We start from the raw sequence: 249,640 nt of genomic DNA on the forward strand, positions 1-249,640 counted from the left end.
CACTTATCAGGATAGTGGAGAAAAGCCATCTGCCTATTTGCAGCGTCTGCAGGTTGTGTTGCAGCATGCAGTAAAGAGAGGTGTTTTTGAGAAGGACATGGATGCACGACTGTTGACCCAATTTTGCAGAGGATGTTGGGACAACAATCTAATATCAGAACTTCAACTTAAACAGAAAAAGATTAATCCACCTTCATTTGCTGAGTTTTTGTTGTTACTTAGAACTGAAGAGGACAGGGAAGCAGCAAAGACTTTAAGGATGAAGCACCACTTGGGGACCACTAAACAGAAAGTTGCATCTCAAGTCCAGTTTGCACATACTGATCAGGAAACTAACCTATGTATTGCTTTGAATAACATGACTAAACAGCTTTCACAACAGATGGCAGCAATACAGCAGCAGCTCACTGCTTTAACAGCAGGTCAGATGAGCACCAATTACCTTTTGCTGCAAACGTTACTTCAAAGCCTAATGTGAAAAAGACTGTTAAGACTGTTAACTTTTGTAGCAATTCAAGAGTTACCCAGCTTTTATCGGTAAGCCAAAAAAATTCATCAGCACAGAAACTCCAAGGCACACAAAGAAGAATTTATATATATACAGTACAGACCAAAAGTTTGGACACACCTTCTCATTGAACTCAATGAGAAGGTGTGTCCAAACCTTTGGTCTGAACTGAGTACTGAGTACTGTATATATATATATATATATATACACACACAGTACAGACCAAAAGTTTGGACACACCTTTTCATTCAAAGAGTTTTCTGTATTTTCATGACTATGAAAATTGTAGATTCACACTGAAGGCATCAAAACTATGAATTAACACATGTGGAATTATATGCTTAGCAAAAATGTGTGAAACAACTGAAAATATGTCTTATATTCTAGGTTCTTCAAGGTAGCCACCTTTTGCTTTGATTACTGCTTCGCACACTCTTGGCATTCTCTTGATGAGCTTCAAGAGGTAGTCACCTGAAATGGTCTTCCAACAGTCTTGAAGGAGTTCCCAGAGATGCTTAGCACTTGTTGGCCCTTTTGCCTTCACTCTGCGGTCCAGCTCACCCCAAACCATCGATTGGGTTCAGGTTCGGTGACTGTGGAGGCCAGGTCATCTGGCGCAGCACCCCATCACTCTCCTTCTTGGTCAAATAGCCCTTACACAGCCTGGAGGTGTGTTTGGGATCATTGTCCTGTAGAAAAATCAATGATGGTCCAACTAAATGCAAACCGGCTGAAATAACATGCCGCTGCAAGATGCTGTGGTAGCCATGCTGGTTTAGTATGCCTTCAATTTTGAATAAACCCCCAACAGTGTCACCAGCCCCACACCATCACACCTCCTCCTCCATGCTTCGCGGTGGGAACCAGGCATGTAGAGTCTATCCGTTTACCTTTTCTGCGTCGCACAAAGACATGGTGGTTGGAACCAAAGATCTCAAATTTGGACTCATCAGACCAAAGCACAGATTTCCACTGGTCTAATGTCCATTCCTTGTGTTCTTTAGCCCAAACAAGTCTCTTCTGCTTGTTGCCTGTCCTTAGCAGTGGTTTCCTAGCAGCTATTCTATGATGAAGGCCTGATTCACACAGTCTCCTCTTAACAGTTGTTCTAGAGATGTGTCTGCTGCTAGAACTCTGTGTGGCATTGACCTGGTCTCTAATCTGAGCTGCTGTTAATCTGCTATTTCTGAGGCTGGTGACTCGGATTAACTTATCCTCCGCAGCAGAGGTGACTCTTTGTCTTCCTTTCCTGGGGCGGTCCTCATGTGAGCCAGTTTCTTTGTAGCGCTTGATGGTTTTTGCGACTGCACTTGGGGACACTTTCAAAGTTTTCCCAATTTTTCGGACTAACTGACCGAACTGTGTGTGGAATTGACCTGGTCACACAAAGAAGAATTTATATATATATATATATATATATATATATATATATATATGTAAATACACTTTTGTATCAGCACCCCTAAGAATTTAAAACTACTTTCACCCCTGGGCATGAGATGGATAATCTGTGAAAAAATTGAGCTTTTCCTCCTCCCAGTTCTAAGTCATAACTAATCAGAGCCAGGAGTAGGGACCTAGTGCTGTCAATCACCTCTGCTGCTCACCCTTGTTCCCTCTTATCCCCTTTCTCTTTGCTACACTGCAGCCAGCATAGCCTATAGTGAATGCTAAGGCTAGGTAGCATGGCCACCAACGATGGCTTACTGTGAAAGTTGTTTCTCCACCATTAACACAGTTAGCATTTATATATATATATATATATATATATATATATATATATATATATATATATATATATATATATATATATATAGTACAGACCAAAAGTTTGGACACACCTTTTAATTCAATGAATTTCCTTTATTTTCATGACTATTGACATTGTAGATTCACACTGAAGGCATCAAAACTATGAATAACACATGTGGAAATATGCACTAAACAAAAAAGTGTAAAACAACTGAAAATAGCCCTTATATTCTAGTTTCTTCAAAGTAGCAACCTTTTGCTGTGATTACTGTTTTGCACACACTCTGCATTTTCTTGATGAGCTTCAACAGGTAGTCACCTGAAATGGTTTTCACTTCATAGGTGTGCCCTGTCAGGTTAGTAAGTGGGATTTCTTGCCTTACAAATAGTCATGAAAATAAAGAAAACCCATTGAATTAGAAGGTGTGTCCAAACTTTTGGTCTGTACTGTATATATATATATATATATATATATATATATATAGACTGCCTGGCCAAAAAAAAAGTCGCCACCAAAAAATGGTCACACTCTCTAATATTTTGTTGGACCGCCTTTAGCTTTGATTACAGCCCGCATTCGCTGTGGCATTGTTTCAATAAGCTTCTGCAGTGTCACAAGATTTATTTCCATCCAGTGTTCCATTAATCTTCCACCAAGATCTTGTATTGATGATGGGAGAGTCTGACCACTGCGCAAAGCCTTCTCCAGCACATCCCAAAGATTCTCAATGGGGTTAAGGTCTGGACTCTGTGGTGGCCAATCCATGTGTGAAAAAGATGTCTCATGCTCCCTGAACCACTCTTTCACAATGTGAGCCCGATGAATCCTGGCATTGTCATCTTGGAATATGCCGGTTCCATTTGGGAAGACAAAATCCATTGATGGAATAACCTGGTCATTCAGTATATTCAGGTAGTCAGCTGACCTCATTCTTTGGGCACACAATGTTGCTGAACCTAGACGTGACCAACTGCAGCAACCCCAGATCATAGCACTGCCCCCACAGGCTTGTACAGTAGGCACTAGGCATGATGGGTGCATCACTTCACCTGCCTCTCTTCTTACCCTGATGCGCCCATCACTCTGGAACAGGGTAAATCTGGACTCATCAGACCACATGACCCTCTTCCATTCCTCCAGAGTCCAATCTTTATGCTCCCTAGCAAACTGAAGCCCTTTTTTCTGGTTAGCCTTACTGATTAGAGGTTTTCTTATGGCTACACAGCTGTTCAATCCCAACCCCTTGAGTTCCCTTCGCATTGTGCGTGTGGAAATGCTTTTGTGTTCACAATTAAACATACTCCTGAGTTCTACTGTTGTTTTTCTTCTATTTGATTTGACCAAACATTTAAGTAATCGCCGATCACGATCATTCAGGATTTTTTTCCGACCACATTTCTTCCTGGAAGACGATGGTTCCCCACCATCCTTCCAGTTTTTAATGATGCGTTGGACAGTTCTTAACCCAATTCTAGTAGTTTCTGCAATCTCCTTAGATGTTTTCTCTGCTTGATGCATGCCAATGATTTGACCCTTCTTAAACAGACTAACGTCTTTTCCACGACCACAGGATGTGTCTTTTGCCATGGTTGTTTAAGAAATGAGGAGTTACTCATTGCATCAGTTGGGGTTAAATAACTTGCTGCCAGCTGAAAGATAATCGCCTATGCAGTACTTATCCAATAGGAGGCTTGTACCTATTTGCTTAGTTAAATCCAGGTGGCGACTTTTTTTTTGGCCAGGCAGTGTATATATATATATATATATATATATATATATATATATATATATATATATATATATATATATATATACACACAGTATATCTCCACACTGGATGCTCCTGCCAGCATCCAGTGTTGAGAGAAGGATTTATCACCATGTTGTTTTATTTCATTAAACAATTTGAAATCTGAATGAACCTTAGAGTAAAAGAGTGAAAAACAGTTGGAAAACAGGTGACTTCCTATTTAAAGGAGGCGGGGCTAAGGTTATGTCACTAACTGATCATGTGAATTTGATGAGCTCTGGTCTGTGATGGTAAAAAGAAAGTTTGATGTACCTGGGAGCTTATGTGTGGAAGTTATTCCACCTTGATATTTCATGACGAATGGTCAGATTTGAGGCTTGGCCACACCGACATGTTTTGATGTATAAAAATGGATTTTGATAGCTATTAGCATTTGTTGCCTGAAGACTGTGCTGAGTGATTGTGAGGCCTGGATCTCAAATACACTCAAATACAGATTTACAAGATAAAATGGGGGCTTTGATCCAAAATGTCTGACTTCCTGTGGGGTCTAGAGCCTGGCTCCAAGAGACTTTTTTGTAGGTCCTTACAGGATACACATATACGAAGTTCATAATTCTTGGTCAAAGCATGGTTTGGGGCTGATTTTTAAAAAATTTCTAAGGGGTGCTGTAGAGTAATTAGGGCACAAATATTCTACTGCATTCCTATTGGGTGGTACACAAGGATTGATCACAGTGAGTTTGCCATAAATTTATTTTTATTTATTGCAAGGCGTCACTTTGCCACGCCCTCCGCCAAAAACTCTGTGCTTTAACATAAGTGAGACTAATTTGTTATCACGGGAGGTTCCGGGGATCCGGACGCCCCCAATCTTGGAAAAGTCTAGAATTGTCCCCAAAAAATCATAAAAGAAACAATATCAATATGAAAAGGTGAAAGAAACAAAGAACGAAATAAATCTGTCATTCATCTAAGAAAAAAAAAGAATACATTTTTAGGTCCCCCCTGCCGTTGTTAGAACAATGTGTAGGAGGAGCAACAGCAGCACTGAACCGTCAGAGCCACTGAAGTGGGGAGCTAACAACAAACCCTGCCGTAATAATATTTAGATTATTATTTATACATAAATACTTAAAGTAAAAGACATGAAACAGCTTTTATTTACTTTTACTGCTCAATAGGAAGAAACACTAACAGTAAAAATCAGACTGTAGTTTGTTATTTCATTACTTTGGCTGAATCATGATAAACTGCCTTGTTATGCCTTGGAAATTAAAACTAGCAAAACTGCTATGTTGCTTTCATAGACTTAGTTTTGTTTTTCTCAAAGGTAGCAAAGATTTCAATCAGTTAAGCTCTTTAACTCTTATATTAATGAATTTGCAACAAGAGGGAGGGGCTGATTGCTACAACCAGCTGACAGCTCAATATGTGGGAGCAGAGAGACAGAGTAGATAGAAAAACAGAAAATTATGCCTTTATTTCTTACCATCTCCAACATAGGACCTTTAAGTTTATGTAAAGGTGTAGCAAAGATTAGTCCAGTGACGGTGAACCAAACTCATATCTAAACAGTTACATTTTAGTTAGACTTCAATGGGTCTCAACACATTTTTTTTTTTTTTTTACTGAGAGAAACACATATTTAATTTCTATTAGTCATTTTTGGTGTTGCAGCTTGAACACATTAAACTCCTTTACAACCGCATTTTACGTTGCATTTCACTGTAACTTTGCCGACCCCCCGCCCCAAAATTGCTCTTAAAATTTTTCTGTTTATTGCCCCCTTCCTCCCCCCAATAATCACATGGGATTTCCTCCCTTGCTGTCTCCTGACACAAGATCATCTTGATTAGCTTAATGGGTCAGAGATGGAGCTTTTACTTTTACAAGTAAAGAAAGTCACCTCCTGTCCTGAGGGTTTGGGTCAGCATATGACAACATAGGATTGTTGGGCATCTCACCTGGATAAATTATACCAAGTTTGGTGCCAATTGTCCTCTCTTTGTGAAAGCAAGGACACAAAGTTATAGTGTTTTGTTTAGCTTATAATCCCTAGGAGGAGCTTGTTAAGGTTCGAGGTGTGTAAAAGTGAAAAAAAAAGCCAAAATTTGAACTTTGACCCAAAATAGCCGCCTCACCATACATTTTGGGGGGTACCTCCAAGAGACTTCTTTCTTGATTTTGGGGGGATCTACCTGAATTTAAAAGTTTCACGTTGGGGACAATTGGGTGAAATTTGGCAGGTTTTTGAATATTTTAAAGCCTCTATAAAGCAGCACTCTTTGTCGGAAAAATAATAAGAAATCTTGTGATTACAATTAAATACACCAGTGCAAGAAACTGTTTTGCTTTGTTTCAACTGACGGACTTCATACTAACCCTGAATTTGCACACTGAGACCTTCAGACCATTTTTCATGCTATGCAAAAACAATCCAGCTGGTTCTACTCTTCAGCATAGAAATATGTATTTTATTTCAAATCATATTTTATCCAGTAAATTTGCAGAATAAAATAACTAATAAATCCTCATTCCACAAGATCACTGGGATGGACATTCAACACTACACTACAAAAGGGTCAAAATGAATTCTTACTAATCTGTTGGAAAGTAGAAACTAAAAATGTAATTAATTTCTGCATAATTTTTTTTATTTATAAGAAATCCATATCTCTTTTAAGACAGCCCAGAGACAATCAAACTAATGCTGAAACTGAACGCTGCAGAAGGAATATCCTGAAGATCCTAAAATAGCACTCAAGTTACTCTATTTATCCACAGGCTCCGAGAAATTCCCACATGGCCGAAGAAGAGAGCACACTGCAGGGCTTAGCAAACAGCTTAGGGAGCCGCCATCTTCAACACTTCTCTAATGCCTTATAACATTGAACTCTGAAGGATGTTTGCTGTCAAACAGAAAACAGCAGCATTAGCACCATTAATATTTAAAGCTCATAAAAAGCAAAAAAAAAACTAATATGGCTGGACTTAAAGTTGAAGAATTAGTTTTTTATCATTCATCTTAGGGCTAACTGCTGAGTCAGAGATAAAAAGCAGAGTTTCCTAGAGGAATTGCTCATGATATGTGAACATATTGAAGCTCAAATTAGTGACTGATTTAAGATATCTGTCTTTGGGATAAGTAAATCACTGTATGACCAGGGAATTTAGCAAAGGCCTGAAATAAAAATAATAAAATATGCCTTGCAATGCTTTGTGAAATTAACAAAAGTACTTGAGATCTGATTACCCAGAAAGACGCCCTGAATCCGAGGCTGTAGACCTGGACAAGGCCGTCCGGAGTTCCACTCCCGTCCTTAAACCTAATAACTGCTTAGTAACATTTGACAGCTTTTGAAAATGATTGGTCTGCTTAAAGTAAGACCACAAGTCTTAGTCAGGTGTAAATATGGACTTTGACTAGACCAGTCAAAAACGTGTGTTTCATACATTCAAATGATACACCCTAGGTCAAGAATGGTGGTAGCAGTGTGATGATTTGGGGCATATTTAAAGAAACCAATGCTCTCTAAATCCTGAAGGAGAAAGTCTGAAGCTTTGCCACAGGTTAGTCATCCAAACTCCCACATCAGCTCAACTCGGAATGGCTCAAGAAAATGTAAAGTTTTAGACAACTCTAGTCAAAATTTGGATATAAATCTACCAGAGATCATTAATGCAATTCAATTCAATTTAGTTGTGTAGAATCAACTCTTTGCTTTATTGCTTAATTCCAAGCCATATAGAAGAAAAGTAATGCATTTTATTCCTCTTTGTAGGTAAAAAGAAGCAAAGAAAACATATATACATCCACTTATACATAAATATATAATACACATAAAGTAAGAACAAGACATTGACTGAGTCATCAAGAGCGTGTTTAGCTCAAAATGGAGAGGGAAAAGGACAAATGTATTTACTCCTCCTCCAAATTTACAAATTTACAAATGTATGGTTGACATTATAAAAATTGGGGCGATGGTGGTGATGGTTAGAGTTCACTCTGCAATTGGCGGGTTGCTGCTTCAATCTTCGCTCCACCTGCCTGTCATTGTGTCCTTGGGTTAGACACCTCACCCACCTTGCCTGCTGGCAGGGGTCAGAGGGCATGGAGGAACTTTACAAAAAAGCCACTTTAATTTGATTAAACATACATTCCAATTCATTTTAGTTATCAAACAGTATATTTAGTTTATTATTCAAATTTATTAGGTTAAATAGCTTGTTGGTGCTGAAAATGCTGTGAAAATCAGTGGTTGAATAAGACAATTCTGCACAGAAAAGTGGCTCCTTTGGCCAACAGTATTGCTGTTTCAGCAATTGCTGCTTTTTCTGATCAAAATCAGCTCATAAAGTAGCTTCTGGTTCCAAACCTGTAGAAATCCCTTTCGGATGTTTCCAGGTGAATAGACCGATCAGCGGCTGTGTCTGTTTCTGGTGTGATGAGCTGCTTAACTTGCTGTCAGGCTCTCTGGCAGTTTGTGTGCTGCTTTGCAGTGGAGCTGCTGTTGGAGCAGCATCTTTTCCGGGATGATTTCCCCCCACTGGATCAGGCTTCCACTATCACAAGAGATATTTGCAGACACACGCTGCACTTCTGGAGCATTCTCTCACCAACCACAGTGGGCAGAGTTTTCTGCAGACCTCTTAACGTAGGATTAGCTAAATGAGAAACTAGCTAAATAGTTGTCCAAATGCCTGTCTCTTTAAGATTGCTGCTGCTGCTGACACAAAGCTTCTATAAGGGACAGATAAACCTTAATGAGATGATTATCATCTGGTCCAGTCACTGGTGGTTTTAACGGGGCTATGCCTGCAATATCAGAATTTCACCACAGGCTGAGATGTGGATTAAAAACAATCAGAAAGACAGATCAAATCTAGGATAAGTTTTTCCCTCTGAACGGGGAAACACTGCGCAGCAGCCTAATAGACACAAATCAAACATCTGTTTTACCTCACAATAACAGCAAACAACAAAGATGTGTCTCAACGTTGTCTAAAATATCTGGGACAAATTTACCCACAGGAGGCTGCAGCAGCTAATGTCTCTCTCTCCATGTGGAGGCACTGTGCATATGGCTGTGTGTGTTCACGTGTGTGTCACTTGTCATCAGTTGTTGGCTGCTTTTCATCTCCTACTTCTCCCTCCATCAGCTTTTCTCATTCGATTCATACTTACTATCTTTGAGGAACTTATGCAGGACTTTCTGATCGACAGAAACATTTTGTGCATTTTTTACTTGCCCTCTGACGCTGGTATACATTGGACCTGAAACACACGCACACACACACGTGCACCCCCGCATGCCTACACACACATATATGGACACACACAAGCCCACTTTTTCACTACTCTCTATACTTCACTAGGACACTGCGAGAAAGAAGGTGTTCATACAACTTCGACAGGAACATTTTCTGTCACACTGAGTGACACTCAGCAGAAGTGGAGGGAAAACATAAATAATCCCTGCATGACTTATTGGTCTTGATTTTAATCAGCCCAGACCCAGAACAGTATATGTGTCTCAAGTTCAATTATAAACATCACCCCTTGAAAAAAAGAAAAAATCAAAATGTAATATAAAAAATTTACAAAAGATCAATTTCAAGAAAATTGTTTTCTTGTGTCTAGGTTTTTTTTCAGTGGACGTAAAAAAAATTTAAAGTCAATTTTTTTTTGTCCAAATGAGTAAATGAGTAGGTTGTCGTCATTGATCCTTTATTTTTGAGGAATAATAAACCACCATTGCACAAATATTGATTAAAAATGGTTAGTATTGGAGTTAATAATCAGATACAAAAATGTTTTGGAGGAATTTTTTAGTTTCTGATACTATTGCATAATTAAACACTCCCCGGATCAAGTTGACCCACGGACATTATTGCTGTACCTCAGAAACGAACATAACAGGAGGGTTAAAACAGAAGGCAAATGATTCTTTTCGAAGCTGCTTCATGTGATAAATATAAACCTGCGTAGCTGCTAATAATCATTAGCTGTGTCACCCAGCTAACCATATAATGTTATCTCCCTAGGTTAATTATGGTGATTAGCTGACGGAAGAACTGGCACTTTTATTTTAAAAAAAAAGTAAAGACCTTTGAAAACTAATAAATTGTTTAAATTATGATTTCTGGGCCAGTTTAATTTTCGTCTTGATTTTGTCAAATCATAATTTTTTTTACTTCTAAATTTTAATTTTTACTGCCCAGAGCGTATTTCCAAATGGGACCCATAAATGTTTGAAATATGATTAAAATGAGCTCCCATACGGGTGTTCAGGTCTGATGTATGTCAGCTTTGGTCACTACACTGTAAAACATTTGAAGGTGGTTAAACTTGAAAATGAAAGTCTGCCTTGAAAATTAAAGTACAGTACTTAAAGTTTATGAAGTTGATTTAACAACAAGATGCAAGTTGTCTAAATAGTTTTAGAAGTTGTGACAGTTCATTAATCTTTACTTGTGAGTTTTAACTTAGTGCTGCAATTTAAACCAAGTAAATAGACATAGACAGATTTTATTGTCCTTCAATTGTACATTTAAAAAATTACACATTGAAAGAAATTTTGGTGCAAGCAGGGCCGTGCAGAGACCTGTGGAGGGGCAGGGGCTCAAATTTAAAAAAGGGGCACATTGATCAAAAACTCTGTACAACAACAACATAGCAACAACCCATATTAATCAAGAATCTAATTGGATCCTACTATATCATTGCCATCATGCAGGGAAATGCAAAGCAAATCTAGTCTATATTTTCCCCAACAGGTATAAAGTTTCTGTTTCTGCTGCTGACAGTCCTGGAGGGCTGAGCTGATCTGAGACTGTAGCTGTTAAACAGATCAGAGGAGAGAAGTTATGAAGTTATAAAATAAGCAAAATTGCTGCCATTTTAATAATTAAGCCCTAATAATATCTATTTAACCTCTAGAACAACCTGGCTGTAGACTGATTTATAGATCCAAAAAGCTCAAAGGGGTTTTTAACTCTATATAATAGTTTGATGTTAGCACCTCTGAGGCCTAGAATTATAAGACTGAGATATCAAGGCAAAGAAAACTCAGTAGCTATGGTAGGGGCCATTCAGGGGCCTCCAGACATTCAGGGGCTTCCAGACACTCAGGGACCTCCAGACATTCAGGGGCCCCTAGAAATGGTTTAATTGTAACACAGACCATAGATCTAAACCTGTAGCATCAGTTATAGAGAATGACAATGTTATTACATTTTATTTAATGCATTCAGCTGAGAAAAATAAATAGTACATTTAGGATGGTCTGGTCTGGTGACCAGAGATTTCACCAGAAATGTAATGTGTCAGTAATCTGTATCCCCAGGAATTTAATGTTCCTGACTTGTTCCACTGCAGCATCATTGATAAGAAGGGGTGTGACTTGGCTGATTTTTCCGGAAATCAACAACAATTTATTTAGTTTTGTTGACATTCAGGATTAGATGGTTTGCATCACACCAGTCCACCCACCAGATGTTTCACTTCCTCTCTGTTGTCGTCCCTGATGAGACCCAGCACTGTTGTGTCGTCCGCATACTTAATGATGTAGTTCATACTGAACCTGGCTTGGCAGTCATGGGTCATCAAGGTGAAGACCAGTGGACTCAGCATACAGCCTTGGGGGGAGCCAGTGCTGAGGGAGATGACCCTTGAAGCATTTTTACCAACCCTCACAAACTGGGGGTTGGTAAGGAAATCCAGCAGCCAGTTACACAGGGGGGTGTTGAGACCAAGGGGAGCTAGTTTTCTCACCAGGTGCTGGGGGATGATTGTGTTGAATGCTGAGCGGAAGTCCAGAAACAGCATTTTTCACATGAGTATTCTTCTCCTCCAAGTGTTTTGGAAAATTAATAAAAAGTTAATGCAACTTACTATTGTATGTTTATCTTTCACAAACTCACATTTAGGTTCAAAATCTAAAACTCGCTAAATTTATTTGACTTATAGAGAATCTTGCCCTTCAGCTGCACTAAGCCCCAGCACCAGTGTATGTGTGAGGCTGTGAAGTGAAGTCTAAATCAGCCGGAGCCCAGAGGAGGTTGTCATGGGATTCTCCCTGATTGATCCGGGTCATCGATTGCTAATCAAATTCTCCCTGAGTCCACGTGTGGCTGCAATGATGTCACAGGATACAACACTTCCCCATATATAAGGTCATGATGGTCACCACGGAAACGCATCCAATGGGCACCCACAACAGACTGATAACATTTAGGCCTAGCTACCCATCCTCAGCCGATAACACGGGATGATTTCTCTCTGTGTGTGTGTGTGTGTGTGTGTGTGGGCGTGTGGGGGTGTGTGTGTGTGTGTATGGGTGTGCGTGGGCGTGCATGTCTGTGTGTGTGTGTGAAATATGGTTCATAGCTGCAAGGAAACTTATAGAATTGGAAATAAAAAAAATAAATCTTTTTTTACCCTTCAACTTGACTGCCGGGTCAAATTGACCCGAACTGTATCTAAAAAAGAATTATTTTTTTTAAAATAAGCTTCTCAGGGTTATGTTGACCCTCAACATAACAGGAGGGTTAAATGTTAGATTTTGAAACGAAACTTCCTGGGGCAAACTCTTATTTTGAAAGTAAGCCCCCTCTGCCCGTGTCTGCCTGGCTTGACGCAGCTCTCCTAAACTCCGGCACCTAAACGCCGCGTCGCGCGGACCCAGACTCATGGGGAGGAACACCCTCGCTTCTAACTACACTTTACCGTTTAAGTAAAACTTGTGCTTATTATACACCTGCTTCCTCTTTTCGCGTTCTGATTCATCTTTGTCATCCTGCTGACGGACTGAGTTTGGATACTGGCAGAGGGGCGGGAGGAGGAGGCAAAGGAGGCTGACGGCTCTCAGATGGAGCACCGGGCTCCTGGCTCTCAGGGCGCACGGCGAACCCGGAGTGAGTGAAGCCGGTGGGTGGACGCTGCTCCCCGGTAAGAAGCGCTGGCAAAGTTTTCATCATTTTTGCTGCTTTTATTTTCACTTTTCTTGCTGCGCTGCTCCGTGTTCAGCACAACAGAACATTTCTGGATGTGATGTCGCTCTTTGTCATTTGCGCTCTCTACAGAATGGATTTTTAGAAATTGCAAGTATATGCAATAAAATTAGTCTTTGATCTTATTACGGAGAGGGTGCGTTGGTGTATTGACTGCCTGAATCATGGCAGTATTTAAAGATTTTGTTTTGAAATAATGGCTTTAATTAGAACCAGAATCATAATTTCATTCCATTTGTCTGGCAGAGTTGCATCATAAATGTCAGGCTTTCTGAAAGATATGGATTCCTTTTTTTGGATATAAACAACTGTGTTGTTTTTGCAGATGTGGATATAATTTTGATTTTATTCAGCATGACACACTTTTCAGCTCCTGCTTTAAAATTTAAGGATGATAACTGATTGCAAAATTATTCCACATTCCTAAAATAAAACCACCTCCAGGGTGAGGTTTTGTTGATGGATAAATATACAGTATTGTGTTTTGGAGAGTTGTATCAGGAGAGAATTTAATTCCATCATGGCCAGACTGTCAGCAAGGGAGGCTTGTAATGTATTTCAAAAATAGTTTTCAAGGCACATCAGCCCATTTTCAGGTAGAAGAAATTACTTCCTTTTTAAATTTTCTGTTTAATTGATGTTTACCCAACAGTCACTATTGAATAACAAAAAAGCTCTGTTCAGCCCTGGACTCCTTTCATTGTAAAAGCTTAGTTTTCATAGCAAACTGAGTGAAAAAGGAGGGATAGTGGTGAATACAATCTCATTATTTTCATCAAAGATGCACACACAGAAGGACTCCTCTTTAAAGTCAGAGCTGGCTTGCCAGCTCTCCTGTTGGACTTTTTACACAGATGCCAGAGAATGCTGCCCTGTGCTGTTTTGTCCAAAATAGTTCAGATTTTTGTTCTAACTTCTTAAAGTCTTTGTATCTTTTGAAATGATTTCCCCCCCAGAATCTCAGGGGACCCTTAAATGATGGAAAGAGCATTTGGCAGATCAAACATGGGCAGCGTTTGCTATGTGTGTAACCATGGCAATGTGGGTGTGTTGTAGCATGTTCCACCTTATATCTTCTCCCGCCTGATAAACATTTGAAGGGATATTAAAAGTAAATGATTCCCATGTCATTCAGTTTGACATTTCCAAGATTATTTCAGTGCTTAGTGGAATCAGTACATCTAAAAATTAACCATGGGCTGGAGTACCTCATCAATGTCAGCGCAGTTCATTTTATCCTAAATTAGCAGTCAGTGAAAAATGATAACTCTCATCATCTTCCTCATCATAGGAGCAGATTTGTGCAAAAGCTTTCAGTTTTTGTTCATTCTTTCACTTCAGTGTATTTTGGGGGGGATTTTATGTGATAGAGGAAGACAAAGTGCCACCTATTTGTGAAACAGAACTAAAATAAACTTGCTTAGGTCCAGCAAATAAATTAATTGTCCCAGAAATTATGGCAATGAGTGATAATCATGGGCGTAGGTTTGGGTGTGGACGGTCGTGACATGTCACGACCAATATTCAAGGGATATAAAATAGTCCCGACCAATTTTTGCCATATTAATTAAAAAAAAAAACAACATATGTAGTCTTTAACAAAAACAAAATAAATAAACAAAAATCTACATTGATTAGTTTAGTAAGTTGTAAGGTCCCACCAAAACGTAGACCAAACCTACGCCCTTGGTGATAATATATTGTTAACTAATAACATAAGAAAGCACACCCTGTCAAAGATCAATAAACACATTTCTAAAGAAGATTTAACAATGGAGCTGGAAGATTTTAGGTATCCAAAATAAATTAGACATAAGAAATAAAATGGATTATAAAGACTCTAAGTAATCATTAGGCTCATACAGGGAAAACAGGCAAAACTGCCAGTGAGGACGTTAGTGAAAAAGTGTGGTGCAGGTTTTTCAAATTAATGTCTTTTAATAAAGCCTGACTTCTTTTTGAAGGAACGTTTGATTTTAGTTAACAGAATACATGAATTAACAATTCAAATGTTTTTGTGGTGCTAGTGGAATCTTTTTGACAGTACTCAGACAGGAAGTTAGCAGAGAGAGAAGGATGGAAGATATGAAGCAGAGGTCTCAAGGTCAACCCCAGGACAGCAACTACTGGATACAGAGCACTGATTTACTGTAACGCCACTCTACAAAAAATAAATCCTGTGACAAAGTTAACATCTAAAAATTAACACTAATCAGTGTTAGTGTCATGAAGTGGTGGTGAGGGTTGGTGAGGCAGACGCTGTAGACCCAGGTAAGATGAATGTGATGATGAATTTAATTGTAAATAAGTCCAGTAACAAGCAGCAGGCACAAGGAAACACTGACGAAACATAGACGTAACAATGACGAGGACCCGACGAGGAACAAGGAACACAGGTGGAGTTAAATACACAGGAGGGTAATCACAGAGACGAGACACACCTGGGAACAATCAAGGGGAGGACAGGACAACGAAGAGACTTAAGGACACAAAAAACTCTAAATGAACACAGAAAACACAGATCCTGACAGTTAGTAAGTGTTTTATAACTAAATATAGACAGATCAAGTATTGAATGCAAAATTGAAGTTAAGGTACTAACTTTCCTAAAATGATTAAGTTAACAGCATGTGATGTAGAGCCAAATAGACTCTCGCATCCAACAGTGTTGCTGTGGCTATGCTGGTTTTGCTTTGAAAAACAGTTTCAGTTCCCAGTGCCAGCCTTTGTTCTCTTTTGACAGGAAAAAAAGTTGACAGATACATGATCTTTTTTATGTCCAGATTGTTTGGAGCTAGTCTGGATTAAAAGCCTCAGCAGTAATGGCCTGGTGTTTCACAGATGTGTACGAGATTATTATGAGTGCTTCCTGTTGTCATCTCTGACCCTGTTTGAACTCTTGCACATCATTTAGTTTACTTCTGTTTAGATCTGTGTATGTCCACGTTTCCTGGACCGGATTGCTGCTGGGTGGATGTGAGGGAAACACAGACAGTCGAGTTTGGTTTGGAGACAGGAAAACAGATGAATAAAGCCTGCAGAGGAGGAACAGTCTGATGGTGCCCATTTGCCCCCTTTTGTAGGTTCATGCTGTTCACGGTGTGGCCATGACGGGCACCCAGGAGCCAGACCTGCGTGAGCAGCATGAAGGACCAGTGCAGGAGGCAGAGGATGAGGAGGAGGATGGGGAAAAGATAAGTGTGTCACTGGAGGAAGAGTTGGAGAACAAAGGGGAGGAGAAGGAAAAGGAAGAGCTGCCATACCCCTCCTTAGCACCAGTTGTTCTGTTGGCTCTGACCCAAACCAGCCCTCCCCGCTCCTGGTGCCTTCGTGTTGTCTGCCACCCATATCCTTTACTGTTGGAAATACTCCTTAACATGCTCACAACTCTTTTTATGACTCCACTGTCTCTGTTTCCGCTCTGCACTTCCTCAGAACTGGTGTACATACAAGGTAACAAGCGCTGAGATGTTTGTGTTCCCTTCAAACACAGCAGAGGTGGGAGAAAGGTCAGTGCCGTGCATATGTGTGTGTTTGCATGTAGGTGTGTGTTTGGAGGAGCTCAGGTATTTCCCTGGGCCCATTACTTGTAGAAAGACACGGCTGGGATTTTGGTCCTGATTGCAGGTTTCCATAGTGACAAGCCCTAATGAATCTGCAGGGTTACAGCTACCTGTCAGTTGCATTGTTACTGGCCTCTATTTATATGGCAGAAGGGGTTAGAAATGAAGAAAACTCACGTCAGCTCACAAACTCGACTCCACTGCTGTCTTTATCTTCTCACCTCCTGTTCCTTCTTGCTGTCTCTCTGCCTCCATCCAGTTCCACCCATAAAGGTGCTAGAGTGTTTGGGCCCGGTTATCGGTGCTCAGGGGTGTGTGTGTGTGTGTGCGTGTGCGGGGGTGGGGGTGTGTGTGTGTGTGTGTGTGTGAGTGACCAGTAATACTGTGAAGCGTGTATAAACGTCAGCAGGACCTCAGGGATTTGTTGAGGCTGTCCAAATTGAATATTTTCCACAGCTTTTGACTTTATGAGCGCTTGTCGGGGTGTGTGGGCGTGTGTGTGTGTGTGTTGTTATACGCTTGTTGTGGCATGTCTGTGGGTTGCTGCACCAGTCAGCACTTTGTGTTCTCCATAAAATATAGATAGATAATTGCTGAATAAATAAAATGTACACCAGGACTAAGAGGAAAAAGAATCACTTGCCATCATAGCATGGTTGGTGGCAGCAAGAATCACTGTGAATAAAATGAATCTGATGGTTGTAAGTTTCGTTCTGGTTCTAGTGATGCAGAACCAGAACCACAAGACCTGAGAGGTCTGGAAGGTTGATACAACAACAGCAGATCTTTAATGTATTGTGGTGCTAAGCCGTTCAGTGATTTATAAACTAACAACAGTTTTTCAAAGTCTATTCTCTGAGCTACAGGGAGCCAGTGAAGGACTTTAGAACTGGGTTGATGGGTTCTAACTTCCTGGTTTTAGTGAGAACATCAGCAGCAGCATTCGGGATCAGCTGTAGCTGGACCATTGATTTGTTGGACAGACCTGTGAAGACGCTGTTGCAGTAATCAATGCAATAAATGCTTGGATGAGTTTCTTTAGATTTTGCTGAGACATTAATCCTTTTATCTTGGAAATGTTCTTTTGTGCGTTGACTCTAGATCGTTCCTCTTTAGATCCAAACATAACTTCAGTTTTGTTTTTGTTCAGCTGGAGAAAGTTGTGGCACATCCTCAATTTTCTTGGAACTTATATCTATTCCAAGCATCTGTTCAGTGCTTGGATAGGTTCTGTCTTCTGGTGACATTGTAATGCAGAGCTAGGGATACATTTTTCCATGCCCCTCCATCTTTCACCCAAATCCAAATACTATTGAAAATCTGATATTTTATAATTTAGCTGTATTACGCACTGGCTCCATCAATAAATGGCCCAATTATCAAAATACCTTAAATGAGCGATAGTAGCTCATTTTATTGTTTTAAGTTTCAAAACTATTTCCAAGTTCAGTTTGTTAACTGAACCAGTAACATTTAATCAAAACTGCTCACTCTCAACAGATACAAGTACAAATGATCAACTGGGATGTACATTTTTACCATACACGTTTTTTAAATTGTAAAAATGTATTTGTCAACTTCTTCAACTTGTTTTTCAAAAGAAATGTTTTAAACATTTTTGTGCAAAATTTGCAACAATATTGCTTATATTCTATCCTGTCAGAAGAGAAGAAAATGCATAATATTTTACAATCACAGTAAATAGGCTATGTCCATGTCCTGGTCTTTTTCTGAGAGCTACAGTCACTTGCTTAAAACGAGTAGGGCCAGACTGAGTTTATTTTTTTATTTTCTTGCTTGTTTGTTTTAAATATGGCAGAATAGTTGTAATGATATGAGAATAAAGTCAAAATGTTATGAGAATGCAACACCACGCTGCGTTAAAATGAGGAATACTGATTGTCTTGTAAAGTTGTTGGTATCAATCTTACAAATAAGGAAATATTTAATCTTTTAACACATCAGAATCAAATCATCAGCCTTTGAAGCCCGTAAGGGTGTATGGAGAAAAAAATAATCCCAACTTACTTTCTCAAGATTCCAAGAAACTTTATGAAACCTCTCAAATCAATCTTCACCAATCTTCATTTATGAAAAGGCTGTTTGTACAGTTTCTGCAGTGCTGGTAGTGGCAGTGGAGTCTAAGCGAGAGACACACAGGATGATCTATGTGTTCTATGGTCTAGAGATGTCCCAGATGAGGATATTATGCTAAGAGATATGAAGCTGAAGTTGGTTTCCGTTTGCAGCTTAAGATTCTGGAAAAGCCTAAAGAGCAATTCCACCTCTTTTTTTCACTGCCTTCGGTATCTTTCATCTACTCTAGTTAAAAAACTTCAACACCTAGACTCTTCAAATCTGGATTAGATGATTCTGCTCTACTAGCAGAATATTAAAAACCTAGTGTGGGATTTGTGAAAGCTTTATTTGATTGCTCGTACAAATGACTCGATGTCTTCTGGAGAGAAATATTGAGAGCACAAATGTAGGTCCTCTGGAAGTTGCACTCTTCTTTTTTTCTTGTGGGAAGCGATCCAGACTCACCTCACTATTTATTTATTTTTTTATTATAACCAACAGTGACACAGTGTGATATTGTCTAAACTTACACCAAACCCAATATGATAAACAACGACTTGCGTAATGTTAGTCTTCCTGTGTTTACCCTGTAGATTCCACTATAGAACAGACCCTAGCGTCTCATCATCCCAGCATGCATTATCCAGGGGAAAAAATAGAGAAATTCATGGGTGGAAACTAGGAATGCTCCTATCAGGTTTTTTGCTTCTGATTCCGATTCTGATCACCCATGATCATTGCCGATCATCTGGATTGACTGTTAATTTTTCACTTCAAGTATAAATGCTACTATGTGATCTGGCAAAATTAAAAATGATGTGGTAATAAATTCACCTAATTTAGAAATAAACAGGTAAAATATCTGCAGGTACAATAAAGCAGAAACTCAGTCAAAAGGACAAATGAAAAACTTGTAAAAAAAAATGAGTAATGAGTAAAATATTTAACACTAAGGTTCTCAGTACCATAAATTATACATGAGTCAAATTAATCTCACAACACTGCATATGTCAAATAAAATTAAGTAAAAAAGGAAACATTTGTTCAAAGTAAAATACAGGTTGCATCAAAATAAACAATCCTGAGTCTCATAGCAAACATTTAAATACATACAGTATGTAAGTGTTACATGTTGCAGCTTTAAGCAGATGTTTGGTGGAGAGTTCACTGCCGGGTGGAGCAGAAACGGTGCTCCATCTGTGAAATATTACTACCAGTAGCACGTAGCAGCGGTCCAACAGCAAGAGCAGAACCAACATCTTACACAGCTAGCTCATTGACTTTAATTATTTATCGGGGTATTGGTTTAGCTTTCTGACCGTGATGCTCTTCCGGCTGTTGGTAGTTGTGCACTGGTTTACCTGCTATCTGGCCGCTCCAGATAATAATAATAAATAATAATACATTTTATTTGAAAGGCGCCTTTCTGGCACTCAAGGACACCGTACAGAGAACGAAAAATAGCAAAAACAATAAAATATAGCAATTAAAAGTAGGTAGAATAAATACACAACAATGTATCTATATAAAATCTATATGTAAATCTATGTAAAAATCTATATAAAAATCAAGCAAACCAATTGTGTCATGTTGAAAAGGCAGATCTAAAAAGGTGTGTTTTAAGTTCGGTTTTAAATTTAGGGAATGAATTTATGTTTCTAAGATGAGGTGGTAGGGAGTTCCAGAGTTGGGGGGCAGAGCGACTGAAAGCTCTGCTCCCCATGGTAGTAAGACGGACAGAGGGGACAGACAAATGGATAGAGGAGGATGATCTGAGGGAACGAGAGGGAGTGGCAATATGAATAAGATTGGAGAGATATAGTGGGGAAAGATTGTAAAGAGCCTTAAAAGTATACAGAAGAATTTTGTATTCTATGCGGAACTTGGTAGGCAGCCAATGAAGTCTTTGCAAGATAGGAGTGATGTGGTGCATGGATGGGGTTTTAGTAATGATACGGGCAGCTGAATTCTGGACCAGTTGAAGCTTATGAAGAGATTTCTGGGTGAGACCAAACAGAAGGGAGTTGCAATAGTCCAGGCGTGATGTCACAAGACAGTGAACAAGAATGGCAGCGGAATGGGAAGTAAGGGAGGGGCGAAGACGGTTGATGTTGCGTAGATGAAAATAAGCTGAGCGGGTAATATTGTTAATATGAGACTGGAAAGAAAGGGTGCTGTCAAGAATAACACCCAGACTCTTTACCTGAGGGGAGGGGAAAACGGAACAGTTATCAATTTCAAGACTAAAGTTTTTGATTTTGGCCAGATTAGATTTAGTACCAATGAGAAGGACCTCCGTCCTTCTCATTGGTAGAGAAGGACGGAGGTCCTTAGTGATAAGCTTAAGCTTAATAGTGATAAGCTTAAGCTTATCACTATTAAGCTTAAGTAGATTAGAGGAGAGCCAGGATTTAATTTCAGTCAAGCAATCAGTAAGCGAGGATGGTGGAAGGTTGGAGGCGGGCTTACTGGAAACATAAAGCTGGGTGTCATCCGCATAACAGTGAAAATCAATGTTATATTTACGAAAAATATTACCCAGGGGAAGAAGATAAATAATAAAAAGAAGGGGCACCTAAACTGTAGGGCCCCTTCCACTGTAGGATGTCTATTTTTCCTACAGTGAGCCTCAATATAGTCATGCTCGTTTAAGTGTTTGTTTTTTAAATGTCATATTAGATTCGTTGTGTTGATGCATTTCAACATGCTTCACCGCCGAGGTCATTTTCTGTCACATCACGCAAACGTCCCCATTCACTCTCATAGTGTTATAGTTCCTCATGACATTGCTTAGGATTTTTGCACAGGCAGGCTGCGAAGTGAGTAGCCTGATTGGTTTTGGTGATCGACAACAAGATCGGAAATTGGCCGATTATGATCGGTGTCACCTCTAGTGAAAAATATAATTAAAGATATAAAATTTATGATGTAATTATGAGTTTTTACTCAACGTTTTGTTAACTAAAAAACAGCAAATTTTCAGTTGGCAGGAAAATTACAACATATTTATGCCAACATGTAAAGTAATTGTGGATCCCTTTAAAAGTGGTCCAAGAAGAAGCAGTGCTGGACCAGATCCGAGGCTAATGTGCCTCGAAAGAAGGCTCCCCACACGTATGTGGTCCAATCCAACAGATGAACAATTGTATCATTAAGAAGTGAATCAGAACACACAATTTATCAAAGTTTGTGTGTAGGGCTGCATATCTGCAGACGAGTTGGGGTGACACTGGTCACATGTTCTGTAAGGTGGATGTTCTTAGCTGGCACCTGTCAGTTAAAGTACCTGGATGACAAGCCAGTGGAGGGAGTGTGATGCTTTGGCTTTGAGTCCTGCCATCGCTCTGGATGTCTCTATGACATGTATCATCTTCAGAAGTATTGCTACAGACCATGTGCACTTCCACAGAGTCAGTACTCCCTGAATGCTCTGGACTTTTTAAATTTCCATACCACGAAAGAAAAATGGTTCAAAAATAGTTTGAAGTGTTCATCACTTGTTAACATGTTGATTTGTCATCTAACTTGGACATATAAGTTCTCTCCAACAGGCTTCACCTCATAACTTACAATGCCTAAATGATTTATTTGCCAGTTTTACTTTTGACCACATCATCATGTTTATACAGAGTTTCCAATTCCAAGCTGTGTAAACTTGAATGCTTATTGAATATAAGCATATCAGCTGATGTGGGGCCTAAGCAGATCAACACTCTATATCAAGTTGTGCGTAATTCTTCTTGTCAAGCGAAATGGGCCAGAAAAGAGATTTAAGTAACTCTGAAAAGTCCAAAGTTGTAGAAAGTCTTTCAGATGGATGCAGCACTCTTGAGATTACTAAGATATTGGGGCGTGATCACAAAACCATCAAACATTTTGCTTCAAATAGTCAACAGGGTCGCAAGAAACGTGTTGAGTAAAAAAGATGTAAATTAACTGCCAAAGATTTGAGAAGAATTAAATGTGAAGCTACCAGGAACACATTATCTTTCAGTGCTGTTATATTCCAGAACTGCAACCTACCTGGAATGCCCAGACCTCTGAGACATGGCCATTGTAAGGAAGGCTGAAACCCGACCACCAGTGAACAAGACACATAAGTTGAAACGTCACGACTGGGCCAAGACAGATCTGAAGACAGATTTCTCAAAGGTCTTATGGACTGATGAGATGAGAGTGACTCTTGACAGACCAGATGGGCCTGTGGTTGGATCGGTAATGGACACAGAGCTCCACTCACATCAGATGCCAGCAAGATGGAGGTGGGGTACTTGCATTTTGGATTGACAGAGAGCGATGTAATTGTTCAACAATAAAATGAATCCTCAAAACTCCAACTTGTTTAATAATTGTGCACACAATGTAGTTGCAGAAAAATTAAGTTCATAATTTTTGCACAAATGCAATATTTCAGCAGTTTGAGGCAGAAAGCAGTCAAATGCAGTGCTTCTGATTTTTATGCTGTGGTAATATTTGATGTGAGGAGTATCCAACCTTATTCTGTGTGCTGGTCCTGCTGCGGCTCTGAAATCATCTTGCCACTCTGCTCACTATCCTCAGCTAAATAGCTCTCACTTATATGACAGAGAAAGTTCTGCAGTGTGTAAAATACTCTGAGCTGTCAATTTTCTGGGACAATGGTGGTGATGATGGTAGAAGTTCATTCTGCAATCGGTGTGTCATCGGTTCGAGTCCCCGCCTCGCTGTTGTGTCCTTGTACAAGAAGCTTCATCTATCTTGCCGGTAGATGGTCAGAAGGGCTGATATCATAATATAACAGAGTTGCTTCTGTCACACTGCCCCAGCTGCTACACAGTAGAGTGAAGTCAAATCAGAAAAAAGAGTAAAAGAAAGAAGCAAGGAAAAAGATGTAAAGCGAAAAGAAGAAAAAAGGACAAGAAATTAAGAAAAGACATGTACTGGCTGTAAAGAGTGGACACTCAGAACAAACATGGCAGAACAGTGTGTACAACACGGACCATAAAGAGGGACGGACAATGATGCTGCTTCTGAAAGAATCAGAGTATCACAAAGAAGACGGGAGTTTGGGTTCGTTGGAACGGTGATCTGCTCATGTGGCGAACCTGTGCAGAGCTGGATATCAACCTCTGTGGGTTGATTCACAGTGGTTTGCTTCGTATTATTTACATAATTATCTTAGTATTTTCTTTGCAGTCTCAGTTAAATTAATTTATGTAAACTTAAATAATACAGATTAGTATAGTATATATATATATATATATATACTGTATATATAGTACAGACCAAACGTTTGGACACACCTTTTAATTCAATGAGTTTCCTTTATTTTCATGACTATTGACATTGTAGATTCACACTGAAGGCATCAAAACTATGAATAACACATGTGGAAATATGCACTAAACAAAAAAGTGTAAAACAACTGAAAATAGCCCTTATATTCTAGTTTCTTCAAAGTAGCAACCTTTTGCTGTGATTACTGCTTTGCACACACTCTGCATTTTCTTGATGAGCTTCAACAGGTAGTCACCTGAAATGGTTTTCACTTCATAGGTGTGCCCTGTCAGGTTAATAAGTGGGATTTCTTGCCTTATAAATAGTCATGGAAATAAAGAAAACCCATTGAATTAGAAGGTGTGTCCAAACTTTTTGTCTGTACTGTATATATATATATATTCTTTTGGGGTTGTTTAAAGGTCCTTTACCTGCTTCCAGACCAACTGTAAAAGAAATGTTCACTGATTAGTAAATGGAGGATAAATGAAAAAAACTTTTTAGTCCTTTGAGGGAAATAAAGTTGATAAAAATCTGCATAGTTGTATCCGTCCCTTTTTAAAGGGATCTACGATTAATTATAAAAATAGACCGTATTTGGGAAATATTTATTTTAGATGAGGATCAGAAGTTGTGTAATAACTTCTGATCAAGGAGAAGTCTTATCCACTAGATAAGACTTCTCCTTATCTAGTGGTGTTCGTACTGCTGTCAAATACCTGGGACATTATATAACTGATGATCTGACTGGTGATATGGACATTTAGAGACCATGTCGTTTAATGTATGCACAAGCCAACATGCTGATATGTAAATTCGAGATGTATTCTGTCTCAGTGAAAGTGGCTCTCCTTAAAGCATACTGCACTCCTATGTACTGTATACTGCCCACTTATGTAGACAGTATAAACAAAGCAGTTTATAGAAACTCAAAGTGGCATACAATGACGGACTGAGGATGCTGCTTAGGATGCCGAGATGGACTAGAGCTAGTCAGGTATTTGTTGGTGTCTCCACTTTTTATGCTGTCTTGCAAAACCTTATGTTCAGGTTTATGTGGAGGTTATGTGTTTCTACAAACAACATCATCCAAATACTAACAAATATTTCACAAAGCTCAGTCAGGTTTAAGTCCAGAATGTGGAATCACTGGCAGTCTGGCCTTTCTGTAAATCAGTGACTTGTATATGTGATTATTATCTTTTTATGCGATTTATTTGTATTTTTTAAATTATTTTTTGCTATTTTTCTCATAAAGTTGATAATACTGCCAAATGACTTAAAACATGCCTTAAGGACAGCAAAGTCAATCATTTGGAACACAAAGCCCTGATAGTCCTCTAGAAAATGTTTTGGCAGAAATGGCTTCAGCCTTCCTATTATCCGCTTCGGTGGTTCTTCTTTCTGAATGAGACATAGATTAATGTTACGAATAGTTTTCTTTGAAAGTGCCTTGTGGTTTCTTAAACTTACTGATACTAAACATATCTGTCTTCAAATCTTTAGTAACAACTTCCACACTGAAGAATGCTGTAGTTAGCACAGTCTGCCAGCACTTTCATTTGATGAGCTCTCTGATTGGAAAAAGACTATTTGTGAATTTCAGACAGGCTGATCAGTCAAATTTGTGCCACTTAAAATTGTCAGATTCTGGTCACTTGTTAATTTTTTTGGTATTTCTACCAAATATGTGCTGCAATTTTCCACCATGCAGTTACCATCATTCTGTCATTTCCTGACTTGTCTTTTGAAAAATGTCATTATGAAAAAATTAATTGTGGAAAAAAATAAATAAAACAAAAGTTTAAAATAATTTGCTCCTGTCTCCCATTGGATGTGCACAGCACTGATAATTGTGATGTCTGCATAATGGAGGTATGCAGACATGCTGTCACGATAACAAATTTTGATGGACGATAAATTGTCCCAGAAGTTATTGCGATAAATGATAATATTCTTGTTTCAAATAATATAATGGTAACAATGGCATAATAACACAAGAACACGTTCTCAAAGATCAATAAACTTTAAATTAATATGAACAATTGACACTGGAACTAGAAGATATTTTAAGTATCCAAAATAAACAAAACAGAAACAACAAATAAAATGATTTATGAAGCCTCTGTAAACAAAATTATCCTCCAAAGAGAGGGAGGCTAGAAACCAAAACACCAGACTGAAAACTTTGTCAACCAGTTTTTGGAAGGAGAATGAGAAGAGAGAGAAACTATCAATCATGTAAGTGATTGAGTTTGTTTTAATTCATTATGTGATTAGTTGATTTATTGCTTATTGTGACATTCCTACCTGTCCCTCACATTGTCGTTATTCAGATTCAGAAAGCTGACTGTCCCATTGTAACTGAGGGTGTTTTCACACCTGATAGTCCGGTAGACTCGGTTCGATTGAGGACCAAAATTGCAACATTCGTTACATTTCCAGCTGCTGTAGTTCACATTTATACTGTAGTGTCAAGCGATTCAAACTAACTGAAAACCTGTCCCCCCCGTCGCCTGTGGTGACGCTGCACAAAGAACTACTGAAAGAATCGACACAAAACCTCTGAAGACGTCCAGCGCAATTTTCTTCTTCACAAAATGTAAACAAAAATGGAGCGGTATCACATTTGAGCAGTTCCAGGATTTCTCCATTGATATACATTACTGGTTTGCTAGCAAATTTGTCCTTATTAGTTAATAGTTTAGCAATAATTTAATAATTTGTGCACCACAGCAAAGGGGAAAATAAGCTGATAAACAGGAGTAAAACAACTTCTCACAACATTTGTTAACCGCAGAGCAGAGAGTAATATATTGACCAGAATGCCTTGCGCTGTAGTTAGCTTCCTGCTTTGGAACGGTCTCCAGTGCAATTGCATTCTCACTGCCTTCCAACCCCATCAGAGTTCACTTCAGCCGACCGACACCTAGATTTTTAGGAGGATCAGGGTTCGCTTTTTTAGTCCGTTTTGGAATTCAAATTTGTATTCACACTCCCCAAACGAATCGGACTTTCTAGACAAACGGATTAGAGACTCATTAAAGTGGGCTAAACAGGGCTGGTGTGAATACACCCTAAGTCAGTGTTACAGATGAATGCAGTTATTGTTATAAAGATTTTCCCTACAGGGAAAATGTGTAATTCTCGGAGAGATTACGTTGCCTTGTTCGAAATTTCAGCTGTGATTCTTTTTACATTTAATGTCTCCTGAATATTTTATTTTGAAAAATACCGAAATAACTTCTGTAGACTTCCTGGTCATATTTGGTTTAAAAGATAATTCACTAAATCTCGTTTAAATGATATTTATGCAGAACAGATGTGATTGTGTATTATGAAGGTTAGTCCAGTTGTGTTTGAAATTGTCAAATTTGAAGAAAGGGGTTGTTTCTTGCTTAAATAATAGTTTAACATCATCATGGGTTAAGAGGGTACTCTTAACCCATGATGATGTTAAACTATTATTTTTTTGTGATGTAACTCATAAGTGTGAACCTTTATGGTTCCTGAACAACCTAACCAATATTTACTTTCACTTGAGGAGGACAGCTAGTTGACCCTAACCCTGTATTGTTAATTTTTATTTATTTTTTTTACCATAACTGAGTTTTCTAACAAGAACTTCAAAATTTAGGGACTGTGCTTAAAAACCTGATTCCGTGCCCCAGTAAGCGGTCAATTTAAATGAATCTGACCATTTTTGCCATAAAGAGTGGTAAAATATACACTCAGAAATATGCCAGAAGATGCCACTTGTTAAGGGACATTGAAACAAACATTATTGGAGGTGTAGGTATATATTTTAAATATCGTGCATTTTGGCTCTATGTTGATGAAAGAAAATCCACAATAAATTCAAACTTGTACCCCCAGGTTTGTGTTTTAAAAATAATTCAAATTTTATGCAGTATTATCATTACACTCTAAAGAAGCATTTCAAATGCATCAGAAAAGGCCAGCCCTTCTACAAAACATGTCTTTCTGAGCGCCTGAAAGTGATGAACATATCTCCACAGCACCCCGCTGAGTTGTTGCCATGGACGCATCCCAGGTCACTCTACTCTCACTGTGTCAGTACTAACTTACACACATTTGTAAGTTAGTACTTACAGTTGAGCAATGGTGCACTCACTAGCAAGGGTGTGGATTTACAAGTGAGGAAATGCCTGCATATAAACAAGGGAATCTCCCCAGGAGAGGCTCTTCGGAGGAATCACCTGGTTGCTTGGAAACAGTGTAGCTCTGCCCAGACGACCCGATTGCTTCTGCTTGCAGCTTTATTTTCGTCAGATGTTGCCCAGCTCTCTCTGTCTTCACAGTGCAGTTAATGGAAACAGCCTCATTTTATTATGCATGCTAAACAGAGTTCTTTGCTTTACACCTTTTCTGTCTGCAAGCATAAATTACTGAGTGATGTGGAAGGAAACCAACGAGGCTGGAGTTTGTTCAACAGAGATAAAAATGTGTTTAGGCTCAGATAAAAGGTGGATTATCACTGATCAAAGTCCTATTTCTTCTTCCTTTCTCATGCCTTGTTTTTCTTGCATATTAATCACCGGCCTCCTTGCTTTATTTCCCAAATAGCTACGCTATTTTGAATCCTGTCTGCATTTGAGTTTTTTGTATCACTTTTGTATCACTTTTGTTGGTGGTGAGGATAGACTCGGTCAGACCCAGGATGAATCGCAAAAGTGAATTTAATGATGAACTATTAGTAACGAAAACCAGGAGGCACAGGAGAGAGTGGTGGCACAGACTGTAAACACAGGGATGTGAAACAGACAGCAAGGACAGGAACTACAATGACAGCGAAGACAAAACCACGACAAGGATCCGGTGGGAAACAAGAGACACAGGTGGGGTTAAATACACGAGGGATAAATCAGGGAAATGGGACATCTGGGATCAGTTAGGGGGTAGACAGGACAACACAGGGTCTAAATTAAGTAATAGAAAACACATACAAAACCCAAATCCCACAATTATTATTTTTTTGTGATATACCAAGTATTTTTTTTCCTGAAACAAAACAAAGTCTATGATAAATATCAATGCCAATTTTATGAAATTCCCTTTGCTTAAAAACACTCCAGTGTCCAGTGAAATCAGTCAGACCAACTTGCCTTCTGACACAAAACCATCCTGATTAGGTCAAGGGAATCGAAGTTGGAGCTTTCCAAGGAAAAAAGTGACTTCCTGTTTTGAGGGGGCAATGCTGTGGTGATGTCACAGAGGTCGAGTTAACGGAATATTTTCTGTATTTGACCAGTTATTTTTTTTTAAATGACAAGAAAATTTGAAGTAGAGGTCGCACTAGACTTTTTATGTGAAAGTTATGGAGTTTGGTTTTCTTTGGTGTGTTCAAGTTTGCCGCTCAACCACACCCCCTAAACATGCTCAAAAATCAGGGATGGTCAGGGTCCCTGCATACTGACCAAAGATGAAGCCGGTAGCTCAAAATCTCTTGGAGGAGTTTGTTAAAGTTCAAGGTGTGTAAACATCAGATATTGTCAAAATTTGCCCATTGACCCGGAATGGCCGACTCCATGCACATTTTAAGGAATCCCTCCGAGAGACTTTTTTTTTTACTTGGGGTACTCTACACAGCAAATCCAGCAGGTCTAAATTAACTCTGCCAGATTTGATTTCAACACTTTTAAAGTGTCTATATGGGTCCACACCAGAAAGTGTTAATTTAATTCTTTTTGGAGAGTTGGTACCTTAACTCACCTTAGGGGGCGCTGAAGAGCAGTTTGGCCATGGCCACTTTTGATTCCATTGCAGTTGACAATTTTGGGTAAAGTCTGGTGAGTTTTTGGACATGTTTAGGTCCCCAAATTTGTGATTTTGGGCAGAAAAGAAAAAAAATCCTGCAATTACAATAGGCCTTTGCAGCGCTTTGCTGCTCGGGCCTAACTGAGTTTTTATACTTGAAATCTAATTTAGCTGAAGTTAGAATGATTTTACATTTCGTTTTTCAAAATAAATAATTAGATCCTGTTACATAACTCTTTTTATGTACAAAATAAAATAAAGTCATATTTTAGCTGGGATGCGAGTCTTGCTGAGACTCGCATCCCAGCTGAGGACTCCCAAACTCAGTAATTGAATGGAATTGATTTTGGAGAAGTTGCTAATTTCGGTTCAGTGGAATGACCAAACTAATTTAGATAATTGGTAACTGAGATGTATCGGAGAGACTTTAGGGAAGATTGAAATTTATAATCTACCCGACCTCAGACATTCTGCATCTGAATTGGCTTTCCCCAGCCTTGGAAGGGCTGCATATTTCCAATCTCCTTGAAGATATGTAAACATAACGCTCCTTCCCACTTCAACCCCCATGTTATCCATGCAGCTGTGGAGCTGAGCGCTCCCAAGGACATTCCTCGATAACAACATCTTATCGGACTTCTGCCGGCCCATCACAGGGCCATGTTTTCACTCAGGTTGCTGACCCTTCACTCAGGTCTTTGTTTTGCCCTTGGTTTTGTCTGAATGTTGCCATGTGCCCTAATGTGTCCTTTCCTCTTTCTATTTATACTTCTCTACCAACCCTGAATAGGAGCATCTAGTTTATTTATTTTGGATCAACATTATTAGCTTTTTCTTCTTTTGCTCTTTCCTTTGGTTTGTTATTTTGTTTGTATTTCTTTTTAATTCCTGTAAAGTACTTTGTAGTGCCTTGTTGCTGAAAATGAGCTATATAAATAAAATTACCTTTACCTTTAGTGTTATGATAAAGAAAAAAGGAAGATAATGTTAAAATTACTCATCAATAATATAGCATTACTACTACTAGAGAAAACAAAAACAAACAGAAAAACAGCTAATAATACAATAATAACAATGTTAAGTATAATAAATAGATGCTGTCTGCTCCTGAGCAGACCTCCAAAGATCAGATGGCACATCACAGTGAACCCAAACCACAACCAACCAAACCATCAGTCCAGAGGTCCCCACCCAGGACATGTCAGCCAAAGAATGATAGGTCCACCTTGTGTGCTGTGTTTTAAACCTTTTGATATTCTGTGCATCCCCAGTCTTGTGTAATGCAGTTAAAAGAAAGACAGGGCAAAATGGGATGTGATCCCGGCTTAGACCATGCTTACCCTATTCTTTGTGTATTCTGCCTCTTTTTTTAAAATTGTATTTATTCATTAATTTATTTTTGTGTTTATCTCAAGTTTTCTTTCATGATGTAATTGGAAAAAGAAATTAAATAAAGTAAAGCAAGAAAAAAGAAACTGTATGACTTTCCAGGGTGAAAAATGTGAAAATTCTGTTGTAGATGAGTTGATGGCATGCAGCTTTTACAGATTTATATTTACACCACAGGACAGAACTTATTCAGCGCATAAAATATGTTTCAAGTTCAGTCACTCATTCACATGTACCAAACAACTGAGTTCCTTCTTTTTTATTTCTGATCACATGAAATCTCAAAATAAATCTTAAAAGTTCCCTATTGGGTATTTCAATGCCATAATTTGAGACATTACAGTTAAAAACTTGAATGTATTTTCCTGAATTTAGTTCCATCCATCATTCTATGAACTCTGACCAGTTTCTGCCTTGAGAAAAATGATTCTGTGGTGAAGTAAATTTAACATAGCTGAATCTGTGAAATCAACAATAAGAATTCAAGTTAGACATTAAAATCTAGCATTGAAGTCAAAAATATTTGTTCAACATACAAGACATTGTAATTTTTTCAAAAAATAATTTGTTTAAATACTAAGAGAATATCTTTTTAAGTTCACCCACACAACAAAAAACAATCTTGTTTTCTTTACTGTGTTTCATTCGATATTTCAAAACACCAAATACTACCCATAAGCCATCAGAGTTCCCAAGCACCAACAGACCTTATGATCTGAGCTAAGAGAAGTCATTAAGGTGCTTATTTGGTTTTGGTACAGTAACACAAAATTTAAGTTATTTTAGATTTGCAATACTGAAACCACAAAACATAAATTAATTTGTTTTTATATGTTGCATTAATTGATTTAAAAAAAAAATACATTTGTTGATATATGACCATAGGGACTGGCCATCAAGGTTTCCCACAATGCATTGTACCATCAGCAGCAGCAACTAATTAAACCACTTTTTTGTCACAAAGATTAGTGTTAAGACGTTGAAGGTGAAAAGGTAGTTCATCAAGAATGAGGCTACTTTTAGAGCAGTGGAGCGCTTAATAGCTAGTTTCTAGCATTTACATTTGTATGAAACTGCACAATGAGGGAGTTTTTATGACACACCTGTTCTGCCTGATGGTGCAGCTTTGTATATGATTGTGTTTGATTTACTGAAAAAAATGAAACTACTACTGCTACCAGAAAAACTCTGTTTTCTGTCAAAGGTTGAGCAGAGAAACAACTGAGAAGCAGGACATAGGAACTGTTTCAATTTTATTTAAATAGTTTCTAGTTCAGAAAAATCAGGCTTTGGTTCAAGCCAAAGAAGAAAGTGCTGATTTTCATTTAGAACAAGCAGGCAGGAGTGAGACATGTTTTCAAACTCATTCCCCCTCATCATGGAAACCACATGAAGAAGTTCATATGATGCAGCTTTTAAGTTGAGGGCTATCGATGTGGCAGTACAGATCGATAGCTGCTGCACGTAAGCTCGGTGTGAACTAATCCATGGTTCGGCGTTGGATTTGTTAATAATAGCAGATTTATTAATGAGATTTATTAAGGATGCAGCCCTCTGCTGCTTCCTAGTGGAAAACCGAGAGTGGCGGATATACCACCGGCTTATATATCTAAGTTTCCAGTTTTGTATTTTATTTTGTGGGAGTGGCTTATAGTGAGGTGTGCTCTATAGTCCGGAAAATATGGTACAAGACAAAATTAAGTTCACTTTACTTGGATTTATTGTTTTCATGTAACAAAATAAGAAAGTACTTTAAACAAAGAACGGCTTTGCTTGATAAACATAAATAAATTTTGCAAATAGTTGCCTTAGTTTTTTTTAAGTATGTAGGGTACAATATTTTTTATCAGTGTGTGTCCCTGCAGTATCCTCCAGTATGATGCTGCCACCACCATAATTCACAATGGGAAAGGGATGTGTTTGCCTCCACACGCTGTGTGTAATTCAGTGGTCTCATCTGGCCAGAGCAGAATTACACTAGACATACAGCCAAAGCTATCTGATGGAATAGTTTAGATCAAAGCACATTCATGTGTTATAATGGCCTAATAAAATCCAAATTTCTTTCTTCCCACTTAACAATTATGCAGTACTGTGTGTTTTTCTATTATCCACGTTTGTTGTTGTGGGTGTGAATAATTTTGTAAGGCTCTGTTTGTAGGAAGAAGCCACAAATCCTAGCAAATCCTCCTCAAAGTAGGCTGAGCCAGTCCTGCCAGCCAATTAACCAGATTCCAGAGAGTGTTTCTATCGTTACCAGCTGTCACCCTCTCAGGAGGGAGGAGTCAGAAGAGTGGACGACTTATTCTGGCCCAACTTCATGTCATCATGTGTAACACACACACACACACACCCACCCACGCCCACACGCACACACACACGCCCACACACACACACACCCACCCCCACCCGCACACACACACACACACACTGCACATGGAGGACTTTGAACTTAACTAGGTTATGTTTAATCAAGTCTGTGTGAGGCTGGGCAGAGATGAACATTAAACCCTACACATATCTTCATATCTTCTGACTGCCACACCGGAACCACTTTCTCCTTAGATTTCCACCTTATGGAATCCAATCCTAGGGTTAATAAACTTATGGAGGTTATTAATTTTATCAGTTGGCTTCACGTATGCTCTATGAATAATTCACAGTTTTATTATAGATTATAAGAGGTTGACTTGGAATTTGCTGCATGTTTCATGGGTTAATTTGTGCAAAAGTTCATCCTTAATAAAAAGAAAAAGTAACAAAAAAAGATCTAAAATGATTACATACTTCTTTTAGTGAGATACATCTATTTATGTTTTATATGAAACAAGTTCTTTGTGCATAAGTTTTACAAGGATGCTTTCTTTCGTTTCATCAGTTTAGACAACTTGTTTTAAGAAAATAGCTTATTTTTCATAAGTGCTATAGTTAGTGTTGCACTCACTGAATTTTCTTCAAACTGCTGTATTTATTACATTGTGTTAGGATCAGATGTATAGACAAGAGATGAAATACTAGTTTTTGGTCAACAAAGACAAAATAGTCTAATCTCTAATAAAATCCCTAGTGTATGGAAATCAGCATTTGTTTTGCCTCTATTCAAAGGTGGGGAATCATCACAGGTAAACAATTACAGACCAATCTCTAAACTATGTATCGTGGCAAAATTTTTTGAAAAATTAGTTGCAAATCAATTGAAGAATTTTTTAGATTCTAATTGTGTTTTACAAAATGTACAGTCTGGTTTTAGAAAAAAACATAGCACTGTTACTGCCACGTTAAAGGTTTGTAATGATCTTATCCAGGCTCCTGATAACAAAAAACATTGTGTTGCTTTGTTTATTGATTTATCAAAGGCATTTGACACAGTAACACAAGCTTTTAATTGAAATTCTACACAGGATTGGGCTCTCACATCAAGCTACCATGTGGGTAGCTGATTATTTGTCAAACAGAACCCAGAGAGTTCAATTCTCTGGTGTCACTTCTTCTACTCTCACTATTTTAAATGGCGTACCTCAAGGCTCAGTTCTGGGTCCGCTTTTATTCTCTATTTATATAAATAACTTGTGTGACAATCTGTCAAATGCTTTTTTCCATTTTTATGCTGACGATTTAATAATATACTGCTATTCTGCATCACTATCGCAGGCAATACAGTATTTGCAGTCTGCTTTTAATGTAGTTCAAGCACATTTACAAACTCTGAAGTTGGTTTTGAATGTGGACAAGACAAAAGCAATGATTTTCTCACATGCTAGAAAACTACCAGAAACTTCCCTATTGCTTACCACTGCCGTAGGAGCACAAATCGAGTTTGTCAGTAATTATAAATATCTTGGTTTTATTCTAGATAATGAACTCGCTTTTAAAAATCACATAGCAAATCTACTACGGACATTGAAAATGAAAATTGGGTTTTATTATCGAAATGGATCTTGTTTTACACTCAAAGCTGGAAGAAAATTGGTAGCAGCGACATTCCTGCCACTTTTGGATTATGGAGATGTTTTATATATGAATGCTTCGACCAAATGTCTTCAGTCATTAAATACTGTGTATCATTGCGCTGTAAGATTTATAACCGGTAGTAGACGTTTGACACATCATTGTGATTTGTACGCAAAAGCTGAATGGCTCCTTTAAGTGTACGGAGAAACAATCATTTAATGATCCTGATGTATAAATCTTTACTCGGTCTAACCCCAGCATATTTATCCACTCTCCTACATAGAACTGTCAGTTCTCGTTCTCTTCGCTCCAATAACATTATTCTTCTGCATGTTCCACGCTTTGAACTGAAAAAGGGAAGCAGGCATTCAGTGTTTTGCCCCCACAGCGTGGAATCAGTTGCAGTCTGAACTTAAGATGTCGGAAATGATTTCACTGGACTTATTTCGAGCAGTTCTTAAAGATAGGCAACAAGATTCTATGAAACAGTGTCATTGTTTTTAAATTGTTTTTATTGTTTTATACTTGTGCATATGTATTAATTGTTTTTATCTTGTAACCAGGTTGTTATGTATTGCAAATTTTTTGCTCAGGTCCCTCTTGAAAATGAGATCTAGATCTCAACGGGGTTTACCTGATTAAATAAAGGAATATATATATATTTTTAAAAGATTTTAGTCAATACATTTTACAAAAAGCATAGTTTTTAACATTTGAATTGTTTTATTATTATTATTTGTACACAAAATAAGTGAAAAACAGCTAAAGTCCAAAAGATGGAATTTCAAAGACCTTCAGAGAACCTGAAAAGCTACAAATGATGACACTTAAGATAATACTATAATAATAATAATAATAATAATAATAATAATAATAATAATACCACCATCACTTCAAGATGTTTAATTGTAAGTAATAAAAATGAATGTAGCTTTAAACTTTTGCACAGAATTACAGGGAAAGTTGCATAAACATTAGAAATCATCTGGTTCTCATACTTTATGTGAGCTCAGTCATGTGGAGAGCCATTTCACAGACCTGTCTTCTTTGTGGTTAATGCACAGTAAGCACACGGTGTCACAAAAACAACCCAGTTCAGTGGAATTTAATTCACCCAATTTAACCAAGAGTGCTGGAAGATTATGTAATTGTTTTGAAACAGCAGCACACGATTTTTCTTGCTAAATTGACTTCAGTGTTTCATGGCAAGACATATTTAACTCAGAGTAGCCACCACACTTCTTTCAGGTACACTTGTTAAAAGAAGCAGATAGGAAAAATATGTACACATTTTCTAATTGAAAGACCTAATTTCACTGAGGTAAACAGATAATGAGAAAAAGTAGCTAACAGAGATGTGCTGTAATGTTTGTTTTTGTGGACATTTTTCTAGATATTTGAAAAGAATAATTAATAGTGTAAGGAAAAAATACAATTTATTTTCTTGACAAAGAGCTGGAAACAAACAAAATCAGAAAATTTTGACATGCATTTTTGTTTCGATCCCTTTACTCTGACACTCCTAAGTCTAAGAGTAAAGGGTGGCTAGGTGGCCAAGTGTGGATTTAGGAAACACCTATTCAGTAGTCAGAGGTCACCTGTGTGTGGTTCTCTGAATCTTTCACTCTGGTTTGTATTAACTTTGGCCAAACATGATCATAGAGATAATAAATGCATGTTTTAGAGTTTTTTCATGTAATGTTTGTATTAAAGCTCCACCACAGAATGACACTAAAACTACATTAGCACTTTTTAAATCTATCTGTCCTGTCATTGGGATGGAAACAAGTTTTTCTTTCTTGCATAATTTTCCACAAATACCAACATCATTTAGAAACAATATACCCAATTTCTTTATATTGTTTTGCTAGTATTGTTTTTCTTTACTTTAGAATGTAAAAATCAAATCTTCTAAAAAATTAACAAATTTTCCACAGTAAATACTAAACAAAATTTCTAAGTTGTCTTTTGTTATTTTAACATTTGCAGCTCTAAATAAGGTTTGGAAGTTTGACATGTGCTGAACCTACAGAGGCTCTGAAAAAGACCAGCAGATCTGAGGGAGCAGAAGATTAGTGTTATGATGTTATTTCCATCATAACACTACTGCAGTTATAAATGGGTAGAAATCTGCATAACATTTCCCGTTTAAGGGTTTAAAGTCGTATCAGTGGAAATGTCTATCTTCTAACCTGTGTGTCACATTCTGTTCTTGCTGCTCCATCCAGACGACCTTTCTGTCCCTTTGGATGATCCTTTTAACTTAATGAACATTGCACATGAAAACCATCCCACATGCTGGCCTTGGCATGTGTATCCAAGCCAAGGGAAGGGGATGATGTCAGAAATATCAGGTTGATGTGATCTGATTTAATTTATAATGTCTGCCTGACCTTTATTACCTGTGTTAGCACTCAATGAGAGGAAGTTCAGAGGTAGAGGAGAGCCAGCAGCAGTGGGAAAACAAAGGCCGTGCTACATCTGCAGTTGTTTACAGTTAAAAGATTAAATTTGAAGCTTTTATAATCCCTCTCTTCTGGAGTCTTAAACCCTTTTTGTTCACTTCATCTTCCCTGCCTCCTTCTTTCTTCACTGCTCTCGTATCTCTGACAGTCATCTTCTCCTCTCTGCCTTTTCATTCTCACTGCTTATATTAATTATAAAGTGTGGTTGTATTTTATCTATCACAGCCAGATTCAGGTTTCTGATAGAGATTAGAATTCAACCCAAGGGCAATAATATACAGAGATGCAAGAAGAGGACAAGGGTGGCACAGAACGGATGCTTTCTGGAAGGAAGGAGAGTGTAGATGGTGAAAGGAAATATGTGGGGAAGTCATACGGAATAAAGATGGGAAATTATGCAGTGCTATATAAAGGAAGAGGGAGAGACGGGGAGCAAGAGGAGAAAAGCACAGAAAAAAAATTTGGCCAAAGACAGGAAAATGAGAAATGATGGAGACAAAGATTGGGTGAAAGAAGAACTAAAGGAAAAGAAGCAGAGGGAGAGGATGTTTTCATTTCTCATTTGAAAACTCCCTTCTCATCCGTCACTCACACTTTGACCCCATCTCGATCCTGGGTTTAACAATGCGAGCATGTCCACGCTGTGACATGTCGACGTCAGAGAAGGGAAACTACCTATCGCTTGTTTGTGTTGTGTTTGGTTGGAGCGTGCGTTAATTGTTTTGTGTTCCAGACAGGATGCGAGCGGATCGTGAAACTCTGGAGTCAGTTCCCACGGTGAGACAGGGGTTCCCATGGCAACCAAAGCAAAGGGAGGACACTAGATTTACCCTCACTCTTCCCCTCTTTTCCATCTTTCCTTCTGTTTCTGTCACTCTGTCTCAAGGGTGATAAAGGATTGTAGTCTCATTAATTTTTTCTGCCCTCTTGGGAGCAAAGTGTCCTGGAAGGAGACTTTGTGTGTGTGTGAGATCACAAGTGTGGTAGAATGTGTGTATGCGTGTGTGTGTGCTGTGGGCTTTATGTATGTGTCCTTGCTTCTTGAACACATTCCTGCCATCCATTGAGTTAGTGCTCATATTTGTGTGTGTTCAGTCCAAACCCAACACATTATTTCTTTAACTTTCTTTTTTAGACTCATTTCATACTTCACTGCCGTTCTCTTCTGATGCTCCTTCTGTCCTCCAGTTTGGCAGCAAACACGCAGCACTTCTGGGAAACTGACTTCCAAGTATGCCACCTTTTTCATTTTCTTTTGATAGTGGTGAATATTAAACATTTAACACTGTTCTGTGTGAATTTACGCTTCCTGAGTGAAGCTAACCATGAGAAATTTATATCAATTCATGATGACCATGAATCTCATCAGTTCTTGAATTTTATAGATTTTTCCTCCCTGTTTTGACAAAAGAGGAAATGTACATCTGCAGATGTTCTTTAAAGGAAGAATGAGATGCACAATTTGAATTTATTGTGGATATACTTTAAGCCACATGGTTCCAAGGCTCAGATGTAACATACTCGGCGAGTGACTGAGGGTCATTGCTCGTAACGGAAACCCTGTAAATTCTAGACACTAACAGGTACCATAGAATTGCACAAAAATCCGTGAGGGACGACGGAGTCCCTGCTCGAAATTCCATGAAAGAGGTGTACGGAGCCTCGTGCCGGAAGCCCATTGAAAGGCTGTTTACATCATTTTAAACTGTGATTGTGAGCGTGAGTGGGAATAAAATACCAATAGGTATTTCGTTCCATATAACACAGTAGGAGTGTAACAGGTAAACCTTCTATGGATGCAAAAGCAAGAACCCCCTACTTGATGACATAGTGTTTCTGTGTTTGATATGATGTAAAGCACTTTGAAATCCCTTGCTTCTGAAATGTGCTATACAAATAAAATTTGATTGATTGATTGATTGATACTCCCTCCACAAATATTTGTGTACAATCAGAGGCACCGCCAGGACTCTTGGGCCCCATGACAAAAAATGAAATTGGGTCCCTCCTGCGCACCTACTGTTACAGTTTCTTGAGTCTATCTGACCCATCATAAGCGTCACAATTTTAAAGGCTTGCGACTGCCTTCTTTTCTTTGGTCCACTACTGATACTAGCACAATATTTACTGCTAGTGAATTTTACATGCAACAGTTCTGCATACAGTAAACAAATAGGTTGCTTAATCTTTTATTATTATTAGCTATAATATGTCTCTCCCCACCAGCAACAGTCATAGGCAAGGTGCAAAATATACATAAAGCAATCCAGATTTCTCAAAAATGCTGTAAAGGTGCATTTTGTTCAAGCTGCAGTATATAACTTTAATAAAAAATGTTTCTCCATATCTGTTAAAACTGTCACCATGTTTTGTAGGACTATCTGGACTGACAGGAGGGTATTTTTATTGTTTATAAAGATTGCTTGAATTTCTGTCAGTAATAAATATATTTTTTGTTGTGTAATTCTAAAAAGAGCAGAGAGACAGGAAAAATCTCTATAGATTCCCTGGAATTATGCTAACTATCTTGTCATTGAACACAGTGTTCAATGACAAGATAGTTAGACATCCACAAGATAGACATCCAAGATAGTGGATGTCCAGATTGAAACTGCCTTTTCTGTTTTACGCATCTTTTCTCTACTTGTGTCGATAATAGACTTGGCTTTGGATGAACTTGTGACTGATAAAATTGTAACACAGGGGAAGAACCCGGATTGTGACAGAGGACGTGGCCCTAAAGCCAACTATTAGACTTCTCAAATATTATCAAGTAGCCTAGGGTCTTCCAATTAAAAGTACCCAGGTAGGTCTGGCTTAAAAAGATGAAACAGAAATAGTATACAAAATATATTTTATTTATACATTCTTTTACAATATTAAAAATATACTTTATTATTCTAATTTAAAACCCAATAAAGCACAGGAACCCAGGACAACACCAGAAGCAATCTGAGACATAAACAAACACAACTGCAAACCAAATTAGTAGCAACGCAAATTAATGACACAAAATAACGTTAAACAAAAGACAAGCAAATCTCACATTGCATCAACCCAGTCCTATAAAGCTGTGCCCACTGAGCTAATTCATAAAAAAAAAAGAAGAACTGTTGTTCTGGTTCTGTATTGCTTGTGCTACAACTCCAGCTCTAGAGGACGACCTATTAGCAAATTAACTGAGAGCATCAAAAAAATGCACCGTGGTTAGTGCATAATATGCAACAGCAGCAATCTGTAATACCCAAAAATGACAATAAAATGTCTGCCAACAATAATAAAGCCATGTAAGGTAAAATGAAAAATTGATACCTTAATCAGCCACACAAACGGGTACATTCAGACACTGCAGTGAAAAGCCCCCAAAATTCTTCCTAAAAGGCAATTAGAAATCACGTCAGAAAAACCAGTAGCAACAATTTAAAAAGCAACCTGACATTACACAGAACCAGCCACAGGTGACATCAAAAATCCATTTAACCCATTAATAAAATTATTTTATTTTTAGATAGAACCAAGTTATTGTGGGCAATGGAGCATTACTGAAAGACTGCAGGGAGCTGATAGCTGTAGATAACTGCCCTGACAGCTGGAGAGCATGGAGCTAAGAGTAACATGGAAAACAGATCAGTTTGGATCTGAACTGAGATCAGCTTCATGCAGGTCAACAGGGATAGAAGAGCTGCTAGCTTACAATTACTTTTCTAACACAGCAATAACATGTTAGGAAGACATTTTTTCCAGTTTGTAATCTTGTAAACTCCTCTGGCAGTTCAGGACATTAAATTGAAGTTAATGGACCTCTGAAGCCTGACTGGAGTCCTCTTTCTACAAGTCAGAGGCATTAGGATAAAATGTGTGTCCAGGATGTACTATATTCTCAGCCCCCAAAATTCTTCCTAAAAGGCAATTAGAAATTACATCAGAAAAACCAGTAGCAACAATATAAAAAGCAACCTGACATTACACAGAACCAGCCACAGGTGACATCAAAAATCCATTTACCCTACCAGCAGCACACATATCCAGGATCCAAATCCTGGTGCAACAGCCCGACGAGCATGGCGCCAGCGCTCATCCGACAGAGATCCAACTGCACACCACAATCGACCTGACTCTCATAGCTTTCCGGGCACACCCGGTGCCTATATACACTAAGGAGCCCGACAATGCTGTGAAACGGAAGTGAAGGTGGGGAAAACGGGGCATTGGTGTATTCAAGGGCCCGAAACGGGTGGGAATTTACAGCCATTTCATGTATACACTGTTCTCAGCTAATACACCACCCGGTTACACAATGTATGTACTATTGGCAATTAGCAAGACACACTCAATAAAGGAGTGGTTCTGCAGTTGGGACCACAGACCACTTCTCAGTACCTATGCTGTCTGGCTGATGTTTTGGTCAGTTTTGAATGTTGGTGGTGCTTTCACACTCGTAGTAGCATGAGACGGACTCCACAACCCACACAAGTGGCTCAGGTAGTGCAGCTCATCCAGGATGGCACATCAATGCGAGCTGTGGCAAGAAGGTTTGCTGTGTCTGTCAGCGTAGTGTCCAGAGGCTGGAGGCGCTACCAGGAGACAGGCCAGTACACCAGGAGACGTGGAGGAGGCCGTAGGAGGGCAACAACCCAGCAGCAGGACCGCTACCTCCGCCTTTGTGCAAGAAGGAACTGGGGGAGCACTGCCAGAGCCCTGCAAAATGACCTCCAGCAGGCCACAAATGTGCATGTGTCTGCACAAACGGTTAGAAACCGACTCCATGAGGATGGTATGAGGGCCCGACGTCCACAGATGGGGGTTGTGCTCACAGCCCAACACCGTGCAGGACGCTTGGCATTTGCCAGAGAACACCAGGATTGGCAAATTCGCCACTGGCGCCTTGTGCTCTTCACAGATGAAAGCAGGTTCACACTGAGCACATGTGACAGACGTGACAGAGTCTGGAGACGCCGTGGAGAGCGGTCTGCTGCCTGCAACATCCTTCAGCATGACCGGTTTGGCAGTGGGTCAGTAATGGTGTGGGGTGGCATTTCTTTGGAGGGCCGCACAGCCCTCCATGTGCTCACCAGAGGTAGCCTGACTGCCATTAGGTACCGAGATGAGATCCTCAGACCCCTTGTGAGACCATATGCTGGGACGGTTGGCCCTGGGTTCCTCCTAATGCAGGACAATGCTAGACCTCATGTGGCTGGAGTGTGTCAGCAGTTCCTGCAAGATGAAGGCATTGAAGCTATGGACTGGCCAGCCCGTTCCCCAGACCTGAATCCGATTGAGCACATCTGGGACATCATGTCTCGCTCCATCTATTTCACACCCGAATGTATTCTCTTTTTGTGAAGGGGAGAAGGTGAGGTGAGAAGACACCAACGGTTGTACTTCATTCTATTTTTGGTTTTGATTGGAAGACATTGAGAAGAAGACTCAAGATTCAAATCATTTTTGAATCTTTTCTGCTGACTTCCACATTGGTGACCCCGAACATCTGAGAAGATTTGAACATGTTTTTTAACGAGAACTCACCAGATGCTGCTGCTGCTTCTCAGCCAGCTGTGGTTTCGAACCCAGTTTCTTGCCAGGCGGCCGTTACTCTAACCGTTATCAAGCTTCCAGAGTTCTGGCAGCACAATCCAGAACCATGGTTCCAGCATGTGGAAGCCCAGTTCCATCTCTGTGGGGTATCCACAGATGAGAACAAGTACTTCCATGTAGTTGCTGCGTTGGATTCCGTTTCCACCCGCCGTCTGATGGGTCTGCTGAGGAACCCACCAACTGCTAACAAGTACAGCCGCTCAAGGAGAATCTGCTTCGGCTCTACCAGCTGTCAGACGCGGAGCGGCTCTGAATCTCTCTGAATGGCTTCGGGGATTGCAAGCCCTCTGAGCTGGATAGGGTTGGGTTAGCAATAGGGTTAGGGGCTAACCCTAACTCTACCCCATGCTGGCGTTACTTTGCTCGGGAGATGCTTCCTTCCTTTTTACACATCTGTTTCTGTGCCAGCTTCCTCCATCTGTTCGCACAGCGCTGGCCAGCCCTCCGCTGATCCGGACAAAAGATTATCGCTCCCTGGCTGAAGAAGCGGACCAGATTTTGTTGGCTTCCAGGCACTACAGTATGAATGCATTTCTATCAGGTGTGACTCAAGGAGAGTCAGAGCCTGTCGATCCCGTGGCTGCGGTGACGGAGCGACGGAAGGACTTTTGGATTGAGGTTGGCGACTGTCTTTTTCAACAGACAAGATGGGACTTTGTAATAGCTTCAGTGGGACTTTGTAATAGCTTCTGTCTTTAACTATTTTGGGTACAGATTTTGTGTGTGCTTTTAGGTTATTAGTACATGTTGCTAATAGCTGCTTAATAGATGCTGTGTCTTTTGATACATACCCCTGTAAACTTGGCGGCCATCGACCCCTCACCAGCATGCTTGCCACAGGTGATGAGTATCAGCGTCTATTAGCAGAGTTCCCATCTTTAATGGTTCCCACATTTTCTGCTACCATGGCAAAGCATGGGGTGGAACATTGTATACCTACGGTCGGTCCACCGTTTTTTGCGCGAGCACGCTGCCTAGACACCGCTAAGTTGGCGATAGCACAAGAGGAGTTTGCAAACATGGAGCGTCTTGGCATTGTACGGCGCTCCAAAAGTCCATGGGCATCTCCGTTGCACATGGTTCCCAAAGCAGACGGGGGTTGGCGACCCTGTGGGGATTTTTCGGCGCCTTAACAACGCAACCAGTAATGACAAGTACCCAAATCCTCACATTCAGGACTTTTCTGCCCTCCTGGCTGGAGCAACCATTTTCTCTAAGGTTAGGGTAGGGTAGGATTAGGGTAACATGTTTCGAACATGTTACGAAAATGTTCGTAACATTTTCAGAATAAGTTGCTATCGAATTGTCATTACACCCAGTTCATATTATAACAGTCCAAGTAAAATAATGTACAGTTGACATTCATGCACCTAGTGAGTATATATGAAGTATGTTGTCATACTGAAATGCTGCCATGGTGACGACCCTTAACTCTGTACCACGTGGTTCGAGCGAGTGAGCATTCTTGCCATTCTGCTGAACTGTGTGACTCTGGGGATGTTCCAGCCTTGTGGACACACTCCATACTTGCTACAGGTAAAACACAGTGTCCCACTCACACGCACACATGTACTTAAATGAAAAAGAAATTACATACAGCTTTGTAACTTTATTAACAAACCTCGATTGTCCTTCCGCTAATCAGTTCACACTAATCCTCTGTGCGTGTATGTGTGTTTCTTGGTGAGTAGGCTCTAGACGATGGGATCTTTGCATTCTTTGCTGGAGAAATGGTGGTGAAAATGGTCGCTCTCGGGGTAATAGGTCAGAAAGGTTATCTAGGCGACACATGGAACAGATTGGACTTCTTCATAGTTATTGTGGGGTGAGTATCCTGCACACACACATACACACCCCCACACGTCTTACCACACACCATCATACGCTTGACATTTAACTGGCATTAAACAAGTGTCTAAACTTTACACAAACACACACATACACACTTTTGGCTCTTTGTTAATGTCAGACGTGTGTGTGTGTGTGTGTGTGTGTGTGTGTGTGCGTGGGTGTGGGTGTGCGTGTGTGTGTGTGTGTGTACCATGTATTTAATACCTTGTGGGAACAATATTCTTGACACATTACGTTGTGAGGACCAATGTACCTTGTGGGGACCGTAGCCTGGTCCCCACAAGGGAAATGATGTTTTTGGGTTAGGGGTTAGGTTTAGGAATAAGGTGTGAATTGAGTTTTGGTTAGGGTTAAGTATGTAGAAATGAATGAAAGTCAATGGAAAGTCCCCACAAAGATAGCGTGACAAACATGTGTGAACATATTTGGAGATGTTTGCGTGTGTGTGATAGCTTCATTGAATGACAATTGCAGAACTTGGTCCTCGTAGGGAAGCAGACCCTGATGAGTTGTTCTTTCAAGGCTGTGTATCCCAAAGAAAGAATTCCCTGTGGGCTTCCAGGGTTTGCCAAGGTCAGGCTGATCCAGATGCCAGTAATGTTTTGGTTCCCCCGTTGCAGAATGCTGGAGTACTCTCTGGACGGACACAACGTCAGCCTATCAGCCATCAGAACTGTTCGGGTTCTCCGCCCACTGCGAGCCATCAACAGAGTTCCCAGTAAGCTTAACTCCTCCTTGTTTTTCTGGCATTCAGCTCATTCATAATGTGCAGTATATTTATTGCTTTTCTCTAAGTGAAACTGTTCCCCTGTGGCTGACAATAACCAGTGACCTTAGTTCGTCTTTTCTAAAGGTTGTATCATGATTTCTAAGCTTATTCTTTTCTTTCAGAGTGTAATATAGTTTTTTGTGCAACAATGCCCAAACCAAACAAAGCCATTCCACAACCTTAAGTACCTGCACTGTAAAATCTAATTAATTCACCTTACGTAATAAAAAATGTGCAAACTCATTGCCTCAAAAAATTAATCAAAAATTAACAAAGTAGGATTAAGATTAGTGGGTACGTAAACCTCATTTATTTTAGGTAGGCAGTACTAAATCTTCTCTCATACACTTCTTTGACTTATTAAGGTTTTATTGGCTCTTGTGGTCTTAATTTGAAAATAGTCAGACAGGAAAGTGGGTATTGAGGGAGAAAACATGTGGCAAAGGTCATCAGGCCAGGACTCAAACCTGTGACAGCCGGGTCTAGGACTAAGGCTTCCATATGTTGGTTGTGCTCTGCCCTGCACCACCACAGCACTCTTCTCTCCCACGTCACAGAATGACTAATTAGACTTAGACTTATTTTATTGTCATTGCACAAAGAAACATAAGTAAAATTGGCAATGAAATGTCATCGCTTGGCTACCGGAGCACACACAGAAACACAAGTGTGCCTATAATTACAGTACATAATAAACAAATAATAATGTATTACTAAATATATATAACTTAGTATTTTCAAGCAGTCTCAGACAGTTTTAGTGATGGGATTGTTGAGCAATCTGATGGCCAGTGGGAGACAGCTATTTCTGAGTCTGGCTGTTCTGCAGCGGATGCTACGGACTCACCTGCCAGATGCCAACCGGATGAACAGACCATGGAGAGGATGGGTGGAATCAGAGAGGATCTGGATTGCTCTGGCTAAGCAGCGTCTGTGTGCAATGGTATGGATAGGGAGGAGAAGAGTCCCAATGATCCTTTCCGCTGTTTTCACCACTCTTCGCAGAGACTTCCAATCTGAGGCCTTGCAACTTCCAGACCAAATGGAGATACTGCTGGTCAGCAGGCTCTCAATGGTTCCTCTGTAGAAGGTGGTGAGGATGGGAGGTGGGAGGGAAGCCCTTTTCATTCGTCTCAGAAAGTGCAGGCACTGCTGTGCCTTTTTCACCAGTGAAGTGATGTGAGTTGTCCAGCTGATGTTGTCTGTAATGTGAACCCCCAGGAACTTAATGCTGCTAATGATCTCCACTGCTTTGTCGTTAATGAGGAGCGGTGTGTGGTTCGGTCGAGACCTTCTGAAGTCGACAATGATTTCTTTTGTCTTGTCGAGCTAACAACCTGCTCCTTGTTAGCTCCCTGCTAAACAAGGAGCAGGTTGTTTATTCTGCACCAGTCCACAAATGTTGTACCTCTTTTCTGTAGTTCACTTCATTGTTGTCCTGAATTAATCCCACAATTGTTGTGTCATCTGCATATTTCATGATGTGGTTTGTGTTAAACCTGGGACGACAGTCGTGAGTCATCAGGGTAAACAGCAGCATAAAATATTTTATACTAAATATTTTATTAGTAAGGCATTTTTGCAAGGGTCAGTACAGCTTAATTCAGTAGCAGAAATAATCAAATGAGTAAAATCAATCATCTAGTCTATCTTTCCCTAATGCTGACACTGAGAACTAAAAAGGGAACCTTTGAGAGAGACGGACAGAGTTTGGCATTTCGAACCCCAGACCTGGCCTGAGGAGGAGGAAGTTGATCGGCGAAGGCAGGGGTCTCTGCAGGTCTGATGAGCTTCTTCTCCGCATGGATGGTGAGGTCACACAGGACTTGCAGGAAGGAAGGCACCAGTTCTTCTTCTTTGCCTTGGTCTTTGACTTTATCTTCATCTTTGTCTTTGGGGTCTGAACCCAGCCGATGAGAGAAGTGCGATTCGAAGCCACAGGTTGTGGGGCTGACGGGTTGGTCCCCATGCGCAGGACAGTCTTCGGCTCTGTGGCCCCGGCTCTTCTTCAGCTGCAGAGTTCTTTGTCCATCTCGATCTTGGCTCGAAGCTGCCTGGAGGATCCAACCAAAGATTCCTCTTTTGCACCCACCTTTTATAGGGTTTATCCACCCTTTTGGTGCGTTTGCATTGGCTAGCACTGATGCTGTGCTTGTTTCATTGGCTGACTGCTTGGACAGATGATCTCATATCCATCACTGTCTTAGAGACATTATGTCCTGATGTCTGTGCTAATGTCTCAGGGTTGCTCAACCTCCTATGTCCCTTGCCTGCACAACCCTTTCTCTGAAACGTTTACGTTGTTCAACAATCTGTTTCCAAATAAGGCGTTGATCATCTCTGCTCTCCTGTTAGTTCCCCTTTTTCCCTTAACCTTTCACCTTTCACCTACCATCTACCTCCAACATATCAGTGATGTTTAATTGCAGTTACACCTTTTTACACCATTTCAAGTTCAATGTCAAAATCACATTTATATCACATTTATTTTCTTTAGCTTCTCTGATTTAGCTTTCATTTATGATTTTATAACCATAACTTATTAATTATTCTTATTATAATCTTAATGTGAGTTATTACAGATGTTTTTCTGAAAAGAAACCAAGAATAATCCATGATTCTAATTATTTGATACCAGTTACAGTTACTTGTTTTTCTTGCAAGTGTTCCCACAAATGTAAGTGTATTATTACATGTAAACCAATATTAATATAAGTATTTTACTTTGAATCTTATCAAATTACTCAAAATGTTTAGATTTTCTTCTTTAAAACTTTCATGCTTTGAAATAAGGAATAGTCTCAGCTATTTTTATAAATCTGCAGGCTGGAAACTTACTTCCTCTTTTTCCAGGAAACCTGCTCTTCCTGTTTCATGACTCTCTCTGTCTGACTGTGATTTATTATGATTAGATAGAAAAAAGTCGTAGAATTAAAGCAAAGTTTGCAGGAGACAAAAACAACACACACAACCAGATATTATTTTATTGACATTTAAGTCTACTGTTGGGCCTAGATGTCACTTGAGTGATTCATTTTAAAGATAACTTTATTTATTATTACTGTTAAACTTAAATCTCCAGCATGGGGAAGTGGGATGAGCTCGGGTTTTCTTGACACTCCCTCCACGAGGTCAGACCTTTCACATGCTGGGAGTCCATCACCCTCCTGCAGTTTGCCGTCCTCATCCCCTGGAAAGAGAAGATGTTCGTCTGGGATGTGAAGATGCAGATTCTTCATCCTCAGTTGTCACAAAGGGCTCAGTATAGTCATCAAAACTCCATTTCTCTTGACAACATGCTCTGCTGGAAATTCTGCAACTTGTTCTTCGCTCTCAGCGCCACCGCAGCACCCCTGTTATGCGCCGGCTGCCAACCCAGTAAAGACACAACTCCGCTCTGGAACCGCTGTTGGTTGTCGCTGGCTCCTCCACCTGGATTCCGTGTCTCTTCAGCTCGTTGTAGGCTTTGTGAGCACTGGAATATGTGTGGGTTCCTGATTCCCAGTAGATCCTTGTGTTGGTAAACAGTGTTTCAAAGCGTATGCCTTTTACCTTGAGCGCTTTCTTGATAGCGATATATTCTCTGCGCTTCTTCACTATCTCAGGTGCATAATCGTGGTTGAAGTGTATATTTGAAGAGCCCATCTGGATCTTGCCTTTTTTCCACACTTCTCTTGACATCTCTTCTTTTGTGGAAAATTCCGAAAAGTTGACATTAATAGCCCTTGGTGGTGAGTCGGGTGGGGGTTTACTTGCCAGAGTGCGATGCACGCGCTGTATTTTCAAGTCAAGGTCCTCCAGTAGTTGTAGCTGGCTTTTCAAAAGCATCTCAATATACTGTGTGGTGGAGTTTCCCTCCTGACCCCAAAGACACGTATGTTGTTTCTTCTCTAAAGGGACTCTAAATCAAGCACTGTAAGCTGTGTTTTCCTCTGTTGTTTGATGCAGAAGCACAGTGCCTTGGTTGCCTCCTATTCCCAGTTATCCATTTGATGAACGCGGGCCTCCGCCTCGTCAACCCGCTCTGCCAGGCCCTGTACTCAGTGGCAATACTGTCCAGCTTACCGTTGATTTCATGTCCCAAATGGTCAATGTTTTGTTGTAGCTTTGCATTATCCCCCTTCAAGACAGTCTTCAAATCGTCAATAGCCTTAAGTATTCCTTCCAAGTCCATGTTCGTTCCAGTGCTCTCAGCTCCCTAACTAGCCACGTTGTCACTAACTTGATTCAGATGCGTGTTAGCTTTAGTGACCGGGGCGCTTTTATCCTGAGCTTTGGGTATCGTTATCGATGTTTTTTTGGGGGGTTTTTTCCATTTTTTTCTCCGAAGAGTTTTTGCGGCGCTAGTGGCTCGTATTTTTTCGACAGTACAGTAGGCAGACAGGAAAGAGGGTGAGGAGAGGGGGGAAGACATGCGGCAAAGGTCGTCGGGACCGGGAGTCGAACCCGCGACGTCCACCTCGAGGACTAAGGCCTCCAAACGTGGGGCGTGCTCACCCCCTGCACCACCACAACACGCCCAATCAATGTTTTTTTATGGCTCGACGTGTTTCTCCTCCCACTCATAAGTTATTTTGTCGAAACAGTGAGCAGATTAACGAGTTTTAAACGGGAGTTTTTGATATTAAGGTGGGAGAGAGGCTCTGACGCAACTGTCTACTCCATTTGCTTCTGGAAGTCACTAGAGGATGAATGGTTTTACTACCCATGCCCTGAGCCACACCAACATACAGGTCCCACTCCTGAGAAGCACACTGATGTGTTGGCAGGCCCTGAACCCACAGCAGCAAGGAGAGGAACAAGACAAGAAGAGGAACAAGAGACAGTGTTACACCTGGAGGAAGATCAAGTGATGCCTGACCTGCTAGTTGAAGATGGAGCACCTGAACAACTGGAAAATTGTGAAGATGGCGCTCTGTTACCACCCAGGTCACCTCCTTTATGTGAGAACCACAGTGGAGATGAGCAAGTACAAGATGGGCCTAGAAGAGAATGGTGACCACCACAGCGATTCACTTATGATGAACTTGGTTATCCAGCTTGTTACAGTTTGGGACTTTAAGCAAGGTCTACATATTGGCTTGACCCAGTGCACTATTATGCACCCCTTCAAACAAGGTCTATGTGGCCAGAGCAGGTCCAAATGTCCACATACCATCTTGTGTTTGTGTATGGATGACTCACCTTTTATGGAACGTGGAAGCAGCAGAGACTTGGCATCAGCACTTAAAGACATTGATTAGGCCTAGTTCCTATGTATGGACTAAGTAGATTTGAGTTTTATGGACTATGTTTGTCATCTTACTTCCTATTATTGAATGTTGAGGATGACATTTCTATTGAAGGGGAGTGGTTACAAAACTATTTCAGAGGTATTTCTACCCGTTGCTCATTGCACTTCTCCTCTCCCCAAGTCTGTAGATGCCAGGTGTAAAAGTGAAACAAAGACAACAGTCACTGTTCAACTTCACAATCAACCAAACACATAAAATCACACCAACACCTCAACATGATCATCAGATACCAAAATCACACAAAACAAACAAACAAAAATAAAACATTAATCATCTTTAGAAAAACACAAAGATGTGTCTTCAGAGAGCACTGTGTGGACACACGTCTCACATCAACGATTTGACTAACTGTTGCAGCTCACATACATTTGTACCTGGCTATGTCCAGGTGATTCTTTTCTGTCTGGGATGTCCAGAAGTTCACTGTCAGGAAAAGGACTCTTTATGAGTCCAAGTAGGACGTGATGATGGGCTACTGCTGGACGCAGGCAGCGCATGATGATTTGCTGCCCAGAGACAATGTAGGTGTTATTTTACACAAAATATTCTACACAAGGATGTGGGACTGAGTTTATCAGCTGTCTGGTGCATTCCACTAAGCCAGGCATGTCCAAAGTCCGGCCCGGGGGCCAATCACGGCCCGCGGTCAGATTTCATACGGCCCGCAGCTTCGGTCTTATAATGTATTATTTATGGCCTGCCTGCACTGTGAAACAGAATAAATAAATCATAAAACTTGAAACTGTAATTCCTCCTTTCACCAAATGGTGGCAGCACCACTTTAATACTATCAGTCTCTGCCTCCGTGCAGCGAACCCCTCTCCACTCATTTCTGCCATGGCCACTGCAAAGAAAACGAGGAAAGTTTACAGTGAGGGCCGCTGCTTTCAAGAGAGATGGGAATTACAATACTTCTTTTCTGAAAATCAAGGCAATTGTGCTTGTCTAATTTGTAATGAGACGGTTGCCTTGTTTAAGGATTTTGACGTAAAGAGACACTACCAGACTAAACATGCCAACACATACAACAAGCTAACAGGGAGTGACCGTGCTGAAAAACTGAAGCAGCTCCAACCTGCACTGGCATCACAACAGCGATTTCTTTGGGCCTGAGTCAAAAGAAAATACCACCAAAGCAAGCTACGATGTTAATGTTAATAGCTAAACATGGCAAACCTTTTACTGAAGATACATTTATCAAAACTGTGTTTTGAAAATGGTGGAGAACATTTGCCCTGAGAAGAAGCAAGAATTTGCGAATGTTTGCCTGGCACGTAATAGTGTGGCACTGAGAGTTGAGGACATAAAACTGAGTGTTTTGAACGGTAACATCTGTCACTATCAGCAGCGAAAAGCCAAAAGAACATTTATGCACTTGGATTTATGGCACTTATTTTTATTAAACTCTTGAGTAAGATTTGGTTATGAACCTGTAGATGAAAACTATTACTTTCTGAAAGATATTGTAAATGACAAGAGCAAAATTCACTTGTTTTAAGATTTAATAATAACAGACAACTTTGCATTACTTATAACACCTGTTTAAAATGTTCTTGAGGCAAAGATATTTTTAAACTCATGTAAATTTAAGGTATTTCAAAAGCAGAATTTGTGTTTTTAGAGTTGTTCTCATCTGCCTGACTGGCTTATATTTGGTTTTTTTGTCATTTGAAAAATAAAGATAATTGTAACAATGAAAATTGTTTTATAAGTGCATGACACTTTTGTAGTTAAAAAATGTCCGAACAAACTATTGGCCCCGGGCATCTTGACTTTATCAAATCTGGCCCTCTTTGCAAAAAGTTTGGACACCCCTGCACTAAGCTATCCTCCCTATCTTCCTAAACTGCCTCAGACTGGTTTCTGAGACCACACTGAGCTCTCCTCACCCCTTCTATGACCCTGCACGTTAATAATAATGATGCATTTTATTTATCAGTGCCTTTCAAAACACCCAATGACAATTTACAACATTAAAAACACAAACTAAGCAGTACAAATAACAATAATAAATAAATAAACTGTTAAAAATGGCTACAAAATACAAAGCCACAAAATAACTAAAAAAAGTGAGAAGGCTAGCTTGAAGAGATGAGTTGTGATTTGAAGGTCAGAAGAGAGTCAATATTAAGGATGTTACAGAGTTAAAACAGCAGATGTGATTACAAAGAATTAATACACATACCATAATGAAAACATTATGGTACGTGTATTAATACCATAATGAAAACATTATGGTATGTGGTCAGTTGGAACAACCATATACCATTTATGATTAGTACATATGTCACGCTTGAACTGTTCTGATTTTTGTACACCAAAATGAATCTTAAGGTAAGTTTTATTTCCACAAACATTGCTGCCTTTACCCTCACAATAACAACAGGTGGGGGAGTGCTAACATTACACTGTTCCTATTTTGAATAACATTTAGCAGGAAGCAAATAGAAACAAATTGATGTCTTCTTGCCTTGGTGTTAATGCTGTGTGTGTTTTTTAGGTATGCGCATCCTGGTGACCCTCCTCCTGGATACACTTCCAATGCTGGGCAATGTGTTGGCCCTCTGCTTCTTTGTCTTCTTCATCTTTGGCATCGTTGGCGTTCAGCTGTGGGCGGGGCTACTGAGGAACCGCTGTTTCATGGGAGAGGATGTCAGAATGTGAGTTTGTAGAAAAGCCAAGCAGACATCACAACAAAAAGAATGTACCAGTCTTATTGTCTTGAATGAATTGATACATTGTGCTAGAAAACACTTCCACTATATTTCCGTGTTGATATCACAGACAATCTGATCATGTTTGTGCTCTAATCAAGTGTGTTTGAGAGGCATCTATATAAATAGAAAAATCTATAGATTTCTCTATTTCTCGGATGTTAAAGGCACCAGGAAGGGCAAATGAAAGGAGTAAGGAGGCCTAATACATGTTTTGTTTCTGCTTAGTAAGAGGCTGAGTCTCAGTGTCTGTCTGTGGTGTGAATCACATTATCACCGTCATGCTCAAACACTGTTGGATTCCTTTACACCGCTACTCTGTCCTGTTATTACTCATAGGTTCACAGACATGGTCACATAACATCCGGTAACATCATTTTCACCTCGTGCACTCTGATTTCCTCATCTGACTCACATAAAATCACTCATTGAGATGTACTGTATCTCTGCAGCTGCTAAAGCTGCACCTCAAGAATTAATTTGTGTCACAAACTGGCTCAAAGAAACTCAAAAATAATGGAGCCATGGTGAGGATTTCACATATTTTGACACTAAATGAAGACAAAACAGCCATTTAATTTTGGGAATCAGCAGGCGCATTGGGATTCTCCACTCAGGTGGTCCTGGTGCAAAGAGGCAATTTAGGCTAAAGTTTATTTTAGAAGCTCATTCACATGTGTCACAGAGCAGGGAGAAAGTTTATCAACATAAATCCCATTATTTTCCTCATTATTCCTGCAAAAAGATACCTTAACATTGGCAGCCCCTAGCCCAACATGTGAAGGGCTATTGTTGTGACTTGTTCAAATGTAAATTTAAACAAGTCAAAACATGCTTCATGAATGGGACCCACTTTTGTTGATTCAGTACAACCTGTAATGGCAAAACCAGCTTAGTTCCCCCTGTGGGTCTGATCAGTGTCCTCACTGAGCCCACTTGCATAACGAGATGCAACTGGGCTCAAAGTGACACGACTGACAACACAATAGCAGTCATGCTATCAGGCTCATTAAAACTCATTACAATTAATCAGAGTAGCAACATATTTAAATAAAAATGTGTGGAGTATTTTATTTGATATAGGCTAAACAATACAAAGATTATTTACATTCATTTTTTACAATACAAAAATAACCTCAAACAGGCTCTGCTTGAGCATCATCCAACCAAGTCACCCAGGAAGAATCACTACTATTTTGTTGTAGTCATATCAAAGCATCATTTTACTTGCAGTTATTCACAATTGAAACAACAGCATGCTGTTTTGAACAAATTAAATACATGAAAAATGGTAAATACAAACACAACAGACACGAGGAATGATCCCTTATTTAGCTTGTTACATCTGTCCTGCTTCACAAAGGATTTACTTTGAACAGCGGTGTTGAAGGTGTCTTACTGAAGTAATTATATAACTTAATGTGAAAAAGGCCTGCAGACTTTTCTGGTTTCAATAAACTCCTACTAATTAATCGTCTTCAAGAAAACAAAAACTCTTGCTTATGTGGCTCAGTTGTCTGTAAAGTCAGAGCTTTAGATGTTTGCAACAAACAATTATTTTCATCCCTCTTTCTACTCTTCAGGGCCTAAATGTAAATATATTATAGAGGTCTTAGCACTTAGAGGTCTAGTGCTAAGCATGAGCTAGCTTATCATTTCTAGCTCATGAAATTATAAAACTCATTATAGTGGTTTATTAGAGTAATTTAGTCCAGATTTTCTTGGTCTATATAGTGCAATTTTAATGCTTTTCTAAATCTAAATTGTTCCTTTGAACCAAAAAAAAAAAAACATATATAACACATTTTTTATTTTTAATGAACAGTATAAAGACTTCCAATAAGCCAAAACTTTGTTGCTGTAAGGCAAATAGAAAGTTTAGCATTATTAATGGTGGCAGTAAGTTGCCATGGAGTTGCCAAAAATGCTGCCACATCAATGCTAAGTTAATGGAGAAGAAATCAATTCTTATATAATCCAGTGTTGTCAGGTTTTATAAGGTGGCTCTGCCATAATACAGGATCAAAACTCAAAATCTGCTATTTAATTTAGGAATCATAACAGGTCAGACTAAAACAGCAACCACAGTTCACCCTCCTGACACAGACTGTCACGACCCTGATCAACAGCACCATCATGTTTCTAGGTCATTTTTGGATCCACATGCAGAATCATTTGCAGAATGGAGTGAATATGATAAAGGGACTTTATTTACAACAACATAATAAAGTGAAAAATTACCTAAGCCCAGTTTAGTTTTCAGTTTTCTGAATGGGTTACATTCAGAACCATAATAAATGGGACATTGACCAACACATTTGATCTTGATGATGGCACTCATCAAAATGTAAAGTTTGTATCTGGAAAAATGCAATTTTTCCAGAAACAAAAGTTTCTGTATCTGAAAAAAATCGATCTGGAATATGCTAAAACAGTGTTTTTAGGAAAACCTCCAGGCACACTAGTTTTTCTCAATGTTTTACAAATAAGGATAACAACCTTGACAACACAGAATAAATAGCTCCTAATTTTAATAAACATTTTTTAAGTGTGGGGTCTAAATTGTGCCATGTGATGAACTGTCCCGGGTGACCCCACCTCTTGCCCATTGGCCACTGGACATAGGCACTAGCACCCCGCCAGACCCCACTAGGGATAAAGGTGTAAGAAAATGGATAGATTAGTCTAAATTGGCCAAAGAAATTGCAGAGCCCACAGTAACTGAAACACTAAATGATGCATTAGTAAGTAGGAATCCAGATTGCAGATGGTTCTCACAGTAGTGGAAGGAAAAGAAAATATAGATATAGTAAATAGATGTAATAATAAAAGGTCAACTGACGTTCATGGTATTGACACGGTATTAATAAAGAAGGTGATTCAGAGTTTTGTAAATGAAAAAAGTGGTTTGATATTAAAATTTTCACTAGATTGAGACATAACCAAGTTTATATTATTTTGGAATTGTGAAGGGGATACATAGTAAAATTCAGAGTAAATTTTACTTAATTTGAGGAATATTTTACCCTAAAAAAGACATTTGGTCCAAGTCTAAATAGAGTAAAATTTTATTGTCATGGAAGAGTTGAAATTATGGAGTAAAATCAACTTTATTTAGTGCAAAAACTTTAATCAATGCGATGAGAATGTACTCAAAATTGATTAAAAGAGAAGCCGCTCTACCATATTTTCACTCCAAGTAGGATATAATTTACTCTAAATAGAATTGCATTTTATTCTAAGTAGAGATAACTCTTAGTCTGACTAGAAGGGAATTTTACACTAAATAGAATCAAATTTTATTCCAAATAATGACAAATTTCATCCATCCATCCATCTTCTTCCGCTTATCCGAGGTCGGGTCGCGGGGGTAGCAGCTTCAGAAGGGAGGCCCAGACTTCCCTCTCCCCGGCCACTTCTTCCAGCTCTTCTGGGGGAATCCCGAGGCGTTCCCAGGCCAGCCAAGAGACATAGTCCCTCCAGCGTGTCCTGGGTCTTCCCCGGGGCCTCCTCCCGGTGGAACGTGCCCGGAACACCTCACCAGGGAGGCGTCCAGGAGGCATCCTGACCAGATGCCCGAGCCACCTCAACTGGCTCCTCTCGATGTGAAGGAGCAGTGGTTCTACTCTGAGTCCCTCCCAGATGACTGAGCTTCTCACCCTATCTCTAAGGGAGAGCCCAGCCACCCTACGGAGAAAACCCATTTCGGCCGCTTGTATCCGCAATCTCGTTCTTTCGGTCATGACCCAAAGCTCATGACCATAGATGAGGGTGGGAACGTAGATCGACCAGTAAATCGAGAGCTTCGCTTTATGGCTCAGCTCTCTTTTCACCACGACGGACCGGTACAGCGCCCGCTTGACGGCAGATGCTGCACCAATCCGCCTGTCGATCTCCTGCTCCCTTCTTCCCCCATTTGTGAACAAGATCCCGAGATACTTGAACTCCTCCACCGGGGCAGGACACCCCCCTTGACCCAGAGAAGGCACTCTACCCTTTTCCGGCTCAAGACCATGGCCTCGGATTTGGAGGCACTGATCCCCATCCCGGCCGCTTCACACTCGGCTGCGAACCGCTCCAGCGAGAGCTGCAGATCATGACCTGATGAGGCCAGTAGGACCACATCGTCTGCAAAAAGCAGAGATGAGATCCTAAGGCCACCAAAACGGATCCCCTCAACACCTTGGCTGCGCCTAGAAATTCTGTCCATGAAAGTGATGAACAGAATCGGTGACAAAGGGCAGCCCTGGCGGAGTCCAACTCTCACCGGAAACGAGCCCGACTTACTGCCGGCAATGCGGACCAGGCTCTGACACCGGTCATACAGGGACCTGACAGCCCGTATCAAAGGGCCCGGTACCCCATACGCCCGGAGAACCCCCCACAGGGCTCCCCGAGGGACACGGTTGAACGCCTTCTCCAAGTCCACAAAACACATGTAGACTGGTTGGGCGAACTCCCATGCACCCTCCAGGACCCTGCCGTGGGTGTAGAGCTGGTCCAGTGTTCCACGACCAGGACGAAAACCACACTGCTCTTCCTGAATCCGAGGTTTGACTATCCGACGGACCCTCCTCTCCAGGACCCCTGAATAGACCTTGCCAGGGAGGCTTAAGAGTGTGACCCCTCTATAATTAGAGCACACCCTCCGGTCCCCCTTTTTGAACAGGGGGACCACCACCCCGGTCTGCCAATCCAGGGGAACTGCCCCCGATGTCCATGCAATATTGCAGAGTCGCGTCAGCCAACACAACCCTACAACATCCAGAGCCTTAAGGAACTCCGGGCAGATCTCATCCACCCCTGGGCCCCTGCCACCGAGGAGCTTCTCAACCACCTCGGCGACCTCGTCCCCAGAGATTGGAGAGCCCAACCCAGAGTCCCAAGGCTCAGCTTCTTCAATGGAAGGCATGTTGGTGGGATTGAGGAGGTCTTCGAAGTACTCTGCCCACCGGCCCACAACGTCCCGAGTAGAGGTCAGCAGCACACCATCCCCACTATAAACAGTGTTGGTGCCGTACTGCTTCCCCCCCCCGAGACGCCGGATAGTGGACCAGAATCGCCTCGAAGCCGTACGGAAGTCTTTCTCCATGGCCTCTCCAAACTCCTCCCACGCCCGAGTTTTTGCCTCAGCAACCACCCGAGCCGCATGCCGCTTCGCCTGCCGGTACCCATCAGCTGCTTCCGGAGTCCCACAGGCCAAAAAGGCCCGGTAGGACTCTTTCTTCAGCCTGACGGCAACCCTCACCAAAGGTGTCCACCAACGAGTTCGAGGGTTGACGCCGCGACAGGCACCGACAACCTTGCGGCCACAGCTCCAATCGGCCGCCTCGACAATGGAGGCACGGAACACAGTCCACTCAGACTCCATGTCCCCCACCTCCCCCGGGACGTGTTCGAAGTTTTGCCGGAGATGGGAGTTAAAGCTCCGTCTCACAGGGGATTCCGCCAGACGTTCCCAGCAGACCCTCACAACACGTTTGGGCCTGCCAGGCCTGACAGGCTTCCTCCCCCACCACCGGAGCCAACTCACCACCAGGTAGTGGTCAGTGGACAGCTCCGCACCTCTCTTCACCCGAGTGTCCAAGACATACGGCCGCAGATCCGATGAAACAATGACAAAGTCGATCATCGAACTGCGGCCTAGGGTGTCCTGGTGCCAAGTGCACATATGGACACCCTTATGCCTGAACATGGTGTTCGTTATGGACAATCCATGACGAGCACAGAAGTCCAACAACAGAACACCGTTCGAGTTCAGATCGGGGGCGCCGTTCCTCCCAACCACGCCCCTCCAGGTCTCACTGTCATTGCCCACGTGAGCATTGAAGTCCCCCAGCAGAACAAGGGAGTCCCCAGGAGGAGCACTCTCCAGTACCCCCTCTAAGGACTCCAAAAAGGGTGGGTAATCTGAGCTGTCGTTCGGCCCGTAAGCACAAACTACAGTCAGGACCCCTCCCCCCACCCGTAGGCGGAGGGAGGCTACCCTCTCGTTCACCGGAGTAAACCCCAACGTACAGGCGCCGAGATGGGGAGCAACAAGTATGCCCACTCCTGCCCGACGCCTCTCACCTTGGGCAACTCCAGAGTGGAAGTATGTCCAGCCCCTCTCAAGGGGACAATGTCAAATTGTGCTCTGAAAAATACAAAATTTTACTCCTAAGTTAATTGAAAGTTATTCCATGAAGTGCTACACTAAAAAACAGTTAACACTAAATTAAATTCTAAATAGAACCAAATTTAACTTTATTTCATTCACTATGCAATTATATTACAGCTATTATACACTGCTAAGTTTGTAAGAGTATAATACATAGATCAAAAATCACATGTTCTTATCCTTTAGTGTGGATAGGGAAGTTGGTCAAAGTATATAGATGTGGTGATCAAAACAGAGGACCCAAAATTTCAGCAAGGCACAATAGAAAAGCAAATAATTTATTGAGAAAAAGAGTATGGGAGAGGAGACCACCAGCAGCCAAACTGGGAACTACTGAGGACAGAGAAACAGGTTAGTGACTTGTACTCTTGGTGTCAAAGCTCAATAAGGAAAGCCACCAACTTTCTCAAAATGCTGTGGGAAACTGAGACATTCTTGGTTCCTCAGGAAGGTTGTGGTGAGAAAGCAGGGGGGAGAAGTCATCTCTAGGAGTGTTGGTTGTTGAGAACAGAACACTTCAGCAAGATGGTGGAGACTGATCCAGAGCATCAACACTGGTAGCTCAATGGTTAGGGTAGCAGGTTATAAACCCAGGGGAAATCAGAACTTGGAGGTCAAGAGGCCAAGGCAGGGGATGGACCAGGGAGGCAGAAGAAGGAAAACTTATCTGAGGGTCAGATGAGAATCAGGAGTCAGGGCAGAGAAACAGGTCAGGAATGTTGTCAAGAAAACTGGCATAGGGTGTGAGATCTTTCCAGGTGCACGCAGAAAAGGTGCACGAAGGCCTGAGAGAAATACAGCAGTCTTGTGATTTGATTATAATAATAATTGAAATTGTATATGTATGATATGGGTATAAGTAATCACTGAATAACATTCGGAAATGTATGTCTGAGTAACAATCTGTAACGACAACAACAATGAAATAATTATGTCTGATGATTATAATAAGTGAAAGATGTGATTTATTGTTAATGATTATCAAAAGCTGTGATGATTTAAAATCAATTTCATAGTAATACAGGTTGAAATGTGCCTAATGAATAGTAACAGATAATATAGTGAGTTAGAGAAAGAAGAGGAATTTATGGGTGAGGTCCTGATAACAGGAAATGTCGCAAGCGGTTCTGAACAGATGGCCAGGGCGCACAGGATGGGTGGTACGGTGAAGTTGGCTAAGATCAACAAGGGTTGGGGAAGAACGGGACTTTCCACACTAGTCAGCAGACGGGAGGGGCCATCGGGGCTTTTCAGCAGATGTTCAGGAAGTCACGTAGACCGAACACTCTACATACACACATATGGTGGAGAAGTGTATAAAAACAGGCTGAAAAGAAGAACCAACTGTTCTTAGTCCGGCGGCGCTGAAGAAGAGACAACACGAAGAAAGCAGATTGAGCAACGGACCGCACTTCGGAACCACAGGGACGCTCGGACTTCACACCGCTAAGAAAGGACTGGATCCCATCGCCTCAGCTCTGGTTCTTTATTCGATCGTCGGTCTCGTCTCAACCCAGCAATTTCAAACTCTGCAACAAGACTTGGAGGAAGGACAAAGACCCCTAAGGGATAAGGAACTGGGTTTTGCAAAAGGATTTGGACCCGTTCTGCTTTGTTTCCTTCCTAAGGAGGATTTTTCCACACCAGACAAAGACTTCGACCAAGGATGTTAGAAATTCCTGTTGCTAAAAGATCCACCATCGTCTGGGTATGAGTTGAATCTGCTCTATAAAAATCCATCTTAGAACCTGCGACATAAGTTAGGGTAAGGAGACAGGGTAGTATGATTGTACATGTAAATTTTATTATACTGGTTTTGAATTATATACAATTGATTATTGATTTGTATGTCGCATACCCCTGCTTAAGCGTGCTTAATAAATTCATACTATAAAATTCTAATGAGGTTGGTGGACATTGGAATTAATTGAGTCAGTTAATCATTTTTCAGTTCTTTTAATTGAGGTAAAACTAATATACATGATTCCAGTAAGTAGGAGGCTTCGTAATTTCCTTTGGTGAGAGTAAATAATGACCCTGGGACTTACATCTAAGTCACTAAATTTAATCTAGCCGGTTCCAAGAGCGAGTTATATATTAGAAAGCGAGCTACCGTTAACGCTACGATCAAATAACAATCCTTGACCAATCCTGTTCTGGGGCCAGACCATTAAAGTATGGTGTTCCCCAAGGGTCAATTTTAGGGCCCATTTTGTTTATCTTGTATTTACTGCCTCTTGGTAAAATTTTCCAAAAATTTAATATTTCCTTTCATTGTTTTGCAGATGATATCCAGATTTATTTGCCCCTTAAATTGCAAAATGGTACAACTGATTCTCTTCAGCTGTTGCTAAACTGTTTAGCTGAAGTTAAATTATGGATGGGAAAAAACTTTCTTCACCTCAATGAAAGCAAAACTCAAGTTCTATTATTTGGTCAGAAACTTCAGACTACAAATCCAGATCAGATTCTTGGTTCTTTAGCTCGCTCTTATCAGACCTCTGCTAGGAATCTTGGTTTCACTTTTGACAGCTCTCTAAAGCTACATAAACAAGTTAGTTCTGTCGTTAAATCGAGTTTTTACCACCTTCGGCTTTTAGCAAAAGTTAAATCTTATTTCGGTTTTAAGGACTTTGAAAGACTTATCCATGCCTTCATAACAACTCGACTGGATTACTGCAACTCTTTATATAGAGGGATGGAAAAATCACAGATTCAGCGACTTCAAATGATCCATAACGCAGCAGCACGGCTTCTCACAGGAACCAGGAAGCATGACCACATAAGGCCAACTCTGGCATCTTTACACTGGCTGCCTGTTTTTTATCGAATAGATTTTAAGATTCTTTTGTTAACTTTTAAAGTTTTAAATGGGTTAGCCCCCCCTTATCTTCGGGACCTTTTAAATTTCCAGTCTGTGTCCAGAACGCTACGATCAAATAATCAGTTATTACTTACAGTTCCTCGAACTCGACTTAAGAGGAAAGGAGATCGAGCTTTTTCTGTTGCTGCTCCTGTTTTATGGAATAACTTACCTTTCCAGATTAGATCTGCCCACAGCCTGGACCATTTTAAATCGCTTCTTAAAACTCATTTTTACTCTTTGGCATTTAAATGATGTGTGTTCTGTTTTGTCATTGTGTTGTTGTTTTTGTGTTTTTGTGCAGCACTTTGGTGCAGTCTTGTCTGCTGTAAGGTGCTATATAAATAAATTTGACATTGACATTGACATTGTTAACAGGAGCGGTTATTGAGATTGTGCAGCTGCGAGGGCTACTCAGCTGATTGTTTCTTAACTGTAAAGGGTCGTAGCTTCTGGATTGGAGGTAGTTAGAGCTAGACGAATCGCTTTCGCCACCAGTTTGAACAGATTATCTCTTATAGATCTCTTTTAGGGTAATACCCAGGTCTTAGAGATTTTCCGGACCTGTTAGACAGAGAACTGGTCAGTAGTCAGCCCAGGAGAGTTGTGAGGAAAGGGCGGGGCTGGCTATTGCGCGATAACAGACAATGTGAAGGCAATCTCATGCAGGAGGCAGAAGTTGAGAGGCAGAAACATGGTCGTGTCCAGAAAACAGAAGCCAGTGGAGTATCTGACGCGAGCCAGGCAAGAAATCCAAGAGACACAAACGTGGTTGTGATCGTGGTCAGGCAAAGGAGGAAATACTGGATATATACTCACACTAAAGTTTTTCAAAAACCTGGCACCGTCTGCCTGCCAGAGAGCTGGCAGAGGGTGGATGACATCAGCCTGATTGTGCTGCAGCACAGCAGCATACAGGTGGACCTGATGAACTTGATTGTAGAGGTGAGAGCTGAGAAAGAAAACAGAGCAGGCAGACGGGCCAGAATCATAACAATATAGGGAATTAAATATGGGACAATCCTTTGAATGCCCCTCTGTACAAAGTATTGACCCAGGGGAGCTGAGTATGAATGCATGTCACACTTGCAGAATTATAAATGTAAGAAAAAAATGTCAGGAATCATGCAAAATTTTCATTTCACTTCACAAGTATACTCTACCTCTTCTCTAAAACTGGTCCATGCCTTTGTCTCCTGCACACTTCTCATTGGGATTCCTAGCTAGAGACTCCAGTACCTCCAAAACTGCAGCTGGGATCCAGATGAGAATGTGCAAACATGAACATATTACTTCCATCCTCCACTCTCTCCATTGACTTTCCATTTCCACCAAGATTTAAGTCAAGATTTCCCTCCTGAAGCATCAATGCATCTCCGGAAATGCCCCAACCTGTATCAAAAAACTACTTAACCCACAAAACACAACTTGCTCACTCCACTCCACCCACTCAAACCTTCTCCACATCCCCAAAACCAAACTGAGAACCATGTCGCTCCACGTCTATGGAACACCCCCCTGACACTCTGAGGGTGCCTCAATCCACTGACTGTTTAAAAAAGACTCTTTTTTTTCTTAGATATTAGTTTTAATCTATTTATTTAATTAATTAATTTTATCCATTACAATTGCCTGTTTTGCTTTTGTTTCCTTCCCTTTGAGATCTAAAGATATAAAGGACATTATAAATCAATTCTATTATTATTATTAATATTACATTGTATTGGTCTATCACATAAAATTCCAATGAAATACAGTTTTGTGGCTGTATTGCGAAAAAAAGTATGAAAGTCAAAGTTGTGTGAATACTTTTGCAGGGCTCTATTAACCCCACAAATGAAAGATCTTGAGCTGCATGTTATTGCATTGTGCTCGCTGTCACTTTTGTATTATTTGCAGACTTTTGCTGTAAAAGTCAGCTTAAAATGGTCAGAAAATGGGTGTAAAACCAGCTGCCAAAGTCCAAAGAAGAACTTATTCTTAAAGCTTGGAAAAAGTTGCTATAGATGAAAGCAATTTAGAATTGAAAATTGAAAAAAAATAGAAGTAGAGTTTGTCGTTTAAAAGCTTTATACGGTAATGTTATGATATCCATTTTTTTTCAGGAGATACAACATCACCTTCCTGAATGGCTATTATCAGCCTGAAGGCACAGACGACCATCCGTTCATCTGCTCGACGGAGAGGGAAAACGGGATGCTTCGTTGCTCTGACGTGCCTCGTCGTCGTGTGGGTCGGACCTACTGCTCACTGGGGCCTGAGGAAACCCACTCAGAGACAGGGCTGACAGTGGACGGACCAGTGTCATGTGTGAACTGGTACCAATACTACAACCAGTGTCGGGCAGGAGAAATAAACCCCCACAAAGGAGCTATTAACTTTGATAATATCGGATATGCATGGATTGCTATATTTCAGGTGAAATCTTTGCAGAATCTATCTGCAGAAATTGAATTTCATTTCTTATTAAAGCTGCACTATGTAACTTTTATAGACAAATATTTTTTGCATATTTGTTGAAACTGTCACTATAACAGTATGTTGTAAGACAGACTGTCTGAGAAAAAAATGTAGCTTCTCTGCCATCTCCCAGTGTTCCCAGTGCTATCTAGAAATAATTCATTTGAGTCAGGAGGAGGTTCTTAGTGCTGTCAATCACTCTGTGTTGCACTGCTCACACCCCCTCCTCTTTTCCCCCCTTCAATTCTGCTAGCTTCACCTAGAAAAGATTGTGTGAATGCTCAGTTACCATGGCTACCAATGATGACAAATAAAAGGTTTTGTAGGTTGTTTCACCACCATTAGCACATGGAGCAGCAAGTTGACTGACAGCACTAAGACCCTTAGCCTTGCTCTAATTGGTTGTTTTGTTTGGTACCAGTTGGAGTGGTGCATTTCTTCAGACAGCAATGTTATCTCAGGAAGATGGTGGAGGAATTCAAACTTTTCATACATTATTTGTCTCTTACTGTCAGAACATGATGACAGTTTTCACAGATATGTAAAAAAACATATTCTTTATATAAGTCACATACTGCTGCTTTAACTTAAACTGGTTACTTTTGACTTCAGGTAATTACCCTGGAGGGTTGGGTGGACATCATGTACTACGTAATGGATGCACACTCCTTCTATAACTTCATCTACTTCATTTTTCTCATCATTGTAAGTACTAAGAAAACCACAAACACATTGACAATGCTAAACTTGTCCAAAACGGTTGTTTTCTGTGTTTCCCACACAGATGTTAAAATCCTAGGTGTAGTGTAAAATAAAAAGTGTTTGTGTTGTTTTAACACCACACTGTCAGTGTAGCTTCTGACATATTTGGATTTTAAATTCGAGTGTTAATTGGTTTGTTAATTGTTGCTTAAGCCATGCCTCTGTGTAACGGCTGCAGAGTGCTTTCTACTTTGTGTGTATTTAAAAAGCCAACATTGCGGAACTTCCGGTTTGGCGATGTAGGAGAGGGAAGCAGGGTGAAGGAGCTCCCGGCCAATTTTCTTTAAATTACTTTAGAACAGGAGTTATACACTTCTATTAAGCACCGGACCGATAGAAGCACCGTCTCTGAACCTGGCGACGTTATAATGGCCAGTGATAATACTAAACAAAAGCTTTCTACTTCAACCAGGCGAACGACTAGCCTTGCTAGCAAGGTAGCCTCAATGGCCGCGGCCTCCTCCGACGGCGAACCACCTGGCGATAGTAAATGCGGAGATCCCGTTTCCATGTCCCAATTGGTCACGGAACTATCCAAGCAGCGGAACAACTTTAAAGAGGATGTGGCCACATTAATTCAAGAGTCAATTCGGCCTCTGCAAACATCGGTGGACGGGCTGCGGGACGAAGTGAATTCTTTTCAGAGCCGCCTTGTAGCTGCGGAAAGCCTGGCAGGCGACAACTTTCAACGCATATTTGAAGCTGAAGCTGCTGTTAAGTCTCTTCAGTCCCAAAACGCTGCCTTGTTGGAACGCCTGGAAAACCTGGAAAATCGATCTCGCAGGTCCAATCTACGCATACTTAACATACCTGAAGGCAGTGAAGACGGACAGGATCCAACAAAGTTCATCTCCAAGTTGCTAAAGGATGCTATGGGGGACGACATATTCCCTTCTCCCCCGGAATTGGAGCGAGCACACCGCACAGCTGGACCTAAGCCCGTAGCAGGACGACCACCACGGCCCTTCATCCTTGCATTTCACCGATACCGGGAGAAGGAAGCCGCTTTGAGATGGTCCAGGCAGCATGAAGTAAAGCACCAGGGAACCACCCTGAGGATATATCCAGATCTCAGCATCGCTCTTGCAAAGAAAAGATCGACATTCAACGGTGTCAAAGGTGCTCTTTACCAGAAGGGTGTGTCATTTCGTCTTCTTTTCCCTGCCCGTCTTAAAGTTACGTTTAAGGGAGAAAGCCACTTATTTGAAACGCCGGAGGAGGCCCAGGCGTTTTATGACCGCTGCGTTGCAAAATAAACAAACATCTGTCGGAGTGAGACGGGATACCCACGATACAGCAGGGTCTGGTAACAAATTACTGTGTTATGTGTTACACCTGCGTGTTCTGCATTGAATGACTGGATAAAAAAATTAATGCTGCTTCAAGTGGACGCATCGTTTTTCTCATAAGGGACATAATTCCATACATTTGTGAGTATGTTTGTACCATGTATGCACGTACACGAATATGCCCCCTATTATTACAAATCTATGCTGCCACTATCACTGTTTTTGTTGTTCTCTGTTCTTACGTAAATTTAGTGCATTTTAGCACAAAAATCCACGTTCATAATCTAGCTGGTTATTGCACAATTGCCCTGTGGAGTTTACACTATCCACCGTTTATAGTTGCTGGTGCTGTTTTAACTTATTGTTTAAAGAGTGTAACTCCTTAATACCAAGTTTATTGGGAACCTTCCAAAGTTAGTTTGGGGATGTGTATGGCCTATCGGAAGACCTATGAGGTGTTTATGGGACAGCAGTTGGCTTCGACAAGAGAAGCAAGGATACAACCGGGGTGGGTTCTAATAAGGGCTGGGTTCAGGGCTGCCTTTTTCATTCATACAGCTGATTTGTGTTGTTTTTTCTACTTTATTTTTCTTAAAAATTTGAACATGCATAGGAAGACATGCACCCGTGGGGGTGCCAGGTGGAGCTGCTGGGCCGGGACAGGTATAAAATTGGATTATCATGGCTAACATATGTAGCAACAGTGTAAGAGTGGACGCCTCAGCAGTTCGCTTTACTAGTTGGAATGTAAAGGGCATGAGAGGACCAGTGAAACGGGCCAAAATTTTTTCCCACCTTAAAAAACTTAAAACAGAAATAGCATTTCTACAGGAAACTCATTTGGTCTCTGCAGACCATATAAAACTTAAGAAGCCTTGGGTGGGACAAGTTTACCATTCACAATTTAATACTAAAGCGAGGGGAACAGCAATATTGATTCATAAAAATATACAGTTTACTTTAAGCTCGTCCATATCTGATCCACAGGGCCGATATGTTATAGTTTCTGGTTCCCTATATAATACTCAAGTTACACTTGCTTGCATATATGCTCCCAACTGGGATGACCCCTCTTTCATATCCAGGTTAATCTCTGCTCTACCTAACATGAATTCTCACCGTTTGATACTGGGTGGTGACATGAACTGTGTTATGGATCCGACCCTAGACCGTTCCAGCTCTAGATTGTCATCTCCATCAAAGATGGCTCAGGCCTTAGCAGCATTCATGAAGGAAGCGGGTTGTATAGATCCTTGGCGCTTTTTGTTTCAAAATCGTAGGGAATTCTCTTTTTTTTCACATGTCCACCAGTCGTATTCAAGGATTGATTGTTTTTTTGTAGACAAAACTCTGCTACCCTTTGTCAAGAAAAGTGAATATTCTGCTATTGTAGTGTCTGATCATTCACCAGTAATACTGGACTTAGCCTTTCCACTTAATCAGGCTCAGCGGCCCATCTGGAGATTTGACTCAACTTTGTTAGCAGATGACAATTTTTGTGAATCGATGTCTACTGCCATAGATAATTTTTTGTTTGAAAACAAATCAGATTCTGTGTCGCCATCCATCCTGTGGGAAACATTAAAAGTGGTAATTAGAGGTGAGATAATATCTTACACGGCAACACGTAACAAAATTAGAAGATTAAGGCAGGAACAGCTTATCAGTTCTATGCTGGAGTTGGACCGTAGACATTCAATGTCACCCTCCCCCGAGCTGTACAAAGAGAGACTCTGTTTGCAAATGCAATATAATCTTATATCAACGCAGGATGTGGAACAATCCTTGCTTAGATCCCGTGGATTTATATATGAACATGGTGAGAGGGCGGGCCGCCTTCTGGCCCACCAACTCAAGAGCCGGTCAGCGGCGCAGCTCATATCACAGATCCAAAAGACCCCTGACGAGCAAACTATTGATCCAGCTGAAATAAACCAAGTCTTTGAGAAATTTTATTCTGACCTATATACGTCACAATTCCCAGAGGACAACTCGGATATGAATAATTTCTTAATCAGCTTGGATATCCCTGTTATTGGTCCTGATAGGAAGAGGGATTTGGATAAGCCCCTTACACTTAGTGAGGTTATCAATTCTATTTCAGCAATGCAGAGTGGCAAGGCCCCTGGACCAGATGGCTATCCAATCGAATTCTATAAAAAATTCTCATCCAAGTTAGCACCTCTTTTACTTGAAATGTTTAACTACTCACTGGAGCGGGGAACCTTGCCACAGACTCTTACAGAAGCTAACATCATACTCTTACTAAAACATGGTAAAAATCCAACAGACTGCGCTTCATACAGGCCCATATCACTTCTAAACGGTGACGTTAAAATCTTAGCTAAACTTTTGGCTATGAGACTGGACGCAGCCATGGCTGACATAATCTCCTCAGATCAAACTGGGTTTATGAGGGGTCGCCACTCTTTCTCTAATATACGTAGGCTTATTGGTGTTGTCCATTCTCCTGAATCGGGGGAGTCTCCTGAGGTTGTGGTCTCCCTCGATGCGGAGAAGGCATTCGACCGGGTTGAGTGGCCTTACCTATTTGCAGTACTAGCTAGGTTTGGGTTTGGGCCCAAATTTACATCATGGGTACAACTGTTGTATACCTCACCCAAAGCGAGTATAATCACTAACAAAACAAGGTCTGGGCTCTTTTCTTTATCCAGGGGTACCCGGCAGGGTTGTCCCCTCAGCCCACTCCTCTTCGTTTTAGCTATTGAGCCACTCTCAATTATGCTCAAGACTTCACAGAGTTTTAAGGGAATTTGTAGAAAACAGCTGGAACATCGGCTGTCCCTGTATGCGGACGACTTATTACTTTACATCTCGGACCCAGTATCATCTATCTCCAACATTGTGAGTTTGCTAAACCGTTTTGGTAAATTCTCAGGATACAAGTTGAACTTCTCAAAGAGTGAATGTTTTCCAATTAATAATTCTGCGCTCCAAATTACAGAAACTGACCTGCCCTTCCCTCTTGCTAGAGCAGGATTCAAATATTTGGGAATTAACGTGACACGTTCTTTTTCTGATCTGTTTGAAAAAAATCTCCCCCCTCTGCTTAATAATCTCAAACGTGACCTGCAGAAGTGGAGTGTCCTAAATTTATCTTTAGCGGGTAAAGTAGCATGCATTAAAATGAACGTCTTGCCAAGATTTATGTATTTCTTTCAGAGTATCCCAGTTTTTCTCCCAAAATCATTCTTCAGACTTATTGATAAACAGCTATCCTCATTTATGTGGGGTAATAAACATCCTAGAATCAGCAGGCGCTTCCTTCAGAGACATAAGGATGAGGGGGGTATGGCTCTACCTAACCTGTTGTATTATTACTGGGCAGCAAACCTACAAAAAATAGTCTGTTTACTCCATCAACCAGATGTTGACTGGTGTCAATTAGAACTGAATGCATGTAAGCCATCATCATTCCCTGCATTAGTTACCTCAAAGCTTCCTCTCTCTCCGAGGCAGCATTCGTCATGCCCAGTTGTAATCTCAACTCTAAAAATATGGTCACAATTTAGACAACACTTCAATATGATAAACTTCTCTATCTACAGTCCCATATGTGATAACCATGTTTTCCCGCCATCCTTATTAGATCCTGTCTTTGCCCATTGGCAGAGAGCAGGCTTAAATAAATTTAGTGACCTATATATAGATGGAATTTTCGCTACCTTTGATGCTATTTCCTCTAAATTTAGCCTACAGCGTTCCTCCCTATTTCGATACCTCCAGATCCGTGACTGTGTTCGTAACAATAGTCCCTGCTTTCCTAATTTACCCCCAAAGGGAGGTATGGACATAATCTTGCAAACTCCAACACAAGATAGGGGCTTAATCTCCAAAATTTATAATAGCATCTCATCATTCAATACTGTGAAGCTCAATGAGATCAGAGCAGAATGGTCAGAGGAAATTGGAATACACATCTCTGATGAAACTTGGAACCAAGCACTACGTAGAGTAAATGGGTCAACATCATGCGCTCGACTTGGACTAATTCAGTTCAAGGTCCTTCATAGGATCCATTACAGTAGAGCCAGACTCTCAAGGATTTATTCTACAGTGAGTGAAACCTGTGCTCGGTGCCACATAGCTAAGGCAAACCTAACTCACATGTTCTGGACCTGTAACAAACTGTGTAACTTCTGGTCCACAATTTTTCAGATCCTTTCTGAAGCTTTCGAAATAAGTATCCAACCCAGTGCTGAATTGGCAATATTTGGAACTCCAGAGGAGGGGATATCATTAACACATGATTTTAAAAATGTACTAGCTTTTTCAACTCTCCTCGCCCGAAGAAGAATATTATTAGCGTGGAAATCAGAACACCCGCCCAAGGCTTCTCTTTGGTTGAAAGATCTGTCCATGTTCCTTAAGTTAGAGAAGATCAAATTTTGTCTTAGAGGTTCGATCCAAAAATTTTATAAAACTTGGGCCCCTCTATTATCTTATTTTGAAAGACTGGATACCCTCCCTCGAGCCTGAAAATCACATAGGAGCCAGCTCTGCTGTAGTTGCCTGTCCCCCCAGCCCGGCGGCTCCTTGTGAATCTGGCTATCGATAGTGATTGTCAACCTGTGCAGTTTTAAATATCCATGTTCTGTCTTGATCTGTGTACCTACGCTTGTGCGGACGCCTGTTTTACATGCTGTCCATGTTTCTGTACTCTGTCTTAGTCCCCTGGGTTTTTCATGATTGTGATTCCATAGCTGTATAATTATTAATTGTTTTTTTTTTTTTTTTTTGTTTTTTTTTGCTGTTTCTTTTGTTTGCAGCCGGGTATGGATGGATGGGGAGGGGTAGGGGACAGAATAAACAGAAGGTAAAGGAAGAGACCACAGGATGGGGAGTGGGAAGGAGGGGAGAAGGGGAAAAAAAAAAAAAAAAAATGTCATGTTTACTTTGTCCCTGTGTTCAATGTACTGTTGTGGATAGTTGACTAAATAGAAAAAAATAATAAAAAAAAAAAAAAAAAAAGCCAACATTGCAAACTGTACTCTAAAACAGTGGTCCCCAACCTTTTTAGTCGCGCGGACCGGTCAGCCCTTCGCAATTTTGCTGCGGACCGGGGGGGGGAGGGGAGGGTTCGTAAGTATCGAGTCGGGGGCGGGGCGGGGGGTTTAGGGCTAACCCCCTCGTTTTTCGCTGTCGTTACGTTCCAAAAAGAACCCGTGATAAGCGAAATCCGCGAAGTAGGAACCTTTATTTTTTTACAATTATTATACAATAAAATACTCCATAATGCATTGAAACCAAAGAACAAAACCTCTTTACAGGCCCAAACATTTGTTTAACAACTAAAAAGTACTGTATAAACAATTTTTTTTTTTTTTTACAAATAACGACTGTACTGTAAAATAATAATTTTAATATGAACTGAAAGCGGATTCCCGTGCCCGAATTGCGGAGATCAGCGCTGCCTCACCGCGACCTGAGTCATTGGATTAGAACGGGAGAAAATAAAAAATGATTATGAAAAAAAACAAAACAAAGTACAGTAGGACAAATAGTGACTCACGTGTATTTCACTGCTCTTCTGACTGAGCCGCAGCATCCTGACTCCGCTCTGTAGCAGTTTTTTTTTTTCTTCTTCTTCTAAAGCCCGCGGTGCAGGCGTGTTTTTTCGAGAGAAGAACATAGTTATCGGTAGTTGTCGCTCTTTTTTCTTCTGGGCAAAAAGATTCTTACAAACCGACATGCCACCATCGATTATGTTAAATTTGGCAAGCTGTTTTACGTACGTGTACATATTAAACCGCAACGTTGTTGACACACAGGTAGAGAAGAAGCGGAGAGACTGTTTAGCCAATCAGAATGCAGAACACAATGCACGATGCAAATCCGTGAAGCAGCAAGACCGCGAAAGGTGAACCGCGATAAAGCGAGGGTTCACTGTACTCTTATGTTGTTTTGTTACTCATTCTGCTGCAAGTTGGCTCAATTTTGACGCGCAAGATGTAACCGGTAAAATAAAAGATCCGGAAGCCCGGTACCAATTGGTCCGCGGACCGGTACCCCGTAACCCCGTAACAAAACCACTGTTTTTGTTACGGGGTTGAAGGTTGGACCTTTCTTAAGCTTCTTAAGTGTGTTCAACTCCGTTACAGTGTGGTCAACTGTTACAGTGGGTTCAACCCTGTTGCTTGATACATTATTATGATTTTTTTTTTATAACAGCAAATATTACACTAATATTTGTTGGACTGTATGCAAAGTTTAAAGAATGAAACATTAAAAAGTCAGATTTAATGTTTATTGAAAGTGTATTTTCATGATTTATGAAAAGCACTTTTGCTTCAAGTTGCCATATTCTACTTATCAGTCTATTATTATTCAGAATCAAATAAAATATACTTACAATTAGTTATTTTAATAAAGGGACAGGTGATTACAAAGGAACTGGAATAATTAGTTTAATTATGTTATAGAGTTATACTCATAGAGGAATGAAATTGTCCCATTACGGGATTGAATTTAAAGCAACCTAAATAACAAAGAAATTCATAATTATGTTTAGGATTTCATGCGTAAAGTGGAAAACATATTTTCTTGGAGGTTCAAATAGTCCTTCAATAGATGCAGTGTTCAAAAACAATTTTTTGTGGTGTATGTATTGTGGTATACACCTCGAGACCCCAAAATGTACCAAATTCAAAGAATCACCCTCCTCTTCCTCTGTTTGGTCCTCCTCATCTTCATCACCTCTTGTTATTTCTATGTTCTGATCGATTTCAATGTGCTCCAGTTCAAATTAAAAAGGCTTAATAACTTTACTCATCACTGTTTTGACTGAAGTGAGTCCGGCAGTTGGATCATTACACGTCATTTAGCATTCCTGTGACAATATTTTATTAAAAGTTATATATTAATCTATTATTTTTACATCTAAAATAAATATTTCCCAAATAAAGTCTAATTTTATAACTAATCAAGGATCCCTTTAAATTTGTCATTTTAAACAGACTTAATGAATTGAGTTTTAAAAAAATATGTATTAAATTGAGTTGGATAAACTTAATTTACTTGTTACCAAATTAAGCAATTCAATTAAGTTGATTCAACTCATTTCTTTTTAGAGTGTGCTAATGTTAAGCCTAAAACAGAATGTGGGGATTTCTTTTTAATTGCCTCGTACAAATTGTTTGTTGTCTTGAGAAAGCTGTGCAATTTGTGTGAAATTACCCACAAAACAAAAGATTCACCTTCTTAATTCGATTCAAGTCGAATGTCTTGAATAGGCAAATAGCCAGTTGGTAGCACTGTTGACTAGCAGCAAGAAGGTTTGACTCCTGGTCTGGGTGTGGCATTTGCATGTTCTTTCTGTGCATGTTTGGGTTCTCTCCAGGTACTCTGGCTTTCCTCCCACAGTCCAAAAACATGACTGTAAGGCTGATTGATCTCTCTAAATTCTCTTTGGAGTAGGTATTACTTTTAACATGATATTTAACACCAACACCATTGCAATGTTAATGTGACACCCAGTGTTGTTGAATATTTACCAATGTCTTGTGTGAATTTAACAAAAAAAATGTGTGTCAATTTTTTAACACTTTCACAAACGTTATTTTAACTCCAGCTAGCGGACACATATAAACATTTGTTAATGTTAAAATTAACACTGTGGATGTTAGGGCTGTGTAATTATATTGATTCTACGATATTTATCTTTTTTTTCCTCGGAAGGTATCGATTGTTCGTCCTTGAGTATCCATACGCTATACGTCTTTTTTTTTTTCTTTTTTTTTCTTTTACCGCTCCAGGGGTCTTTTGTGGGCTCTAGTGTCCCTTAAATGATAGTAGGCTGACAGGAAACGGGGAAGGAGAGGGGGGAAGACATGCGGCAAACGTCGTCGGGTCCGGGAGTCGAACCCGCGACTGCCGCGTCGAGGACCCAAGGCCTCCAAATACGGGTCGCGCTAACCACTACGCCACCACGGCACGCCCAGCTATACGTCATTTTAACATGTCTAATTTGTGACGGCATAGAGGCAAGACTCCGCCTCCCTGAGTTTCACTTTCAACTTATGCTTAAAGTGCACATGATAAACTACACACGAGTTTTTAAGTTGTGTTAATAGGCCAAGTAAAACTGGAGTTATGCTAAAATATGTAAACCATATTTTTCCGAATGTTAGAGAAATGTCAAAAATCGGCTTTTCTGGCAATGTGAAAGGGAATGAATTTCCAAATGTGAGAAATGAATCGCAACATTAGATTCCTTTGTTATGGGAAATCTCAGATCTTCAACCAATAATTATGGGCTGTATTTTGTTGCAAAGAAACAAAGTAAAGTTGTGCAAGTAACCGTGAAAGAGAAGCGGAATGGAGTAGCGGCGCATACGGAGTAGCGGCAAAAGCAGTGAGATCGCAAAATCAATGCAAAGTTTGGATATTGGAACGATCGGTGGCATCCACTTAGTAATTTGTTTTTAGCTTAATGGTTGCATTTTCATGCCAATAATGTTATAAAACTGTTACTTGCAACTTTTTTACATCAGTTTAAGAAGTGTACAGTATATATTGTCATCCTAAATTATAAAAACCATTCGTTATGAATATTTAAGAGAATATTTTTTCACAATAAAAAAATTAAAATTTTTTGAAATCTGATTTTATGTTTTTCTGTGACTCAAGGTCCAAAATACAACCACAGTATGTCCAAAAGAAAAAAATAAGTGCAATCATTTGCATGTTGAGAGTCTACAGAAGCTGATAATTTCCTCACTCAGCTCCCAGATCACTGTCGAAACTTTGAGTTTTATGTCAAATCCACATGAATTAAATGACACACTAATTTTCTCACCACATCTTTGTTTAATTTTGTCCAGCTGTAGACTCTAAGTCTCTGTCCAATCAGAGCCAGGTATTGTGTAATTGGTGATTTTAATCAGTTTTCAGTTAATACAATCCAAGTCTATAGAACAGTCACAAAATGCCACCAAAATCACTCTGTCCCTCTAAAATATTTCAGAAAAATCTCAAAAGCGTATCGAATCGTAACATTTGCCTTGTATTGTGATATATATTGTATCCTGAGCAGAATATTGTATATCATATTGTATCGTATCGTGAGGTTATTGTATCAATACAGCCCTAGTGGGTGTTAAATTAACACAGATTTTTTTCCTGTGCAGGTGGGCTCCTTCTTTATGATCAACCTGTGCCTGGTTGTCATTGCCACCCAGTTTTCTGAAACAAAACAGAGAGAACATGCCTTAATGAAATCAGAGCAGCGCGCCCGGCAGCTCCACCAATCAGCTTCCACACTGGCCAGCGACAGTCAGCCCGGGAGTTGCTACGAGGAGATCATCCGCTATCTGGCCCACCTGGGTCGGAAGGCATGGCGCCGGTTGTCACGCTGGATTGTTTGGACTCGCCTGCGTCTCTGCTGCTCTTGCGTCTGCCAGAAAGAGGCCGGGTCAGCTGGAGGGAGCGGAGTTGGGGAGATGAATGGACTCGCCAACCAGCACTCAGGCCATGCCCCCAATGACTTGTCACACCTTCATCAAGTTTATCATCTCCATCACCAGCAGCATCACCATCATCAGCTGCAGCAGCCTCAGCCACAGCTGGCCGTCAGCAACAGAGGGACTGGCTTTAATTATCCCTTCATATCGTCCCTTCTCAGTCACCTGGATGGAAAGGACCGGGACCAGAAGAGGGCGGTTGCTTTGGATACCATCAACAGACTGCCACAGCTGGTGCTCGAGCATGGTGAGTGGATTGAGTGTCTGTTTTTATGTTTGAGAGCTCTCGCATGATACTGAGGGACTTACAGAAGTGGAGGATTTCAAAAGAAAGAATGTTTATACCAATAATTTATTTACGTAACATAACTCATATTCATCTATTTTTGTTTGAGATAAATATGATAGCAAGTTTCAATATTCTTATTTTATAGGTTCTTATTAGTGGTTTTAGGTCAGTCTGGTGCTGTTTGAATTTAGGTTGCACGATATCTCTGGTGGTTAGGAAGTTTGTCTCAGGTAGAAGGTCCTGGGTTTGTCTCAAAGTTTCAGGATGTAACTTTAACAAACATGTTTTTACATATTTGTTCAAATTATCATTATGTCACGTATCAAACATCCTCATCGCATAACAAACAGTCATGACATGATGACAGTCTTAATAAATATGGAAAAACATTTTTGTAAAAGTTACAAACTGACCTTTTAACCTTTGTGTGAAATTTTCTATTTTTTCCTTGCACAATAGATTATCCCCTGGTAATCAAGTAGCCATGGGCCAGTATGAGATTATTATTTTATGATAATGTAAACAAAAGTGTCACAGTTTTGGATTATTTGCACAAAAATTTTAATCAAAAATGTATATTTTGATCTAATTGCTTTCATTTAAAAGATAAAGACAAAATTATCCCTATTGCTGCAATTAAAATGAAAACATATTGACTGTTACAATAGTCAATATTGACTATTGAGTAGCATTTCATAATATTGAAATGCTGTTTTCAATAGCAGTTTAGATCAAATCATTGTCATATCTGCAACCATCCATCTCAAGGTAACTGAAGCTGAACATATCACTGAATATCTTCCAGAACTGGGAACTTACTGTTTAATCAACATTTCACTGAAATCCAACAGAACAAAGGAAAAACAACCTACATTCTTATGAAATAAAAAGGTTCTGGTTTTGACACAAATGAAGTTGAAGCATTGTGACAGTTTTGACCTCTACTTTCCCCCCTCTGCCTCACCACAGTGAAGTCCCTCACGACCTTACAACAGGATTTTTTCATGGCGATGATCCGCTGATTCCTGTGAAATCCAGTCATGCTGTAGGTTATTAAAGCAGATCTTCAGCCTCCTTATTGTGGAACATTTTGAAATGCACTGAGAGGGCAAGCAGACTGCTTAACTCTCAGTAAGATATTCTAGCTCAGTGGTGCCCAAAGTGAGTCCTGGAGGGCCGGCATCCTGCATGTTTTAGTTCTCTCCCTGGTTTAACGCACCTGGATCAAATGGTGGCTCATTAGAAGGACTAAGAAGAACATTTCCATGCTGAGGAGGTTGTTACTACCACCAGAGAGAGAACTAGGACATGCAGGATGCCGGCTCTCCAGGACCCACTTTGGGCATCACTGTTCTAGATGTTAGTCGCAAAGAAGCACAGACATATTCCTTTTGTACATAACTCTGAAGGGTATGCGAGTATGAGTCCTTAGTCTGTAATAAATGGAATGTTGGGATCTGGGCTTGTTTGAATTTGGCTTTGGATTTTGTCATTTTTGGTGTTCCTTAGTTCTATTAAGGCGCTTTTCCAGTAGCCTGTCTCTAAGCGGTTCGGTCGAGGTCCACATCGGTACTGTTCAGGTAGTGAGCTTTTCCATTTATATGGTCTGTTCCTTCTTGTTGTGGGCGGCCGTGGGCGCAGGAGCTGTGTTCAATTCTCTGCTGATGACCTGCAGCGACACTCAGCAAAGGAGGACCTCGAGGTTGTAGTTCTGGACTGAAATAAACCAAGATATTTAATTTTGTCTTAAAGACATGTAGTACTGGCCCAAACATAAAGATAAAGACTCAGATCAGTTTATTGTTTTGCAGTACAGGCTAATATAATTTCTTTCTGACACTATTTTTATATATGTTATACATACCTTTTGGATTTATGTAATGCAGTCATTACATAAACAAATAGCCACGCCTGAAAGTTTTTTTAATCCAAAGGAAAAATAAAATTCACATCACAAGCTACAATTAGTTCTGGTTTCACATTGTCAGCAGGAAAGTACAGTCCGTCAGAAAGCTGACGAGTTCTGTTTCTCTCCTGTATTACTGCCCTTCTTAAGAGCCACAAGCTGCTAGCAGAGCTGCTAAATCAAGATAATTCAGCTGCAAAACTTATCGCATGTGTTCCTGGCACTGATTGCGATTAAACTCATAACTGTTCCTCTGGTCTTAACAGCTCTCTGATAGCAAACTGCATGTCTGCGGTCCAGACAGGTGTTTTCAGTGATGTAAATAACAAGTCAATCAATTAATGTGGTCAGCTGTCAATCAAATGATTTTGGTGCCATACCCTGATCGGTCCTACTAGTACTACCCAGGGGCGATTCTAGGATCTGACCTTTAGGGGTGCTTAGCCCCCAGCAGGGCTAAGACCCATGAGAAGATATTCGTTGGTGCAGTTTTCTAAATCTAACTGCTTATTTACATACATTCACAAACAAAATGAAGAGACATGTTGTCAGTAATTCTTATAATAAAAACATATACATATAAAGAGTAAAATCAGAGAAACTTTAAATTTTTTCCAGAGTTGTATAAACTCAGTTTGAAACAGAATCTGTAGATCACATCATACCTGCCAACATCTGCTAACATTAATGAGACACAAGCAGCTGTGGAGTGACACAGTCCTAGTGGGGTCTGTTCCCCTGGAAATTAAAATAAAATCTACTCAAAACTATGCATTTCCAGTCATTTGAAGAACATTTTGCTAAATTCATAGGATTAATAAACCTAAAACCAGTTTATTATCAAGGTAGAAGGTCAGATTAATGACCAGTTCTCACTAGTCATTAACCTGATGTTATGTTTTGTGTTTTTCTGTGTATTTATTTCGAGTTTCTGTCTCTGAATCTCCCTGTTGTCCTGTCTTACTCTTTGATTTCTCCCTGGTGTGTCTCGTTTCCTTGATTACTCCCTGTGTATTTAACCCTACCTGTGTTCCTTGTTCCTCGTAGTGTCCTTGTCTACCTACAGTCAGTTGTCGTCTGATGTGTTCTCAGTCCGTCGTCTGTCCATTCGTTTAGCCTGTCGCTACCTGTGTTGAGCCCAGGTCTTCCGCTCAGCAATGCTGCCTGACTTTTGGACATTTTGTACTGTTTATTCTTCATTAAATATCATTATCATCACTGCAACCTGGTTCCACCGCGTCTGCCTCACCATCCACCACCACAGCTTATGACACCTGAACTTTATTTGAAAATCATACTTATCCCAATGCCAACAAAACTCTTGGTATTGATGATACATTTTTAGACAAATTGATGGGAGAGAGAGGATGCAATTGACAGAAGGAAAATACATCAGCACACCACATAGACAGCCCCGCTCATAAAAGATAATCAGTAAGATGTTAATCAAATAAATATTTCGCCTTTGCTTTATTCCGTGGTGTAAAGTTCCAACTAAAACACTGAATTTAACTGCGAAGGACTGATAACTGAACGTTTCCTGCTCCCTTCACTCACACCTGCAACCTGTTTGCTCCCACCTCCTTTCTGCGTTTTTGTCCATCCTCCAAACACACACAACCCGACAGTAGGAACCGGCCATAGAAAGGACCATGCAGGACTTGCTTCTCCACTACCTATGTGCCAAATTTCAGATTTTTATGAGCTACAGTTTGTCCTGTCTCACGTTAGGGGGTGCCGTAGAGCAGTCTGGCCTCGCCCACTTGCAATTCCACTAGAATCCAAAATGCTTAGTGACAATTTTGGGGGAAGTTTGGTGAGTTTTTGAATATGATAAAGCCTCCAAAAACCATGTACCTTTTCAAATAAAAGGAAAAATAAGAAATCCTGCGATTAAATTAGGCCTTCGCAGCACTTTGCTGCTGGGGCTTAATAATAAATCTAACAAAAACAGAGTTGATGGGAATTGACGTAAGGATCCAGGGGATTGTGAGTGAGACTGAGGAGCTTAAATACTAGGGAGTTGTAAAGACCTGGGCTGATGAGTTACTTGATTACAGGTGTGAGTAGTTAGTAGTGTTGGCCAAATGAAGCTTCATGAAGCAATGAAGCTTTCCAGCCCTTTGCTTTGCCCGAAGGTTCATTACTTGATGTCAATAGGGACATCTGCTGCTGAAACTGTGACACCTTTGTCACTCAGTTAGGCCATACTTAAAAAAAATTGTAAATGCAATATTGTCACAAAGTTTTTGTCAAGCTCATGTTTAGTAACAGGAGAGTCAATTAAATCTTATTTAATTGTAACCTTTTTTATTTATTAAAATGACTTGTAGCCAAATTAATACTGTTGACTGTCAGTAATGTTTTAGTTTATCATAGACTGATCTGAGAATAAAGACATTTGCTGTTTTAGTGTCTTGGGAGTCCAGTGCTTGTTTGGGATTCCAGAAAAAAAAATCTCTTTTTAGCAGATATCCAGTTGGCTCCAATCCCTTACACACAGAATTTTAAGTCTGTTTCTGCTGTTCAAGACTAATATACTGTATCTTTGCTGATAAAACTACAAATAATAGTGGGAATTTCCAGAAGGTGAGGATTTTGGAGGTGTCCATGCTTAAATAAAAATAAAATTAATGAAATTATTTTTATTTAAGCATCTTATTGTGAGCGATCATCTCAAAGTATTCCCAGATGTCAGAGATTTTCCTCTTGTTGGCTCCATTTCAGACAACCAATCAAGTTTATTTGTGTAGCACATTTCAGCAACAACAAAAACACAAAAATATAGTCATAATAACACATTACATTTTGATGAGTGAAATCAAAATCACCAATACTCTGTTGGTTGGTGTTCTTTTGATTTTAGCCACTGCTGATGACAAATACTCTCCTCTGATGCTCTGACGAGCGACCACATTACCTACAACAACCCATGAAACAGCTCCGCTCATCGTGCTTTTATTTTGAAAACCGACACGCAAAATGAAGCAGTTATGTGTCCCATGTAATATGAGGCATCATTTGGTGTCAGTCACGTGGTTTTCAACAAGACAACACAAGCGTTAAAGTGGGGTTTCATCTGACATGGCCCCTTTTTACTCTGTACACGCCTCAAAGCCTGGATTCAGACGTCCCATCTCTAGCCTCCATGCAGGAGCCATGAGGAGGAGGGGAAGAGAAAGTGGCACTGGGGAACAGGAAGTAATATAAACCTAATCAATAACTTTGACTAAAGCAACATGATAACCTGGAACAGAAAATAACTAGAAGCAAGAAAAATTATAACTAGAATCACTAAGGAAGTACAAAAGTAGAAAACAAGGCCACTAAATAGAAAAACCTAAGGAACACCAAAAATGACAAAAATCCAAAACCAAACTCAAAAACCCCACATCCCAACAACTTTACATGTTTTACAGGGCAAAGTAATGCTAGCTGTTGTAACAGACAGTACAAGACAGGTTAGATAACAAAGAAAATGTACATCGATTTTTTATCTAATTCAGCAATAAATAATAAGTATTTCTGGGGTACTTTCCATATTTATGAAACAGCAGAAATTACTCAGTAGATCATGTAATGCACTACTGGTGCATCTCAAGATAGGGCTCTTCCCCTCAGCAAGAGTTCTAGAAGTCCTACTTCTGGAAGAGAAGTCAACATTATCTGTAGACACAGACCACTGAATGAGTATATTGGTTTCTCTATATCTGCCTTCAGTGAAACATGAATTTGTTAAAACTGCAAAGACAAGTGAAGCCCTTGTACTAGATAAGTGTTTGTTGTTATGTTATCAGAGCATTCCTCCCGAGCGGTTTCTTAATGAATTCTGCTAAAATCTCAGCCCACCCAGGAACGCACATGCTTATATATACACACACAAACATTGATGCGCACACACACACAAATACATGCCTGCAAACATCCCTTTTCTAATAAAACATCTCTCCCTCTGTGCAAACTGCCCAAACTCCACTTTGGATTTTCATGTTATTGTCTCTATAAAATGAAAAGACAGTTTTTGGGAGAATATGTTGAATGACTAAATGTCCCCACGAGAGACATTTAAATATGGCTTTTCTCCATGCTCTTACCACCTTTAATTAGGAGTTACATTTTCTTTGAATCTATCATTATGACTTGATCAGTTGTTCCTGAATTCTTTTGAATGTTCCTTCGTGTTTTTTAGGGGGGGAAGGGGCTGCTTTTTTCTTGTTTTTTGTTTTTGTCCAGGCCTTCTACCAACATCTATGGAGTGAAATTAGTCTCAAAATATACCTGTGTGTGTGTAAAAACATCCTCTAATTAAGTCTTGAGCCGGAAAAGGGTAGAGTGCCTTCTCCGGGTCAGGGGGGGTGTCCTGCCCCAAGTGGAGGAGTTCAAGTATCTTGGGATCTTGTTCACGAATGGGGGAAGAAGGGAGCGGGAGATTGACAGGCGGATTGGCGCAGCGTCTGGCGTCAAGCGGGCGCTGTACCGGTCCGTCGTGGTGAAGAGAGAGCTGAGCCAAAAAGCGAAGCTCTCGATTTAACGGTCGATCTACGTTCCCACCCTCATCTATGGTCATGAGCTTTGGGTCATGACCGAAAGAACGAGATCGTGGATACAAGCGGCCGAAATGGGTTTTCTCCGTAGGGTGGCTGGGCTCTCCCTTAGAGATAGGGTGAGAAGCTCAGTCATCCGGGAGGGACTCAGAGTAGAGCTGCTGCTCCTTCACATCGAGAGGAGCCAGTTGAGGTGGCTCGGGCATCTGGTCAGGATGCCTCCTGGACGCCTCCCTGGTGAGGTGTTCCGGGCACGTCCCACCGGGAGGAGGCCCCGGGGAAGACCCAGGACACGCTGGAGGGACTATGTCTCTCGGCTGGCCTGGGAACGCCTCGGGATTCCCCCGGAGGAGCTGGAAGAAGTGGCCGGGGAGAGGGAAGTCTGGGCCTCCCTTCTGAAGCTGCTACCCTCGCGACCCGACCCCGGATAAGCGGAAGAAGATGGATGGATGGATGGATGGATGGATGGATGGATAATAATAATAATAATAATAATAATAATAATAATAATGAAGATTTACCTTCTGTGGTTTTTCTTTTCATCAACTATGACCAACTAGTTTCAGTCCCTGCTGATGAAAAACATTTACATAGCATGATGTTGCCACTATTGTACCCCAAGATTTAATCCCGGGATTCCACTTATTCAGCATCTACATGCTCCCACTAGCTCAGGTTATAACAGAAAATAAGATTAGCTACCATAACTATGCAAATGATACACAGCTCTACATTATGATGGCGACTCAGAGCCCATCCAATCACTGAACAGATGCTTAGAACAGATAAATGTGTGGATGTGCCAAAACTTTCTCCAGCTGAACAAAAACAAAACTGAAGTTATTATTTTTGGACCTAAAGAGGAACGATCTAGAGTTATAGATCTAGAGTCAATGCACAGCTTCAGTTATGACAGCTAAAAACTAGAGATCAGGCCCAAACCTAGGAGTAGTGATGGACTCTGACCTGAACATCCAGAGCCACATAAACACAGTTACAAAGTCGGCCTTCTATCACCTGAAGAACATTTCCAGGATTAAAGGACTAATGTCTCCGCCAGATCTAGAGAAACTCATTCATGTGTTTATCTTCAGTCGTATTGATTATTGCAACAGCGTCTTCACAGGTCTGTCCAACAAATCAATTAAACAGCTGCAGCTGATCCAGAACGCTGCTGCTCGTGTTCTCACTAAAACCAGAAAGATAGAGCACATAACACCAGTTTTAAAGTCCCTCCACTGGCTCCATGTAGCTCAAAGAATAGACTTTAAAATACTGTTGTTAGTTTATAAATCACTGAATGGCTTAGCACCACAATACATCAAAGATCTGCTGTTATTGTATCAACCTTCCAGACCTCTCAGGTCTTCCGGTTATGTTCTGCTCTGCATCCCCAGAGCCAGAACCAAACGAGGAGAAGCAGCTTTCAGCATCTATGCACCACAAATTTGGAACAAAATTCCAGAAAACTGTAAAACAGCTGAAACACTGACTTCTTTTAAATCTCGACTAAAAACCCACCTGTTTAGAATTGTATTTGAAATGTAATCAATTACAATTTTATTGATGGAACTTGACTTAATGTCGTGTTTTGATTGTTGATTCTATGTTGCATTGTGTTTCTGTGTTTGACATATCAAACACAGAAACACAATGCTTTACATCACATTGTAAAGCACTTTGAAATGCCTTGCTGCTGAAATGTGCTATTCAAATAAAATTTGATTGATTGATTTGATACAGACTGTGCATTTGTTTGTGAGTAAACTTAGTAAATCAGCAGAGGATCAAACACCTATTCCCCCATCCACAGAAGGAAACAGGGCCTGACTCATGACTTTTCAGCGTTACTGTACAAGTCTTATATCCTGTCCTCCCTGGTGTGTGCACAGGTGTGTCTGCTGGTTATCCCTCTCTACCTCTGCCTGGCGAAGCCTCTGGAGATTCCTCGGTGTGTCCTTACTGCGTCTACTACAACCAACTCAGAGAACATCCGGATGAGCAGCTGGAAGACCCTCTTCATGGAAACTTGTGTCACATCGACAACCTGTGTCACAATGACAGCCCATGCCAGTGTAACAGCCCGCAGCGATCTGAGTCAAAAACAAGCATCTGGAAATGCTGTTGGCTGAGACTCAGAAACAAGTTAGAACTTATTGTCTGCAGCAGATACTTCAGCAGAGGAATCATGATTGCCATCCTCATTAACACGCTGTCGATGGGCATAGAGTACCACGAGCAGGTGAGCCATTAGATTGCTAGCATGTTTGTGTTAATGTGCACGACTCGGTGCGTGGCTCCCTCAGACCGAATGTGACTCCTGTCTGACTGACGCGCTAATCGCCCTGTGTGGGAAAGTCAACAAATTTACCCTCCAATCAAAACTTACAGCACCAAGCATATGGGATCTGAACACCAGTGTGCATCCTCGGCTGCACACTGGGGATGGGGAAACTCATAAGACCTCCAGTGTTAATTAAAGTGTGACCCTGGGAAAAGAGTGAGAGACTGAGTAGAGCGGAAATAGAGCTGAGTTGCAGGAGAAGGCAGGAGTGAAGGGGAGAGGACAGATCTGACATCCTGATTGGCTGAATGGCAGACTGTGGAAACGAGGGAAGATTTCATTTGCCATTTAGCCTGCTCCTCGACACATCTGGATGGCCATAGCATACTGAATGTTGAATATTTAACAATAAGAGCTGCCTCATTTTACCCTATTTCTATGCCTGGATAGTCAGAATAGAATAGAATAGAATAGAAGTACTTTATTCATCCCAGCAGGGAAATTACTTCGCAGTTACAGCATAGAGACAAGACACAATAACAACTACCACTGAGTAGTAGTTGTAGATAAAATAAAAAATAAAATATAAAATGCTATAAATTGTAAAAATATAAAATGCTGTTAATATAAAAAGCAACTTAGAGCAGTCCTTGCAAAGATTCAAAAAATGCAGATATGTATATTTAAATATACATATCTGTATATATGTATATACAGATATATGTATATACAACTGCACTGTGGCACACTGCAAGTGTGCCACAGTGCAGTTGTGCAAAATTGGACTGATTAGTGCAGAACAATGATTTAGCTTTTATTGTACAGTGAGATGGCCTGTGGCAGGAAGGATTTCCTGTATCTGTCCCTATGACAGCGGAGCTGGAGCAGCCTATGTGAGAAGGTGCTCCGCTGTCTGTCTACTATGTGGTGGAGAGGGTACTGTTTATTGTCCATAATAGACAGAACCTGCTTCGGTGTCTTCCTCTCCACCACAGTTTCCAGGGACTCCAGCCTTAGTCCCAGTACAGAGCCAGCTTTCCTGATGATTTTGTCCAGTCCATTAGAGTCGCTGGCTCTGATGCTGCTTCCCCAACACACAGCAGCAAAGAAGATGGCACCGGCAACAGCACTGTGATAAAAGGTCTCCAACATCTTGCTGCACACATTGAAAGATCTCAGCTTCCTTAAAAAATAGAGTCTGCTCATCCCCTTCTTGCACACAGCATCAGTGTTAGATGCCCAGTCCAGTCTGTTGCCGATTACAACTCCCAGGTATTTGTAATCCTCCACCTCCTCCACCACTTCCCCTTTGATCTTCAGTGGCCGTGAAGGTATCTTCTTCCTTCTGAAGTCAATCACCATCTCTCTGGTCTTACTAATGTTGAGCCTCAGGTGATTCTGCTCAGACCACTCCAAAAAGCTGTCCACCAGTGTCCTGTACTCCCCCTCCCCTCCATCCCCTATACACCCGACAACCGCTGAGTCATCAGAAAACTTCTGTAGGTGACATGACTCAGAGTTGTACTGGAAATCAGTGGTGTACAGGGTGAAGAGAAAGGGAGAAAGCACAGTTCCCTGTGGAACTCCTACGTCACTGACCACCACACCAGACAGGACACTGCCCAGATGGACAAACTGTGGCCTGCCTGTCAAGTAGTCAGTAACCCAGGAGATCACTGAGTCGTTGACACCCATCCTCCGCAGCTTCTCACCCAGTAGCAGAGGCTGGATGGTGTTGAAGGCACTGGAGAAATCAAAGAATGTGATTCTCACAGTGTCTCCTCCACCATCCAGGTGCGAAAGTGCTCGTTGCAGCAGGAAGATGACGGCATCGTCCACTCCTAAGTGGGGCTGGTAGGCAAATTGCAGGGGGTCTAGAAATGTCCTCACCCTAGGCCTCAGCTGGGCCAGGACCAGTCTCTCCATGACCTTCATCACATGAGATGTGAGAGCAACTGGTCTGTAGTCCTCTGGGTCGGATGGCCTTGGCTTCTTGGGAACAGGAACCACATGTGATGTCTTCCACCGCAGCGGGACTCTCTCCAGCCTCAAGCTCAGGTTGTACATGTGTGCCAGTACAGGGGACAGCTGGCCGGAGCAGGTCTTCAGGATCTGTGGTGTAATGCCATCAGGTCCTGCAGCCTTCCCCTGGTGTAATCGCTCCAACTGTCTCTTAACCTGGCCTGTAGTCACCGTTAGCTGGGGGTAGGTGTTTTTTGTCTGCAGTGGAGATGGGGGAGGAGGGGGGGATGGGGGCTGAAGGAGAGGTGGTGTGCAGGAGAATGCCGGTAGGTGGGTTGAACAACTTGGGGCAGTGTGGATGTGTGGGGGGATGGTGGTGGTAGGGGAGTAGCAGGAGGTGAGCTAAACCTGTTGAAAAACTGGTTAAACTGGTTTGCTCTATCCAGGCTCCCAGATGTCTGTGTGTCCTTCCCCTTCAACCCAGCGATTTGCTTCAAACCTTTCCACACATCTTTCACACTGTTCTGCTCGAGTTTGGACTCAAGCTTCCTCCTGTAGTTGTCCTTGCATGTCCTCAGTGTCTCTCTGAGTTCACGCTGGCTTCTCCTCTGCTCCTCCTTATCTCCAGACCTGAAAGCCATCTTCTTTTTGTTTAGAAGTGCCTTCAGGTCACTGGTAATCCAGGGTTTGTTGTTGGAGAAGCAGCGCATGGTCCGGGCTGGCATGACAGTGTCCTCACAGAATCTGATGTAGTCCGTGATGCAGTCAGACATGTTGTCGATGTCCTCCCCATGAGGCCCACAGAGCACATCCCAGTCTGTCGACCCAAAGCAGTCCTGCAGTGCCTCAGCTGCCTCCTGTGTCCACCTCCTCACTGTCCTGATGCGCACAGGCTGCCTACTCACTCGAGGGACATACTTGGGAGTCATCCTTACCAAGATGTGGTCCGACCTGCCAAGGGGGGGCAGGGCTGTGGCGCTGTATGCATCTTTGGCATTAGCATACAGGAGATCCAGCATTTTGTTTTTCCTGGTGGGACAGTCAACATACTGCTGGAAGTTGTGTAGAGTTTTGTCCAATGAGGCATGGTTAAAGTCACCTGTGATGACCATGAAGGCGTCCGGGTGTTGAGTCTGGAGTTTGGCTGCGGTAGAGCTGATGACGTCACAGGCCACCGCTGCATCAGCTAATGGGGGAATGTAAACAGCGATCAAAATGGCGGACGTAAACTCCCTCGGTAAATAATACGGCCGCATTCCCACAGCCAGAAGTTCAATGTCCGGGCTACAAATCTGTTCCTTCACGTTAACATGACCGAGATTACACCACCTCTCACTCACATAAAGTGCAATCCCGCCGCCCTTCTTCTTCCGACTCTTGGAAAAGTCCCTGTCCCCCCGCACCAAGGAAAATCCAGGGACCTCCACGCTGTAGTCCGGAATAAGCGAGTGTAGCCAGGTTTCCGTGAAGCAGAAGATACTGCACTCCCTGTACTCCTTCTGGGTCCTAACCAGCGCCGTGAGTTCGTCCGTCTTATTCCCCAAAGACCTCACGTTCCCCACAATAATCGCTGGTACCGCTGGTTTGTGCCGTCTCCTCTTCTCCCTCTGTTTAACTCCAGACCTGCAGCCCCGGCATCTCCTCCATAACTCCTCTGGGACCACAGGCCTGTCTCCGGGCAGCAGCAGAGGCTTACACAGCGCAATCAGCTGTTCACGCGAGTAAACAATGCCGCTACTCCGTTCGGCGAGGTTTTCCGTAACAAAGAGTAGAAAAAGTAGCAGAAGAACGCGGAGAACAGCGACAGAACCACATCCAGCCATTGCGGAAAGGTTAACTGATGATCTATGGGTTCTTTAAGCACGGATCCTTAATCAGTTACAGCAAATACACACAGATTAACACACACGACGGGAGCTGCGTCTGCAAGCAGCCAGCTGTGCCGGCGCCAAAAAAAAAAAAAAAGGCTTCACAGCTATGTGATGGAATAACTTAACTAAATGTATGAATAAAACCTGTTTTTCAGTTACTATTTAAAAACTTTACACTTCAAAATGTAAAAATGTCCATGTGAGTATTGCAGTTCAGGAAAACACCTCAGAGAAGTTTTAATCTTCTGTGAGCAGCTTTGTGTCAGGCCAGCATCACTGGGCACACTCAGAATCCAGCTGCATGTTTACACAGCATTGCTGCTTTGCATAATCTGTGAGAAAAATCCATGGCTGTTTTCATAGAAATAAGGACGTGTTACTCAAGCCTGTGACATAAAGCATCCTGCTCATGTGTCTGGTTTGAAATTGACACTTTTTCTCCTTCTTCAAGTTAATCATCATGATTAATTTTGAAAAGAAGACCAATGTGTGTCAATCACCGTCAGTGTTTTAATCATTTTTCAGTAATTATAAAGTTGACATCTTATTTTTTTACTTAGCAGCCTATTGGCAATTAGCATGATTACCATGATTAGTGCAACTGGCAATACAAAGCATTCAGTTTCTGTGTTTCTTGGTAAACATGTACATTAACTGCAACATTTCTAAAAGGGTGCTGGCATTGCCATAGTTACCATGTTTCATAACAGTGAAAGGTTACAAGTTCAAAAGGATAAAGTACAGCAACTCTGCAGTTTCCAGCCTTCCTGTCAATTTTTTCATTTTTAAACAATTTTAGAAACAATGTCTTGGCCAAGATTGTTTGCTCCGTCAAGGAATTTGTGTTTGGTTTTCAAGCACTGACATCATAGAATCATTAAGTATAAAAACAAATTATTGTTTTTTTAACACTTCAGTGATACCTGTTCTGTGGCCAACAGGTATTTTCCTGGTAGATATTAATTATTCCTGGTAGATATTAATTGGCCAGAAAAGCAACCAATTTGCTGGTCTGTGTTCTGGCCTCATTAAAGCTCAAATCAACAGATTCCAGTCACCAAACTATTTTTCTGTAGATCTCCAATATAAATCCCTTATAAATTATATACTGTACTTATCACAACTAATTAGAAAATTTGCGTTTGGTATTTTTAAAACAAACAAACAAACAAACGAAAACCCAATGCTTCTTGTCTATATTGCTTGTCGTCCTGTGTATTTTCTCATGAATGGTGCCACATTTGTAATGAAAATGCATTTATGACCTGACCAACAGAAGTGAATATGTGGGTTGCACCCAGAGGTCGCCTTTACGGAATATTTTTCGTATTTGACAGTTTTTGTTTGTTTGTTTGTTTGTTTTTTTAACAACGGGAGAATTTAAAACCCGCCCATCATTTGACAGGTTATAATTAACACCTCTGACTGATGCACACGGACAGACATTATAGACTTTAAGTTTACTCAAAGATTTCACCGCAGAGGCAACTAAAATCAATCAATAAAAAAATCCTTTCTGAATATCTTCTCATGGACTCTGAATTAAATCGTCTTTCTGACCGGAGCTGACCGCGTGTTGAAGAGTTATGGACCGGAAGCTTTGGAGCGTCTGGTTAGGAAGCGCGTTCCAAACCTTTGGCTGAAACGGCGCTTAATTCAAGTCTCCATTACAGACTAGAGAAAACTAAAGACAATGCAGTGTTGTGTTAAACCATTTATAGTCTAAGCAGAGGAGCCGGCAGTTTATCTTGAGGAAATAAATAAAAGTGCAGAAGTTAATTAGACCGTAACATGCGCAGTCTGCCGCTGCGAAGAATTAAACTGAACTCATCCTGCGGTTTTAACTAATGGAGCCGCACCCATAAGGAGAGCGGCGTTCTGGAGGAGCGCGGCAGACGTAACATCTGTCTGTTTCGGTGAAGCGAAACCACGCAAAAAGATCCTCGTAAAAGCGCACGCCCGGACCGCACAGGGTAAAAGGCTCGCAGAGTTCAATTGATCGGTTTGGATCAGACAGATCCTACTGACTGATGAACTGCAGATTTCTCTGCAGATGCGGATCAGGAGGAATTTATGAAACTGTGCGTTCAGACCCCAGCTGGTGAAGTGCTGGTAATTTAAGTGAAGTCGTTTAATTTAATTTATTCTAATGTAAGATTATTTATTTTTCCTTTTGAATTAATGTGGTTACATCATGGGCGTAGGTTTGGGTATGGACGGTCGTGACATGTCACGACCAATATTCAAGGGATATAAAATAGTCCCGACCAACTTTTGCCATATTAATTAAAAAACAACAAACATATGTATTCTTTAACAAAAACAAAATAAATAAACGAAAATCTACATTGATTAGTTTAGTAAGTTGTAAGGTCCCACCAAAACTTAGACCAAACCTACGCCCTTGGGTTACATACAAGATCAGTTACTACAGTTGATCCATAGCTAAGGAATTGTGCTGTGCCTTTAAGAGGAGCCGTTTCTTTCTTCTTCGTTGGTTATTTTTAGGTGTGCCCGAGACGGGTTCTGTTCTGTTAAAATGGAGGTTGAATAAAAGTCTGGACAGCTACGCTATTCCCTCTCAGTGTTCTGCTCTTTCTCCACCCACGACCTCTTATTCTACGGTAACACCGATTTAACTCACATCGTTGTGTAACTAAGTTATTGGGGTCACAGTCAGTGGTTTTTGCCACTACAGAGAAAAGGTTAGATGCATTTATCTGCTTTCTGTGTAATGGGATCTGGGTTCACGATTCAAGGTGAATATTAACTAAACCGCATTAAAATGCAGCTGAATAGCCTATGTTATTATGATTATAATTTGATGGGTAAAAATAGAACATGAGCATTTTTTTTTATGTTGTCGGTCAAGATGACGGATAACAAAAGTCTAGTGCGACCTCTGGTTTCACCTGCCAAATCCCATCTGCTAACAGCTTATTCCGCTGTTGCCTCTTGTTTAGTGTCACTTATTCAGTGACCAGCAGTTATGTTACTTGGGTTAATATTTTGTTGTTTTGAAAACCTTTAAAATTTGCACTGATTTATTCAGTACATTTTTAAGTCTGACTATTTCGACCGGAGATGATTGCCACCATAGACATAATATATGGATAGACGCCTCATGGACCGCTCTCGCCTATTGGAGCTGACGAGATTTAGGGCGGCCATCTTGGAGCGGTATACCACTCCACTCAGCCTTATATATTTGGCAGGCACAATAAAGGATCAGCGCATTTAATAGATCATAACACGCTGAATAGTAATCACATTGTCACATAATTAAATTTTAGGCATACAGCTATTAAAATTGCATGTATAGGAACGTATAGTTTAGCATATTTAAATAATTTTGGTGGAATACAATGTTTTAAAGTATGACATGTTTTGCAAGATACAACCAAAGATGCAATTTATTCACACACATTATGTATATATTCCGATAATCTCATATATACACACATACACACATGCATACTTATCTGTTGTGACAGTATTTACATATTCATTACATTTTTACACAATCTAATAGCCTTATACATACACATATATATATATATATATATATATATATATATATATATATATATAGATAGATAGATATAGATATGTATATATATAGATATATATATGTATATATATATATATATATATATATATACATACACACACAAACACATACTTATCTGTTGTGACAACAATATTTACATATTCATTACATTTTTACACAATCTAATAGCCTTGAAATAGGACAGTTTTGCAGAGCTTTTTTCTGGTGTTGCCTTTCTGCAAACCAAGACATGTGACTTTTGCAATGTGGTGCATCCTTATCTTCAGAAACACAGACACAACCAATGACAGCAAGTCAGAATGGTGATTGTCAATGCCAAATTGTGTCTCCTGAGTGGGTTCCCCAAGCTGGAAAACATCTTCTGTTCCAATGTCTTCACGGACTATGTATGTGACGGCGGACAGCTTAGGAGGATGGTTTGGTGAAGCACCACGAATCACCCTCTCTGCAGCTCTCACCACCTTCACTACGCCTTGTGAGGGAATCACTAACCCGCCATTATTTTTCAAAGTGAGAAGATGGTAGTTCTCATCAAATGAAGACGGTGTGGCATCTTGAATCAAACTGACTCGACATGGGTCACAGGTTAGTTTACGCAGAATCTGCCTCACAACAAATCCAGATATGTAAACCAAGGCATTTTCTACCAGACCACCAAACTTGGTCGGAAGATAGCTGTGGTCGTCCAGAATGGCTGAAATCCTAGCAAAAGGACAGGGATGCTCTTCATTAGATTCAGGAGAGGACATTTCAACAGCAGACAGGGACACGGTGTTGTCTTGTGCTGCCACATTGCCAGTCTCACTGGGTGTAACCCCACACCGAACCATCAGCCGGCGGAAGATGGCCTGGAACTGGCATGCTGATGGGTTGTTATTCCAGCCACCTTGAATGGAATACAGGGATACAATACATGTGTTAATCATACGACATAACATATGAACACATTCATGAAGTATATTTTATGAAGTTATTCTAACTGAAAGGACATCAACAGTACCTGACGCTCTGATGGAATTAAACAGGAGCTCCAAGTGATCTTGGCTGAACCTGTATGTGAGGACATACCGCTGCACTTGGAGCAGTTCAGGAATCATCAGCAGTAACGTGTCAATGTTGATGACAAATCCAATGACAGAGAGGTACCTGCAAAAGAAAAATGTTTTATTGCTCTGAACATGGCTAAACAAGACACCTCAAAAAAGCACCACAGAAAAGCATAATGATGCTGCTTCAAACGGTATTTTCAGAAACCACCAATATGAACTTGAACCAGAACACATACAATACATACCTTTTTCACACTTACCTATAGTTAATTTTTTAAATAATGTACTTACCATTTAAAAGCATTAGGGACCTGTAACACACTGAAGAAAAGACGATTCCAACAGAAACAAAACTGCAGATCTTAAAAAATTTAAACAAGAGAACATTGTTTAAAATGTAAAATAAAATCATTTTTGTACAGTTCTTTTCTCGACACTCTAAGACACTTAACATATATCTTTTTTATTCATTTCTCATTCTTGGTGGTTTGGAGCCACAGCCCAGCTTGGCTCAGTTTGATAGAAGCGGTACTGCCATTCTGCACTGACATTCACTCTGACCATCACCAAACACACAATCACATACATACACAATCATAGCAACATAATGTACATAAAATATGATTTCTGCACAAAATATATGTTGTGTAATACATACCAAGAAGCATCGGGGATCTGAAATACACTGAAGACAAGATAATTAAGACAAACAAAACAGACTGTGTGACAAAATGCAAAACATTTTAACAGTAACATCTTATGATCTTCATATTTTAAAGAACATAAAACTCCAAATTTTATTAAAATTTGTTGATAATGATAATTAAACAAAGCTACTGAAATTGTGAGTAGGCCTGTTTGAAACATATTCCTGTCATCAAATCTCCGGCTGAAGAACGATAGCTAACATTTGCTGTCATTTCGCTGGTGGGCATAAATACAGTACAGTAATATTACATTCACAACATACTAACAATAATATGTCATTCTTACTTGTGAAAAGTTATCCCCCGGTCCCTGACATCAACAGTTCGTAGATTTAAACACGAATAAGCCGAGCAGAACTGAGGCATCTTCTGTTGTTTTGGTTCAGCAAAGTACGAGGGTATACCGCTCTAAGATGGCCGCCGTATTTCCTGCGCCGGAGCGGCCAATGCGGCGTCTACCCTTATATTATGTCTATGATTGCCACACGTAAGAGTTGTCCTATTTCAATGTGCAGAAGAAGAATATGCAGCAACATGCATCTGTTCCCTGTAGAGCCTGGAGGGGCTCAGCACTGCCCCCTACCAGTATGGCGTGGTACTTTCTACCTCACCATTCACATTTTCACTGCACATCTAGGGCTGATTAGAAAGACTAAATGTCAGACGCATTCATTCACCAACTGCCTGCTTCATTCAGTGCATGTGACACAGCATCATCAGTGATGAGGCACAGATCATCACTGCCTCGCCTTGCCCTTCTTACATGTACTTGAACAGGTAATGTATACATTTTCCAATTTTGTTCACATAAGTTCTAAAATCAGAGAGAAAATGATCAAATTCAATTATATAACAGTCATGTGGACAAATTGAATCTCTTTTATCATTGTTAGTTACTCTTTATGATGAAGACAGGGCCTCCCCTGACTGCATGTCACTGTTTTACTGGATTCCTCAAGTTCTCAGTAACTGCAGCAGTGTTAACACAGTCCTAAAGTATAATAATTCATCAAATATCCATTAGAGTTGATTGCTATTTTCCTTTTAAAATCCCTTGTATCTGCAAATAAATTATTGTATGTTTGCTGTTATTGAAAGAAAAAAAAGAGGTTAAAAAAATATACGTGATTTAACCCTCTGATGCATGAATTATGATCCTTTGTGTCAGAATTTTTTTTCCATTTTTTAAAATTCTTTTCTTAAAGCATAAAAAAGGTAGGAACATTTTTTTGTAAAAATAATTTTTTTTATTTTTTTTATTTTTATGTGATCAATTGTAATTTTGTCCAAATACAAAGTTGTTATTTGAAAAATACATCAGTAGTATTGTTCCTTAGGGGTTATCTGATGTCACAATATGTTTTTTACCTGCAAGAGTCGTCTACAGTAGAAGGAGGGACCGGGTCGGTTCTCATGCTTTTTCGTCTGTCGGCCATATTGTATTTAACAAAAATTATTTCTTGCATTTGCAGCTGATGGCCAGTAGTTGATGGTATATTTTATGATGCATTAGTGTCCACTTCAGTGGTCTGTGTGCATTTATAACATAAAAATCCACAGGAAGCACAAGAAAATGGCTTTTAGATAGCTGTCCACTGTAGTGACCACTATGCATGAAAGGGTTAATTTCATTTACAGCCATTTCACAGTGACATTAGCACAGTTACATTCAGCCACAGCCATATACATATCTCTGAAGTCTCCCGTTTTGGCAGGAAACCACAGTATTTTACCCCTCTTTTCCACCGACCTTCCGTCTTTGTGTTTTCCTGTTAGTTTCCCATAGTATGGGCTCTACGCACTACACGCTTATGCGTTTGATTATTATAGTAGAAGAATTTCCGGTTCACCAGAGACAATAGCGGACCACTGTAATTTCAAAAATAATGGCTAAAAAACCCCACAAAGTTGTGTAAGTTACTCAGTACCACTACTTAAATATTGTGTTGACAGTGAAGTTAAGCTGGTAAAATTATTAGTGGAGGGCAAAAACGATATTCTTTTACTTGCCATCCATTGCCGCTCTGCCACCGTCGAACAATTCTGCTAACAAAATGAAACCTGAGATGTAGATATTTTTAATCTACTTTTTTCTCTGTATCGGCTACACTACACACACACTCTTTGCCACAGCAACTGACTGACAAGTCACACCAGTAATTCACTTCGTTGCTCATCTCACTTGGATAAAACCTAATATCTTCAGAGGCAGCAAACCTTTCCAAACCAAACTTGTTACTAATGGCCAAGTCCTCCATCTGCCTCTGGAGTGAAACAATCTCAGATCGGAGTTCTTCAATTGCACTGAGGCCTAAATCCAGGGGCGCCGCCAGGAATCTTGGGCCCCATGATATAGAATAAAATTGGGCCCCCTTTTGCAGCTTCTGTGACAGACCCATCAACAGCGTCATAATTTTAAAGGCTTGCAACTGCCTTGCTTTCCTTGGTCCACTACTGATACTAGCACAATATTCACTGCTAGTGAATTTTACATGCAACAGTCCACATACTGCATGCAAATAGGTTGCTTAAATTTTTATTATTAGCTTTAGCTTACTGAAATCTCTCTTCACACCAGCAACAGTCATAAGCAACATGCAAAATATGCATGAAGCAATCCAGACTTCTAAAAAATGCTGTGTAGTTGCATTTTGTTCAAGCTGCAGTATATAACTTTAATAAAAAATATGTTTTTTATATTTGTTAAAGCTGTCACCATGTCATGACAGTTTGCTATGAAACAGATAATCAGTGAAAAGATCAATCTTCTCCACCTCATCCCTGAACTGCTATTACTAGCTAAAATAATGTAACGTTCCAGCCAAAAACAACCAGTCAGAACCAGGAGGAGGGTCTTAGTGCTGTCAATCTACCTCATTCAATCACTGCTAAATGTGCTAATGGTGGAGAAACAACTTTCCATACAGGAAGGGGGTGTATACTGGTATGCTGGTTAGAGCTGCTGCTGACTGACTCATCTGTTGTTTAGTGTGATAAAAGGTACAGGGGCAAGTTAAATATATCAATATGTTGGTAGATTTGTTCCTTCATTCATTAAGTGAAATGGAGGCAAACAGTAGTCTGTAGCTAAGCTAACTATGCTAAATGGTTGATAATCTCACACAGTCTACCTACCTGTTTTGGAGGAAAAACTGGGCTACAAATTGACACTCTTGTCTTTTTCTCTCTTTATCTCTTTATTTATTTATTTATTTTTTGTTGAAAATCTGACTTTATTATTTTTCTTGGCAGCATAGTAACTACCACAGTCATTATTGTCTTTTACCAACTGCTGCTGGACACGGTCCGTCACCTTCAAACCTCCAAGCAGGAACTAACCATTTCATACAGATCCAGGGGGGTTCAGGGCAAACATGGATGTGTGCTTTTTGGTCTGGGAGGGGGAACATTAAATTTTACTGCTAAAAAATATTTTAAAAGCATGGTATGATTAATTTTGTTAACAGGGCCCTCGATTTTTTTCTATTTCTTTAAACCCCAAAAAACAACAACAAAAAATAATAATTTGTGGGGAGGCCCTATTGACCAGGGGCCGTCGGAATTGTCCTAACCTTTCCCCCCTATATGGCGCCCATGCCTAGATCCAATCCACCTGGCACTGCAAAGGCAAGCAGTAGTTGTGGTCAGGACCTACAACTTCTACGTCCTCCTCCTTTGGGGAATCTGGACGCTGCCTTTGTTCCAAACACCACGGCAAGGGATCAGAAGAGAGAAATTATTCCATTCAAAAAGAACAAGAACAGCCCTGGTTAAAAACCGGCTCTGTCCTTGTGGGTTTGATGGCTCTCTCATTTAATGGCACAAAATGAGAGAGACCTTAGTTTGATTTGTAATCACAAAATTACCCTTTTGAATGTTGACAATCCATTTTTTCCTCAACTCATCCTCTTTAGGGAATAAAAAAAAACCTCAAAGTAGAGTTGCATTACATTGGCACTGTACACTTTGGGATGTAACAGTGGTAGATTAAAAAGCTATTCTATCTTATTTTTAATAAAAACTTAGTTTTTTCCATGTCATCCTCCAATCAAATAGCCAATATGCACAAAAAGAACAAGTCTAAAAGCCTACCACTTACCTTTTATGACACTCAAAAACCTAGATCGTACTATAACCAGAAGCTTGAAACGTATAATATTTTTATCCGGAAATTTGTCACGCTGCTCCATGCATATGTAGCCCATTACAAACATTTTAAATAAGACTTTCTGAGAAGCTTTGATGAACACCTGTCTTGGACACTAATGGTGTGTTCCTGTTTATTTCTTCATTTTTGTTTCTCCCCATGTTCCTCACATCAGCCGCAGGAGCTGACAGACATTTTGGAGATCAGCAACATGGTGTTCACTAGCCTCTTCAGCCTGGAGATGCTTCTTAAGATGCTGGCTCTCGGCCTCTTTGGCTACATCAAGAACCCTTACAATAGCTTTGATAGCATCATTGTTATAATCAGGTAGGAGGAAATATGTGGTTGTGCATTTGCAGTGAAATGAAAAGTTTTATATTAAAACTTTGTCATGTTATTGGAAAATCATTTTGATCCTCACTTCACAGCTCCACAGCTGCCAGTACAGGGATTCTGACTGAGGTGGCTAAGCCAAATGGCTGAACATAGGCTCCAGAGGGCCTGTGTGCAATCCATTATGTAGTACGAGAAGATGAATTATGAATTTGTGTTTACTGCGTTCTTTCACGCTTCTGTCATTTCCTTATAGAGAAATGAGTGAATCAGTGTTGAAACAATGTTAGGCAGAAACATCGAATCCATATTGAAGCCTGACATTGAAACAACATTGAAAGTGGTCAGTGACGTACATGTTGAATCAATGTTAGGATTTCAACCATAACTGATACTATATCAATTTTGATTCAACCATAATTTGAATGTGGAGCTATACACATTTGTGTTGATTTTATATTGAATCAAAGTTAAGTAATCAATATTGATTCATGTAAATGTTTTGGTCTGATAGGTCTAGATCATAACATACCGTTAAAAGTTTCTTCAGTGGTGATGTACACAATTTTGGCAGACGATGGGTATTATGTAATTCAAAATGATCTTACATTACATAATATATTTCCAAAAATGTGTGTATGCAAACTTAAAAAATAACATGGCATTAATATTACATTTTATTTAATAAAATAAGAATAGTTATTTTTTTAGTTTTAATAATAGGCATAGATATGTAAACATATTTAACTCTTTTTTGACTGTCAGAACAACAGCCTATTGTCCATGAAAGAACAGCGTCCATGAGGTTAAGCCTTGTACTGTATGAACCAGGGAAACTGTAGGTGTTGTCACTTTGGTTTCATGATGCCTTCCTCCCACTCTGGCACATACGGAAGCCACTTCTTTACAGTTTTGCTGTAGTCTTTCAGTCAATCTTTGATCAAACTGCAAAAGGTGATTTGTATTGTAGTATGGAAAAATACTGTATATATACAGTATAAACTTCAAATAAACTGATAAAAAATTTTTATTAACTACAAACATTTCCAAATAAGTTGATTAAATTTATTCAAAATTGTCCGTATGCTGATAAAGATCCCGCAGAATTAGTAATGCCCCAGTTCTTTTTACCCAGTTACCAATCTAAGAATCAAAAGACTGAATCACTGATTAGCAGGTTTAGATCAGTGTTTATCGGTTCCGGTTCTCACCCCCCTCTGCCTTGCATGTTTCAGGCATTTCCCTTCTGCCACACCTGGATTGAATCTGTGGGTGATTATCAGCCTTCTGCAGTACTTGATGGCTGCATAAGAGGTCATGCAATCATTTGAATCAGCTATTCTGGAACAGAGGCACATCTAGCTATATTAGTAATCATTTCATAACAAAAAATGAAAAATAAGTGATTTAAAATTATTTAAAGCCCACCTGCAACAGCCAGCTCTACACTTCCTTGTCTATCACATGTTCTCCCTGTAGAAAGCAAGTGATAGTAACCATAAATTCAGTTTTTGAGTTATTATATGTTACACGGAAAATTATTTACTCTTTTGCCCCTGAATGAAGAGATTGTTTTTGAATCTGTGTTTGCCAGTGGTAGATATATATTCCAGTGTGAACTGTGTATTTCAGTGTGTGGGAGATTGTGGGTGAGGCCGAGGGAGGCCTATCAGTGCTGCGTACCTTTCGCCTGCTGAGAGTTTTGAAGCTGGTGCGCTTCCTTCCTGCTCTGAGGAGGCAACTGGTGGTGCTCATGAAGACCATGGACAATGTAGCCACATTCTCCATGCTGTTAATGCTCTTCATCTTCATATTCAGGTATTTGAAAGTCTCTTTAGCTTTATTTATACATAATTAGGCCAGAGCAGCTAAGTGCTGTGAGGGCCTATTGTAATCATAGTGTTTCTTCTTATTATTACGATTCTTCCATCAAATGAATTGGCTTTTTGGGGTCTTTATCATATTCAAAAAGTCACCAAACTTCACAGAAAATTGTCCCCCAATTAAAATTTTCAGATTCTGGTGGAATCGCAAGTGGGTGTGGCCAAAGTGCCACAGTGAGTAGTCAGGCAATAACTTTTTAGTAATGGCAAAATAAACATTAAGCCTGTGTTGGAGATTTTCCGTTCTCCAGCTTGGTTCATAATGTATGAGGTTCAAGAAGAGTCGGCGAGTTTAAATCATTAGTCCAGTTTATTAAGGCCAAATTACAGTATTGGTCCACTGTCATGCCTCCTTATGGGAAATAGCAAATGGTGCCTGACAACAGTTTCTGATTACTTTTCGAGAGCTTTATCTAAGCTGGGCCCTTAAGAGGGCGTTCCCTTATGTTAGTGTTTTGTCAACCTTTTTTGGGCTAACCCCCCTATCCATTATTCAGGTTTCCTACCGCCCCCCCATCAAAGATTTTGTAGGCTTCTTTGCCTACAAATATTTTATTATTAATATTACTATCATTATAATTGATGTTTTGATTTTTATGGTTGTTTCTGTGTTTATCATCAAAAATAATTTCCCAGACAACAAAAAAAAAAGCAATGTGAATAGAAATTATTTTTACAGGCATTTAGGAAAAACCCAGCGAGAAAACCCAGAATATAAATGGTTTAAAGTTGTTTCACCTGTTTATTAGCTTAAATCCCCGTTGCTGTGGTGCTCTGCAGCTGCTGTCATTTTTAAACCTTTAATAAATGACAAAAACGGGACTAATTGCCTCATTTGTTTGAACATTTAATCATCAATTAGGATGACATATTTCATATGTCCCATATATGAAATATATGAGTTATGGTTTGTTACAGTTTGACAAACTAATAAAATTAACAGCAGCAACTATGTAATTATTCACCAATATAAAAGAGCAATTTGCTTAGTCCTCTCTTGCATCTTGATAGAAACCAAACTGCTTATAGATTTATATCATATATCAGCAATTTCCTCAGTTTTCATTTAAACCATGTTTATAGAAATCGGGTAGTAAATAAAGGCACTACAATCATTTTGTGACAGATTCCTGCTCATCCCACATTGGAACACCCAGGTTTAGTGGACAGACTCACCGTGTAGTAATGGCACCTGCAGGAGCGTCGCTAGCGTTAGCGGCTAACAGGCGATGTCCAAACCAGTAATGTATATCAATGAAGAAATCCTACAACAGCTAAATTCTGACACTGCTCTGTTTTCGTTTACTTTTTGTGAAGAAGGAAATTGTGCTGGTCTTCTTCAGAGATTTCGTGTTGATTTCTTCAGTAGTTCTTGGTGCAGCGCCCCCCACAGATGGGGGGAACAGGTTTTTCAGTTAGTTTTAGTCTTTTGACACAATGCAGTGTGAATGCGAACTACAGTTCTGAAAATGTAACAAATGTTGCAATTTTAGTCCCCAATCGAACCGAGTCTACCGGTCTATTCGGTCTGAATGCACCCTAAGTTTATTTTGTTCTTCATTCATTTCCATTTAGTTTTCTTTTATTAGTATTGTTATTTTTTGGTTTATTGTTATGTCCCTGTTAGTTTCTTTTTAGTAGTTTTATTTTATTGTTTATTGATTCTCACCACCAGTAATCTTCACTCATCATGCCATTCACTTGCTGCACCATTTAATCATGTGTTTTACCAGATTTTCCACTCATAAGGTTTTGATTTTTCACTGTTCAGCACGGCATTGTTTGTGTTAACCTGTGTTAAACTCTATAAATGAACGCTCTCTATCATGGTATCATCCATGGAAGGATTTCTTTATTTAAATGGGTTCATTTTTCTAATGGACACACAGTGAAGTTATCATGATTTTAGTAATTACATGTTTATAAGAGTGATATTCCGTTGTCCTTCCATGGAAGCGGGCAGCATCCAGACAGACATTAAAACACTTTTTAATATAAATTGCTACTTTGACATGATCACAGTACTACCAAAACATATGTACAAAATCCTCAATAAAACATAAAATATTTGAAAATCAGACACCAGACAAGTGAATCACAGCACCGTCATCAGCCGGTGTAACGCTGAACTGATGTGGTGAAGCTACCAGTAGCAGGAGAGGCTAACAAACACTGAAGAGAAGAAGAGCTGCCATCGATACAGTTGCAGCCAAGCATGTTTTAATGTTACACAATACCGTTTTAGTAAGTTGCTCAAAGTCTAAACTGGTATTGTGCATTTAAGGGGTAAATTTGACCTTCAAGCAAACGCCCCCCAAAGGAATAGCAGTGCCCGCTTTTGTAAATATGTCTGCCACGCTACCTTACGTAGTCATTTCCTTAATCATTCGTGTATATATGTGCCTACGTGTGCATGCGTGTATGCGTGTGTGTATGCGATTATGCAAGCAGGTAAAAAAGATAGAATGATTTATTCCCAACATCTGAAAATAAAAAAAAACATAAAACTGTAACGGACTGATTGTTCTGTTTTGGTGTACTTGCGTACTTTATTGTATGAGAAATGTGTTTGAGGTTTTTTATGTTAATTCCTGATACACTTGAATGTAATCTGTGCTCTATGGGGTCATGGAGCTGTTGCTTGTTAGTTGCCATGGCAATGGGTCAGCGTGTGACAGTAAGCTGACACAGACTGAGAAAAATAGAATATAACTGGTTTTAAGTTGTTCTACACCTGTTTTTCTACATCCCTGGACTAAATGCCTCATATCTTCATAGAACGTAGCAATACTCAAAGCAGTCATCAAACAGGATGAAATATTTTAATATAGCTTAGGAGCCAAAGTTTGTTCATTTTAAACCATGGCTCCTACAGCGGCAATGGCCTATATGCAGGGCCAGCCCAAGGCATAAGCAAACTAAGCAGCCACTTAGGGCCCCAAGGCCACTAAGGGGCCCCCTCAGTGGAGCTGATTTTTTTTTGTAATAATTTCTGTCATTATAATATCAAAAACACACAATTTCATTATGAAGTGATTTGTTTTAACAATAATATATATTTGATAATGTATGTAGAAATCATTATTTTATGGATAAAAAGAAAAAAGTGCTCTTGGGGGCCCCTGGTGGCCGCGGTAGGTACCGCACGCTTAGCTGGTAAAATGAGCTCCTGTGCAGAGCATCCAAACGTCCAAAGCTGCAGTCAGAAGTTAAGAAAGCAAAACTATGTCTCAAAAAAGGACTTATCCTTCAGAGAGGGAGAAAAGAAAGAGGACAAATAGAAAAAAAGCCAAGATAAAGTTTGTTTTAATGTGCCTTAGTAATGTAATGTGAAAGATTTGTAAAGCTGCTAATAGAAAATTAGCTTGAACGGTCCAGTTCAACAGCCAAGCATTTATGCTAGCATCTTTGTGTTTGTGTGAAACTGAATTTAAACTTTAAATGATTCTCCTGCTTGGCTCTGTATATTTCTGAGGTATTTTTGGCTTCAAAACATCGTGTTTGATAACATTTGATAAGAATAATTAAAACTTGTCAATGTTTGACATTGTCTAGCAAAATGTTTTTATGTCAGGCTACATAGCTGCTACATCGATGAGCTGCTCTATGCTGTACTTTTCAGATATGTTGTTTGCTGCTGAGCATAATCATTTGTGGCTAAAACAAACAATATTTTTACATTAATTAAGTTATGTGAAACTCCTGTTAAAGTCATTTGAAGGCTCAGAATCAGTCCGGTAGCAATCCACATTCTCAGGGGAGAAAGGCTCACCGGGTATAAATTAAATATTTAGCTATTGGAGTTATACTTAAGAGAAATTTATTTAACCAGAGAATGTCATAAATATGTGTGTAGAGCTGCACCGATTGCAGTTTTCTGGCCGATCCCTGGTTACCGATCTTTAAAAAGCCTGACCTGCTGATTTTGGCCGATACCGTTTTTTTTTTTCCTGAAATGTTGCAAAATATAGCAAGAAAGTCACTGAGTTGGCAACAGTGAATATTGTTAACTGTAAACGTGCAGACCTGACCTGGTGGGCTGGTCTGTCAGTCAAACCTCTCACTGCAGAACAGAAGAGGACAGAGACTGATTTTTATACCTTTGCTGACGAAGATTAGGGGATAAGATGGGCTTCACTTGTAAGTATTGACCGATCACTATCCCCCAAAATTAAGGAAATCGCCGCAGAGAAATCAACTGGTCGATAAATGTATCCTATATTATACATGCATAGAATATAATGTAAAACGGCACTGCCAGAGATGCAATAAGCTTATAGCAGGTGTGTGAATGATCTAATGATCGGACTACTGATTGCAGCCAGTCCACAATGTTAGCAGAACTAGAGGGCCCCAAAACCATATTTTGCTTAGGGCCCCAAGGAGGCTTGGGCCGGCCCTGCCTATATGCCACAGACTTCCTTTTTAGCACTTCCACATTTTTTTGCCACATACAACACTTCCGGTGCGCAGGCAACAGCATGTTAGCAATGGCTCCTCCGTTGCTGCAGGACTGTTAATGATGCTTATAGAATTATTCAGATGTCCTTAAACGCTCCAACAACAACAAAGGATTTAAACTGGATCTGTCAAGCTTCATAAAAACTTCAAAGGTAAGTTAATTAATGACACTTTTACGGCTGGAAAGTGAAGGTTTTGGACTTTAATTTGACAGGCCTGTGAGGTTTGGATCGTGTTGCTCGGTGTTGGTAGAATAGAAAGATGGATTAATTTTCATAAATAGCTGTTCTTAAACTACCGTACTCGGTAACGAAGGGGCGCTCCAACTGCATGTTAAGTGTATTTTATATAGTTGCAATATAAACAAAAACTAAAGAGTTGCCACCGAGAATTTCATACTCGGTGTAACACAAACACATTCCTGAACACACATTGACTTACCTTGTGCCAAATCGCTGCCTCTGTTCTCAGCCTCTTCCCGTAGCAGTGAATTTCCTCCCACATTATTTTCCTCTCACAAATTATTCCAGTGAACGAAGCACGAACAGCTCCCTTTTAACCACCGTCTTCCCATTTCTGATGATGGATCTTAAATATCCTCAAGTTTGAAATACCAGGCAGCTACAAACCGTGTGTTCACTTTAGTGGCTAAGTTTTGGATATGATCTGTTGTCGCCTTGACATCAGCAGGAAAATGAAAAAACTAAGCACTGGATGGTACCGGCTAATTACTGAACACAACAGCACACAACAAAACTCAGTTGTTATACCAGTAGCTCACATGTACACTCAAGAAAAATATAAATGCAACACTTTTGTTTTTGCTCCCATTTTTCATGAGATGGACTCAAAGATCTAAAATTCATTCCAGATAAACAATATTACCATTTCTTTCAAATGTTGTCCACAAATCTGTCTAAATGTTTGATAGTGAGCACTTCTGCTTTGCTGAGATAATCCATCCCACCTCACAGGTGTGCCACATCAAGATGTTGATCTGACATCATGATTAGTGCACAGGTGTACTTTATACTGCCCACAATAAAAGGCCACTCTGAAATGCACAGTTTTGTCTCACAGCAAAATGCCACAGATGTCGCAAGCATTGAGGGAGCGTGCAATTGGCATGCTGACAGCAGGAATGTCAACCAGATCTGTTGCTTGTGCATTGAATGTTCATTTCTCCACCATAAGCCGTCTCCAAAGGCGTTTCAGAGAATATGGCAGTACATCCAAGCGGCCTCACAACCGCAGACCACGTGTAACCACACCAGCCCAGGACCTCCACATCCTGCAGGTTCACCTCCAAGATCGTCTGAGACCAGCCACTCAGACAGCTGCTGAAACAATTGGTTTGCATAACCAAAGAATTTCTGCACAAACTGTCAGAAACCGTCTCAGGGAAGCTCAACTGCATGCTCGTCGTCCTCATCGGGGTCTTAACCTGACTCCAGATCGTCACCGTAACAGACTTGAGTGGGCAAATGCTCACATTCGATGGCGTCTGGCACGTTGGAGAGGTGTTCTCTTCACGGATGAATCTCGGTTTACATTGTTCAGGGCAGATGGCAGACAGCGTGTGTGGCGTCGTGTAGGTGAGCGCTTTGCTGATGCCAGTGTTGTGGATCGAGTGGCCCATGGTGGTGGTGGGGTTATGGTATGGGCAGGCATCTGTTATGGACGAAGAACACAGGTGCATTTTATTGATGGCATTTTGAATGCACAGAGATACCGTGATGAGATCCTGAGGCCCATTGTTGTGCCATACATCCATGAACATCACCTCATGTTTCAGCAAGATAATGCACGGCCCCATGTTGCAAGGATCTGTACACAATTCTTGGAAGCTGAAAATGTCCCAGTTCTTGCATGGCCAGCATACTCACCGGACATGTCACCCATTGAGCATGTTTGGGATGTGCTTGACCGGCGTATACGAAAGCGTGTACCAGTTCCCACTAATATCCAGCAACTTCGCACAGCCATTGAAGAGGAGTGGACCAACATTCCACAGGCCACAATTGACAATCTGATAAACTCTATGCGAAGAAGATGTGTTGCACTGCATGAGGCAAATGGTGGTCACACCAGCTACTGACTGGTTCTGAGTCCCCAGACCCCCAATAAAGCAAAAAAAAAAGCACATTTCAGAGTGGCCTTTTATTGTGGGCAGTATAAAGTACACCTGTGCACTAATCATGATGTCAGATCAACATCTTGATGTGGCACACCTGTGAGGTGGGATGGATTATCTCAGCAAAGCAGAAGTGCTCACTATCAAACATTTAGACAGATTTGTGGACAACATTTGAAAGAAATGGTAATATTGTTTATCTGGAATGAATTTTAGATCTTTAAGTCCATCTAATGAAAAATGGGAGCAAAAACAAAAGTGTTGCGTTTATATTTTTGTTGAGTGTATAAAGCTACCCTGGATCAAAGTACCACTAGTTGGTTCCTAGCTGAAGCCATGAGTGGATGTTTCACTGCCCAACAGGTCATGGATGAGATTTTTTCAGGAGCCCAGGAGGAACAAGAAGATGAAGATGTATCTGAAGAGGAAGATGGGGAGGAATGCAACCCAGAGGATGATGCATCTTCAGATGAAGAAGAAGAGAAAATCCCTTAGGCTGATGGAGAGACATTTTTGTCAAAAAATGGCAAAATTGCATGGTCATCATCAAATTTAGACAGCAACCAGGGAACAACAGCAGCATCAAACATCATGAAGATTACTCCAGGGCCAACAAGATATTCATCTACCCATGCCCGGGACATTTCATCTACCTTTCTCCTGTTGATTACACCAGGTATTGAAAAAATAATCCTGAAGAATACGAATTTGGAAGGTTCCCAGAAATATGAAGAAAACTGGAACAATATGGATGAGACTGACCTGTGTGGATACGTAGGGCTTTTGAGAATAGCAGGTATGTATAGGTCCAGTGGCGAGGTTACATATAGTCTCTGGGATGCAGAGAGTGGAAGGGCAATTTTTTGTGCCACAATGCCGCTGAAAATCTTTCACACTTCGTCAAGAATTCTGAGATTTGACAACCGTGAGTCAAGACCAGCAAGGCGTGTGACGGACAAACTGGCAGTCATCAGAGAGGTCTGGGACAAGTGGGTTGAGCGTCTGCCATACCTCTACAACCCTGGGCCTGAAGTCACAGTAGATGAGCAGTTGGTTCCATTCAAAGGTAATTTTTTATTTTCACATATGCAATGTTACTTACCTGAAATGTTTTTTTTATTTTATTGTGATGTAACATCCTTCATTTATATAGTTTTTGTGACATTCACACTCAGTGATTGTAATCTTTTTTTTCATCAATAGGTCGCTGTCCTTTCTGGCAGTATATGCCGAGCAAGCCCGCAAAATATGGCATCAAAGTATGGGTGGCCTGTGATGCAAAATCCAGCTATGCATGGAATATGCAAATGTACATGGGGAAGCTGCCGAGAGGAATACCAGAGAAGAACCAGGGGATGCGGGTTGTGCTTGACTTGACAGTTGGTCTGAGGGAGCACAATGTCACATGTCACAATTTTTTCACCTTCTATGAACTCGACCATCAGCTCCTGAAAAGGAAGATGACCATGGTTGGCACTGTTCGGAAGAATAAGCCTGAACTCCCCCATGCACTCCTTTCAATAAGAGGCAGAGCTGTCTTCTCATCAAAGTTTGCCTTCACTCCCACCACCACTCTTGTTTCTTATCTTCCAAAAAGGAACAAGAACGTTTCCCTGCTGAGCACACTGCATAAGACAGCTGAAATCAGTGATCGTGAGGACAGGAAGCCAGACATCATCCTTGACTACAACTGCAATAAAGGAAGTGTGGACAACCTCGACAAGGTTATTGGAATGTACAACTGCAGAAGGATGACTGCACGCTGACCCCTGGTCATCTTCCATAACATCATTGATGTGTCCTCATATAACAACTTTATGATATGGCAGGAGATCAACCCTGGATGTCAGGGAAGAAAAACAAGAGAAGCATGTCCCTTGAGCACTTGTGAAAGGCTCTTGTCACCCCTTGCATTGAGAGAAGGGAGTGTCTGCCCCACACAGAAGCCTCTGCAGCCATTGTGGAAGCTGTTTAGGGGGCTGAATCTTGTCCTGAGCCACCGGAGGCTACAGCTGGGTTAGTCAAAAGAAAAAGGTGCCAGCTCTGCTCCTGAAAGAAGGACTGCAAAACACAAGCTGTGTGCTGCACATGTGGGAAATACATCTGCAAAGCCCATTCTCATGTTCGGAAATACTGTTCTGCATGTGCTAAATAGAGTTGATGTTAAAATTTTTTTGCAACATCAAGCATTTGTTGTTTTGTTATGAGAGAAGTATGTTTGTAATTCACTTCCTAAAAATTTAAAAGAATAAACTGTTGACAAAAAAGTTCCAGATTGTTGAATTTTTCCCCTTCCAATATATTTAATTCAAAAGTAACTCCTTCACATTTATATAATAGCACTAATAAACCTTTACTGTGTATAAGAAAATGATGACGGTTTGTGTTAAAAAAAGTATAATACAGGTCACTGTTGGCCATGTTTTTGTATTGTGTAACAAAAAATATACAATGGGGGTGTGCTGTGGTGGCGCAGGGGGTTAGCACGCCCCACGTTTGGAGGCCTTAGTCCTCGACGCGGACGTCGCGGGTTCGACTCCCGGTCCCGACAACCTTTGCCGCATGTCTTCCCCCTCTCCTCACCCTCCTTCCTGTCTGCCTACTGTCTAAAAAATACGAGCCACTAGCGCCGCAAAAACTCTTCGGAGAAAAAAATAGAAAAAAAAAAAAATATATATATATATACAATGAAAAATGTATTAAATTGAGTTGAATTGATAAATAAGTTGTTTCATCATTCAAAATAGATTTTGGTTTTAAAATTCAATTAAGCTGGTTTATTTTGGGGCTTTGGTAGGGCGGGTCATTTTTGACCCAGAGGACAAGGAGAGTAAACAGAATGTTAGGACCGCACGAGGGTTAACAGCCATTCCAGGCGATTGACAAAGATCGGTAATCAGCAGAGATCGGTCTCATGGATGATCGGTATCGGAATCGGCAGCAAAAAACCTGATCGGAGCATCCCTAGTTGGTACACACTGTAACTGGTATTTTAGCACATTTGTCCATGCAGATCTCCTCTAGAGCAGTGATGTTTTTGGGACTGTCGCTGGGCAACGCAGACTTTCAGCTCCCTCCAAAGGGCTCTATGGGGTTGAGATCTGGAGACTGGCTAGGCCACTTCAGGACCTTGAAATACTTCTTACGAAGCCACTCCTTCATGGTGGTGTGTTTGGGATCATTATCATGCTGAGGTATGGTGTTCTTTGGATGCAACTCAGCATTCACTCTCTTCCAAACACTACGAGTTGTGGTTCTACCAAACAGTTCTGTATTGGTTTCATCTGACCATATGACAATTCTCCCAATACTCTGCTGGAACATCCAAATGCTCTCTAGCAAACTTAAGACGGCCTGGATATGTACTGGCTAAAGCAGGGGAACGTCTGGCACTGCAGCATCTGAGTCCCTGGTGGCATATTGTGTTACTGACAGTCGCCTTTGTTACGTTAATCCCAGCCTTCAACAGGTCATTCACTAGATCCCCCCCGTGTGGTTCTGGGATTTTTGCTCACCGTTCTTGAGATCATTTTGACCCAATTTGAGATCTTGTGTGGAGCCCATGATTGAAGGAGATTATCAGTGGCCTTGTATGTCTTCCGTTTTCTAATTATTTCTCCCACAGTTGACTTCTTCACACCAAGCTGCTTGCCTATTGTAGATTAAGTTTTCCCAGCCTGGTGCAGGTCTACAATTTTGTTTCTGGTGTTCTTGCACAGCTCTTTGGTATTCACCATAGTGGAGTTTGGAGTGTGACTGAGGGTTGTGGACAGGTGTCTTTTAATAAGTTCAAACAGGTGCCATTACCACAGTAATGAGTGGAGGACAGAGGAGCCTCTTAAGAAAGTTACAGGTCTGTGAGAGCCACACCTGCTGGTCTGCTTGTTTGTTATTGATCAAATACTTATATACCAGTATAATTTCCAAATACATTCTTAAAAAACTCAGAAAATGTTATTTTCTGCATATGTTTTCTCATTTTGTCTCATAGTTGAGGTCTACCTATGATGTCAATTAAAGGCCTCTCTCAGCTTCACTGGGAGAACTTGGACAGCTGGTGGTTGACTACATACTTTTTACCTCCACTGTTTTTAGTTTTGGCTGTATTTTTTGCACAAAAAAGGCATTCCAGTCACATAACTGTGGGTGCATCAGCACCCTCCTCTTCCCCCCACCAACTTGTAACTTGTAACAAAGTTACATCCTTGAGTAAAATACTACAGTCCACAGTATCATAGGCAGCTGAAAGTTCTAAAAGCACTAAAACAGCAGAGCTTCCTGAACCAGCAGTTAAAAGAAGATCATTAAAAACTCTTACAAGGGGCTGTCTTTGTGCTATGGTGGGATTTAAAACCTGAGTGAAATTCACCAATCTTATAGGCTGCTAGAAATCTCCAAAGTTTGTGTGTATTTAACTCATGATATAACTGTGTGATGCAGGTGCTTTCTTGTCTGATTGTGGTTTGCAGCATTTTAGGAATGCATCTGTTTGGCTGTAAGTTTGGTTTGCGTCAAGAAAGCGGAGAAACTTTGGCAGACAGGAAAAACTTTGATTCTCTGCTTTGGGCAACTGTTACTGTGTTTCAGGTAAGACAAACTTTAATGTCTCACATGCAGACAGAGAGAACAAACACATCAAGTGCTTGTACAGCTTTTTTCTCTTAATACATGAAGTCATCAGTTGAAAACTGAATGTTATATTTACTCAGGTTATATTTTTCTGATTCTAAAATTTGTGTGATATGTGAAACGTGTGACAAAAAACAAAAATAGAAAAGATCTGTTAGGGAGCAAATACTTTGTCACAGCAGTGTATATTGTAGATATAATTTTGCAGTGGACATGAATAGCATTCAAACTGTATCTGCTAATTACCTTCTCTGTTATTTCATTTGCTCTAGTGAGGGAGCAGTCACGCTCTTTTTTTCCTTGCAAAATATTAAAAAAACCTCCCGGTGGGCAGGTAAAAATTCCTTCACAGAGGTAGCAGTAAAACACACACTCCATAGGAGATTATTCTAACACTTTCAAAAACTCGTTACTGTTCAAATGAGAAGAATGCAAATATTTTCATGCTTCAACCCCCCAGATTTCAAATTAGCCTGTGTTTGAAGTAATTTAGCGTGTGTTTTTTTCCTTACCCTATGACTTCTGAAAGCTCTTCTCTAATCTGCAGATCCTCACCCAGGAGGATTGGAATGCTGTGCTGTACAACGGGATGGCCTCCACCTCTCCACTGGCTGCCCTCTACTTCGTGGCCCTCATGACGTTCGGAAACTACGTACTCTTCAACCTGCTTGTTGCCATTTTAGTTGAGGGTTTTCAGGCTGAAGTAAGGGCAAAAATGCCATTTTTATTAGAGCTACTTAGAGGAAATGAACCTAATTGCGCTCTGTTGTGCTAATGATACCAAAGCTTCCTGAGAGCTGTGTCTCTTTCATCACTCTACCGTCTCTTAATCTCTCCCTCCTCTCTCTGTGTATCTGTCTTTCTCACCAACATGCACACACGCTGACAACACTCTCCTGGTCAGGGTAGAAAACTGATATCGCTTGCCGTTCACAGCTGGTGTGCTTTTGTTGTTTAGTTTCCATCTTTTATGTCCATCATCCGAGAACACTTGCTCTCCATCATGCAAACACACATGCATAGATACCCTTTGCCAAAGCTGTCTGCCTCAATCTTTGTGGTGTGAATTTTAATTAAATTCAGTAAAGCTATATTGGCGTGACTACAGGAGATTGCTGCCAAAGCAATGCACATAACTCAACTAGGGAACACTGGAGATTCCCTCTGTCTCCTGTTCTTTGTCTCTTAATCCCTCCCAAGTTCCTCTGATCTTTAGACAACTCAGAAGTGTGTGCAACAAAGGGTTGATGGTGATGGTGATAAAGATTGTGATGACAGGTGTCATCTCGGTGGATGTGTGCCCCTGTGTGTTACAGGGTGATGCCAACAAGTCAGAGTCTGATGATGAGAGGCAGTCGCTGGGCTATCAGGAGGAGGAGAACCTCAGAGAGCTCTATGCTGCAGGTAAAAGATGGTTTTGACAATTTGCTTTTAAAAGAAGTTTTGTCTGACCCTTGAATTACAAGTACTACATAAGCTGTCCATTATGCAAGTTGGTTTGCAGATCAACTTCCTGGTGATGCAATTACATTACATAGATTATATTACATGATGTTTCATACAACAGGCAATCCTCAGTTAAATTGAAGAAGCATCTCTGGTCAGTTGATGTATGTGACCATCTAAATCAGCTGCATGTGTCACCTTCTCACAATCTGCAGATAAAAAAAAGATTATGATGATGTTTTGTTTCTCCTCTGCTAGAGGTGGGTTTTTTTAAAATCCTCTATTATTTAATAGAATTTGCCTGTACACCAGTTTTTAGTGTGAAAACTGCACACTCTTTTATATATGAGGCCTCTGATGTATAAAGCCGTGTGTGCGTATGCACCTTTCCTTTGTACATCCTTATTGCTTACCCCTGCTGTAGGTGAACAAATTGAGTTTGTCAGTAATTATAAATATCTTAGCTTTATTCTAGATAAAGAGCTTTCTTTTAAAAATCACATAGCAAATTTGTTATGAACATTGAAAATGAAGATTGGGTTTTATTACCAAAATGGATCTTGTTTCTCTTTTAAAGCTAGAATAAAATTGGTATCAGCAAAGTTCCTGCCACTTCTGGATTATGGAGATGTTTTATATACATATAATGCCGCGAAAAAATGCCTTCAATCATTGAATACTGTGTATCATTGTGCTTTAAGGTTAGTAACCGGTAGCAGGCATCTTCTGCATACAAATCACCTATGTGAGTTGTATGCAAAAGCTGGATGGCCTCCTTTAAGCATATGGAGAAACAATCACTTGATGATCCTGATTTATAAAACTCTACTCGGCGTGGCTACAGCATACTTAACCTTAGTGTGTGAGTCTGAAGCGATACAGTTGATGCTGACTCGGGGTCTGAGCAGACCCCGCCAAGGCAAAAACGAAACAGGAGCTCACACATCGCAAACAACAACAAAAAAATGTACTATGTATTTTGAACATTTTTATGGGTTGTTGAAGCATAGAGGGCAGCCAAATGAGCATGTCCCCACTGACCAATGTTAATCTTTCACTGAATATAAAGCAAATAAAAATAGCCAGTACGTCAAGTTACTTCTACTAATATAAATATTTTTGTTTATATTATTACAGCTTTTTGTTCAGATATTTTTACCCAAATAAAAGAAATATGAGAAAAATACACAAATTATTTATAAAATAACACTTTTTAATCCTGTTGCTCCAGTTTTGTTCAACCTGTAACTGAGGATTTGTTTTATTCCTGTGTGTTAATTTAGGTTTCTGTGTTCTGTTGAGTTTCTGTGTTGTCCCGTCTACCCTTGATTGATTCCAGCTGTGTCTCATTCCCCTGATTACCCTCTGTGTATTTAAATCCACCTGTGTCTCTTGTTTCCTTATCGGGTCCTTGTCTGTTCTGTCATGTTATTGTCATCAACAGTTGCAACCAGATATTGAGCCCCTAGCCTTTGCTCACCCTTTGCTGCCTGGATTTTGGATTTTCTGTTCTCCCTCGTGTTTATCATTAAAATCATTCTTTCATTCTACAAACCTGGGTCCACTGCGTCTTCCTCACCAACGACCGCAAATCATGACAGTAACAGCCTGTAACACAAAGAAAACACACTAGCTAGCTAGCCAGCTGGTGCAACCTGGCGCTGCTACAGTGATGTACTGTAGCTCAACACCAAACACAAACACCCTACCTAGCTAAAGCTAGATTCCGGCATGCAGCCGAGTGAACACAGTTAGCTAGCTCCACTGTCCTGTTCATAACACAGAGGAAGCCAACCTGATCCTTGTTATGAATTAACACCACCGACATAAATCTGTGATATATCTTCGTCATTAGGAAGCTCTCAGCATGTATTTGAACTTCTCTCTTTTATTTACTTCAGCGCAGCTCTCTTTTAACAAATCCTGTATCTTTCTGTGTACTTCTAAACCTGCTCCTTAGTCGCATCTTTTCGGGCTTGCTACTGCCTGTAGTGGCATGGGGGTGGTAAAACAACTAATATAATTACATCACTAAATCAGAATAGCAGAAAGACTTTATTATTTATTATTCATTTTGGCATTACTGGAACCATAAAAAATAAATTCTCTACTAAAACAAATTCTTAATTTTCTTCATGATATAGAGCTATTTAAATGACAAACAAGACCTTAATACATTATAAATAATATCTATATATCTTCATCAATTATGGGGGGACAAAAGAAATTGTAAAATACCATTTACAATGTATATAAGAAACTTAATTAAGCAAAAGTCAATAACAAACAAATTACACTCAACAAAAATATAAATGCAACACTTTTGTTTTTGCTCCCATTTTTCATGAGATGGACTCAAAGATCTAAAATTCATTCCAGATAAACAATATTACCATTTCTTTCAAATGTTGTCCACAAATCTGTCCAAATGTTTGATAGTGAGCACTTCTGCTTTGCTGAAATAATCCATCCCACCTCACAGGTGTGCCACATCAAGATGTTGATCTGACATCATGATTAGTGCACAGGTGTACTTTATACTGCCCACAATAAAAGGCCACTCTGAAATGTGCAGCTTTTTTGCTTTATTGGGGGTCTGGGGACTCAGAACCAGTCAGTAGCTGGTGTGACCACCATTTGCCTCATGCAGTGCAACACATCTTCTTCGCATAGAGTTTATCAGATTGTCAATTGTGGCCTGTGGATGTTGGTCCACTCCTCTTCAATAGCTGTGCGAAGTTGCTGGATATTAGTGGGAACTGGTACACGCTTTCGCACATCCCAAGCACATCCCAAGCACATCCCAAACATGCTCAATGGGTGACATGTCCGGTGAGTATGCTGGCCATGCAAGAACTGGGACATTTTCAGCTTCCAAGAATTGTGTACAGATCCTTGCAACATGGGGCCGTGCATTATCTTGCTGAAACATGAGGTGATGTTCATGGATGTATGGCACAACAATGGGCCTCAGGATCTCATCACGGTATCTCTGTGCATTCAAAATGCCATCAATAAAATGCACCTGTGTTCTTCGTCCATAACAGATGCCTGCCCATACCATAACCCCACCACCACCATGGGCCACTCGATCCACAACACTGGCATCAGCAAAGCGCTCACCTACACGACGCCACACACGCTGTCTGCCATCTGCCCTGAACAATGTAAACCGAGATTCATCCGTGAAGAGAACACCTCTCCAACGTGCCAGACGCCATCGAATGTGAGCATTTGCCCACTCAAGTCTGTTACGGTGACGATCTGGAGTCAGGTTAAGACCCCGATGAGGACGACGAGCATGCAGTTGAGCTTCCCTGAGACGGTTTCTGACAGTTTGTGCAGAAATTCTTTGGTTATTCAAACCAATTGTTTCAGCAGCTGTCTGAGTGGCTGGTCTCAGACGATCTTGGAGGTGAACCTGCAGGATGTGGAGGTCCTGGGCTGGTGTGGTTACACGTGGTCTGCGGTTGTGAGGCCGCTTGGATGTACTGCCATATTCTCTGATACGCCTTTGGAGACGGCTTATGGTGGAGAAATGAACATTCAATGCACAAGCAACAGATCTGGTTGACATTCCTGCTGTCAGCATGCCAATTGCACGCTCCCTCAATGCTTGCGACATCTGTGGCATTTTACTGTGAGACAAAACTGTGCATTTCAGAGTGGCCTTTTATTGTGGGCAGTATAAAGTACACCTGTGCACTAATCATGATGTCAGATCAACATCTTGATGTGGCACACCTGTGAGGTGGGATGGATTATCTCAGCAAAGCAGAAGTGCTCACTATCAAACATTTAGACAGATATGTGGACAACATTTGAAAGAAATGGTAATATTGTTTATCTGGAATGAATTTTAGATCTTTGAGTCCATCTCATGAAAAATGGGAGCAAAAACAAAAGTGTTGCATTTATATTTTTGTTGAGTGTAGTAACGTTACGGGTTGTTTGGACTCTGCTCATTTTCATGTTTGATAATATAACAGCCGTTCAACTGGGCTTTGTAAGGTTGGTGAAGAGAGTGTTTATTAAAGGACAACACTGTGGAATTCCCAGTACCAATGTGGGTGTGAGTTTTTGACCGTCCTGACAAGTCTGCTGCCTCCTCTCCTCCCTTAAACACAACCGAAGTGTTACACCGTTCAGAGTAAAACATGACACTTCCTGTTCTCAGGGGGCATGGCTTAAGTGATATCATCATTTGACCATTGCGTATTGTAGGGCACCCGATGATGATCAATCGCTGAAAGTTTGGTGCCTCTGAATTTTTTGTAGGAGATACAATAGTTTTTTTTTTTTATGCCGAGTAGGCGAACTTTGATCCCAGGCAACCCCCCCTTCAGCATGTACAAAAATGCAAAACTTTGAAAACTTTTAATCGGCCATGCCTTATGAACAATCTGACCGAGTTTGAAGCCAATCGATTGAAATCCCTAGGAGGAGTTCGATCATATGCGAAGGCTGTAAACGGCCAAAATGGGGTCAAAATCAGAACTGGGCAGATGCAGAAAACTGACCAATTCCAGACCTTGATCACAGATAAGAGTGGAAAGAACCATAGAATTTTGAAACAGTTTGAACTTGCATGTTTTTTATGGTGTGAAAACTACCAGTTTGCAAAAAACTTCCAAATACTGGCACATCTCCTCTGTAATTGTGTAGTTTACCCTTCTCAAGTTATGGGAACAAGAACAACAACTTAATTGTACTTAAGTTGTGACTTTAACTGGGCCCTTCTGACACATGTTTTGATCAATATCATTCCAATGATGCTCTGGTTGGATGTTTGATGTTCATTTACATTTCTCTGCAAATCTCCTTTAGACTCTCCAAAAATAGCCTCCAACTGTGTGTGTGTACAGTACAGACCAAAAATTTGGACACACCTTCTAATTCAATGGGTTTCCTGTATTTTCATGACTATTTATAAGGCAAGAAATCCCACTTATTAACCTGACAGGGCACACCTATGAAGTGAAAACCATTTCAGGTGACTACCTGTTGAAGCTCATCAAGAAAATGCAGAGTGTGTGCAAAGCAGTAATCACAGCAAAAGGTTGCTACTTTGAAGAAACTAGAATATAAGGGCTATTTTCAGTTGTTTTACACTTTTTTGTTTAGTGCATATTTCCACATGTGTTATTCATAGTTTTGATGCCTTCAGTGTGAATCTACAATGTCAATAGTCATGAAAATAAAGGAAACTCATTGAATTAAAAGGTGTGTCCAAACTTTTGGTCTGTACTGTCTATATATATATATATATATATATATATATATATATATATATATATATATATATATATATATATATATATATATATATATATATATATATATATATATAATAACTCTATCTATCTATCTATAAATTTCTTAATTGTCACACAATTAAGAAATGGAAACTTCAAAAGCCTTAAAACTACAGAATTAGAATAAACAACCTGAATACCAGCTTGATTTTATAAAATTCAATCCATGAAATGTGACCCGTGTTGTTTGTGGATTTATGTATGTGGACAATTAATCTTTCTGTGATCGAGTTTTTGGATGTTTTCATGATAATTTTCCCTGTTTCTTTTCCTTTGTGAATGCAGAACTAAAGATCCAGGCTATGATGCTGAGCCCCAATGGTCTCCTGAACCCCAAAGCCTCCATGCCTCACCCCACTCCTCCTCCGCTGCCCGTCATCACACACACTACAGCCACGCCCATCATAAACTCCAATCAGTCTCGCAGGCCAAGTGGAGTTTCCATGGAGGTCAACAGTTTGGAGCAAAGGTCGCTGGTAAGGTTGGACAAGATCATATTTAATATTTCTACACAGCAGTTCAGGTTTATTAAAACTGTACAAGAGAAAATCCATTTTTAAAAAAGCAAATAAAGTTCTGTTAATGTTAACATACATTTCTAAATTCTGCAATGAGTTTTTAGAAAAATAATTCAAGATTTTAATTTCTTTTATTCCCCTAAAACTGTTATTTTTGTAAGTCTGGGGACATTTGAAACATTTGCCAATGTAAATATTTTGAAACCAGTCAAAGTCTTTTTGCTGGTTTTTTACTACCATGAAATATTGATTTAGTGAACCACGAAACCCTCGAGAAAGAAAGGACACAATGTTCTCCTTAGTTAAATACCGCTTTTAATGGTTTGTGTCTCAGGTGAGTTCATGCACATGCCTTTTTCTAAATTCAAACCATCATTTCCAGTAAAGCTGAAATTCTTGCTGCAGATTCTTGCTCTTCTGGTCACAGAAAGATTAGCAAATATAAAGGCTGAACCCATCCTGAGTCACAGTAAACTGCATAGAGTTCAGTCTCTTTACAGCATTGTGTTTTCTGCCCTTCTAGGGTCTGGCTGTTAATCACTCAAATACAAGAAATGACTTTAACATGGATTTTTATCTACTTTGTTTGCTTAAGTAAACTTCTGACACATGTTCACGTACCATTACACCAGTGGTTCCCAAAGATACCCTATTACAATAAAATCCATAGGGGGGGATTTTATTGTCCCCCTATGGGGATAATAAAATCAACTGGGCACACACATCATTCAACCAGACATAAACCTAAACACATATTTTGTTTTCAAACTCCACTGAAGTTTATTTCACACTTCAGGTTGCAACAAAACAAACTACAAACCATCTTTACAGTGAAACACTTTTGTGTAACTGTTTTTGTTTTTTTTTTCATCCATACCGCTTTCCACGCCCCCTCTGCAATGGCACTGCGCCCCACCCTAGGGGGCGCTCCCCACACTTTAGGAACCACTGCATTACACTGCAGATAGCCTGCAGATACCCTAACCCTAAGCACAACAAATACCCTATCTGTTTCATGTCACCAAAGGGCTTTTTTTGTTGTTAAAAATTTGCCTAAGCAATGTTTAAATGATCCAAAGACATGAAGGCTAATTTTGGTGTTAATTTGGTCTAAATGTGATTTATTAAATTTAGTTCAGAAGAAGTACACTTGTTTTAATCAATATTGACAAACAAAAACAGCAGAAGCAGCTGTATGTAACTTGGCTCATATCTGAGTGACATAATCATGCACCTTCACATGAAGGAATAAATGAGAAATGAGAAAATACAGTCTTTTTCCATGTATTGATATTATTACATCAATGTCACAACTGGAAGAAGGATTAAGTGAGTTTATTACTGCTGAGTTGAGTGAATCTGTAGAGTTTCTGCTGATGCTTTCTGACAGATATTTTACATCTGATTATGAACCTGACCACTGTCAAACTAGGCAGTTTGCTTGGTCTAAACCAAGATGAAATACAGTTGTTGCTTAGTGGATGTGTTGAATAAGTGCAGGTGTCATTACATTACCCAAAAATGTAACATAAACCTGAAAAATGAAAAAAAAAAATCTAATTCTGTCCTGTTGTTTATTTCAATTTTGAGTATTTGATTTGATCTTGAAACTAAAAAACATAAAAACAAACCTCTTTATTGTATTATTATTTTTTATGTCAGGTGTATTTATGGCAATATTATATTTTCAATAATATGCATTGTCCCATTCAAATAAGAAATCAATTGAAATCAATTCATTCCATCCAGGAAACCGTGATGAAGACAAAAGGTGATAAAAACCAAATGTTTCCTCACCAGGTAAAAACTAGTTGATATATATATATATATGTATATATATATATATATATATATTTTTTTTTTTATCTGATCAATAGATAAAGGTCATTTCAAATGTTTCAGCAGGGTTGGCTCTTTGGTATCAAATTACAAAAAAAACTAGTGATGGTCTGAAATTTTTCTGGATAATTTGAATATTTATCTGTATAGCCTTAGAACACTATATCCAGGAATCTATGTAGGGTAAAATGAAAATGCTGAGAGAGATGTCTTCCAAGTTATTTTTCTGTCCCTGGAGACTCTGTGGGACGGCAGTGCGGAGAGCCGGCGCTCCAGTTGGACGAGCAGCGGCAGAGCTCCCAGCCTGCACCGGAGGAGCCAGTCGGGGGAGATGGAGTCCCTCCTGTCATGCTCCAGCCCCAGCAGCCGGGAGCAATCTCTGGACCAGTTGGACCACCTGCAGGTTCCCATGCTGCTCTCACCAGACTGCAATGGCACCACCTTTCACCTTCCAGAGCTGGGCTACGACAAGGCCACATCATATTTCCACAGTGATCTTGATGAGGAAGACACTGAAGAGGTGAAAGAAAAATAAGCAATTCCTTACACCAAATCAGAACATGTTAAACCACGTTTAAGCAGAAATATTGATTAAAAGTTGCATCCTGAGGTGAGTTGGGATTTTTAGCAACTTGAATATTAACATTTATTTGCAGCAAAAAACATTTCAAGACAATGACCATTTAATGAATGTGTACTATAAAATAACAAATCATATTCCATGTATTGGTGCATTAAGGCATGCAACCATTCTGTGACTGATGGTGTGTGTGTGTGTGTATTTGTGTGCTTTTTGCAGAGTTTATGTAAGAGGCTGAAGAAGATGCTGGAGCCATATGAACCTCTGTGGTGCAGAGAGCATGAAGAGTGGTCACTGTATCTGTTTGCTCCACAAAATGAGTAAATGAACAAAAAACAACAGAGAAAAGAAATACCACACACTCTCATGAAAACAAGCATGCCACCGATAGTCTCCTGAGTAGTCTGAGTGGTTAAACTGTAGCAAGTATAAATATTCACAGTGAACGTGTCAATCTTGTAGCTAACTCTTAGTAATTCAATTATCACTATTTTCAATTCAAGGAAGTGAAAGTGTGAGTGTACACTGTGTGTGGACACAGTGCTGTGAAAGAATTGATCCTTGTGTTTTGTGTAAAGCCTGGAGATATAGCTGATGTTGTTTTTCTTCTGATTGTGTCTCTCTTTAGGCTGAGGCTGTGGTGTCAGAAGGTCATAAGTCACAAGATGTTTGATCACATCATCCTGCTTTTCATTTTTCTGAACTGCATCACCGTAGCGCTAGAGAGGCCTGATATACATCCTAAGAGCATGGTAGAAAACACACAGACACACACATTTGCACAATTAAATGTGAGTAATGTCAAAGGATCATCACAATTAACCTCAAAGTTCAACTTCCCATTAATGCCTGTAATCTACAGGTCATAGGAGCTGAGATGAATTCCACATTGTTCTGTAGTTTTTAATGACAACATTTGAGTTGTTCATTTAGCATTGTGAACTCAACCTCAATGGTTTTATAATAATAATAATAATAATAATGAATTTAATTTGTAGCACACTTTTTATTAACAAAAGAAAGTGCTACATCTGTGTAATCACAGAGAATAACAGTCAAAGCATGTTTTAAAAAAATGCTAAAAGTTAAAACCAATGATAAACTCATGCAGATATAGAGTAGGCATGTTTAAAAAGAAAAGTCTTTAAGCTTCTTTTAAAGTGAGCCAAAGATTGTGGAGCTCTTATGGTCAGAGAGAGGTCCAGAGACGGAGGCAGCCACGCAGAATGGCCGATCTCCCATGGTCCTTCATTTAGTCTGTGAAAGGTGGAGAAAATTACTGTTCTGTGACCGTAATGAATGTGGAGATGAATATGGAACAAGAAGGCACTTCAGATAGTCTAGTGAAATTCCGTTTAAACATTGATGAGTGTAGTGGCGATTGTTTGTCAAACCAAACATCCAATAAAAGTTCCATCAGCCACTATAAGGCACTGGGGGTCCAGATTCTTCACGCAGGCCAAAGAAGTTTAATGTCCAAACTTGTTGATTATCTTGGTTGCTTTTATTTTTCCTTTTCAGCAAAAATGTACAACGTTCAAACTTTCCTTTGTTCTCCTGTCTACTTCTGTCGCTCTGATAAAAACCATAGGCCCCAAACCCAATGCCTGCTGGTCCTTTACCAGGCCCCTACACTTATAGAAAGTGGAATGACCCACCTTACTTCCTGTCTTAGAAAACAAATAAATAAGAACAAATAATAAAACAAAAGATAAATAGAATCAACAATTATTAACCTGCAAATGAACTCTGCAAATAATACAAAAAATAGAAATTTAAGAATAAACTAGCAAAATTCAAATGGATAAAGAAATAAAGAATAAATAGCTCCAACAATGAGTAATGAGAGCAATCTTATATTTCTATAATTATAATTGCATTGATTACTGCAACAGTGTCTTCACAGGTCTGCTTAACAAATGAATCATCCAGCTGCAGCTGATCCCAGAATGCTGCTGCTGATGTTCTCACTAAAACCAGGAAGATAGAACCCATCAACCCAGTTGTTCAGTACCAGGTTTTTAAGTTTCCGCACTATAAGGCGCACCGCATTATGAATGGCCTATTTTAAAACTTTTTTCATATATAAGGTGCATAGAATAGACGCTACAGTAGAGGCTGGGGTTACATTATGCATCCATTAGATGGAACTGCGCTAAAGGGAATGTCAACATAATAGTCAGATAGGTCAGTCAAACTTTATTAATAGATTACAAACCAGCGTTCTGAAAACTCCGTTCATTCCCAAAATGAATAAACAGCTGTTTTATTATTTTCCCCGAGGTAAAGTAAGTGACGTGGTATTCGTTCGTGTGCGGATGGAGAGATTACGTCTTTTCATAAACCGGAAGCACCAAGAAGGACCGCCTCTAAATTCATTGATGTTAAGTTCGCATGCTAGCGCTGTTGCCTTCATTCGAATAGTGATTGTACTGACACTAATACTTGCTGCTCTGCTCAACAACCCACTTTTCGAGTTTGTCCTCCAACTGTAGCCATCTCACTTTGTTCCCTCGAAACTCTGTTTAGTCTTCTTTACTTGGCGCAGGTCATCTGGTTGCTTCCTTAACTTCCGCACCATTGATTCGTTCATGTTAAATTCTCTCGCTGCTGCTCTATTCCCGTGTTCTACTGCATGACTGATCGCCTTGAGTTTAAACTCTGCGTCGTAAGCGTGTCTCTTAATAGGAGCCATTTTGGCTCTTTACACAAACACACAAATGGAAATGAAACGGCACGCTTCACGCAGACATATATCTCAGCGTGCACTGCGTGCTTCTTCTTCTACGGGGGAAAATGAAGTCGGCGGCTGCTTACCGTAGATGCGAGATCTGTTGTGGCTCAATATTGGTCCATATATAAGGCGCACCGGATTATAAGGCGCGCTGTTGGCTTTTGAGAAAATTGAAGGTTTTTAGTTGCGCCTTATAGTGCGGAAAATATGATATCTTTGCAGGTCTTTAGGGGCTTGTTCAGCTCTGTACGAGTCTTTATGCATATGTATGGTTTTCACGGGTATTTACGGGTCTGCATTGGTCTGTATGGCTCTATATTGGTCTTTGCGGGTCTGTATGGGTCTGTACATGTCCCATATGGGTCAGAACCATATGGGTCTGTAAAGGTGTTTGTGGATCTTTACGGGTCTGTGTGGGCATGTGCGTGCATGTGTGTGTGTTTGTGTGCATGTCTGCGTGCGTGTTGTGGAGATTATCCTTTCTCCATTTAGATCTTAATGTATGAGGCTCAAGAACAGTCAGTAAGTTGAATTCATGAATTCCATTTATTTTTCCTCTGTTGGAGAGAACAATTTCATTTTGCCTTGTGTGCTTCTGAAGTGCACAAGGTTTTACCACATACTGAAGATAATGGGGGGAAAAAAGACAAAATGTTTCCGTCTGCACAGACTGGGGATTACTTGATTGTAGCGGATGATCTTATTTTGAGACCAGCGATCACGTTTGTTCGCTTTTGTGTCCACTATATCGGCTATGGTAAGTAAAGTAAGGTAATTATATTTATATAGCATATTTTCAGCAATAAGGCAATTCAAAGTGCTTTACATGAATTAGAAGGAAATGCAACAAAACAACAAACCAAAAGAAGAGCAAAGAAATAATAAAACAAAAAACTATAACCCCATGTCTAAGAATAAGTAGTCTGTGATTTATAAACTGGTAGGGGTTTCTCTGGATTCTTGTTCTGATAATGTTGAGCAAAGGTAATGAGTAGTTTCGCTACATAAACTAAAGAGTTTCTCTGGATTCTAAGTTGGCCTTTCTTCAGCTCATTATGTATCTTGTTTCTGTCCAGGCTCAAAGCGAAAGCTACTTGGACACATTACCTTTGAAATGACAAATGCTTTACGCTTTGTGTCAGTGAATGCTCTCATACATGTGCCTGTGTGTGTGTTTGTGACAGGAGCGAACGTTTCTCAGCGTGTCTAATTACATCTTTACCGTCATCTTTGTGGGCGAGATGATGATCAAGGTAACCATAACAGAACCCCTTTACTGCACAAGTATTTCACTCATATGACTTTTTCGCTCATAAAAAAAGTCAATTTTCCTCCTGTGTGGGGACCAGAGAAGCTTTTATGTCTCATACTTTTTTATTATTGTTTAAGTAATTCAGTTGGATTTCTGTGTGTCACCAGGTTGTAGCAATGGGCCTGTACTTTGGAGAAGGTGTGTACCTGCAGAGCAGCTGGAATGTGCTGGATGGCGTACTGGTTTTTGTGTCCCTGGTGGACATTCTGGTCTCCATGGCATCAGCAGGTGGAAATCGAATCCTGGGCATGCTGCGAGTCCTTCGCTTGCTTCGCACCCTGCGGCCGCTCAGGTAGGGCGATGGAACAGTTCCTCATGTGTCTGCTACACTCACATCCTGAAGTACTTCTTCTATTTTACTACAAGCCTGTGGCAAAGTATTTGACCTTGGCAGACTTCTTTTGTTCTTGCCTTTTTTTGTCTCACTTTAATATTTCGGCTCATCAAACACATTGAAACATCCATCCATGATAGTGTGAGTAAATACAAAACTAAGTTTTCAAATGATTGTTTAATGTATTAATAGAAAAAAGTGGTCCCTATGTGCCAAAAGGCATTTGAGATAGATGAGTGTGTCTACATCTTTGTTTTGAATGGTTTTTGACCGTTAGTTGCCAGTTAAAGGCTAAACTCGTTTGGGGCCACAACAGAAAACGTTCAGTCACTTTTTAATTTCCTCTGGGATTTAGGATCCACCAGCAGCATCTGGTCAGCTGACCTGAGGGACGGCCATGCTGCTTGTCAGATATACTGGTGCAAGGCCATTAAGAGACCTGAAAACAAATAACTTTCAAATTGATCCTGAAATAAATAGGCAGTCAGTCCAGAGATGCTATCGCTGGAGAAATGTGCTCTGGCTTCTTTGGACCTGTTAAAAATTATGCCGGTGCATTTTGGACTAGTGTGACAGAGTGACCTGGCTAATTCCTGTTAAAAAAGAGTTGAACTAATCCAACAAGGAGTTCATAAACATAGATTACTAATTCCCAGTCTCACCTAAGAAACAGAGAGATATCTTTGATGAAAAAAGGATGATTCTATAACATCCTTATAAAATCATGGGTGATAACCGTCTTGGTTATCAACCAGGAAGGTGGGTGCCTTTTCAAACACCTGAGATGCTGACAGAGTCAAGAGGTCAGTACAGAGGGAACTGGTGGGACATTTTGGACTAATTAAATCATTCGGTAATCATTCTTGCTGGAGTTCCAAAGTCTTAGATATATTTTTTTTTAACTTGTTCCATACTGATATGTCATTGACTTTCCTTCTGAACAGTTCTTGAATTTCTTTAGTCCAGAGAGTGACCTGTCCTTTTTCAGATCTTATATCCTACTTCATGTTGTCTGATAGGTTTGATGTTAGTGATTTCTTAAATCAGGCAGTAACCGGGCCTGAATGTGGCTAAGGACATTGAAACCAAAACATGGGCTTAATCACAGATGACTCATGATTTGGTTGAAATAACTTTCTTCCCTTAGTCAATGAAAACATTTTAGAAATTTGCTTCCTGTATTTACTCATGCTATTTTTTGCCTGATATTAGAATTAGCATATTAAAGTGACAAACAAAAACAAAAGCAGAATAAATTTTTAGGAGGACAAATTTTTCTTCACAGCACTGTACACAAGTGTTGCTTTTGTGTTTTTTTTTTAGGGTGATAAGTCGGGCTCCAGGTTTGAAACTGGTTGTTGAGACCCTGATTACATCTCTTAGACCGATTGGGAACATTGTTCTCATCTGCTGTGCATTTTTCATCGTGTTTGGAATTCTGGGAGTGCAGGTAAATACATGTTGTTTATTCTTGTTCACCTTCTGTTTTGGATAAAACTTTGTCAAAATTACAAATGTAATAGTTTTCATCCGAAAAGGCTGCTAGAAGAAAGATACTGTTTGAGGGGTTTAAAATAAATGAGGCACAGCTAAGAAAGGCTTCAGGTAATAAAAACTGAGACAGAAAATTGTGAGGAAGTGCAAATGAGTTGCTGATTATGCAAAAGACTCTGAAGTAATTAAAAAAGCAGTGACTCTACAGAAGGATTGTGCTGAGAATGTTTTCTTTAAATTGGATTTTAACCATTTTAAGAAATCAATAATTTATCGAGTAAAGCTTTATTTTGAATTATTTCTCAAAAAAGAAACTTATCACTAACATTTAATTTTTATATAAATATTATTTTAAACAAAAATAATTCAATCAATCAATCAATCAATTTTATTTGTATAGCACAGTTCAGCAAAAAGGCAGTTAGCCCACCAACTGCTTTGAACAGTTAGCCCCGTGAAGGATATGAGGTTTTTCATGTTTACATCCTAAAATCACAAAATTAAAGTCATAAATACATCATACAGTCACCAATTCTAGAAACTAGTATCAAACATAATATTTCGATGAGTACTATCATAAACATTATCAATGCACATCATACATATTCCTCAATGTTCCATTTATTATGATTTGTGGTGCATGGAAGCTCCTCCTTTGGTTCTGGATGCAGAGCAGAACAGAACCAGAAAACCTGAGAGGTCTGGAAGGTTTCTACAACAACAGCAGATATTTAATATATTTGTACATATTTAATGTAATGAACTATTTTTGTTTATTTACAAGTTAAAGTAAAAGTTTTATTCTCTCTGAGTTTTCTTTTTCTTTGCTTCCTGGTGGATAAATGTTGTTTCTAATCCTTGAAGGAACCTAGATTAATAGGTTCGAGGAGTTGGAGCTGAATGTCTTTGACTCTGACTCGTTAATCATTAATTTTCCATCCAGTCTATCTGACTATTAAGCGTGTGTTCTAAAAGTGTGGAAAGTGGATGAGAGTTGGCACTTAAATCACTCTACTCAAAATTTCACAAGATTATAAAGTACTGAATTAGTTCTAGTTGTGTCTTGTTTGTCAAAACATTTATGAAATCTTTGGATCAGTAAAATGTAATGATTTATTTACTTATTTAAAACTTTGAGATTTAACATCCTTAAAAAAGAAACATTTAATGGGGTTAATTTGCTTTTTGAATTAAATGCTTTTATTGATATTCCATTTGTTAGATTGTTTCAGGGAATAGATGCTGGAAATAACTGATTTCTTCAGCATTTCTTCCACTCTGGTTTCTGCAACTTTTAAATGTGTGCTTTCTACTAAACATCTGATTCAGATAAATGAATTAAGTCATCTTTTCATTTTGTTCAGCAGATGAGTGGTTCTGATAAATCAAGGTACACCTGGCTTGCTGAAACTACCGGCAGGACTGTGGACAGATTGACCTTGTATAACCATTTTCTAGTCACACTAGCAACTCAGATTACTTTTATACAACAGGTTATGTTCACCCATCCACACATATTCATACAATAGCAGAAGTTAACTTTAGATTCAGCTTCTTGCCCAAGGACACTTCAATAGTTGAACTCAACCTGCTTATTGCTACATAACTACCCATCCTCCTGATCCACAGCTCATGATTTAAGTTTTCTTGAAGAACCAATACTTAGAAATACTGGGTCACTCCAATATTTTAACATATAAAGTCAAGGCAGACCAGAACTAGAACCATTACACGCAAAAGATCTGGAAGGTAGATACAACAACAGCAGATCTTTAATGTATTACAGTGCTAAATGTTGTGGAAAAAAATTATTTCCAAGCACTGTTAGATGAAATCACTTAGTCAGGTTTATTTGTATATTGTGCACAATACAGAGAGCTTGTAAGACAGTCAATAATGAAGAAGTTCCGAATGAAAAAGCTCCCCCAGACAGAGTCAACACATAGGTTTTATACCAGTGATGAGGAATCCAGTACATGGGAAACAGTCTGGCTCCCATGCAGCTGCAGGAAAACAACTTCCAGTATTGTGTGTGTAGCCCAAATGGGTTCTTTTGGTGAGAGTTCACAAGCATTTAATATAACATGATCAGCAGATGTTAACTTATAATAATTTTCCCACCACAATATATCACCTGAAGAACATTTCCAGGATTAGAGGACTAATGTCTCAGCAAGATCTAGAGAAACTCATTCATGGGTTTATCTGTAGTCATATCGATTAAGTAACAGTGTCTTCACAGGTCTGCAGCTGACCTGGAACGCTGCTGCTGATGTTCTCACTAAAACCAGGAAGATAGAGCATCACCTCTCACTACCTGTAGCTCAGAGAATAGGCTTTAACATACTGTTGTTAATTTATAAATCACTGAACGGCTTAGCACCACAATACATTAAAGACCTGCTCCAGACCTCTCAGGTCTTGTGGTTCTGCTCTGCATCCCAAGAACCAGAATCAAACATGGAGAAGCAGCGATTAACTTCTATGCACCACAAATCTGGTACAAACGTCCAGAAAATTGCAAAACAACCAAAACACGGAGTGCCTTTAAATCTAGACTAGAAACCCACCTGTTTGGAGTTGCTTTTTAAATATAATTAATGAAATCTGATGTGTGTTGATGTCAATTGACAAAATATAATACCTAAATTGTTGACTGTGTGTTTTATGAATTCGTATTTTCGTGTTTTTATTATGTAAAGCACTATGAAATGCCTTGTTGCCTAAAGGTGCTATATAAATAAAATTTGATTGATTGATTGAGAGGAAGGATCCTAGGATTGAACCTTGGGGTACCCCACATGAGATTTCTGTTTGCTTCAATGAGAACATATCCATTGAAACAATGAAATCTCTGTTCTTTATGTAAGATTCAAAGCAGTTGAGTACTGGATCAGAGAGTTGAGTCTGATCCAGAGAGTTGAGAACTGGAGAACTGAGTCCAACTCTCCAGTCTCTTGAACATGACAGTGTTCATGTCATGTTCAACAGTGCCAAAAGCTGCACTGACAGCCATCAGTGTGGCTGTGTTTTTTCCACAGATTGTATTCATGGATGTCATTGAACTCTTTGACCAGGTCAGTCTCAGTAATTTGGTGATCACAGAAACCAGACTGAAAGACATCAATGTGTTTAGTTATGGAAGGTATTTTACTATTAAAACAGTTTTGTCAATAATTTTGCTGATGAATGGAAGGTTGGAGATCAGCCGGTAATTCTGCAGTAGTTATTTATCCAGATTGTTCTTTTTTATCAGTGGTTTGATAACTGTTATTTTTAAACCCTGGGGGAAAACGCCTGATGAAAAAGATGAGTTTACTGTTTGAATCAGATCAGATGGAATGACAGACAGAACTTTCTTAAGGAAAGTTGTGGGTATGATATCAAGACATCAGGAAGAGGAGCTTAAGTGATTAAACCGTGCCTCATCACAGATGATCATAGAGCAAGCCACTGTTTATAAGACCCTCCATCCATGGCTCCATCTGCTCACCAGCCGAGCTTCAAACCACCTCGGCCCCTTCTCCACTTTTGTTCTTTTGGCTCCTTCAGGATTTCATCTGCTCTTTGGCCTCCACCACCAGTGTCCAGGTCGCCTCGGGAAGTCGTCTTTAATCCTCATTCTAATCAACTCATCCAAGTTTACTGCCATTCACAGTTCCCATGTCTTCTGCCTGAGACCGAGCGCCAAATCTTTAATTCATTCATGTCAAATAAAACTTTCTAACTGCAACTCTTTCTTTGTGAGTCTCTCCAGGTTGAATTTTATTTTAGCTAAAAATTTACACTACTCACAAAGATTTTGAGATGTTTGGCTTTTTGGTAAAATTTATGGAAAAAGTTTAACGCTTCCACTACAATAATATATTGTGAAAATACAGCTTTTAAGACAAAAAATGTCATTGTCTCAGTAATGTGTCATGTGCCCTTAACCATCGATTACAGCTTGACAATGTCTCATGCTGTTCAAGTTGATATTGTCTGCTGAGACATGTGGTATCCCAATTTTCTTGAAGGGCAACCCAAAGGTCACTAATATTCTGGTGTACAAGCCTTACAAGCCTCACACGGCGATGCAGCAAATCCCAGAGGTTTTCTATAGGATTTAGGTCTGGAGAGAGTTCAGGCCACTTCGTTCAAGGTATCTTAGTCTCCAGTAGCCATTCCCTAATGATGCCACCTTGATAAAATGCAGGATTGTTGTCCATGTAGATGAAATTAGGCCTGTGTTGTTGATTCTGGGGCAGAAGGACTGAATTAATGACATTATTCAGGTTGTATGTGCTTGTCAGTGTATCATTCACAAAGGCAATGGCAGTTCTGTATTGATTAGACAAACCTGGCTACATTACACCAAAGGCTGATCTGGTGACAACAATTTGCATAGCGCTGTTCTTGACGTCTAGAACATCAGTGGCAGTCATCCTTTCTGGTCAGCATGAATCAACTTTCAGTGAACAGCACCGAGCGCCACTGGTCTCTGGTCCAGTGTAAATGCTCCCTGGCCTATGGAAGACAATGATGCCTCTGTCTGGTGGTGAGGTCAGGTAACCTTGCAGGTAACCCTTGAAACTGTTTACTGATGTAAATAGTTTCAAATGATCTAACATGACACCTAGGTGCGTCTCACTTTATATATGTCTGGAGTTAATTGGCATTTATCATCCGCTTCATGATAAAACCAGCATCAGTGTGGGATAAGGGTAAAGAACGTCCACTTCTATGCCTCTCTGACTTTTCCAAACTCTCTGTTGCAACCTGCTGATGACGCTGACTCTAAGTTCAGTGGCCACTTCAGTCTGAGAACATCCTGCTTGAAGCCTCGTCATGGCGAGGTAGTAATGCTCAAGTGTTAAGTCTCGTCTTGATGTGAACATGAGAACAACATGGTGAGGACTGTTTAAATACCTGTTCTGATGGGTCATTTATTGGTGAAGCCATGGATCAAACACTTGCGAATTTTGTCCTGATGCTCCTTGTTAGAGAACAGGAAGTTGTGCACAAAGTACTAAAACATTGTCTGTCATCCCGCAATAGCCAGCCCCGCCCACTGCTCACAACCCTCCTGGACTGACTACTGACCAGTTCTCTGTCTAACAGGTCCGGAAAATCTCTAAGACCTGGGTATTACCCTAGAAAAGATCTATAAGAGATAATCTATTCAAACTGGTGGCGAAAGCGATTCGTCTAGCTCTAACTACCTCCGATCCAGAAGTTACGACCCTTTACAGTTAGGAAACAATCAGCTGAGTAGCCCTCGCAGCTGCATAATTCCCATAACCACTCCTGTTAACGGTAGCTCACTTTCTGTAATATGACTCGCTCTTGGAACCGGCTAGATTGAGTTTAGTGACTTAGATGTAAGTCCCAGGGTCATTATTTATCCTCACTAAAGGAAATTATGAAGCCACCTATTTACTAGAATCATGCACATTAGTTTTACCTCAATTAGAAGAACTGGAAAATAGTTAGAGGACTCAAATAATTTCAATGTCCACCAACCCCTTTAGAAATTTATAGTATAAATTTATTAAGCAAGCTTGAGCAGGGACATGTGACATACAAATCAGTAATCAATTGTATATAATTCAAGAGCAGTATAACAAAATCAACAAGTACAACCATACTATCCTGTCTCTTTTCCCTAACTTATGTCGCTAGATCTGAGATAGATTTTTAGGGAGCAGATTCACCTCACACCCAGTTGTTAATGGATCTTTTAGCAACAGGAACATCCAGTCGCCTTGGTCAGAGTCTTTGTCCTTGTATGGAAAAATCCTCCTTAGAATAGATGCAAAGCAGAACGGGTCCAAATCCTTCAAAAACCCAGCTCTTTATCCCTCCGGGACCTTTGTCTTTCCCCCAAGTCTGTCGCAGAACTTTTGAGATCGTTGGGTAGAGGCAGGGCCGACTGTCGAATCAAGAGCCAGGGATGGGGCAATCGGTGTCTTGTCCCTTCTTGGCGGCGCGAAAGTCTGGACTTCTCCCGTGGCTCTTGGGTGCGGTCCTTTTGCTTAATCTGCTTCTACGTGTTGACTCTTCTTCAGCGCCGCGGACTAAGAACAGTTGGTTCCTCTTTTCAGTCCGTTTTTATACACTTCTCCACCACATGTGTGTATGTAGAGTTTTTGGTCTACGTGACTTCCTGAACATCTGCTGAATTTTATGGAAAGCCCCGATGGCCCCTCCTGTCTGCTGACTCTTGTGGAAACTCCCTTCTCTCCCCAACTTGCGACATATCCTGCCAGCCGGACCTCACCCATCCTGCTGACTCTAACGTTACTAAGGCTCTCTTTTCTATAACTCTCATATTTTGATTATTATAAATCATTAACCACATTCAACCTGTATTACTATAAAATTGATTTCAAATCATCACAACTTTGATATTCATTAATAATAAATCACATCTCTTACTTATTGTTTTCAAATCATTAACCATAATCATTACATTGTTGTTATCATTACAGATCACATTTCAGAAAATACATTTCAGAAGGTTATTATGTGACTACTTACACCCATATCATACATATACATTTCAATTATTATTATAATCACATTACAAGATTGCTGTATTTCTCCCAGGCCTTTCTGCACCTTTTCTGCGTGTACCTGGAAAGATCTCACAACCCTATGCCAGTTTTCTTGACAACATTCAACAGTTGGGCAAATGAATTCACAAGTTTAGAGAACATCACATCAAGGTTGCCTGAAAAGGTTTGAGGACAATGTAGGGTCATCCTAAAATTTTACCATGAAGCCTGGTTTCTGGATAAAAGTACAGAGCCCTTTAGGGGACATGGGGAAAAAGGTTTCTTTTGCGTTCCCTCGCAAAACTTTTGCGTTCCTTCGCAATATGCTTACTGTAATATTTGCTGGTCTATTTTGTATACAGTCATATATGTCAATTTAACATTTCAAATATATACACATTTACCCTCGGTGAAACGAGTTTATTATTAACTGGTACAAAAAACTGATTGAAAAATTGATGTATTCACTGCATGTTTATGTCTGTTTGCGCAAGGTTGAACTGGAACTGCACATGAAAATGGCCCTTTATTAACCATTCAGTGTTGGGAACCGGGATTTTTGCTCTTTGTGGGGATTTTCTGTTTGTTTGCTGCTTCCCTCGTCATCCACCAGATGGTGCCTAGAGGCTGCACTACCTGGAGGGCGTGTCTGCTGACTGGAGTCAGCGCACCTGTGATCTATCACCTCATCATCTAAGTGTATATGAGGAGCGGGCTGCCAGCACTTCGATGCCTGACTGTTTGCTAGTTATGGTACTCTGCGCCCCTCTAAGTCAACTCTCTGACTTTCTCTGAGATTATTTCTAGTAATATTTTCCTGTTGCATCTCTCTCAGGTGTTTCCTCGTGGTGTCTTGGATTTTATCCACTGTGCAGCCCGAGTTCCTGACTTTCTGGTTTCCCCTCATGACACCGTGAATTTTCCCACTGGTTGCCTGAGTCCCTCTCCGCCTCTGCTGAAGAATCGTTGACAGTTCCTGGTTTCACGGCTGGCAGTCGGATTGCTCCTCGCCTCTCCTCTCAAGAACTCACCTGTCTGCCCTCCACCGCAGCCTCTACCATCTACCTCCCAATAACTCCCTGTCTGGATCTCACACTGGAACCTGGATCATCTCAAGGACCCCTGTAAAGAGACCACAATCAAGGAGATTGATTAGGAGTAATTCCCCCCTTGCGGAAACGCACCATCACACTGAGTAAGATCAGTCCATTTTTCCTCTGAAGTTCATTTGTCCGATACTTCTTCAACTCAACTCCCATTGTCTTCAGAGTACCAACGACCCCGACTTCCATCCACAGGACAAGAACCACCATCCATCCATCCATCCATTTTCTTACACCCTTGTCCCTAGTGGGGTCGGGAGGTGCTGGTGCCTATCTCCAGCTAACGTTCCAGGCGAGATGCGGGGTCACTTTGGACAGGTCGCCAGTCTATCGCAGGGCAACACAAAGACAGACAGGACAAACAACCATACACACATACTCACAACTAGGGAGAATTTAGAAAGACCAATTTACCTAACAGTCATGTTTTTGGACTGTGGGAGGAAGCCAGAGAACCCGGAGAGAACCCACACATTCACAGGAAGAACGTGCAAACTCCATGCAGAAAGACTCCGGGCAAGGAATCGAACCCAGGACGACAAGAACCATACAGTTTCACATTTCATCATTGTCAAAATAGACTTTATCTGATTTCCTGTTCTCCTGATTGTGTTCTGTATGTGAGCAAAAAGATAACATGACATTCAGACTACCAACACAAAAAGGACACAATCAAAACTGTCAGATGACTTATTACCCAGTGAAAATAACTCAAATAGTCCAAATAGTTTGGATATATTTTTTCCTTTCTTTCCTACTTACGAAAAGTTTCCGTTTATATCATAGTGCGTTTCTATCGTAAACAAAAAGATATAAAACTTCAGATATTTCACAATCAGATATTAACATACATGAGAAAACCTTACAAAAACCCTATATAATTGAAGAAAGTACAATGGCCACCATAAGAATGGCTTACAGTATTCAGTTGTGCCTCATGAACTGATCAGTACATTATTGTGAGAGAATGCAAAATCTATTGCGAGAACGCAAAAGAAAAAAAAAATCCCCCATGTTCCCTGGGGGCTCCGTTTAAAAGCCTCTAGCTTTTTGTGAGTAGTATATATTCAGAAGAAATGATGCTGAATGCTCCACAGATTTATTCCTGACCTATCTGCCTTTTCTTAATGTGTGTTATATAGTAAATCTTTGAGGCTGATATTCATATGATTAAATTAGACACAGGTGGACTTAGACGAGATTTTATTTAATCTGATAATAGAAAAGTGTTTGAATAAAATGTACAGATTTTACAGATTTTCCTTTGTAAAAAAATTTAAAAACCGCATTTCATTTTTCTTACTCTAAGCTAATTTGAGTTAGTCTGTGACATAAGCTTTCATTTAAAATACACTGAAAGTTGTTATTGTGATATGACAAAATGTGAAAAGGTTCAAAGGAGTATACATTAGTTTACATTTTTAAGGCTCCTTACATTATGCAAATATTCTCATTTAATGTTTACTGTGAAATGAATTCTTGATTCGCTAATGCTGACATTTAGTGTCTTATTTCTAGGAATACAGTTTACTCTGTAATAAGAGCAGTTTCTGCAGTGAATGTGCAGAGAGCCTTTGTAACAAAATGTGAATCTATGAGACATTGCTTTGCATTTTGCTGTAGCCCAACCAAACTGATCCTGGAATCAGAGTTACATGTTTCTTTGTGCACTCTCACCTTTGTGGGTGCAGCTTTTTAAAGGCAAATTCTTCTACTGTGATGGGCTAAATGTCAGCAATATCACCAACAAAACCAAGTGTCTGGAGGCGGGTTATCACTGGATACGACGGAAATACAACTTTGACAACCTTGGACAGGTTTGTCACACCTCCACACATCTTTGCTTTGACACATGCAAGTGGAAAACTGATGGCACTGATTTCCATTCGCCTCACTCATCCAGGCACTGATGTCGCTCTTCGTGCTGTCTTGTAAGGACGGCTGGGTGAGCATTATGTATGACGGCCTGGATGCTGTTGGGGTGGACCAGCAGGTGAGGAGAGCACTGGCTGATACAGAGGTTTTTGACAGTTAATCTTTTTTTTAGTCTTTCACTCCTTTGAATCTGAGTGTTTGACTGAAAGGAAGTAGAAATGTTTCAGAAGAGATCTGAGGATGTGTGAGGGGGAAAAGGAAAAGACAAATACATGTGACAGTGCTGGCAGTTTCACTGCTGAGTCAGGACTTACATTGTCTTGTTTACACTTCCCCAATCTCCTCCTCTCCTCCTCTCCCCACTTTACTCACTCGTTTGTCCTCCTGTTCAATTGAACTCCTCTCCTTTCTTCTCTTACTCTGTGTTTCTTTTTACAGCCAAAAAGAAACAATAACCCCTGGATGCTGCTGTTCTTCATCTCGTTCCTCCTCATTGTGAGCTTTTTCGTGCTCAACATGTTTGTGGGTGTGGTGGTGGAAAACTTTCACAAGTGTCGGCAGCAGCAGGAGGAGGAGGAAGCCAGGCTGAGAGAGGAGAAACGACAGAAGCGGCTAGGAGAAAAAGAGGAGAAGTGAGAAAGCATTAGGGTGGTGGGTTTATATGAATTAAAAATATAATGTCAGGTATAACTTAGTGATACATGCTATTAAAATCTTTTAAAATAAAGATCTCAAAAGTATGTGTTTAGCTTTCTCTGTTATTATGTCTACCAGCTCACGAATCTAAAGGCTTAAATGTTTACACATTCTTCTTCTGCCAACAGCATGAACTATGTCAGATTGGATAGACAGCATCTGTGCACTTTATTTTTCTACTGTTGTCCCAGATTCACAAGTAGAATTTAGGTCAAGACTTTTGACTAGGCCATTTAAATTTAAACATATTTCCATATGATGTAGTGCTTTTTACAGGGTGTGATGGCCTTGTTGTTTTCAGGAGACATCACTGATATGATTTCCTACACATTTGACCTTAAAAACGTAATTGAATGGATATGTAGTGCTCTGTGTGCAAAATCTTTTTATTTCTCTACACACTAATTACTACATTACTACTCAGAACTGACACACACTTATTTTTATTTATTTATTTCTCCCCCTCACTACCACATTGGTGACTCACTCTGTCCACTCTTTCTCTGCAGTGTAATCTGTAGTAGTGCCTTCCTTTCAGTCAGTGAACTGTCTGGCAGCAGATAGCAAGGGGTTTCTGCCCAAAGACACCTTGAGGTGCCACAAAGAATGTGTGTGTTTGATGGATAGGATTAAATTCCTAAGGAGGCACTTTTAGTAGGCACACTCACACAGGCAGCGGAGTGCCACTTGGCACCTGTTTCATCAGTGACTTCATATCCCATATAATATTTTTCTTCCAGAAACATTTTAATGTCTGTGTGTGTGTGGGTGCGGTGTGTGTGTGTTCGTGTGTGGGCGCGGGGGCGTGTGTGTGTGTGCGTGCATGCACATCACAGGAGCCCTGGAGAAGCCATATTATGCTGACTACTCCCCACTGCGGCGATCCATACACACAGTGTGCACCAGCCATTACCTGGATCTGTTCATCACCATCATCATCTTCACAAACCTCCTAACTATGAGCATGGAGCACTACAACCAACCTCAGGTAGTCATGGCAACTCCTACCACTATCTGTCCTGGAACCATAGTAATGAAGTACAGGTACAGCAGACCCACATTGGTCTTTCTTCTTTACAGTGTTGCTTTTTCTGTGTCTGCAGTACTTGGAGGAGATCCTGAAGTACTGCAATTATGTCTTCACTCTGGTGTTTGTTATTGAGGCAATTCTGAAGCTTATTGCTTTTGGCCTGCGACGATTTTTCAAAGAGAGGTACTCACAAAGACATAGTTTAGGATTACTGATGTGGGGTTCTGCTGAAAGGCTGTAAACAGTTAGCATCTTTCCTGCAGTAGATAACTCGCTTGTTTTCTCCAGGTGGCCCTTTGTGATTGGTCAGACATGATCTTCACAGATCCTCATAAATATGTGTATGTACATTGATATTAAGATGATAAACAACTCTACCAAAAAATATAAAGACAGAAGTGTGATGTTTTATATGCATTCTTTATGAAATAAAAATAATGCCACTACTAAAATATTCATACCTTTTTCATACACATATATAGAGAAACTCCCTTCAAAGATAAAAGAAATGTACTATTTTTGGTTTTAGCTTTAACAAGTGGCATATATTGTGCTCATTATATTTCCTGATGCCACTAACTACTGTATATTTGTTTAAAGTGTACTTTAATAGTAAAGTATTGTTAGTACATGACACATAATTTGAGCCACAGTTTATGTCTCGGTTACATGAAGATGTTTGATTAAGTAACATCACAACCATTTCCAAACTTTTTCACTTAGCAGGCTAGACTACACTAAGTCATATTCAATAAATTAAAATATTCTAAAAAAGTAAATTTATTTCAATAAATCCATGAGTAAAAAACATATCCATTAATTGCACATGGAATGTTTTCATGCCCTTGTAATAATAAAAACATTTAGTTTTTATTATTACTTAGAAACTGTGGAGTACTTATTACTTTTACAAATTTAGAGTACACTTAGAAAGTCCAGAGAATACTTATACTTATCTAGCATCCCAGAAGTCCAGAGGATTCTTACTTACACTTATTTAACAACCCAGAACAGGGATTAGAACTTGGAACCCAGAAAAACTACCTTAGCAACTACTTTTTAGACTCCTATTCTCCCAACCCAGAAAAGGAATTAGACCAGAGGATACTTACTTATACTTCTTTACCAACCCTGAATAGGAGCATCTAGTTTATTTACTTTGGATCAACATTATTAGCTTTTTCTTCTTTTGCTCTTTCTTTTGGTTTGTTATTTTGTTTGTATTTCTTTTTAATTCCCGTAAAGCACTTTGTATTGCCTTTTTGCTGAAAATGTGCTATATAAATAAAATTACCTTTACCTATGATAATTTTTCTACTACAGATCATGGAAACATAGGATCTTAGATTAGAAATTATATCAAACCAATAAAAAATAATACAGAAATGTGGACTTAGTAAACAGTATGTTTAAGGCCTGCTTACAAGTTGTTATTTTTAATATGTACCTTTAACCTGACAAATGAGCCTCAACAGAATGCATATTCTAATACTTTTGATATTACTGTATATCCATACATTTTAGCAAAGTAATGTTGTGTCAATTCAACTAAGGATGACCACAAAGTTAGAAAACACACAATTTGTTTTAGTAATGTTTTGCTTATGTTGCTACTTACCAAGTCGTCTATAACTCTCTTCCATCTGTCAGCCTGTTTCTGTCTTTTCTTCCTCTACTTTATTTTTGCTGTTCAACATTTGTTGCTGCAGAGGTCGAAGTTACAGTTAATACATGCAACATGTGTAAGTTTTGCACATTTGACAGCATTTGCCTTTCTTCATTAGCCTTTCTCTTTTGGCTTTCCATTCTGAATCCTCTAAGGAACTCATTCTACTTGGCATGATTACTGCAACACACTTTAGATACACTAGGCAACTGGAGAAAGGATAGGGAGGGGAGACAAGCATGCAAAGGCGAGGATGGAAGGTCAAGAGTTGTGTTTTGGCCAACCAAAAGTTAAATCATGATAGAATTAGACATTTATGGGTTGGTCAGTTAACATAAAAATAAAAGTGTGCCGGTCCAGCAGCCAAATCCCCAGTGTCATTTGCAAACATGATAATGGTTTAAAGATTCATTAAAAAGCATTTGTGTAAACTGTCATGAACTTTTGAAGTCCATTTTTGGTTTTAGCCTATCTTTGGCAAGTCGTTAATTTTAGCTTCTGTGGGGGCGTGCCGTGGTGGCGTAGTGGTTAGCGCGACCCGTATTTGGAGGCCTTGAGTCCTCGACGCGGCCGTCGCGGCTTCGACTCTCTTCCATCTGTCAGCCTGTTTCTGTCTTTTCTTCCTCTACTTTATTTTTGCTGTTCAACATTTGTTGCTGCAGAGGTCGAAGTTACAGTTAATACATGCAACATGTGTAAGTTTTGCACATTTGACAGCATTTGCCTTTCTTCATTAGCCTTTCTCTTTTGGCTTTCCATTCTGAATCCTCTAAGGAACTCATTCTACTTGGCATGATTACTGCAACACACTTTAGATACACTAGGCAACTGGAGAAAGGATAGGGAGGGGAGACAAGCATGCAAAGGCGAGGATGGAAGGTCAAGAGTTGTGTTTTGGCCAACCAAAAGTTAAATCATGATAGAATTAGACATTTATGGGTTGGTCAGTTAACATAAAAATAAAAGTGTGCCGGTCCAGCAGCCAAATCCCCAGTGTCATTTGCAAACATGATAATGGTTTAAAGATTCATTAAAAAGCATTTGTGTAAACTGTCATGAACTTTTGAAGTCCATTTTTGGTTTTAGCCTATCTTTGGCAAGTCGTTAATTTTAGCTTCTGTGGGGGCGTGCCGTGGTGGCGTAGTGGTTAGCGCGACCCGTATTTGGAGGCCTTGAGTCCTCGACGCGGCCGTCGCGGCTTCGACTCCCGGATCCGACGACATTTGCCGCATGTCTTCCCCGTTTCCTGTCAGCCTACTATCATATAAGGGACACTAGAGCCCACAAAAAGACCCCCTGGAGGGGTAAAAAAACCCAAAAAACTTTAGCTTCTGTGACTCAGGTATTTTCTACTGCAGGTAATATATGAAGTGCTTTTAACCTTTAAACAGAACCTCACTTAAAAATCCCAGCATATCCTTTTCAGGGTGTAGAGTTTTATGTTTTAATGGTCGAACTAAATGCACTGTTGTGATTAGATGGAACCAGCTGGACTTAGCCATCGTGTTGTTGTCCATAATGGGAATCACGCTGGAGGAAATAGACCTGAGTGCTTCCCTCCCCATCAATCCCACAATCATTCGGATCATGAGGGTTCTCAGGATAACAAGAGGTAACACACTCATTTACTGTAACAGAAAGACACACACGCACACACCTCTGCACACATAGTGATGTACAGTGTGACTGCTAGATGCTGACATGTTGTGATATTTTAGTGCTGAAGCTGCTGAAGATGGCCACAGGGATGAGAGCTTTGTTGGACACAGTGATGCAAGCTCTGCCTCAGGTAAGAAGCAGGCCTGATGCTGTGGAGTGAAAGCAGCTCAACTGGTGTCCAGAACTGATGATTTGTCCGCGTGGTTTACAAACACCACTGATTCCTTCAATCGGTTGGCATAAATCTGCATCACCAACAAAGCACTAAGCAACAGCAGCAATTAACCTAAGGCAATTTAGCTACAGGCTGATTGCCAATCATTGACTCATGTTGCATTTAAATCTCCAGTTTGATTATGTTTACACAGCACACGGATTCATTGCTCCTTTGTTTTGCTACCAGGGAGCTGTGAAAAGATAAAAATATGAGCTGGTCTGATTAAAAAGACGACATCAAGTTATAGCAATACTAAAACATCCAAATTAATTTATGTATTTCAGCAGGACATGTGGAAAAGAACAAGAGAACCTTTTTTTAAAACAAATTAAACAGAATTAGCTTGTTTATTCATATTTATTAATAAATATATTAATTCAAGTTTTTTAATATTTGTTAATTTCATGATTATTTTCGATAATTAATTTTGCATTTCACTTTACCTCGAGCTCCTAATTGTTTTTGTTTCAAAAATTTTGTGAGCAATCTGCTGTATGTACTCATTAATTAATAAGTCTGATCACGGATCATTGAAAAAAAGAATCAATTAACGTCTTTTTTTTTTTTGTAGAAATAAGTATAAAAGCCCCAAATTAGTGTCCAAAAGAAGTATTGGACTTAATGGTTTGTGAAATTGAAAATTTTGAAGATTTATATGCAGGTAAATTTGTTTCACATTTATTCAATCAGACTAAACTCAACTGAACTCATCTCAATAAAAAAAATAAAATTGTGGTCAAAATCTTTGGAATTGTAATGATTTTTTGAAAAACATACCAAAAAGGTTTTGTTTAAAACTATTTTTTTACTACAATCACTCATTTTTGTATCATGAAGTTAAAAGGTTATTAGCAAAACAAACTTTTATTTGTGCATGTCAGAAAGAGTGATAATCCTCCCCATCTTACGTCTATGGAATCCACTAACATCAAAAAAGGTAAAATGGAGCAAGAAATGGCAGACAACATCGTGAAGGAGATAAAGCTGGCTATTAGTAAGCAAGGATCTTCCCTTGAAAAATCTACGGATGATCTGAAGAGGTCAGTTCAATTTTCCTCTGCTGACTTGCAAAACATCAAAGAAACATCGAAGACTACAGTAAAGAGAGTTGATACGGCTGAGAAAAAGATCAAAATTCTGGAGAATCAAGTTGTCGAGCTGGCGCAATATAAAAGCCGTTGGAACTTACGTTTGAAGGGTTTGCAGAAAGCTGAAGGAGAAGTGCTGAGGATGAAAGTGATTGACATCTGCCAGATCACTTCCAAACCACAAAGAAAAATTCTCGGAAGTAATCGATTCAGTGCACAGGCTCGGAAGATCAAATATGACCAGGGCTCAACCCCAACAGAGGGGGGGTTTAGCCCTCGCTATGAGGCATTACCGGGATGCTGTGTAAGATGTCCAAAAAGGAGGACTACCTGACTCAGAGGACACTGAGCTTCATGGAAGACCTGACAGCGGAGGATCGCGACAAAAGACCGCAGCTGTAACCCTTCATCCATAAAGGCAAAGGAGGAGAGAAAGATGGCATATTTCATCAGAGGGAGAGTATTTGTTCAAAACAAGGAAATATTCTAACGGATATGTTTATTTTTTAAAGGGAGAATAGCTCTGATGTGATTCATCCAACTTTAGAGGAGTTAAGTCACTGTTCTGACTTTCTTCTATTGTTACTACTAAACATTTCTACTATAAAATTTATTTCAGTTAACGCTCAACGCTTAAGAGATATTACTAAACAAAAAGCAGTTTTTCTATATACAAAGAACTTTGATGCATATTTTTGCATTGTTCGGGAATCGTGTTCTACTAATGATGATTACAACTTTTGGAAATTGCAGTGATGGGAGGACTTATTCCATTCAGCTGGAAATCTAACTTTTAAGCACAAATTTAATTGAAAGGTTATTGTTGATAGTTATACAGTATGTTGATAGTTTTCTGTTATTGTAACCAATTTTTTTCAATTGGAAAACATGTATGGTTACTCAAGCATGAGACAAAACAAAGAGTTATTTTAAACACTGAATAATTTGATTCAAAGTAATGTTGAAAGGTTCTTTCATGTTAAAATAATAATAAAGAATTCCTGGTAACTTGTTTTTATTTGATTTCATAAATGAAAGAGGCATTGTTGATATTTGGAGATATATCTACCTAATAATCCAGGTAGAAGAAACTTTACATGGACAAACAGAGCTGGTTCATTACATTCTCGAATAGATTTTTGGTTGATTTCAGAATCCCTTACTCAACTGAACTGTAAAACAGAAATTATGCAGACAATCTTAACAGACCACAAAGCAATTGCATTAACTTCAAATGCCAAACAAACCAATTCAGAGATATCCAGTCACACTTAATAGCTGTCTCTTACAAAATGAAGCTCTAAGGGAAGTAATAAGAAATAAAAATGTAGAATACTTTAGGACTGCTGCAGAGGAAGGGAAATGATCAAAAACAATGGGAACTTTTAAGTGCTAAGAATTTGTGTTAAGGTTATAGAATTTGGTTGTAAACAGAAAAGGGAAAGAAAAGCAAAAAATACTTTAATAACTAACCTTACTGCTCTATCATCCATTTTGCCAGAAAATCTATTTGAACCACAGCAAACAGAACTCCTATTATTACAACTAAAACTAGATCAGTTATACATAAAGCTAAACGTGTGTTTGTGTGATCTAGAGCAAAATGGTTTGAGGAGGGTCAGCAGAATTCCAGTTACGTTTTTAAACTAGAAAAACTAAGCCAAAATAAAAATTATATAAATAGACTCTCTTCAAATGGTAATTGTAGTGAGATATCCAAGATCTGTGAAAACTATTATAAAATCTCATATATCTCAAATATACTCATGTACTCAAATTAATGATTTTTTAAGGATCTTGGTGAAAATAAAACCATAGGAGAACTCAAAAGAGAATTAGGAGTTGACCTCCTGGAATAATTAGAGTCCTGACCTCACATCTGCTCCATTTCAAAGTTTCTATTAGTCAAATTGTATATTCCTTATCTGTCCAAACAGAATTTTTTTTCCACTCACATTTTGGTCCAACTTTGTGCTTCTGACACAAGGAAAGGAAAGGAGGTTGAGTCAAATTGACCTTTAATGGCGCCAGATTTCTCCCGCAAAAACAACTCCATAAAAAGTATTTCCTCTCTTTAGTGATTATTAAACATCTCTCCAAATCTGAATTCCTTCCTGACTTCTAGGTCAGATTAACCCAGTCCATTTGACACAATACATTTCTTTTAGGTTAAAACATATCTTAGTGCGAACCAACCAAACAACATAATTTTTAACTATTAATATAATTATATTCCTCTACAGTCACCAGTCTGTCGCAGGGCTAACACATGAATTTTCTAATTTATTCTCTACCCAACTTGCTCTCTTTTTATTGAATATTTTTACAGAAAGTATACAGAAAGAACAACTACCACCCACACTATGCCAACGTCTAATTACACTAAAACCTAATTATCCCTAATAATACAAAAAGATGTACTATTATGGTGTTGGTGGGTCGATGACGATGGGCGAGAAGTGCCAATTGGATGATGCAGGTGAGGCCATAGAGTCTTCCAGTTTGAATTTACGCCGAGGCCTCATTTCAATCTGGAGAGACTTAGTCGGAGAAAGACAGCGTTTAAAAAGGTTTATTGACATGCATGAATTAAAGTTCTTTCGCGCTCGGGGCCCCAGCTGGACATCAAGTTGTGAATTATCTGTGTAGCTGTCCTGGGAAGCGGGCGGCAGGGGCAGACTGACTTTGGATGGGCGTCTCTGCAAAAACTACATAAATGAAGGAAAGCACAACTGGGGATTGAACAAACGCCTTCATTAAAAATTATTACAGATGGGCATGTTATTATGTACCTGCATCTTTCTTCTGTGACGATCGAGCGGGGCAAAATTAAGGAGAGGATGCAGAGGAGCGACAACGGAGGGACTAGACTTGAAAGGGCGGGAGGGACAGAAGGCGCTCTGATGACCCTTAGTGCCTCAGAGGTGGCAAGCGACAGCTTGAGTGAGCATGATGAGGATTTACATGTCCAGGGTAAACCAATTAATACATTGACCGGAAAAGGGAAAGGACTGCGGCGGCTTTGGTTGCGAAAGCTTTGTGATACTGATAGAACAGCGACTGCGATTAGAGCCAAATAAGCGTCTATCTAATTCGACTCTGCGTTTGGGGTATACAGAACAAATTACATCTCTACAAATGCTGAATGCGGCTAGAAACTGTCTGATGGATAGATCTTTCGAGAGACGGGGATTTGATGTTTTCAGAATAGCAGTGAAATGTTCCGTCGAAGCGACGCTTTGATCGACTTCGGGAGAGGGCAAGAGGATGAAAGCGAGATTTACGTACTGCCCTTGAAGTATTTTTGTATGGAGTCTGGGAGATATCTTTGAGTATAAATGCGAATAAGGTGCGCTTGATAAGGAAGGGAAGGGTTGGGAGAGGAGGAGAGAACTAATGAGCAGCGTGAAAGAAGAAAGAGAAGAGAAGGAAAGAGTCTTACCTAGAGGGGGCACAGGACGGGCGTTGCAAGGGTAAAAGCCAATGAAGGTGGTTGAAGGGCAGGCTGAGGGATGACGGGTGCGGAAGTAAAGGGAACTAAGGACATGGCAATGACACCTGGAGTCCTGTGGTGAAGAAGAGTTGAGAGTGAAGATATGGAGTGCTAGAGAAAGTCCATGGAGGTGACGAGCGAAGATGTGAGGAGGCGCGCTTGGGCGGGAGGAGGGGGATAGAGAGCAATGACCTGAAGAAGGGCGGGAGCATTTGGGATCGAATTTGGGGCATGAGCGGTAAGATTTGGAACTGGATATGAGGAAGGTCCAAGTGAACATGAGGCAGACTGAGAGGAGGAGGGACAGCCCCTGTATTGCTTGGCAGGAGGACCAGAGGACTTGCTGGATCTCTTTCCACTGACGGGAGGTGGCAGGGGGAAGGTTGGAGGAGGAAGGAATGGAGAAGAGTCACCGAGTGGCAAGAGGGCAGCAAACGAGGCAACTTGAGGAAATCGGAGGCCAGAGGTGAGGAAGATGCCTTTAAATCTGAGGATGGAGATAGGGGACAAAGGATCTGGGGGCATGGCCAGATGAGCACTGTGGCGGGCGTGGGAAGAGGTGGGGGGACCAGGGTCCCCAAGAGAAGCAACCGAGGAACTGGGTGGAATATCGAACTCAAAGTCAGACATGGAGAATGCGTGCCAACTTGAGCGCAGCTGGAATGCGGAAGACGCCATGGACAGAGGTCCTTATCAGCAGGAGCTTGGTCGGTGATTGGCCGTGACATGGCTTGGTCTGGTGTTGATAGGTTGATGACGATGGGTGAGACACGCCGATTGGATGATGCAGGTGAGAGTTTTCCAGTTTGAATTTCTGCCGAGGCTTCATTACTTCAGATTGAGATATTTCTCTTAAAAATACACAAAAAGTGAAAGAATAAAAGTGTGCAATAAAACACAAATGTATTTATTTATATTATGCTGGGAACACAGGCCACAGGAAGGAGGTTCAGTCTGCTGGTCAAATTGGGAGAAGTCCAATGAGTTCTGAGATATCGTGGTACAAAGGCTAAAGCCAAGTGTGTCAACACAAGGGTATGAATCTGAGACTCTGCCCCCCAAAGCAGGGTAACCAGAAGGTGTCAGCAACACCACCTTGGGATTGTGCCCAAGGAAATACTGTAGATCACCAGGCACTTAAGGTTCGTGACCAATGAGAACAAGACTTTATTCCACCAAAAAAATAGTTACATTTTATTGTTCCATGTTTTAAAAGACAATTAAAATTTAAAGAACCACAATGGGAAGGGAAGTTAACAGTACCGAGGCCTACCAGCAGGGGAGGGGCAGTCCAAATGTGGGGAACTGGTTCCTAAAACAAATGAATAAATCCAAATAAATCACCCCCAGAACTTGTTAACAGACACTCGATTGTGAAGAAATCCCAACACCTTGCACAGCACACAGGTCCAGTCTCCCTGGATGGCCCCCACCGCCTTCAGCTCTCAGCCTGGAGACAGAAGGGTGGGATTAAACAAAGCGAATACAAAAAAAAAGAAAGACACTACAATTTAGACATGAACAAGTGCAAAAATGAGGTTATCCCTAACCTCGGACATAACCAGTCATTAAAAATCATTGCTTCAATTGAGTAATCAACAAAACCAAAGCTGCTACCCACAGCAAGGCCAGAGGCCACACAGAACAATAAAATAACCCAAAATAAACACATTTAAACAAAAAGCACAATAAGAAACCAAACAAAACAATTGAGAAAACGAAGCACAAAATAAAAGAAACCAAGCAGCAGGGTCTCCAGCAAACTGCAGCAGCATTATATCTGAAATGAAGTTACAGATTAATAGGTGATTTTGAAAATTGGTTGAAGGTAAAGGAAGCCATTGTCACTTACTAGAGCTGGATGACTCCACCCCGACCAGAGAGCCCCTTCCGGCCAAACAGCAGGAGGATCAGTTTGCCAGTACTTTCTATATATAGTTGTCATTTTTTGTGCTATTGAACTGCATGGGTGCGATAAAACAATACATACCCGTTTTATGTTGCTAAACTGAACTGGGGAGGGTAAATTACAGCCACACCCAAGTACCAAGCAGGAGACTCCAGGCAGTTTCTAAATTTAAACAATTTAAGTTAACCAACTGAAATTGCAGATCTTATACAGGAGGAGAAACATTACTTACTGATGTCAGAGTTATGGCCACTGCAAGCTAACCAAGCGACCTTCCTACTGAAGTGCGACCAAATGCAGGCATAAAGAAAACAGGTGCTCCTCACCCATTATGAGGTAATTAGGTGCCAGGCTTCATCCTGCTACACATGGACAAAAGAGAAATTAGCAAAAAGTGTAATAGAAAATACTGTACATATCTGATTCCTTCACATTCAGAAAAAAGATATTTTTAAGCATGTTGGGCAGTGACTCAACATCTTTATAGCATAGTTAAATACTGACATTGTAAAGCTGAGCTGTGAAGCAGAGAGTGAAAAACAGCAACTCCAGCTCTGATCCTGTCTGACCTTTCCTCACAAAATCCCCTGGTCTTTAAAGCACTTCCCCTCTAACAGCAGTTTCTCATCAGCTCTCTCTCATTAGAAAACACATTATGAAAACGTTAGCTATGCTAACAATCAGTGGTTACTTCAGGTCAATTTAGCTACCGTACATAGAAAATATTTCTCGGTGGTTTAGAAGCGAGTTTCTGGCTGCAAAATCAAGTAATTCTGCTCATAAAAATTATACATTTTTTCATCCTTACCTGTGAAAGGTAATGTCAATGAATCCAGTTTGTTTTGTAAAACGGTTGAAACAAGCCCACACAGCACATGACTTGGGAGCTCCGATTGCTCTACTGCCACATACAAGATGGCGGCAACATAATGTAGGACTCAGCGCCCAATGAGGCGTCTACTTCATGTTTATGTGTAATATGATCAAGACACAGGTTAAAATATCTGCGCGCTACTGGTACAACAAATTTTGTCGTGTTCTAGTAATTAGTAGGTACAATGAAAACTTTTTTTTTTTCATTTTTATGTTGATATCAAGGCAACAAGAATTGTGGCTATCCACAGGGAAAACTTACCCGCCCAGCATTTTAAACTTGAGGATATTGAAGATTCAGCGGAAGATGGCGGTTAAAAAAGGGAGCTGCTACTTGCTTCATTCATTGGAATAATTTGTTGGGGGAAAATTATGCTCTTGGGGAGGAAATCCGCCGCTAGGGGAACAGGTTGAGAGAGGCAGCGATTCAGCACAAGGTAAGTCAGTGTGTGTGTTGATGTATACGTTTGTGTTAGAGTATGAAATTATTTTAGGCAACTCTTCCATGAGTTTTATCCAAAAACAAAAACTCCTTGGTGTTTATATTACAGATTACATAAAATTCCTTACCATGCAACCGGAACGCCCATCCAATACCTAAGGCAGCATTGCTTCCATTGGAAAATTACTCTTTCCATTCTACCAACACGGGGCAACACGATCAATACAAGTAGCCTGTCAAAACTCCAAGTCTAATGTCTTCTCTTTCCAGTCGTATAAGTGTCACCACTCCATATAAAAAATCCACAGAACAAGCAACCTATGAATAGTAAAGGTTTATTTCCTGAATCCCAAAAATATAGTATCGTACCTTTGCCGTTTCATAATTATAAATGTTAGAGTCAATTTTACCACTTGGCTGCTATAATATGTTATCCTTGGTGATTCCTCCTTTTTGCCTTTTTTTGTCTTCATTTTTGTATCACTTAGAAAAATTAAGCTATTAATTAAGCTATTATAACTATTATTAATTAAGCCATTACACATCACCCCGCTGTTTTTTTCTTATTGAAATGTAAATTTATTTTTGCCTGAACTTTTAGAAACTAACACCTCTTCTTTGCTTTTTGTATTAATGTTGTTACGGATAATAGGCAAACCCTATACTCCGTTTGTTAGTAGTTTAAGTTGATTTAAGCTACATACTTTCAAGTGAACGTTCATATTTTAGCATGCATTTTCTAAGTGGTAAATATTTCAGTTACTCTTACTCAGTAACTTCAGTTTTGTTACACATCTGCAATACTTTTTGCAGTTTCTTTTATTGTGATGCAGGAACTGTTTCACTTAAACATTTAATTTCCTGAGATATTATCAATTTATTTTGAAGCAGAACTCTCAAAGTTTACCTGGTTTAGGGTTTATTGGATTTCTACATTGTGTAGTTAAATATGAACACTTACTGGTATTTATTTTTTTAAATGGTTTTCAGGTTTGCATCATAAAACCTCCTGTTGTGTTTCTGGGCCACGATTGAGCCTCTCTTCCATCTATGGAGTTCACTCAGAACAGAGATGAACTCCCATCAACTCCACTCCATCAACCCATTGAGATCCTGTTGTTAAAATTACTTTGCTCTTGGATCCAAGCACCTGGACCTTGCTGACTGGTATGGGGACCATCAGTTCACGGTTAGCCGGATCGTCGCAGCATGGACTAACTTTTTTATTGACAGTACTTGGCTCAATGAAGATCTTTATATCGGAGGACCAGAAACATAAAAATCTACCTGCAGACTTTAGTCATTATAGTCTGAGCTGAGGTGCCCGTGCTCGTCTTCCCCTCTCCTCCAGAGTGACATGTTTTCATCACCAGTAAAGGCAAACAAATCTGATATCTGAGTAACTGCTAGGAAATATATTGTATATTCACTGTTCATTTTTATATTATTTGTACTTCCAATTAAATTGAATCTCTTTTGTAACACTCTGCATTTCAAACCCTTTGTCCCTTATCTCAGTGTTTACATTATATGAAGTATTTGCACGTAGATTAGGAATTCAAGTGGGATATAAAACTGCAACACTTTCAATTAATACCAGCAAAGAAATATGAATATGAAATAATATGCAGTTTATCAAATAATTCAATATACTGACAAATGCTGGATAATCTCACTTGACAGAATTTTGTCTTGCTAAATTTGATTTTAATCACCCCAAATTTCTTTTCTAAAGAAAAGAAAATACAGAACATACTTTCAAAAAGTGGCATTATTTCAATCATCCCTTTCTTGGGTTGAATAACGGAGTATTATGGCCAGGCTAAGAGATTTTTTAATTACAAGAATGCAGTCATATTAGCATAATAAAGATGCAATTTTACCAGAACATCTTACAATACAAGAAGTCATTTTAAAGAGGCAAAAACTTATTTACCTTGATCTGTCAAAACCAGCTCAGTAAATGTGAACCACAACGTGTCTGTTGTGGTTCAGAAGATGGACATTGCCACCTCAACTGGACAGGTAAGATTGATGTAAGAATAAAACTTCACCACAGCATCCATCCATCCATTTTCTTACACCATTATTCCATTGGAGTCGGGAGGGGTGCTGGTGCCTATCTCCAACTGTCAATGGGCGAGAGGCGGGGTACACTACAACATCTTATCCAATTATCACATTTCTCTCCCTGAATAATGAGGTTAGGAAACTGGCAGGAATCAAATATCTTTAACACGAGGCTTGTCTGATTAGCGGTTGCCACTGCTGATGATCCTGTGGCAACAAAGCTTATTGGGTCCAACAAACTACAGCACTTGTGAAACTATGCCACACATTCACTTGCCTAAGACCCAGGGACTTATTGACATCACAAGTTGTATTTTTATTATCTCTGACCAGCACAATTGGATTCATACCTTATTAATATAATGCTATTTCCTAATCATATGACTGCCTAAAATTCGCATGTGAGTTTATTGTAAATAGAAAATAGAGTCCCTGCTTGAAATTCCGTGAAAGAGGTGTACGGAGCCTTGTGCCAGAAGCCCATTAAAATGCTGTCTACATTGTTTTAAACTGTGTGATTGTGAGCGTGAGTGGGAATAAAAATAGCAATAGGTATTTTGTTCCATATAACACAGTAGGAGTGTAACAGGTAAACCTTCTATGGATGCAAACTCGACTAAAAACCCACCTGTTTAGGATTGTATTTGACTTAATGTCGTGTTTTGATTGTTGATTCTATGTTGCATTGTGTTTTTGTGTTTGATATGATGTAAAGCCCTTTGAAATGCCTTGCTGCTGAAATGTGCTAAACAAATAAAATTTGATTGATTGATTGACTGCAAATCGACCTCATCCTCGTCTGCCATGTGTGACCACTCCAGCAAAAGATCGCCACATCCGGTTTGTCCATTTGCAGGATCGGCTAAGACCAGCGACATACACAGCTGATGAAACTATTGGGCTGCACAACAGACACCTCAGACTGTCTGTAGCCGTATACGGGAAGCCAACTTGGTCAAAATCTAATTTCTCAACCTGACCCCTATCATGTTCAAAGGACTGTCAATCCGCTACAAGTGGCCATACCACGATGTTATTAGTGCCGATATGAAGATCAGTAATTACTGAAAATATATTTTGAGTTTCTCTGTATATTGCGTGACCCAAATGTTCATAAAACTCTTATATTTGACATGGGGCGTTAATATTTTTGTTCAGTGCATAATTTGGAATAAAACTAAATACAAGACTTAAACACACTAACACTAATAAAAAAATAGTGAAATAAAAAAAATAAAATAAAAAAGTAAACATTAATGTTTTCACTTCATGAGACAAAAAAATATTGAGTTTAATTAAAAAAATAGTTTTTTGTTTGTTTTGTTTTTTTACTTTTTTTCTTTCTAGCTCTTGGTGAAGGGAAACACTTTTTTCCTCTGCTCCCCTCCAAACTCATTCTCACCCTGCTTGCTCTGTTTTTGTGTTGCTTTTTTGGAGCGTTTCTTTGCACATCCTCCAAAGCTACAAATTATGGAACTGATTAAGTGGTCTCTCAATGCAACTGATCACATTTTCTCAACAAGAAGACTGGGCATAGGAGAGCCCACTTGTACTGCCGGAACACATCCAGAGGGATACATCCTGGATTTATTTGGATTCATGATAACAGGACTTCTGTTGTTTGGAGTTGGCGGATACCTGGCATATCGACAAATTTATGACGGATTGGGATGACTAATGAACACTCCAACTGACATTCTGCGAGACAGAGGCACAAGTTAGATGCGTTTTTTTCGCAGGCAAACTTTGGATGCTAAAACTCACTAGCAGGATGGAATCTTTCTTGGAGAAGTTGCTAGTTCCGGCCCTGTGGGAACCGACCACACTAATTTGGATCATTGGAATTAACACAGATTTACAGTTGAGATGCTAGGGCAGATGAAAATTTTAAGTCTGCCTGATCTAAAGAGAATTTGTCTATTCTGAATCTAGCTCCCTTGTGTCAACTTGTCTCAGCTTGCTGGCTATCTTGAATCTCCTTGAGTTTATGTAAACAAACTTCTCCTTCCCATACCCTCACACCTCCTGAAGTCACCCATGGAATCTTATGGCTGAACTCTCAAGGACTTGCTCTTAGATAATACCACCTTATCAGAGACTTTTTTGGGAGAACAGGCTATAATGAGACATGGGCTAATCTGCAAGCACTTCATAGTTACAGACAAAGACACACTCCCTGACCTCAACTTCTTTGCCAGCATATCTTTGTAATGTTGCTATATGTGCTATTTTTTCCCTTATGTGTCATTTCTTGCCCTGTCTGTCTGTCTAGTTTATTATTACTTTTAGAAATTGTGGAGCACGAATATTTAGCTTATTATTGTCCAGAGAAACTCTTTCTAGCTTATAAATGAATGGGTACTTATACTTATAACAGGAGCATCTACTTTATATACAGTGATGTCAGTAACATGTTAGTAACGCGTTACTGACTTGGGACCACTTTTTTCAGTAACCAGTAATCTAACGCGTTGCCAGTGGTGTATCTAGGCCTGTTTTAGGGTGCCATAGCATCCCTAAAACTGTATCTCAGCACCCCTGAATCAGGTTGCTACCCTTCCCATAAAATACGGAGTCGTCCTATATTTGGCCATTAAATGTGAGTCCCGTATTGAACCGATACATAACTGTCCGATAGAAATGCCTATCATACACATATCAACACTAAGTGTAACAATAATGACCAAAATAAAACACAGGAAATATTGAGGTCAGTTAAATTCGCTTGGCGGGAACTAAAGGACCCCCAAACGCTACGGACCGACGCTGAACGTCACCGTTGCCTAGGACACTTCGTAGCCGCGGTGAGCTGCTATCAACCCGCGTCTTTTTAAAACGTCCTCGACCCGATTCCATGTCCTTAGAAGCAAAAACGCTTTTAAAATACAGAGTGAGTGAAAAGACACGCATTATAAGCTGAACAATTTCAGAGAGGATGAATATTGTGTACATCGAAAGACAAAAAAAAAACTGTCTGTCGTGGCGCAGTGTGCAGCAGGTTCGCGGCTGTATGATAGACAGAATGGATCAGGAGAGGAACTGCAGACCCTAAAGAACCAGAAATCTGTGTCTCTTCATCTTCAATCATCTCCTGAGGCTGATATGGTACAGAACATTTAGTTATGATTCAGTTTCTTATTGGGATTTTAGCTGACTATTGTGGTTTGATTCTTTGCTTAGGATGTTGAGTTTGGATGATATTTAATAAATAATAGCAATAGCCAAAATAAATGGCCATTTAAAGAACAAATCATACTAATAGACTAACACTAAATACATAAATATTTTCTACATTACATTACTTTCTGTGTGTTTTATTCAAAAATACATTAAAATTATTTTTAATAAAATTTTATTTAATGCATTAAAAATTACGGTACTGCTCCTTTAACTGCTGTATGGAGATAGGATCAATCAATCAATCAATCAAATTTTATTTGTATAGCACATTTCAGCAGCAAGGCATTTCAACGTGCTTTACATCATTACAAACACAGAAACACAATGCAACATAGAATCAACAATCAAAACACGACATTAAGTCAAGTTCCATCAATAAATTTGTAATTGATTACTTTTCAAATGGGTTTTTAGTTGAGATTTAAAAGAAGTCAGTGTTTCAGCTGTTTTACAGTTTTCTGGGAGTTTGTTCCAAATTTGTGGTGCATAGATGCTGAAAGCTGCTTCTCCTCGTTTGGTTCTGATTCTGGGGATGCAGAGCAGACCAGAACCGGAAGACCTGAGAGGTCTGGAAGGTTGATACAATAACAGCAGATCTTTGATGTATTGTGGTGCTAAGCCATTCAGTGATTTGTAAACTAACAACAGTATTTTAAAGTCTATTCTTTGAGCTACAGGGAGCCAGTGGAGGGACTTTAAAACTTGTGATGTGCTCTATCTTTCTGGTTTTAGTGAGAACACGAGCAGCAGCGTTCTGGATCAGCTGCATCTGTTTGATTGATTTGTTGGACAGACCTGTGAAGACACTGTTGCAATAATCAATACGACTGAAGATCGTATTGATGATAATAAACTGGTTTTAGGTTTATTAATCCTATGAATTTAGCAAAATGTTCTTCAAATGACTGGAAATGCATAGTTTTGAGTAGATTTTATTTTAATTTCCAGGGGAGCAGACCCCACTAGGACTGTGTCACTCCACAGCTGCTTGTGTCTCATTAATGTTAGTAGATGTTGGCAGGTATGATGTGGTCTACAGATTCTGTTTCAAACTGAGTTTATACAACTCTGGAAAAAATTTAAAGTTTCTCTGATTTTACTCTTTATAGGTATATGTTTGAGAAAAATGAACATTGTTCTTTTGTTCTGTGACTTACTGACAACATGTCTCTTAATTTTGTTTGTGAACGTATGTAAATAAGCAGTTAGTGTTAGGATTCAAGTTGGTGTGAGTGCTCCTCAGATAGACGATCTTCGTGGGAGAGTTCTGGCAGGCTGGCGCACCTGCAGCGGATTCCTGCAATCGGCTGCAGGATTCTTAAGAAGCGGTGGAGCAGCCATTCATCGCTCGATGGTCCCACTTGTTGGTCAGAGTCAACCCCAAGTTCTTGTCACTGTCATGTTTATGAGTGATCAAGTTACTCCTGTTTTTGCCATCTCTCAGATTTCGATAAGCTGTCTGGATCAAGCCAGGAACCACGTATCAGTGACTGCTCTCTGTCAACCGGACGCTACCGTCTGCCGCTCGTGTTCCCGCTACCGTCTCCGAGCTTCTGCGCCTCCTGGATCCTTTCCCCTCCCACAGCAACCCTCCATCAGATGAACTGTAAGCCATTCTCTCCATTCCCCTGTCAAGATTCCTTCAACCCGGTTCCCACTAACCTCTCCCCTCTCCAAGCAGAACCTGAGCCGGCCAGCCGCTCCCGATCCCAGAGGGCCTATCCGGATAATATTACATTCAATATTTATTGTGAATAAATCATTAAATCAAGACCTTCCGGCCCTATGTTTGAACCTGCATGTGGGTGAAAAAACTCAAATCCAACATTACAGAACCATCGAGCCATGTTGACCCAGCAGGTTCTCACACAAGACCCGGTTTAAGCTCAGTAGACCTACTAGCTCGCCACGATGCCATGCTCCGCAGTCTATTGGATCAACAGAGTTTCCAGGGCCAACTGATGGATCAGTTGAGATCCACAGTCTCAGAACTGTCACACAGACTGGAGCATAACCCTCAGCCTCAAATTACAGCCGGAGCAGCAGCCCCCGCCCCTCCACCTGGGGTGGAGCAGTCAACGCCATCGGCTTCAGTTGGGTCGCTCCGAGGTCGTGAGATTTCGTGTGGAGGATTCATTCTGCAATGTTCCATTGTATTTTGCAGAGCTCCTGAATCATTCCCAGATGACTCCGCCAAAATAGCGTACATGATCGGATTATTGAAAGGAAAAGCCCTCAGATGGGCAGAAGCTAAATTTAGCCTCACATCTCTTTCCCAAACACCTTTTACTACCTTCTTAAGCGGGTTAAAGCAAACTTTTGGTTATGCAGAGTCCAGTTCGGAAATCACGCATCAGCTTTGGAACCAGAAGCTTTGGAACCTGTAGCAGAATTCGCTATAGATTTTTGCACCCTTGCAGCCACATCTGGTTGGAATGACGAAGCTCTAAAAGGGACTTTCGTTCAGGCTCTTAATGAGACCCTTAAAGATGAACTGGTTTGCAGGGACGAACCAGCCAGTTTGGATGATTTAATAGCTTTGGCTATTAAGATTGATAATAGACTGAGAGGGAGGTCCCGGGAGAAGAAGGGATTTAAACCTGTGCTTTTTTCAGACAAATACGCACCTGATTTTGCCATGGAAACCACCTCGAACACGCTTCCTCCTGAGGAACCCATGCAGATTGGTCGCACCAGGATTTCCCCCACAGAAAGACAGCGACGACTAGAAGCTTGGGCCTGCTTCTATTGTGGCGTTATTGGTCATTTCGTCGCCGCCTGCCCTGCTCGGCTAAAAGGGAGAGCCCACCAGTAACAATGGGAGTCCTGGTGGGTGGCTGTTCCAGTTCAATCTCCCGACTTTCTCTTTCTGCATCCCTTTTCATCAATCAAAGGTCAGTTAACATCTCAGCTCTAATTGATTCAGGGTGTGAGCAGAACCTGATCGATGAAGAACTGGTAAAGAAACTAAATATTCCTACAATCTTTCTCCCCGCTCCGGTCCAAGTTTCTGCCCTGGATGGAGGAGTCCTGCCCATCATTTCGCAGCAGACTAAACCTATTGAACTTCTGGTTTCAGGCAACCACCGTGAGATTTTGACTTTCTACGTGTTTCCCTCTCCACAGACTCCTTTGGTCCTGGATTTCCCCTGGCTGAGACAACACAATCCTCACCTTAATTGGTATGAGGGAAGAGTGGAATCATGGAGCAGAATCTGCCACGCAACCTGTCTACAGTCGGCCCGGATGAATCCACAATTTGACATCATCCTGGAGGACGAGGAGGACACCCTGGATCTGTCCAAAATTCCCTCCGAATATCATGATTTGAAATTGGTGTTCAAATCAGATCACGGTTAAAAATAAGTATCCTCTTCCCCTTCTCACATCAGCTTTTGAACCTGTACAGGGTGCCACCGTGTTCACTAAATTAGATCTACGAAACGCTTACCATCTGGTGCGCATCCATGAAGGTGATGAATGGAAAACTGCATTCAAAACCCCTCTGGACCATTTTGAATATATAGTCATGCCCTTCGGATTGACGAACGCCCCTGCGGTTTTCCAATCACTTATCAATGACGTGTTGCGTGATTTTCTGGATCAGTTTGTGTTCATTTACCTCGACGACATCCTGATCTTCTCTAAAACCATGAAGGAACACAAACAGCAGGTCAGGTTGGTCCTACAGCGCCTTCTAGAAAATAGTTTGTACGTTTAGCGGAGAAGTGTGAGTTTCATGTACCTTCCATCTTGTTCCTTGGTTCATTTTGGAGAGCGGGCAGGTGAAGCCGGATCCTGGGAGAATTCGCGCAGTTTTGGATTGGCCGACCCCATCCTCTCGTAAGCAGCTGCAATGTTTTTTGGGGTTTGCTAATTTTTATCGGAGATTTGTCCGTAATTACAGTCAAACTGCAGCCCCCATGACCAGTCTCACATCCACCAAGATCCAGTTCTCCTGGACTCCAGAAACAGACGCAGCGTTCTCGGCTCTGAAAGAGAAATTTGCTAATGCCCCGGTCCTCATTCAGCCAGATCCCACTCAGCAATTCACATTGGAGGTGGATGCCTCCAATTCAGGGCTGGGGGCGGTTTTATCTCACGTCTCGCCCTCTGATCACAAAATGCACCCATGCGCTTTTTTTTCTCGCCGACTGTCACCTTCAGAGAAAAACTATGACGTGGGGGACCGTGAGTTGTTGGCTATTAAACTGACTTTTGAAGAGTGGCTTCACTGGTTGGAGGGGGCTGAGCTCCCGATTGTGGTGTGGACAGATCACAAGTACTTGTCCTACCTGCAGACAGCCAAACGGTTGAATCCTCGACAGTCGAGATGGTCCCTTTTTTTTTCGAGATTCAATTTTATCATTTCTTACAGACCCGGCTCAAAGAATGTGAAACCGGACGCTCTCTCTCGACAGTTCTCCTCTGATGATGAGGATCCTCTGGTAGACACCATAGTTCCATGTTCGTGTATCATGGGGGCGGTTTCCTGGGACATCTCTGACCAGGTCATCAGAGCTCAGCAGTCTGATCCTGATCCAGGTACCCGTCCTCCGGATCGAACTTTCGTTCCTTCCTCTGTTCGCTCCCGTTTGAGTCATTGGGCCCACACTTCTCGTTTTTCTGGCCACCTTGGCACCAGTCGGACCATGGCATTAATAAGGCGCTCCTTCTGGTGGCCATCCCTTCATAAGGATGTGAAGGAGTATGTTTCAGCCTGCTCCACTTGTGCTAAAAACAAGTCCAGCCATCAACTTCCCAGTGGTCTCTTGCAGCCCTTACCCTTTCTGGGACGTCCTTGGTCCCATATTGCTCTTGATTTTGTTACCGGCCTGCCTCCTTCTAAGGGGTTCACGATCATACTTACCATCGTTGATCGTTTCTCCAAGGCCTGTCACCTTGTGCCCCTTAGGAAGTTGCCATCTGCTACGGAAACTGCTCTTTTGCTTATTAAACACGTTTTCAGACTCCATGGGATTCCTATGGAAATCCTGTCTGACAGGGGGCTCCAGTTCATCTCCAGGGTGTGGAAGGATTTTTGTGGCGCACTTGGGCCAAAGTGTCTTTATCTTCTGGTTTTCATCCTCAGACCAATGGACAAACTGAGCGCATGAATCAGGAGATGGAATCTACGCTTCGTTGCCTGTGCTCCTCCAACCCCTCCTCATTGTCCTCCCAGCTGCCCTGGGTTGAGTATGCCCATAACTGCCACGTTTCCTCCGCTTCTGGCTTGTCTCCATTTGAGTGTTCACTAGGTTATCAGCCTCCTCTTCTCCCTTCAGATGAACCCCAGAATGCTGTCACTTCGGCTGAACACCACATTCGTAAGTGCCAGTGCATTTGGAAAGAAGCTAATGCAGCTTTAAATCGCACCGCTGCCCAGAACCGCCGCTTTGCGGATAGGAAAAGAAAACAGGCTCCTATTTATAGACCGGGTCAGAGGGTTTGGCCGTCGGCCAAAGACATTGTATTAAAAGCTGCAACCAAGAAACTATCTCCTAAGTATTTAGGTCCTTTTGAGATCCAGGCTATTGTAAACCCCACTGTGGTCAGACTCAAGCTCCCACCTTCTCTCAGGGTCCATCCCGTGTTTCATGTTTCCCTGCTTAAGCCTGTAAGATCTAGCCCACTTTGCCCTCCGGTTAATTCCCCCACTCCCATCCGTCATATTGATGGGGGCCCGGGAGGGTTATACTATTAATAAGATACTTGACGTCTGTCGAAGAGGCAGAGGTTTTCGATATCTTGTGGATTGGAAAGGTTACGGCCCTGAAGAACGCTCCTGGGTTCCCAGATCATTTATTCTGGACCAGTCGGTTCTGAGGAGATTTCATGCCACCAGCGTTTCAGGTTCATCTGGACCGCCAGGTGGCGGTCATTGAGGGAGGGGTAATGTTAGGATTCAAGTTGGTGTGAGTGCTCCTCAGATAGACGATCTTCGTGGGAGAGTTCTGGCAGGCTGGCGCACCTGCAGCGGATTCCTGCAATCGGCTACAGGATTCTTAAGAAGCGGTGGAGCAGCCATTCATCGCTCGATGGTCCCACTTGTTGGTCAGAGTCAACCCCAAGTTATTGTCACTGTCATGTTTATGAGTGATCAAGTTACCCCTGTTTTTGCCATCTCTCAGATTTCGATAAGCTGTCTGGATCAAGCCAGGATCCACGCCCATCCCAGCACGTATCAGCAACTGCCCTCTGTCAACTGGACGCTACCGCCTGCCGCTCGTGTTCCCACTACCGTCTCCGAGCTTCTGCGCCTCCTGGATCCTTTCCCCTCCCACAGCAACCCTCCATCAGACGAACTGTAAGCCATTCTCTCCATTCCCTTGTCAAGATTCCCTCAACCCAGTTCCCACTAACCTCTCCCCTCTTCAAGCAGAACCTGAGCCGGCCAGCCGCTCCCGATCCCAGAGGGCCTATCCGGATAATATTACATTCAATATTTATTGTGAATAAATCATGAAATCAAGACCTTCCGGCCCTATGTTTGAACCTGCATGTGGGTGAAAAAACTCAAATCCAACATGACAGTTAGATTTAGAAAACCGCACCAACAAATATCTTCTCATGGGTCTTGAGGGGGGGGGTCTAAAATCCTTTTTATAGTTTTCCAAACAATAGGAACGCACAAAAACATGCACAAGTTACTAAAGATTTTTTTTTGTACTGTTATAACCATTAAACAGTCTCCCCTTCTTATAAGTGGAGACACATTGTTACATTGTTGATGTTAACATTATAAAATAACTTGAAATTAAGAATCGGCAAAGACCAATGTAACTTTCACAGGTGGCGAAGAGTTGTTGTTAGCAGCTGCTGAAAGTAACTAAAAAAGTTACTTTTAATGTAACTGAGTTACTTTCCAAATCAAGTAATCAGTAATCTAACTAAGCTACTTTTTCAAGGAGTAATCAGTAATCTGATTAAAGTTACTTTTTCAAAGTAACTATGCTACCACTGTTTATATATTCATTCATCCCAGAAAAGGAATCAAACCTATTGTAGAACAAAAAATCTATAGGATTTAATTCAACCCAGGGATTAGAATTAGAACACACTTAGAATCCAGAGAAACTCTTATTACCTTAGATCAACATTATCAGAACAAGAATCCAGAAAAACCCCTACAAGTTTATAAATCACGGACTACTTATTCTTAAACATGGGGTTATAGTGTTGTTCTTTTTTTCTTCTTTTGCTCTTCTTTTGTGTTGTTGTTTTGTTGTATTCCAAATGTTTTGACCACAATTTTATTTTTTTAAATTGAGATTAGGTTTTGTTTGAATAATTGTGAAACAAATTTACCTCCATACATTTATGCATGTATTAATAGTAGAAGACCTTAAAGTGGGTACCGAAAACATAAAACAACAAAAATATTGACATTATAATTCAATATTACATACATAAGGGTAATAAAGGTATGTCAATCTTTGATCTCAGTAACTGGTGTGCATCATATTGGAGGAATTCCTCCGTTTGGTTTTACTGTTTAGATATTTGTGGATATACTGACAATATCTCCTGCACACATGGTATTCAGGCCTTGCATCCACATTGCTTTTAATACATTTAAAATCTAGGCTCTTATTTAAGACACATAGTCCTGGTCCAGATAAAACAACACAAAAACCCTTCTTCTAATCACTGCCATGTGTGTCGTCTTGCTGCAGGTGGACTTCCATCCCCGTCTCAAGTCATCTGCAGCTTCTACCTGGGTTTCTTCCAGGATCCCCTTGTATTTAGCTCCATGCATCTTTCCTGTCAAACTTAAACATTTCATCTTATCAATCTACAGATCAGCACCAATTTTCTGCCCATTAAGCAGTGCTGTAGGGCAACATGAAAAATATGTTTAATTATTCAGAAGTTGCTCTGGGTTTCTTTCTGGAACATTGCAAATTAATTCAGTTTTTCTTCTGAGGTAATGTTTGTTAACTGGACTCATGAGTGGTGGATAAAAATCCTCTTAGATTCCAGCTATGCAAAACTTGATTGATTGCTCAGAGTTCAAACTCTTTGTAAAAGAAAAAAAAATCATCATTCATCATTCCAGACAGCCTATGAACATAAAGCTTTAATTGATTTTAATTAATGTCTTTTGCCTTAAAAATAAGACTCACCTACACCCAATGATTATCCCATCGAACATCTTTTTCTAACTTCACATTCAGTCTAGCTGCTGATCTGAAAGACTCACATATATGATGATCATTTTACAAATCATTTGAATGAATCAGGAAATAGAATGTTAATTGTGATATGCATTTTTGCTACAAAAATTCATCTTTGCAGATGAATCAGATGAACACAAATCTTCAGGATTCTCAAACCTTTATACACAACTCTACATAGTCATGTTACCCAGAAGGATGAACTGTAGTTTTCAGTGCAATCAATTTCTATCTGAAACTGATTGCACGTTCAGGTTGAGCTTTTCCTCTACACAAAAAGCTGTAGAGAAACTGTGGATGTTCCAGGTGAAACACTGGCTAGACTGCTGATCAGCACAACAGATAAAAACTATGTACACCCTTGCTGCTTCCATAGCTTTTAAGAGTGAAAGTAAAAGTGTAATCCACTTGATTTACTGTTCATCAGCAAATCAAGTGCTGACTAATAAAGCCCCTTGCAACCTCCTCCATTAAAGCGGGAGCTTTATTAGTACTCCTCTGTGGAGTGTACAGATGTGGGTTAAGACAAAGGGAATCCTGAAAAACTCAACCTTAAAAATACAACTGCTGTGAAAGGTTATAAGGCTACTTTCAAACTATTTGACGTCTATAATTGTACAGTGAGACAGAGTTCTCACAAGAGAAAAACATTTAAGACTCAATCAGAGAAATTGAAAGAAACCTAAATACTCCAACTTAGTAGTGTCCAAACTCATCCATCTATCCGTCCTACCATCCTTCCTTTCTTCCTTTCTCCCTCCCTCCACTTATCCAGAGTTGGGTAACGGTCTAAGTAGGGAGACTTCCCTCTCCCCCGCTACTTGTTCCAGCTCCTCCAGGGAAACCCCAAGGGGTTCCAAAGCCAGCCGAGAAACATAGTCCCTCCATAGTGTTCCTGGGTCATGCCTGGAACACCTCACTAGGGAGGCATCCTAACTAGATACCTGAGCCACCCCAACTGGCTCCTCTCGACGTGGAGAGGCAGCGGCTCTGCTCTGAGACCCTCCCGGATAACCAAGCTTCTCACCCTATCTCTAAGGGAGAGCCCAGACACCCTACAGAGAAAAGTCATTTCGGCCTCTTGTATATGGATACAAGACCTTGTTCTTTTGATCATGACCCAAACTCATGACTTTAGATAAGGGTAGGAAGGTAGATGGTAAAACAGGAGCTTCACTTTTTGACTCAGCTCTCTCTTCACCACGAGAGACCCCTCTAGGACCCCTGAATAGACCTTGCTAGGGAGGCTTAAGAGTGTGACCCCTCTGTAATTGGAGCACATTCTCTGGTCCCCCTTTTTGAATACGGGCACAACCACCCTGGTCTGCCAATCCTGAGGAACAGCCCCCGATGTCCATGCAATATTGCAGTCGCGTCAGCCAACACAACCCTGCAACATCCAGAGCTTTAAGGAACTCCGTGTGAATCTCATCCACCTCTGCAGCCTGCCACCGAGGTGCTGTTTGACCACCTCAACACCAGAGATTGGAGAGCCCGACCAAAAGTCCCCAGGCTCCACTTCCTCAATGGAAGGCATGTTGATGGGACTGAGGAATTCTCCAAAGTATTCTGTGTTAAGTTGATTGAAAGGCTGCGATGGGAAGTGCGCAAATAACTGCAAACCTCAACAAACTGAGACAACACTATAAAGAAGAGAGGGCCAGACGTGATAAAGTAGCACAGAAAGACTGCTGAAACTTTGTGTTACTAAAAGTGCTTCCACAAACTGTTGACCGGATTGGGTCAATTGGGATTTGATCCGACACTGGCTGCCAAATTTGTTATATGTAAGAAAATTAATGCCTTATTAACTGTTAAGAAACAGGTCAAATTGAAACTGGACTTTGCACGTATTAAAAGACAAGATTATAAATCTATTTTAGATATAGCTAAGCTGCTGTCCAGACTTTTTTTTGTCCTTCTCCAAAATTAGATCAATCAATCAATCAATCAAATTTTATTTGTATAGCACATTTCAGCAGCAAGGCATTTCAAAGTGCTGATGAGAACTTATGAAGCTTCTTTCCTCTTAGATACAGGAGTCCTCCATGCAGGTAGTCCAAGTCATCAGTGAGGCTCACTAGTGCATGTCATTTTATCCATGATCCCTTCCTGTCTGCCCACGCACAACAATTTCTTTGAAGCACCTTATTGCTGTGAGGGATCAGTCCCTGCTCTTTGCTGAGGTGTCCAAGTATCTTCTCTCCCCCCAACCCCTGGCTTCATCTGTCAGTTTTTCTATTACCTTATTAAACATCTCCACTCCTCATCTGATGAGGCATAGCAAATCAAGAGTGAATTGAGTTAGAATGAACAAGCAACTTTGAAGTTCATCAGGGCTGGATCCATGTTCTGACTTTGCATTTATGTTTTTGTTAAAATGAAGTCTGACTCTATTCCAGATGTTTTCCTGTTAGTTTTTAAAGAAGTCCTAAACATCAGCTGAAAAAGGCTTAGTGGCTTTGCCTTCTGCTTTATTTCTATATTTGTTGGCGCGTTTGCATCTTTCTCTCTCTTGATGTTTGCTGTTCATGTCTCACTTTCTGTGTGTCATATACCTTATACAGTATATCTGTTTGTGCGTGTCATGTGTCCGTCTATAGGTGGGGAATCTGGGTCTGCTCTTCATGTTGCTGTTCTTCATCTATGCAGCTCTGGGAGTTGAGCTCTTTGGAAAACTGGGTTAGTGTGTGTGTGTGCGAATTTGTCTGTGTGCACACGTGGGGGTGCACTTGGGTGTGTGCATGCATATAAAACCGGTGTTGAATCGATAATGAGAGTGTGCCTCAGCTGACACTGGTGTCATTTCTGTGAATTGCATAACAAGAACAAATTTTTGTTGACTTGCAAATGTTAATTATGACAATCAGAGCTCCAGTCTACAAAGAACAAATTTTCTTCTCCCTCCTTTCTCTACTTTCCCACATTTATCACCTGTAATGCTTTTTTTTGTCCTCTTTTAGAGTGTTCAGATCTGAACCCTTGTGAGGGTCTTAGTCGGCACGCCACCTTTGACAACTTTGGCATGGCCTTCCTCACGCTCTTCAGGGTTTCCACTGGAGACAACTGGAATGGGATTATGAAGGTGAGATCTGTTTTGCCCCTTTGAGGATTTAGGATAAAAGGCAGAGTGCATATTTGTAACCATGCACATTTCTGAAAGTGAGGAAGGCGGTGCATTACGCAGAGAGCACATCACTGTTTTTATGACAGAATAGGAGCTGCTGACATTAAAGCATGGATAACTCCTCTGACAGACACACACTGTAGATCATGTTCAGTTCAACATCTCCCCCTGTTGGAGAAGGCTTGATTCATCATTCAGATCAACTTCAAAATCCTGAGATTATGATTATGTACAACTGATGCAGACCAGGAAGTTGAGATATTCATTCTGGATACCACAGATAAACAGCTCATAATTTATTTGCTAACATTAAATTTTATTATTTATATCCAGACTATAGTGGGACCACAATCAGTGTATTTTTTTTCTTTCACTGCGGAAAAAGTTACATTTTTATCTGTTTAATGTGGTGACATGATGTGCATCCTTGGTTCAACTTGTTTAAAATTATTTTAACCAAAAGAAAATAAAATACAATTGAATATTCTCTCATTATTATCATTATGACGCCAATTTTTTGACACCACATGTTAAAATGACAGACGTTCATCTGACCCAGAGATCTGGAAGACGACTCTTCTTTGTTCCGCCCCCGGAGCCAATGCACCAATCAACGGCTAACTCCAAACCAGCCCGGTCTGGCCGCCCGATTGCAATCACAGCTCTTGCGGTTCCAGGGAGCATGATGGTACAGGGCTGGAAGTGCTAATGCAAAAACGATCAGCCCTGCTTTGAAGCCAGACTGGTCCGGGTCGGTCTGGGTCTGGCTATGCAGTGCAAAAGGGTTGTGTGTAGTTCAAACCTTGTTACCTTCCATGGCTGGGCCCAGCAAGAGATTCACATTCATTAGAAAATCAAGATTCCAGAGTCTAAAGCAAAAGAGCTAAAGCTTCGAATCTAGGCCTACTTGTAAATGTTTTCTTGGTCCAGCACACTTGGATCAAATGGCTGAATGACCTCTTCAGTGCAGTAAAGTTCTCCAGAGTCCTGCTTATGACTCTTCTCCAACAGTACTTCTCAAATAGTGGGGCGTGCCGCCCCCAGGCGGGGGGCTTTTTACCATGCTTAACTGATTAAACAATCCCCCGGTCACTAGGTGGCAGCAGTGTTCAAATTAATCAACAGGCTGCCTGTTTAAACCAGTAGAAGTAGCTGTTGTAAACGGAGCGAAGGATACAAACGCGGATGTTTTGAGATATAGTTACCGTCATAGACTAGAGATGGAGAAGTTTGACAGTGAAAAGAAAAACGGCAGCAGAGGTCAGTAAAGCAAGTATGTGAAAAAAAATTATGATCCGTAGGACGTGTATGACAGAAAATAATTGAGAAACACTGCTCTAAGGTGTGTTGAAGCAAGCTGCATAAAATCAAGCTCCTCTGCCTTCTCGCATTGCTATCTAGAAACAACTAATCAGAGCCAAGAAGAGCGTCATACCGCTGTCAACCATCTCTCCATTTGGCGCTGCCCATCCTCCTGTATTGCACCCTTTCTTTCTCTCCCTACGCTGCAGTTATCACAGCCTACCATGAACAATCAGGCTAGTTATCCGCACCGATGACGGCAGATAAACTGTTTTCCGTAACAGTAAGTTCTTTCTCCACCATTAGCACATTGAGTAGCGAGTACATAAGGATGACTGACAACGCTGAGATCCTCCTCCTTTCTCTGATTGGTTGTTTCTGGTCAAGGCGACTCAGGAGCAGTCAGTTCTTTAGAAAGGAGGTGGAGGAGATCAATCTTTTTACAGATTATGTGTTTAATAACATAATGTCACAGCATGGTGACAGTTTTAGCAATTATAAAAAACCCATAATGTTCATAAAAGTTACACATTGCACTTTTAAAGCAACCTGGGCTTCATTAACACCTCAGTGACCTCCTTTATGCCACGCTGAGTTGATTCAGTAATGCAGTCCCCGAAACAAATATTACCTGCAAATATTTGAGCATACTTTTCATTAGGTTAACATTGCTGTATTAAAAATAAATATTTTTTTGGTTTTGTCTATTATTTGTTCAAATATATCAACATGTTTAATGAATTTATATAACATGAGCTTACTATTTTGAATTACTGAAATGAATGTCTCAATGATCTATTTTTTATTGAGATGGACCTCAGTTTATTTCATTATCCTCTCCTACTTTCTTGCCTCTTTGTTCAGGACACATTGCGAGAGTGCCGTCCAAACGATCGCCACTGCCTCAACTACCTGCCCTTGATCTCCCCTGTCTACTTTGTTACCTTTGTCCTCACGGCCCAGTTCGTTTTGGTCAACGTGGTGGTCGCCGTTCTGATGAAGCACCTGGAAGAAAGCAATAAGGAGGCTCAGCTGGAGGAAATGGAGGAGAGGAAAGAGAGGGAGAGGGAGGAGGTGGCCCGGCGTCTCAGCTGCACATCGGAGTTAGAGATGAACATGGACACACCTGTCCAGGTAACATGCAGGTTCCCTGGATATAGTTGGTGAAAGACATTGGGGCCAACTACCAATAGTTACAGTGACAGAGGCATTGATTTCATCGGCCAGGTACAAGTGGAAGACAAGGAATGTTCCCATGGAAACCTGAGGCGAATGGGACGAATGCTGTCTCTCCCCAACGACACTTGCGTCCCGCCTCTCAGATTCTCCTCTTACACTCCCATTGGCCACGAGTCCGTCTGCAGCTACAGCTACTCAGGTAATTAGTTTTTTTTATGGCAGCCTAAATTGTGAAAGAGCATTTAGAGGCCTCCAGCCACTACAATGACCCAAGATCATTGCTTCTGTAGACAGCTTAGATGTAATAGAAAAGACCATCATTGTAGACGTAAAGAGGTATTTAAGAGATTTTTAAGATACAGGACACAATATTCATATTTCTTCCATCTAAATTTATATTTTATTAAATAAATTTCAGAACCCTGGGTTGTTTTGAGTTGTTTTTGTGTTTTGATTATTTCATTCTAGTACCATTGTTTCTTAGTTCCTTATTTTGATTAGATCAACCTTGTGTCTGCTTTACTTTAGTTCAGCCATTTCTCAATGGTTTATTATGTTTATTGATTCCTTGTATCTAGTCATAAGTTACTCTTAGATTAGTTGTCCTAGTTTCCCTGTTGTGTGCTCTCCCTTGCCCCCATTCTATTTTTGGTTGATTTTTCTGCAATTTGCTAAGTAATGTTTATTAAAATGACAATATTTTACCCCGTGTGTAACATTTTGTGTTAGAGAAAAACACAAAATTAAAATTTAAAATTTCTACAACCAAAACTTACTTTTAAAGTTGAGAGGAAGTGTGTTTAGTTCTACCTATTGTTCCAATGTTATGTTCTTAAAAGCCCCAAATTCATATGATCTCCATTTCCATAATAAGTGTATGTATACCTTTGGAGACTCCTGGAGACTTATAAGTGCTCTTTATTAGGAATCTAAACTCAGATTAAAATGTCAAAACTGTAGAACTTTTCTGCCAATTAGCTTAAAAATTAATGTCTAAATAACACATTAGGAATCAATGTTCAGACATTAAGTCAATGCTAAATGGTTCATACTTAAGGTTGAACTCTACAGGCTCTGTTCTGCCAATGAAAGCCTTCAAGGACATTGCAGTAGAAGTGTTTGTATGTGTTAATGTAAAACAGGGAGGTGAAAGGATGTGAAAATGTGCGCACACAAGTACTGAAAGTTCCAACCTTGACTACACAGGCACAAAGTCCTCTTTAGTGTGGAATGATTAGTAACGTTGGTGGCTCAGAAGGTTAAGTGTGCAATCAATAAGAGGATCTTTGGTCCACTTCCAACTTGGTATTTGGTTTTACATTGAAATATGAGCTAGATGTTCACTTAATGTCTCTGAGCAAAGTAGCTAATGGAAAACAAAATACTCTTTCTTTTTAACCAATAGAACGGAATTTGGAGTGTCTTCTTTACCTGTTGTTTCTCTGTAGACTACCTGTGGTACTCAGATGAATTCAAATGTCTGTAAACTATAGAAACCCTTATAAATAACAAACAAATATAGCATTTATAAATTCAGTTCCTGAAGACAAATCATGTTTCTGTGTGCGTGGTTTGAGTTCAGACTGGTGTCAATGTTCTGTGTGAATCAGGATTTTGGCTCAAATGAGTACCTACATGAGTATTTTAAATCAACAAAGCTTTCTTTTTTATCTGAGAATTTTGAACCATACTAAGTAGTAAAAGGCTGCTATAAATTAATGACCTTCAGGGCAAATTTTCTCTACCTCATGTAGAAAGATCTCCCTAATAGTTCCTGTTGAGGATAAAAGGGTTGTCTGCTTTGTTTCTATTACATAAAATTCTGTTTCTCTTCTGTCTTGATTAGTCTCTTCTAACCTTTTCATTCTGACTTTTATGGATGTAAATATTGCCAAAATAACAGAATGGGCATCCTGCTAGTAGAGCTTTTAAAATGGCTGTCCCATTGTGTGTTGTTTCAAAAGGAATATCAGTCATTTTTTATTTTATTGTTTTTATTCTTTGTACTTTAAATAAGCTGCTTTCCTTGTTTTATATTTTTATTGATCTTTGAGATCCTAGCAGCTAAATAAAGATGGATCCAGCTTTTGTTGCAGGTTGCAAGTCTTTTAGGTTGTTTCTATTACACTGTAAAAAGTGTATTTGGGTTGCAATTCGTTTTATGGACTTATTTATATTAATCTCACTTAATTCTTTTGCTTTAGTTGTGACAACTTACTTTTTTTTTGTTCAATTAACTTAAAAGTTACAAATCTTTAAAGAAACTTTTTACTTTGACTTTACTTGAAACAATTAAGTTCAATGTCATGTTCGTATCCTGCATCTGACCAACTCAATATATTATGATCATCCAACCCAAAGCTTATCCAACTCAATGAATTAAGTTATAAAAAACTTTGCAAATTGTGTTTAACATGACAAATGTAAGTAATTCTTACTCAAATCATTATTTTTTTCTAATAAATAATTCAAATCTCTTTGACTTAATTCTACCAAAGGTCAACTCAAACTTTTAAGTTGTTTCAAACTAAAACACTAAAATATCCAAAATGACATTATCACTCACATTGTACGTAAAATACAGCTTGAATTTAAATTATTTTAAATTATGTTTTAAAATGTTGGTTTTTTTCAAAGTAATTCAATTAAGTTTATCCAACTTAATTTATTTAGTTGGTTTAACTTGACAAATCTAAGTCAGTCTTACTCAAATCATTTAGCACTGCAATGGCCGAAGGTAGTCCACCTGGACAACACTCCTATTCCGGCTAGAGATGGCCAAATGGCCTAAGTACCCTTAAGTACCCTTAAGTACCCTGGTAATGGCCTCAACGCATCTCACAGTTGCACAATTGTTCCTTAGACTTCGACTTCAACACAATTAATTTGGTTAGTTTATTTCTAAACTGTCATTTTATACCCTCTTAGCTTTATTTCAACACTTCATGTATGCTTCAAAACTAGACTGAAGAGCATTACCTACAGGAGATCTGATCTCCTGTTGGTATCATAGATACCCACCCCCAACATGGACTATTCAGACTCCTACCTTCTGGCCGGACGGTCAACGACCACATTTACAATTGAAGAATAGAAGCATAGAAAAATGGATGAATGGAGGCTAATTTGAGCCATCAGTCGTCAGTTTGGACAGGGTCTTTTGGCCCTGTTTCAGCCATTCTGGGGAGAAATCGAAAACCTGGCCATTGCAGTGTTAGTTTACTTCAGATAAAGAAGTAAACTAATAAAGGATGACTCTTAAATGTTTTTTTGGCTCAGGCAGTCTTTCTTTGAGAGTAGTTAGACAGTAAAGTGAGTAAGGAATGAGAGGGAAGACATGCAGCAAAGGTCATCATGCTGGGAATCCAACCTGCGTCGGCCGCATGGAGGACTGAGGCCTCCTTATGTCTGTTATGTTGTGCTCTATCCCTGCACCACCGCAGCACCTGGTTGGTACAGGATCTGTCCCTGATGAAGCTTGACCTGAGGATATGAATACAGCATTGAACTTAATTGTTTCAAGAAAAGTCAAAGTAAAAAGTTCCTTTAAGTTAAAGATTTGTAACTTGTAGCTAATCGAATACATAAAAGTTGTAATAACTAAAGCAAAAGAATTAAGTGAGATTCATGTAAATAAGTCCATAAGATGAACTGCAGCCCATATACACTTTCTAAAGTGTTCTCTAAATAGTATATTTTTAGAGTACACTTCTTAGAGTGCACCTTTATCAGTTTCCTTGCTGAACAGCTTGATGATGGATGGATGCATTTTGAAAACTGCAATATAAGATCCCTGTAAAATATGTAACTGTAATTTCACAATATTGGAAATATTTTAAAGGGAATAAATATCTTTACAAAACACTAATAAAGAAGTTAAAAATAATTTTTAATACTGCACACTGCAAAAACACAAAATCTTACAAAGTATTTTTTGTCTAGGTTCTAGTGCAAATATCTTTGCACACTTGAGTAAAGACAAAGATAACTTGCAAGTAAATTTTCAGCAAAATATGGGAGCTTGTTTTGAGTGAATAATTCCTTAATATTAATGAAGAAATATTAGTTTCATTGGCAGATTATTTCACATAAAACATGGGAAAAATGTCTTGTTATAAGTGAAAAAATCTACCAGTGGAACTAGTACTTTTATCAATGTTCAAGAATTATCGACTTAAAGCAAGCACCTACTGTACATCTTGCTGAAAAGTTACTTTGTAAGTTAGTTGGGTCCTATTTCAAGTTTATAAAGATATTTGCACTAGAAAGCCAAAGTACTTGATAAGATTTTGTGTTTTTGCAGTGTATGTCTGATTCTTGGGTCATTTTCTACAGGCTCCATGTCCTCTCTGGGTTCCAGTGCAGGCAACTCTCTGCTGCAGGTTCCAGGAGCTCTTCCTGCAATCAGCCACGCTTCACTAGGCTCTAAACATAGCCCCAGGCCCATCATCTGGCTCAGCACCTCCCAAAACATCGACAGGCAGTCTGTACACAGACTCAGTCCGGCTGACAGCATGGAGGGCCACAGGCTCAGTTCAGCTCAGCGGACAAATAGGCACAGACTGAGCTCATCTCACAGTATAGATGGATATAGATTCAGTCCAACCCGTCGACTGAACAGACACAGACTCAGCTCCACTCACAGTATGGATGGATACAGGCTGAACCCCGATCTGATCGCAGACCGGCCGAAGCTGCAGTCCAGCCACAGCATGGAGAGATGTCCGTCTGTCAGGCTGAGTCCTACAGAAGGAGAGAGCAGACGTTCATGCTGGCTAAGTCCTGAAGAGAGTATGGACAGAAACAAGCTCAGTCCCACCTATGTTCCAGAAAATTCCTTCCTAAAGAAACCAGCATCCTTCCGCTCTGCAGGCAAACAGTTAAGGAGACAGGTGCGTCATTTTCTGCTGCTCTCTCTTATTAAAGTCATATTTTAGTTCTTCACTGATGCACAGAAATTTTACATTTCATGAAAGAAACGGAATCCATTAAAAATGCTCAAGCTTTAGGCTGTGATTAAACTATTCTTTGCAACAAGGCTTTCCAATTTCTGAAGAAATTGCTGAAAGTGCCTGTCTTTTGTCCCTTGCTCACTGTTGCAATGTTTGAGCTCAATCTATCAAAGCTCTGCGTTTTGCCTGCCATGGCAGGGTTAAACATAGCATTGCATTTGACTCTGACTGAAGACCTACTCACATTCCTCACCCTGCATATTTTAAGTCTTTTCCTGGCAAACCTGGTTCAAATGAATGAATTGGACATGAAGGCTGTAAAAGACTTCTTAATCACACTAATATTCCAGAAACAGGAAGATGCACCTCAATGACCAGAGTTTAAAATGTCACTGAAACGGTAAATCCACTTACATGATTTTAAAAGTTCAACTACTGTGCTTTCATTCTGTGAACACAAAAGCTTTTAATAATAAATATTTATCACATACTACTATAAATTCCACAGCATTGCAGAGTGTTTCTGTTTTCATGTGTCAAACTGGGTTAAATGCCAGGGCCATCTTGTGATGTAATGAGGGTAAGTCAAACCATAAACAACTAATCCTGAATACAGAGAAGTGGAGGGATTTGACTTGAGCGATTTTTCTGCAGTTTTGGAGGAAAAAGCTCAATGGTGTGATGAAGAAGAGGGAGCTGCTTCTACTGAAGAACTGTAACAAGGAGTGGAAATTAGCACCCGCCACTGGCCAAATGCGGGTAAAAGTATAAAGTGACTTGTAAATTGGATCAATACACCCGCCACCGTGGCGGGTTGACAATTTGAACAGAAAAAAAAAGCTGCATTCAGTTTGAACTTCTGTCCAGGATAGGAGTAGCTGACTGGACTACAGACTCATGCACCTACTCTATATGGGACGGACGTAGGCTGTCATAATTTAACAAAAAAAATTTACATCAAATATAATTTTTATGACCGCGACAGCCCATTGGTTGATTTCACTGACGACATTGGGCTTATCCAATGAAATCCTTCTCCACCGAGGTTATTAATTGCGCCATTTAAGCTAACCGGTGTCCGAGAAAAGTGAGCGAATGCGAAACTGGGCGGATCAGAAAAACTACGACAACTAAAGCTAAAAAGCGCGTAAGTCCATTCGGAAATAATTATCAAACTAACCGATATTTACCACACAATGACGTCACAGAGGGTATTACCATCGTAATAGACCTTACCACAGGGGCCGCTTTTCATTGGCTGATGCCCATTCTACGTGGTAGCGCGGCTACAACGTGCGTGGCCGTCTCACAAACACACGCTTCCCGTTAGCTAAGTACAGCATAACGGCAGAACTGATACAACTTCTACACCTTGAAGCCTGTCTGCTACACAGTCTTACGTTAGCTAAACAGATCAATATGCAATGTGTCTGTCTCTGACATACACTAAAGATTTTAATTTAGCAGAAAAGGCTTTGGACCAAACTGTTACTCGTGTTAGCCACATTAGCACCAAGTACAGCTAGTCAATCAACCATCGCTGTGTTCAGGGAAACGCTGATTAATAACCGAGAAATAAATATCAAGCCTGGAAACTTGATATCGTAACTGACTGAATATTATGTTTTTAAGTAATCTTTGCTCGTCTTGCGGGGCACAGGCGGTTGCCACGGTAACAGGTGTGCTTAAACTACAAAGAGAGAGAGAGAGTAAAAAGGTACTTGTGGTTTTGAGTTGATCACCTGTTTGGGTTATTTTACCTTTGTTTCCCTTTGCTGTGGCGCGTTACAGCCGCTGTAGTTTCTAAACGTTGGACTAATTACCTCGTTCGTTTGTGAGTTTACATCATTCACAACAAACATCAAACAGAACAAATATATTTCATAAAATTTTAACAAGCAAATGGCTTCTACCGTGGTAATTATGTGAAATTAAATTAATTATATCCCAACTTCAGAAGATTTGCCTTTACCTTTACAGAGCTCTTTGGTTCCTCCTATCAGTCTGTAGCTTCTCATATTGAGGTAAGAGAGACGTAATAGGCACCCTTCTGTCAAAATTTAATCGGAGTTTGATTGATGAGTGATTTATGACCCTAATCAATTGCTATTAATATCCGGTTCCCCCTACCCCCAAAAACAACTGTTACGCCAACTGTTATTCCCACACCTTCAGACCTCTATGTGTTTTAAAAATAGTACAATTAAAGTATGAAAAACAATAAGTGTTAGATAATCGAGAATAATATAATAATATAGTATATTTAAATAGAATGTTGTAGTTATCTCCGGTTTTTCTCACTAAGCCATTTGGTGTTTGTGCGTGTGTGTCTGGCTTTAAAAACAGAATACGGGACAGGCCTCACCTGTCATCTGTGTGAGGCGGGTTAAAAAACCCTAGGTAGGCGATTCTCGTGACCTAAGGGTCAACACACATGGCGTGCAAGGAAACTCTATGTCTCCGGAAATCAAATTTTCAAACTGTCATCGATTATCAGCTCAGGATCTGCGCGGGAAAGGGCTCCTGCCATCTGTCCGACTCTCTCAGGGTGATTCTCATCAATTATCAGGTATTAGACAATCTTCCTGAACGCTGTGTATCAGGAATGGGAGAGGGCATAAGTCTGGACAGAGGCGTGTGTGTGTATGTGTGTGTGTGCGCACCCGTAAGACTGAACACATACCTCTACACATAGCCTAGAGTTTTAACTGTTTTACTGCTTTATTTTATGGTAGCATGATTAGTCAGTGCTGACTATGAGTTTGTGATTTCCTTCATCACTTAAATTTTAAACTCTTATAGATTTTTTTTTTCTGTAACACTTGCTAGTGTGATACATTTCAGTAAATGTTCCTCATTTGTACACGTACTTCTGAAGAATATGTGACAGACAGTAAACAGGCCTACGTGAGGCTGCTCAAATGTAACTTTTATCTTTTCGCAGTTAAAGAATTTGTCCAGACTTTTCCAGAATTTGTCCCGGCATCATTGTGAATGATTTTGTTCAGTTTTTTTTCTTGCTGTTGAATCAACACTGATCTTCCCACTGCTTCATGTTTTCTCCAAAATAGTAAATCTTGGTTTAAATACATTTGAAACTCATATTTTTTTTTCTGTAACACTTGCTAGTGTGAAACATGTTAGTAAAAGTTCCTCATCTGTAAATTTATTTCTGAAGAATATCTGACAGGGACAAAACAGGCCTCGGTGAGGATACTTATATGTATCTTTCAGCTTTCCCTACAGTTGAAATTTTTCATTACTAAAACTTTTAAATGATCAATGTGAACCATCAGTCTGTATTAAAATAGTTAATATAATTCATATTATTTATTTAGATTTGATGTTTTAATGTGTGCCCTTGGATTTCTATTGATTTATTGAATGTGTAAATATTTATCAAACTGAATGGACATTCAGTTTTATATAGTTTTTTTCTTTTGGGGTTTGTTGCACAAATTTAAATATATGCTAGCTATCAGCCAACAATTTAATCAGTGAATTTGTGTTTTTTCTTAAATACTCCCTCTCACCGAGACTTACTTACATCTTCTGACAACTAGCCCAACTTATAATAATATTGACTAAGTTTGCTATTGGTACACTTTACCTAAAAATAAAAATAAAACATACTCACTACACAACCATGCTCCAAGAGTTGCTCACAACATGGTGAATTGTTTTGTTACCTTAAAAATGATTTGCAGCTTTTGTTCCTTGGTCCTAATGATGCTGTTCACTAATGTTCTCTAACAGGCAGTACAACACCTCTTGTAATTGATCAGCTTATAAATGATCAATGCGAAGCATCAGTATGCGCTATAGAAGATCATATCAGTCAGATTACGTAAAATATCATTATACTCAAAGCAATCAAAATTATATTTCTCTGAAAGGTAATTTCTCCTTTTCAGGGAACTTAGACTGTAGGAAAGGAATCATTGAAATATACTATGAAATATTTAATCTGCTGCATCCCGATAATAAAACTTCACTTGTGAATTGAATGATTACATTGCATCTAGACACAAAAGAATCAGCTGTTAATTAGTAATCATACTATGGAAATGACTAACAAGATCTGATCAAACAAGAAACTTGACAACCTCAAGGGATTTCTCACATTGGAGAACGAACCGTCTGACTTTCTTTAGCCACTAAATTTAACCTTACCAAAGTTTTGCCTTGGAGCAAACAGGTACTGAGTTTGAAGCGGATCAGACGCCTTCAGCCATCTGCTAAAGCTAGACTCTGGCCTTCCTCACTGTAAAATAAGACATTAGACTTAAACAAAAAGTTCAAGTGAACATCACTTAATTATCATCAACTTGTTATTTGTACTCATCTTAAGCAAGTGGCAGGAACATTTGGATATATATTTTTAAAAAATGCTTTATAAGTTAATCTATTTAAGTTGAGTCCATGCAACAAGTAAAATAAAATAAAAAGCGAACTATAGGAAAGTAGTGAGGATTTAGGGTGGTAAAAGTTTAACATTTTAACATACTACGCCATTTCTGCTCAAGCAAACCAAAAGGTTTTGAACAGAACAACCATGTCGAATAATGAGACCATGTATCTTTAATCTATGTAGCAAATATATTGCTGCTGCTGTAAGCAGAAAATAAAATAAGTTTTGCAGAGAATATTTTGGATGAGTTTAAGAATATTGTTTGCCAAAAACACACAGTGTAACTACGCTTGTCTTTTATATGATGCAGTAATTGAATCTTTTGAGGCAATTGGTTTGCATAAATTAAAGTAAATACGACCTATTTTCCTGCTCCACATACTTAGCTAGCAATTTGCCAGTTAGCTTTCCAGTCTGAACTTCTGGGCAATGTCTTGATTCAGTCAAATTTTCTACCCTTTATCTCCTGAACTCCGATATTCTACTACATCCACTCTGTGAATGTTTTGCTTGCTTGCTGGTCTTCAGCGTGCTCTGAATGGAGTATCTGATTTCTCTTACTTTAACCCTCCCAACTTGCACCTGATTGGCATGTTAGCCTTTTGATTCCACACGCATTCAGAATTCCACACACATTTCCTTCATCACATTAAGTGATGAAGGAAATCACAAATTCATAGTCAGCACTGACTAATCATGCTACCATAAAATAAAGCAGTAAAACAGTTAAAACTCTAGGCTATGTGTAGAGGTATGTGTTCAGTCTTACGGGTGCGCACACACACACATACACACACACGCCTCTGTCCAGACTTATGCCCTCTCCCATTCCTGATACACAGCGTTCAGGAAGATTGTCTAATACCTGATAATTGATAAGAATCACCCTGAGAGAGTCGGACAGATGGCAGGAGCCCTTTCCCGCGCAGATCCTGAGCTGATAATCGATGACAGTTTGAAAATTTGATTTCCGGAGACATAGAGTTTCCTTGCACGCCATGTGTGTTGACCCTTAGGTCACGAGAATCGCCTACCTAGGGTTTTTTAACCCGCCTCACACAGATGACAGGTGAGGCCTGTCCCGTATTCTGTTTTTAAAGCCAGACACACACGCACAAACACCAAATGGCTTAGTGAGAAAAACCGGAGATAACTACAACATTCTATTTAAATATACTATATTATTATATTATTCTCGATTATCTAACACTTATTGTTTTTCATACTTTAATTGTACTATTTTTAAAACACATAGAGGTCTGAAGGTGTGGGAATAACAGTTGGCGTAACAGTTGTTTTTGGGGGTAGGGGGAACCGGATATTAATAGCAATTGATTAGGGTCATAAATCACTCATCAATCAAACTCCGATTAAATTTTGACAGAAGGGTGCCTATTACGTCTCTGAGGTCATCAAACCAAATTTCAGATCTACCATAACTGACTGACACCTGCTGGCCTCAGGTTTGCAACCAGCTTGTGACTGAGAAACCAGTAACCTCCTCCCAGTGACAGAGTCTCACTGAGGAAGAAACTGCATTAGGTTTTCTATCACTTTAATATTTCTGCTATAACTGATGTATATTCGCATATAAAATAAGTCAATAGAGTTTAATTTACAATTTTTATGTCTTCGTGTCATGAGGTAGATCTCAGCCGGCTGGTGAGAGAAAAAGTAGATCTTGGTCTCAAAACGTTTGGGCTCCCCTGATGTAGAGGGTGTGTGGGTCTGCCGTTTTCCTCATCGAGCGAAAGCATTTTGCTGTGACGTGCACAATGTTGGAGGCATCGCGTGGCTCAAACACCTTGATCTCATCCAAAAAAGATGACATGAACTTGTTAGTTCCTCTGTCCATTGTAGTAGCTGATATATTGTGAAAATCCAGGAGAAATGATGAATTAAGAGTCATGTTTACATAGAAACAACGAGGCTTTGTTTGTGAGACTTGCGGTCACTTGGGATTTTCTAAGTCGGTTGTGGGCGGAGCTTGGTAAGGTCCATGGCGGGGAGGGAGAGACGCTAACATGAGAGGGGGTGAGGGTGGATATAATATACAGGAGGTAAAATACAGTAGTTTCCCAGAACAAATGGGAGACTTGACAGGTATGGGGATAACACAGGAATGTTGATGGCCCGTGGAATTATTGATGAACACGTTTTGAGATATTTTTAGTAATAAGAATAATTGTGAATTTCAATAGAAAATGTTATAAGTAAGGGGAAACAGAACAGTTAGAAAACAACTATTGATACCATTTAAAAATGTTTAAAAATTATTAGACACATCTTCAATAAATACTACCTGAGGGAGTTGTAGCCAAAATGTAGAAATGTTCAACATAGGAAATGATTGCAAGAATGTTAGGATTGTGTAGTTAAATTTGCTGTTAGTAATTACTTCAAGTGAACTTATTGCTTTATACTTCTATTAAGGTGTCCATGTTTTGTTAAATTAGTTTGTATATGTACATATGTATGATAAACTTATTGTCAGTAAATTGGTTTTGATAAAGTTATGAATAAATCATGTATTTTATGTAATTTGCTTGAGGTTTGTAATTGAAAGAAAAAAATAGTGGCTGGTGAAATGTCTGAGTGGCCAGTAATAATTTCCACCCCCGACTGTAACTCTATTTATTTGAGACATAATGTTCAGGAAGCAAAAATAATTGTTTCTGGGGAGGAAGGGTCTGACAGTAAAGGGTCGGAGCTAAATGGTAATAAAGAGATCTATGAATAATTTAATTCTGCATGTGTTCCAACATATGAATGTTCTAAGCATGGTGTTCAGTCACTAGCCTTGATAGTCCTCTTATTTTCACATCTTGCGCTTGATTTTTCTGCTTCTGATAACTGTATAGTATTTCCATAATCATTTACAGTGCAGAGGGATTATCAGTCAATGTCACGGTGTGTGTGTACTGTATGTTTCCTGCAGAAAGAAAACAACCATATTTTATTATAACTATTTGAAATATTCACATTTTTGTAATCCAAACTTTTTACTTAACTGTGAAATTAGATCCCTTTGGATCTCACCAATTGTCAACACTAGTTGTCATGGTTTTACTATGAATGTTTTACAATTAATAGTAAAATATTAGGTCCCTTTTTCAGATTCTTTGTGTGATTGTGTCATGTTTCTGACCACCAATATTCCTGACTCAATGCAAAGCAATGTGACACACAATAAATCACATGATGTCCAGTCCAGTAAAGTCCAAAGAACTAGGAAAGAAGTCTAACACTAGACATATAATGAACATAATTAAACTAGAGTCATGAAAAGTAATAGACACAAGAAACAAAAGAGGAACCACTAGTAAAGGACTAACTAAGGTAAAACAGAGAGTTTTACTGATAATTTGCAGGTAATTTGTCATTCTAATTAGCAGGTAGGCACATGAACATGATGCACGGTTTAAAAATAATAAATACACTGCTCAAAAAAATAAAGGGACCACTTAAACAACACAATATAACTCCAAGTAAATCAAACTTCTGTGAAATCAAACTGTCCACTTAGGAAGCAACACTGATTGACAATCAATTTCACCTGCTGTTGTGCAAATGGAATAGACAACAGGTGGAAATTATTGGCAATTAGCAAGACACACTCAATAAAGGAGTGGTTCTGCAGTTGGGACCACAGACCACTTCTCAGTACCTATGCTGTCTGGCTGATGTTTTGGTCAGTTTTGAATGTTGGTGGTGCTTTCACACTCGTGGTAGCATGAGACGGACTCCACAACCCACACAAGTGGCTCAGGTAGTGCAGCTCATCCAGGATGGCACATCAATGCGAGCTGTGGCAAGAAGGTTTGCTGTGTCTGTCAGCGTAGTGTCCAGAGGCTGGAGGCGCTACCAGGAGACAGGCCAGTACACCAGGAGACGTGGAGGAGGCCGTAGGAGGGCAACAACCCAGCAGCAGGACCGCTACCTCCGTCTTTGTGCAAGAAGGAACAGGAGGAGCACTGCCAGAGCCCTGCAAAATGACCTCTAGCAGGCCACAAATGTGCATGTGTCTGCACAAACGGTTAGAAACCGACTCCATGAGGATGGTATGAGGGCCCGACGTCCACAGATGGGGGTTGTGCTCACAGCCCAACACCGTGCAGGACGCTTGGCATTTGCCAGAGAACACCAGGATTGGCAAATTCGCCACTGGCGCCTTGTGCTCTTCACAGATGAAAGCAGGTTCACACTGAGCACATGTGACAGACGTGACAGAGTCTGGAGACGCCGTGGAGAGCGGTCTGCTGCCTGCAACATCCTTCAGCATGACCGGTTTGGCAGTGGGTCAGTAATGGTGTGGGGTGGCATTTCTTTGGAGGGCCGCACAGCCCTCCATGTGCTCACCAGAGGTAGCCTGACTGCCAATAGGTACCGAGATGAGATCCTCAGACCCCTTGTGAGACCATATGCTGGGACGGTTGGCCCTGGGTTCCTCCTAATGCAGGACAATGCTAGACCTCATGTGGCTGGAGTGTGTCAGCAGTTCCTGCAAGATGAAGGCATTGAAGCTATGGACTGGCCAGCCCGTTCCCCAGACCTGAATCCGATTGAGCACATCTGGGACATCATGTCTCGCTCCATCCACCAACGTCACGTTGCACCACAGACTGTCCAGGAGTTGGCGGATGCTTTAGTCCAGGTCTGGGAGGAGATCCCTCAGGAGACCATCCGCCACCTCATCAGGAGCATGCCCAGGCGTTGTAGGGAGGTCATACAGGCATGTGGAGGCCACACACAATACTGAGCCTCATTTTGACTTGTTTTAAGGACATTACATTAAAGTTGGATCAGCTTGTAGTGTTATGTCACTTTAATTTTGTGTGTGGCTCCAAATCCAGGCCTCCATTGGTTAATAAATTTGATTTCCATTGATGATTTTTGTGTGATTTTGTTGTCAGCACATTCAACTTTGTACAGAACAAAGTATTCAATGAGAATATTTCTTTCATTCAGATCTAGGATGTGTTATTTGAGTGTTCCCTTTATTTTTTTGAGCAGTGTATATTTAAGGCAATAGCCTGCCACTCTTTGTATTGGGTTAAAATTACCAAGAGATAGATTATAATGAAGGTGAAACAGGACTGATCTAAAGAAAATAAGGAACACAGAATAACAATTAGACTAAAATCAATAAGGCAAAGACCAATCTCCAAAACAATTAAAAAAACAGGACCTGACATATATTTTGTCTGAAATTGCAGCTTCAGAAAAATGTCAACATTTTACACATTCATTCAAGCAGACATTTATGGGGAGAACATCCATTTGTGCTCATGTCACATAGACATTGAAGTGTTTGTGTAGACCAGGGTCACTCAGGTCTAGTCTTCAAGAGCCTGCAACTTTTAGACGCATCCTTCCTCCAACAGACCTGACCAGGATCAGCTCTGAACAGGCCTGCTAAAGAGCCGTTCATTTGATTCAGGTGTCGGAGCAGGGAAGCATCTGAACGTTGCAGGATGGTAGCTCTGGAGGACTGGACTTGAGCAACCCTACAGGGTGCTACAACAGCGACCCTGTTGTAACACCCTACAAAATGGATGGATCCATCCATCCATTTCCAAATGGATGGATGGATCAACACTTCTCATCATTTTTTTAAAGGATTTTTGACATATTTGCTAGTTACACACACAACATAATTTTTGCATCATTGTTTTTGTGGACAAAATGTATAATTGTTTTGATTAAAACTTCATGCTTAAAGAACTTAATTTTGAATAGTATCCAACCCTATGCTAAACAGAAAATATGAAAATGGTCAGAAAATATTTTAATTAGTATTTATTTATATCCTTTTCTACAGATGGTCGACAAGTATGAAGAAGCATAGATAGCTTTTTAAAATAGTGATGTGATAACTTAGTGAGTTTATTTCATTATGTGTGTGTGTGTGTGGGGGGGTTGCGTGTGCATGTGTGTGTTTGTTGTTTTGTCCCAGGCGGCTGTGCGCTGTGACTCCCTGGACCAGAGTGGCTCAGCTGATGACCTGGCAGAGACCTGCTTCACTGAGCCCCCGGCCGCCTCCTCTACGCCGTGCCAGAGATCGTCCAGCGTGCACACACTGAAATACACTCACCCCCAGAGGGTGATCTCCTGCAAGAGCCACAGCCGGAGCCACAGTGAGACCACCACCCATGAACACGTACCTGAGCAGGCCAGCTGTGGCTTGCAGGCAGACACAGAGGCAGAAAAGAGGCCTGTCAGCCCTCAGGGCCCATCCAGTTTGAAGGTCACCAGCACTGAATCCATCCTTTCTGCTCCACTGCTTAACCACAGAGCGGCCGGGTCAGACCCCGCCCCCACGCTGGATGATGCTGATGAGGAGGTCGATGGTATGAACGGTTCGGTCACTCAGCCTGCTGCCGTTCCGAGTCTCGGGGAGCAGCTGAGTCGCCTCAGTCACACGGCTTCGCCCGTCTCAGGCAGGAGCAGGAAGCAACGGATGAGCCCACCGCCGGGTGACGAGCCGGTCACTGAGGCCACACAGTTTCTAGACAGTAGTGTTGAGCTGAGGAGGCGGACTCTGTCGTTTGATGCCACCACCGTCTCTCCTAACCAGCAGGAGGGCAGCTCTGTGGAGGACATAAAACCAGAGCCAAACATTCTGCTGAACTTCTCATGAGAGGCACAAAAGCTTCAGACTGAAGCAGGAGTGTTTCCTGCTGTTTCCTCCTTCCTATTAGATTTTCACAGTGTGTGAAAAGAAGTCATGATGTGTGTACAAGTGAAGAAATCTAAGGACTGTTTTGTGCTTCAAGCACACAAAAATGCACACGTAAAAGAGAAGTTTCTTTTTCTTCTATCATAGTCTTAGCTTTAGTTCAGGCACAGTAGCGGCCCGGCTGTATTTACAACCTTCCTGTTGCTTGCTCTCCTGCTGTTGCCATTAGTCATCCTTTCTCTACAAGCCTAGGTCAGAACACAACACAAAGATTGTGATGCTTGTTATATACAGTGCCTTACAAGAGTATTCACACCTTTTCAACTTTTCCACATGTGGTGTTACAAAAACAAACTACAGTGTAGTTTGTTTGAAAGTAAAGTGTCATTTTACTTTGTGAAGTAAAGTATGCTGTGGGAGAGCATCATGCATGATGCTCCTGCCACCATGTTCCAAAGTGTGGAAAGTTTATTTATATGCTCTTTATTTCCCACCACAAATAAATTTTGTTGGCCAAATAGTGAACTATTAGTCTTACTTGACCAGAGCACTTTTTTCCTCATTTGCTGTATCATCTTCATCACTTGTTGCAAAATGGAAGCATGACTTCTTACTGCTCTCTTAAACACAATCTTTCTCCCACCTGAGCTGTGGATCTCTGCAGCTCCTCCAGAGTTGCTGTTGGCCTCTTTGCTCCTTCTCTCAATGCTCTCCTTCAAGCCACTCCATAATTTGACCTGTCTGCTGTAATCTTTGTGATGCTGGTGTTCCAACTAATGTTCTCCAACAAATCTGCTTCTCAGAGCAGTGAATTCTGATGAAGTTATCTGCAAGTGGACACTATTTACCTGTCAGATGATTGCTGGGGGATGACTTGTTGCAATGGGTTTCATTAAGTAAAAAAAACTGAGTACAAAAGCATGCAATATTTTTCATATTTTCATAATTAAGAAGTTTGCTTTTAAAGTCACTGGTAGCCTTTATTCAACAGTAGCTTCATAGGAAGAAGGGCAGAGAGAAGAGGAGGAGATATGCAGCAAATGACCCAGACAGGGTCATGGAACCAGGGACCACTGAGCTGAGGACCAGAGCCTCTGAGTTGCCTACCAGCATGTGGTCCCCCAACTAAGAAGATTATGAATCACTTTAGCTTCATTGTTATGTACAACTTTGTGTTGGTCTGTCAAATAGACTCCCAATCAAATACATTGAAATACAGTATGTGGTTTTGAATAAATGTGGAAAAATACATAAGATTTAAATACTTTTGCAAGGCACTGTATTTTCAGAAGTCTATGATTTTATTTTAATTAGATATGCATCAAGAGTCCTAAACGACTTATAATCCAAGTCAAAGCAATATATATGTTTGTGACTTTGTCACATTTGAGAAACTTAAACCCCAAAAAGATCACTTCTAGTTGATACTAGTCTGTTGTTCAAAGTTGCAGTATGTAACTTTTATGATTTTTTTAATATATGTATTTGTTGAAACTGTTACTATGTCATGACTGTATGGTGCGAAACAGACAAGCTGTGAGAAAAATCAAGCTCCTGTGCCTTCTCCCAGTGTCAACTAGAAACAACCAGTCAGAACCAGGAGGTGGGTATCAGCGCTGTCAATCACCTCTCTGTGTGGTGCTGCTCATCCTCCCTCCCTGTTACCCCCTTGCTATCTGCTAAACCACAGCTAGCATAGCCAGTTGTGAATGCTAAGGCTAGTTAGCATGGCAACGAAAAACAGCAGATAGTTCTTCTGTAATGTAAGTTGTTTCTCTGCCATTATCACATTTAGCAGTGAGTACATGTGGTGATTGATAGCACTAATACCCTCCTCCTGGCTCTGATTGCTTGCTTTTGGTCAGGAATGGTGCATTTCTTCAGATGGCAATCTGAAGAAATGCCATCACCTCCACCTCAGGGAGGAGGTGGAGGAAATTGATCTTTTCACAGATGATCTGTCTCATACCACACTGTCACAACATGGTGACAGTTTAAAACAAATATCTAAAATAAACAGTTTTTATAAAACTTACATACTGCAGCTTTCACTAGTTTTTTTACCCAGTGAATCTACCTAACTTTTGTAGTTTTATTGTATAGCAATAATCTTGATATTTAAGTGAAGAGACCAACTTGATTTCTTATCCTTCCAGCAGTTTTCAAAGCTAAATCATAAAAGCTAGAAGCTATAATTTCATATTTAATTATTAAACCTTGAACATTTTTTCATGTAAACAATTTTTAAAAAGGTTCGAGAAAAAATTTGTTTTAAAAACCTTATGTATTTAAGGATGGCCTTCAGCCTCTATTTATCTCTTACTTCTTGACCAATAGTATCACCGTATGTTCATTGTCTAAAAATCTGAAACACTTTTATATTTTTTTAATTTTTTTTGTAACAAACAGGACTGGATAAGCCCAGTCCCCATCAACCTGGAAAATCGATGTTGCTTTTTGAACCTTTCAGATAAAATCTTGTGGTATGACCTGGACTTTAGTTGTGTCTACCTCTTTTTTTCCTCCCCTGCTTCTGTCTATTTGTATCTTAACTTTTTTCACTCCCCGTCTCTCCACATCTTTGTATTCTCAGGGTACAAGAAGTTCAGACACAGTTGAGTGTGAAATATGTCAGTGGAGCTTTGCAGCATTAGAGTGCCCCCTGTTGTCTGAAGTTGGGGCTTGCCCCTATTTCTCTTCATTGTTTAAAGAGACACAGGTGCTTTGATGGAACTACAGAAGGGCTTATGTAAGTGATGAAACAATGCTTACAGTTTGTAGAGAAGGTTATATTTTATTAAAACTGCAGACATGATAAAAGAAAGCTGCATTTCTACATTTCTGAATGTCAGTTTACCAGCATTATATCAGCAAGGGATACACAGTGAGCTGTACATGAATGGACAGAGCTGGAATAAAACCTCTTCCTCTCTGACTTTTGTCTGACTCTTGTTTCTCCTAAAATTGTTAGAAGACGATCATCTTGATCTAGCATGTGCCCTGCAATCTAAAAATACGGCATCTGCCTGCTACTGCTAATGAATTCAGCACAGCTCTATCTAATTATGGACTTCCAAGCAAATGTGGATTGGTATGCCTAACACGTCCTCAGATGTCATTCACGATACATAATTACATTGAAAAACTGTTTCCAAGATTGAAGGAACCAAAAATTAAGAAAGAAAAAAAACATCTGAAGATCATGTGAACACAGGCAGAATCACAGTTTTGATTGTGGTGTTGACAAGTACAGTTTATTTCCTTTTGTTTTTTTACCAATTCAACAAATCACAATAAAATATTTAATCACATTAATATTTCACACTGTCAAGAAACTATTTTCTTCAAGTTCTGCTGTTTCTTGCATTCATCTCACAATATGTTGGTCATACCTTCAGCTGCTGGGTGACCAGCCTGAGTTTAATGAAGAGCTACAAAGCTTCCACGTCTCTCCCACTGTGTCCATTCATAAGGCAGGTCAAGCATCTTCACTGGTCTACATCTATGTTAATCTACACTTCACCCAATAAGCATGCAGCCAGGATGTTGCTCATTGTGAATCTGAACATGTGTTTCCAGATGTGCAACAGCATACAGGTGTTAAGTACATCTGTACTCACGTGCATCAACATCTGTGTGTGTGTGTGGGGGGGGGGGGGGGGGGGGGGGGGTGTGTATGAATAAGCTTAGCCAGCAGTTGCCATGGTGAAAATGGATCTAACTGCTCCCTAGAGGGGATGGAGTCCCAGTAAAACCAATAGGGTGGGCTCAGTGTGTTGTGTTGTACAAATAAATCTTCTCTTTTTGAGTTTCTAAAAAGCAGGAGCCACCGGTCTATGCTGTGTGAGTTTCTGGGGGTCCAGAGTTTCAGTGAAGGGCGTGGCTTGGTAGGGGTTGGTGGTAACGATGGTGCCTCCGTTGGGGATGGGGTAGGGAGTGGCTCGGATGTTGTTTGGAGGAGGGTCAAGGTGCTGCCAGGTGAATAAGTTTGTATTGCTGCCAGTTAGGTAGCGCCGAAGAGCACTTAGCGTCAACACGGCCTGTTAGTAACACAAACATAAACAAGAATGAAAATTAATGTTAATGTCAAATGTTCAGAGGAACATTTAACGAAATTAATTATTCCTAAGATGTTGCAGGTGCAGCAATATGAAATGATAAACTGAGATAAACAAGGCAATGTTTAATCATTAACTTTTGTAAGACTAAGAATCTTAAATGAGGAAAAATCATTACACACTGTAGGATTCTAATACTGGATTATTTATTAACCTTTTGTTCGTTCTCAGGCCATAAAGCTAAGTACAGCGCAATCTTTAGTCAAACTACTGCGCAATGTGAGGAGGATAAGCTCTATTTGATGAAAGCCTAAGCAACACGCAATATCTTATTGTGTTTTTGTATTTATGTGTGGTGACACATAAATGCAAAAACACAATAAGATATAAATCTATTTACAGATAGAAATATAGAAAAGGTCTCTAAGCCAGATTAACAGTCATAATGTTGTTAATAAACAACATGAAAGGTTGCTGTTATTGATCATAAAAATACTTAGGAGATAACTGATTTTGACATTTTCCAAAATAATGTTTTGAATTTAGCTTACTAAATGAATGAACACTCATTCCAAAATAAATAGATACTGCCCAATCGACCTCTTTTGTTTAAACAGCATTGTTTATTTTGGTGTTAATTACTGTTAGCAATGCAAGTTGATAATCCATTTCTTTTAATTCAACAACAACAACAAACGTCATCTCCAGGCACTTTTAAAAATTCAATCACACATCATTCCAATTAATCCTAGTCGTTAAGTTTAGTTAATTATTCCAATTAGTTTAAAACATTTCTATTTAAGGAAACCCGGGAGAGTCCATTCTCAGCATTAGCTCCTCCAGGATGAGAACACAGAGACAATTTTGACTCTACAGCAGCAGCCTCTAATCTCAGTTCTCAAACTCTACTGACCCTGGTACTTGATACATACTTGATACATACTTAGCATGTATGTATCAACAGCAGAATGGAAAAATCAATCAAGTTTGGCTTTATATAATAAAAACATAAAAATAAAAAAGTCATAAAAGACACCATAGAGTCAAAAATAAAGAAAAACAGAAATAAACATTACATTTTGATGAATAAAATCATCAAAATCATCAATACACATGAATATGTTGGTCAGTGTTTCATTTATGAAGTTTCAAATACAACTCTAATCAGGTGGGTTTTTAGTTTTGATTTAAAGGCACTCTGCTTCAGCTGTTTAAACACTGAGTTTAAAACTTACAGTTTTCTGGAAGTCTGTTCCAGATTTGTGGTACATAGAAGCTGATCGCTGCTTCTCCATGTTTGGTTCTGGTTGTTGCAGAGCAGAACCAGAACCAGAAGACCTGACAGGTCTGGAAAGTTGATACAACAACCTTCCAGCAGATCTTTAATGTATTGTGGTGCTAAGCCATTCAGTGATTTATAAACTAACAACAGTTTTTCAAAGTCTATTCTCTGAGCTACAGGGAGCCAGTGAAGGACTTTAGAACTGGGTTGATGGGTTCTATCTTCCTGGTTTTAGTGAGAACATCAGCAGCAGCGTTCTGGATCAGCTGCAGCTGGAGGATTCATTTGTTGGACAGACCTGTGAAGACGCTGTTACAGTAATCAATGTGACTAAAGATAAATGCATGAACGAGTTTCTCTAGATTTTGATGCGACATTAGTCCTTTAATCCTGGAAATGTTCTTCAGGTGATAGAAGGCCGACTTTGCAACTGTCTTTATGTGGCTCACAAGGTTCAGGTCAGAGTCCATCACTACTCCTAGGTTTCAGGCCTGATCTCTAGTTTTTAGCTATAATAACTGAAGCTGTGCATTGACTCTAGATCTATAACTCTAGATCGTTCCTCTTCAGGTCCAAAAATAATAACTTCAGTTTTGTTTTTGTTCAACTGGAGAAAGTTTTGGCACATCCACACATTTATCTATTCTTAGCATCTGTTCAGTGATTGGATGGGTTCAGAGTCTCCTGGTGACATCATAATGTAGAGCTGTGTATCATCCGCATAGTTCTTATGCTAATACTAATCTTATTTTCTGTTATAACCTGAGCTAGATATAACCTGAGCTAGCATATACTGTAGATACTGAATAAGAGGGATCCTAGGTTTGAATCTTGAGGTACCTCATGTGTGACTTCTGTCCACTTCAATGGGAACTTATTTATTGAAACAACAAAATCCATGTTCTTCAGGTAAGATTCAAACCAACTGAGTACTGGGCCAGAGAGTATGACCCAACTCTCCAGTGGTTTCAGCAATATGTCATGGTCAACAGTGTCAAAAGTTTCACTGAGGTCCAACAGAAACTCAGTACAGGTTCTGTGCACTGAAAAAAGAAATTAGTTGAACCAACTTAATTGAATTGCTTCAATTGGTAACAAGTAATTCAATTAAGTTTATTCAACTTAATTTATTAAGTTTAACCAACTCAGTATAGTATGATCCATCCATCCATCCATCCATCCATCCATCTTCTTCCGCTTATCTGGGGTCGGGTCGCGGGGGTAGCAGCTTCAGAAGGGAGGCCCAGACTTCCCTCTCCCTGGCCACTTCTTCCAGCTCTTCCGGGCTCTTCCCCCTCTGGGGCTTCATGCCCCTGGTAGGGTCACCCAAGGTGACCCTACAAGATGACCCCCAGACAGCATAGCTCCTAGGATCATTGGGGCACTCAAACCCCTCCACCAAGATAGGACAAAGTCCTAGGTGAGGGACTAGACAAAGCGCAGCCCGAAGACCCCAAAGATGAACAGCACCTTTGGACTTCGTGTTCTCTTGCCCGGACGTGGGGCACCGGGGCCCCACTCTGGAGCCAGGCCTGGAGGGGGGGCATGATAGCGAGCACCTGGTGGCCGGGCTTTTACCCATGGAGCCTGGGCGGGCTCAGCCCGAAGAGGAAACATGGGCCAACCGTCCCATGGGCCCACCACCCGTGAGAGGGGCCAAAGAGGTCGGGTGCATTGTGTGATGGGTGGCGGCCGAGGGAGCGGACTCTGGTGGTCCGGTCCTCGGTTGTAGAAGCTGGCTCTTGGGACGTGGAATGTCACCTAGGAAGGAAGGGGAAGGAGCCAGAGCTAGTGTGTGAGGTCGAGAGATTCCGGCTAGAAATAGTCGGTCTCACCTTGACACATGGCTCTGGTTCTGGAACCAGTCTCCTTGAGAGGGGCTGGACATACTTCCACTCTGGAGTTGCCCATGGTGAGAGGCGTCGGGCAGGAGTGGGCATACTTGTTGCTCCCCATCTCTGCACCTGTATGTTGGGGTTTACCCCGGTGAACGAGGGGGTAGCCTCCCTCCGCCTACGGGTGGGGGGACGGGTCCTAACTGTCGTTTGTGCTTACGGGCCGAACGACAGTTCAGATCCCTTTTTGGAGTCCTTAGAGGGGGTACTGGAGAGTGCTCCTCCTGGGGACTCCCTTGTTCTGCTGGGGGACTTCAACGCTCACGTGGGCAATGACAGTGAGACCTGGAGGGGCATAGTTGGGAGGAACGGCCCCCCTGATCTGAACTCTAGCGGTGTTCTGTTGTTGGACTTCTGTGCTCGTCATGGATTGTCCATAACAAACACCATGTTCAAGCATAAGGGTGTCCATATGTGCACTTGGCACCAGGACACCCTAGGCCGCAGTTCGATGAACGATTTTGTCATCGTTTCATCGGATCTGCAGCCGTATATCTTGGACACTCAGGTGAAGAGAGGTGGGGAGCTGTCCACTGACCACTGACTGGTGAGTTGGCTCCGGTGATGGGGGAGGAAGCCGGTCAGACCTGGCAGACCCAAACATGTTGTGAGGGTCTGCTGGGAACGTCTGGCGGAATCCCCTCTGACACGGAGCTTTAACTCCCATCTCCGGCAAAACTTCGAACACATCCCGGGGGAGGTGGGGAACATGAAGTCTGAGTGGACCGTGTTCCGTGCCTCCATTGTCGAGGCGGCCAATCGGAGCTGTGGCCACAAGGTTGTCGGTGCCTGTTGTGGCGGCAACCCTCAAACCCGTTGGTGGACACCTTCGGAGAGGGATGCCGTCAGGCTGAAGAAGGAGACCTATTGGGCCTTTTTGGCCTGTGGGACTCCGGAAGCAGCTGATGGGTACCGGCAGGCGAAGCGGCATGTGGCTCGGGTGGTTGCTGAGGCAAAAACTCGGGCATGGGAGGAGTTTGGAGAGACCATGGAGAAAGACTTCCGTACGGCTTCGAGGCGATTCTGGTCCACCATGCGGTGTCTCAGGGGGGGAAGCAGTACGGCACCAACACTGTTTATAGTGGGGATGGAGTGCTGCTGACCTCTACTCGGGATGTTGTGGGCCGGTGGGCAGAGTACTTTGAAGACCTCCTCAATCCCACTAACATGCCTTCCATTGAGTAAGCTGAGCCTGGGGACTCTGGGTTGGGCTCTCCAATCTCTGGGGACGAGGTCGCCAAGGTGGTTAAAAAGCTCCTCGGTGGCAGGGCCCCGGGGGTGAATGAGATCCGCCCGGAGTTCCTTAAGGCTCTGGATGTTGTAGGGTTGTGTTGGCTGACACGACTCTGCATCTCACTCTGCATAACGCATGGACATCGGGGGCAGTTCCCCTGGATTGGCAGACTGGGGTGGTGGTCCCCCTGTTCAAAAAGGGGGACCAGAGGGTGTGCTCCAGTTATAGAGGTGTCACACTCTTAAGCCTCCCTGGCAAGGTCTATTCAGGGGTCCTGGAGAGGAGAGTCCGTCGGATAGTCGAACCTCGGATTCAGGAAGAGCAGTGTGGTTTTCGTCCTGGTCGTGGAACACTGGACCAGCTCTACACCCTCGGCAGGGTCCTGGAGGGTGCATGGGAGTTCGCCCAACCGGTCTACATGTGTTTTGTGGACTTGGAGAAGGCGTTCGACCGTGTCCCTCGGGGAGCCCTGTGGGGGGTTCTCCAGGAGTATGGGGTACCTGGCCCTTTGATACGGGCTGTCAGGTCCCTGTATGACCGGTGTCAGAGTCTGGTCCGCATTGACGGCAGTAAGTCGGGCTCGTTTCCGGTGAGGGTTGGACTCCGCCAAGGCTGCCCTTTGTCACCTATTCTGTTCATTACTTTTATGTACAGAATTTCTAGGCGCAGCCAAGGTGTTGAGGGGATCCGTTTTGGTGGCCTTAGGATCTCATCTCTGCTTTTTGTGGACGATGTGATCCTTTTGACTTCATCAGGTCGTGATCTGCAGCTCTCGCTGGAGTGGTTCACAGCCGAGTGTGAAGGGTGAAGAGTCCAGGCGGATTGGCGCAGTGTCTGCCGTCAAGCGGGCGCTGTACCGGTCCGTCGTGGTGAAGAGAGAGCTGAGCCAAAAAGCGAAGCTCTTGATTTACCGGTCAATCTACGTTCCCACCCTCATCTATGGTCATGAGCTTTGGGTCATGACCGAAAGAACGAGATCGCAGATACAAGCGGCCGAAATGGGTTTTCTCCGTAGGGTGGCTGGGCTCTCCCTTAGAGATAGGGTGAGAAGCTCAGTCATCCAGGAGGGCCCAGAGTAGAGCTGCTGCTCCTTCACATCGAGAGGAGCCAGTTGAGGTGGCTTGGGCATCTGGTCAGGATGCCTTCTGGACGCCTCCCTGGTGAGGTGTTCCGGGCACGTCCCACTGGGAGGAGGCCCCGGGGAAGACCCAGGACACGCTGGAGGGACTATGTCTCTCGGCTGGCCTGGGAACGCCTTGGGATTCCCCTGGAAGAGCTGGAAAAAGTGGCCGGGGAGATGGATGGATGGATGGATGGATTGATGGATGGATGGATGGATGGATGGATGGATGGATGGATGGATGGATGGATGGATGGATGGATGGATGGATGGATGGATGGATGGAAAAAATGACAGCAGCTACAGGACAGCTCTTTAAGAGTCTGCACCCAATTTTATCTTCCTCTCTTTAATTTTCTGAAAGCAATTAACCATGCCAGCTGGACCATGTATATTAATTAAAGTGACCGACTTTGCTGGAGCATCACTTCTGTATTCAGCCAGTCCATAGTTAACATTCTCTTTGCAAAAACGATTAAAAAAAAAAAAAATCAAATCACTGGTCATTTTTGAGTCTGACTTTCCACCCAGGGAAATGGGGCTTTTCTTAGACTGCAAATGCATAAATTGATTTAACACCTTCACATTCTGGATGGGAGTTGTCGCAGCTCAGAAGATTTTATATTTTATTTTTCTAATTTTTTTTTAGCAAGTTTAAGTTACTGTTTAACTTGTTTTTTCACCTCTTTACTACAAGCAGAACCCTCTTTGTTAAAATATATGTTTCTCTCATTAATGATACTTTTCACTGATTTAGACATCTATTGCTTATTATTGGTAAAGACAAATTCATTTCCTCTGCACAATAAGATTCTTACAAAAATTTACACTGTGTTCCAAATTATTATGCAAGTGATATTTTCTCAGATTTTCTTAAATGGTCAATATGGTCAATGTATATCAGTATAATTTTCAAGTCATAAATTTTCAAGTCATAAATCAAATTTTGTACAGTATAAATAAAATTTTACTGAACACAGCTCCCCATGAGAGCAGTATTTTTTTCAAAAATAAAAAAACTCAAAATGCACTATTCCAAATTATTGAGCACAGCAGATTTTCTAAACATTTTATGGATTATAAAAATGGGATGTCAGAATACCTTCCCAGAGCTGCTGTTTTGATATGAACTGCATTCCACCCTCAGATCTTTTGCTTGAGAAAACTCCAGCGCTTCTCAATAGGGTTGAGGTCAGAGGAGGATGGTGACCACACCATGAGTTTCTCCCCTTTTATGCCCATAGCAGCCAATGACACAGTAGTATTCCTTGCAGCATGAGATGGTGCATTGTCATGCATGAAGATGATTTTGCTACGAAAGTTACGGATCTTCTTTTTGAACCATGAAAGAAAGTGATCAGTCAGAAAGTCCATTTACTTTTCTGAGGTCATTTTCACACCTTCAGGGACTCTGAAGGGGCCGACCAGCTCTCTCTCTCTCTCTCTCCATGATTTCAGCCCAAAAAATGACTCCACCACCTCCTTGCTGATGTCACAGCCGTGTTGGAACGTGGTGGCCACCCACCACCAGTCCACTACTGCATCCATCTGGACCATCCAGGGTTGCACAGCAGTCATCAGTGAATAAGTCTGTTTGAAAATTAATCTTCATGTCCGGCTGGGCCCACTGGGACCGGCTCTGCTTGTGAGCTCTGGTTAGGGGCCCAATAGTAGGTTCAAGCACTGCAAGCCTCTGGAGGATCCTCCACCTTGAGGTTCTAGAGGCATCAGCAGCTTCAAATAACTGTTTGCTGCTTTGTAAGGACATTTTAACAGCTGCTCTCTTAATCTGATGAATTTGTCTAACAGAAACCTTCCTCATTCTGCCTTTATCTGTACAAACCCATCTTTGTTCTGAATCAGCCACAAATCTCTTCACAGTACAATAACGCTTCAGTTTTCCTTAAATATCTAATGTCATACAGCACTACACTATCTGATGATTTTCGTCAGCAGAGAGAGCTTTTCTCTTTCCCATGTTGCTTGACACCTGTGGCCTGCTTAATAATGTGGAACATCCTTCTTACGTAGATTTCCTTTAATTGAGCTCACCAGACAAACTAATCAACAAAGCTCTCTGAAATTAATTATAGTGATTCAAAGAGCCCTGACACACAATACCGTCTATAAATTTAATAGCACAACAAAAATGTATATCTTTATGACACTTAAATCCAATTTGCATAATAATTTGGAACACGGTGTATATGAGAAGCAACTCTCAGTCAGTTCATTTAAATCCAAACAGGCATCAATAAACAAGTCCCTTGGTTCAAAGATGAGCCAAAAGTCACTCAATTATTTTTTTCAGAGCAGGTTTGTATGTCGGAGCCAAATAAACCACACAGTTTTCAGACAAAAAATAAATAAAAAATGCACTAGTAGCGTTTGCTCTGGGATTACAAGAGTAACAAATATCTGCAGAAACTTCCTGGATAAATAAAAAGGGCGAAGAAGACAGAAAGTAACTCAATGTCAGGAGTACACTTTGTCTCCCTAGGCATCCCCACATTTCACCATTGTTTATTAATACATAGACAAAGGCCTCCGTCAAGTGATTTCCCTGTCACTGTGGATGTCTGTCAAGACACAGTAGTTTTCCAAAGTCATCTGTTTCCAGCTCAAAAGCTCCATCCTGCTTCTTGAACCATGTCTCAGTCAGGGCAACCAGACAGACATTTTTATATTTCGTAAGTAACTTAACATTTGCCTGTAAAACATCCAGCTTATTCCGGAGCGATTGTGCGTTGGCAAGGATGATTGAGGGCAGGGGCATCCTCCTAAGGCCTGGTCTTTTAAGTCGCTGTTGGACACCTCCCCGCCGGCCCCTTTTCCTAGCACCCGAATGTACTTAGATTGATCTTCTGCTCCCCGAAGTTGGATCATGCCAGATAATCTCCGAGGGGAAGGAGCATTCTACTTTGGCTATACCTGTTCCCAAATTCTAAAACAACAGGAGATTATACTATTATACTGAAGTGAATCTGGATATGTGCGCTTAATACTCCAAAGATGATAAAAAAGCATCACAGCAGTAAGGGAGACCACCAGCTGGTATGTCATTGAGATAGAGATCAGTTCATAAAAACTGTGGTAGAATAAATTGTAAAGTGCCACACAGGTCTGCAAATTACACAAATTCGCACACACACAATCTGCGTGTCACCCAGACCAGCACCACCTTGGAGCCACCCACCCATGTCCACCCACCCAGAAATGGTTGACAACAAGATACCCTACTGAATCCATTTTAATCTTGGCAGAAATTATTTGCTTGTCAAAACAGAAACTCCACCTAGTTAGAAAGGAGCAAATCACTTAAAATAATCTTGTAAGATAAAATAATGCACTTGTATTCATCATAAAGGAATTATAGCCAATTTGTTAAATTTGGGGTTTAACGTGTAACACTTCTTGCCCTCGTTTAAATCTAAGTGTAAAAAACAGCTCACCAAATGTTCCATTGTGCAATTATTTATTAAACTGTGATGAAGCCAGAACAGAATTTCTGTCTGCATCTCAAAGTTTCTAGATCTTAGTGAAACTTGCAGAGACTGCCTAGGTTAAAAGATAAAATTCAATAAGGGCATAATGGAAGCTTCAGATACCTATCCATCCATTATCTTTACACCTGATCCATAGTGGGGTCGCTGGTGCCTATCCCCAGTTGTCAACAGGTGAAGGGTAGGGTCACCCTGGACAGGTCGCTAGTCCATCGCAGAGCAACACAAAAACAGACCAGACAAACAATCATGCACACACACACATCCCTAAGGAGAACTTAGGAGATCAATCTAACTGACCATCAGTGGGAGGAAGCCAGCATACCTGGAGGAACCCACCATTCACAGGGCGAACATGCAAACTCCATGCAGAAAGACTCCAGGCTGGGAATTGAAACCAGGGCTTTCTTGCAGCAATGCTACCAACTGCACCACTGTGCAGCCCATCTTCAGTAACCATTACACTATTTTTATCCATTCTCTTGTAAATCTATTACAATTTATTAGTTCAAAATTTGTTTTCAGCTATTGATTTACTTTCTACACTTTCTACATTGATTTACTTGCAGAAAAAGGTAAAGAGTTATCACCAACAATGGGTGAGAGGTGGCATACATCCTCCACAGTTAAACAATATATTGAATAAATAATCATGCATTTATTTAATGATATTTTTATTTGTGAAACTGTAATACTGTTGGTTATTCATACCACTGGTGTGTGAAAGTGTGTTCAAATATTGGACAACAGAAAAAGTGGGGGGAGTCTTAAACAAAAGCCTTTGATCAACTTGAGTGGAAGAAAGAAATGTGATTCTTTCCAATAGCATCAATAAGCAAAACAACATATGGTGGGTTAAATGCACATGGTGATGAAGATGATGAAAACAGAAAGAAAACATTATTTACATTAATGTGTAATGTGACATAATGTGAATAAAAGAGGTACAGACCCAGCTTAGGATTGAAAAGAAGCAAAACGTGATAATAGCTCTGGCAGCGTCTGAGCCCTGGGCCAATGGCAGCTCATCTGGAGACGTGGCCTGCCACTGATTGGCCAGAAAACAGAATCCAACAAACCACAGGAAGCTGGCCACTCCTGAAGGAGAAAAACAGGACTGTATTTATTTTCTTGCTTGTATCACCCCACAGTCAGCTGTGTCACATTTTTCTTTCTTTTGTTCTTTAGGTCAATGTATTTACCAGGCACTATGTGCCATTTTATAGCACGATCGAGTAACTACGTATGTCACCTTCAATTGTTATAAAAATGCTATATATATCAAATGACTTAAAAGAAAATTGACTTAATAATTTAATGGCTTGAAATTGGGTCACTTGTCTCTTTAAAAACTCCTGTTCTTTTCTGAAACTCCACCCACAGGAAGTCATCATAACATCTCTCCTCTATTAACCCTTTAAAAACGTTTTTACCAATGTTTACATAGGAACATAGTAACCCCAAACCCTTGCTGGAAGATAGTAGTTCCAGCAAGGGTTTGCTAATCGCTGCTGGCTAGTCTGAAGGAGCTGAGAGAGGGAATTGTTGGGGAGGGATGCTCTGGTTGGTGGAAGCTCAGTTTGGAGACTGCAGCTCTGAGGAGGAGCCTGGCCCTTGAAGGTGGTTCACCCAGGTGTTTTGCACAGTTGAATGGTTGCTATGGAGTTTAAAGAATTTCTCAAAAATTCTTTAATTTTTGGCAACACTCCATGTGTGATTTTAATGAGAGAATAACATTATAAGATGATGCAATGCTCAAAAAAGTAGATTTTACTTTTTACTGCTTATTTTACTGCTTAGATTTTTTTGTTTTCTCTTATCACTTCGCATAAATCAGGAAGACTTTGTGGTCTTTGATCTCTACCAGAAAAGATGAGGTCGAACAGCACCGCTCGTTTTCGGTCCTTGAGGTTACTCATAGAAGGGAAGTAAACATCCAGGATCAGGAAGCAGGTGCTGCCAAGGAAACAGGCCACGCCCACAGTCATGCCATAGTTACAGGCATGAGCATTTTTGTTAAAGACGCACAGTAAACGTTCGCTGCCGATGTTGATGTAACCCTCGTTCACTATGCAGCTGAACACCACGATGGAGAAAACCTGCAGAAAGAGAAAAAGTATCATCTAAGAGACGTCACTGATGGATGACACCCACAGAGACAGTTATGAATGCTTGATTTCCCAAGCAGATCGAAATACACATCAGCTCTCAACAAAGCAATGAGGTTTGAAAGCACCCAAAAAGAATCAGTTCAAAAACAACAGTTCTTTTGTTGGAAATATGCTAAAGATGTTCACAAAGTCGCCCTTCTATCACCTTAGGCACATCTCTAGGATTAAAGGACTAATGTCTCAGCAAGATTTAAAGAAACTCATTACTGCCACAGTGTCTTCACAGGTCTGGCTAAAAAGAAATCAATCCTCCAGCTGCAGCTGATATAGCTGATGTTCTCACTAAAACTAGGAAGATAGAGCACATCAACCCTTCCTCAGGTTCCCTGAGGAAACTCAGAGAATATAATAGTATATGCACCACAAATCTGGAACAAGCTTCCAGAAAACTGCAAACCAGATGAATCACTGAGCTCCTTTAAATCAAGACTAAAGACTACTTTGCTTGCCTTTGATTAATTATAACAGGAACATGATTTCTCTTTATTTTGCACATAATGTAATGCTTCTTATTCATTTCTTGTTTTGCATGTTCTACCATGTAAATCACTTTGAAATACCTTGCTGAAATGTGCTATTCAAATAAACTTGGCTTGACTTATTTATACATAATGTAATTTAATAGTGTAAAGGAAACAATACAAAATTTTGAGTTTGGGTTTGGTTCCTATGATTAACTAGCAACTTGTCCTGAGTATGCACTCAAAAAAAGAACTCAGTGAAATGTTGAACTAAACTTAATTGGGGCCTGCTATAGCAATGCATAGGGAGGGCAGTGACTGACATGTGAAGTCAGTCAGTCACTGCCTCCCATGCAATGCATGGAAGGCACTTATTGTTCTACACCTAATAGAATGTCTCTTTAAACTTTATTTATTAATAATCCATCACCGTTAATGCAGCTCGTACCGCTGCGAGAAACCCCACAAAAAAGGTATTAAAATGTGCGGCTCGATCCCAACATGAGGGCTATTATTTTTATTGGGGTTTCGAGTAAAAATGGCGACGTAAAAACTTAAAAACGAGCAAAATTTTCAACTGCCAAACTTTAGTGTGTAACTCACACCAACTGCTGCTGCGTTAGACTGAGAAATGGAGTGGAGTTTTGACCCCAAAACAATTTTGAAATCGCCTACAAAAATCGCTCTATTGGTATCAAAGTCAGTCATGACATTGCACCGAATGCCTGCTCCCGTAAAATGTTTTCAAAATTTCTCTAAGGCTGATGGTTTTCTGTCAAGGTGCTTCAGAGCGAAATCATGTGACAGGGAAAACTCAGCCTCCCAGCCATTTATTTACATCCTTTTCTCAAAGATTTCAGAGCTCAGCGCACACCCTCTCTCCATCATTGCTGTTATTGCTGTGAGTGAGCTACAGAGGTGAATCACGGTACTATCGGAGACGAGAAATAGTCCTCTCATATGCTTCATTGGCCTTACGGTTCCTGAATGGGAAGGAGTTGCTCGGACTGTTTATTTTTTTCAGAAAAACTGACTGGGTGTCTCACAAAGATAGAAATATTTCTCCACCTTTCTGTCTCACACACACACATATGACATGGTCAGAGGGCTTAGCTCCCATTTAGAACTACAATGATGGCTGAAGGTTAGAACTACAGTGATGGCAGAACTCTCACTTACTATAGAGGAGGGCTGAGTTGACAGGTTAGAACTACAATGATGGTGGAACTCTGAGTTGAGCAGAATGTTAGAACTACAGTCATGTCAGAATGTTTTGGACATTATATAACCAATTTAACCCAACCACTGTTACACATGGGATTAGTTTGGCCATTTAAAATGAAGCATACTGAAAATTTCAAAATAAAAGCCTCAATATTCCTCTCAGGTTAGTGCACCGCCTATAGCGATGCAATAATATTAGAATGTATTACCTTTACATGTTCAGATGTTCAGAAGTTTAAGTAAGTTTAAGTAACTTTAGTAATACAACTGTTTATATATATTCTAATGTGACACACTAGTATTTTTGTCTTAAATACTAGACACAAATTGTATTCTTTAGGTCACACTTTTAAAAAATCTAACACTTAAAGTTTTGCCCCAAATGATCCAAAACAAATAGTGCTAATCTGTTTTGCACCATTTATTTGTTTAGGCACCCATGCCAGAACAAAGTTACTTGTGAATATTAGTTATTAGTTGACAACATAGAAAGAACCTTCTGGGTTGTCAAATAGTCAAAGTCACCTGCCATATCCTTATGTCATAAAAGTTAACATAAGTGAATAGACCCACTTTTCCTTCCAATTTGCTCTTTAGTGAACATTGTTTAGTATTGTGAAGACTAATGAAGATGGAAAAAGTTTATTAATATGGTGACTGAAACCAGAGTGTATATATTTGCATTACATATATAATGATGAAGTGATTCTGTTGTGCTTGGCTGTTTGTCATGTGGCTTCAGTGAGGGATTGTGGGTAGGATTTATGTTTGTTGTTATCATTTCAGTGAATTGTTTGGCATTCTTCTTTTAGTGCAGGGGTCTAAAACTCCAGTCCTCGAGGGCTGCAGTCCTGCAACTTTTAGATGAGCCTCTGCTGCACCACCTGAATAGAATAATTAGGTCATTAAGGCTCTGGAGAACTGATCTACACAAGGAGGAGGTCATTAAGTCATTTCATTCCAGTGTTTTGTACCTGTGGCACATCTAAAAACTGCAGGACTGCGGCCCTTGGAGACTGAAGTTTGAGACCCCTGTTTTAGTGATTAGTCTGTTCCTCTTAATCATTATGTGTTAGTTTGTGTTGAATTATGCAGTAGAGTAACCATAATTTTGAGAGAGGTAGTCATCATAAAGAGATGTGTGTTACAGAGACGGCCTTGAAAATGCCATCTGATAGAGGATTCTTGCGTTATAAGAAGGGATGAATCTTCTCTATATATACAGTAGCTGCAAGATATATAACTTGGCAGATGCCTTGTTATATGTGATGCTGTTTTATTGCTAATAATTGTTTGTTCCACAGAACAAAAGTGTCGTAATTTTCATTTATTTAACTACACTGTGTGGAAATTGTAACTAAGACTGAACTAAGGCTGCTATATTAATTAAAACTAATAAAGAAATATTCAGTCAGTTAAGTTGGAGCTGCAAAGTATTTTTCATTGATTTCACTAAATACAGTTAAGTTCATATCAGTTTCGTTAAAATTGTTTATATACTGTAACTGTATTTAGTAAATTGAACAAGTTATTTTTCATGAATATTCTCTGCTTCTTGCCCATGGACTCCAGACCTCCACAATAAGTTGATTAAGTGATAAAGTGATGCTGTTGGTTCAGTAACTAACGTCATCAATCCATTATGATTGGAGCCATTGTGCTTTGTTTATGCATTTGTGTCAAATTACTTTCAATCAGATCAGAATCATTCTTTCTGTTAACTTCTCTTTTGTTGGTAAATTTATTTTGTTTTATGGCTACAGGGACTGCTCATATTATCACAGTAATGTCTTGTCAAAATAAAATGCTTGTTTTCTTCAGGTTTCTTTCAGTTGGAAATATTGGTTCTATTATTTTAACAATGAAAGTGACGTCACTTTGAAAGCTGGAGGCTATATCTGATGGAGAGTTCTTTATAATTCTCTAACAAAATGATTAATTATTAATGTCCCACTACTTCATCCATGAAGGCACCAAAAGTCTTTTTACTGATCTGTCAAATGCATATGTCCCAGAGTTTCTTCTTCTAGATTTAGTAGCTTTTTCAGTTGTTCTTTTTTATTCAAATGTACATTTTTCCAATGCACTTCTGTTAAGCCGTATTAAGATGAATAATAAGAGATAACACAGACACATGATGACTCACAGCTGCACGGCATCACATCACAATGGGAACAAGGGTTTCATCCCGAGCAGAAGCTTTATAAAACGTAAAACCTTCTTTCGTTGGCTTCTTATCGACAGAAACAGAAAAATTCAGTTCCTCAAATTGAGATTTTGTCTAAAAACATAACTGAAAAGCTGGATTGGAACGCATCACGTTATCGCAAAGCAGAAAAGCAGAAAGGGGAGCTGCAGGTAGGCCCGTCCATTCATGGAGACCCGCAACACGCATTTGGAAGAGGAGGCTTACCCACGATAGCAGTCTGAGGATGGTGCGGGGATGCGTGAAAAAGGCGACCGGATCGAAGGGGACTCTCCCGGCCTTCATGGCTCCATACGCGCTCGCTGTCTCCATCCCTCCGAATTTCAGCTCCCTCAACGAGGCTGAGAAAGCGAGAAGAGTCGGTGTGACAGCGTTCTTCTTCCAGGAACAAGATGAAGTCACAGCGCGTCACCGAGGCTCATCTCAGGCTGCAGCATCGCCGCTCCGTCTTCAGTCGACTCCAACACCTCCATCTGAACAAATCCACGTTTGCCTTTCTGTTTTTGTCTTGCTTTATGGACGTTGGTCTTTTTCTATTTAAGAAGGTGAATGCGAACCAAGAGCTTCCTGTAGTCTAAAGATTTCAACATATCAAAATTGCCCTTACAGAAAAAGCACAAGATTTTTACCCGTGGAAAAACGATGTACCACATGTGAAGTGATACGAGTCACATGAAAAACCACATATATGTTAAGTTGGAACTTTTCATGGTAAAACCAATTAAAAAACATGCAAATAAAAAACATGTTCACATGTTTCACATGTTCACTCGAGAAATATGGTCACATGTTCCATATGTTAATAGAACATGGATCACATGAACAAAATACTTGGTCACACTGCGAGCATGTCACCCTTGTGCATGGAAAAAGGGAACCACATGTGAACAAGTGTGACATCTATTAATCTTCATTATGTACATACTTTTTATGAGTTGTAGTGACACCCAGATTGGACTCATAAAGTTGTGCAACTACCTTTTTATGCTACAAATTAAATTTTCTGTGGAGATTTTCAGATTTTCAATGTTTTTCTTTTGCATCTGACTATTCATATGACCATCCATCCATCCATTCATCAGCAACATTCAAAAAAGTTAATAGGAGTGCACAGAACTTGTTGAATTGTCATCTTCACAAGGTCTTTGGTTTTTCTTCTGGGTTTGATTTGTACATTCTGGGCCGAAACATGTTCATCTCTTGGACACTGAACCTATCTCCACCTTATAACCACAGGTGAATCTCCAATTAAATGTTTCAGTTAAGCTATTGGGAGTTTCCAAAGCCATAACATAATCTGGGCTTTTCCCCTCACAGTTTAAAGGCCATTCTTTATGTAAACTTTTGATTTTGAAGACAGAAAATAAATAAATCTGACAAATTATCTCATTTAGCAAATAAAAATACTTTTGTTAATTAACTAACCTAAAATAAGTGACATTTGGTCTGATTTAACTTAAAACTGTGAAAAAATTGTGGTTTTTTAAGTGGTGTACATAAATTTCTGGTTTTAACTTTTTGTCTTTTTATGTCTCTGTGTCTGCAAAAACAAATAACGAAACTTCCTTAATGAAGTTCATATTTGCCCATTTCTGGCAATACGAAGGAAAAGACCAAAAAAAAAAAAAAAAACCCAGTAAACTAAATTATGATTTATTCTTTCATTTTAGGTTATTCCAAAACATAAAAAACAGAGGAAAATCTAAAGCACTTTGTTTGCATTATATAACCTAAAAATGTTATTGGTTGTCAGAATTCAATAGCTGAAGTCTTTATTTGATAATATTGGCCACACAGTTTGTAATCTGTATCCTAAGATTTTTCTGGTCATCAACAATTTTCAATATCGGATAAAGGAAACCTGTGTACAACGCTGGGGGTTGAGTTCCGTGTGGGTTTTGGGCAGTTCCGACGGTTATCCACCAGAGGGAGCCACTTGAAAATGCTTAGGTACAATTTCAAGTATTTCAATCAGTCCATTTTCAAGTACTGTTTACTTGAAAATGGACCTGCTGAGTAACAGCAAGAGCACAAGAGGAGAGTTGCCAGTCCTCCGATGGCAACTGGCTCCTCAGTCCAGCGACTGAGTGTTAACCATGGTACACTCAGTACTCTGTGCTGAAACCCAGTGTTTGATCTCTGAGATTTTTGTATTTTGTGACTTACATTTAAGATCTCCTTTTAGTGTTGGCCAAATGAAGCTTCATGAAGAAATGAAGCTTTCCAGCCCTTTGCTTTGCCCAAAAGTTTATTGCTCAATGCTTCATTCATTACTCAGTAGTGACATCTGCTGCTGAAACTATGACAGCCTTGTCTGTCACGAAGCGGTGCGGGTGTGAGGTGGTGAGGCAGAGGCAGCGGACCCAGGAATGATGAATTATGATGTTTTTAATGAAAATAACTTAGTCCAAACAACGAGCAGGAGTAACACAAACTGAACACGAGGAGACTAAACATTGACGAAACATTGACGAGGACCCGACGAGGAACAAGGAACACAGGTGGAGTTAAATACACGGGAGGGTAATCACAGAACGAGACACACCTGGGAACAATCAAGGGGAGGACAGGACAACGAAGAGACTCAAGGACACAAAAAAACTCTAAATGAACACAGAAAACACAGATCCTGACAGTACCCCCCCCTCAAGGGCGGCTACCAGACGCCCAAAAAAAAAAACCACAACAAGGGTGGGCGGAGGGGCGCCGGATGGGGGGCCAGAGTCCAGAAAAAACAAAAACACAACAAGGGTGGGCGGAGGGGCGCTGGACGGGGGGCCAGAGTCCAGAAAAACAAAAAACTACCCACCATCGTGGGCGGAAACACAAGAAGGGCCAAGAGTCCATAAACAAACAAAAAACTACCCACAGGGTGGGCGGAGGCAAAGGAGGCAGGAACCACGGAGGTGGTCCGGCGGTCGTCCGCGGCGGCGGGAACCACGGAGGCGGTCCGGCGGCCGTCCGCGGCGCTGGAGGCGGGAACCACGGAGGCGGTCCGGCGGCCGTCCGCGGCGCTGGAGGCGGGAACCACGGAGGCGGTCCGGCGGCCGTCCGCGGCGCTGGAGGCGGGAACCACGGAGGCGGTCCGGCGGCCGTCCGCGGCGCTGGAGGCGGGAACCACGGAGGCGGTCCGGCGGCCGTCTGTGGCGGCGGGAACCACGGAGGCGGTCCAGCGGCCGTCCGCGGCGCTGGAGGCGGCGATGATGAGTCCCGGGGGCCGCCCACAGACGGCGACGACGAGCCCCCCGAGGCAGGGTCTCTGGTGGAGCACAGGGGGTCTCAGTGGGAACGCCGGGAGTCTGAGTCGGAACACTGGGAGTCTTATGAGGAACGCAGGGGGTCTTGGTCGTCGGGGTCTCGGAAGGAACGTAGAGGGTCTCGGGAGTCGGTGTCTCGGAGGGAACGTAGAGGGTCTCGGGAGTCGGGGTCTCGGAAGGAACGCAGAGGGTCAGGGTCTCAGGAGGAACGCTGGGGGTCTCGGTCTCAGGAGGAACACTGGGGGTCTCGGTCTCAGGAGGAACGCAGAAGGTCAGGGTCGGAACGCAGGGAGTCTCTGAAGGAACGCAGGGAGTCTGAGTCAGAACGCAGGGAGTCTCGGTCTCGGGTGGAACGCAGGGAGTCTCGGTCTTGGGTGGAACGCAGGAGGTCAGGGTCTCAGGAGGAACGCAGGGGGTCAGGGTCTCAGGAGGAACGCAGGAGGTCAGGGTCTCAGGAGGAACGCAGGAGGTCAGGGTCTCAGGAGGAACGCAGAAGGTCAGGGTCTCAGGAGGAACGCAGAGGGTCTCGGGAGTCGGGGTCTCGGAGGGAACGTAGAGGGTCTCGGGAGTCGGGGTCTCGGAAGGAACGTAGAGGGTCTGGGTCTCGGTAGGAACACAGGGAGTCTCTGGAGGAACACAGGGAGTCTGAGTCGGAGCGCTGGGGGTCTGGGTCTCGGAAGGAACACTGGGAGTCTCGGAAGGAACACTGGGAGTCTCGGAAGGAACGCCGGCTGGAACGCCGGCTGATTCGGCCTCGGGTGCGCCGGCTGGAACGCCGGCTGATTCGGCCTCGGGTGCGCCGGCTGGAACGCCGGCTGATTCGGCCTCGGGTGCGCCGGCTGGAACGCCGGCTGACTCGGCCTCGGGTGCGCCGGAGCGAAGCCTTGGAACCGGCCGCGTAGGCGAGCCGCAGCGAAGCCTTGGAACCGGCCGCGGAGGCGAGCCGCAGCGAAGCCTTGGAACCGGCCGCGGGGGCGAGCCGCAGCGAAGCCTTGGAACCGGCCGCGGGGGCGAGCCGCAGCGAAGCCTTGGAACCGGCCGCGGGGGCGAGCCGCAGCGAAGCCTTGGAACCGGCCGCGGGGGCGAGCCGCAGCGAAGCCTTGGAACCGGCCGCGGGGGTGACAGCTCCGGAAGGCGACGAGGGGCCGGGTCCACCGGCGGCTCACGTCGCTGTCTCCGGGCTGACCGTGGAGGTGGCGGCTCCGGAAAGCGACGAGGGGCCGGGTCTGCCGGCGGCTCACGTCGCTGTCTCCGGGCTGACCGTGGAGGTGGCGGCTCCGGAAAGCGACGAGGGGCCGGGTCTGCCGGCGGCTCACGTCCCTGTCTCCGGGCTGACCGTGGAGGTGGCGGCTCCGGAAAGCGACGAGGGGCCGGGTCTGCCGGCGGCTCACGTCGCTGTCTCCGGGCAGACAGCGGAGGTGACAGCTCCGGAAGGCGACGAGGGGCCGGCTCCACCGGCGGCTCACGTCGCTGGCTTCCCGGACGAAGGAATCGGCGGGGGCCATATCCGGGGGGTGCTAACACCAGCCTTGTTCCCCGGAAAAGCTCCCGCTGCAGGTCGGCGAGAGCCTCCGCCAGCTCCCTGTCCTCCCTGCCGGACCTCCGCCACAGGCCGCTCTGCCCTTTAGGGGGAAACCCCACTCCTGCTGGGTCCATAATTGGGCAGCCTCACCGTTCGGTTTGGTCGGGTCCTTCTGTCACGAAGCGGTGCGGGTGTGAGGTGGTGAGGCAGAGGCAGCGGACCCAGGAATGATGAATTATGATGTTTTTAATGAAAATAACTTAGTCCAAACAACGAGCAGGAGTAACACAAACTGAACACGAGGAGACTAAACATTGACGAAACATTGACGAGGACCCGACGAGGAACAAGGAACACAGGTGGAGTTAAATACACGGGAGGGTAATCACAGAACGAGACACACCTGGGAACAATCAAGGGGAGGACAGGACAACGAAGAGACTCAAGGACACAAAAAAACTCTAAATGAACACAGAAAACACAGATCCTGACATTGTCACTCCAATCATACTTCCACAAATTTGTATATGTAATACTGTCAGAAAATTTTTGTCAAACACATGTTTAGTGACAGTAGAGTCACTTAAATCCTATTTAACTGTAACCTGTTTTTAGTTATTAAAATTATCTCTAGCCGAACTAATCCTGCTTTTTGTTTTGTTGTGTTTTCTTCCATGTCAGAGAATAAAGACATTTGCTGTTTTAGTTTCGTAGGAGTCCAGTGCTTGTTGGGACAGACATTCTTTGTGTTTTGTTTTTTTTCCTGAAAAACTAAAATTCTTCAAAATCCTCTTTTTTTGGATGTCTACTTGGCTCTGATCCTTTATATTTAGTCATGTGCAGAATTTTACTCTTTCAACAGCTTTAAGTCTGTTTCTTCTGTTCAAGAAGAAACAGACTTATATAAGTCTTGCTGATCAAACTCCAAATAGTGAAATTTTCCAGACTGAGTATTTGGGGAGGTGGAGGGGTTAATTCACAATAAGATTAATTAACCACAATAAGATTTAAGAATCATAATGTGAGCGATCATCTCAAAGTGTTCCCAAATGTCAATTTCAATCATTCAATCTAGTTTATTTTTGAGGCACATTTCAGCAACAATGCAGTTCAGTCATAAAAACACAAAAATATACATAAAAACTCAGTGCAGTCAACAATTAAGAAAAAAAGTAAATATGACATTTTGATGAGTGTCATCATCAATGCACATCAAATATGTTGGTCGGTGTTCCTTTTATTTAATCCATTACTAATGACAAATACTCTCCTCTGATGCTCTGATACCACATTACTTACAACAACCCATGAAACAGCACGGCTCATCGTGCTTTTATTTTGAAAACCGACACGCAAAATGAAGCAGTTATGTGTCCCATGTAATATGAGGCATCATTTGGTGCCAGTCACATGGTTTTCAGCAAGACAACACAAGAGTCGAAGTGGGGTTTCATCTCACATGGCCCCTTTTTACTCTGTACACTCCCATCTCTATATCCTTTAAAGGTCTTCTCAGCAGTGCTCTGTGCTGCCTTGGTTTCTCCTTGTGCTCTCAAGACTGTGAATTCACACACCATGACTGGCAACGTCTTGCTCCTCCTCCATCAAGCCTGTGCCGCGTAACCTGTTCACCCTCCAATGCTATTACCATCCAGCGACCTCCACCAGACCGATTCATGGATCCCCAGCTCCCAGTGTTGCACAACTCTGGATTAACACCCACACAAGGACTTGAACCCTGGAACCCAATCACTTCCCCCCAGGCAGACTCACTTCTATCTCCATCAGTAAGAGTGTCATTCAAAAACACATTCATCAGTGACTGTTACCCATCATTCATCTACTCGGTTTCCATTGTTCTGGCTCACCCCGCATCGCCAGGCTCCCGGACAAAGATGCACATTTGTTATTCATTGATTGTTCAGTAAAGTTAACATTTTCTCAGTGACTCCTGGAAGTGTTCTGCATGTGGGCCAAAAGCATAGCAAAGAAACATGATAAAAGCATAATTTTCAAACAATAATTTAATTTATTAAAGTATCCAAAACAACCCACTTCTGCATGAAAATATCTGTTTGTGAAAGTTCTTCAATCAGATCATTAAAGAATTGGATCACTGAAAATCTTTTAGCCTACTTCATCAAACTCTACCTTGAGTCGGACCCGCCACCAACCCTAGCACTTAAGAGATTTTCTGATTCTACAGGTCTGGTAGTAATAAAATGAATAGAAAATGTGGTAATTTGCATTTCATTCTTGCTTTAACTATTTTTAAGCTTGATTTAGATGTTAATAAAGACAATGTAATAATATATGGAAATTATTTGCTCAAACAAAGTGTGATTCTCTAAAACAGAGGTAATCTGCAAGGTAGAAAATACTTTTTCACAGGAATGTGGTTCAAGTAAAAAAGAAATGTTTTAAAAAAATTCTTAAAAGCCAAATGACACATACAGACATTACTTTGAGTTGCTGTATCAAAGCTCATCTTTGGGTTTGTTTTTTTTTGTTTCCTCTGTCTTGAGAGTCTCTATGTACTTCATCCTGTCTTCATCCTCCTGGAATAACATGGAGTAAAAATCTCATTTTCCACAGAAAATATTTCAGATTTCATACTCCTAAAAACTGCTGCACAATTTACCTTAACTCTGTCTCTTTTGGCCTTTTTCATCTCTTTATCCATAAACCTAACCAAGTTTTTTATGTTCCTTTTCCCAGTATAAACCACGACCTTGAAGTCACAAAAGAAATATGCAATGCTTTGTAATTTGTAAACAGGCAAAAAAAAAGAAAAACAAAAACATTCAGATGATTTACTGTTGAGAATATTGCAATAAATGAACCAGTGAGTAATACATACCCTCTCAGCGTACAGAGCAGGAAACAGGCAGAGGGATGGGTAGGAACCCTGCATTGACATGTTGATATCATTGGCCGAGGCGTCGATTTGAGCAATGACCACATCCTCCCAATCCTTGACGACTTCAGCCAGCTCCTCCCACAGTGGAAACACGGCACGGGACATTTCACTGTATGCCAGATCTGGGATCCAACAGACATAGGGAGCAACAGTCGTCAGTTATACACTACACTGAAGAGATGAAGAAAACCAAGGATTAACTCCTCACAACTAATCTCAAGCATTTAATCAGCATGAAAGGGTGTTAATCTATAAAAAATCCCTCTCCAACCTTCTTGAATAGTGGATCACACTAGACACTGACTAGGCCTGTCACGATAGCAAATTTTGCTGAGCGATTAATTGTCTCAAAAATTATTGCGATAAATGATAATATTGTTTGAAGACCTTTTTACACTGATTTAATGGAAATGACATAATAATCCATGCGATTTCCTGTCAAAGATAGATACACTTTATTTTCAAAAGAACACTTAACACTGGAACTGATAAACAAAATAAACAAAACAACCAAAAACGAAAATAAAATGGATTCTCAGTCTCCATTAACAAAAAACGAACTTGAAAAAAAAAACTAAACAACATAAAGTAAAAGTGGAAATAAATACTGCATTCAACCAAAAGAGTGCAGATTATGAAGTCTGTATATTATGTTGCCCTTCAGTAATAATTAGATTTAAATAGAGAAGACGGGCACATCGACTACCTGATGCAATAATTCACACTACATGATTTTTTGCTCCTATTTTTCCCCATACAACAATCTTAAAACGTTGATCTTTCTAAGATTGTGTGGTGTGTTACGGTAGATCGTCCTCCGATCTAAATCAGGGGTTTTCCCCGACTGCGAGCTTAACTCAGCCTGTTGAATGTGACAGGTAGCCAATCAGAAAGCGCGGATTCTCCTCCGTGTTTTCTGAGGGGAAATTACAGAGGGGAATCCCAAACAGCTGAAACGGCGCAACCCGAAGTCCAGCGGACATTGGAGATGATATGTGGAAACAACATTAATGTTTATTCAACATGCAAAGAATATAGAAATGACAAGAGGAGGAGTTGGAGCGAAATTGCTACCGCAGTTGGTAAACCCGGTAACTTTTCAGCTGTTCTTCCTTAACGTGACGTAAATAGGTTATAATGATTTTCATTCAGTCAGGACTTTACGCTGACACTAGCCACATGCATTGCAGGTAGACTGTAGTAAAGCATTGATTAATGCCTGGTTTTAAAATTAGTTCACTGGACTTGTAGCCATTATTTTGTGCCCATTGTTGGACACCACACGGCAGGAACGAACCCGATCGAACGGTTATACCTAGGATTTCTGTCGGCTAATGTGTGGTCCGTCAGGTTTTGAAAATGGGCCGACAATCGGCCGACAGCTCTAAAATCGTGTGCGCTGGGCTTTACACTAAGGAAATGAGGAAGGGGGGTCAGTGGAGAGCACCGGAGTTGTGCCTTTTTTCATTTGGTGTCATCAACAGAAAGAGAAAAAGGCCGGAAGAGACGATAATGCCGATAATTAAAATGACGTCGATAGTTTTAATTTATCGTACCATTAATCGATTTATCGTTTATGGCGACAGGCCTAACACTGACAAAACACTTTTACCAGTAAGACTTTTTGGCCGACTTATGGTTCATAAGTAGGAACCATGCTTATGATCCAAAGTTTGGATCTAATGCTCAGAAAGTCAAACATTCACCGGGAACCAATTGCTGACAAATGTTGTTGTTCTGGTAATATAGTAATTTGACATACAAGCTAGTCAGCACACATTTGTGTTTGCTAGGTCGGAACCATAAACTTTTATTGTCATTTTGAAGCCAAACAGTGGCGCAGTTGGTAGCACAGTTGGATTCGATTCCAGGCCCGGGGTCTTTCTGCATGGCGTTTGCATGTTCTCCCTGTGCATGCTTAGCTTCTCCGGGTACTCCGGGTTCCTCCCACAGTCCAAAAACATGACTGTTTACCTAACAGTCTCTCTTTTGTGACTTTCATGCCAATTGGTCTCTCTAAATTCTCCCTAGGCATGAGTGTGTGCGTGGATGGTTGTTTGTCCTGTCTGTCTCTGTGTTGCCCTGCGACAGACTGGCGACCTGTCCAGGGTGACCCCGCCTCTCGCCCGAAACGTTTGCTGGAGATAGGCACCAGCACCAGGTGTAGAAAATGGATGGATGGACAAATATATATATATACTGTATATATATATATATATATATATATATATATATATATATATATATATATATATATATATATATACACTGCTCAAAAAAATAAAGGGAACACTCAAATAACACATCCTAGATCTGAATGAAAGAAATATTCTCATTGAATACTTTGTTCTGTACAAAGTTGAATGTGCTGACAACAAAATCACACAAAGATCATCAATGGAAATCAAATTTATTAACCAATGGAGGCCTGGATTTGGAGCCACACACAAAATTAAAGTGAAATAACACTACACGCTGATCCAACTTTAATGTAATGTCCTTAAAACAAGTCAAAATGAGGCTCAGTATTGTGTGTGGCCTCCACGTGCCTGTATGACCTCCCTACAACGCCTGGGCATGCTCCTGATGAGGTGGCGGATGGTCTCCTGAGGGATCTCCTCCCAGACCTGGACTAAAGCATCCGCCAACTCCTGGACAGTCTGTGGTGCAACGTGACGTTGGTGGATGGAGCGAGACATGATGTCCCAGATGTGCTCAATCGGATTCAGGTCTGGGGAACGGGCTGGCCAGTCCATAGCTTCAATGCCTTCATCTTGCAGGAACTGCTGACACACTCCAGCCACATGAGGTCTAGCATTGTCCTGCATTAGGAGGAACCCAGGGTCAACCGCACCAGCATATGGTCTCACAAGGGGTCTGAGGATCTCATCTCGGTACCTAATGGCAGTCAGGCTACCTCTGGTGAGCACATGGAGGGCTGTGCGGCCCTCCAAAGAAATGCCACCCCACACCATTACTGACCCACTGCCAAACCGGTCATGCTGACCGGTTTGGCATGACCGCTCTCCACGGCGTCTCCAGACTCTGTCACGTCTGTCACATGTGCTCAGTGTGAACCTGCTTTCATCTGTGAAGAGCACAAGGCGCCAGTGGCGAATTTGCCAATCCTGGTGTTCTCTGGCAAATGCCAAGCGTCCTGCACGGTGTTTGGCTGTGAGCACAACCCCCATCTGTGGACGTCGGGCCCTCATACCATCCTCATGGAGTCGGTTTCTAACCGTTTGTGCAGACACATGCACATTTGTGGCCTGCTGGAGGTCATTTTGCAGGGCTCTGGCAGTGCTCCTCCTGTTCCTTCTTGCACAAAGGCGGAGGTAGAGGTCCTGCTGCTGGGTTGTTGCCCTCCTACGGCCTCCTCCACGTCTCCTGGTGTACTGGCCTGTCTCCTGGTAGCGCCTCCAGCCTCTGGACACTACGCTGACAGACACAGCAAACCTTCTTGCCACAGCTCGCATTGATGTGCCATCCTGGATGAGCTGCACTACCTGAGCCACTTGTGTGGGTTGTGGAGTCCGTCTCATGCTACCACGAGTGTGAAAGCACCACCAACATTCAAAACTGACCAAAACATCAGCCAGACAGCATAGGTACTGAGAAGTGGTCTGTGGTCCCAACTGCAGAACCACTCCTTTATTGAGTGTGTCTTGCTAATTGCCAATAATTTCCACCTGTTGTCTATTCCATTTGCACAACAGCAGGTGAAATTGATTGTCAATCAGTGTTGCTTCCTAAGTGGACAGTTTGATTTCACAGAAGTTTGATTTACTTGGAGTTATATTGTGTTGTTTAAGTTGTCCCTTTATTTTTTTGAGCAGTGTATATATAATATAGGCTAGGCTAGGCTATATTGGCTAGGCTACTATATATAAAGTCCTGCTTCTCGCGACCCCCTGACACTTTACCACACTCCCCGGTAGGAGTGCCCCACTATTTGAGAAGTACTGAACTAAAGTGTTACTAGTTGCCTCCCGTTGGCCATCAGGTTGTTCAACACCAATAGTCCCCCCACCAAGACTGTCTGAAAATGCTAAGTTATGTGTATTTAGCAATATATTATTTTTTGTATATTTATGTGTTTGTCGGCACACTGTAAGTTCCAGTAACCAAGTGATGACATTTTGTTGCCAATTTCATTATTGTGTCTTTGTGCAATGACAATACAATAAGTCCAAGTATGTATTTTTTTTAATAAGACAACAATTTCTGACCATTTTCATGTAGGAGCTGCTCTGAAGATTTATTCAAACTGAGCTAGTATAGGAAAAGTTTTACTTAACATTAAAATTATTAATAAAGATTACACTCAGCTGTGAGTAAAGTTTACTTACAAAACAAGACAAAAACAGTCTTGTTGGGGTTGAAGGCTACTTTCTCCAGAGTCATTCCTACCAGCTCCTTAACGGGTTTCTGATCCCATCTTTCAGGAATAGGCTCACTCATCAACTTGGGCTGTTTAAAGCACATAAACACGTAACAATCAAGGCATATAGCTTCATGCCAAAATGCATATCTGAGTGTGATTTACCTTAGCCTTGCCTTCGAGGTAGGACTGGCAGAATTGTTTTATGCTCTCTACATCCAAAGTCTCACACAGCATTTGATAGGTTATTTGATCTGTCAGATTTACCAATCGGATGTGAGGAGCGTCAAAGTGCCGAACCCGGAAGTACTCCATGAGTCTGCCGTTACGATGTTCATCCACGTTCACCAAGACGAACAGGATCTGGGGAAAAACACATGAAAGCCCACTTTCAAGGCTCAGGAGACCAACTGAGCACTTTATGATGAATGGCTTGAAATGTGGACCAGATAAGATCTGGAGTAGATTGTTTTGTTCCCGCTTAATGACAGAAACGAGTTTGATGGCGAATATGCCAAAATCAGGAGCTTCAGATTTGAAAATCACCAAAAGATGATCACCTATCAATCTGATCTAAATAATAAAAAAGGCACACATTGGCAACAAAAAAGTTTGATAAGATAAACTGAGAAGAAAAAAGAATAAATAAAATAGTCACAACTGTGAGGAAAGTAAAACAAAAAAAGTACAAATGCAAGAGGAATTTGAAAACTTAAATTAAGCTATCAACATATTGGTATAAAGATTGAGCTTTTGTGTTGATGCAGTGTTTAAGCACTTAGACAAATCATCAAATTGGTGTCAGTGTTGCTTATGAATATCTTGTTAAATCTTGTGTACAAAGTCACAGCCATTCATACTGAGGTGGTTTTTTGAGTAACAGCTGAATATGTAATCATGTCTTCAATAGTCTTTAACAGTCTTATTTAACCTTTAAGACAGTTAAATTGAATGTTAGTACATTTTATTTATTTTTTATTTTTTTTACAAAATCATCATCTGATAAAAAGTTGCCATTGGAAATATGGCAGTGTTCACAGAGCAAGTTGTGTCTGTCACAAAAAAATCAGTTTTCAAATGTAAAGTAATAATGTAATTATTGTTTCTCTCTACTGAACATGTGTGAATACTATCTAATTTTGCCCTGTATTCAACAAGTTGTAACAAAAAACATTTGGACACATATCCCCTGCAATGACTTTGGTAAGCAAAAATACCTATACTGTACATTTAAAATAACCTTTTTTGTAGTAGTTGTACTTTTTAGCAGCACAAATGTCTGAACAGTGACCAGTCCGGCATTTTGGATGTTGAAGTTGCAACACAGAGCATACTGTGGCAATTATCAAATTTCTGCGCGCTTCTAACCTGTACACCTGAACCCTTATTCACTTGGATTGAGTCTACACTTCAAAAGGTTGCAGCGCAAGTATTGGGCCTGAGAATGAATAGTATATATACTGGTGAGCTTGATTAATCAACAAGGAACAGATGACTGATTAGAAACAGGCTGGAGGTATATGGGGAGAGAGCAGAAGGCAGGTACAGGGGGCCAGGGAGAGTACACAAACTGGGTAACTCGGTAAATGAATCTAACACTAACAAATAATTAGTCATAAGGAACATAATAGAGCTAAAGTAACTCAGCTCTGAACTATGGTAAAACAGAAGCAAAGCTAATCTAATTGAAGAAAGAGATTAAGAAACACAGAATAATATGAAACTAAAATGAAATCAAAACCCCAAAACAACTCAAAACAACTTCGGACCTGAGAGGTAAAGAATGATTATAAAAAGGTCCAGCTTGTCAGAAATGAGAATTGAGTCCAGAAAAGACTTAAGCAGCATACTGCATTTCAAAATTAAATGTAGACCCTGAAAAGAGAAAGTAGAGTTAAAAAAAATAACTAGTGGCTTCCTTTAACTAAAAATGTCTTTGTAATGTTTTCACATTAGAACCAAAGAACTTCAAAGAACTTATTGGGATTTTAGATGATGAACTAACATATAAATGGGATTTGAAATGGAAGGAAAATGATACAAGGTTCATTTATATATTAAATTACAAATTTAAGTAGTAAGCATTTGTATTCTGACTTATTTACTCTAATAGCCCTACATAAAATCCAGCGTAACACATTGCAGGTGTGTCATTTAGTATCTAGTATCTACTATGTCAGTGTTACTGTGAGACATTGGAGAACACCTTTTTGTTTTATACTCAGCTATATTCAAACAGCTAGATAGAAAATGGACAAGACTGGTAGTGGGTAAAGGTTTAGCAGATGTGAGAGCAAGAAATTACATTTACTTGCATTGCTGCAGTTTTAAGTATTATTTTTGATATATATATATATGTAAAAAGATCTTCATAAAAAGTTTCAAAAAATGTTTATATGTCCTGAAGTACTAATGTAACTACAGTAAAAGTACGTACCACAATTGTCACATCATAAGGTGACTAAGTTGTAACATGGTTGGTTCTGTGGATCCATTTTCTTGGATGTAAATGTAATGTTTACATTAAAATCTTTGGTTGGGTGAACAAACTCCTCACTAGGCTGTTTGCAATCAATCAGTAGTGCACTGCTAGTGAATAATTAGTAGCCACCCAGGTACACCCACTAGAAGGAAACAAATGCACCCAGTATAACACTTTCATTCTATTGGCTGAGAAGCTGCAAGGTGATGGTACTTTTTTGTTTCAAGGGCGAGCAGAGAGGTTTGCAACTGGAGATTTGATTCAAGCAGAGACAAGTTTTGAGCACAAGGAGAAAGGTTTGAGAAAGTACAGTGAATATTTGAAAGAGAGCAGATGTTTTGAGTACACGTTTTGAAAAGACAGACATGAAGTCCTGATTTCAGACTGAAAATGTGTGCTCTCAACTTATGGCAGAAAAATTCCCCCATACTATTTTTCCAACAATTACTATGTTGTGAGGATTGATTATTTATGGGGTTCAAAGCATGGACCCCATAAATTGGGTTCAGGGATTAATGGAAAGTCCTTGTGATGGCAGAAAGACAGTAATACTATGCTTGTGTGGGTGTGTGTGTGCGTATGTGTGTGTTTATACCTTCAGCCTAAATGCCTCTGCAGCGTTGTGGAAAGCAGAGAAAATCTCTTTAAAGTCCTCAGAGCTTTTGTTGACAAAGAGCAGGGCGTGGTTTAACACAGGTGAACCTAGGATCTGTGAGGCTGTCTGCAGGACGAGAGAGAGAGAAAGCATCTATGCACTCAACAGTCTAAAGCCCTTTTTGCACTGCAGGGTCAGTGCAAAAAGACCCTGCCCGGCCTTTTTGCAGGGTAGGGCCTGCAAAAAGGCCTACCCTTTTTGCCCAGCCCGGCTCCGTTCGACCCGGTCCTATTGGCGCTATGGCCCTGGTCGTTTTGCATTGAGCTGGATACGTCACGTAAATAGATTATTGCTAAAGCTACCCAGGTGATCTCCCCAGCGACTGCAGAACAGTTTTCTTCTTGGGTCTCCCGTTCCATTTTTTTCTGTGTGCGCTCATGAGCGAGGAAGCTGAGGGAAACATTTACCTCAGCTTTACATTTGACGAAAAAGAAAAATCTTATCTGAATGTCGTCTCTGAGCTAGGGGTTGAACGACTACATATTTTTTAAGGTCGACTACATCTTGATAATAGTCGAGTCGATGTCGACTAGTCGCGGTGACGTCATAGTGACGTAAGCGCAAAAACCCTTCACAACTACTTGGAGGCTTTATTAGCTATTTTCACGGCAAATATTGACCACCCCCCCCCCCCCCCCCCCCCCACACACACACTCTCCCCTTCTCCTGCTTTTACTAAGTCTATTATGGAGATTCTTCGTGAGCAGCGGGGAAAAGTTTGTTGCACAAAGTCGGGTCTGACTTTTTTTTTCTAAACACAGGCTGATGCTGATGATCTCTGGATAGTTACTATAGGAGTCAAATTATCACACTGACTACATGGTGCTTTTGGAACATCACAAGCCAAACTTGTTATGAACGGATCCCGTTTGGTTACAGCTGAATTCAACGAAACCACCTGCTTCTCCTCCGCCCGATGCGCGGCAGGAAGCTCTGCTGACTCAGCAGATTGAACGATTTAAGATATTTTCTAGTCAACGTCAACATGATAAAAGTCGAGTCGATGTCGAGTTGACTAGTCGTTGTGACGTCATAGCAACGCAAGACGCAAAGCTTTGGAGTAACGTACAGGCTTTATTACCCGTTTTCACGGAAAAATACGGCATTTACACAGAACAGCAACAAGTGAAACAACAAAACATCGAGATAGTTTATGATAAATAATAAGTTGCTGGGAAACCAACATTCAAAAGGAAACGCACATCTTTTAGATGGCATGTAAAAACAATAAAAAGAGGTGGCACGGGGGCGGGGGGGTAAATAAAGTTCACTCGCTGTCAATATTCTCTTCGCTAAGAGTTGTTGGGGTTTTTTTTTGGTTGACATGTAGGAAAACAAGGGCATCAACATGAGCCGAATGAAGGCTTGCCCGCTTTCTCGTAATGGTATTCCCAGCGAGAGAGAAAATCCTCTCGCTGGGAGTGCTGGTTGCCGGAACAGCTAAATATTTTCTGCTGAGGTTTGCCAGACGGGGAAATCTGCCCTGGTTGCTGGCCCACCACTGCAGCGGGTTCGCCATGGTGGGGATCTGCGGTTAGTTAGTTAGTTAGTTAGATCGTCGTGACAAAGACACTCGCGAGCCGGCTAAGTGACATCTTTAGCGGGAAGGGGGCGAGTTTTAGACGGCTCGTGTTTTGTAGTGGACTGCAGCTGCAACTCCATCTCCTTTTAAAAACACTGTAAAACCACAAATATGCATCCATCTACATATCATTTAAACTAATGTATTAACTTATTTTTCTTGTGTCTTGTGACGTATACTGTGCTGTCAGATCAGCACAGGCTGTCACCACCGGCAATCACATGACTGCGACTAGTCGACATGAAATGTAAAAACTCGCGAGACATCCTAGAGTCGACTAGTCGACTAGTCGACTAATTGGTTCAACCCCTACTCTGAGCTGGACTCGCGGCCAACTAAACTGTCTGCTGCAGGACGCAAGATGCGGAAATCCCCTCGTTCACAACCTTTCCAACTTCTGATCGGTTCAACTGGAGAAATGTTATTTACATTTACCATTAAAATCTTTGGCTGAAGAGGCAATTGTAATCCCAGTGTAGGGTAAGAATAGATTATGACGGGAATTTATTGATGCAGCATATTGAAATGACAGACATAGAGAAAGTCTAGTGCTCCTCTGATCCAGAGATCTGATCTTTGTCCCGCCCCCGCAGCCAATGAACCTTACCAAGCTCCGCCCACAACCGACCCACATGACCGCAAGTCTCACAAACAAAGCCTCGTTGTTTCTATGTAAACATGACTCTTAATTCATCATTTCTCCCGGATTTTCACAATATATCAGCTACTACAATGGACAGAGGAACTAACAAGTTCATGTCATCTTTTTTGGATGAGATCAAGGTGTTTGAGCCACGCGATGCCTCCAACATTGTGCACGTCACAGCAAAATGCTTTCGCTCGATGAGGAAAACGGCAGACCCACACACCCTCTACATCAGGGGAGCCCAAACGTTTTGAGACCAAGATCTACTTTTTCTCTCACCAGCCGGCTGAGATCTACCTCATGACACGAAGACATAAAAATTGTAAATTAAACTCTATTGACTTATTTTATATGCGAATATACATCAGTTATAGCAGAAATATTAAAGTGATAGAAAACCTAATGCAGTTTCTTCCTCAGTGAGACTCTGTCACTGGGAGGAGGTTACTGGTTTCTCAGTCACAAGCTGGTTGCAAACCTGAGGCCAGCAGGTGTCAGTCAGTTATGGTAGATCTGAAATTTGGTTTGATGACCTCAATATGAGAAGCTACAGACTGATAGGAGGAACCAAAGAGCTCTGTAAAGGTAAAGGCAAATCTTCTGAAGTTGGGATATAATTAATTTAATTTCACATAATTATCGTGGTAGAAGCCATTTGCTTGTTAAAAGTTTATGAAATATATTTGTTCTGTTTGATGTTTGTTGTGAATGATGTAAACTCACAAACGAACGAGGTAATTAGTCCAACGTTTAGAAACTACGGCGGCTGTAATGAGCCACAGCAAAGGTAAACAAAGGTAAAATAACCCAAACAGGTGATCAACTCAAAACCACTCGTACCTTTTTACTCTCTCTCTCTCACTTTGTAGTTTAAGCACACCTGTTACCGTGGCAACCGCCTGCGCCCGGCAAGACGAGCAAAGATTACTTAAAAACATAATATTCAGTCCGTTACGATATCAAGTTTCCAGGCTTGATATTTATTTCTTGATTATTAATCAGCGCTTCCCTGAACACAGCGATGCTTGATTAACTAGTTGTACTTGGTGCTAGAGTGGCTAACATGAGTAACAGTTTAGTCCAAAGCCTTTTTAACAGGAAGCGTGTGTTTGTGAGACGGCCATGCACGTTGTAGCCGCGCTACTACGTAGAATGGGCATCAGCCAATGAAAAGCGGCCCCTGACCTTACCGCAGAGAAAATCTCTTACTTAGCTTACCACAGCTAAGTACAGCATAATGGCAGTACTGATACAACTTCTACACCTTGAAGCCTGTCTGCTACACAGTCTTACATTAGCTAAACAGATCAATATGCAATGTGTACTGTATCTGACATACACTAAAGATTTTAATTTAGCAGAAAAGGCTAAAAAAAACCAGCTTGTGACTGAGAAACCAGTAACCTCCTCCCAGATGATGACCTGAACTTGTTAGTTCCTCTGTCCATTGTAGTAGCTGATATATTGTGAAAATCTGGTAGAAATGATGCACTAATCGAGTCATGTTTACATAGAAACAACGCGCTGCGAGGCTTTGTTTGTGAGACTTGCGGTCACGTGGTCGGTTGTGGGCGGAGCTTGGTAAGGTTCATCAACAGCTAACTCCAAACGGCCCGGTCTGGCCGGCCCAATTGGTACCACAGCTCTAGTGGTTCCAGGGAGCGGGGTGGTACCGGGCTGGAAGTGCTAATGCAAAAACGATCAGCCGGGCCAGGTCCAGTGGTGCAGTGCAAAAGGGGCTTTAGATTCTTAGCACAGGGGCGTGCTGTGGTGGCGTAGGAGATAGCGCGACCCATGTTTGGAGGCCTTGAGTCCTCGTCGCGGGTTCGACTCCCAGACCCTGCGATATTTGCCGCATATCTTCCCCCTTTCCTGTCAGCCTACTTTCATATAAGGGACACTAGAACCCACAAAAGACCCCCTGGAGGGGTAAAAAAAAAAAAAAGATTCTTAGCACGTCCAAATGAAAAACAACTCAGCAAAAGACTGGAAAATCCACTGGTGAATTTAAAATTTGTCAAAGTCTCAAATGTCTTTCTCTTTTGGTTTCCATAAATTAAGTGCATATCAAGGATCTCTGCAGGTTTTCCAAAATTTTCTTTACCCTTAAATCTGTTTTCCACTGACTTTCAGTCCAGAACCATGACTGAAGTAAATGATGGTTTTGATCCTTTACGCATGAGAATACAATACAACAGACATCTTACCAAAAAGCCATCTGTAAACTAAATTTTCAGGCATCTTATCACACAACTCTATTTGTTCCTATGTTTTTATTGTATCTGAAAATCTTTGAAATGTACCTGGCCGTTGTATTCAGTAACTGGATCCATCTGGTAGACAGAGATGAAAACAACCAACTCCTCTTTAGGTGTATCTGGCTTCATCGTGTACATCTGAATGAGCTGAGACTGAAGTACACACAGAGATTAGACGGCAGGAAGGATAGACATATAGAAAGAATCCCAAAACACCCCCCCTACACACACACACATATATATATATATATATATATACTGTATATACAGTACAGACCAAAGGTTTGGACACACCTTCTAATTCAATGGGTTTTCTTTATTTCCATGACTATTTATAAGGCAAGAAATCCCACTTATTAACCTGACAGGGCACACCTATGAAGTGAAAACCATTTCAGGTGACTACCTGTTGAAGCTCATCAAGAAAATCCAGAGTGTGTGCAAAGCAGTAATCACAGCAAAAGGTTGCTACTTTGAAGAAACTAGAATATAAGGGCTATTTTCAGTTGTTTTACACTTTTTTGTTTAGTGCATATTTCCACATGTGTTATTCATAGTTTTGATGCCTTCAGTGTGAATCTACAATGTCAATAGTCATGAAAATAAAGGAAACTCATTGAATTAAAAGGTGTGTGCAAACTTTTGGTCTGTACTGTATATATATATAACATGAGCTAACTCATTCATTATTCATTCTAGCTTTTTGAGAAAAAGAATCAATAATATTATATCACTTGACTGTTACCTATATTGTTTTACTAAGGTCATTATAGATGTAACAAAATAAATGAAAACATATTTTCCTAATATATAAATAAGTATAAGTATAAATATTTTAGGAGATAAAATATATTCTGGGAAGAATCTCAAAAAGTCCCAGATTAATGTGACATTCTTTGATATTGGAAAGTTTTATATTTGTGCAAAAAACTAAAAAGAAATAAAGTAAAAATTAATAGTGCATGAAAACATGTGCTATTAAACTTTTTCTTTTTGAATTTTAATTTCAGAAGTTTTTAGTATTTTATTTTGTTGTTTTCAAAATGCCAAAGAATATCTGAAATTACATTAGTCAGTTCTGAGTTTGGGGGGTATGTTATGCCTCCCCAGCTGAGTTTATATTTCCATACCCATGATGGCTCTCTTATGCTAACTACTTATTCACATTTTCTTTCAATGTAACCAGCTAATCAATTCAAAATGAAGCTTTTCTGTGCAGATGGTACCGACTTTTTCAAATATTTACTGTAGTTTTTTTTTATATGTGTCAGGTTTATATATTTTTGTCATAACTATACTTTTTTGAGCAGCAGAACAACATCTTGAGTGACAGTATATTTGCTGATGACTTCATCATCCTGCGTCACAGCAAAGCGGATGTCAGGGAGGTCAATGGCTGCAGCGTAAAACACCTGAATGTACTCATGGTTCAGCTCCTTCACACAAACAGAGAAAGCTTTATATTTTGAGGAAATAATTAAAATTTGGATAGAAGAAATTTAAAAATGTGTTTGCTTACCTTGAAGAAACCAACCACTAATAGATCGTCACTGGCCTCTAATTGGCTCAGATCTGCAATGAGATCAGCAGATGTCCCCGCCCTCCTTTGCAGCCAAGTCAAGATGGAAGCTGAACTCTGAGGAACTTCATCATAATTCATTAAAAAACTTTCAATGAGTATATTTACTGACAGCAGAAAAAGCATAGTGGCTTTTTCAAAAAGCTTAAGGACAAAAATAACAATAAAACCTTTTCCATAATTCAGATTTTTGGCTATGAAAATGAATAGAACTATTTTGAGCTACAAGTCTGAAACCAGCTCATTAGGGGAAGTTATATAAAAAAAGTTTTTTGAAATATTTGTTTTATATAAAATGTTACAAATCTGAAACAAATATGAACAAATGTTTCATCCATTTGTTTTTATTTTATATCAATTTTTTTTCATATTTCTAAGTTATTGAGTTTATATTTATGTTTAAGATGCCACCCCAACTCAAATGCTGGCCAATGACAACATAAAATAATCGCATAAAATAATAAAATACATATACATGCTTAACATGTAATGAATATGAATATTAATCAATTATTTGCAAATTGATTTTGTACTTCATAACATGTACTTAATAACATTTAATTAATTTGTAACATTTATTTTTATGGGTTGCAAATTGTTTTTAAATGATCACATTTATGTGATCATAAATCATTATTTATGATTTTGATTATTTACATGTTTTTATATTTCACTTGGCCCTCAAAAGTCTGAGAAAATGTTCTCTCTTTTGTTTACTTATGCACTCCAGCGGCTACTCTGGTTCTTGCAGGCAGAAGGAAGGGACTGGATCTTTGATTTTATTAGATCGACCTTTGTTCTGTCTCAGTTTGTGTATATGATTAGCATTTCTTCTTTTAGGCAAAATGTATTTTTATAAGTTTTAATGGGAGGGATGTACTTGTGATAATGACAGTAATGGACAATATGACCTAACTTAAAATATTGTTTTGCAGTGAGTTACTTTTTAGGGTTAACCCTTCGATATGCCTGATTCAGCTGATTGCAGTTCAGCAAACACCTGTCAATTGAAATCACCTGGGCTGAAGCAAGGAAACGCCTAAAACATGCAGGGCAGTGAGCCTGGAGGACCAGGTTTGGGAAACACTGATTTAGAGCATAGTTGTAACCACAACAACCACCTCTTTCTATGCATTGTTATTTTAATGTGTTATTATGCTGTTAGTTTAAAATATATTTCTCTTTAGTAGTAGTTTTACAGGGTAACGTCTTGACTGCATTGAAATGTCATCTTACTGTCGGTTTAAAATGGGTTTATTAATGTTATTAGTGTGAAAGTTCAGCTTCTTAATCATTAACTGGATCTGCTGAGTAGCCATTAGTCACAGGGCCTCTAGATGGATTCTTTTTAAGGCAAAATTATTTTATGTCTTATTCATGATAACTTGAAATGAATAAATATGTTTGACATTTCTCAAGCCAAACTACAGCTATTTCATTTTTAAAGAAAATGTCCAAAAAATGTTGCTTAAGCCACAAATGGCAATGTGTAACAGAAATATGGTGGCAGATACCAGGGCAGAGAGCCGGGTTGGTTACATCTCCAGAGAGGTAGAGTTTGATGCTGGGCTGTCCACTCTCATGGAGCTTTTTCACCAACTCTTTTTCCTTTGTCACATCAATGACTGCCAGCTTGACCTCTGACCCCTGAAGCTCTGCAGCAGCAGCTTCGAATGCAGCTGCAACACGATGACCTTCTGATGTTAGAGGAGTGTCTGACAGACACACAGAGGGAAGATGAATGTTAGGAGCTTTTTCTCTAAGGGTGTTTCACACAAGTGTAACTTATCCAGCCCTGAAGGTTAAACCCAGCTGTGTGTTTGTGCGTGTCAGTGTGTGACTTACAGAAGTGCACCAACAGCTGCTTGTGTTTTTTCAGAGCCCTTTTGAAGTTCCCCTTTTCAAGCTGCAAAATGCCTTCCTTCTCTGGTATCATTGTGTTTCCCTGCAGGTCAAGTTGTGCGTCTGATGCAACGGACACACACAGACAGAGCATCGCTCCGAGCAGCAGCAACCCCAGCTTCTTCATGACCGACTAGCCAGTTTGACAAGCTGGACACTGGACGTCTTTCAGAAGAAAGTGAGACAGTGGACTTATAAAAGGTGGGTGTGTCTCTCTCTCTGTGTAGGTGTGTGTGTGTGTGTGAATGTTTTTGTTATCTGCTAACAGACTCAACAATCAGTTGCTTATTAACTTCTCTCCCAGAGGCCTGCTTGTAATTCTGCTATTGGCTGCTGCTCATATCTTATCAGTCCTAATATCAACACGTCCTTCACCTACCAGACTTTAAAGGTCAACAAGGAAAAGGAAACAACTACCTTATAATTCACAAGATGCATGGAAGCATAAGAAAATTCTAGTAAAACAATGGTCTTCTGATCATAAGAATAGAATAAGTAAATGTATTCATAAGTACTGACCAAGCTGAGTTTACCCTTATCAAAATGATGGTCAACGTAATATCAAATTAACAGTTTCAGACAGATTTGCTTCAACCAAAATAAATACCATAAAAAGAGCCTGAACAGTTGGTAGCTTTGTTGCTTTGCAGCAAGAAGATTCAGAGTTCCAGCTCCAGCCCAGGGACTTTCTGCACAGAATTTGCAAGTTTGCAGGAATGGTTTCTCTCCGTGTACTCCGACTTCCTCCCACAGTGTTGGCAGTGTTAATACGCAAACTGTCCTTGTCAGTGGCTGCGTCAGGGGGGCTCTAGGGGGTGCTACAGTTCCCCCTGGAAAAGTCATAGCACCCCCATAAAATATTAATTTAATTTGTTTTTTCCCATCTGATTTAACATTACTTATATGTAGTTGTTGAGGCATTTTCATCAAAAGACACAAAATAAAAATAAATTATATACTGAGTTTAAAAAATAAATAAATAACCCCACAAAAGGATTTGAACTTTGTCTATGTGTATTATCACTTCCAGGAAACAATTGACATGTTGGCTCCGCCCCCATGCAGACGTGGATCAATTCTCCCCCTATCATTCCAGGGTATTTGTCAGCAACTGACCAATCGGTGGTCGCAATTTGTCAAAAAGTGTACATCCCTTATCTAGATGAACTGACTTCGATAATATTGACAGTGTTTATTGTGGCGGCACTGGATTGAAATCAGGAATATTGTGCAATTTAAATTTCTGGACCCAAATAAATTGCTCAACAGCGCCACCCTGGGAATATTACCTTCTTCTTAAGGCACACAGGTTCGGTTATGCATAGATTGAGACATCTGAGACAGTTTCAAATTTACAAAAAGCTGTTTATTAAATTCTTTTAAAATACTCTTTTTAAAAATAGTTCTTTATAACAAAAAACTAAAGAAAACAGAAGAAACTACAGTAGCTGAGGTTACCGGCAGAAGGGGCCACTATACGGACAGCATCCACCAAACACAGCAAACAAAAACCCTTTAAAGCACCAGACACAGTGAGACAACCCAAACTCAGGAATCACGGCACACAGAAGAGGAAGACACCGTCACCGGACCTCACCAACTGTCAACAGAAAAAGACAGTTAATAAATGCAACAACCTTAAGCTTAATACAACAAAAGAAAAACAGTATCAGTCCAAATTAAAAAAAAAAAAACAGTTATAAAAAGAACCAAACAGGCTGGAAACAAAATAAATACAAAAACATAGAAAATACAAGTTAAAATATCATCAGAACCAGGTGTGTCCCTCTGGCCACGAATCAGCAGGAGGCGAACTGGGCGCGCCGATGCCGCACTCCAAACACCACTTTAATTAGGGCGTGTAGTCGCCACCACAGCCCGACTGTGATTAGTAAACGTGCAGAAATCCGGGAGACAAAAGAGCAGCAATGGTCCAAATATGGGAAGACCTATAAAAGTTAATTAGTCACCGTTTAAACAAACTGCAACAAACTGGAGCTTACAATGAGCGTTAATTCCTTACCTGCCAATCCACCCCAACACACCCCCACACTCGCAGAACGAGGAAGAGGAGGAGAGCAGCACAGTAGCGTTTTACCTACGATCACACTTAAATTTTGATTTTCTGACAAAAATCAGCAATAGAGCAGGGAGAGAGGAGACCTACCACCAGGAAATCAGAGCAGCATGCACCACACTTAGCGATATGTTGCCGTTTTACCGGCAGAACCCATGAGACGCGGGCCACACAATGGGAGTGTAGCGTAGTTGATTCTGCGTTGTGTCTTGTGCGAAATAATAGCCAGACAACAGCTGCTCTGAAGGCACTTTTAATGCTCCTGCATTCAAACAGCAGAAAATAGTGATTGAAAACAGGCTTTTCTTGTCACAGTGCTCCACAGCGCCATCTCCCACGGAATCCAAACAGAAAGAGCGCAGAGCGCGTGCAGCTTGTGTAAAATAACACATTTACCTTACAAAATAAAAATAATTGGAACAATAATTAATAACTAAGCCCAACGAAGAGCAAAATGATCTTAAACAGTACACGAATAAACCAAAAAAAAAATTAATAAAATAATCTCACACCAAGAGTAATGAAAATTCACATACCTGCATTCAAACAGCAGAAAATAGTGATTGAAAACAGGCTTTTCTTGTCACAGTGCTCCACGGCGACTGTTTAACAATGATCACTATTTTTAGCACATAAATGTAGCATTTCCATTAGCAATGTTTCATGTAGCATAAATAGCTGTTAACACAGTTCTATCACTGTTTAACAGAGTTTAAGTGCTCCAAAGCACATTATCTTACAAGAACAGTAATCAATTTGTCACTTATTATGCTCAAAAACACTTATTGAACACAGAAAGCAAAAACTTAATACCTTCTCCCACGGAATCTGAACAGAAAGACGGAGAGCGTGGGAAAACCCTTAACAGACTATAATGGTATAATCCGTTAACTTGTCTTTTAAAATGCTGAACTGACACTCGAAACAACAATCCATGAACTCAATATGTTCAACAGTAAAGATGATAATTTGCATCTTCCGTCGTAACACAGTAAATTTTAATAAAAATAATAATTTTGAAACAGGAAGTTACCCGTTGTTTTGAAATGGATCTGTTGACTTTTCAAAATAAAAGCTGGCGGTGCTTATAAAATTTCCTACCGGATTAGCTTCCCACTTTACAATCTAGTGTAATAACATCACACTGCTACATTCACCCCCACTGTTTTACACTAGATTGCGGGCATGTTACCCAAACAGAATAAAACCACAACAACAAAAAAATAAACATACAATAAAAAAAACTTACAAATCTGACCACAACAGTACATGTAACCCAAGTATACCCTCCATACAAGACCAAAATGGTCGACCAGCAAAGAGCTATTCAATGAAGAATTAGGGGATATGGGGGGTAGCTAAGTCCCCACCTCACCATAGAACACATGCCATGTACACATCTATCATAGAGTACACCCAAAATCACCCAAATGTGTCCCGTGCAATGGACAACCTAAATAAAATTATGGCCAGACCCCAGTGGAAGAAGTCCCAATGAAGAAGAAAAATAAATAAATTACACATATAACAAAATAAATGACCCTTGAATGATCTATGATAAAAACTTAACTCGTGTGGACATTGTCTGAATCAACCTGTTAACAGGTTTGATAAGTCTACCCAGTCTTGTCCGTATCCCTTCCCCTTGAACAACTGAAGGAATCCCTGAAGGTACAACCGTAATGACTGAGTCACATCTAGACACATGTGAGCCACTAACGGCCTTGGTTGAACCTATAGTGTCACTTGGGCATAAACCTGTGCTTACAGAGTCTAACAGCCGGTCACTAGTGTTATCCTCACAGTGTGAGCTCTCCGACCCATGATCCACCCCATCCAAAACGCTCCTATGGTCCCCACAGGCAGACATGATCCCTCTACCCTGACCACTACCATCGTTCCCTCTAATTGCTTCAGATTCACTAGCTACTGTCGCTTCAACTGCGGTCATCACCACACTAGACTCTGGAAGGGAGGAAATCCAGTGAGCTGTTCAAGCGTCACTGTCCCGCTCACCTGGAACCACATCATCTGACGACCCACCTTCTGAAACTGTTTGAAAAGGAAGCCTGAGACACAGAGTCGTCCCATGATGGCAAAGGCAAAAAGTTTACAGGCATGATCAGATTCCTATGAACTGTCCTAACTCGTCCCGTAACAGGATGACGGATAACATGGGTGTTCAGTTCATTGTTCTTATGGACCACAATGTAAACAGTATCCTTCCAATGATTAGCCAATTTCCTTTTCCCCCGTTCCCCTTTGTTAGCCATCAAAACTCTGTCCCCCTTCTCCAAAGAATGTCCCTTAATCTTTCGGTTATGCACCTCAGCTTGTCTCGATTGCTGCTTCTCAGCATGCCGCTGAGCCAAAGTCATTGCTTTCCTGAGGTCCGTGCCCAATGACTGAACATATTTGTCCATGTCAGCAGTCTCTCCATCTAAGAGAACACTTCCAAACATCACATCAACAGGTAACCTAGGAGTTCGTCCGAACATTAAAAAGAAGGGCGGAAAACCTGTTGTTTCGTGTACCATGCAATTATAGGCAAAAGTCAGTGTGTTTAGCATCTGAGGCCATTTTTCCTTTGCCCGAGGAGGCAAAGCATGGATCATGCTACCCAGAGTCCGGTTTAGACGTTCAGCCTGGCCATTTCCCGCAGGATGATATGTGGTTGTATGGCTCTTACGAACACCAGCCATCTGGAGTAACTCGGCAATGAGGGAACTCTCGAAATTAGCCCCTCTGTCAGAGTGAATACAAGCTGGAAACCCGTATATGGAAAAAAAATTATTCCATAACACGCGAGCCACTGATTTGGACATGGGTAAGCACATACGAGCCTGGTAAAATGGTCTGTCACCACTAGAACGTCGATGGACTTGTTATTGACATCCTCTGCTGACCAGAAGTCAATGCAAACTAATTCTAATGGTGCTGATGTGACAACAGAAACAAGTGGAGCCCTGGCCTCAGGTTCGGGTGCTTTGCTCAAAACACATCTCTTGCAGTGACTCACATATTCTTTGACATTATGTTCCATCGAATCCCAGTAAAAGTGTTGTCTGGCAAGCCACAGTGTGCACTGCTGACCTTGATGGCCTGCATCATCATGCACCCCTTTCAACACCTGGCCTCTCAAAGCAACTGGGACCACATATTGGAACACTTTCTTCTTGCTCACCACATGTTTAGAAACGCGGTACAACACGCCCAGCCGGGTCATGAGTTTACCCCACTGTCACAATGTACGGGTTGTCTCCCGCGATTCATGTATGCGCTCACGTCAGGATGGTCGACTTCCCCTGTTCACATAAAAAGAAACCCGGCTGACCACAGGATCCTGACACTGCTTATCATACAACTCCTCATGAGTGAGGACAGGCAGTGGGCTCTGCCCCACTGGCAACAGTTTCTCCAGCTGTTTGGTGTAGCAGGTTGCCCTCATTTTCGCACCTTCACTCCAACAATGGTGAGACTTGAATAAGGCTGACACCTCATCGTGAGTCCTTAATGCCCCACCATTGTCCTTAATGTCCAAACTGCCTGTGACAGAGCCCTGAATCGAAGAAGTGAGTTTGCGCTTCTCATCCACAGACTCTTCCTGAGAAAGGTTCTGAACATCTTCCACCAGCAATCCTCTGGCCTCCTCCAACAAAGTGTCATATGGAGTCCTCGTCAACCGGTGCATCATCTTGTGCTGAGCAAATGGTTCCCTGCTCAATGCGTCTGCCACAACATTTCACGGCCCTGGAATATACTGAATGTCAAAATCAAAGGGGGCCAGTTTGGTCACCCACCTCTGTTCGCAAGCGTCCAGCCTTGGCTTGGTAAGAATGTATTTCAGGGGATTGTCAGTCCAAACAGTAAATTTATGTCCACGCAGCCAATGACTAAACTTATCATGAATAGCCCATTTCATGGCGAGAAACTCGAGCCTAAGAGCCGGGTATTTGGACTGCGCATGATTCAAGGACTTACTTGCAAAGGCAATGGGCCTGGCAATGTTTTGGCCATCTTGTACCTGTGATAGAACAGCTCCTAATCCGGAAGATGACGCATCAACAGAGAGCAGGAAAGGCTTTGTAAAGTCGGGGTGGGCAAGAAAAACCTGCTCCGTCAACGCAGCTTTCAGAGTCTTAAATGCTTCGCTACACTCTGGGGTCCAGTCAGCCGCGACAAGCTTACGTGACAAAGTTTGTTTCTTTCGACCCTTTCCCCTCCATGGCTTGGCAGTCCCTGTAGTCAGTTGGAATAATGGCTTGGTAATCACAGAGCAGTTCTCAATGTAATACTGATAATACACCACCATTCCAAGAAAAGAGCGAATCTTCTTAGGACATGGCGTTGTGCCATCAGGTTCCCTAAGATCTGCTTCTGACACACCTACGATTGCCTGCACTTTATCAGGATCTGTTGCGATTCCGTCTCTCGTAACAATGTGACCCAAGAACTTGACCGACTTTCTCAAAAACTGACACTTGGATGGAGATAGCTTTAGGTTATGTTCTCTTAACCGCCGGAACACCATCTCAAGTCTCTGCAGGTTTTCCTCCTCAGTCTTGCCAAAAACCAGCAGATCATCCAAGTAACAACGAAGGCTTAAAAACACAGGTGTCAAACTCCAGTCCTCAAGGGCCGCTGTCCTGCAGTGTTTAGATGTGCCACAGGTACAAAACACTGGAATGAAATAGCTTAATCACCTCCTTCTTGTGTAGATCAGTTCTCCAGAGCCTTGCTAATGACCTAATTATTCTATTCAGGTGTGGTGCAGCAGAGGCACATCTAAAAGTTGCAGGACAGCGGCCCTCGAGGACTGGAGTTTGACACCCCTGCTTAAAAAGTTCTGGTCACCAAAAATCGTGAGCATCATTCGCATAAAAGTAGCCGGGCTGTTAGACAAACCCTGTGGCATGCAGTTATACTCATGCAATCCGAGAGGAGAGGAGAAAGTAGTGTATTTCTTATCACCCTCATGAAGGGGGACATTGTAATATCCCGAAGTCAAGTCCATTGAGCTAAAGAATGCGTTACCTCCCAATGCTGCAAGGATGTCAGCTTGATGCGGTAAAGGGTGCGCATCTTTGACTGTACGGGTGTTCAACCATCTGCAGTCCATACACAGCCTCAAGTCACCATTTTTCTTCCAGAAAAGAATGAGTGGAGAAGCATACTCACTGCTCGACTTCCTGATAATTTCACGCTCTTCCATGTCATCTAAAGTCTCTCTCAACTTTTGGTAGTGAGCAGGAGAAGGCCTACGATAAGGCAGACGAAAAGGGCGTTCATCGGTAAGTCTGATTTGATGGCAGAATTCAGCAGCCTTGCCGCAGTCCAAGTGATGTCTCGAAAACACGTCTTCATACTTTACGACCAAGTCAGTCAGCTTCTCTCTCCAATGTTCGGAAACTTCACAGTCACCAACAGACAGATCCTGCAGTCCCAAATCAGACAATTTATCAGATCCACCTGTTGTATTAACACTGCAACTTGACTCAGCTGTAAGGCTGCCATGAGAGCTGCCCGCCCTACCCACATTCTGATGTACCCTCACCTCCATACCACCATCAAAATCCTCCAAGGCAATGCATGGATACACATCAGCTACCTTAGTGTTCCTTCTCAACACAATCGGAGACATAGTAGGATTGATGATCTTCACAGGAAGCCACCTACCTCCCCAAAGTGGAGTAACTACTCTACCGACCATCACACTATGGTGTACGCAGCGTGATGTGCTCGGTTCAACAACAACAGTACTCCCTACAGAGAGTTCAGTCTTAGGTGGAAGGCGGCCCCACACCACATGCTCACTCATAGGTGAAAGAGTCACTTCTTCAGTTTGACAGTCCCAACTTTTTCTGGGATTTCCTCCCCCTTCCACCTTTCAAGATTGGCCAGAAATCTGACAAACTGGCTATTTTCATCCAAACAGGTGGAGTCAGGTTTACTCAGTATCCTCCAATAGGCCTAATCAGACTTAAACTGTTTTATGAGCGGTTTCATCACATTTGTGCCAACAATGAGTCCATCAGCCTGACCGTCAACCACCAAAACTGGAACAACATAGTCAAACCCAAACAGCTTAAGTTTCAGTTCACAGATGCCCACCGGAACGGTCTGTTTGCCACCACACCCAACAAGAACAATGTTAGTGGGAGGGATTAAATCTCCCATCACCACTCCTGCCTCACGTAGCTTAGGGATCATGTCTGCACGTACAGATGTAGCCATAGACCCACTATCTAACATCCCCCGCAGCTCAATCTTGTCGCCAACTAGCACCGTAGTGAAAAACAGGTTGTCACTGATAGGCAGTTTTACCACATTTTGGGAAATGACAGTTTTATCATTAGATACTGTGTTGCAAGCCATTATGTACACAGTCTGAATATCATCATCAAAATTGGGGGAAACATTACAGAGGCCCACACCATCCCCCGCTAAATGAGGGCCATCTAGTTTTCCTGAGGTGAATCAATCAATCAATCAATCAAATTTTATTTGTATAGCACATTTCAGCAGCAAGGCATTTCAAAGTGCTTTACATCATAACAAACACAGAATCACAATGCAATATAGAATCAATCATTAAGTCAAGTTACATCAATAAATTTGTAATTGATTACATTTCAAATACAATTCTAAACAGGTGGGTTTTCAGTTGAGATTTAAAAGAAGTCAGTGTTTCAGCTGTTTTACAGTTTTCTGGAAGTTTGTTCCAAATTCGTGGTGCATAGATGCTGAAAGCTGCTTCTCCTCGTTTGGTTCTGGTTCTGGGGATGCAGAGCAGACCAGAACCGGAAGACCTGAGAGGTCTGGAAGGTTGATACAATAAAAGCAGATCTTTAATGTATTGTGGTGCTAAGCCGTTCAGTGATTTATAAACTAACAACAGTATTTTAAAGTCTATTCTTTGAGCTACAGGGAGCCAGTGGAGGGACTTTAGAACTGGTGTTATGTGCTCTATCTTCCTGGTTTTAGTGAGAACGCGAGCAGCAGCATTCTGGATCAGCTGCAGCTGTTTGATTAATTTGTTGGACAGACCTGTGAAGACGCTGTTGCAATAATCAATACGACTGAAGATGAACGCATGGACGAGTTTCTCTAGATCTGGCTGAGACATTAGTCCTTTAATCCTGGAAATGTTCTTCAGGTGATAGAAGGCCGACTTTGTAACTGTCTTTATGTGGCTCTGGAGGTTCAGGTCAGAGTCCATCACTACTCCCAGGTTTCGGGCCTGATCGCTGGTTTTCAGTTGTAATAACTGAAGCTGTGCATTGACTCTAGATCGTTCCTCTTTAGGTCCAAAAATAATAACTTCAGTTTTGTTTCTGTTCAGCTGGAGAAAGTTTTGGCACATCCACACATTTATCTGTTCTAAGCATCTGTTCAGTGATTGGATGGGCTCTGAGTCACCTGGTGACATCGTAATGTAGAGCTGTGTGTCATCTGCATAGTTATGGTAGCTAATATTATTTCCTGTTATAACCTGAGCTAGTGGGAGCATATAAATATTGAATAAAAGGGGTCCTAGGATTGAACCTTGGGGTACCCCACATGTGACCTTTGACCTCTTTGATGAAAAGTTTTCAATTGAAACAAAGAAATCCCTGTTCTTTATGTAGGATTCAAACCAGTTAAGCACTGGACCGGAGAGTCCGACCCAACTCTCCAGTCGATTCAGTAATATGTCATGGTCAACAGTGTCAAAAGCTGCACTGAGATCCAACAGAACCAGCACTGTGGTTCTGCCACAGTCCGTATTTATATGGATGTCATTGAACACTTTTACCAGGGCGGTCTCTGTGCTGTGGTGAGCACGAAAACCAGACTGGAAGGAGTCAAAGAGGTTGGTTATAGTTAGGAAGCTAGTTAATTGTTTACACACAGCTTTTTCAATAACTTTGCTGATGAATGGGAGGTTGGAGATCGGCCTGTAATTCTGCATTAGTGATTTGTCCAGATTGTTCTTTTTTATAAGTGGTTTGATTACTGCTGTTTTCAGAGCCTGGGGGAAAACGCCTGACGAGAGCGATGAGTTTACTATTTGGATCAGATCAGCAGCAATAACAGGCAGGACTTTCTTAAAGAAATGTGTGGGTAAGACATCCAGACAGCAGGAACTGGAGCTTATTTGACTTATAATTTCCTGTAGGGTTTTATAATTAAGTAGTTGAAATTGGGTCATTTTTCCTGTATTTGTTTTGTTTGGGCACAGCATTGGTACTGACTTTATAGTGGATGTACAGATTAATCCTCTGATTTTTTGAATTTTCTCTGAAAAGAAGCTGGAAAACTGGTTGCAGGCGGCAATACATTGGAATTCAGGCGGTAACGTCACAGGAGGGTTTGTGATTCTGTCAACTGTTGCAAATAAAGCCCGAGCGTTGTTAGTGTTTTTGTTTATGACATCTGCAAAGAAAGCCTCTCTTGCATGTTTTAGTGTTAAATGATAGTTACGTAGTCTTTCTTTATAGATGTCACAATGAACGTGGAGTTGAGTTTTACGCCATTTTCGTTCTGCCCTACGGCAGAGTTGTCTTGCAGATCTAACTGTTTGTGCATTTCTCCATGGAGATTTCTTTTTACCAGACACAACCTTCATTTTAATTGGGGCAATGGAATCAATAATATCTGAGACTTTAGACTGAAAATCATTTACCAACTTATCTACATCATTACAGCTTAAGGGTGAGGAAGAAGAGTAGATTTGATTAAAAGTTTCTGCTGTGTTTTCAGTGAGAGAACGTTTTGTGATGGTTGCTGTTTGTCCAAGTGGGTTAAAAGATAAAGAACTTTCAAAGATAACAGCGAAGTGATCCGACAGGGCGACATCAGTTACAGAGACATTGGAAATATTCACACCCTTACTGATAACCAGGTCCAGTGTGTGTCCTTGAGTGTGTGTTGCTTGTTTGACATGTTGTGTTAGACCAAAAGTCTCTAAAATATTAGCGAGCTTTTTTGCCCCTCTGTCTTGGGGGTTGTCAACATGAATGTTGAAATCACCAACAATTATTAAACAATCATAATCAATACATATGAGAGATAGAAGTTCATTCAAGTCAGTAAAGAAATTTTCCACAAAAGTTGGAGTTTTGTATAAAGTTACAGTCAAAGTTCGTTTGTGGCCTTTAACCTCAATTCCAAGATACTCAAAAGAGGTGAAGTGACCCAAAGAGATTTTACTACAATTTATGGTATTCTTAAATATTGAAGCCACGCCTCCTCCTTTTTTGTGTTTTCTATTCTCACTGAAGAAATTGTAGTTAGGAGGCGCAGATTCAATTAGTACGATCGATTCATTATTATCATTCAACCATGTTTCTGTCAGAAACATAACATCAATATTATGCTCAGTGATGAAATCATTAATTAATAGAGCTTTAGCACAGAGAGATCTGGTATTTAAAAGAGCTAGTTTAAGTGACTTGGAGGCCAAGAAATCTTCAGTCTGAGGTTCCTTTAGGCAGGGGAACAGTCTGATGTTTGAATTAGGTCCCCTATATTTAATGTTTCTGTTTCTTGTAAATTTTCTTGTAGTGATCCGGACAGGTAATGTCCTGTTCTGCAGTGCCGAGGGGCCAGACACATTCTGGAGCAAGAGGGGCGTAAAGATAAAGTCTGGACCCCGGCCTCAGACCTCAGAAACGCAGAGTGATGGATCCTCTGGGACGTTAGAGTCAGGTGGCTTAAATGAAGTGAGGTCTGCTACGTGAGCGCTAAGAAGAGACGTCCCAAGTACAACCTGTTGATTCATTCCATCTGTAAATTTAAGAAACTCCGGTCCAGAAGACATTTCTCCATGTGTATCTTGTGAATCCTGTGAATGAGTGGGTGAGCAGAGAGGGAGGGGAGAAGGAGGAAGGGAACTAGTCGCTCCGTCTCCAGTCGATGTTATATCAGCTGTTTTTGCCTGATAAGCCGACGGTTCCTTCCTAGTCAGAAATCCTTGAGCCTGTTCTTCTGAAGCGATGATCACGTTGCTGTCCTTGTTGATAAAGTGGAAAAGATTTGCAGTGAGCAACTTTATCCCATGTTTATTAAGATTGCGTCCGCTTCTTCCAAAGAGGTGAAAGCGCTGCCAATAGATCCAGAGGTTATCGATGAAGGTCACTGAGCTGGCAGAGCAGCTTTTAATCAGCCATTTGTTTATCATGTCCAGCCTGGAGTGTTTTTCGTCTCCCCATTGAGGTGATGGAATTGGGCCACTGAGAAATAACTTCATTTTTAACTTTCCCATAGTGTTCAGTAGAATATTAAAGTCCTTTTTCAGAATCTCAGATTTCTGCTTTGCCACATCGTTGGCTCCAACATGCACAACTAAGGACTCAATATCTGGCTGATCAGTGGTCAGCGAAAGAACTTTACGAGTTAAATCAGATACAGTGTCACCAGGAAAAGAAATCACTCTCGTTTTCTTGGGATTGCAAACGTGACTGATTCCATTTACTGCCTCATCTCCAACAATAAGCACTTTTGGCATACCTTTCGTTTTCCTGGTAGCCGCTTTGTCCTTTGGAGCTTTGGGGGGTGGATGTGTTGGTCTTGCCTCATTGTTGATGTTTGAAAGCGAGGTTTCACTCAGAGGCTCAGGCTGGAGTACAGAAAATCTGTTTTTCAGTGGGATTCCCACAGAGTCAGAATGTTTTGAGGCCCGGGCTGGTCGCTCTGTCCTTGGGAGCGGGGTCGGTGGAACCGTTTTGGTTGCAGCTGCTTGTTTGTTTTTCTTTGGTGGAGCAGGTGTTGAGGTTGAAGGTGGGTTTCGGCTCAGAGCCGGCCACGCTGATTCGTCCAGGTGAGGGGTTCTTCCTGTCAGTCGCCTCATCGGATCTGCGGTGTGAGAAGTTCGCTTCGGCTTGGCACCCAGAGCGTTCCAGGGTGAGCTGCTTGATGCGAGGTGTACAGCCTCTCCGTTGATTTGAGGAAGAGTTGTCTGATTTCCACAGTTAGCGTTGATTTCAAAGTTAACCTCCAGCTGTTTGATCTTCATTTCTATAGACTGAAGTCGTTGTATAATACTGCTAATGTCCTTGGGGTCGGCCGGAGGCATTTTGTCCTGGTTCAACTTGGAGATGAAGTTGGTAAAGTAAGGTAAAAATAAAAGTAAGAAAATCCCCCAGTCCTTAGGTTTGTAGTAATCCAGTTATGATGTTGAAAATGTGAATATAACTATAAAAACTGTCACTTTAAAAGTAGCTCAGGCGAAGTTATCAGTAAGGACGGGAGAGAGCAGGACAAGCTGTTGCTCCTTCAGCTGCCAGACCAAATGCCAAATCAGTCTGTCGCTGACCAATCGGGTGCATTTGAGGTTTTTGAGTTTGAACACTAATGTGCTCTGGAGAGAAGCATCGAAAGCATAATCTGTGCATCCTACAGTGTGACCTAGTGTAATGTTGCAGATTGCCACAAACCTGACATTCTCGTGAGTGTCTAAAGATCTGCTTATTGGACCTGTTGCTTATAGCCTGTGTGTTGCTGATCAGAGCAGTCTCCAGCAGACTCAAGACCCTGTCCATTGTGGTGTTTTCAATGACTGTTTTGGAACACTCTGGCTCCAGAACACATCTAGAAGTGGGCAACACAGTTTGTTCATTGACAGTCACCCCCTCGTGTGAAAGCTCGGTAACTGCCACTTTCTGTTTCCCATGGCTCCGAACAACCATATGGTCTCGTAAATACTCATCCAAATGGTTTTGCACTTCACTAGCTGTCCAGTCACGAGAAGGCTTGGTTTTAAAAACCAGCGCCAGCTCTCTCTGGCGAATAAACATGAGCACCAGGTGTGAACTCAGGTCAGTCATTGATTCCCCCTTACTAGCCAAGCAACGTTCAGCAACCTCTGCAGCTTTGTTAAGCCGTATCCAGTAATCAAGAGGTTACCCTCGTTTGTGTATGGTGTGCTAGCATAGAAGTCAGCTAGAGGTAGATCTGAATGAACGGTGTCACCAAAATGTTGCCTGAGAATGCTAAAGATAACAGAAACATCAGTAACATTTGTATTACTACGCATCCAAACTTTAGTGACATCTCTTGCCCTCCCCATCAATCTATTCATAACCACTTCAACCTGTTCAGCATTAGTGGAAGGTTTCTGTCTAAGGTAGGCTTGCATGAGATCTTCCCACTCAAAAACAGAACATTTATCAGATTTGTCGCCCCTGAAATAAGGTGGAACATCAACATCAGAGCGTAACACAAGACTAAGTTTTGATGCATCAATAACAGTAGTGCAACCTTGAAATGACTGTGACGTGTTCTTGTTGTGATCCGGGGTTGAGACGGGTGGAGACTCCGAAGCAGTGTTCTGCATCAAGGACATTTCGATGGACTCTCCTATTTCTGACCCAGTGGACCTGATTAGATCAGTTAATTGGGCGGAGGCAGCTTCTCCATCAGGTGAAAACACATGAGAGGATGAAAGAGTCACTGGGCTCAAGCCCGGAGTGAAACTTAAAGTTTGACTAGTCAGGTCATCAAACCCCTTTTTTCTCCCAGACCCAGAAGATTTTGAGCCCAAAACCCCTGGATGTTCTGGAGTAGACTGCATGGCGGTTGCTAGCTGCAAAACCCCTCTGCCTCTACCCATGGATAAATCCCCATGAGTAGGAGTTGCTAGTTCATTCACATTCTGACCCTCCATGGGGAGACCTCACTGTTGCCAATGTCTCCAAGGTGCAGGTGGAACCAGAAGGAGTCGTCCAGTAACACCAGTGGTCTGCTTCAGCTGACCAGACGACGGGTCACGGCACCAGTTTTGTAGCGCAGTTGATTCTGCGTTGTGTCCCTGCTGACATGTTGATCAAATTACACAACTTTGCCTGAATTCACACCACATGACTATGTCATAAACAGCGTTTCCCCTTAAACTGGAGTAGCCTTATAAACGTACAGAAGACGAGACACTAATCAATTTTTTTCCCACATGGTAGGCTACAGGACAGCGTGGCATTGTTTCCATGGTTACTGATGGTTAGACGCTATCTTCTCCATAATGCGATATTTGATATTTTTTTTAATCATACTCACTTATAAAGTATATGAACGTTAATCTTCTTACCTTGTATAAAGTGTTCGCTGTAAATCCACGGTTACACCAACAGCAGCCAGTCATTATGATTGACTGCTGCTATCCATCGCCACATCTTTCCTCATTAAAATAAAAGGACAATCTTGGTCTTGACCCTTGTTTGTCTATGCAGCCGACAGCGCAGCAGCTTGTAACCATTTTACTGCGAAATCAACTTTTTGACATCCATCATGGTGGGCACAGTGACGTCATGTGTTAGCTTTGTTTTGGATTGACTTTTTTTTAAATTAACTTGTGTTTATTTAATTGCACAATTAACCGCTACAGGACTTGATTTGACTATCACTATTATGATAAAAAAAATGTTATGCTTACTACCGGTTACCTTTGTGCTGACTAACATATGGTAGTTTGCTATGATAGAAACCCTAACCCTAATACCCACCGTCGCATGCTCGCATGTAAGGTTGCGATGTTACGTTCTGTTGTCTTGGTTACCATTAAAAATGTCAACATCGATGTCTGGATCGCTCCTTCATCTAAAGTATTAGACAAGAACCCGAATATATTACATAAACAACATAATGGCAATAATGGTACAAAAGCCTGAGCTTCTACCTTGGGGCAACAAACCCAGACATTTAAATAGTTACTTTATCACAAGAAATTCAACTACAGTGAACCCTCGCTATATCGCGGTTCACCTTTCACGGTTTCGCTGCTTCACGGATTTCCATCGTGCATTGTGTTCTGCATTCTGATTGGCTAAACAGTCTTTCCGCTTCTTTGTAATGTACTTTTTTTTTCCTTCACCTTTCGTGTATTTTAAGTGAAATATCTCAATTTGAAGTTGTCATGACATGAGGGAAGACAGGAGAAGCAATCGTCAGTTGAAAGCTGTACTCTTTTTATTTACGGTCGAGCACGAGGTAACAACATGAACTCCTTCTCATTCGAACTCGTTTCTATGTCTCTAGTTTCCTAGTGCTCCCCCAGTGGTCAGGAAGCCAAACTACCGTTACTCTAGATATACAACAGAAACTAATTTCACGACATCTCCCTTCTTTTAAAGTTAAACATTGGAAGATCCCAAACATCTTCAAGTTATTTCAAGTTATTACTCCATTTAACTTAATCTTTAGCTGTCACATCTCTTTGAACAAAGGTTTCTTTCCAACATAAAACTTGGAGTTTTCAGAACTTTCCCACAATTTTTTTTTTTTGTTGATGGCAGTCTTAAATTCCACACAGAACAATACAGGACATCACAGGGGTAGACTGCCCTCAGCCCCGATAGAGATTATTATGCCCTTTTAAACCTTATAGTCTCTGAATCTCAGAGGCAGCTTTATTTCGCGTCCCCTGGAAGTTGTCCTCACAGGAGTAGATGGTGGGAAGGAAGATTCTGAAGGAGGGCTCGCTACTGGCTGATTTTATGGTGAGTCTGCAGTGCCACAGCAGGACTGCAGATCCCCAGCTACAGAGGTGGCCATTCCATCTGGTGGCCATTCCATTCAGATGGAATGGCCACCTCTGTAGCTGGGGATCTGCAGTCCTGCTGTGGCACTGCAGACTCAGCCAAATGTTGTGCTACAGGAATATCAGTTCCAGGAACCTCCTGAAAGTGACGTCTGTTGCGACAGGTCACACTTCCGTTGGCCATTTCTACAAGGTAGGATCTCCTTGGACTTGCTGATGACTTTGGCAGGCGTTGTCCACCCTTTTTCCCCATCAATCTTCACGCTCACATTTTGACCAGGGAGAAGGTCGGGAAGAGGGCGAGCTGAATATCTGCGGTTGTAGAAGAACCTGTAAGAATCTTTAGCCTTGGCATCCTTTACGTAAACTTGGTCTGGGTTGACTGCGCTTGGCATCAATGTTTTTTCCAGGACAGGAACAGTGGTGCGGATCTGTCGGCCAGTCATAAGCTGCGCTGGACTGAAACCTGTTGCTGCTACCGGTGTGGAGCGGTAACTCATAAGGGCTAAGCAGGGGTCAGGTTGTTTAAGGACGTAATTAGCAGTCTGAACAGTCCTTTCCGCAGCTCCATTAGATTGTGGGTAATGGGGGCTTGAGGTTATGTGAGTGAACCCATACCTCTGCTTGAATTCTTGGAACTCTGTCGATTTAAACTGTGTCCCATTGTTGCTGACAAGTTCTAGTGGGATGCCCCATCTCACAAACATGTGTTTGAGCTGGTGGTGAGGGAAGCGATTTCAATGTCCTTTGAAAAGTAATCAACAGCAACGAGATACGTCTTACCCTCAAGCAAAACAGGTCAACTGCAATTCTCTGCCATGGACCACTGGGCAGGGAAGTTGTCATCAGTGGTTCATGTCTCTGTGTGGGTTTGTGCTCGCTGCAGAAATCGCAGAACTTCACTTTGCTTGTGATCTGTGCACCAATCTTAGGCCACCACACTGTCAACTTAGCTCGCTCACTGCCAAAATCACACTGTGTAACTACACTTGTCTTTTATATGTTGCAGTAATTGAATCTTTTGAGGCAATTGGTTTGCATAAATTAAAGTAAGTAAATACGACCTATTTTCCTGCTCCACATACTTAGCTAGCAATTTGCCAGTTAGCTTCCCAGTCTGAACTTCTGGGCAATGTCTTGATTCAGTCAAATTTTCTATCCTGTATCTCCTGAACTCTGATATTCTTTTGATTCCCTCCCAGTGAGGCAGTGCTTCACAAAGCAAACTGTTTGTCAAACTATTGATCTGTGGCTGTTTTAGAAGATGAGGAGATATGGTGACTGAGTTTTAGACAGTACTAGCCAGCTCATGCAGCTTTTTTTTTTTTTACAAGATGGCTGTCCTAAAAGTACATATCTTTAAAATATGAATAAATACGTACAATTCCATAATTATTTGATCCAGCAGTTATAGAAGTTTTGTAATAATGCAATTGAGTGATTTCACCTGAACAGTGCTTGGAAATAATTTTCCACGACACATCCTACAACCATACTTGTCTCGTCTCCAGACCAGCAAGATGGCCTCCATTGCACTGCACCACCAGCAGCGATAAATAGAGGTAAGTAGTACACTATTAATTTGTCACAAAAACTTGTTTAAAGATGTTTTTTGGTTAGAAAGTAGTCCTTATAGCTTCATCTATGCACTTAGTTCATGCAATTTCTTTGAAATGTGCTCCGGAGTTTTCAGAGCAGTGTAGCTCTACTAACGGGACCAGGCGGCTCCAGGCTCAGCGGGTGAAATGGCTGCTTAGTGAACTAAGCAGCACTAAATGGCTGCTTTGTCATTATGTCATTCCTCTGCAGAATATTACCAGTCAACCACTGATACTATAAGCAAAATTAAATAAGTCAGTGAAGATGAAGCAGTGAAAGCAAACTACAAACATTAAGTCAGCGCTGTAAAGTTGAGACATAGAAAACAGAAAGCGCTCCAGAAAACAGCGGAAACAAATGTCCAATTTTCCAACCCATTTTGTGGTCCTTCCTCTACTTCTGGGTCGGGTATCTCTGCCAGAAATGATGATAGGTCAGTTGACACAGTTTAAAGGTGCAGTAGGGAACTTTTAGAAATTCTATATGTAGCACCCCACTGCTCTGTCTGTTAGTAAATGGGACAAGAACTTAAACTCACTGGTGGGGTGGCTATTTGGGTTCATTAAGTTCTGGTAGATACCACGCTGGTTTAGCTATGTTGAGTCAATCCTTAATTGTCTAATTACCATCAAACATGCATGCCTTTGATGTAACATAAATAACTCCAGACAACCAGATAACTGGATAGTTTCTTTTAATAAGAACTTGGAAAAAATCCTTACCTCCAAATGAGGCTGCATAATACCCCAAAATGATTTTTTTTTTTTTAAAAACTTAAATATAGCACAATGTTATTAATTCCCAATATTAAATGTTTTCCAAAATAAACATTTCAGTGTTAAGGCACTTTCAGTCCCTTATGTTTTACTCACTTTTAACTTTGTGTTTTTTTATGAGAAACCCTTACTTTAAACCATTGTTTAACTACACTGCTCAAAAAAATAAAGGGAACACTTAAACAACACAATATAACTCCAAGTAAATCAAACGAACAGGAGGAGCACTGCCAGAGCCCTGCAAAATGACCTCCAGCAGGCCACAAATGTGCATGTGTCTGCACAAACGGTTAGAAACCGACTCCATGAGGATGGTATGAGGGCCCGACGTCCACAGATGGGGGTTGTGCTCACAGCCCAACACCGTGCAGGACGCTTGGCATTTGCCAGAGAACACCAGGATTGGCAAATTCGCCATTGGCGCCCTGTGCTCTTCACAGATGAAAGCAGGTTCACACTGAGCACATGTGACAGACGTGACAGAGTCTGGAGACGCCGTGGAGAGCGGTCTGCTGCCTGCAACATCCTTCAGCATGACCGGTTTGGCAGTGGGTCAGTAATGGTGTGGGGTGGCATTTCTTTGGAGGGCCGCACAGCCCTCCATGTGCTCATCAGAGGTAGCCTGACTGCCATTAGGTACCGAGATGAGATCCTCAGACCCCTTGTGAGACCATATGCTGGTGCGGTTGGCCCTGGGTTCCTCCTAATGCAGGACAATGCTAGACCTCATGTGGCTGGAGTGTGTCAGCAGTTCCTGCAAGATGAAGGCATTGAAGCTATGGACTGGCCAGCCCGCTCCCCAGACCTGAATCCGATTGAGCACATCTGGGACATCATGTCTCCACCCACCAACGTCACGTTGCACCACAGACTGTCCAGGAGTTGGCGGATGCTTTAGTCCAGGTCTGGGAGGAGATCCCTCAGGAGACCATCCGCCACCTCATCAGGAGCATGCCCAGGCGTTGTAGGGAGGTCATACAGGCACGTGGAGGCCACACACAATACTGAGCCTCATTTTGACTTGTTTTAAGGACATTACATTAGAGTTGGATCAGCGTGTAGTGTTATTTCACTTTAATTTTGTGTGTGGCTCCAAATCCAGGCCTCCATTGGTTAATAAATTTGATTTCCATTGATGATTTTTGTGTGATTTTGTTGTCAGCACATTCAACTTTGTACAGAACAAAGTATTCAATGAGAATATTTCTTTCATTCAGATCTAGGATGTGTTATTTGAGTGTTCCCTTTATTTTTTTGAGCAGTGTATAACCAGAATTCAACTTTTGTCACTAACAGAACCAGTATTGTATAGTAACGAAGTAAAAACACTTCACTACTTTACTTAAGTATATTTTGGAGTACTTCATACTTTCCTCGAGTATGAAAATTTTTGATAACTTTCACTTTTACTTCACTATATTTCCGATCTTAATTGCATACTTTTACTTCGATACATTTTCAATGTGTGGTTTAGTTCTTCTGTGCTCGCCATGGATTGTCCATAACGAACACCATGTTCAAGCATAAGGGTGTCCATATGTGCACTTGGCACCAGGACACCCTAGGCCGCAGTTCGATGATCGACTTTGTCATCGTTTCATCGGATCTGCGGCCGTATGTCTTGGACACTCGGGTGAAGAGAGGTGCGGAGCTGTCCACTGACCACTACCTGGTGGTGAGTTGGCTCCGGTGGTGGGGGCGAAAGCCGGTCAGACCTGGCAGGCCCAAACGTGTTGTGAGGGTCTGCTGGGAACGTCTGGCGGAATCCCCTGTGAGACGGAGCTTTAACTCCCATCTCCGGCAAAACTTCGAACACGTCCCGGGGGAGGTGGGGGACATGGAGTCTGAGTGGACCGTGTTCCGTGCCTCCATTGTCGAGGCGGCCGATCGGAGCTGTGGCCGCAAGGTTGTCGGTGCCTGTCGCGGCGGCAACCCTCGAACCCGCTGGTGGACACCTTCGGTGAGGGATGCCGTCAGGCTGAAGAAGGAGTCCTATCGGGCCTTTTTGGCCTGTGGGACTCCGGAAGCAGCTGATGGGTACCGGCGGGCGAAGCGGCATGCGGCTCGGGCGGTTGCTGAGGCAAAAACCCGGGCGTGGGAGGAGTTTGGAGAGGCCATGGAGAAAGACTTCCGTACGGCTTCGAGGCGATTCTGGTCCACCATCCGGCGTCTCAGGGGGGGGAAGCGGTGCAGCACCAACACTGTTTATAGTGGGGATGGTGTGCTGCTGACCTCTACTCGGGACGTTGTGGGCCGGTGGGCAGAGTACTTCGAAGACCTCCTCAATCCCACCAACATGCCTTCCACTGAGGAAGCGGAGCCTGGGGACTCTGGGTTGGGCTCTCCAATCTCTGGGGACGAGGTCGCCGAGGTGGTTAAAAAGCTCCTCGGTGGCAGGGCCCCGGGGGTGGATGAGATCCGCCCGGAGTTTCTTAAGGCTCTGGATGTTGTAGGGTTGTGTTGGTTGACGCGACTCTGCAATGTCGCATGGACATCGGGGGCAGTTCCCCTGGATTGGCAGACTGGGGTGGTGGTCCCCCTGTTCAAAAAGGGGGACCGGAGGGTGTGCTCCAATTATAGAGGGGT

At 40.9% G+C, this 249,640-nt stretch overlaps 5 protein-coding genes across 5 annotated transcripts; 2 read left to right on the forward strand and 3 right to left on the reverse strand.

Annotated features, from left to right (window-relative positions):
- The first annotated feature begins 12,636 nt into the window (after positions 1 to 12,636).
- LOC116720559 (voltage-dependent T-type calcium channel subunit alpha-1H-like) lies at positions 12,637 to 188,687 on the forward strand. Its single transcript, XM_032563892.1, is given in 36 exon segments — positions 12,637 to 12,964; positions 16,110 to 16,372; positions 44,545 to 44,638; positions 44,794 to 44,927; positions 45,574 to 45,671; positions 53,517 to 53,676; positions 64,859 to 65,171; positions 65,826 to 65,918; positions 76,414 to 76,993; positions 85,378 to 85,727; positions 99,252 to 99,403; positions 101,042 to 101,227; positions 112,357 to 112,474; positions 113,064 to 113,219; positions 113,833 to 113,920; positions 119,563 to 119,753; positions 121,873 to 122,154; positions 122,434 to 122,534; positions 122,843 to 122,966; positions 126,133 to 126,201; positions 126,368 to 126,552; positions 127,918 to 128,044; positions 137,419 to 137,544; positions 137,631 to 137,720; positions 138,041 to 138,217; positions 138,219 to 138,234; positions 139,135 to 139,286; positions 139,402 to 139,511; positions 142,473 to 142,606; positions 142,713 to 142,783; positions 166,706 to 166,784; positions 167,066 to 167,187; positions 169,396 to 169,665; positions 169,759 to 169,909; positions 174,046 to 174,602; positions 185,030 to 188,687. Coding segments are annotated over 35 exon segments (6,579 nt in total). The 5' UTR covers positions 12,637 to 12,964; positions 16,110 to 16,133; the 3' UTR covers positions 185,714 to 188,687.
- On the reverse strand, positions 93,262 to 94,983 carry LOC116720561 (uncharacterized). The gene is made up of 2 exons (XM_032563895.1): positions 94,174 to 94,983; positions 93,262 to 94,059 (listed from the first exon to the last, which is right to left on the reverse strand). The coding sequence occupies exons 1-2, from the start codon at positions 94,268 to 94,270 to the stop codon at positions 93,335 to 93,337; spliced, it is 822 nt and encodes a 273-aa protein (XP_032419786.1). The 5' UTR covers positions 94,271 to 94,983; the 3' UTR covers positions 93,262 to 93,334.
- LOC116720560 (piggyBac transposable element-derived protein 4-like) lies at positions 108,005 to 110,278 on the forward strand. The gene is made up of 2 exons (XM_032563894.1): positions 108,005 to 108,953; positions 109,091 to 110,278. Exons 1-2 carry the CDS (start codon positions 108,479 to 108,481, stop codon positions 109,651 to 109,653), a joined length of 1,038 nt encoding a protein of 345 aa, XP_032419785.1. The 5' UTR covers positions 108,005 to 108,478; the 3' UTR covers positions 109,654 to 110,278.
- On the reverse strand, positions 188,527 to 206,300 carry LOC116720562 (synaptogyrin-3-like). Its single transcript, XM_032563896.1, has 4 exons — positions 205,114 to 206,300; positions 200,709 to 200,943; positions 199,797 to 199,942; positions 188,527 to 189,792 (listed from the first exon to the last, which is right to left on the reverse strand). Exons 1-4 carry the CDS (start codon positions 205,216 to 205,218, stop codon positions 189,565 to 189,567), a joined length of 714 nt encoding a protein of 237 aa, XP_032419787.1. The 5' UTR covers positions 205,219 to 206,300; the 3' UTR covers positions 188,527 to 189,564.
- Positions 206,301 to 211,694: 5,394 nt separating this feature from the next.
- On the reverse strand, positions 211,695 to 228,321 carry LOC116720838 (protein disulfide-isomerase). The gene is made up of 11 exons (XM_032564294.1): positions 228,034 to 228,321; positions 227,703 to 227,903; positions 226,129 to 226,253; positions 225,908 to 226,045; positions 224,655 to 224,762; positions 220,064 to 220,189; positions 217,152 to 217,349; positions 216,955 to 217,075; positions 212,546 to 212,727; positions 212,327 to 212,416; positions 211,695 to 212,243 (listed from the first exon to the last, which is right to left on the reverse strand). Exons 1-11 carry the CDS (start codon positions 228,215 to 228,217, stop codon positions 212,163 to 212,165), a joined length of 1,554 nt encoding a protein of 517 aa, XP_032420185.1. The 5' UTR covers positions 228,218 to 228,321; the 3' UTR covers positions 211,695 to 212,162.
- Positions 228,322 to 249,640: the final 21,319 nt, after the last annotated feature.

This window comes from Xiphophorus hellerii, chromosome 5 (assembly GCF_003331165.1).
Source record: "Xiphophorus hellerii strain 12219 chromosome 5, Xiphophorus_hellerii-4.1, whole genome shotgun sequence".
NCBI lineage: Eukaryota > Metazoa > Chordata > Actinopteri > Cyprinodontiformes > Poeciliidae > Xiphophorus > Xiphophorus hellerii.

Bases quoted from the DNA above. Each gene is read 5' to 3' on its own strand.
- LOC116720561 (XM_032563895.1), bottom strand. From the start codon at position 94,270: ATGATTCCTGAACTGCTCCAAGTGCAGCGGTATGTCCTCACATACAGG. The intron at 94,060-94,173 runs GTACTGTTGATG...ATTCCATTCAAG, and splicing joins TAATTCCATCAGAGCGTCAG to GTGGCTGGAATAACAACCCA.
- LOC116720562 (XM_032563896.1), bottom strand. From the start codon at position 205,218: ATGGAGACAGCGAGCGCGTATGGAGCCATGAAGGCCGGGAGAGTCCCC. The intron at 200,944-205,113 runs GTAAGCCTCCTC...CTCTTTCTGCAG, and splicing joins TCCTCAGACTGCTATCGTGG to GTTTTCTCCATCGTGGTGTT. The intron at 199,943-200,708 runs GTAGAGATCAAA...TTTCTCCTTCAG, and splicing joins GTTCGACCTCATCTTTTCTG to GAGTGGCCAGCTTCCTGTGG.
- LOC116720838 (XM_032564294.1), bottom strand. From the start codon at position 228,217: ATGAAGAAGCTGGGGTTGCTGCTGCTCGGAGCGATGCTCTGTCTGTGT. The intron at 226,254-227,702 runs GTATCTGCCACC...ATTATGATGAAG, and splicing joins CAACCCGGCTCTCTGCCCTG to TTCCTCAGAGTTCAGCTTCC. The intron at 217,350-220,063 runs GTATAAACACAC...GTTTTTCCCCAG, and splicing joins CAGAGGCATTTAGGCTGAAG to ATCCTGTTCGTCTTGGTGAA.
- LOC116720560 (XM_032563894.1), top strand. From the start codon at position 108,479: ATGAAGATTACTCCAGGGCCAACAAGATATTCATCTACCCATGCCCGG. The intron at 108,954-109,090 runs GTAATTTTTTAT...TTTCATCAATAG, and splicing joins GCAGTTGGTTCCATTCAAAG to GTCGCTGTCCTTTCTGGCAG.